At 38.7% G+C, this 279,907-nt stretch overlaps 18 protein-coding genes across 28 annotated transcripts; 12 read left to right on the forward strand and 6 right to left on the reverse strand.

Annotated features, from left to right (window-relative positions):
• Nucleotides 1-8,724: 8,724 nt before the first annotated feature.
• On the reverse strand, nucleotides 8,725-10,159 carry LOC130559811 (uncharacterized). The gene is made up of 3 exons (XM_057343090.1): nucleotides 9,826-10,159; nucleotides 8,829-9,545; nucleotides 8,725-8,758 (listed from the first exon to the last, which is right to left on the reverse strand). The coding sequence occupies exons 1-3, from the start codon at nucleotides 9,966-9,968 to the stop codon at nucleotides 8,725-8,727; spliced, it is 894 nt and encodes a 297-aa protein (XP_057199073.1). The 5' UTR covers nucleotides 9,969-10,159.
• A 16,327-nt stretch (nucleotides 10,160-26,486) lies between these two features.
• On the forward strand, nucleotides 26,487-46,818 carry LOC130560370 (solute carrier family 22 member 7-like). 2 transcript variants are annotated; one of them, XM_057344090.1, is made up of 10 exons: nucleotides 26,487-26,562; nucleotides 40,752-41,131; nucleotides 41,210-41,313; nucleotides 41,903-42,057; nucleotides 42,195-42,363; nucleotides 42,722-42,845; nucleotides 42,949-43,058; nucleotides 44,197-44,411; nucleotides 44,559-44,667; nucleotides 44,767-46,818. In XM_057344090.1, exons 2-10 carry the CDS (start codon nucleotides 40,757-40,759, stop codon nucleotides 44,960-44,962), a joined length of 1,557 nt encoding a protein of 518 aa, XP_057200073.1. In that variant the 5' UTR covers nucleotides 26,487-26,562; nucleotides 40,752-40,756; the 3' UTR covers nucleotides 44,963-46,818. The 2 variants fall into 2 exon arrangements, with proteins under 2 accessions (XP_057200073.1, XP_057200074.1); XM_057344091.1 differs by lacking the exon at nucleotides 26,487-26,562 and adding an exon at nucleotides 26,582-27,982.
• LOC130560371 (uncharacterized) lies at nucleotides 27,975-31,363 on the forward strand. The gene is made up of 7 exons (XM_057344092.1): nucleotides 27,975-28,737; nucleotides 28,843-29,513; nucleotides 29,584-29,629; nucleotides 29,738-29,829; nucleotides 30,190-30,300; nucleotides 30,398-30,677; nucleotides 30,761-31,363. The coding sequence occupies exons 1-7, from the start codon at nucleotides 28,699-28,701 to the stop codon at nucleotides 30,962-30,964; spliced, it is 1,443 nt and encodes a 480-aa protein (XP_057200075.1). The 5' UTR covers nucleotides 27,975-28,698; the 3' UTR covers nucleotides 30,965-31,363.
• On the reverse strand, nucleotides 32,297-36,434 carry LOC130559812 (uncharacterized). Its single transcript, XM_057343092.1, has 12 exons — nucleotides 36,011-36,434; nucleotides 35,345-35,583; nucleotides 34,964-35,170; nucleotides 34,799-34,874; nucleotides 34,159-34,442; nucleotides 33,852-33,917; nucleotides 33,640-33,716; nucleotides 33,442-33,504; nucleotides 33,160-33,365; nucleotides 32,974-33,075; nucleotides 32,404-32,565; nucleotides 32,297-32,301 (listed from the first exon to the last, which is right to left on the reverse strand). The coding sequence occupies exons 3-12, from the start codon at nucleotides 35,087-35,089 to the stop codon at nucleotides 32,297-32,299; spliced, it is 1,167 nt and encodes a 388-aa protein (XP_057199075.1). The 5' UTR covers nucleotides 35,090-35,170; nucleotides 35,345-35,583; nucleotides 36,011-36,434.
• A 1,492-nt stretch (nucleotides 46,819-48,310) lies between the features above and the next one.
• slc22a7b.1 (solute carrier family 22 member 7b, tandem duplicate 1) lies at nucleotides 48,311-52,251 on the forward strand. The gene is made up of 10 exons (XM_057343093.1): nucleotides 48,311-48,691; nucleotides 48,898-49,001; nucleotides 49,137-49,291; nucleotides 49,378-49,546; nucleotides 49,836-49,959; nucleotides 50,078-50,190; nucleotides 50,318-50,532; nucleotides 50,881-50,989; nucleotides 51,923-52,129; nucleotides 52,221-52,251. The coding sequence occupies exons 1-10, from the start codon at nucleotides 48,311-48,313 to the stop codon at nucleotides 52,249-52,251; spliced, it is 1,608 nt and encodes a 535-aa protein (XP_057199076.1).
• Nucleotides 52,252-52,908: 657 nt separating this feature from the next.
• Nucleotides 52,909-62,588, forward strand: LOC130560387 (solute carrier family 22 member 7-like). The gene is made up of 10 exons (XM_057344120.1): nucleotides 52,909-53,289; nucleotides 53,421-53,524; nucleotides 53,811-53,965; nucleotides 54,202-54,370; nucleotides 54,472-54,595; nucleotides 54,757-54,866; nucleotides 54,949-55,163; nucleotides 55,267-55,375; nucleotides 61,208-61,420; nucleotides 61,579-62,588. The coding sequence occupies exons 1-9, from the start codon at nucleotides 52,909-52,911 to the stop codon at nucleotides 61,407-61,409; spliced, it is 1,569 nt and encodes a 522-aa protein (XP_057200103.1). The 3' UTR covers nucleotides 61,410-61,420; nucleotides 61,579-62,588.
• A 376-nt stretch (nucleotides 62,589-62,964) lies between these two features.
• On the forward strand, nucleotides 62,965-66,662 carry LOC130560385 (solute carrier family 22 member 7-like). Its single transcript, XM_057344118.1, has 9 exons — nucleotides 62,965-63,345; nucleotides 63,728-63,831; nucleotides 63,906-64,060; nucleotides 64,191-64,359; nucleotides 64,782-64,905; nucleotides 65,391-65,500; nucleotides 65,650-65,864; nucleotides 66,094-66,202; nucleotides 66,290-66,662. The coding sequence occupies exons 1-9, from the start codon at nucleotides 62,965-62,967 to the stop codon at nucleotides 66,498-66,500; spliced, it is 1,578 nt and encodes a 525-aa protein (XP_057200101.1). The 3' UTR covers nucleotides 66,501-66,662.
• Nucleotides 66,663-67,641: 979 nt separating this feature from the next.
• Nucleotides 67,642-72,979, forward strand: LOC130560386 (solute carrier family 22 member 7-like). The gene is made up of 10 exons (XM_057344119.1): nucleotides 67,642-68,022; nucleotides 68,288-68,391; nucleotides 69,030-69,184; nucleotides 69,528-69,696; nucleotides 70,596-70,719; nucleotides 70,889-70,992; nucleotides 71,301-71,515; nucleotides 72,123-72,231; nucleotides 72,379-72,585; nucleotides 72,887-72,979. The coding sequence occupies exons 1-10, from the start codon at nucleotides 67,642-67,644 to the stop codon at nucleotides 72,924-72,926; spliced, it is 1,608 nt and encodes a 535-aa protein (XP_057200102.1). The 3' UTR covers nucleotides 72,927-72,979.
• Nucleotides 72,980-74,808: 1,829 nt separating this feature from the next.
• Nucleotides 74,809-86,986, forward strand: LOC130560384 (solute carrier family 22 member 7-like). The gene is made up of 10 exons (XM_057344117.1): nucleotides 74,809-75,189; nucleotides 75,347-75,450; nucleotides 75,620-75,774; nucleotides 77,275-77,443; nucleotides 85,181-85,304; nucleotides 85,408-85,517; nucleotides 85,634-85,848; nucleotides 86,027-86,135; nucleotides 86,339-86,545; nucleotides 86,873-86,986. Exons 1-10 carry the CDS (start codon nucleotides 74,809-74,811, stop codon nucleotides 86,934-86,936), a joined length of 1,638 nt encoding a protein of 545 aa, XP_057200100.1. The 3' UTR covers nucleotides 86,937-86,986.
• Nucleotides 86,987-87,036: 50 nt separating this feature from the next.
• Nucleotides 87,037-96,797, reverse strand: crip3 (cysteine-rich protein 3). Its single transcript, XM_057344121.1, has 7 exons — nucleotides 96,666-96,797; nucleotides 94,080-94,174; nucleotides 91,069-91,126; nucleotides 89,657-89,797; nucleotides 88,697-88,771; nucleotides 88,173-88,267; nucleotides 87,037-87,642 (listed from the first exon to the last, which is right to left on the reverse strand). Exons 1-7 carry the CDS (start codon nucleotides 96,706-96,708, stop codon nucleotides 87,511-87,513), a joined length of 639 nt encoding a protein of 212 aa, XP_057200104.1. The 5' UTR covers nucleotides 96,709-96,797; the 3' UTR covers nucleotides 87,037-87,510.
• A 2,696-nt stretch (nucleotides 96,798-99,493) lies between these two features.
• Nucleotides 99,494-119,760, reverse strand: htra1a (HtrA serine peptidase 1a). Its single transcript, XM_057344718.1, has 9 exons — nucleotides 119,099-119,760; nucleotides 112,077-112,179; nucleotides 111,763-111,967; nucleotides 102,832-103,026; nucleotides 102,643-102,675; nucleotides 101,996-102,110; nucleotides 101,855-101,912; nucleotides 101,567-101,662; nucleotides 99,494-100,127 (listed from the first exon to the last, which is right to left on the reverse strand). The coding sequence occupies exons 1-9, from the start codon at nucleotides 119,436-119,438 to the stop codon at nucleotides 99,959-99,961; spliced, it is 1,314 nt and encodes a 437-aa protein (XP_057200701.1). The 5' UTR covers nucleotides 119,439-119,760; the 3' UTR covers nucleotides 99,494-99,958.
• A 1,731-nt stretch (nucleotides 119,761-121,491) lies between these two features.
• Nucleotides 121,492-137,607, reverse strand: plekha1a (pleckstrin homology domain containing, family A (phosphoinositide binding specific) member 1a). 8 transcript variants are annotated; one of them, XM_057344448.1, is made up of 14 exons: nucleotides 137,479-137,595; nucleotides 131,939-132,131; nucleotides 131,743-131,799; nucleotides 131,384-131,429; nucleotides 130,017-130,114; nucleotides 129,091-129,213; nucleotides 127,391-127,531; nucleotides 127,207-127,275; nucleotides 126,619-126,683; nucleotides 126,425-126,488; nucleotides 125,796-125,885; nucleotides 125,051-125,091; nucleotides 123,747-123,808; nucleotides 123,381-123,495 (listed from the first exon to the last, which is right to left on the reverse strand). In XM_057344448.1, the coding sequence occupies exons 2-13, from the start codon at nucleotides 132,077-132,079 to the stop codon at nucleotides 123,784-123,786; spliced, it is 960 nt and encodes a 319-aa protein (XP_057200431.1). In that variant the 5' UTR covers nucleotides 132,080-132,131; nucleotides 137,479-137,595; the 3' UTR covers nucleotides 123,381-123,495; nucleotides 123,747-123,783. The 8 variants fall into 8 exon arrangements, 7 of the variants coding, with proteins under 7 accessions (XP_057200427.1, XP_057200426.1, XP_057200429.1 ...); XM_057344446.1 differs by lacking the exon at nucleotides 123,747-123,808 and having other exon boundaries at nucleotides 123,201-123,495; XM_057344445.1 differs by lacking the exon at nucleotides 123,747-123,808 and having other exon boundaries at nucleotides 123,201-123,495; nucleotides 125,021-125,091.
• Nucleotides 137,608-144,007: 6,400 nt separating this feature from the next.
• LOC130559814 (deleted in malignant brain tumors 1 protein-like) lies at nucleotides 144,008-148,098 on the forward strand. Its single transcript, XM_057343094.1, has 11 exons — nucleotides 144,008-144,011; nucleotides 144,512-144,610; nucleotides 144,776-144,829; nucleotides 144,920-145,021; nucleotides 145,293-145,337; nucleotides 145,421-145,571; nucleotides 145,870-146,081; nucleotides 146,205-146,380; nucleotides 146,491-146,882; nucleotides 147,055-147,299; nucleotides 147,824-148,098. Exons 1-11 carry the CDS (start codon nucleotides 144,008-144,010, stop codon nucleotides 147,865-147,867), a joined length of 1,524 nt encoding a protein of 507 aa, XP_057199077.1. The 3' UTR covers nucleotides 147,868-148,098.
• Nucleotides 148,099-152,159: 4,061 nt separating this feature from the next.
• LOC130560695 (deleted in malignant brain tumors 1 protein-like) lies at nucleotides 152,160-155,952 on the forward strand. Its single transcript, XM_057344670.1, has 12 exons — nucleotides 152,160-152,410; nucleotides 152,509-152,544; nucleotides 152,817-152,915; nucleotides 153,014-153,049; nucleotides 153,322-153,420; nucleotides 153,523-153,558; nucleotides 153,691-153,841; nucleotides 154,028-154,239; nucleotides 154,322-154,497; nucleotides 154,797-155,188; nucleotides 155,303-155,547; nucleotides 155,807-155,952. The coding sequence occupies exons 2-12, from the start codon at nucleotides 152,520-152,522 to the stop codon at nucleotides 155,854-155,856; spliced, it is 1,521 nt and encodes a 506-aa protein (XP_057200653.1). The 5' UTR covers nucleotides 152,160-152,410; nucleotides 152,509-152,519; the 3' UTR covers nucleotides 155,857-155,952.
• A 3,209-nt stretch (nucleotides 155,953-159,161) lies between these two features.
• ikzf5 (IKAROS family zinc finger 5) lies at nucleotides 159,162-162,808 on the reverse strand. Of its 2 annotated transcripts, none has more exons than XM_057343945.1 (4): nucleotides 162,473-162,808; nucleotides 161,874-162,014; nucleotides 161,420-161,593; nucleotides 159,162-160,999 (listed from the first exon to the last, which is right to left on the reverse strand). In XM_057343945.1, the coding sequence occupies exons 2-4, from the start codon at nucleotides 162,004-162,006 to the stop codon at nucleotides 160,047-160,049; spliced, it is 1,260 nt and encodes a 419-aa protein (XP_057199928.1). In that variant the 5' UTR covers nucleotides 162,007-162,014; nucleotides 162,473-162,808; the 3' UTR covers nucleotides 159,162-160,046. The 2 variants fall into 2 exon arrangements, with proteins under 2 accessions (XP_057199928.1, XP_057199927.1); XM_057343944.1 differs by having other exon boundaries at nucleotides 161,874-162,056.
• Nucleotides 162,809-176,940: 14,132 nt separating this feature from the next.
• On the forward strand, nucleotides 176,941-179,465 carry hmx3a (H6 family homeobox 3a). Of its 2 annotated transcripts, none has more exons than XM_057344175.1 (2): nucleotides 176,941-177,633; nucleotides 178,020-179,465. In XM_057344175.1, exons 1-2 carry the CDS (start codon nucleotides 177,348-177,350, stop codon nucleotides 178,625-178,627), a joined length of 894 nt encoding a protein of 297 aa, XP_057200158.1. In that variant the 5' UTR covers nucleotides 176,941-177,347; the 3' UTR covers nucleotides 178,628-179,465. The 2 variants fall into 2 exon arrangements, with proteins under 2 accessions (XP_057200158.1, XP_057200159.1); XM_057344176.1 differs by having other exon boundaries at nucleotides 178,023-179,465.
• A 5,064-nt stretch (nucleotides 179,466-184,529) lies between these two features.
• On the forward strand, nucleotides 184,530-187,685 carry hmx2 (H6 family homeobox 2). The gene is made up of 2 exons (XM_057344339.1): nucleotides 184,530-184,948; nucleotides 185,717-187,685. Exons 1-2 carry the CDS (start codon nucleotides 184,687-184,689, stop codon nucleotides 186,262-186,264), a joined length of 810 nt encoding a protein of 269 aa, XP_057200322.1. The 5' UTR covers nucleotides 184,530-184,686; the 3' UTR covers nucleotides 186,265-187,685.
• An 85,645-nt stretch (nucleotides 187,686-273,330) lies between these two features.
• Nucleotides 273,331-277,285, forward strand: gpr26 (G protein-coupled receptor 26). The gene is made up of 3 exons (XM_057344189.1): nucleotides 273,331-274,379; nucleotides 275,217-275,330; nucleotides 275,702-277,285. The coding sequence occupies exons 1-3, from the start codon at nucleotides 273,709-273,711 to the stop codon at nucleotides 275,991-275,993; spliced, it is 1,077 nt and encodes a 358-aa protein (XP_057200172.1). The 5' UTR covers nucleotides 273,331-273,708; the 3' UTR covers nucleotides 275,994-277,285.
• Nucleotides 277,286-279,907: the final 2,622 nt, after the last annotated feature.

Below are 279,907 nucleotides of genomic sequence, written 5' to 3' on the forward strand. Positions count from 1 at the left end.
AGGGAAGCTCTGACAAACAAAATGGTTCAGATCTGCCAGGCTCCAGTTTAAGTCTATAGTTGACAGCATGCCATCTGCTACCTCTTTTGCTGGAACTCCTTGAAAATAAAATATATTGTAAATAAAAAGTTTACAGAGAACAATTCTCTTAAAACTTTAAGTGTAAGCACTGACTTAGAATGTTTTAAAATGATGCGTTGTAAACATTCTTTTAAATAATTTTATAATACAATGAATTACTCCATTGCTTATGAGTACATGACAAACCTAATCCATTATTCGTCAGCGCATTCCGGACAAACAAGGATGGTAGGCTCTGAATGTCTGGTCCCGGGAGAAGAAAAAGGCCCACTTGCCAGGATGAACGTCCTCTTCTTGTGGATGGGCCTAATCGAAAGTTGTATTGTAAAATTTGTTGTTCACATCTATTCAGAATCATTCTCCTGTTGGGTTCTTATCAATACATAAATTTATTATTCATAGATCAGATATCTGCAGATATCAGATATCTGCAAATATATAAAAAATTGCTTAACAGTAAAGTTAATGCCAGAAAACATTCTGTTGTAAACAACCTATGGCTAAAACATAGAGATAGTGTGCAATTCCATTAACTGTAAGTAGGTGCACTCAAAATAGTTTGAAGTGTTCACAACACCAGAACATCTCCAGCCATACTACGAATGTGCAAGTAGTCAAAAAAGCTTCTTTAAAGATTAGGCTTGTTTGAGATGAGACTGAGAGTAGGCGGTTGTATTAAGGTAAGGGCTCAAAATTTACCTTGCAAGTTGGACACTGCCCAAATTTCACTGTTTTGTCGCCTGCAAATGTCAGCAATGGAAGAGATCGCATTCGCGACACCGGAAGTGATTGCGCCGCCATGCTGGTATGCCCATCTGACCGAGGGCGTCATTGACTTAGGCCTTGTCCACACGAACATGGGTATTTTTGAAACCGCAGCTTTTTTTACGTGGTTTGGCCGTTCGTCCACATGCAAACGCAGTACCGAACTTTTTTGGAAGACTCCCGCCAGGGTGAAGATTTTTTCGAAAACTCCGGTTTCAGTGTTGTCATGTAGATGGTGAAAGCAGAGATTTGGCGTATGACGTTGACATTTTTTTTTTTTCGCAGAGAACAGAAACATACATACGAATAAGCATTCATCACATAATATCAAGCGTATGATGTTGGAATGCGTGCCGCCTCCTCTTTTGTTTGACGTCAGATTCCAGGCTTCTGATTGGCCAACACGGCTTTATGGTTAGGGTTATATCGCCACCTGTTGGTTTGGCATGCTTTTGACAGCACTACATAGCGTGTTTTTTGGCGTTTGCGTGTGGACGGGGTATGCTAACGCCGGTGTTGTGCCGAAAACACCCTGCCAGATTATGCACCCCCTCCCCACAATGGTTAGGGTGAGGATTAGGTGTTAGGGGAGGGGTTAGAATTAGCCAATCGGACAGCGTGTTTTTGAAGGGGGTACATAATCTGGCAGGGAGTGTGTTTTCGGCACAACACCGGTACGCAGGAATGGAGACCAGAGGCAGTTATTTTTAAATGTCAATAGAAGAGAAGATTCAAGTCGCCGCAAGAAGTGGAACACACTTAGTTCAAATGTAATGTCTAGATTTAGTAACATTAAAAGTATTAACAGTAATACATTGATGTTACAAATGATTTACAAACACAACAATTTTTAAGTACTTTAACGGACGGCAGCACGAGGCCACGACACCTCAAGTCCACAACAACACGCCCTTTGAGACCTTTAATGCCTGCGCAGGCTTTGGTTGGCATCGCTTTGTCTAACGTTACTCTCAATTTTTTCTGCGAACATTTTTATATGCCTTGAATATTTTGAATAATACACCAAATTTTAATGACAAGGTCATCCCTAATGCTTACTAACTGTAAAATATATTGCGGGTTCATCACTAGAAGCTTTTAAATCTGCATATTATATATTTACATAATAAAATAATCATTCATCCACTTACAAAAAAACTTACCTTGAACATGATTTCTACGCCTCCTAAAGAGCGTTCTGGTCGTGGTAAAAATGTTGGACGCTCCATTAGCTGATGTGGTAGCCATTAATTGCCAACAGTCAACAGTCTTGCACGCTGAAGGGCATTAAACACTCTATCAAAAACGGCTACTACAGGTTGCTCATGCTCATTTTGTAATAAATTGGAGCTGGCTTGCGGTTGGGTGCCATCCATATCAACTAATTCGATATCGGTATCATAATGTTGCAGTAGTGTATGCTTGTAAAAAAGTGCGGCAATGCGACGTCATTACATTAGGGGCTGGGCATAGAAAATGGGAACATGACGTCGGCAACGCAATGCATTCTGGGACTTTAGGATTACAGTAGGGACTGGGAAATATTATATTGGAGTTTGCCGTTTAAATGTTTATTATACCATTAAAACACATTAGAATGTAGAACGCTTGCTGTGTTATGAACTGCCATATCTGCTCTCATGACCGGAGTTGAAAACGGATCTGAAAAGAAGCGCAATTATTTGCTTTTCAGCTTAGAAACAACACAACGGTGAAAGTGAAACTTGGGTGAAAATAAAAAAAACTTGACCAACCGCGCTTTTTAAATTCGTATTTATTATTACAGATTCATAATTTCTGATCCGCTTGAATATGTCTATAAGTGCTGACACCATCAATAATGTGCGAAAATACGTTTAAGTCGTTATAGCTCATTGCGATCACGATCCGTGCTCATAAAAGAGCACAAGGAATTCAAATAGTCAATTTATTTCAAGTGATAACAGGAAGACAGCTTTGGAGGGTGCTGCGCATCTTACACTATAATCACAGACACAATACAATTTAAATGCATAAAAGTTGTAAATATAATTAAAATAATAATAATTAGGATAAGGACGCAGGATGTACATGAAGAGTTCATTTGCAAAAACAGACTCCATTACATTATTTAATTTTAATGTCCATTCGAATGCACAATAAAAACAAAACATGATTAATGAATTAAAAACTTGGTTATCCATTTTTGCAAATAAACTATTTATATATAAACCGTGATATTGACACCGAATCCCACAACATGAACGAAACAAAGTTTGAAGCAAATGCGCCGAAAGCGCTATAACTGTCCACAAAAAGTCAAAATAGGGAGAACAATCGGAAACATAACATTATCTATTTGAACAGGTTCTGCAAATGATAAAATATTATATTTAAAGCTGTATACTCGCAATCAGGCAAAGATGCACACTAAAACACAAAGCCTTGGGCATAGCATTAAACATTAGCTTTTACTCAGATACATTTCTTCGTGTCCCATGCAGGTTTTTTACTCTGTCCTGGCTGCTAACCTAACACATTCTCTGAAAACCCTGGAACATTTCACAACAAGACACATTTAGAGCAAAACTGTTTCATCGTCTTGGTCTGAAGGCTAGAAAAAAGGTTCTATTCTATTCTTTTCTTTTATAGTCCTGTTACCTATGGCCTAGTCCTTAATCATACAGTGAGCGAACACATGCCATTTAGGTCCGTCATTGGCTCCCTTGCGATTGTCGACTTCAGCTCTAAGAGGTTCCCTGCCTGGATGAACCACGGTTTCATACTGACTGCGTTTCTGGACCGTATACTGTCTGTCTTTTTCACAAGTAGGCCTATTACAGAGTTGTAGAACTTAAGAATTACTTTAGATTTTTTTGATCGCAAAGAGTTACCGTTTTGATTATTTTAATGTGTAAAATGCGTTGACCCTTTGAGACATATGGCTAATCAATTATTTCAGGAGCAGAATGTTTAGCCTAACGAATACTGCATGCAGTTGCCTCACTGAAAGTTTTGAAACATTTTAGAAATATTTCGATGTAAATTTAATCAACATAAATAATCGCAATTACAACAATAAATTATTATGATTTTTAATTGCGTTCTACCATAAGGTATTTAAATATTGCAATAAAACGTTCATGACACGAAAGAAAAACTATACGGAGAGGAAACGAATGTGTGTGCTATATAATGTGTGTTTATCATTTTAGTGTTTCTGTGAAAATGATAAAGATAAGGAGGTCACAAATTTACATCTAAATGTCAACAAAATGTTTTACTTGTTTCTTATTAACTTGTTTCTGCTTCATGTGATTTTAAAAGTCCTATCAGAAGAAGAGGCCGTTTTTATGTTCCAATTTATTTAATTATTAATCTAATGAGTGACTTGCATTTCGAGTGTTGCACTTTTTGATTCGGTACAATCAAAATTGGTGAAAGTGGCCCCTGGTGGTAAGATGACGGCATGTGATTTGAATTCATTCAGCGTCCTTCAGTAAAGAACTACACTCAGTGAGTTTAGTCAGTTTTTCTTTAACACTGCACGTTATTGTTTTGTCATCATTAACCCCCATATCATGCTCTGTGCAACACGAAATCCTTTCAGATGTGTATTTAAAGGCCCCACCAGTTCTGCCCCCATGCAGTTGCATCGAAAGCTTAATCTCGCCGTCAAAAAAGCAATTCTAGGCACATATATAGCCTATTTTGTCATATAGCCTATCATGCCAGCATAAGTACGCTGTCTTCTGGGTATTATGGTGGTTTATCTGGTTGGCATTAATTAACTAGTTTCTGGATCAACTGCCAATAATAGAATCCAAAACAGATTCCTGCACCGGACCTGATAAACGCGCACCCGCCCCGCATATATTAATATAGTAATTAAAAGACCACCCCGACCCATCACGCGACGGCAGCACTAATTTAATTCCGTACCCGACCCTACCCTACCCGTTTGGCAGAAGTGCCGCGACCCTAACCGCACACGCATTAGGTTTTAAAAAGACAATATAATAAAAATATAAGCCTTATTTAAAAATAAAGCGTAACGCAGAAAGGAGACCAGAAGCATCATGATGAGCTAAAATGTTTATTTAAACTGTGATAAGAGTATTGCTCACTGTAAATGTCAGTTGCAGCGCGATTGGCTAAAATGCTAAACGCTGCAAATTGCGCTGCAATTAGAAACCAGCTCTTCAGACAGAGCTTGAACACAAAACGTGCAGGACCGTGTAAAAGCAGCTCCCCATCGGCTGAGTTCAGTTGAAATAGTGGTTAATGGACCAGCATTGCACCCGCGCCTATTGATTGCCGAACAGCAAATGATACGTGAATAGGCCTAACTAATCCACCGTTAGGCTACATCAAAAATTAACGGCAGCGTGCAAGATCCCAAATATAACTCTACTATCTAACTGAGTTAAACTTATCACATGACCTTCCACATCAAAAACAATAAATAGTAATATTACACACATCCTTATTTGTGTTTTTGTGATAACAGATTAGCCAAACAAACTAACAAACAAAGCCAGGTCATTTTGCATACTGTTAGCATTTTAACTCTGCTGAAAGGTAATCGTGTTTATGTAATGATCTATTTGAATTAGGATATCTCCAAACCCATACTTATTAACTCAACTCTCAACTCAACTCAACTTTATTTATATAGCGCTTTTACAATTTTCATTGTTACAAAGCAGCTGTACATGAGACACATTGACTACAAGCAAAACAATCAAAGTTGTACCTGCAAAAACAAGAAAAGGTTGAAAACACAGAAGACAGACACACCCACACACAAATCCGTCCCCGCGTGGCTGAGACAAAAACTGCTCCATCTGTCTCACATAATGAGGTAAACGATCTGACACATTTTTAAAAGGGGTCACTTTGCAGGTGTGCCATTCTGAAGTGGCTCTATGGGTGTATTTTTAGTGCTCAGCTTGACATAATGACAAATTGAGTTTAAGTTGCCTGCAGGCAATAACAGAGCAGCATCAATTTCTGTGTGTATTCAAGTGACAGAATTTTTCTCCTTTTTCATGTTTTGCTATAGTGCTAGGTATGTGGACATAACCTCAAACCACTCTAAAATTAAACAGAGATAGAGGGACCTAAAGATAGGCGTCACACATTTTACTCTCTCTAGTGGACCATATCATCAAAGGATGCAAAAAAATCTGCTTAAAAATATTTATTTGTCCCACAATGTTGTTCATTTTGTCATTACAAAACTAAACTTTCATTTTAAAAAAATGGAGAAATTAATGACCTGGACTGAAGAAAAGGCAGCCAATAAGAGTCCAGAATAGATGGTTTGCACCAAGGTGTCCTGCCTTTTCTTTTTCTTTTTCTGCACAGGAAAGAAATAACAATAATCCTCACTTTGACATTTAACTTGCCCTAAGTTTCCCTTAAAGTGTTTTGTTCAAAGTGTGCGGCCAAATTCAGAAAATCTGACTACATACAAACGAAACCATAGATGCAGAATCCCACTATTTATGTATAAAATGGCATAGCGTTTGGAATATTGATGTACCTAATACCTTACACCTAAAAACAGGTGTAAATCCCTGAAATCAGTTCCTCCTTTCTTTAAAGGGTGATATTAAACGAATATTATGGTTTGTTTTAGATGTAATGCAACGCGTATACACGATTTAAGGTTAAAAACGCTGTGTTTTCCACATACCATGCATGTTTGTATCTCCTCTTTGCCCCGCCTCTCTAAACGCGCAGATTTTTTACAAAGCTCATAAGACTTGTTCGACTTGATGCGGCGCCGCAAGATCCGACTGGCAGATGACATCAAAATACCGCGAGACACATTCGAAAAACCATAAAATGCTTGGTTTCGAATCGCTCTCGCGGTACTTTGATGTCATCCGCCTGTCGGATCTTGCGGCGCCGCATTAAGTCGAACAAGCCTCATGACTCGGAAAAGCGAGGTGTGCTATGATTGGCCAGTTAACCAGTGTGTCGTGATTGGTCGAATACTGCAAGCGTGTGAGGGAAATGTAACGCCTCTTACCATATTTGGAACATCAGGTTCCTCTTCAATTGTACTGACAGGTACGCCCACCTTACTTGCGTATACATTTGGGCGGTCTTAGTCAAATCATACCACCAACTGATGTAGATTTGTGGGGGTGTGGCTACACGAGGCGTTTCAGGCAGGTCTGGGTGAGCATTCGCTTTTAGATAGAATGCATCTTTTGTTCCGACACTTTAATTTCTGCAATTTGACGTGTCTAACACATGCATGAGCAACTTATAACACACCAAAGTCACAGAAAAACACGTGTTCGCGCCATATGACCCCATTTAAATTATGCATCATAATAAATTGAGTTTTTATAATTCCACTGTTTTTGTTTAGCACAGAAAAGAATGTAAATATTTCAAAATGATTATGTTGTCTGCCCTTACAAGCAAGCTTTTCATAACACGCTGATTGGTTGAAATGTCGTCCCCAAGGACATCTCTCACTTGGCATAATCAGCCTTCATTCCACACCACGGTTGAGGTTTGCATTAGCAAGAGCACAATTTTCTACATATACAACAATTAATGTTTGAAACATTTTTGTAAAGGCCAGTTAAATGTTGTCTTACTAAGAAAACGCATCTGACATGTCATCATCTTGCGATGGAATGATTTTAAAAGGGGGACAAAACACTTTTTTTCTTTATTTGTTTGTTTTTTCCTTTCAAAATGTTTTGGTTCCTCTTGCAGGACATTCTGGTTAATTTTCGCGTATAACTATTGTTTTAGTTGAATGCAACAGTTCAGTTTATGCGTATAATAGATTTGCGAATTGAATATTACGCATTAAGGGTTCATGGATGATGAACATGGCGCTGTAAATTACAGATAAATCCACTAGAGGGCGCAACTGACCGTGAATTTAACTTCACCATACACTGACATAAAACATGATAAATTGGAACAGTCATATAAAAAACTCCATTTAGTTGATAAACAGCTAATAATATATGTAGAGTTTGCAGAATAATTGACACAAACGAATTCAGATGTACATTTTATGTTTCATGGAACTTATTAAACCCTTTTTAGACCGACACAAACAGGTCTCATTTCAAAAAGTGCACAGTGTCACAAAAACTGCACAAATTTACAACAAAACTATATACTTCTTATAGATATAATATCCATTTCTTTTGGTAGTGCCAGTCAGTGTAGCAGGAACGTGTTCACTGCAGGCATGTTTCAAACATACGAGGAGTTTTTATACATTTCTTTTTCCGTTTCTGCAGTGATGTCCTTTATGTACTTTCACGGAGAAACGTTTTCATCCTGAGACACGAAGTCAACCAATTCCATGACAAGAGCCTCCCGGAAAGCCTTTATTGCCAGCGGCTTCTGATTCTTCATCTGGGCCATCTGCTGGTGAATGATGTAGGCATTTACAACACCTACATCCACAAAGTAGTAAAAAAAGGCCTGGTACCACTTTGTGGTCTTTTGTGCGACTGTGTAATTGTCGAAAAGAGCATCCGACACATCCACTTTATCAATGCACCTGCATGGAAATAAACAAAATCATAGGCATAAGCATACCTGTAGTAAAAACATAAATATACTCACTTATGCAACATTATTAAATATATAGTATCAACCTTTTACAGTGTGCTACTGCATCTGCTTCGGCCACTTTAGTCTTTTGGCCACCAGTAGCCCTCATCCTCTTCTGCACAGACCCCCCTCCGGTGCCTCTGATGGTGGTGGAGCGAAGTGATTCACAGACTCTGATCTTCTTGCGCTGGAGGTCTCCGAAAAATGCTGGACTACTGTGAACGCTGTCTATGTGTAGTTCGTAGCCGTCTCCCAACAACTTTTCGTCCACGAGAGCCACGACAGACTCGTAGTTCACTCCTTTGCTCCGTGCCGCAGGTTTTTCCCTCTCACATGTGAAAAAATCCCAGTTGTAACCACACAGCGAGTCAGACAGCCCTAACAGTGTGTATTCTGACTTGGTTGTCTTGCATTTCATGTGTTCTTCCAGACCGGTTCTAGGGTTTGTTGACACCGTCCGCTCATTAATAGACACGTTCTGGTAAGGATGAAAGTGAGTCTTGCATGCGTCTCTCAATTCCAGATACATCGGCTTGATTTTACAAAAGGGGTCATAGGCAGATGTTCCTCTCTTTGTGTCGTTCTCAGCATCCACCGTGGCATCGCTCAGATGAAGTGTAGCAGAGATGGACGAATACTTCTCGTAAGCCATGATATTCGAGGGAAATTCTGGATGGTGAATTTTAGTCGTCCTCCAGAAATCCTTTGGAGACAAGCACCTTTGCAGACCCAAATATAAAAGCATGGCCACATACGAGTACATGTCATTCAAAGAAATGTTCACCCATGGGTTCGTGTCCTCTTGACGCTTGATCCCGTGCGCGTTTGTATTTGCAACCACAGTCTCCAGCATCGAGTCTGACAGGAACAGCTGGAATAACTCCAGCGGGCTGTATGATGCGGTGGATTTCAGCTGTGGTCCTGGAGTTCTCGCTGGCCGGAAGACTTGCTCCTCTTCAGAGGTGCCATTACAACCATCAGGTGAGGATCTGATCTGCTTTTCTTCGGTTGTCCGGGTGCTGAAGGTTGCAGAAGATGAAGAGATGAATCTCTTTTCAGGCGATTGGCTGGCCTCTTCCTCCCAGTCCTCATCCGATTCAGAATGAGAACCAAAACTACAAGACACAGGAAAAACTATTAATGTAAACTGTTCATTTAATTTGGATTTAGCTGCTGTTAAAATGACCGATCAATCAACAAAACAATGACCGACCTTACACACATCATTCACACTGATAGCCTTCTGTTCCCATAATACACAAATGGTTACAGTATGAATGCACCAAAAACTGCACACCACAAACTACACATTTTGCAAACTACAAATATATCTTAGTTAACAGTAGCACAACGCCACATTTACAATTGTTTGTATAAAACTCGTGTGAAACTCACCGAAACAGAGCAGGCCCATCGTCTTCGTCACTAGATAATTCATCCTCCTCCTCCAAGTCGCTCATGTCCTCCTCACTACTCTCAGTTGTCTCTGGTAAAACGTCTTCGATTGAAAAACGCTTCTTTGGTCGACGAAAATCCATGTCTACGTAATGAAATGTAAACGATGCGAATAAAATGCTAAAAATATAATAAATAAATCCACGCGAACTGTACTTAATAACTTGCGAAATTAAACTGAACCCGCGAACAGAATATAAACAACCCGCGTATGAACGGGAACGTGTTTCATTGGCTTTTGTTCTCTAAAGCCATTGGCTAAAATTTGTTTCATCGTGCCAATAAAGCTTCTTTGAATCTAATGATAGGCTGTATGTATGAAACGTCACTGGGGGTGGGGCTATGGAGTAGCCGTTGTTTGCCTGTTATAACCAAATACGTTTTCGAAAAGCTCTTGAAAAGTTTAAAATATAGTTAAGACCAGAGATGGCCGAACGTGCCAAAGTTATCCCGTGGTGACCTTTGATTTGGCCGGTCTTGCCAATCATGAAGAAAGACAAATCGCCATTTTGGGGGGTTACAAAAAATGCTACATTAATATAGACAATTATGTTTATTTAATGTACACGGTCCGCGTACCTTCGGATAATTCATTTATTCGTTTTTGTTTTCAAAACAGTAAAACGAATAAACCGTTCATTTTTTACATATTCCACCATATACGAGACAAATTTTTGGTTTGTTTTCCTTCATCAAATTAATATACAACAAAACCAAAACGAAACATCAAGTATTTTTCTTAACATAGCGCATTTTAGTCCACCGGAAGTTCTGCTGCACTGCAGCCTCTGGCGACGAGTGGTGGTAGCACAAGACCACTCTCGTTACCATAGCCGCCGTTAAAATGGATAGTGAGAGAGGCGCGTTTTGCACTTTAATGTTTTAAAAAATTGCACTTTGTTTGCACTGTTCGTAAAAATGTTAACAAAAGACAAAACATTGCATTTGCACATTGCAAGTAAACTACATTTACTTCGTTACATTTACTTGAGTAACATTTTGGGAAATATGTACTTTTTAAGTAAAATTAAAAGTGTGTACTTTTACTCTTACTTGAGTAAATTTCTAATAGAAAATCTGTACTTTTACTTCGTTACATAACTTACATTGCGTGACGTTCCTTCGTTCCTTCATTTTAAAATATGCTTTTTAAAACGCGTTGTTTATTTCAAGGTTGTCGTCTCTTTTTACGGGCATTCCCGAGTGATCGATTCTTTTGAGTCGATTCTTTTGAAAGCATTAATTGAACAATGGGCAAAACCATTTGAATAGGCTAATGAATCAGTTCAAATGATTTGTTCAGTTCGCAGCACTTGATCTGAATCATCGAGCCAGTGAATTACAGGCGTTCTAAGGCGAAAGGTAAAACACGCAGAGTTGGTATGAAGTGGTATATCTTAGTGAGTCGTATATCTATACAATCAAAACTGCAAATGTGTCATATTGTTTGCCAGCAATGATAAATGCCCGCCATATGCGCACACCCGCGCGACCTGTTCGTCAGACACAGCAACATGCGCGTTACCTGTCAGACACAGAGACGTGGGCTTGCAGAAATATAGATTTGAAGAACAGAAGGAAGAAAACGTGTTGATGGGCGTGTGGCTCACTGTTTACTGTTTGTTTACAAGTAAGAGCGTTTCACAACACACACGTGACACAACACGAGAAAACATGAGCTTTGTTCAAAAAGTGTGTATTTAATATAAGAGAGCACTGCAGATGTTCTTAGATCATCTTAGGAAATGCTCTGAGTTTAGTTCGATGCTTTAGTTTGACATGGTCTAGTATTCTAAATAAGTTGTGTAAACTACATTGACATCAGGACTAGATGACATTTACAGAAATGCTTGTCTCTTCTGTGTTTGTCTATTCTTTAGTCTCTCTAGTATATTGCAAAGATATCTGTTTATGATAATTAAAAATATTGATTAAAATGTAATATTAAAATATTGGCGTTAATATTAATTTATGTAGTAGGCCTATATAATCAGATACAAAGTAACTAAGTAACTAGCTACTTGAGTAGTTTTTTCATTGCATACTTTTTTACTTTTACTCAAGTAATTTTTAAAATAGTGACTTTTACTTTTACTTGAGTAACAATTTCTCTAGTTACTTGTACTTTTACTTGAGTAAAGATTTTGGCTACTCTACCCACCTCTGTTTAAACGTGCATCATATGTCTCTCTCTTCTGTAAGCGCGGTGCAAGAAAGTCATATGAAAATGTGCTTGCTATTTCATGCATTTTGAAAAGCCTCGCAGCCCTGCCATAAATTGACCCTGTTGCCAGATCATATTGTTGAAAAGAACAGCAAACAATGACAAGCCCAAAATAAACCTACACATAGACACATTTAATAAGGCAAAAAACCACTACGCGCAACTGTTCACTTTATTAACTATATAATGTATCTGCAGCTTCATAAGAAAAGACTATGCAAAAGACAAATGCAAAGCTCTTAAAAATATGTAAACATGGCAACACCTCAAGAGCGCGCTGTGAAGCTCTGAACATAAACAAAATACAGCGTCTCTGTCTGTGTTTTAGTTAAAATTGCCTCACTTAACCAGTCTTTGGCCGAAAATAGCAGATACGTATCAAACGGATTAAACTCTTGGGATTCATGTTTCTTGTTCACTGCGATCAACGGCAAACATGTTGCCATGGTAACGATCAGGTTACAACGGTAAATCATCTCATTTACTCTCATTCCGTACAAACGTGGAACCATTATACGTGGTTTCACTGCTGAAATTGTGTGTACCATTGATTATTTATTAAGAAAATAAGGCTTACAATCTTTTCTAAGGCTTCATTTTGCTTCTGAAGAAAATATTTATTGATTTAAGAATTGTTTCGTTAATATTTCTGTTATAGGATTCTGTGATATTTCTGCAAAACAAGGCAAAAAAATCTTTATTTGTTGCAGTGCACTTGTAACCCGTTTTAATACAGGTACATCTAAAAAGATTCATTACACATTACACAGTGAAATATTTCAAGCCTTTATTTATTATATGCCAAGTCCTGCTGCAAAATGAAATCAGCATCTCCATAAAGCTTGTCAGCAGAAGGAAGCATGAAGTGCTCTAAAATTTCCTGGTAGATGGCTGCGTTAACTGTGGACTTCAGAAAACACAGTTCACACAGTTTTCCCTCGTCCACTATTCAGCTCACGTGCAATGGAGAACATAAAGAGAAAAATCGCAAATGGCGAACTTAAAACACAGAAAAACACAAGAGGAAAGGCAAACTTCTGGGCTGTTTTTCAAGTAGTGACAACCTTAAATGACGAGCCAACTGGTTATGCACAATGCACAACTTGCAAAGCTGTGCTAAGTTATGATAGTAAGAAGACTGGATCATCTCATTTACAAAGACATTTTGAACGCGGAGGATGTAGTGGACCAATCTGCAACAACATCCAAACGAGTTTGAGCGATTTCCTCGCCAAGCCAACTCCCTCTACGGTAAAATCACAAATCACAGCTAAATGCGTGAATTTCTGTTGTAGGGACATTCGGCCTTTTGAAACTGTTGCAGGGAACGGTTTCATTCAGTTAGCACAAGAGCTAATAAATGTAGGCGCAACTCACGGCTGTCTGTCAGCTTCAAGTGTACTCCCTGACCCCACCACAATCTCCCGAAAGTGCAAAGAAATGGCGAAAGCTAAGAGAGGGGAAGCGGTTGAAGAAATCAAGGGGATCATGTCGTTGATAAATATGGGGATGACAACTGACATGTGGACGGATGATCACGTAAGATAAGCTACTTATCAATCACATAAGATAAGCTACTTATCAATCACATGTCACTATGTCACACCACAATATGACTTGAAGAGCAGGGTACTCACCACAACAAGCTTCCCAAACGAGGCCAAAACAGGAGACAATATCCGAAAAGAGTTGCAGCAGCAATTAGTCTCAGTTCTTGGATTTGACGCATCAGTGATGTATAATGTTGTCTGGGTAACTGATCAGGGCGCTAATTTTGTTACCGCACTGCGCGCATACCGACGCCTGGACTGTCAAAACCACTTGTATAACACTGTCCTCCGGCATGCCTTGAACACAGATGAGCTTGCAGAAACAGTCCCAGAAGTAGCGGAGACTCTGCAGGCCGCCAAGGCTTTAGTACGATATTTGAAGCAGTCAGGTTTGGTAAGCCAATTGTCAAAAACTGTCAAACAAATGGCAGATACCAGATACAGCACTGTATTCCTCACCCTGGAGTCAATTGAGTCAGTCTACTCTGAGATACAGGATATACTTCAGGGCCGTGGTGAGAGCCAGAGAGCCAGTGACAACTAATAATTATAATAATGATTCATGCAGCAACAGGCTCAGCCGTGCCTGCACTAGGCCACGCAGCAAAGAAGAGAGCACTGGCCAAATTTGAGGAAGAGTGGGAAAACATTGTGGTTCAGGAGGAGGATACCGATGAAGAACAAATTTACCTGCGCCTCAGTCCCACCATGGAAGGTGATGGAAGAGATGTGCTACAGTGGTGGAAACAACACGAGACCATGCTACTGCGAATGTCACGACTGGCTCGCATGGTGTTTAGTGTGCCCGCCAGCAGCAGTAGCAGCGAGCTTTACTTCAGCGCAGCAGGACGAGTTATAGAAGAAAGGAGGACTGGACTAAAACCTTCCACTGTGGATGCTGTACTTTTGTTCTTTTGTACATGTTCTTTAAGAGAATGTTCTTGTGGCTGTACCCGTGTTCGGAGACTGTCTCGTTTTCTGTTTGGGATTAGACATTTTCATTAGTAATTGCTGTCTAAGTGTAAGGTAAAACAATCTGCAATCTGCACGTTGTTATTATTATTATTATTATTATTATTTTAATTGTTAGGTTTGACACGTTTTTGTTTGTTTTCAGCACGTTGTTTGCCGTTGCAAGCAGCAGAGCATCTCAGTTTATAAAAAAGTGCCCTTTTACTGTTGTGGTGATAATAAACGTTTAAACTAACATTGTGATATGCTTAAATTGTTGAGTTTTTTTTCTTTATTAAAAAAAATCATTGGATTTTATTGCAAGCAAGCCAAGTGTTGATTTGTTAGACTAAATTTATCAAACATAGTCAACTCACCATCGGGCGCTAGCCGCTTGCATGGTCGTCTCTTTAGAATAACAAAAAGTTTAATTTACGAAACAAAAGACTGCTCCAAAATTTTTCTAAATTAACTTAAAGGAAAATATATATATAAACACTTTTCCATTAAAAAAACAAAACGAAACTATTTTAATGGCTGCAACAGTAGTATTGGCTGTGTAATGGGATACAAAAAAACATCGGGCTCGAGGCGGGCTCTGATAAGCTTGTCGGGCAGGGCCGGGCTCGGGCCTGAGCGTCTCGGGCCAGGGCCGGGCTAGGGCCTGGATTTAAGGCCCGTGCAGTGCTCTATACACAAACACACACACACACAGACGTGCCACGCGCACAAACCAGTGTAGGGGGCCGATCACATAGAAAGCTATTGCTGTTTTGAATTGTTTTTAGTTGGCAGAGAGCGTTTTGCGCGCTGCTTATGCGCGCTGTGCGCCTCGCGTTTTTGCTGCCTTAGGCCCGATACACATTTCGTGTCTTTTCCACGCGCATTTGTTATTTTAAATGTAGACACGCTGCGCGACGCGGTCGCGACGCACTCTTTTTTTCAGGCGCGTCGGTGCCGCATCGAGATGAAAAAATCTCAACTTTTCAGAAAGCCGCAAGCGCACCGCAGGTCATGTGACACAACCAACCAGCCAATATAGACCAGCTCAATGAAGAAGGAGACACAGATGATCACAGCATAACTAAATCTTGTGCATGTGCATGAGGAACTTAGTAAGACCTGGAACGCCCCCTTTCGGCGTGTGCACGTCAGACTAGTTCTGTCGCCCTTTCTTCCCTCGATGGTGAGGCAGCTAGAGGATACGTCGATGTCCCCCAGGTGGAGTGTGCCGTCGCGGTACCCGCTGACGGCGGCCACCTGGGGGGCTCGACCTAGACTCCCGTCCAAAGCATGTAGGTTTATGGCATCTCTGGTGTCGAGAGCTTACACTGCTGCGGGCCAAGCTGCCTCCTCTCTCCATGCTATGGCCATCCTGCAGGTCCATCAGGCCAAGGCGTTGAGAGAGTAAGAACGACCCAGCGCTTATGCAGGAACTCCGCGCCGCCACCGACCTCGCTCTACGGGCGACCAAGTGACCGCCCTGGGTCGGGCGATGTCCACACTTGTGGTCCAGGAGAAACACCTCTGGCTGAACCTTGCACAGATGAGTGATGCCGAGAAAGTTGTTTTTAATGTTTATTAAAAGCAAGTTTTGTAATAACAATTCTACCGGACCTTTGACGTTGACGAGAATTCAGATTCTGACCTTTGAATGTAAACTTTGAGAACCCCTATTGACCGACCTTATGGACTGTTAATCATTTACACAGGTTCTTTATTTGCACAAAATGCCTATGAAATGTAATAAAATAGTATATGGTTTAACCCAAGCCACAATAGCTGTCATGGACATTATGTTCACACTGTGCAGCCAGTGGAGAAGTGGGCCCCAGTCATGCCTGCAACAGTTTTAAGGGCTAATATTATGTAATTGTTTGGTGTTTCTATTTTCTTCTTTTCTCAGGTTACCTTAAGTTATTCCAGGAGATTGATTACTAGCATATTCATATAGTTATATGAATGTGAATGGACAGAACTCTATAATTTTATATTGTTATAACAGAACAACAAAGTGCTAAAAAGCTCATATCAATCACCAAAAATAAGTAATTTTCAACTTTTGTTTTATTCTAGTGACAACCCCGGATCAGGTTACCCACAGGTACCAACTTCTCCTTAAAACATTTAAAAAAGTGAGGAGTGTCCCTAAATGTTTGAAGAGGCACAATGTCGATAAAACTACGGTGGCATTGTCAAGTATCATTGCAGAGGTATGTGTAAGTTAGTATGTAATCATAATTGTACTGTACTGTAAATCATGACAGAATTTTCATTTTTGTGTGAAGTATCCCTTTAACTAAAGCAGTGCAGTCCAACAGTCCTGCAATAAATTGTCAATAATGAACAGTGTTGGTAAAAGTAATAGGTTAAAGATCACAAGTTACCTAATTTAACTTAACTTCTACTTCAGGAAGTTTATCCAAACAATGAAAATTTTGTCATCATTTGCTCACCCTCCAGTTGTTACGAACCTGTATACATGTGTATATATTGCTCCATGACAGTCCACATGAGCTACTGAAAAATCATCTTTTACTTACAAATCATTCTGCTGAACATTCACATCTATAAGAGTTTTGCATTTCACTCCTTTTATGACGAGGCACGTATAACACAAATTAAATTACAGAGACATACTATACAGGAAATTGTTGACATTAAATGAACAGTTATTGTGTATTACAATATAAAAAAGATGTGTTAATTATCAACACATTGCTTATGTTATGATATTTAACACATTATGTATCATATTTTATTGACTGTGTGTTAAATAAATACAAGGGACAACACAAGCTGTGTTTAAAGTAACACATTTTAATGCACAACTGTTTTCCTACAGTGACTTAGTTTGAAGTAGGTGTACGTAATAACTGACCAATGTATAGCCTTGGATTAAGGTGGGTTGGAGTCCATCAGAGTTTAGACAAAGTCCGTTTGGAATGTTTGAAATGTTTGCAACGCCTCTGTGCAGTTAATAGCAAGTACACAGTCCTATCTACTTGAATGGGGGAAGGCAGATATTTCTAAAATCGCTGGCCAAAATCACAATTAAACAGTCTATGTCCTATCAATAATTAAACATGACATGATCTGTACCGTAACTTGGGTTTCCTAAGATTAAATTGTGCTAAAAATCACCTTTTTCAACATCATTTCATCTACTGTGCATGTGCACAGGCTGGCAAGCACCTCACGAGTGCCCCACCCCAGAGAATCGTCAGTCAATACTGATTGACGATTGGCTCGTTTTACTGGAAGGCGGGACTTCTTCGCTAGAGCGGCCATATTGAACGTTGCATTCCTCCCCATTCATTGTAATGGCAGTGGCGCATCTTGTTGATATTAATATCTTTGGTTTAGATGACTTTCACCTCCTGACTGTCATGTGTTCTAATTGTGATCACAGGTGACAATTGCATCAGCGGGGCAGGACTTTGAAGTACAGTACCTTCCTATACTGCAGGGACAACTTTGCAGTCATATGCAAAGGACCTCTACAGATTTGTCGCCTCTTGTCCGAAGCTCAAAGACAAAATTGAGAAAATGAAAATGGCAAACAAGCTGTTGCCTATAAAAAATAAGTTTAGGACTTATTATTTACGGTTTACTGTTCATTGTTGTTGTTCTTTAAAAATTGTGCTAACGGTATAATAAATCTGTTAAATGTTTGTTAAATAATAAACAATAATTGTTTTGTTTTAAGGTCTCTGAACTATGCATTTATCTTTTTTAAATTGTTTACTTGTTAATCTTTTTGCAGCACAGAGCTTGCACAGAAGCAACATATCACAATACTTAAAATGTTTTAATGTTACTTACCCTGTAACTACACAGAACAAGAGGGTAACGTGGCAGGAGTTTAATTTACGGCCCGCAGATGGTACACTTACCCTGTAACTACACAGAACAAGAGGGTAACGTGGCAGGAGTTTAATTTACGGCCCGCAGATGGTATACTTACCACGTAACTACACAGAACAAGAGGGTAACGTGGCAGGAGTTTAATTTATGGCCCGTACATGGTACACTTAGCCCGTGGCTACAGAGAACAAGAGGGTAAAAAGGCAGGAGTTTAATTTACGGCCCGCAGATGGTATACTTACCACGTAACTACACAGAACAAGAGGGTAACGTGGCAGGAGTTTAATTTATGGCCCGTACATGGTACACTTAGCCCGTGGCTACAGAGAACAAGAGGGTAAAAAGGCAGGAGTTTAATTTACGGCCCGCAGATGGTACACTTACCCCGTAACTACACAGAACAAGAGGGTAACGTGGCAGGAGTTTAATTTACGGCCCACAGATGGTACACTTACCCCGTAACTACAAAGAACAAGAGGGTAAAAAGGCAGGAGTTTAATTTACGGCCCGCAGATGGTACACTTACACCGTAACTACACAGAACAAAACGGTATGGTTGCACAGTAAGTAACTAAAATGTTGCAATATGTTTTAAAACAAACAACACTTGCTATCAGAAAACCCCATCAGTAATACAGTGTACGCATAAAAGTGATGTGTCTTATCATGTTATATTTCCTGGGAATAGCTGAAAAGAGGTTAGTTGTCCACTGCATTGCAGCTTGATGGCACAATGCTATCTAAACATACAGAGATGACTTGCAGCTGAGATGCCATATTTAATACATTTTCATCAGGTAAGTAGCTGACTGGTTCACGAAGTCTGGTTATTCAGCAGAACGTGGCAGGCATGGCACAGATGGGGCACATGTGCGAAACAAGTCCAAGAAACTACTGGGCACCTTCGACAAAAGACACAGGACAAAGTTTAGATGCCACTGGAAAACAAACCAAAGATCAATAACAAACTCTGCTAAGCAGCCCTCTGCGCTTGATCTGGCGTTGTACAAATATACCTTGTATGTTTCTTGTTTTATGTATAATGCTTTGGCAATATTGTTAGTACACACAGTCAAGTTAACAATGTAGGCTACCTTTGCATTGAAAATTGAAATATAAGTGACTTTGTAACTTGCTTTAAGATTGTTGCCTAGCATAATAGGTCATATGAGACGTACTATTACAATAGGTACACCTTAATTATAAAACAGTAACAGTATAAGTTATTTTTATATAGCCCTTTATACCTAAAACGTTGCATATTGATACCCTCTATCTACGTGTACGTACTGCAGTAATTCCGCTTATTTACGCGGTAAATTGCGGGTTGTAGGTAATACATACCCAGTAATTATGGAAAAGTTATTAGTTATAATACTAATAAACTTAATAAACTAAACATGAACAAAATACAGATAATCAACTGTTACACTCGGATTGCTAAATATTAGATCTCTCTCTAATAAAGCACTTTTTGTTAACGATATGATAACAGATCATAAAATAGACATGCTCTGTTTGACAGAAACATGGAAAATGTTTAATTTCTTTAAATGAATCTGTCCCCCAAGATTATTATTATAAACACGAGCCTCGTCTAAAAGGCAGAGGGGGAGGTGTCGCAGCACTTTACAATAACTCTCTTAGCATTTCCCAGAAGTCGAACTCTAAATATAATTCTTTTGAAGTCATGGTTCTTCATTTTCAACACCTAATACTAAAGAAAAAACACTTTTAAATTGATTCTAGCTATTGTATATAGGCCTCCAGGGCACCACACAGATTTTATTAAAGAATTTGGTGGGTTCTTATCAGAACTAGTACTGGCCGCAGATAGACTCCTTGTCGTTGGTGACTTTAACATCCACGTAGATAACGTTACAGATGCCTTAGGAATGGCTTTCAAAGACACTCTTAACTCCATGGGCATTAGTCAACATGTGTCAGGACCCACTCACCTTCGTAATCATACTTTAGATTTAATACTGTCTTACGGTATAAATGTGGACGACGTTAAAATCCTTCAGCAGAGTGAAGACATTTCGGATCATTATCTGGTATTATGTTTGCTTCACTGGCCTACGGCTGCAAATAAAACTCATTGTTACAAATATGGTAGAACAATAACTTCAACTACCAAAGATGCGTTTCTCGATAATCTGCCCGAATTGTCTCAAATCATGAGAAATAACGTTGAAGATCTTGACATTACCACTGAAAATTTTAATTCCACCTTCTCGGTAACGCTAGACAAAGTTGCTCCACTACGTTTAAAGAAGATTAAAAATGGCAGCCCCACACCGTGGTATAATGAACACACTCAGGCTCTAAAGAAAGCGGCCCGAAAAATGGAGCGCAACTTTAAGAAAACTAAATTAGAGGTATTTCGTACAGCATGGAAGGATAGTGTCATGGCTCTGCTTCCTTAGTCATGTTTTTCTTGGTCCTGTAGCAGAGCCATGCAAAGTCTTTGGTTATGTGTGGAGAGAAACATATTATTGTCCGTTTGACAATAATATACGTTCTCTCCAGTGTCTTGTCATTGGCCCCATTCCTCTCGTTTCCTGTCAATCTTCCCTGAGTGTTTAATTACCACACCTGCCCCATGTCGTTATCCCTCGTTTGTTTTCCTATAATACCCTCTTGTTTCTTTGTCTTGTGCTCGTGCATTGTATGTGTTTGGAGCCTGTACTGTGTGTTCCTGTATCGTGCTCGTGCTCGTGCTCGTGCCCGTGCCCGTGCTCTTGCCCGTGCTCGTGCTCGTGCTCGTGCCCGTGCTCGTGCTCGTGCTCGTGCTCGTGCTCNCTGTTCCTTGCCTGTTCGTGTTTTGTGAGTTTTGTGCCTTGTATTATTTAAGACGTTTGGTCGTGTCCTTGAGTTTAGTTTATTTGTCTTGTTTTCATTTTGCCCCCTCGTGGGAAGTCTTTTGTTTTATTTATATTTCTTAGTTCTGTTTTCCCCCATTGTGGGTGTTTCTGTTCTGTTTTGTTGATTAAATAAATATATTTGTTAACCCCTTCATCGCCGTTGCCTGCACTTGGGTTCTTCCTTCTACCAATCCGTGACAGAATACAAGAGCCCATTCAGAACCCAGCGGGCAGCAAGATGGACGGCACGGCGTCGTCCTCACGGTCCGCTCAAGCCCGCTTGCTGCTAGGTTTCCGCCAGGGGAACTACGGGAATCGGGAGTTCGCCGGGGCATTCTCAGTGGTGGCTGAGAGGGCTGAGTTCAACGAGGCAGAGTTGAAGACTATCTTCAACTGCTGCCTCACTCAGCGCCTCACCCCGTCTGAGAAGAGGCTGCTGGGTCCCCTAGGGTTCGCGGCAATGGTCAGTTTCGTGGCCAACCGGGACGATCCCGGGGGTGGGGTTCCACGTGGGACTTCCACCTCGCGGTCGATCACGCCGGAGGGCCTTGACCTGACTGCCGCTGCCCGGGGGGACTCGGTACCCTTCGGCTTGAGCTCCACGGTCCCCGTTCACTCTGGTGGCGCCGGTAGCGAGCGGGCGGGAGGGGATCCGGGGATGACGTCGGCTAATTCCTCCGCTACGGAACTCCCTCCGGTCCCCACGGATTCGCCAAGGTCGGCTATGGATCCGGTGGTGCGGAGAAGGAGGGAGAGGCGCAGCGGAGGAGCGTCCACGCCGGTGCAGCCGGCGGTGCTGCCGGCGTCCAGTCCGGTGGTGCTGCCGATGTCCTGTCCAGCGTCCTGTCCGGTGCAGCCGGCGTCCTGTCCGGTGCAGCCGGCGTCCTGTCCGGTGCAGCCGGCGTCCTGTCCAGTCCGGTGCAGCCGGCGTTCAGTCGTGTGTCCAGTCATGTGTCCAGTCCGGCGGTCCAGCCGGCATCCAGTCCGGCATCCAGTCCGGTGCAGCCGGCATCCAGTCCGGTGCAGCCGGCGTCCAGTCCGGTGGTCCAGCCGGTGTCCAGTCCGGTGGTCCAGCCGGCGTCCAGTCCGGTGGTCCAGCCGGCATCCAGTCCGGTCCAGCCGGCGTCCAGTCCGGTGCAGCCGGCGTCCAGTCCGGTGGTCCAGCCGGCGTCCAGTCCGGTGCAGCCGGCATCCAGTCCGGTGGTCCAGCCGGCGTCCAGTCCGGTGCAGCCGGCGTCCAGTCCGGTGTCCAGTCCTGTGTCTAGTCTTGTGTCTAGTCTTGTGTCCAGGCCGGTGATCCAGCAGGCGTCCAGTCCGGGGATCCAGGCGGCGTCCAGTCCGGTGATCCAGGCGGCGTCCAGTCCGGTGATCCAGCCGGCGTCCAGTCCGGTGATCCAGCCGGCGTCCAGTCCGGTGATCCAGCCGGCGTCCAGTCCGGTGATCCAGCCGGCGTCAAGCCCTGCTCACCGCCAGCCTTCCAAGCCGGGTCTTCACAGCCGGTCCCATTATCCGGCAGCCAATTCAGCCCCGGGAGACCCCCCAGGGCAAGCTGCCCCCCCAGGACTCTCCTAAATCCCTTTGACTACGCACCCTCAGTGCAGCCGGGGACTGGGACTTCCCCCCACCCCATGGACCTGCCCCTATGGGCTCTGTGTTGGCCCCTCCCCCTCCCATGTTGTTGTTTTATTGTCTCACCCCCAATCATTGTGATTTGTCTTGTCTTCCACTGATTTTGTTTTCCATGTTTGTCTGTTCTTGTCTTTGTCTCAGTCTGCCTTGTCTTGTCCGTCTACCCCTTGGTGAGCACCTGGAAGTGCTCATTAAAGGGGGGCTTCTGTCATGGCTCTGCTTCCTTAGTCATGTTTTTCTTGGTCCTGTAGCAGAGCCATGACAAAGTCTTTGGTTATGTGTGGAGAGAAACATATTATTGTCCGTTTGACAATAATATACGTTCTCTCCAGTGTCTTGTCATTGGCCCCATTCCTCTCGTTTCCTTGTCATCTACCCCTGAGTGTTTAATTTCCCACACCTGCCCCATGTCGTTATCCCTCGTTTGTTTTCCCTATATATACCCTCTTGTTTCTTTGTCCTGTGCTCTTGTATTGCGTTGTGCTGTATTGTGTTCCTGTTCCTGTGCTTACCCGTGTTCCTGTTCCTGTGCTTACCCATGTTCCTGTTCCTGTGCTTACCCGTGTTCCTGTTCCTTGCCTGTTCGTGTTTTGTGAGTTTTGTGCCTTGTATTATTTAAGACGTTTGGTCATGTCCTTGAGTTTAGTTTATTTGTCTTGTTTTCATTTTGCCCCCTCGTGGGAAGTCTTTTGTTTTATTTATATTTCTTAGTTCTGTTTTCCCCCATTGTGGGTGTTTCTGTTCTGTTTTGTTGATTAAATAAATATATTTGTTAACCCCTTCATCGCCGTTGCCTGCACTTGGGTTCTTCCTTCTACCAATCCGTGACATGAGTGGGTCCATTGATGTGTTGTGTTACTCAAAAAGAGTGTAATAGCTCTGTAAACGCCACTGCTAATGCATCGTTAGCACTATCTACGTGGATATTAAAATCTCAGACAATTAGTACTTTATCAGCGTTAACCAATAGGTCCAATAGGAAGTCCGCAAACTCTTTCAGAAAATCAGTGTAGGGACCAGGGGGTCTATACACAGTAGCCAACGTACAAGAAAGCAATGATGTTTTACTATCAATTGGAACAATTATGTTCAACGCAAGCACTTCAAATTATTTAAATTTATGCTCCGCTCTCTGAGTTACAGTAAGAAAGTCTCTAAAGATTGTTGCGACTATCTGCCCTTAATTGGGCCACTAAATCCCTCAGTTCCTGTAGTTCACCTTCCATGGTACAAACACTAAGGTTTCTTACCAAATCGGCTCTTCCGCAAAGCAGTCACCACCGGCCAACTAAAGAAGAGAAAAAAAAGAAAAGAAAACCAAGCATACAAAAAACCTCACTTATATCTCAGCCTTTAACACAACTGTTACCCTGCAGACTACACCAGGTTGTGGCGATACGAGGTAAATTAAACAACGAAAGCAATAATAACCGACTACGCCACCCCAGAGATATTACTGGGGAAATCACCATAAAGAGAGCAAGGCTCACAGATTCGATTTCGGCTGGAGACAGGCATGAGACATAAGTACAAAAAAATCACTATTAAATACAAAATCAAATCAATCAAAGCAACATCACACTTGGATTTCTCCACGTTATAAACAACAGAAGAAATAACAAACAAATGAAAATAAAGTCAAAACAAAACTCAGGAGTTGGGGAACTGGCAGCTACACTTCTTTGGGAGGAACCACGATACTCTTCTGTTTGAAAGCACAAGAGGACACCGCAACACACGTGCGCTCACCATAGCAAACACACTGCACCGCAATAGGGAGCACAGCAATCTGTAATGAGCTCCACCTCCTAAAAGTGAAAAAAGGAATAAGCATAGATCCTTCCTGTCTATTGCCCCCAACTCTAGAGGAAAACAAGAGAAAAAAAGAGAACAAATCACTTAACACAAATTCTTGCAACTGCACAGAAGTTCATGATGTAACACGGAACATCAAGGGTATTTCTAATTGAAAGCAACTCAGTTAAGAAACAAAATAGCATCCACAGCGAGGTCAGCATGCTTCAGAAGCCAAAAGCTACAAGTGCAGTTGCATACCAACCAACAAAAACAAAGAAATACTTTATTGCAAAAAACAAAGTCTTCAAGTGAAACCAACCAGACGATAGGAAAATAAATAAATAAATAAAGACAAGTGCAATGGTGAATACAGTGTGTCGTTTCAGCACACTGAGTAAATCTTAAAATCTTCCTGGCAGGCGAAAACAGTTGGGCCACAGCAGTAGATTATAGATATTTCAGTTACAAGCCTCATACGCAACAGTTACCCACTCCGTCAGCCCACCGCAATGAACTCCAGGCGTATTAAACACCTAAAGACAGACGTATATATGGAAAGACAAAACAATAAACATAACAAAACAACTACGCAGCCTACGAGGCTCGGTATCACAACATACCTGTACAGCTGGCAGCAGTCACACACACACTCCTCATAACCCCATGGTACCCATCGCTACAGGCACACCGGTTAGTTCCTCCATCCACTTAAACAATTAACAGCCCTATAACACAATAGCGTTAACGTAAAACTAACAAGCTCTGTAACACAATAGCATTAACGTAAAACTAACAAGCTCTGTAACACAATAGCATTAACGTAAAACTAACAAGCTCTGTAACACAATTGCATTAACGTAAAACTAACAAGCTCTGTAACACAATTGCATTAACGTAAAACTAAGACGCTCACCGGCGAGCAGCTCCTATCTCTCGGATGACTACGCAGCAACACAGAACAGAATTTAGTGTCGTCATCCAGGCAGCACAAACGCGACTTACTTATAGCGCACCTGAACCGAGTCTAATTGCATCCCCTTCTGTCCAATCATTTCATTAGACAAAGAGGTCTACTGCTACACTTAGAATATAAATAAACATTTTGGCGGCCGCAGTACATTATGAAAGTAGCCCAAAAAACCCCAACCCGCGGCTCCATAATTTTTCCTGCAACTGCATTTTCAAAATAATTGTGCTAGGGAAAACCGTGACCCTGGCAACACTGTCTGGGGATAACGAATCTGCAAATGTAGCGACTGGCCAATCAGAATCAAGCATTCCAACGAGCCGTGTAATAAGTCTGGATTTATGTGATAAAGGTTCAGACTTTAATATAAAAACCATTGAAATGTGCTTTTTAATTCATTTTTTAATGCATATTTTCAACACGTTACAGACTTTGTTTACTCGTTTTGGGTAGCGAAACATGAATAGCATTCGGCCTACCAGAATAAATCACTGTCATCTCACTCTAGTTTCTCCCATTATGACTATACTTTGTGTTAGAATTGTGACCTAAAAGACGTGTTAATTACTGAATAACTTTCTGCTATCTCTGTCAGTGATGTTTGCTGCACAATCTGTACTAGTATCTGTAGGCTCTCTAGACCAAATTGATTTTGGCGCCCCTAGCAGTTAGCTAACTAGAATTACTCAACAACAGCAGCAGAGGTTTGAGGAGGGGCTTCATTTTGCATTTATGTATACAGTGCTGTTTTTAACTGTAGGAATTTATTTGACTCTGCCGGTCAAACATCACAGCACTCGAACATCTGCACACTGGAATCTACAGGTGAGTGTATTTTTTCTGTGGAAAAGTTTTCTTACTAACAACTAACATTTTTTAAAAGAGCAAAGAGGCTTGTTCATTCTTTCAACTTATACTGTGATAAAATGTACACATTTATATGGATCAGTACAGCTGAAAAAGGTTTTGGTTTTGTCATAGTTTATTTTAAGAAAATATTTGACATTTGGAATAATGCAGACAATGAAAGCAAACATAAATTTTAAAGAATGAAAAGTAAATTTATTTTTTGATAATGTAAAATAAAGTAAATACTTATCCAAAGAGTGACTATTATTTCAAGTTAAGTCAAGTCCAGCTTGTGTCTTCACAGCTGTGCACAGTGTTGAAACAGAGTGCCATACCTCCTGTGGTCTAATGCCTGCTATGAGGTGAATAGGGTAAAGGAATGGACTTGAAGAGTTCACACTGCTACACAGTGTTCCCCGATCAGAATAATCATTTTCATGCAGTACTTTAAAGTACGGTGGCGCATTGCTGCCACATACATTTTATCGTACATTTTATTTTTTCCACTCAATTATGTCATAATAAGGAGATAATATGTCGTTAAATGAAATATGTTGTTTTACCGGGATAATATGTCGTTAAAACAAAATATTTTCTCATTAAAATGAAATAATATGTCCTTTTAATGGTATAATATGCCATTAAAACAATATATTTTCTGCTCGACCTGATTTTGCCAAGTGGTGGATGTCCTCAGGGCAACATATTTTGTTGACCTAAGGACAACATTTTTATAAATAAAACCTAAACCCACACCAAACCCCAACCCTAACCATAACTTACCCCTAAAATCAGAGGGAAATGATAAGTGAAAAACAATGGTCTAGAACAGGAGACTTCAACTAAAATTGCTTGAGGTCCAGTTAATGAACCCTCCTTGCCAGCCGAGGTCCGAACAATTAAATACCTAAAAATATGAATAATGTTTTTTTATATCTATACGATGGCATAACAATGTCTGACAACAATATAATGAAGGAAAATGTGCAAAATGCCCTAATCTCTAAACCTGCACTGAACATACATTCATTTCAACATTAACAACTTTAAAAGAAAACTAAAGTGTTGTTTTCTGCTGAACTGAGATTAACAAATAGAAGCATCAAGTTGTGACTGATCATCCTCTGATAACATTTCAGCTCTTCTTGTGGCTGTTGCAGCTGAAAGGGGGGTTTGTTTCATATTTTATTTTAGTTCATGTCTTTATTTTCCTTCTAAAAGTGTTTCACAGAAGCCTCCATGCACTCTTTTCCCATCAGTAAAGGGCTTTTTATGTTTTCCTAAAATCCGCTGAATTCTTAGTGAACATTCATATGCTGGTTGTTTGCCGATTAGATCGCTCCTACTGGGCTTTGAGCTAATATATTTTCCGTGTCCTTACCTCGGACTGCTGCGGGTAAGTTTCTTCAAAGTGTCTATGTCTAATTTCATAATGCCATTTAAGGTTTCCAATTTTGACAACCGCAACAGACTCCGAGCAAATGAGACAAACCGGCCTCATGCATGTCGATGCAGGAAGAATAAATGCAAATCTCTCGACCCATTAATCTCGGAAAACATGGTTTTCGGCGTCAACTTTTCTAACTTTTGAAAAGGACATTGTTTTTCAGTCACTAAGAGTTACATCTGTCTGCGCGCTGTGCAGCGAGTCTGTCTCGGCTCTATTCACTCATCGACGTCTGAAGAACGTAGCGACAGTGTGCATATGTTACTGAAGAACGTATGAAATAAAATCACTGTCAAAAATAAACGTACGTAACTGAAAGAATTTGTGTGTAATATTATTTTACTCGTGCGTAATTTAAAAAAGTGTATGTAATTCAGCTTTTTGTGAGACTTGATTCCAAAATCGTCGGCCAAGACAATTTACAAGTACGACATTTTGGTTTGTTTGTTAGAGTACAACTTAAGATTCTACGACTATGACATTTTACAGACACAACCACAACTCTTTCACATGCACGAAGTGCGAATTACGAACACGCAGCGCTGTGCGCGAAGAGACTGTCAAAAATACGTCATCAAGGTCACAGGCATTACTATCAGAGGGAAGATTGATCGATTCCATCCACGTAGTGCGCATGCGCCCCCGCTTAAACCACTAGCGCCAAAATGACAGCTCAACAGCCAAGCGCTCACTCATCGTCTCAGGTAAGTTTTTCTTTTAATTCGGACATGATTAACAGTTACTTATTACTAGTAACAGAGAGGATTTTTGCCGAGTAAGTTAATATTAATGAGTTATTTGATTTACAGGGACCGTTGATGACGCACTTGCTAGAACGCCTCAGGTCACGAATTAGTGCAGTTTTAGATGGCCATCAGCTGGACTTAGACTATTTTCAGTATGTTGTCAATCAAGAAGTGTTTATTTTATCATCAGCCTCCACTATTTGTGATGTGCCAAATTATATTTTGGATACCCTCATGGATCTACAACGAAAAATCCATTCAGCTCTTTCCCAAGAGATGGTCCCAGTTCTTACGAGGGAATGTAGTGGTGGACGAGGTCGACCTAAGTTTATTGTTTCCGAGGAAATGCTGTCCCGGCTCATTGAGATGTCTTTACCAGTTTCTTGTATTGCAAACATTTTAGGAGTGAGCCAGTCAACGCTCTTCCGCCGAATGCGTGACTTGGGTTTATCTGTAAAAACTACGTATAGCACCATGTCTGACAATGAATTGGATAATGCCATTTTGTCCATCAAAAGAAGACTACCAAATGCTGGATATAGGATGGTAAAAGGTTGCCTGCAAGCAGACGGACATAGAGTTCAATGGAACCGTATAAAAAAATCCATGCACAGAGTGGATGCCCCTGGAATTTTGGAAAGGATGACACAGCTGGGGTGCATTGTTAGAAGGTCATATTTTGTGCAAAGTCCATTGTCCTTAGTCCATATTGACACGAATCACAAGCTCATAAGGTATTGTCAGCCTATATAATTTTATGTACCAAAAGTGCAATATTATTTTAAACATGGTTTTACTTTCAAGGTACAACATCATCATATTCGGTGGGATAGATGGGTTCTCACGAAAGGTGAACACGTTTATTTCCAATCCAGTGGGATGCATGTAGATAGATAAACAAAATATAAATATCTATCTATGTTTGAATGTATTGAATATAATCCTTTTTTTTGCATAGATCATGTACTTGGAACCAGCAACAAACAACCGTTCAAACACTGCCCTATCATTCTTTCTGCAGTCTGTGCAAAAGCATGGCTGGCCTTCAAGGTAAGAGAAAATAGTTTTCCTGCTCCTCACTTCCTTGTTTAGTTAAACGTGTAATTCTATTTTCTTAACATAATGGGGTGGATTCCCGGAAAGGGTTTAAGGCTAGTCTCAGATTAACTTGATTGTTAGAGGTGTCTTGTTTGAAAACTACTCGCACTGACATATTTTAAGATATGTCAGTGTGATTGATTTGTCTCAAGATGTACACCAGTTATGTTTTTTGTAAAGTATGTTTTTGAAAACAACTTAAATATTCTAATTTAACTAAGGTCTAGTCCTGGTTTAAAATAATCTCTGTCCGGGAAACCACTCTAAGGCAGTCATGCAGATTTAACTTCTCTCTCCATCCCTCCATTTTAGGGTCCGGGCTGATGAAGGTGTGGAAAATGTGGCAATTGCAGAAACCATGTTTCATGTGAAAGGGACTGGAAGAGGAAGCTTCATTTCTGGGAAAAGCGTACATAACCAAAGGTAATATTAAATGCATATTTATTGTAAATTTTAATGAGTTAGGATGTCACACTATCTGTTTAATTTATTGTTAACTGGAACATTTTGTATTCTCTAGAATCGAACGCCTGTGGCGAGATGTCTGGGTCAGTGTAACTCAGCTGTATTACGAAATACTTCACAGCCTTGAGGAAGATGGCTTGTTGGACTTGTCAGATTCCCTTCATGTGTTCTGTGCACATTATGTGTTCCTCCCACGTCTGGAGCGTGACCTCCACACTTTTTCTGAAGGCTGGGACAATCATCCATTACAGTCTGAAAGTGGGCTCACCCCTTACCAGCTGTGGATAATGGGACACATGCACAACTCATCTGGTGACGATGAAGAGAATTCGCAGGTTTGTTTTTTTCTCTGCATCATGCAAAAACACAATTTGACAATATAACTCAAGCATAAAGTATTTTTTTTATTTCATTTAAGAATTTGCAACTGTTTGGAACAGACTGGGAGACATTCGATTGTGTGACAGATGATGATGTTGGAGTTCAAGTTCCAGAAATTGAGTGCCCACTCACTCCTGCTCTGATGGAAACAGTAAAATCCATGTTTAATCCTCTTGCAACATCTGACTGTTATGGCAGAGATATTTATATATCTTTGGTTCAATATTTTGAAAGTCTTTAAATACACAAACAGCTGTGTGAGATCATTTTAAATGTTCATTTAACAAACATTGTGTACATGTTAACAACTGTGACTGTAATGAATGTAAGTCATTTGTAATTGAACATTCTAAAAATGAATTGAATTTGAATTGTTTTATTAACATGAAGATACTACTGTCAAATGCTGCTTTTGTGCCAATAAACATTTTACAAATTGAATTTGTAAATGAAATGTCACAACACTCAATATTTTGTATCGATTCATTAACATGAAAAATCTCTTGTCACATACTGTCTAAGAAACATTGACTCAAAGAGAAGCTGAACATTGATTTCAACATCAAAGACATTTTAAACATTATCAAATGACTCGCCATATTTTATAGCCATTCCCATAACGCTTTTAAACTCATTCAGTGTTTTCGGTGAGCTGTGGGAAATGTAATTGTGCAGAGTACATGCGCTTACAGTTGGAAAACACATAGTATGAAGTGTGTCACAGTCGTGATGATTGAAGTGTTGAAGCCTTCTGGTCGCTGGGAAGAATAGGCTTATGTCTCTGGCCAGTCATCCATTGCATAACTTTACCAGCAGTCATTTGTTCACCTTCTTAAAAAAAGAGAAAAAATTTGTGGAATGAAAACAAGACTAACAGAACTAAGTATTTTGTGCTATTATAATATACATACCACAATCTTCAATTTCCTGTAGGAAGTCCTGGAGAAAGTTCATTACATTGATTTCTTTGCTGTATTTCACGGAACCTTTCTCACTGAAGACGGGGTGGGAATTTTCCAGAATGAAGGCTGCATCCACCTTAAATAAGAGATTGTGTTAGCATTTCTGCATGTCACACTTAACATGCCCCTTTATAGAAATACCCTAAGAACAAAAATGGCTTACCCGGTCGTCTTTTTCCCCTGGTACAAACAGTGGTAGACATAGGTCTGGATGCATTCCCATGACCTTCTGGAGATCATAGAGCTGTAGGCCTTTTCGAAGCTGCTCTAGCATTGGAACAACTCTCATAGTGGAATGTAGAACAATGGCCCTAGAAGGAATATTTGTGGTTGTCATTAAAAAATAACTCCATTAATTTAGTAGAAAACTAACTAAAAATAAATGTATGATTGAATTTAACTCCATTTTGATGTACTATCCATGTGATAAACTTTTTCATACGAATACATAGTTGAAGTTAAAGGTACACCGTTTCTGTACTTTTTAGAGAATATAAAGTATAGTGCACCTGATGATGTTGCTTTTCATGTCAACAGACACCTTTCCAGTGTATCCACAGCCTACAATCTCATCAGTAAGCTCACTCATGTCATCTGTTGAGTGACATGAGTTAACCTGAATACAGAACTAGAATACAGTGTTATTGGCATCCCTTATTTACTTTTAGAGAGCTAAACATTACTATACATAACTTGCATATTTCTGGTAATAATTCACCTTTCAATAAGCAGTGAAAATTCCAAATCTGTGACATCACTGGTAGACACCCGTATACTGTCATGATCTCCAGAGCAAAGATATTGGAAGCACCACTCGCGCAAAAACACAGGTGGTGGTCCACCTTGTGCCAGACTGACTGCCATGATTTCTCCTGCACTCCTAATACCACAGTGGATGAAACAAAACCTTAAAGGGATAGTTCACCCAAAAATGAATATTCTGTCATCATTTACTCACCCTCAGATTGTTACAAACCTGTATACATTTCTTTGTTCAGCTAAACACAAAGGAAGATATTCGTGAAGAATGTTGGCAACCAAACAGATCTCAGCCCCATTGACTCCCATAGTATTTATTTTCCCTACTATGGCAGCAAAATGGGGGATGATATCTGTTTGGTTACTGACATTCTTCCAAATATCTGTTCTGTGTTCAGCAGAACAAATAAATATATACAGGTTTGGAACAACCTGAGGGTGAGTATGGAATTTTAATTTTGGGGTGAACTATCCATTTAAATCAGTCTAAAATGTTTATTAATGTGTAAACTGAGCAAAGCTTGCATACCTGAGTAGTTACGATCCAAGCTGTTGAGACAATAGACAGGATTTTCCCCTCTTTTATCTACACCACTGATAAACAGTCTCGTTTCAATGACTGAAATCATTTCTAGACAACAAAGACAATTTACAATTATACAAAGTGTCTGTTTTTAAAAATAAAACATTTCATAATAAGCAAAGTTAGCTGTACCTGTTAGGAACTCCTTGCTAAGAGCACCAGAGTCAACACCTGCTTCGCCAAAAAAGGTAACCTTCAGTCTGCATTTTGGAGAAGTTTTCTTTTGACGCTGCCACTGCTGCATGCCTCTTTTAAAGATGTCACTCCGAGAAACGCAGATGGGAAAGGTGTTGGTTTGATCAACTTTACTGCTTATCCAATTTAAAATCTCCCCAGAACTTCAAAATAGAAATAAACAAACCTGAAACATGAAGTGTATCAGCAAAGCAAGACAGTTTAATATAACATTTTTACCTTTGAAGTGTATTCATTGGCTCAGTTAAGTTGATCATATCAGTTTCATGATATTCTGCTGTTCTGCACAAAGACAAAAATAAAAAGTAAATGCTTTAACTTGACAGTTTATTATTTCAAGTTGCAGGATAGGAAACATTTAAATTATTAATATTAGATAAAACAATAAGTAAGACTAAAATCCTTTTAGTAATTTACCGTAATCCACAGTGGGCTGCGTGTATCTCAATAACATCACTATTAAATATGTCCTTGCACAGTGGACACTCTGCAGTCTGATGTGACATTCAAATACAGAGTTAAATTATATACATAATATAATTCATAGTTCCTAAACAATGGTATAATTGTTTAGGAACTTATCCAATAAAGTGAAAATTCATATTAAAGATATAAATAGATCTTCTCACCTTCTCTGTCCAGACTTCATTTATATATGAATCACAACTTTCAAATTCTGGTGATTTTTCCAATTCCTGCAACCAGAAAAATCACATCAAAATTGTGTTTTGTTTTCATGGCTATGAAATATAAACAAAAGATCAGTATGTGCCAAATAATTGGAGCAAAAAGAAAATAAACACCTCTTTCAAAGTGTCAACATAACTTGAATTGTCTTCTTGTGGGGTCTTCTCCATTTACTGAAATTAAATAGAATCTCATCCACCTTATGTTTTCAGAGCTCATTTGTGACTACAATAAACACCTTAGACTTACATCATCACTTGAGGTACACAGATCCACCCATTTCATCTCACAGCTCTTTATATGCATTGGAAGGCACTGAAGAGGAACCATTTGGCTGCACATTGTACACTGGGCTTTGGGCATTTTCTCGAATTCTTTTGCATCAGGTGGTAATGGAGTTGTGTCTATTTGCTCTTGCAGTGGAACTATATACATTGTGCACTTCCCATTGCTGCTCACTGCTTTTAACTGCTGTCCATTATATCCATCTGGGTCAGGAGGGATGACGATCAATTTCCGCTGCCCACCTCCACCTCCAATTCAAAATATATAACGGAATATATAAATAAACAATCCACCAGAAAACTTCAACAGATAAAATCCATCCAATATCTTTAAACATCTATGACTTCAATTCACATGAGTATTATTAAAGGGATACTTCACCCAAAAATAAAAATTCTGTCATTAGATTAGTCCAAACCTGTATAAATTTCTTGAACACACAGGAAGAATTTTTTGGAAATATCGTCCGGTGTGTTTAGCAAAACAGATACATTTATACAGGTTTGGAACAATCTATGGGTGAGTAAATGACAGAATTTTCATTTTAGGGTTAAGTATCCCTTTAAGAGGAAGAGAGATAAAAAATCAAAACAATCTTACACACCAGAGCACTTGTGCAGTAACCATCCTCCACAGATATTTGCCAGTTTTGGATAGGCATTAACAAGCACCTCTGACAGCTTAATTATCAAAGGCAGAGTAAAACAGAGTAAGGAAATGCACCAATACACCAATTAAAAAAAAAGAAAAATAGCATTATCCATCCTACCTCTGAATGAGTGATGTTTTCTGTTATAGTTAATGATCTTCTCCCAAGTCCTGCAAGTGTAAGATCTAGTTCTGACTCTCCTTTGGGTGTTCTTTCATATTGTTGGTCAAGTAGGAAAAAAACCATTAACAAGCTTTTCTCTGGGCGTTTATATGGTCCAAAACGTTTTTACCCCTTACTTCCTTTCGGAAAAATCCCGGGAATGACCTAAACATATTTTTTAATCAGTTTAGAACATTTTAAACCAAAGAACACACAAACACACACACACACTTTTACTGTGCAAACTGTATTCTTCCAGTACAAACTGTATTCTATCAGTAGGCTAAACACATAAACAAAAACAGTTTTTTAAAACAACAATTACAGTCAATCTCACACCTAGCCATTTCTTGCTGTACTGAGTGCCCATGATGGCAGTTTGACTTGGACCTTCTTTCTTGTTGTGTTGACTGTCCACTGATACTTGACTGGTCCCCCTCTTTCTGTTGTCCAACACCAAGCTCTGCTGAATTAGGCCTTCCCTGTCTGAGTGGCCTCACGTTCCCTGGCGAACTTAAGGTGTCGGTCAACATCGACACTAGATTCTGTGCTGTGCTTAAGATGTCACCTAATGGTGCCTGATGAACAATTAAATTTGATTTTAACACTTAAATGAAGTGAACACTTGTATTATATGAATTTCAGTGCATGTTCACTAAGCTGTTAGTAGGTCAACACTTAAAATTGGTAATTATTTTATGCATTTCATCTCGCTATAGGCTGCAGTGAAGACCTCCTAAACCAGTGTTAATCAGTTAGCTCGCGAGAGCAACTTTCCTACCCTAATAAAACGTGATTAAGCTTGTTTGTGTGTGTTTTATTAGGGTCGGGGGCTAAACTTGGCACGAAAGGGTTATCTCTCGCGCCAATAGTGAGTAACACTGTCCTTAACTGTTGTATTTGAGCAGCTATACATGTAACCGAATCTGTCTCTATAATATCACTCCTCTCTGTTACTAGTAATAAGTAACTGTTAATCATGTCCGAATTAAACGAAAAACTTACCTGAGACGATGAGTGAGCGCTTGGCTGTTGAGCTGTCATTTTGGCGCTAGTGGTTTAAGCGGGGACGCATGCGCACTACGTGGATGGAATCGATCAATCTTCCCTCTGATAGTAATGCCTGTGACCTTGATGACGTATTTTTGACAGTCTCTTCGCGCACAGCGCTGCGTGTTCGTAATTCGCACTTCGTGCATGTGAAAGAGTTGTGGTTGTGTCTGTAAAATGTCATAGTCGTAGAATCTTAAGTTGTACTCTAACAAACAAACCAAAATGTCGTACTTGTAAATTGTCTTGGCCGACGATTTTGGAATCAAGTCTCACAAAAAGCTGAATTACATACACTTTTTTAAATTACGCACGAGTAAAATAATATTACACACAAATTCTTTCAGTTACGTACGTTTATTTTTGACAGTGATTTTATTTCATAAGAACGTAGCGACAGTGCGCATATGTTAGCTGTCCGTGGCGCCGTAGGACCCAAACGGCTACTGAGCGGACCTTGAGGTGCCTGCTATAAATTTGATTGCATTAGAAAATAATGTTAGGCGTTCATTTATTTATTACGTCAAAAGGCTTTGAGGTCCGGACGGACGCATCTCGCGGTCCGCATTCGGACCGGAGTCCGCTAGTTAGTGACCCCTGGTCTAGAAGCATCTAATCCTGGTTGTAAGATTAAACTTAAAATAAACTGTAAACTTATTTCTGAAATCTGATTGGTTGATTTAAATGTTGTCCCAGGGTCAACACGATGTTGCCCTGAGGACATCAACCACTTGGCAAAATCAGGATAGCCATATTTTCTCGTTAAAATTAAATATGTTGTTTTAACGGGATGACGTTAAAACAAAATAATATGTCATATAATATGTCGTTAAAACAACATATTTTCTTGTTTTGACGGGATATGTCATGTAAACTATACATTTTCTTGTTATAAAGGGATAATATGACATCTCATAAAAATAATTACACATTAGCCTATTTCGTGAAAGCGACATGTTTTCTCCGCAGATAGACATAAGTAAAAACCAGCCAACATCAAGAGGGCAATTTCTCTTCTGAGTTGCACTCCCTACAGATCCAGAATATTTAATAAATGTTTGACTGACAACAAATCCAGCCTGAATACATTTCAGATAATTTATATCCACGAAGCTTCCCATAACGGTCTAGTTCATCAACAAGGAATAATGTCTCTTAAAAATGGGTCCGCCCAGCTACAGTGACGACCAGACCATATTCGTTGCCACGACGTATCAAATAACGTTCCAGCAATGTAACTTTGTGATTCCCATATTCATCGGGACGATGTAACATAGGACATTGCTGGGACTTGATGATTTCCTCCTGAAAAGATAAATAGAATGGATCTTATTTGTCGCAGCAATGTACCAAATAACGTTTATGGGACGTAACGAGTACATCCCAACAACCAAACAGTTAAAATCGTTTTTATAATTTTATTTAAACACATCGTCCCTCGCATGGAGGATAAAATTAATTTGTGATTTAATCTGTGCATTAAAGATTCAATTTTATGCATAATTTAAATACTTTTCTAGTTAAATATGTATTATACAAAATATAACGATTAATCAAACTTAACACAGCACTGTACATGTAACACTGAGGAACCAGACAGAGAGTAGATCCACGTGCAGTATTGAATTTAATAAAATACAAAGACAAAAACAAACCAAGGTAATCCAAGAACTGAACGGGAACATAAAAACAAATACTGACACCAAACAAAGGAAATACTAGTGCTGCGTCCGAAATCGCCCACTTCCGATTATATACTATATAGTAGGCGAAAATGAGTACGAGTCATGAATAGTATGTCCGAAACCTCAGTATGCAAAAAACAGTAGGCGAGAAATACCCGGTTGGTCTAATACTTCCGCCGAGATTCGTAAGTGTGGATCGGATGGACACTTCTCTATCCCATGATGCCACGGGAGCTGAGCAACAGTCTAATTTCAAAAGTAAATCAAATAAATATAGCGGAAAACTTTAAGACAGATGTCCGTTTTTAATGAAAGTGCCAATAAATTAATTTCTTGTGACTAAATTATGTTTTTATCAATGCTCACATATAGGTTTTGTTAATACGTCATAGGTCAAAGAGCATACGGGTCACATGACCATAAAACATGGTGGACGCAGTATGTCTGAAATATATTCATACTACTCCCACTCATACTATATAGAACGTACTGTTTTAACGACTGATAGGTAGGTACTTATTCAAATTCAGTACATACTGTCACAGTATGCGATTTCGGATGCAGCATAGGGCTTATATACACTGGGATAACAAGGAAACAAGAAACACCTGGGGAACTAATTAACTGAACAGTTAATTAGAAAATCTACAAAAGACTACAAACATGGTACGCAGTAATGTCACGTGACCAAATGAAGACGAACTGGCGACGTCGTCAGATCGTACTGTGTTAGCTGGGATATTATCTCATTTTAATGACACATTATCTTGTTTTAACGAGAAAATATAACGTTTTAATGACATATTATCCCGTTTAAATGACATATTATTTCGTTTTAACGACATATTATCTCATTTTAACGACATATTATCTCGTTTTAACCAGAAAATATAACGTTTTAACGACATATTATCCCGTTTAAATGACATATTATTTTGTTTTAACAACATATTATTTCGTTTTAATTATGACATAATTGAGTGGAAAAAAAGAAATGTACAGTGAGGGAAATAAGTATTTGATCCCCTGCTGATTTTGTAAGTTTGCCTACTTACAAACAAATGAAGGGTCTATAATTTTTATGGTGGGTTTATTTTAACTGATAGACACAGAATATTAAAAAAAATCAGGGGAAAAAAATGTTATATAAAGGTTATAAATTGATTTGCATTTCAGTCAGTGAAATAAGTATTTGATCCCCTACCAACTAGCAAGAATTCTGGCTCCACAGATTGGTTATGTGCCTATATGGACCACAGATTAGTCCTGTCACTTTAAGAAAGTACTCCTAAATCAGCTTGTTATGTATATAAAAGATGCCTGCCAACAGAATCTGTATCTTCCAGTTCAACCTCTCCAACACCATGGTCCAGACCAAATAGGTTTTAAAGGATGTCAGTGACAAGATTGGAGACCTGCACAAACCTTGAATAGGCTACAGACAGAAGCTTGGTGAGAAGGAGACAACTGTTGGTGTGATTATTTGGAAATAGAAGATATACAAAATAACTATCAAATGCCCTTGTTCTGGAGCTCCCTGCAATATTTCCCCAATGGGGTAAAGATGATCATGAGAAATGTTAAAGATCAGCCCAGAACTACACGAAGAAGCCTGTTAATGATTTCAAGACAGTTGGGAACACAGTTAGCAAGCAAAACATTGGTAACACATTGGTAACACGCTATGCCACAGTAGACTGAAATCCTGAAGCACCCGCAAGGTCCTCCTGCCCAAGAAGGCCCGCCTGGCTCGTCTTAAGTTTGACAATGAACATAAAAATGATTCAGAAAAGGCTTTGGCGAAAGTGCTGGCACTGCTGTGAGACCAAAATGGACTCCTGTGTTTGGAGGGAGAGAAATGCTGACTATGAGCCCAAGAACATCATGTCTACAGAGAAGCACAGTGTTGGAAACATTCTGCTTTAGGGCTTTTTCTCTGCTACAGGTATACAGGATGACTTCACCGCATTGAGGGGCTGAGCGACGGGCCCATGTACCGTAAAATCTTGGACGAGAACCTCCTCCCCTTAACTAGGTCACTGAAGATGGGTCATGGATGAGCCTTTAACATGACAAAGACGCAAAACATATTGCCAAGACAACCAAATAGTGGCTTAAGGAGAAGCACATTAAATGTCCTAGCCAGTCTCTAGACCCTAGTCCTATAGAACCTCTGTGAAGGAGGCTAAAACTCCAATTTGCTGAGCGACAGCCAAGAAACCTTAAAGATTGACAGAGGAGTGGACTAAATGTATCCGGACACATGTGCAAACCTGGTGACTAACTATCAGAAATGTCTGACCTCTGTGCTTGCCAACAAGGGTTTCTCCACAAAGTACAAAGTTATGTTTTGCTTGGGGATCAAATACTTATTTCACTGACTGAAATGCAAATCAATTTATAACCTTTATATAACATTTTTTTCCCCTGATTTTTTTTAATATTCTGTGTCTATCAGTTAAAATAAACCCACCATAAAAATTATAGACCCTTCATTTGTTTGTAAGTAGGCAAACTTACAAAATCAGCAGGGGATCAAATACTTATTTCCCTCACTGTATGTGGCAGCAATGTGCCACCGTATTAAAGGGATAGTTCACCCAAAAATAAAAATTCCGTCATCATTTACTCACCTTCAAGTTGTTCCAAATCTGTATAAATTTCTTTGTTCTGATGAACACAGAGAAATATATTTGGAAGAATGTAGGAAAGCAAACAGTTCTGGGGCACTTTTGACTACCATTGTCATTTTTCCTACTGTGGTAGTCAATTGGGGTCCAAGAACTGTTTCGACAAGCATTCGTCCAAATATCTTACTCTGTGTTCAACCAAACAAAGAAATGTATACAGGTTTGGAACAACTAGAGAGTGAGTAATTCATGACAGAAATTTCTGGTTTTGGGTGAGCTATCCCTTTAAATGTCTGGGGTCAGGTAGGGTCAGCATAGTCATATCTTTAGTTGGTGCACTTTATCACCTATAAATAAAACAAATATTTATTTTGTTCCAAGTCAATATGAAGTTTGAAAGCATTCTGGAAGAGGCAAACGGATTCGGGCGATACCAGATCGCACTGGTCATGCTGCTGGCCATACCACGTGTCACACTCCCATGTCATTTCCTGTTTAACAACTTTATCGCTGCCATCCCGTCTCACCACTGTGACATCAGTGGTCTGGATGCTGATGCGATCTTGGGAAATCTGAGTCAGGAGGAAAAACTGACTGTCAGTATTCCTGCACATGAAGATGGAAGTCCTGCTTCCTGTCACATGTTCTCTCATCCTCAGTTCCACCTGCTGTCAAACTTATCCAGTCTTCCAGAGTTTGTTCAGTGTCAGAATGGATGGGAGTATGATAACAGTACATTTGGCAGGACTCTGGCCACACAGGTGAAGTGTCATGGTTGCTAATATCCCCCTTTTATCTTATAGTTCTCTATTTTGACAGCCTCTCATTTTCTCTTTCAGTTTGATTTAGTTTGTGACAAGAAGGGGCTGGCCCAGGCATCAGGAACCATATTTTTTGTGGGTGTCATGATCGGAGCTGTGTTCTTTGGCGTGATCAGTGACAAGTAAGGAAGTTTTAACACGTAGCAATTAGCCTTAAAGGTTAATATAATTATTATATGTGACCCTGAACAACAAAACCAGTCTTATGGGTATCCATTGATGTATGGGTTGTAAGGATAGGACAATATCTGGCGTATATACAACCGTTTAAAACTCGGGAATCTGAGGGTGCAAAAAAAACCTAAATATTGAGAAAATTGCCTTTGAAGTTGTTAATCAGGGGCACTGTAACAGGCCATCCATTCACGAAAATAAAGTTGTTATATTTCGGGTAGGAAATTTACAAAATATCTTCATGGAACATGATCTTTACTTAATATCCTAATGATTTTTGGCATAAAAGAAAAATCGATAATTTTGACCCACACTATGTATTTTTGCCTTTTACTAAAAATGTTCCCGTGCTACTTAACACAGGTTTTGTGATCCAGGTTCACATATAATATAATAATGAATAAAATGAATGACGAAGATGGGCTTTGTAGTAACTCCTTATGAATTGTTTCTTTCATTTTTTCTTTCCCATTGAGGCAACAACAGTCAGTGCTGCAAGTTTAGAGTCATTGTTTAGCTGTATGGTTTTTTTTGTAGGTATGGTCGTAAGAATGTGTTGCTGTTGTCCTACATCTTATCTATAGTGTTCAGTGCTGCTAGCGCCGTCTCCAGTACCTTTATCATGTTTGCTACCTTACGCTTTCTAACTGGATTTGCTCTGACGGGTATCACCAACATATCATATGTGCTCAGTAAGTTTCACCATCCTCTTCTCTGAAATGATAACTGATGTTTCTAAAGCGTATAACATCTCTCTTATTATCTCTCTTACTGTCTGCAATTCTATCTATATACTTTGTAATTTTTCATATATTTTTTTCATATGTAGGTGTTGAGTGGGTGGACACTAAGCACCGTACATTTGTTGGGGTGTTTGGCAGTCTTTCCTGGGTCGTAGGCAACATGCTGCTGGCCGGCTTTGCCTATCTGGTCACTGATTGGAGGATGCTGATCATTACTGTCTCTACTCCTCTTCTCCTCGCTGTGGCCACCTGGTGGTAAGGAAACACCATTGCTCTGTGTGTCTGTGAGTCCTGTGATGCCTTCTCAGTCAGGGCCTGCCGGGGTCATGTTTTTTCCCCAGCTGGAACGATCTAAGCGTTCTGTTTTTCTAGTCAACAATAACAGAATTCACGTGTATCACAGACAGAATGCTTTGTCCTTCAGCCTACAGTCTTGCTGCATATTTTAGACTGTTTTTTTGTAAAAGTCTTAGCATTTAGAATGACATATTTAAATACTTTCACTTCTGCAATCCTATTTGCTAATTCTGTGTTTCTAATATTGACGTAATAATTCTGGTGTGTTGAGAGAAAGCTAATATGTGGTGAGAATAATTGGATGATGTTTTTAAAGGTGGATCCCTGAATCAGCCCGATGGCTCATAGCCAATAATAAGCCAGACACAGCATACAAGTATCTGGAAAAATGTGCTGTGTATAATAAGAAACAAGACTTCATGTCGAAAATCAAGCCAGAGGTATAAATTCTCCATGTTTTTTCAACTGTACAGTATTTATGCATAGAGCTACATTAAATCCAATAATGTGGTTTAAAACATTTTCTTTTTGTCTCCGTCTCAGACTCTATTAAATGTGGTGAATGTAGATAACCCGGACCACAGTTATACCTATTTAGACCTATTTAAAACCCCACATCTGAGGAGACTTGCACTGTTTACAGGCATAGTGTGGTAAGTGTGTGTATGTGCGTGTGTGCGCGCGTGTGTGTGTTCATGTTTTTATATCCCGGTGGGGACCTAAACCTGAATACACACCAATACATGGGGACTCGTGTCACTGTAGGGACCAAAATTGAGGCCCCCATGGACACAAAAGCTAATAAATTGTACAGAACAATATTTTTAAAACATCTAAAAATGCAAAAAGTTTTCTATGATCTTTAGGTTTAGGGGTAGGGTTAGGGGATAAAATACACAGTTTGTACAGTATACAACTCATTACGCCTATGGACTGTCCCCACGGAGATAATAAACCAGACATGTGTGTGTGTGCGTGTGAATTTTCTTAATGCATTATTTTTTAATTGTAAAAAGTTGCACAATTCAGGCAGGTTGTGAAAACAAATGGCAACACATTGTGAAAGGTAGAGAAATGCACTTAAAGGGATATTTCAATTCTGTCATCATTTACTCACCCTTAAGTTGTTCCAAATCTGTATACATTTCTTTGTTCTCGTGAACACAGAAAAGATATTTGGAAGAATTCTTGTAAACAGACAGTTCTTGGCCACCATTGACTAGTAGGAAAAATTGTTTTTATGATTATATTTGTTCAGTTGAACATAAAAAAGAAGATATTTTGAAGAATGTAGCAAACAGTTCTGGGGACTTTTTTCTACTATTTTCTTACCATTTTTTCTACTATGGTAGTCAGTGGGGTCCAAGAACTCTTTGGTTACAAGCGTTCTTCCAAATAGCTTTCTCTGTGTTCATCAGATTTTCGGGTGATTTTTTTGGGGGGGATGAACTGTCCCTATAAGAGAATCTGCATGCCATGTTTTAACCTTATATGGATGAAAATTACAAGATGTATGGCAATTATACAAGTGATTGTTTGATGTAGTATCAAACAATAGTTTGATTTAGTGCTTTTGATGAATGTTGGTTATACATTTTATCAAAATAGTGAGGTACTATCAACCCAGTGCAATAAAAAATATTTTTGTTTGTTTTATTTGGTCAGGTGAATTGACCTAAAACCATGCATTCTAGGGAGTTGACTGAACTACAGCAATACATAACAATATAGCCATTTTTAAACTATTCCTAAGTAAATGATTTACATTGCCTGCTACCTCTCTTTATTTAGGTACGGTGTTTCGTCTACATACTATGGCATCAGTTTGAACATCACTGGCTTTGGGCTCGATCCTTTTCTGACGCATTTCATTTACGCAGCCATAGAGCTGCCTGCAAAAATCCTTATTTACTTCTGTCTCAACAAGGTTGGCCGTAGGCTCTGTCAGGCTGGGACACTGATATTAACAGGATTTTGTATACTCATCAATATCATCATGCCTACAGGTTTGCGTCCCCTTTGTTTAAAGAACACTTGTGTATGACAGACAAGCAATATTCATAAATGGCCATATGGTAGTATGTTCTTAACATAGCCATTGACCTAAGATCATCATTGTGGTTCTCTAATCTCTTCTGTGTTAATGTGTTAAGAGTACTGGACGTTCCGGACTGTAATCGCGGTGTTGGGTAAAGGGCTTTCAGAGGCTTCATTTACGACCCTGTTCCTCTACACCACAGAGCTCTTTCCCACGGTCATAAGGTTAGATTTGATCATATTACTAAAGAGCACCATTAGACCATTTTTCAAATCACTTTCAGCTCACTTAGTTTTGAAAATGCCTTTCCTTCCCATCAACAGGCAGAATGGACTTGGCTACACCAGTTTCATGGCTCGGCTGGCAGCCTCCATTGCTCCTCTTATCATGCTCTTAGAAGATGTCCCAGAGATGATTTTCTGTTCGTTGGCCATCCTTTCTGGTGCCATCGCTTGGCTTCTTCCTGAAACCAGTAACACAAGATTGCCAGAAACCATAGAAGATATTGAAGGCGAATAGCTCTAACTTTTTGAAAAGACTGGGTTTCATAAGATTGAAATGTGGAAATTTGCCCAAGAGGAGAAAAACTGATAACTGTGAAATACAGTCTCAAATATCTTTTATTTTTAAATATCTTTTATTATTTATTTATCCTTAACAAATCTCAAAGATGCTCATCAGTGCAGGTTTAGAGAAATTGTTCATTAGGGCGCATTTGTTTACACAAAATGTAATCAGCAAAGCTCCATGCGGCAGTCAGGTCAGTCTGACTTCAGTACAACAACATCAGAAATTAGTAACTCTGTCTGAATTTCAGACAATTGATCACAAAACCTTTGAGGAAACGGTACAGCTTTTTAAAGCGTCAACTTGCAGCCTTGACACACTTCCCACATCCTTTTTCAAAAGATTGTTTAACTGTTTGGAAGCAGATCTCCTAAAAATAGTAAATACCTCACTGCTTTCAGGAACTTTCCCAGAGTCCCTAAAAACTGCAGTTGTCAAACCTCTACTAAAAAAGAGCAATCTAGACAAAACCTTACTGTCTAACTACAGACCAATATCAAATCTTCCTTTTATAGGCAATATCATTGAAAAGGTTGTCTTCAATCAGCTGACCAAATTCTTAAACTCAAATGGCTACCTGGACAATTATCAGTCTGGTTTCCATCAGCATCACAGTACAGAGAAATAAAGATAATAAAGTGCTCATAAAGATAATAAATGATATTCGATTGAATTCTGATTCAGGCAAAATATCAGTTCTGGTATTACTAGATCTCAGTGCTGCCTTTGACAAGGTAGATAACACCATACTCCTACTACAGACCTATTGACTCTTTTTGCCAGTGCATTGATGAAATTAACAGCTGGATGTGTCAAAACTTCCTTCAGTTAAATAAAGACAAAACTGAAGTCATTGTATTTGGTAACAAGGATGAAACTAACAAGGTAAACACATACCTTGACTTAAGAGGTCTAAAGACACAAAGTAAGGTCAAAAATCTTGGTGTCATTTTAGAGTCTGACCTTAGTTTCAGCAGTCATGTCAAAGCAATAAGCAAATCAGCGTACTACCATCTCAGAAACATAGCCAGAATCAGATGTTTCGTCTCAAACCAAGATTTAGAGAAACTAGTTCATGCTTTCATCACCAGCAGGGTGGATTACTGTAATGGACTCCTTACAGGGCTTCCCAAAAAGACCATCAGACAGCTGCAGCTCATACAGAACGCTGCTGCCAGGATTCTGACCAGAACCAAAAAATCTGAGCATATCACTCCAATCCTCAGGTCCTTACACTGGTTACCAGTTACTTTTAGAATTAACTTCAAAGTATTATTAACTGTCTATAAAACTCAATGGTCTAGGACCTAAATGCATTTCAGATATGCTAATTGAATATAAACCAAACAGACTTCTCAGATCATTGGATCAATTCAGTTAGAGATAACAAGGGTTCACTCAAAACAAGGCGAGTCAGCGTTTAGCGATTACGCCACCTGTAGCTGGAATCGGCTTCCAGAAGACATCAGATGTTCACCAACAGTAGCTACTTTTAAATCCAGATTAAAAACACACTTGTTTAGCTGTGCATTTACAACCTGAGCACTGTGCTGGTTTACATCAACTGCACTATTTCTAATTTCTTTTTCTTTTGTTCTTATTCTTTTTTTATATACACTCACTTTTTAATCAATTTTATTGCTGTTTTATTGTTTCTTAAAATCTAAAGTTGTAATTGTGATCTTAAATCATTTGCATTTTAAAGATACGTCTTATTTCTCTTTGTCAGTCATTTTATGTAAAGCACTTTGAATTGCCCTTGTGTATGAAATGTGCTATATAAATAAACTTGCCTTGCCTTGCCTATACCTTCACATGATGGTTTATATATCGGCTTCTCTATATATTTAGGTAAGAACTGTATATTTATATTGAGTTAGTTTTCCTACTGTATATCTGTCACTTTTTTATGACACAGCACCATGAACAGCACCCACATGAGCAATGGTATAGTTAAAGGAATACTTCACCCAAAAGTGAAAATTCTGTCATCATTTACTCATCTTCAAGTTGTTCCAATTCTGTATAAATTTCTTTGTTATGATGAACACAGAGAAAGATATTTGGAAGAATGCTTATAACCAGTCAGATTTTGCCCCCCATTGTCTACCATAGTATGAAAAAATACATCGGTAGTCAAAAGTGCCACAGAACTGTTTGCTGTCGAAGGTGAGTAAATGATAACAGAATTTTCATTGTTGGGTGAAGTATCCCTTTCAGCTGTATGATAGCACCATGGACAGCTCCACATTGACCTCTTGCAAATAGGACATCTCACCCAAGACTTCCTTATTTGGAAACCCTATTTAATCGCCAAAAAGCAATCATTCAATACTAGTATATTCTCTTTATATGAGTTGTATTAATAAATTCATGTGGCCCTGATCATGTGACAATAAACAAAGATTCAAATCTGTTTGCATCACACCAAGAAATGTCTTCTGATCACATGAATGCATTTATAGATGTATACAGTTATTGTGTGATGTGGTATGAAATGTGTGGAAGTATGTGTGATTTACTGTAATTTGCAATACCAATGCTATCAATGCTATGCAAGTTTTTGTTTTAAAGGTTCAGTCCTTCTCATAAATACAGAATCTCTAGATGGCAGCAGTGATATAGGTAACTAATCAGTATGTGGTAGGTGTTGTATGGTTTGACATTTTGAACTCTGGCTGTCTGTAAAAGATACCTAGGTTGAACTTTAGTCCAGACAAGTTAATGTTGCAGTGATCTCCCATCGCAGCCGGGAATCTTATTCTAATTATTTGCTTATATATTTTATAAAAAGAGAATAAGCAAATATCTATTGATCAAAAACACTACATATAAGACCTAGAAATCTTTTTATATGAATTTATTATAATATTAACTCTACATTCTCCCAAATCTGTCTATGTATTCTAAGGCATTGTGGTTATTCATTCATTTGCAGAAAGAGCCCCATTCAGATGACTGATTTGAGATAAGACTCTTCAATATTTTAAAGACTATCAAACACAACAAGACAACGTGAGTCAGGCAATGATAACTGTATTCTTTTGACAGCTACTTTATGTATTACTATATGATATATAAACTAATATTATGTGTTTGTGTTTGAGAAAGAAAGAAAATATAGACAACAACTACATGTGAGACTGTCGTGTGTGCCGTGTGTGTGATGTTAATGATCTACATAAAGGCAGTAAATGTGTAAATAGACCTATGGTTGGACTAACTGACTCGATAACTCCCTACTTTTTCTGAAGCACATCATCAGGCTGAAGACTGAAATTTACTCTCATTTGGTAAAAAATGAAATTTGAGAACCTTCTGGCTGAGGTGGGAGGTTTTGGAAAATTTCAGATCATTATGATCGTTCTTTTGGTTATTCCAAGAGTCACATTACCGTTTCACTTCTTGTTAAACAACTTTATCGCTGCCATCCCGTCCCATCACTGTGACATCAGCGGTCTGGATGCTGACGGGATCTTTGGGAATCTGAGTCGGGAGGAGAGGCTGACTGTCAGTATTCCAAAACAGGAAGATGGGACTCCTGCTTCCTGTCACATGTTCTCTCATCCTCAGTTTTACCTGCTGTCAAACTCATCGAGCAGCACAGATCTTCCCCTGGTGGAGTGTCAGAATGAATGGGAATATGACAACAGCACATTTAAGTCCACCCTGGCAACAGAGGTAATTCACTTATATAAAACTATCATATCATTTGTCTTAAAACACACTATTTTGATCGAGACTTTTCTTCTCATATGAATCTGTTCTTCTGCATAATACATATGACTATGCCATGATTCATTTATAATATTTCTGTGAAAACATGAGTAGGATGAAAAAGTCAGATTTTCTGAAATTAAAATAATATCCTTCTCTGACTTTCTCAGTTTGATTTGGTGTGCGACAGGATAGGTCTGAATAAAGCCTCGGCCACCATCTTCTTCATTGGTGTGATGGTTGGAGCAGCATTTTCTGGCTGGCTGAGTGACAGGTGAGATGATCACAGTAAGATGTGGACCTTAACGAAATATTCTTTAAGACACTAGAGAGATATATTAGTGTGAAGTGTGTTAGTAGTAGTAGTTATCTTTATGGTTTGTATTTACAGTATATCTGTTTGTATTAGATATGGCAGGAAACCCATGCTAATGGTGTCTTACCTTGTAACCGCTACCTTTGGTGTAGCCAGTGCATTCTCTCAGTCCTTCATCATGTTTGCTATTATGAGGTTCTTCACTGGAATGGGCCTTACCGGCATCAGCATCATCACCTATGTTCTGTGTAAGTGCATGCTGTATGTGTGCATTGGTCTGGTGACTAATTTTGAATGACGATTGATAATGACCTGGTGGTTCTGTCTATATTAGGTGTAGAATGGGCTGATATTGAGCACAGGACATTGGCTGGAGTTTTAATCAGTCTTGACTGGTCTACCAGCACTATGATATTGCCTGGCATTGCGTATTTTGCCAATGACTGGAGAACTCTGGTTCTCGCGGTAACAGCTCCTCTTGGACTGGCTGTGATCACATGGAGGTAAGAGTTATGAAAATTAATAAAAAATGTACAAGTGATGTTGTAAAGCTACTAATGATTCAGCTACACTACACTACACAGCTACTGTACAGTACTGTAAAAGTATTTAACTACAATACAAGTCACAAACAAAATGCGCAGTAGTGCATGAAGCTGGTTAAGGAGGCAGTATCTTTTCAAATGTACTTTTTAAATATATTTAAATATAAATCTAAAAACATGATTTACAATTGTAACAGTTATCTTTATGTCACAGACAATAAACAATGCACTTGTCCCATACCTGTAGGTGGATCCCAGAGTCTGCGCGATGGCTGATTGTCAATGGAAGGCTGGATGATGCTCATCTTTATCTAAGCAAATGTGCCTCATTTAACAAAAGAGAAAATAGCCTCAAAGATATTAAACCACAGGTAACATATTTATAATATATGTAATTATAATAAAATGTGCCATGCTAATGGTGAGTCAGTTGAGAAAGTAATTTTGTGCTTTTGTGGTAAAGTTTGCCTTTTCCATATGACCTTTTAGTCCCTTGCTGCTGTGATAGTCGCTGAGAACAAAGGAAACAGAACATACTCGTTTTTGGACCTGATGAGATCTCCCAAGATGAGAAAACTGTCTATTCTCTCAGGAACCACCTGGTTAGGAATGTTTTAGCACAACAACAGACTCTGTTTTAAAACCGTATATAGAAGTCTCGGATACTGCATCAAAACATTAACTTGCATTGCTAATTGATTCTGATTTTAAGGTCAATTGTTTTTGCAGGTTTGGAGTTGCTTTTACGTACTACGGTATCAGTTTGAACATATCTGGCTTTGGACTGAACCTGTACCTAACGCAGTTCATTTATGGTGCCATAGAGATGCCATCAAAACTGTTAGCCTATCTGTGCCTAGACAAACTTGGCCGCAGGTACAGCCAGGTGGGCACGCTGGTTACAACAGGGGTCTGCATTGGCATCACTATCCTCATTCCTAAAAGTAAAGAGAGGCGAAAACACATTTTCTCACATTTTAAAAGTTTGATGTTTTTTTTTTTAGCTTGAGAACAATCATTTATAAGGATGTCACAGTCAAAAGACTGGCATCTCTTTAACTTTTAACTTTTTTGCAGGTACAGAACCATCACTTATTTTGGTATTAGTCACAATTATGTCTAATTTATAAGTAATCGTTTGTTGATTTTAATTTCACAAGTATTGCATCATTTACATTAATTTTTTACTCATTTTAATTATATTAGTCCTTGTTTTTGTCATTCTTTTTGGTGACAACAGTGGCACTCATAAGTGAGTCAGATTCTCCAGGTATGCCTGTGCTTGTCTCCAGATTTGTGGCTACCTCGTACCATCGTTGCTGTACTGGGTAAAGGATTTTCAGAGGCCGCCTTCACTTGTCTTTTTCTCTATACCACAGAGATATACCCAACTGTGTTACGGTAAGTTGTTTTCTGTCTGTTTAAGAGTATGTATCGCATGCATTTTCTGCCAATCTCATATGAATCTTGAGTACCTATAGAGTAGTATTGCATACTTTGTATCTTCGAAGAGTCTTTAGTTTGAACACATTTATAAAAGACAGAAACAGCTGTGTGATTATTTCCGAAAACAGACGACCTCCTGAACGCGTGCGGGGGGTGGAACTAAAGCACACAATACATTATTGCATGATCCCTGCATAACTGTTGATTCGCTTTAAGTTCATGTGGTGTACCTTATGCACCTATATGTGCCGATTGCCAACAAAACACAGACATATGACTCAGGTTCACTTACCACGTGCGGTTCATGACCGGCATCTTTTAGCGCTGGGACCGCTCCATCTATTAGTTTAAACAATCTGCAAATCCAGCGTTATATCCACCATTTATATAACATTCCTCACCGAAAAGCAGTGAACAAACAAACACAGCTGAACTTCGCGAACGAAGGAGCACGTTGATGGGCGTGTTCTTTCTCCCACTCTCCATGGTTGACGTGTGGGCGTGCTGTTTCATCTCGCTCTCGTGGGTTGACGCTTGGGCATGCTTTACCGGGAGAATTGTCCAATAAGGGACTAAGAAATGTTGTTTCGAAACGGAATTTCATGTTCGATAAAAAAACTTTCCGAAACCTATACGAATGCACAGAACTACTACGTGATACGCCCAACTTGTTTTTTGACAAGTTGACCATGTCAAGCATGAGAAGCCAGCACGTTTAACATCAAGAAGTAAGAATGCATGAAACAACATTGCACATCCCCTTTAAAGACACAATTTGCCCAGAAATGTGAATCTTTTCATTTTTTATAATAATTATAGAATCATAAAAGTTGACATAAAGAAAATTGTATGCTGTATTTACAGTACATTGCACTTTTCTGATCATAGGCAGAATGGATTAGGCTACAGCTCATTTGTTGGTCGTGTTGGTGTCTCTTTGGCACCTCTTGTGGGCCTCCTGGATGAGGTCTGGCTTCCTCTCCCTCAAGTCCTGTTCTGCACTGTAGCCATCATTGTAGGCCTCCTTGCGCTGCTTCTTCCTGAGACCCACAATGTGCGGCTTCCTGAAACTATTGAAGATATTGAGAAAACTAGGTGATGAAGTGAAATACTGTAATTAATAACAATAATAATAAAATTAATATCAAAATGTGTTTATTATTTCATACATTTCTTTATATTTAAGGAAGAGATCCATCTGTTTACCACTTGAGTGAATCTCAGCATGGAAACTAACCTCTACATGGATTGAAAACGAACCTAATCTGTAGAGAAAAATAATCTAATAAATATTCTTTAATTAATTCTTTGTCTTTTTCTTTATGGAATGAGTTATAATTTTGCAGTAGCACAATTTGAAAGAATGTCAAATTTCCTGGTCAAGATGAGGGAACTCAACTTTGAAAAAAATAATTGAATAAAAAGTTTATTTCTTTTTCACATTTCAAATTAACATCTTTATGTTACTTCATTATATTGTGTAATGAGGAATATGATCTTCATCCCATTATCAAGGCTTTCTGATGGATGTCACAGAATTTGCAAAAAGCGATTTTTAGTCATTAATATTGTGTTTACAGTTATGTGTTACTGAAAGTCACAATGAACTCATGGAGTATACAACACTGTGTTTTACAAAACAAAAAGTCACACCAACAGCTGACAGTAACAAAGCAAAAATAAACATAGCTAGCTATATTGAACATCTACAATGTAATTAAGTTTCAACCAAAGGGTTTAACTTTTACTAATCTTTGACAAACAGTCAGACATCTACTGTTAACCATTTTCCACCATTCCACAATCCACAAAATAAACCAGTTGAGACATAACCTCCTTCAGGCTGAGTGCCAGACAGCTCACACAGCGCAACAATGAAATTTGAAGATCTTCTTTCAGAGATTAATGGATTTGGAAGGTTCCAGATAATGGTCCTGCTCATCAATTTTCTGGGTCGATTCAGTCTTGCGTGTCATTTCCTGCTAAGCAACTTTATCGCTGCCATCCCATCTCATCACTGTGACATCAGCGGTCTGGATGCTGACGGGATCTTTGGGAATCTGAGTCGGGAGGAGAGGCTGACTGTCAGTATTCCAAAACAGGAAGATGGGACTCCTGCTTCCTGTCACATGTTCTCTCATCCTCAGCTTCACCTGCTGTCAAACTCATCGAGCAGCACAGATCTTCCTGTTGTTAGGTGTCAGAATGGATGGGAGTATGACAACAGCACATTCAGCAGCACTCTGGCCACACAGGTGAGATGACTGTTTTACTTGTTTTCTCACGTCATGCGCTTTGAGATGTCAAAAAAAACACATCTTATATTTACACACTCATATTTGAGCTGTGAGCTAACTCTCCCTCTCTGTTTGGTTCTGTCTCTCAGTGGGATCTAGTGTGTGACGAAAGAGCAATGAACAAACTGACAACCACAATCTTCTTCATTGGGGTCATGTTTGGAGCAGGTGCTTTTGGAAGCCTGAGTGCAATGTTGGTGCAGACTTAATTTGTTCAATAAGACTTTTGAGATTTTAAAATTCATTAAAGCTTCATTGAAACTTGTTCCTTCACGTATCTTAGAACCAGCATTTCTGAAAATATGTGGTTTTATTTTTTCGACACGTTGATTGTGTGTAATCTCCTCTAGCATGTAGATGACAGACAAATTTATAGGGATATACAGTAGATATAGACACAACTTTTTGTTTGGCCTTATTTTTTGTTTAGACACTGGAATGTTCTGAACAAAGAAGTGTACATGTCTGTTTCTAAATAGATTTGGACGAAAGCCGATGCTACTTGTGTCGTATGTATTAGGAATGGGTTTTGCAGTGGCCAGCGCTTTTTCCTCCTCCTTTATCATGTTTGCAGTGTTGAGATTCTTCACTGGATTTACCATCACTGGCATTGTTATCATCTCTACTGTACTTAGTAAGAAGCCAGTCCAATGTTTTTCTCTAATACTTTTCCCAGAGAATGCATTAATAAATGTAGAGTTTAAAATGAGTCCTGTTGGATAAAAGCATCTGTGTATTTGATTTTGACTCAGTCACCTTCTTTCCTTGTATTAATCCCTGTACCATTAATACAATACTCTATAAAATCAATTCCTCATACATTTGTTTCATTTTTCTTATGTGAATGTGCTTATGTGTATCCTTTATCAGATGTGGAGTGGGTGGGCATCGAGCACAGGAGGTTGGTAGGGGTGATTGACTGTATGTCCTGGACATTTGGCACCATGTCTTTAGCTTTGATTGCATATTTAATTCGAGACTGGCGATGGCTGATAGTTGCCACCTCATTGCCCATCATTATTGCCATTGTCACGTGGTGGTGAGTAATAAACTAATACCAAGCAGAGGTCACATAAACATTCTATTTTTTGTTTCTTGAAACTCAAATCTCCCACGCAAATACATATAATATTCTTGTAGGTGGGTTCCGGAGTCGGCCCGCTGGCTCATAGCCAATGGAAAGGTGGATAAAGCTCGCTATTATCTTCGTAAATGTGCAGTTATGAACAACAGAGAGGAAGTGGTTGCCAGGATAAAATCTGAGGTAAGAAAATCCCAAATCATTTTTATAATGAAACGTGCAATGCTGAGATAAAATAGGCTATACAGTCATCTCTTGTCCTTTTTAAATATCTTATTGATCTGTTAGCCTATTTAAAACGTTAATAGATTAATATAGAGCTATTTGTTCCTCTCTCTCTCTAGCACTTGGCTAATATCATAGTTACTGACAAAAGAAACAGGAAATATTCATACCTGGACCTGGTTAGAACTCCAAAGATGAGGAGGCTGGCTTTACTCACAGGATTCACCTGGTTTGTAGTGAACTGAATCAACTATATTTTACATGTTAACAGCTATTTTGATTTTATTGCTTATGGGGTTTTCCACCTCTAGGTTTTCTGTTGCTACTGTTTCCTATGGAATTAGCTTTAACATCTCAGGCTTTGGATTAAACATGTACCTGACTCAGTTTGTGTATGGAGCCATTGAGGTTCCTGCTAAACTGAGCATCTATTATCTGCTGGAGAGATTCGGAAGATGCAAAACAGAGACTGGAGCTCTACTATTGGTTGGAATCAGCCTCATGATTAACATATTCATACCTAGAGGTGAGATATTGATCTCTATTGAGCTTTTTTCTCTGTCAAATTGTCTTATATGTTAAATCCTGTCTTAAAATGTAATGCTGTAGTCCTTTGATCATTTCACTAGATAAGACGGTTGTTCGTACTGTAATAGCTGTGCTGGGAAGAGGCTGCTCAGGAACATCTTTTGGCACAATCATTTTGTACAGCTCTGAGCTTTTCCCCACTGTCCTCAGGTATATCGATCCATGAGCTTTAGTTGTTGTTGTTGTTGGCTCATACTATGAAGATAAATCAGTAGCAAAACTTCAGAGCATGTAGATTTTAATTTGTGAACTTGTAAAGTAAGTATTTGTACCTGTACACTAAAATGTACACTCATAGCCCCAATGTGAAAACTTGTAAAATCAAAAACTGAAGTTGAATGTTGAGATTTGCACTCGTGGACAAAACTCACATATCTGTCTTCTGAATTTGAAGTTGAAGAAAAATAGTCACAAATGTGCAAACTGGCATTTACTAAAATACATTGGCAGATACAAATGCATAGCACATATTTACACATTTTCCTAGATTCAGATTTGAATTGCAACCACAAATAGCCATCTACAACCTCTCAAACCTGTCACTGCAGTTTCAAATCTGCGCTGTAACTCATTATCATTTAAAGAGACAGGCACCAAAACGGGTTGCTGTGAGCATAGCTAAGTGAAACCATCACACTTTTACATTCATGTATAACTATTCCATGAATTATACTATCTTGTATAGATAACATTCCTTAATGTATTTTAATGATATATCATTCTGTATACTATCGATATTCCGTTATTGTTTGTTTTAAAATATAATGACAGGCTGACTACAATGCCACCATATACAATATTGGGGTTGTGGGTTTAACTGGAAGTTTTTTTTCTCATGGAAGGTTTGGATCTTTTACAGATGAGCTTAAAAATATTTAATCAATATTTAGTGTACATTTTTTTACTCATGTGGTAATTACTAGCCGCAGGATAATGCATCCAGTCGGTTGTTATCGCAGAATAAACCCCTCCAGTAATACAAGAACTGATTCTGATCATTCTGATATAAGAGTATTTATATCAGATACTCTGCATTTAACCCATCCAGAGAGTAGTGAACACACGCACAGCAAGTTATCACTGCAGCGCCCGGGGAGCAAGTAGGGGTAAGGTGCCTTGCTCAAGGGCACCTCAGTCGTTACCAGCCGGCCCTGAGGCTCGAACCGGCAACTTTCTGGTCACGAGTCCGACTCTCTACCCATTAGGCCACGACTGGCCAGATTGACTGTACGGTTACACAATGACAGGTTGTATGTTTTCTGTTATTTAATATAATATTATATTGTTAATTAGGTTGCTAATTTATACATCACCCTTATCAGATTCAAGATCTTTATTGTCATATATACCTAAAATTCTATTTTGCAGATGGGGTTGAAAAGCAATAAAATATATAATAAAGGAAAAACCAAGAACAAAGATATACTACAGTAAATGTAAAGGATTTAAGAATTTAAAAACTCCTTTCATTGTGATTTTCCTGCCGTTAGGGGGCGGTGTGGCTCAGCCACATGACGTCATCAAATGCCGCACTTTCTCTCGCCTCTGAGCTTTCAAGTGTACAAGTTAGTTTTGCTACGTGTTTATCACGAAAGTAGTAGCAACAGTCAAGGCAAGATTTGAAACTGCAGTGACAGGTTTGAGAGGTTGTAGATGCCTATTTGTGGTTGTAATTCAAATCTGAATTTAGGAAAACGTGTAAATATGTGCTACGCATTTGTATCTGCCAATGTAAATGCCAGTTTACACATTTGCGACAGAAGACATATTTGTGATTTTTGTCCACGAGTGAAAATCTAAACATTGAACTTCAGTTTTTGATTTTACAAGTTTTCACATTGGGGCTGTGAGTGTACATTTTAGTGCACAGGTACAAATACTTTACAAGTTCAAAAATTTAAATCTACATGCTCTCAAGTTTTGCTACTGATTTATCTTCATACCTACTGGCACCTAGTGGCAGAAATACAGCATGACGTTAGAAATGAGCTATTTTCAATCAGCCATGTATTTAGATGTATTCAGATCTCAACATAATAAAATCTTTAAGCAGCTTTTAAGCTATGAAAATGAATTTCTTCATGTCATGAGTATGTAGGTTTCTTCATACTTATTACAGGTGGACAGTTTAGAATTTTATGTAGATAACTGCAGTTCCATTTCTGTCGGTCTCTCGACGTTGTGTCGAGCCGACAGATGGGGTTCGCTCTTGAGAACCTATCAACTTCTGACTAGTTTAGAAAAGGCCAATGAAATTGGCGAATGAAATTTGCATGCTTGACTCTGCCCCTGGATATCTGGGTATAAAAGGGAGACTGCGTGCTGCATTCATTCACCTTTTGTTCTTCTGAGCCTTCACTCTGATTTACTTCGAGACTTCATCTCTACGCCGAATTACTGCTGGAACCTTATGACGTGATGCAGCGGACTGTCCCTTCCTGCAGCGACTTCCCCTGGGCGTCTTGGCAGTGCCAGAAGAGTTCAAGTTTTTTTTTCTCTAGAAGAGCATTTTCTCCAGCGTGGCATGTCCCGCTGTTCTCATGGGTGCAACACACTCATCGAGGAGGGGGACGGACACGATGTCTGCTTCCAGTACGCTGGGGCAGACGTTGTGGATACGTCCTGCCCGCACTGCGGGCGGTTGACGATTCAGACATAGCGTCACGGGTGGCTGTGTTCCCATTGGACTCAGCCACCACCTCGTCTGCTCCCCGTTCCGTGACGGCAGGACTACGGCCCTGCCGTCCGCTATGGCAAGCAGCGAGGGTGATATGAGGATCACTGTGAGCGTTAATCCGCCAGCCACTGGCTCACGGACCATTCGCACCTCGTCTCGCTCGTCTGACCGTTCCCCAGGAGACGGTCCCCACCGTCTTGTTCCTCAACCACGTATTCGGACACGATGCGTGATGATGAGATGTCTCTTGCAGCATCGGGGGGTGACGTACTGCCATCCGACTCCGATAATTCCTCGGGCTCCCTCCCTCGGGGGGTCGAGCCCAGGAAGAAGCGGATGTCGAAATGTCAGCCATGCTTTCCCGGGCCGCCGTGAGCGTTGGGTTGCAGTGCCCGCACTGCCTCTCCCAGCGCTCGCGGCTGGCTACATGGCGCCTCGGGTTTGCGCCCCAGTGCCGTGTTTACCGGAAGTGCATGAGGAACTTAGTAAGACCTGGAACGCCCCCTTTCCGGCACGTTCACGTCAAACAAAGTTCTGTCACCCTCTCTTCCCTCCAGGGTGAAACAGCTAGAGGATATGTCGATGTCCCCCAGGTGGAGTGTGCCGCCGCGGTGCACTCGTGCCCGCAGGCGGCGGCCACCTGGGGGGCTCGACCTAGACTCCCGTCCAAAGCATTTGGGGTCTCGGCATCTCTGGTGTCGAGAGCTTACATTTGCGGCGGGCCAAGCTGCCTCCTCTCTCCACGCTATGGCTCCTGCCAGGCCAGGGCGTTGAGAGAGCTCCACGAGGGTAAGACCGACCCAGCGCTTATGCAGGAACTCCGCGCCGCCACCGACCTCACTCTACGGGCGACCAAGGTGACCACACTTGTTTTGTGACCACACTTGTGGTCCATGAGAGACACCTCTGGCCAAACCTTGCACAGATGAGTAACGCCGAGAAGGTCCGCTTTCTCGATGCACCCATCTCGCAAGGGGGGGGCTGTTTGGTGATACTGTCGACCCACAGTTCTCGACAGTAAAGAAGCAGACAGAGGATATCAAGCATATCCTCCCTCGCCGTGACTCGGCCGCCTCGGCCGTCGAGTCCCGTGCACCGTCTGCTTCCCAGCAGCCCTGGTCCTCTTCGACACCCTCCGGCTCTGGCGCCCCCCACTCAGGCGGCCCCCCGGAAGAGACATTGAGGAGGAGACCATCGCCCCGTCAGCAGCCACGGCAAAAGCAGCGTCCCTCATTGGAAGACACCGGGGAGATCGAGAATACCATCGGGCCCGACCCCAGCCATTCCACGCTGGGTGGTCGATCCGGGACGGTTCCTGCCCTGCCCCCAACGGCCCACTCTCTTAAGAGTTCTCTCTCTCTGGGTGTATATCACAGCCGCTCTCACCCTCTACATGACAGTGTTCGGCAACTCGACGTTGCGTCACAGCGAGACCCAATGTCGAGGATAATCAGTAGCCCTCAGCTCTCTCAGTCGACAGTGCGTTGTGCTACATCATCGCCAGGCAGGTAAGTCAGCAGAGCCGATCTCCTCCCCGGGGGCTTCCCCACGGCAAGGAATCCGCACTGCCAGCCATCGAACCACCCCCTGGGAGGTCGATGAAGCAGATCGTACCCCTAGCCCCGGTCTCGGTCCCTGGGAGCCTGACTAGAGCCCCCAAACCGTTACGGTGGCTACGGGATGCGATCCATCTCGGCTACGCGATACAACTTACCAGACGCCCGCTCAAGTTCGGGACATCCTCTTACCTCAGTCACAGGCAAGGATGCTCCCGTGCTTCGGGTCAGGGTCACCACCCCTCTGGCAAGCGATCGTGCTCGTCCCTCTGGCCGAGATGTTCAACGGGTTCTGCAGCCCGTACTTCATCGTCCCCAAAAAGGGGGGTTGCTAGATCTGCATACCCTGAACAGGCACCTACTCAAGCTGCCGTTCAGGATGCTCACGCAGAAGCGCATCCTGGCGTCTACCAGATGTCAAGATTGGTTCGTGGCAATCGACCTGAAGGACGCTTACTTTCATGTCTCACTTTCGGGCGGGCGTATCAGTACAGAGTCCTCCCTTTCGGTCTGTCCCTTACCCCACGAGTCTTCACGAAGATCGTGGAAGCTGCCCTCACTCCCCTTGGGGAGAGAGGTGTGCGGGTACTAACTATCTCGACGACTGGCTCATCTGGGCACACTCGCGAGATCTGTTGTGTACACACAGGGACCTAGTGCTCTGGCACCTAGATCGGTTGGGACCACAGGTCAACCGAGAAAAGAGCAAGCTCTCCCCTGTGCAGAGCATCCTCTTTCTCGGTATGGAACTTGACTCTGTCTCCATGACAGCGTGACTGACTCAGAGCACGCTCAGTCAGTGTTGAACTTCCTGAAACACTTCAGGCAGTTAGCGGTCCCCCTGAAACTTTCAGAGGCTCCTGGGCACATGGCATCCTCGGTGGGGGTGGTCCCCCTCGGGTTGATGCACATGCGACCGCTCCAACACTGGCTACAGAGACGGGTTCCCTGGAGAGCATGGCACACCGGCAGCAGGCGTATGGTCATCACGCCTTTCTGCCGACGCACCCTGACTCCCTGATCTTCAATGACCTTCTTGCGGACAGGGTCCCCCTAGGGCAGAGGCAAGGCACGTCGTGGTGACGACGGATGCCTCCCTGCAGGGTTGGTCTCGTTCCCTCCATCAGGGAACTGAGGTTGCATCCGTAACCAAGACGTTTTACCAATACTTTACTAATGTTGTAATGTGTCACATATACAGCTGCAGAAATAATTAAGAGACCATTTCAATATTATTTTCAGTTTTTCTGAATTTAATATTTATAGGTATGTGTAGGTAAAATGATCATTTTTGTTTCATTCTGTGAACTACTGTGACAATATTTCTCCCAAATTTCAAATAAAAATATTGTTTCCATTTGCATGTTTCGCAGAAAATTAAAACTGGAATAACGGGTCACAATAACAGAAAATATGCTCTGTATTTTTTCAGACCTCAAATACGGCAAAGAAAACAAGTTCATATTCACTTTTAAGCAATACAACAGTAATATTTGTACATGTATTTAGGAAAGTTCAAAAATTAGTTTTATATTATAACCTAGATTTTGATAACAGTTTTCATGTGTCTTGTCATGCTGTCAGTCTTTCACATTGCTGTTGGATGACTCCTGCGGTTTGATTTTGTTGAAATTCGACAGACACCGGACTGGAATGAACACAATACACCCAGAAATGCTGATTAAATTAAAAGTTGGAATTTTGTCTCTGGCAATATATGCCTATTCATATCTATTGTGCTGTCTGTAGGCAAAATGGGATGGGCTATAACTCCTTCTTGGCACGTCTGGGAGTGTCTGTGGCTCCTCTGATTTTGCTATTGGATGGTATATGGAGCCAAGTCATCTTATCTTCTCTTGCTCTCTGTGCTGCTCTGGTGGCTTATCAACTACCTGAGACACGGGGCAAGTGTCTACCTGAGACTATTGATGACGTTGAGGGAATAAGGTAACTATGTCTTAGGTACTCCTAAATGTCCCATACATTTTTAACAAGATTCCCATATCCTGTTTGCTCTTGGACCGAATCACTATTTCTAAGTTCATGTAATGTGTGTCTAAGAAACTGGACTCGTAAATTGAATTATTTGATCTCTAGTAATGTTTATTTTTGTATTATAGGAGGGATGACTCACAACAACATCTAAAAACAAGAGCAGAAGGAGGCACTGAAATGAAATCGCAAGAAAAATAGTACAATGTTGTACCAGATTGTTTTAGAATATTAAACATGTGAATGTTTTATGATGAATAATTTGTAGAATAAGTAACAGAATAATGTGTAGAATAAGTAACAGACTTACTATGTTAATCAAAAACCCCAAATTTTAAGTGTAATAATTGAAAGAAATGTATTGGTCTAGAGTCTAGAGTTAAAGTTCAGTGTTATTTGTCTGGCTTAAGAATGTAGCTGAAGAGCTAAATTGTGCTTTCCATTTTTTGTCTCATCCCATCTTCTAGACCCCAAAGGTTGAACAACTGAAATATTTACTGGATGTCTACACCCTCGCCCATAACCACTTAACTTTTTGACTATACAGTATAAGATCCTACAGTACAAATGTTTAATGACATTATCTTATACACCTGCATTTCACATTCAGTTGTCCTCGCACCTTTGTTCTGCATGGCATACTAAACAATATTCAGTATTTAGTTCAGTATTTATGTTCGATATTAGTATTGACTGCTTTCATAACGTTGACAGAATAGGAAATAACCAGACTTAAAGGAATAGTGCACCTTCAAAATGAATTTACACACCCTCTTGTCATTTCCAACCTGAATGAATTTCTTTCTTCTGCAGAACACTAAAGAAGATGTTGACTTGGATTGGTTTTGTGTCCATACAATAGAAGTGACTGGGGACCAACAGTTTTTGGTTGCCAACATTTTTCTTTTGTGCTTTGCAGAAGAAAGAAAATCACACAGGTTTAAAATGACAATAGAGTGAGAAAATGATGACAGAATTTTCAATTCGCAGGTAAACTTTTCCTTTATTTCAAGAGTGTAAGAAAAGTCCCAAACTTGTACAGTTCAATGAAATCCCTTCATCTGGAATGCATCCAAAGTTCGATGCTGTTCTTTAACCAGTTGTCTGGATTATTGCCATGCGCTTCTATTTTATTAAAAATGTGTCTGTGTAATTTTTAAAGATTGGAAATGTATAGAAAAGGGCAAATAATGTTTACCTCATTTGTGAAATATACGTAATATAAAAAATTTTGAACAAAGTTTGCACAATTGACGTTTTTCAACAAGATTTTTATTTCAGAAGACACGTGTTACTATTTTGAGTCAAATATTTATGGCCTATAAAATATTTTTAACCCTTTCTGTCAAGTACAGGGTTTTGTTGAAAGATTTACATGCAGGCATAAACACATACACAAGCAGGTCAAAAGCCCAAAGTACAAACAGCGTCTGGCTTTTATTTACCAACCTTTGAGATAACATAAGGCCTCACATAAGCCGAGGTTTTTGTAATAAATCACATAACTCAGAAGGATGAAGTTTGAGGATCTACTTACTGAGATCAATGGCTTCGGCAGGTTCCAGAAGATGATTATTTGCATCAGTTTTATCGGACGATTTACTCTCCCGTGTCACTTTCTGCTAAGCAACTTTATCGCTGCCATCCCTTCTCATCACTGTGACATCAGTTTTTTGGATGTTGACGGGATCTTTGGGAATCTGAGCCGGGAGGAGAGGCTGACTGTCAGTATTCCAAAACAGGAAGATGGGACTCTTGCTTCCTGTCACATGTTCTCTCATCCTCAGTTCCACCTGCTGTCAAACTCATCGAGCAGCACAGATCTTCCTGTTGTTAGGTGTCAGAATGGATGGGAGTATGACAACAGTACATTCAGCAGCACTCTGGCCACACAGGTGAGATGCATATTGAAATCTGTTATGACTGTCTTTTGGTTGATGAATTTGTGTGGCATAATGGTTAAAAATGTGGACTGATAACTGAAAGGTTGTATTATCAAACAAATTCTCTGCACTGTAAAAAAATGATTTGTTGTTTTTTGTTGTTTCAACTTAAAAAAATAAGTTACCTGGTTGCCTTAAAATTTTAAGTTAGTTCAACTTAAAAATATTAGTTCACTTAATGAATTTGTTGCAAACTCGTTGTGTTGACTAATATTATTAAGTTGAACTAACTTAAAATTTTAAGGCAACCAGGTAATTTATTTTTTTAAGTTGAAACAACAAAAAACAACAAATCATTTTTTACAGTGTGTTTTCTGTCTCTTCTTTTGCAAAGTGGGATCTGGTGTGTGATAACAGAGGTCTGAATAAAGCTGTGGCCACCATCTTCTTTGTTGGCTCAATGTTTGGAGCAGTTTTATTTGGAGGTCTGAGTGACAGGTGATCATCATTTTCTTCATAAATGTGATTGGTGATTTCTCCATATCTAAGCATGGCTTCTGTTCATTTTGTAGATTTGGCCGTAAGCCGATGCTGCTGGTGTCGTATGTTTTAGGAATGGGTTTTGCAGTGGCCAGTGCTTTTTCCTCCTCCTTTATCATGTTTGCAGTGTTGAGATTCTTCACTGGATTAACCATCACTGCCATCATCACAATCTCATCTGTACTCAGTGGGAATCACTTTATTTTTGTGCATTTTGTGTCTTTTCTCTCACACAGTTTGTGTAATGCTTATTCAGTAATGATGTGAATTTACTACTGACAATTCTTTTAGGACGTTTACAGTTATTTTTCTTTCAGATGTGGAGTGGGTAGACATTCAGCACAGAAGACTGGTGTGTTTGATCGACAGTATGGGGTGGACTTTTGGGACCACCGCTTTAGCTCTCATTGCATTCTGTATAAGAGACTGGAGATGGTTGACAGTGGCCATAACTTCACCTGTATTTTTGTGCACAATTCTCTGGTGGTAAACACATTTCCACAAAAAAATAAATTTAGCAGTTTTCAAATTTTCTAAAATTGCTTTCACATTCTGGGTGAAGGTTTGCATCATGCCGCCCACAATATACTGTAGGCTATATGTCTGTACACTTTAAAAAAAAATGCTTCTCAATGCCGTACTGTAGAATAACCATTTTTGGCTGAAGGGTTCTATAAAGAACCATTAATATCCAAAGAACATTTCTGTTTCACAAAAGGTGGAATTTCAGTTTTTTTTTTAGATTATGCAAAAGTAAGAAAGAAATCGTTCTTAGTAAATAGCTCTTTGGGGAACCAAAAATGTTTTTTTCTTTGGCATTTTTCTGAAGAGCATTTTGTTTTTAACAGTGTAGATCATTATGTTATTCTGTCTTAGAATGTTTAATAGAAAAAATATTTCTAATGTAGGTGGATTCCAGAGTCGGCTCGGTGGCTGATAGTCCATGGAAAGACACAAAAAGCTCATTTTTACCTTCATAGATGTGCAGTTATGAACCGCTGTGAGAACATTACCTCGAGCATCCAACCTGAGGTGAGTAGACAGGAATATTCTTTCTTTTGTGTTAAAGGTTCAGTGTATGAAATTTAGCAGGTTGCGAATTGCAACCAACAGCTCACTCCACAGGACAAATCACGTTTTCGCTTCTTTGCCGAAGGAGATAACATATTTACGAAATGCGCTCTGTAGAGCAGTTTGTCTATTTAGGGCTACTGTAGAAACAACATGGCGGATTCCATGTAAGGGGATGTAGATAGAAATAGCTCATTCTAAGGTAATACAAACATAACGCTTCATTGTGTAAGGTTTTTATACACCTCTGAAGACAGTTATGTATATTACATTGCATTTCTGTGAATAGATCCTCTGAAAAATTACATACCGGACTTATAAGATGTCCCACACACAAGGCCAATGCCATACTTCTTGGGTAAAAGTTGTTAATGATCTTTGGGATACAGGAGGCACCACAATAATATTCATGTAATGTTTTAAATGATTTTTCTTGTACTTTCTAGGCTCTCTCTAGCATCATTGTGACAGACACAGAAAAGGGGACGTTTTCATACCTGGATCTTGTCAAAACCCCTAAAATGAGGAGACTGGCTTTGCTCACAGGGACCATATGGTGTGTGCCATAAAGGGACAGTTCACCCTAAAATTCAGTCATTACTCACCTTTATGTTGTTTCCTCAAAACTGAATGCTGATTTTCGCTTGAATTGGCATGAGAAATTAATGTTATTATACAGCATTAATGGCTTTTCATCATTTACAGGTTTTGTGTTGCTGTTGCCACCTATGGAATAAGTCTAAATATAACAGGCTTTGGTCTAAACGTCTACATTACTCAGTTTGTTTATGGGTCCATTGAGATTCCAGCTAAACTGAGTATGTATTATCTGCTTGAAAAGATTGGCAGACGAAGGACAGAGACCGGTGCTCTGTTTTTGACTGGAATCACCCTCATGATTAACATTTTCACACCCAGAGGTGAGACAATAACAAACAATGAAAAAAGAAAAGAGGTCAGATTTATTAGTCATTATGAGGAAAACAATAGTTTAATGTATAGTAATTATAGTTTAATTTGTAGTAATACGTACTTGTAGTAATACTGTAATGCGTACATTTCATCAATCATTTGTCAAGATAACTGCATTTTCCAGATTAGTCGCTAGAGGGCGTGTTCTATTGCTTAAAATGGTACTCTCTTGTTCAGATCAACAGGTTGGACGTACTGTAGTAGCTGTACTTGGAAAAGGTTTTGCAGCTGCAGCCTTTGCTACAATCGTATTGTACTGCTCTGAGCTTTACCCAACTGTTCTCAGGTAGCAGAACTGTTGGAATTAATACAATTTAATATAAGTAATTGGTAGAAAATGTACAGTATATCAAATTGTATGTGGTTCCTTCAGGCAAAATGGGCTGGGCTATAACTCCTTCGTGGGTCGTTTGGGTGTGTCTGTGGCTCCTTTAGTTCTCTTGTTGGATAGTTTCTGGGGGTATCTCCCTCAGATCACCCTCTGTTCTGTGGCCTTCTGTGCTAGTATGGTGGCCTGGCAGTTACCTGAGACACGAGGCAGGTGTCTACCTGAGACTATAGAGGACATTGAGGGTACACAGTAAGTAGTTGATGCCATGTTATTTTAGGTTATTATAAAAATATGGACCTGAACTGAAAATATTCAGCTCAAATAAAATGTCAGATAATATAATCAAAACAGAAGTCAAATTTAAAGTAATTTAAGAAATGCTTAAAAATATGTTAAAAAAATAATCTTACTGACTGGAATATTGATGTGTGTTCATTTTGTGTGTTCTTTAACCAAGTCCTGTGTCTTTTTATATTGAATAGGACAAATCTTGTTAGACATTATGAAAAGCCAGAGGAAGCTGAGAAAATTATGACAAATGAAAAATGATATTGCTGGAGTGATATATCAGTAGCCGTCTAGTTTTTTGTCTTCCAATCTTCTGCACTTCCCTGGCTGAACACTAGATCACTTTCATCAGGAGTGTGATGAATATCTCATGAAAATATACTAATATGATATTGCTTAGTATGTTTCTCTGTCGAGGTTTGAAATTTAGCCTTGACTGCCTTTGACTTTTACAGAAGAACCAAAATTACCATTTTATAAGACTGTCCCGACACTGGAAATCTGTTGAAGTCTTGGAATAACTAGTGTAGAAAGCAGCCGGTAAAATCATAACTATGTTTTGCACTGTTGGATGCTTTGACTTTACAGTCCAATCAAAACTTTTCATCTGGGGTTGTGTAATGCTTCCAAAGTGCGATGCTGTTTATTAACCAAATCTGATTGTTTTCTTGGTACTTCTTTACTTAAAACATATCTGTCTAAATGGAAAATATTATAGCTGTATGTAAAAAAAACAAGAATGTTTGTCTGTCAGATGCACTCATTATTAAAAGTTTGAACGAAAGATCTTAATTTCTGTTTTAAATTGCTGCCTTTATCTGCAAACAAAAATATTGTGCACAAGTTGTTTCAAATAATTGGTTTAAACACATTAATTGACATTCAGAGATCATGTGTTATGCTATGTCTATGTAGAATCTATTCTAGTTCAAATCATTAACCCAACAATAGCATTTTGAATACAGATTACTAAACAACCTCCGCATTTTTTTTAAATGGCCAAAGTACAAGCAACGGCAGGCTATATAATTGCCGAGCTCTTAAACCTCACTACATGCATTTTTTGTAGTAAGACAACTAAGACGCAAGTCTGTTAATAAAAAAGGATGAAGTTTGAGGATCTACTAACTGAGATCAATGGCTTCGGCAGGTTCCAGAAAATGATTATTTGCATCAGTTTTGTAGGACGATTTATGATTCCGTGTCACTTTCTGCTAAGCAACTTTATCGCTGCCATCCCGTCCCATCACTGTGACATCAGTGGTCTGGATGTTGACGGGATCTTTGGGAATCTGAGTCGGGAGGAGAGGCTGACTGTCAGTATTCCAAAACAGGAAGATGGGACTCTTGCTTCCTGTCACATGTTCTCTCATCCTCAGTTTCACCTGCTGTCAAACTCATCGAGCAGCACAGATCTTCCTGTGGTTCAGTGTCAGAATGGATGGGTGTATGACAACAGTACATTCAGCAGCACTCTGGCCACACAGGTGAGTTGCATTTGTCTTACTGTCATGTACCTGGCTGTGATAAATCTGCTCATGTACTTGAGAAGATATACTTATAGTATAGTTAACCCCAGGTTTTACTTTAGCTTAATAATCCTGTACCTCACAGTTTTTAAAACCACAAACTCTGCTTTAGCTAACTGCACAAATCTTTTGATATGTGAATTCCATAGGGGTGTGTTAATACTGGACTGGTATGGTTGTTGTAGGTTCAAAATCTCTGTTTTATCTCTCTGTTTTTGCAAAGTGGGATCTGGTGTGTGGTAATAGAGGGCTGAATAAAGCTGTGGCCACCATCTTCTTTGTTGGGGTGATGTTTGGAGCAGTTTTCTTTGGAGGCATGAGTGACAGGTGATGTTTCAGTTATTAAAACATGTAAAGACTATAGTTTATTCTATGGTTTATGTCTGTTAACTAAAGCATTCATGAAATAATTACTATTAGGTCGATTCTTTTCAAAGAATTTATTAAACAAAGGACAAAATGGTTTGATTTGGTTTATCTGAAGTAACTTGCGACTCGATAAAAGTCTTTTCACTACATACTTTTTATGTAATTTTAAAAACTTTTTTTAAAAATCACGATTAATCGTGATTCATCGCATTCAGAATAAAGAGTTGTGTTTACATATTATATGTTTGTGTACTGTGCATATTAATTTTGTTTTTATAGCACATACAGTACATGTATAAATATTTAGGAAATATTTACATGTATTAATACATTTATATTTACCAATAACTTAAATTATATATACATTTAATTTATAATGTTTTGTTTTTCTTAAATATATGCATGTACAGTATGTGTGTTTTAAATACAAACTAAATATGCACAGTACACAGACATATATGTTGTAAACACAAAATTTTGTTCTGAATGCGATTATTCGTTTGACAGCCCTATAAAAACGTAAATGTTTTTCTACTATTTCTTTCTTTTTAACAAATCTTCTGCATAAGTAAGCATGGCTTCTTTTCATTGTGTAGATTTGGCCGTAAGCCGATGTTGCTGGTATCGTATCTATCAGGAATGGGTTTTGCCATGGCCAGCGCTTTTTCCTCCTCCTTTATCATGTTTGCAGTGTTGAGATTCTTCACTGGATTTACCATCACTGCCATCATCATAATCACTGCTGTTCTCAGTGAGAACCCCTTTGTTTTTTCTTGCCACCTTATGATGTAATGATTTAACTTGACAAACTGTTTATATAGACAGGTTCTGAAAATGTAGCAAAAAAACATTTTAACATGTAATGTCAATTTCAGTCATTTTTGGTAGGCCATTATGCACTACATAAGTATTTTCCTGCAGAAAAATGCATGCTTATTTTATCATTCAGCTTGCCATATTATAATTAAAAACAAAAGTGACAAAGACAAATAGACTAGTAAAGTTTTCAGTTCATTAGAGTGACAAATTATTTAAATTATTTAAAAAACGTATCAGAACTGTTTGCTCAAAATTGTGCATTTTTGCTCTTTTAGATGTGGAGTGGGTAGACATTCAGCACAGAAGACTGGTGTGTGTGATTGACAGCATGGCATGGGCTTGTGGGAGCATGTCTTTATCTCTCATTGCATTCTGTGTGAGAGACTGGAGATGGTTGACAGTGGCTGTCACTTCACCTTTACTTCTGTGCACAATTCTCTGGTGGTAAACACAATATTTGCAAAAATAACCTGTTCTCATATTCTTAAAGATGGGATAACACTCGCAGTTTCTTCCAATCTCATCTTAAACGTGAGAACCTATACAGTAGTATTGCATACGTCGTATCTTTGAAGAGTATTTAGTTTGATCAAATGTATAAAAGAGAGATACAGCTGTACGGTTATTTCTGGAAAAAGACGAGCTGCTGGAGGCAGGCAGAGGGACGGAACTACAGCACTTGCACACAATACATCATTGCATTAATCCCTTCGTGTTGTTTACATTATGCACGTATGCGCCGATTGCCAACAAAACACAGACATATGACTTATTTTGACTTACCGCGTGCAGTTCATGTCCTGCATGTTTTAGCACTGGGACCACTCCATTTATCAGTTTCAAATGATCTCCAGCGTTATATCCGCTGTTTATATAACATCCTTCACTGAAATGCGTGAACAAACAAACACACAAGTTCTCTCACTATCGCAAGTGTTACGAGCTGCAGCTGCAGGCCCACAGCGCAGCCGGTCTTGACGCCGCGCAGCCAATCTTGATAAGCGGGTCTTCCTATCGTTCGTCGGTTGGCGCGTGGGTGGGCTATTTCTTTCGCCTTGCCGTGGGCTTGCTTTAACAGGAGAATTGCCCAATAAAAGGAATAGGATCCCTGTTACAAAACAGTGCTGGGGGAGTGTATCAAGCACAGAAATACTACGTCATATGTCCAACTCGTTTTTTTACAAGATGACAATGTTACGCATGAGAAGCCAGCACGTTCAACAGTGTAAAGAAGTCAGAATGCATGATATAGCATGTTATACCGCCTTTAAACTCTTCACAGTTTTGCGCGCTATTAAGAGTTCATTGTTCAGTCCTACGATATGTTCACATTTCTGATGTAGGTGGGTTCCAGAATCGTCTCGATGGCTAATAGTCAATGGAAAGACACAAAAAGCTCATTATTATCTTCACAGATGTGCAGTTATGAACCATAGGGAGGAAGTTATCTCAAGCATCAAACATGAAGTGAGTAATGGCTATTTTTCACTTTCCTGTTGTTTAGGCAAAGTTCAGCGGGTCCCACAACTTTATAGTTTCTATTCATTTCTTCATGCTGGTCTAAGTTTCTTTTTAGAAGTTAACGAAAGCAGGGTTAACAGGTGAATACTTTAACTACTGATCTTTCTCTTCCGAGGCTCTCACTAGCATCACTGTTACAGAAAACAGGAAGCATTCCTACCTGGATCTTGTCAGAACCCCTAAAATGAGAAGACTGGCTTTGTTTACTGGAACCATATGGTGTGTAACTGAATTTAAAGAATCAGTTTACCTGAAAAGGAAAATTCTGCCTTCTCCTCATCCACATCCTCTATTTGAACTTATTACATTAAACAAAAGTATTTTTAAAATAAAAAAGCTTAATTTCCATGAAATTACAATGACAGAAAAATGTTATATGTCAGAAGTGGTGCATACGATTTGTGTGCTTCTGGCACCATCCAAAATGTTTGGCTTACTATTCCATTACTGGCCATGTGCTCTGTTTGAAATTCAGCTTTCTTTTTTGCATATTAAATCATGCATTACTGGCATTTTGGCTTTTACAGGTTTTGTGTTGCTACTGCCACCTATGGAATAAGCCTCAACATTGCAGACTTTGGGCTGAACTTGTACCTGACTCAGTTTGTTTATGGCGCAATTGAGATTCCAGCTAAACTGAGCATCTATTACCTGCTTGAAAAGATTGGCAGACGTAAAACAGAGACCGGAGGTCTGTTGTTCGGTGGAATCAGCCTCATGATTAACATATTCATACCCAGAGGTGAGACAAATGGACACTGACAAACAATGTGTCATGGTGTGCACGGAACAGAGAACCCAACTGCAGAAAGGCTTGGAAACAATAATGACTTTAATAATAAAACACAAAACAAAAACCCACGAGGGGGTAAAACAATGACAGAGGGATTATAACTCACAGACTCAACAGGAGCAATAAACTAACTAAATTGGACTAAGACAGCACTTGACATAAACTAACGCTGACTAGACTAAGACTTATGGAGCATGAACAAGACGCAATGACTTTACAAGGCTTTGGATCAAACAAATAGGCACAAGACAGAAAACACAAATAGGGAGCCAAATCAAGAGGGGAACAGGTTCGGGGCATTAAATCATTACAGTCACTAATGAGGGAACGAGAGGGCGGGGACAAAGACGAGACCGAGAGCGCATGTCACGCCAAGACAAACAATTTCATGTCTCTCTCCACACTAAACACATGGGTACTGCCACGATCCTGACACAAGACTGGAAAACCTGAACAAGAGAGCAGGATCATGACACAATGAGGTCAAAATGTCAGAAAACGACTGTAGCTTTATTGAGTCATGCACAGAATATGTTCAATTAACTCTCTCATTCAGATCTGTGGCTTGGACGTACTGTGGTTGCTGTACTGGGACAAGGTCTTTTAGTTGGTGCTTTTGCTACGATTACATTATACTGCTCTGAGCTTTACCCTACTGTCCTGAGGTAACCAGCAAAATTACATCCTCAAATCAAAGGAAAAAGGATGTGATTGTTAAAATATCTTTAGTTAAACTGACGTATGATATACATTATATATTAAATATATGCAGTATTATATATATAGAAAATTCATTGTTGTGGTTCCTGCAGGCAAAATGGGCTGGGCTATAACTCCTTCCTGGGTCGTCTGGGTGTGGCTTTGACTCCTCTTATCCTGTTATTGGACAGTTTCTGGAGCTACCTCCCTCAGATCACCCTCTGTTCTGTAGCCCTCTTAGCTAGTCTGGTGGCCTGGCAGTTACCTGAGACACGAGGCAGATGTCTACCTGAGACTATAGAGGACATTGAGGATACTAGGTAAGTCATCATAATCGACAAGGTTAAGTTTAGAATCATCATCGTCTCTAAATGAATACAATTTCTTTAAATACCATTAAAACATATGACAGAAATAGTTTTGAAAGAAATAGTTCACCCAATAAATGGTCCCCATTGACTTTCCATAGTAGGAATAAAAATTACTACTTTATGGTCAATTTTTGGATGAACCATTCCTTTAAATGTTAAGTGCCCATATTGTGTGTTCTTTAACCATGTCCTGTTTCTTTATTATGTTAAATAAGAAAAAAGTATCTAACAGAATGCTGCCTTTGCACAGCCAGGACACAGATACGTCTCTCCAGCAAACTTACATGTAGGGGGAGTGAGAGCTACAAACACCAAACTTTTATGCTTTTTGTTTATGCTTTCTGTGTATCTGTTTATGTTTAAACTTTAAATCTGTGTTTATGTTGCTAGTCTTGACTTTTGTGTTTAGTGCTGTAAAGAAATGCAGAATTACAGGTAAAAGTAAAACATGTCAAATAAAAATAAAAGTAACATTCATTAGATATTACATCTTTGTAAATGTGACCACCCATTAAATGAAATGAAACTGTGTTTTGTAATTGTATTTATTGATACATTTCTTGCTCCATAGCTCACTTCTCCAGTGTTCAAACCTTTTGGTCCAAAAACTGAACTGAAATGATCTGGTTTAAACTGCTTTGTATAAACATTTAGAGTTCTAGTTTAAAATGTACATAACTTCCATGTCAAAGGAATGGCCTGGACATATACATTCATATACGAACACATTTTTCTGCGTCTGTCAGCAGTCTAAACTAGAGTATACATTTCTATCAGAATACGTTCTCAGAACCTACTTGTTAAAACAGAATTAAAACAGCACAATTGCCGGAATCAACAATCAACAATAAGTCGTTTAATACTTTTAGCAATGCAGACTCTGTACTGTGTTGAGGTCTGAAGCCAGACTGATATTTATCGAAATTACAATTTTCCTGTAGAAAAGAAGAAAGCTGATTAAACAAAACCTTCTCCAAAACTTTTCATAAAAACGGCAATTTAGAAATGGGACCGTAGTTATTTAAAACTGTTGGATCAAGATTTGGTTTTTTGAGCGGCTGCACAGTGGCATGCTTAAAATAGGATGGGACTATTCCACTGATTAAACTGCTAATGATTGTTGACAGTAAACTAGGACTTATAGTGTCGAGCGTCTCTAATAAGAGATGAGGAGAAACAACATCCAATGAACAAAAAACAGTGTAAAAAAGCAGTGTAAACTGGAAATGTGCATGAACTTATAAACACAATATTAGTCAAAAACAATTAAGTTAATTCCAAGATAGAGTTCTGTAGAGCCTGCCAATCAATATTAGAGCAACAGTGATGACTTTGGGCTTTAAGATTTAAAATGTAAGAAAAAGAAGGGATTGGAATGACATGGCAATGTTGCTGTTTTATAATGTGTGTTGTAGAATGAGTAACTAAAGCAGAATCACTGTATGTTGATTCATAAATCCAACATTTAATTTGACAAAAATGAGTTTGAGAGTCCCAGAAATCAAAGAAATGTTCCATGATGATGATATCTTATACAGTAGGTCTGCCTTTCACATCAGTGGTCCTCCTCACACCCTAGAGCTCTACATCAGAATTTACTTTCTCTTACAAGATTTACAAGGTTTGTGAGACCTGGGGCACAAGGTTTGGATAAAATTGTAGCCTGACCGCATTCATGATTTTTACAAAGAAAGATACAGATTCAAAGTCTTACATTGATCAGTGTAGCAAAAAGGCTGTAAAGACAATGTTGGCACTGGCGTATCCTTGACTGTACAGTTCAGTCAAATCACTTAATCTGGGATGACTAAGGAAAAGAGGTGTGGATGTCGTGCTGTATAATGCTTTGAAAGCACATTGTTGTTTGTTAAGCAGTAATCTGGTTATAGTACTTTCCTATTCTTCCCATTCTTCATGCTATTGCCTTTCAAAAGACATGCACGACAAAAGGTTAGCGGATAAATCATCCCAAATTTCGAAATCATTTCACCCTTTCTCGCAAATGCTTGGTTTTGCACAAAGACACATGTAACTGACATTTATTTAATGGTCAAAGTACAACCAGTGTCTGGCTTATAATTACCAACCATTGAAAGAACAACAAATCCTCAATACATAACCCATGGTTTTCTTAAACGGACACATAGGATCCAATAACTACACCAGAGAAGGATGAAGTTTGAGGATCTGCTTACTGAATTGAATGGCTTTGGCAGGTTCCAGACGATGATTATTTGCATCAATTTTATAGGACGATTTATCACCCCATGTCACTTCCTGCTAAGCAACTTTATCGCTGCCATCCCGTCCCATCACTGTGACATCAGCTCTTTGGATGTTGACGGGATCTTTGGGAATCTGAGCCGGGAGGAGAGGCTGACTGTCAGTATTCCAAAACAGGAAGATGGGACTCTTGCTTCCTGTCACATGTTCTCTCATCCTCAGTACCAACTGCTTTCAAATTCATCGAGCAGCACAGATCTTCCTGTTGTTAGGTGTCAGAATGGATGGGTGTATGACAACAGTACATTCAGCAGCACTCTGGCCACACAGGTGAGATGCATATTTAAGAATGTACTTCATATTATCCAAAAGGTTAAACATTGAGACTGTGCAAACGTTTTTGCACAAGGTTGCAAGATCAAACCTGATCTTAGTCAACTTTTGTATTAACACAATTTGTTTTGATAAGCTGTTTTCTATTGCAAAGTGGGATCTGGTGTGTGATAATAGAGGGCTGAATAAAGCTGTGGCCACCATCTTCTTTGTTGGAGTGATGTTTGGAGCAGTTTTCTTTGGAGGCATGAGTGACAGGTGGTGTTTCAGTTTTCTTTTTTCAAAAACTATTTACAGACCTGTAGCATTAAATAACTAAAACATTAATTTGATTGGGATTTTTAATCAATTTGAAGTATTATAGTAATGTCTTCATGAAATGGTTACATTGCAAATGCACTTAGCATGGCTTCTGTTCATTATGTAGATTTGGCCGTAAGCCGATGCTGCTGGTGTCGTATGTATCAGCAATGGGTTTTGCAGTGGCCAGCGCTTTTTCCTCCTCCTTCATCATGTTTGCAGTGTTGAGATTCTTCACTGGATTTACCATCACTGGCATCATCATCATCACTTCTGTGCTCAGTGAGAATCCCTCAGTTGTTTTTGTTTTTTCTAATCTCACACCGTTTCATGCAATGTGATGCTTACAACTGACAAATGTACTTTGTATATATGAAGAGTTTATTTCCAAAAAGAGATTACTCCGTTTAAAAAAAATCAAAAATCATGTCTTTATTGTTATCATGTTTTTATTGTGTTAGTTAGCTGTATTTTTTTAGTTATTATGGCTTAAATCAAAACAAACCAACAGCAGTTTGATTGATGTTAACTGGAATGCACATTAAAAAAAACATGATTTTTGATTTTTTTAAAAACAGAATTATCTCTTTTTGGAAATAAACGCTTCATATATATATATCTCTGTGAGATGAACTGAAAGTTGTTGCTTATGTATGTGAGAGACAACTCTCAGCAAAGTGACGATGAGAACACAACACATTTGGCACTACTTATTAACTACTTTCTGTACAAAGTAATGCAGTATTTACAAATTTGGCTTGCCATATTAAACATTACAGAAAAAAAGGACAGAAAAATAGACGATGGGTGAATTTGTACAACTCAGTTTGTCATGAATGTATATGTCATGGTCCTGCCTTCTTGTTCATGATTTTCTAGTCTTGTGGCAGGATCGTGACAGATCCCTTATGTTAAGTGTGAGAAAGTCATGGTTTGTTTATCATTGACATGCCATGTGCTTTCTCGTGTCTCGTCATTGGCCCCGCCCCTCTCGTTTACCGTATTGCTTTCCTGCCATGTCACATGTTCCTCACCTGCCCCTCGTTATCTTCCTTTGTTTGCTTCCCTATAAAATACCCTTGTGTTCATTGTCCTGTGCTCGATCGTTGTACTTGTACCTTTGTGCTTACCTGTGTGTATTTACCTCTGAAGTAAGTCTAGCGCTGTCTAAATACCCTGTCTACATACCCTGTCTAGTTTAGTTATTTACTGTTGTTTCCAGTACTCGAGTTGTAAAAAAAATCAGGGGGGGTGGTGGATTGGATTTACCATGACCATGGTTATCCTCTATATGAAGAAAACAATGGCATTGTGGTTTTGTTAGAATGAGCAAAAAGTCAAGTATAGCCTACTGTCAAGTTAGGTTTTTTATAAAATAAGAGGGCAGTCACCTAGCCCATATTCAATTAGAGAAATGTTTACTATTTACAGGGGATGGGAAGGGGGATGGCCGTTTTAGAAGGGAGATGATTTTGATCATCTTTAATTCAAAGGGGGATGCCATCCCCCCTCAACTCGAATACTGGTTGTTTCTGGTTTTGCCCCCACGTGGGAAGGTTTGTTTACTTTTTTGGAAGAGTCTCTGAGTTATCTTGTCTGTCCCCCATTGTGGGAGTTTTTGTTTTACCCTTACTAAAGTCTTGCTTGTTACCCTGTACCGCTGCCTGCATCTGGGTTCTTCTTCGCCTGCACAATCGTGACAGTATATGCAGCTTAACCATAGTCTATAGAACAATTTACTTTTGTTAAATTTTGTTTGTTCGTTTGTGTTCTTTCTTTCAGATGTGGAGTGGGTAGACATTCAGCACAGAAGACTGGTTTGTGTGGTTGACAGTGTAGCATGGGCCAGTGGGACCACTGCTTTATCTCTTTTTGGGTTTTGTGTGAGAGACTGGAGATGGTTGACAGTGGCCGTCACTTCACCTTTACTTCTGTGCACAATCCTCTGGTGGTAAACACAATATTTCTAAAATAAACCTTTTAGACATGTTCCAAAAGTGAAAATTCTGTCATGAATTACTCATGATCAAGTTGTTCTAAACCTGCAGTTTTTTTGGTTGAACAAAGAAAGATATTTGGAAGAATCTTAGCAACTGAGATTTCTGGGGCACCATTGACTGCCATAGTAGAAAAAATATTGTATTTTTCTGTTGAACACAAAATTAGATATTTTGAGGAATTGTGAAAGCAAACAGGAGCACCTTTGACTAACACTTACATTTTTCCTACTATGGTAGTCAATGCGTAGCCAGAACTTTTTTTTTTTTTAGAGGTGGCCAGGTAAGACCCAGGCCCCGGTTGCATAAAGCACCTTAAGTTTTTCCCTTAAGTATGACACTTAAGGGGTGATTTTCCTTTGCCAAAGACAATAGGAGAATAACTTAAGTAAAACTTTAGGTATACTTAGGACACACTTAAGGGAAAATTACACTTAAGGTGCTTTATGCAACCGGGCCCAGTCATTTTATTAGGGTGACCAAAAATCCTTATTGACAGAAATTCTTTAACTTCTACTGTAATTTATGTCCTAGCGCTCCTGTGTTGTGCACGTCAAAATGAAATAATTTTTTTATTTAATTGGCGGTTGGCAGTAAAATGAAATCACCCATATTGCATGTCATTTATTATTGCATTATGTATTGTTTTAAACAGCATTTGTTTATTAATCTACTTTTAAATGTTATTCATGAAAGGTATAATAAAATCTGTTTTACCGTTATTATGTGAGGTAAAATAAGTTTAAATCAAGAATGTTTTGAAATTCACAACATTTCAACAACTTCTCACGAATTTAAAGGCTGTTATTGGACTGTTGAAGGTAAACGTCATATGCGACTACGCATTACTTTACGAAGAGCTTACGAACTACTAGCTACGTTCTGCCTTAAGACCAAATGGTGCAACAGAATAACATACAGATTTAGTTACAAACTAGCTAGTAGTTACTAAGCCTCTAGTGTGGACTTTACGTTCACATTTAAGAAAGAACTTACGAATGGCTGGTGCAACCCTACTCTGATCCTTCTGCTCGCGATGAACTTCCATGGTACACAGACAGTACACTGTCATGAAGCGGTTAGCAGCTTGTCAGCTATAGCGCTCAGACTGTTTGCGTCAGTGTGTTATACGCTAAATGATCTGCGCAGCACTCCGTAAACTCCGACATGCATCTTACACCCGTTTCACACCGCATGCGTAAGCAGAGCGTGAGCAGCGCGTATTTTTTTCGGGGCACATGTTAACAGATTATCGAAAGCCAACAGGTTCACAATTCGCGTGCTTTTGATCGCCGTATTAATATTAAAACGCCGATTTCTTAACGCCGCCAGGCGTTAATTAAGCGCCGCCTGGCGCTAAATTAACGTCATACGCCGCCACGCGTTAAAATAACGCCGCACGCCGATCGACGTTAAGTTAACGTCACACGTCACTCAAAATGCAAACTTATTAGCTAATATACATAGCCCCTCCTCTTCTGGGTTTGCGAGCTCTACGGCAAGTCGGAGGCTCGGAGCATCCAGTACAATTTCCAAGGGCGCTGTTCACTTAAGTTAACTGGGGGACCGTAGTGTCACCTCAAATCCATATCCATCTTAACTTTGTGGAAAACAAAAATGTAAAGAAATGAAAGAAAAACCAGCTGAAAAGAAAAACATATAACTAATGCAGTACGTTCCAGCAAGCAATGTGTAAACGCGGTTGCGTAAATGATGACAGAATTAGTAGTAAAGTGAGTCCTTGCTGTTAGTCTACAGGTTAGCTCGGTTTGCTCGCAGTCGCATGTTACGTCTTTAGCTGGTTCTAGTCCCGCTCGGACCATTTGCAGACTTGTACATCGTTGGTCTTGATAAGTTTATCTGTCACAGGGATTTTTTTTTATGTTTCAGCATTTAATGCGTGGTTAATATATAAAGAAAGTCAGGAATAAGAGCTCTTTCTCCACAACAAACTTACAGTATATTCTAAGTTTCTTAAGCGCTCCCGACAGCCTCGCCAACAGCCTTTCAACAATCACCTTAACGCACATCACCTGCCCACTTAAATTTCATTAGCACGCGACCACTCACATTACCTACGGGACATGTTGCTTACCTCCGTGAAGAGACTGACGCTATACCGTGTGTGGCACTGCAAAGAGGCTTGCGTTACTAAAAATAAACAGCCACATTTCCAGTTGAAATAAATAATATTATACATTCTTTATATTATTCAGCTCATGGAATGTGCGGGATTCAGGGTTGGTGGCGTATGTTTCAAAAACATAATTAAAAAGCCTATCGTGCATTTTAATGCACAATTTAGGCTATGGCCAAAGAAATTGCATTCATCATATTACTGCAAAATATGTCCACTTCAATCAAAATGAGTCTGACTATTAGGTTAACGGACTTAAATACAGTAAAAGAGAAAATAAAGTGCGGTGTTGAGAGTTATTCAAAGATTATAAATCACAAAAATGATCTTACTCTGACTGAACATCCAAAACGTGCGCATATTAGATAATACACAAGATTTGTGTCTCAAATATTTTTTGTATTGTCAACATTTACCAGCCATTTACGAAAAATATATGTTTTAAGTTGTTTCTTGAATGAAGAGAGAGACGTGGTTGACCGGACTGTATCTGGAAGATCGTTCCACCAGCATGGAGCAAGCAGCAGTGAAGAAGAATGAGCGGAAAGATTTATGATTTAATACCCTTTTGTGAGCTACCAGGCGCCGTTCATTCCCTGAGCGCAAGGCGCTATTTTGGGGTTATTATTATATAATGTTTTTAAGTGAAAAAGACAGACGTTTTAAATGGAAATATATATTGTTTTATTTATTTAATGCAGAACAACAGGTGCAATTACAACAAAGTGTTTCCTTTATGCAAAAATAAAATGAAAAAGACACCTAGCCATCTTAGATAAATATACATTGTCAAATGAAAATAAATAAAAGCTAGTTGTTTAGCCTGCATTGAAAACTTATACAGAGCCTCAATACAGGTCAACGGAGTGAAGTCTAAAAGAAAACAAATTAAGCCGATTTATGCAGCTACAGTAACTGTGCAAAACGAATACAACACAAAAAGCCCTGGATAGTGTGACATTTACATTAATATATTACTCATTATATTACTTATAACAACCTATATCCACAACAAACGTACATTAAGTTTCTTAATCGCTCCCGACAGCCTTGTAAACGGATACAGAATAAAAGCATTTTTGTTAACTTTATTAACGGAAGAAAACGTTAATAAAGCAGACTTCACATAATAGTAGTTCTCCAGTAGAGAACATGCATAAACACTCAAGTTAGCATGGTCGTCATTTTTATATTGTTTCATATACTTTGTCGAGTAAAATGAATTATATCTAAACGCTCGGCTGAAAGTCAGTTCCACACAGGGTATAGCGTCAGTCTCTTCACGGAGGTAAATGGCAAAATGTCCCGTAGGTAATGTGAGTGGTCGCGTGCTAATGAAATTTAAGTGGGCAGGTGATGTGCGTTAAGGTGATTATTGAAAGGCTGTTGGCGAGGCTGTCGGGAGCGCTTAAGAAACTTAGAATATCCTGCAAGTTTGTTGTGGAAAAAGAGCTCTTATTCCTGACTTTCTTTATATATTAACCACGCAATAAATGCTGAAATATAAAAAAAATCCCTGTGACAGAGATAAACATAACAAGACCAACGATGTACAAGTCTGCAAGTGGTCCGAGCGGGACTCGAACCAGCTAAATACGTAACATGTGACTGCGAGCCAACCGAGCTAACCTGTAAGAGCAACGACTTATTTCACTCCAAATTGTGTCATTATTTACGCACCCGCATTTACACATTGCTTCCTGGAACATGCTGCATTAGTTATATCTTTTTCTTTTCAGCTGGTTTTTCTTTCATTTCTTTACATTTTTGTTTTCCACAAAGTTAAGATGGATATGGATTTGAGGTGACTCTACGGTCAGACGGTTTCATCGCGTGCCAGACCCCCAGTTAACTTAAGTAAACAGCGCCCTTGGAAATTGTACTGGATGCTCCGAGCCTCCGACTTGCCGTAGAGCTCGCAAACCCAGAAGAGGAGGGGCTATGTATATTAGCTAATAAGTTTGCATTTTGAGTGACGTGTGACGTTAACTTAACGTCGATCGGCGTGCGGCGTTATTTTAACGCGTGGTGGCGTATGACGTTAATTTAGCGCCAGGCGGCGCTTAATTAACGCCTGGCGGCGTTAAGAAATCGGCGTTTTAATATTAATACGGCGATCAAAAGCACGCGAATTGTGAACCTGTTGGCTTTCGATAACAGATGAGAGCATTCATACCGCACGCGTAAGCAGCGCGTGCTCGCGGAGCAAAAGCGGCGCGTAAGCAGCAGTGCAGCGATCATTTCGGCGCTGAGTCTATTTTTGCTGCGCTGCTAACGCTCAATTAAAGCGACAGTGCATTCTTTACGGACAAAATCCACATGGATTGACAGGAAAAAGTAACACTTTTACATTTAAAGCACGTAAGTGGTGTCTAATGTGTTTTTAACAGTCTCCATGAGTTTCAAAAAGACTTTTGCCAACAGCACATTTAAAGGATTTATAATACAAGTATATCTTAGATGTTATGCTTATATTGCAAATGAAGGAGTGGAAAACGATCGCATTACGCTGTCAGGTTACTGTCTGAAACCCACTGTCATCATAACCTTCTGAAAAAACAGATAAAACTACATAGACATCGTGTTATATGCTTATATCGTATGTGTGAGAGAAAAGCGATCGCATCACAAGTCAGTCACTCTCTCCTATGGTGAGTTAACCCTTAAGTGACTTCGTATCCTTCAAAGCACCATGGCTTTTTATTTACAACTTGTACTACACAGATCTAAAAGAGCATGAAACAGGCGGATATAACAAATCATAGTTATGAAATCTACTTAAAAGCGCTTTGATGAAGTTCTGGGAGATATTTTGCTCATTGATGTTTGTAAATAACGTAATGTGAAATTGCATTGTTGTACTGTGGTAACAGTTACCCAGGCAGCGCGGTGCATACGCTGCCGGTATGAAAGGACAATGGGCACGCGCTGCTAACGCTCTCCCTACGCGCTGCTGCCGCTCCGCCTACGCTCTGCTTACGCGTGCGGTATGAAACGGGTGTTACCCCTAACCCCTATGGCGTTATTATAATGACAAATGTCGCGAGCGCATTATTACAAGGCGAGAGCGCATTCTTGTCATACGAGCGCGCGAATCTCTCCGCTCGCACGCCGATTTCCTTTGCTCGTGCACAAAACTGGACGCGCGCTTTCAATTATACGCTGCTCTCTTATGAATTTTCTCTCCTCTCGCTCAGTGAGCGTGTGCGCACTCAAAATGCGTGCCGTGCGTCCACGAATCCTTCGGTACTCTTGCTCTCGAGAGGTCCTCCTGTGTGTTCCAGGCATTATAGGCTGTCAAAAGTAGTCAACCAATCATGGATAGGCTTCCACGGCGGGCCAATGAAAACGCGACCTCTTAACTACAGTAGGCCTAATTGTTAAAAATGCTTGATGAAGAGTTGTGTTTCGTGTTCTTTTCTACAAAAGTGTCATGTTAATGTGTAATTCTTGTAAAATAGTATATTGTAAATTGCTGAGTTTCATTCTTATAAAATCTTTTAATATATAAATCTTTTAATGAGTGGATTCTTGCGTGTGGGTAGGTGGGTGGATGGGGGGCACCATGAGGTCTTAACACGCCTCTGGATCCACCACGTTCTCAGGTAACAATTTTAATATATTTGATGCAACATTATTAATCAAATGTATATTAGAAATGAACGGTAGGGGAGCGTTTGGTATATTGCATAGTAGTTCAGTTTTATGCCCTGAACTTCTGGAACACTGAATGCAGAACACTTACAGTGTCTGTCTGCAAACGCATTAAATGCATAACCAAATAGGTATAGAATATTATATGATATTTCCAAATGCTCCAGTGCTATTATTGTTTTGATATGTACCGTTACTTGTAGTAAATATTATTTTAGAATAAAGCTAACTTAAGACACCAATCTAAATTGTTCGGTAATCAATTTAGTACTATTTTGACAATATTATGTTTAGTGTAGGACATGCATGAGGACCACATGAACTTGAGGGTGTTGGCCTGTTTTGTCTGAATAACATGGTAGTTAAACTGAAGTTTATATGTAGCCTATAAAGCATCCTAATGCCCCGTTCATTTCTAATACACATTTGACTAATAATGTTGCATCAAATATATTAATATTGTTACCTGAGAACGTGGTGGATCCATCTTGCTTCGTTGAAAACGTCGAGTCACTTTCAACCAATAAGATGCCATGTAAGAGGTCGCGTTTTCATTGGCCCGCCGTGGAAGCCTATCCCTGATTGGTTGACTACTTTTGACAGCCTATAATGCCTGGAACACACAGGAGGACCTCTCGAGAGCAAGAGTACCAAAGGATTCGTGGACGCACGGCACGCATTTTGAGTGCGCACACGCTCACTGAGCGAGAGGAGAGAAAACTCATAAGAGAGCAGCGTATAATTGAAAGCGCGCGTCCAGTTTTGTGCACGAGCAAAGGAAATCGGCGTGCGAGCGGAGAGATTCGCGCGCTCGTATGACAAGAATGCGCTCTCGCCTTGTAATAATGCGCTCGCGACATTTGTCATTATAATAACGCCATACTACCCCTAGTTCACACTGCACGCGTGAGCAGAGCGAGAGCAGCGCGTATTTTTTTCGGCGTGCATGTTATCAAATGAGTGCTTTCATACCGGGAGCAGGAGCAGCGCGTCAGCGTCAAGCAGGAGCTTGAAGCAGGAGCGTCGCGTAATATTAACGCCAATATTTTAATATTACATTTTAATCGATATTTTTAATTATCATAAACAGATATCTTTGCAATATACTAGAGAGACTAAAGAATAGACAAACACAGAAGAGACAAGCATTTCTGTAAATTTCATCTAGTCCTGATGTCAATGTAGTTTACACAACTTATTTAGAATAATAGACCATGTCAAACTAAAGCATGAACTAAACTCAGAGCATTTCCTAAGATGATCTAGATTCTAGAACATCTGCAGTGCTCTCTTAAATGAATCGACTCAAAAGAATCGATCACTCGGGAATGCCCTTAAAAAGAGATGACAACCTTGAAATAAACAACGCATTTTAAAAAGCACATTTTAAAATGAAGGAACGAAGGAACGTCACGCAATGTAAGTTATGTAACGAAGTAAAAGTACAGATTTTCTATTAGAAATTTACTCAAGTAAGAGTAAAAGTACACACTTTTAATTTTACTTAAAAAGTACATATTTTCCAAAATGTTACTCAAGTAAATGTAACGAAGTAAATGTAGCGCGTTACTACCCACCTCTGCCCATGGCCACCATGTAGCTACGCCCCTGGGTGCCCCAGAAATCTCAGTTGCTAACATTCTTCTAAATATCTTTCTTTGTGTTTAACTGGTCAAAGAAATACCTCAAAAGATAAGCAGCATTGGAATATAAAATTATTCATTTGTGTTCAATTGAAGATATGAAGTCATATATTGTGTATCTGGGATTGCATAAGGGTGAATAAATTGTCGTTTTTTGGCTAACTACTCCCATAAGGGTCCTAGTACAGCATTACTTAATGTTGTCAGTATGAGGTTTAGTCCTACAATGTTTCACAGACAAAACGTTTCTGATATAGGTGGGTTCCAGAATCGGCTCGTTGGCTGATGGTCAATGGAAAAACACAAAAAGCTCATTATTATCTTCATAGATGTGCAGTTATGAACCATAGGGAGGAAGTTATATCAAGCATCGAATTTGAGGTAAGACCTGTTGAAAAGACCAACATACATGACCCCTTGGGAAAAGCAGGAACGTTTCTAGGCGTTTAAAAAAACTTTACCCTCTCCCATCTGTTCTTCCTAGGCTCTCTCTAGCATCATTACTACAAACACAGAAAAAAGGAAACATTCTTACCTGGATATCATCCGAACCCCTAAAATGAGGAGACTGGCTTTGCTTACAGGAACCATATGGTGTGTAACTGAACTTTAGGGAACCGTCCAACTGAAAATTATGTACTCACCTTACGAACAAAATGAATCTTCGCTTTTTTGTTTGGACATTAAATTATGTATTTTATTATCTACAGGTTTTGTGTTGCCACTACCACCTATGGAATTGGCTTTAACATCTCAGGCTTTGGGCTGAACTTGTACATGACTCAGTTTGTTTATGGAGCCATTGAGATTCCAGCTAAACTGAGCTTGTTTTATCTGCTTGAAAAGATTGGCAGACGTAGAACAGAGACTGGAGCTCTGCTATTGGCTGCAATCAGCCTCATGATTAACATATTCATACCCAGAGGTGAGACAAATGACAGACAATGGCAAACGATGTAAATTTATGTACATAAAATGATTCGAAAATCTTCTTTTGCAATAGCTACGTATATTTTTCAGCGAGTCATTAATGTTTTTTTATATCTTTGTTCAATTTTGCATAGCATGTTCATTATACTCTCTCTCTCTCTCACTAAATTCAGATCAGCAGGTTGGACGTACTGTGGTTGCTGTACTGGGAAAAGGTTTCTCAGTTGTTGCTTTTGCTACAATTATATTATACAGCTCTGAGCTTTACCCCACTGTCCTGAGGTAAACAAGAGTAAATTCAATGTTTATATACTATAAACTTAAAAACTATGAATTCAAACCTAGACTATTCGATGTCACTAATTAGAACATATTGCATAATTAATGTGGATATCAAAAGATATAGGTCAAGCATGGCATGCATCATATAATCATTTATGTTTTATTACTGTACATTAAGTGTAATGCATTTGTGGGTCCTGCAGGCAAAATGGGCTGGGCTATAACTCCTTCCTGGGTCGTCTGGGTGTGGCTTTGGCTCCTCTAGTCCTGCTATTGGACAGCTTTTTGAGCTATCTCCCTCAGATCACCCTCTGTTGTGTGGCTCTCTCTGGTAGTCTGGTGGCCTGGCAGTTACCTGAGACACGGGGCAGATGTCTACCTGAGACTATAGAGGACATTGAGGGCACTGAGTAAGTCATTAAGTCATAACCTAAAATATATACTATAATATTTGGTAGAAGGCTCATCAGCACAGAACCATATAGACTTCACAGGCCCTAAACATTTGGGTTTCTACCATTTTTGGATACCATCTTTTTTATTTCAGATTATTACAAGAAAATTGGCCTTAATTAGAAACTATTCTGCTTAATATTCTGAATAACTAATAAACCAAGGTGCAAGGACAGAAAAAATAAATAATGACCAAACATTAAAAATACAATCACAATGAAAGGTTAACGTGTGTCCATTGTAAGTTTTCTCTAATCAAATCTTGTCTCTGTTATGTTAAACAGGGAAAAACTCAAAAATCATGACAACCACGAAGAAACCCAAACAATTACGACAAATGAAAAATGACGACGGTGACCTGCTGAGATCGTTCCAAATTGTGTACGTTTTTATCAAATTGTTTCACCATCAAGTTCAACTCTGTGCATATTGAAAACTAATTCTAGAGCTCTTTTAAAATATCTTTATTAGTTACACAAGTAAAGGATTTACAGCTTTCTCAAGTTATAATTACAACCTTTTTCTAAATAAGACACTACACAGGCCTGTGAATGAATACACAGAAGCTGGGAGTCTGTGTATTGTGTGTTTGTGAAAGGGAGCTTGTGCGAGTGTATGAATATGTACATATACATAGGATGGGAACTGTCGCTTTGTAAGATTTTTTCTTAAATGCTTTCCTGTATCTCAGTGGTAAGAGCAATGCGTTAACAACGCAAGGTTGTCGGTTCGATCCCAGGGATTGCACATGCCTATGTATAAATGTATAGGATAAAGCAATGTAAGTCGCTTTGGATAAAAGCGTCTGCCAAATGCATAAATGTAAATGGCAGCAACCATGATCTGTGCAGTAAAATAACACTATATAGATTACAATGATGTTAAAAAAAACATCTCTGTACCAAATAAAAAAGTGTTTGACTTAATTTTCGCTTGGCATCTCATTCTCTCTATTTTCTCCGTAGACGTAACAGCCCACCTTTCCAATGTTCACACCTTTTGGTCCAAAAAGGTACCCATAGCAGGGCACGTGGCAATAAGGGTTGCCCTCATGCTGTGATAATGTAAATAATAGAGTGTATGAGTAACGCAGTCATTTTAGTATATGGCTGTTGTCCTTCTGAAACCTTGTATCTCCATATTTTGTGATTTTTTTTGCCATAAATGATTATTATTAATCGGCCTTTCTGTTTGTCACTGTGTTTTTGCAAATATCTAACCAATAAAAAGTATTAAAAAGTGTTTGTCAACTTTGACAACACAGTATTTAATCATTTAAAAAGTACTGTTTTTTTTCCATTTCCTGAAAAACAGGAAATATGGACATTTAAGGTTTCGGACAGACAGCGACAACATATTGCACTAATAATGCACAATACTGTATGTTATCAAATACAATTAAAAATATAAAAATCACTCAATTATTGCTCCTATAGTTTCATCTCAAATTAATAAGTCAGGTAATGTGATTTTTTATGTCAAATAATATTTCAACATTTTAAATAGTAGAAATACAGATACACATGCAATTAAGATCAGTTAAGGAAAGTTAACAGAAACAATAGATTTTGTGTTTGAGAGTACCTCTGCATGGCTACCAGGTGTGAGTGTTTTCTTGCACCTCATACAGCGAAGGCAAGGTCTGTGCCAGTTACGACCCAGTGACATCACCTTCTCAGCTGTAGCATTAGACCATGACATCATCTTATTACATCACAAATTACATCATATGGATACACAAGTGCTGTTATGGAGTTAATGTCATACATTAAAAGTAAAAATAAATACAACATTTATATTTGGAAAAGAAATCAGAGTATCATTTTGTGGAAAAAATGACAGATGATGCACAAATAATGTAATGCTGTGTTTTAGTGCAAATGACATTAAACACTGAAATACAACTACAACTTCTCTATACGTACAAAACAAATAAAAGTGTTTCAATGTAAATCTTGATGTTTCTTTTTTAAAGTCTTACAGTGGACACATTCATACAGAATTCTGCACATTGCACAGCAGCACCAAACCACACACACAGCAACCACAGAAATTCCTTAAAGTTCTCAAATGTCTGAAAAGTCTGGGGTAAAATTCATTGGACTCACCAAAATACACTGCCTTTCCACAGCCGGGACACATATACGTCTCTCCGGCAAACATACGTGTAGGAGTAGCAGAAGCTACAAATAAACAAACATGGATAAGGGATAGTTCACCCAAAAATGGTCATTTACTCACCCTCTTGTCATTTCAAACCTGTATGACTTTCTTTCGCAGAACACAAATGAAGATATTTTGAAGAAAGTTGGTAACCGAACAGCGTCGGCACCCATCGTCACTTCTATGGACACAAAACCAATGCAAGTGAATGGGTGCCAGTAACAACATTCTTCAAAATACATTTTTTGTGTGTTCTGCGAAAGTAAGGAACTCATAAAGGTTTGAAATGACAAGAGGGTGAGTAAATGATGACAGAATTTTCATTTTTTGGGTGAACTATCACTTTAAACACAGAATTTTGTCAAGAGTTCTGTCAGTTTTAAATCATAATTTCATCTCCCGTGTTCATTTATCAGCATGAACTCAACATAGTTTCAGTGAAATTCAAGGGGCCGAGCTTATGCGATTAGAAAACAGTGACAATTCTCCAGACGTTTTCACAGTGCCCCTAAAACCCTCCCCTAACATTCCTCCCATATCCCCCGCCTGACGGAAATCACCTATTAAGGGGACATTTTTCAGGAAGGGAGCCAATCAACAGAGGCCATTAAAATTCCACTGTGTAAAATCCCAAGGGGGTCACTTCAGACAGCTATCCCCACACCCATCATCACTAAACACACAGTATTTTATGCCTCTCCTCCCTTGCACTCAGTGTGAGAGCATGTATGTTTAAAAGTGCTGAGGATGTACTGATGTATTATGGACTGTGTGGAACAATGCAGGTTGAAAGAGTGTTTCTATATATATGCATAGGGCGTTTGTTGTTCCTAAACAGGACATGTAATTATGACTTTAAAATCCTCAAACTCCCCCATTTGAAAAGTGCTGCGTGTGTTTGTTACCTTTAGGTTGATTATAGTTGATCTGCGAGTTGGTCCAAGGAGTAGTCGGCGATCCTTCTGAAGGGCTGTTACACGATTTATTAACAGGTGTCGGTGGAGGCGTGTCATATATGTAGGACCCTGCCCCTCCAATATTCACACCTACCAATTAGAGGACAGAAAAATGAGAACCCTTCTGTTACTTTGAGAGCTATAAAGCTCATATCTAAGTTTCAGACTCTTCTAAAGCAGAAAGCATTACGCAAAAATATCTTCTTGCTCATTCTAATAAAGTTGTGTGTGCTAAGAATGATACATGACCACTTACGCATACAAGCGCAATCAAGATCTCCATTGAGTATACAACAACACAAGCTTAACACTTAACACAAAATAAGCATACACTAAAACATAAGTTTTCCCTGTAAAATTACATGGTTTTCTCTGCTTTTCTTGCAAATTTTCAAAAATAGATTGTAAAAAATGGAAAACTGGCAACTGGGGCCCAGAAATATACTGTAAAAATATTAGTTTCCGCCGTAAAATTACATGTTTTTCTTGTAAATTTGCAATCTTTTCTGTAGTTTGACGTTTTTTGACCGTATTTAAAAAAAATGTGACAAATATATTAATAAAACAGTAAAATCAGACATCATACGTGAAAAATCTGTAAAAATCAACAGTAAAAAATTGTTTTTTAACAGTGTACAGTAGACTATATTTTCCTACTGCTCCCCCAATTCAGCCATCAAGCTTGTCTACATCTCTCTTTTTTCTCGTTCTCTTTCTCTTTCTGAAGATTTTACGTATAATTTTTTAGTGTGAACGTTTATGTTTGAATGAGCTTAGATGAAAGATAATTACTTGCAATCATGAGAAGTTAAAAAACATGAGGGGATTGTCTGATTTTTTAATAAACGTTGCATGAGTTCTGAGTGTGTTTGGGTAAATAAGGTTTGAATTTTCTACACGCTTAAATGCTGAAATCTTTTCTGACTGCAGGGAACAAACAGACATTTATCTGAAGATCTTTTTCCTGAGCCTTTTTCTGTTTTTTCCTCTCTCGCTCCCTCTCGTTCTCTCACACACAAACAAAGACACGGGCTAGTGTTTCCAATGGTGAGTGAACTGTCTTTGGTTGTAAAGTTGTTCTAAAAGTCACAGAGTCAGATGTCTGTAAATGAGCCCTAATTCAAACCCTTATTTCCTGTAAGGGCACATGAACCAAACAGATCCATTTTTATAAATGAACAAACATGGCAAACATTAATCTTCCAAGAGCCTCCTGACTCTGCTTCAGAGATATTGTGGAAAATGCACAGGAACATTCACTCTCTCACACACAAACACATACAAACAAAGTCTTAATAAAAACAAATCTGTCTCTTCTAAATTAAGACAACCACAAACATTTGAATTATAATTGTATATACCTTTTGGTCCGAAGAGGGTTGCGTAACATGGTTTATGACAGTATGGTAATCCATCATGCTGTTGGAGAGAGAGAATAAGAATTAAAGCATACTTTTCTCTCCATCGTAGTTTTATTTGTTTTCACTTTATTTTACATTACTGATGTTTTATCAAGTGATGTTTTATTACTTGTTTATATGTGCTATTGTACTATTAGATTTAATTTGTTTTGCACAATTTCTAAATGCCAGCAGCTATGCTGAAAAAATGTATTTGTCCAGCTAAAAAGCACACTAAAATATAATGTAAATATATCGATGGGAAGATCTTAGAAAACTGAAGAAACTTTCTCAAAACATTCATTTTACAAAAATAATCTATTTAAATTATAATTCATACATTCGTATGATCTTGTCAGTCACTATTCTTCTAAAATTACAATTTTCATGGAGGAATACTTTTTTAGATGATGTGTGTTTGAGTGTTAAAATGAGAGGCTGTCGTGCTGGAGTCATTAGGAATCATTGTTTATGCTTCTGTTCCTTCCTGCCCCTCCCATACTGCATAAAAGACTCAGTCAGCCCAAACACACACTTTTTTCCTTGTGCATGTGTGTTCAAGATAGCGATCACTTTCTTTTTACACCAAAACACCATACTAGACTAATATTAAATAAAGGATCAATACAATATTGAACAACATTCAATTGAATAAACTTCCCTAGGAGTGTCTAAATCTCAGTGCCCGTCCAGAAAACCCGCTCACAGTGTTGCTAAAAATATAGTTTGTGTTCGCACCAGGAGTCATTTCCAAAAGAACACTTTGAATATGAGGCAGTCTACACCTGCAGACAGCCAACAGCATCAACAAAACAACCTCCTGCTGCTCAACACAGCACAGATGGCTCTTAAAAAAATTAGAACACAATGACCATAATAACACAGTAACAAGACTAAATATATCCATGAGACAATGAAACATTGTGAGTGTGTCACCATTTCAATCAGTCAATCCAAAAAGACAAAAAAGACCCTCCTTCATAACAAAGTAACTTAAGACGTAACTTACCTTATAATTAAACGAAAGCTGTGTTTGACTGTTCTGTTTGTGTGTGTGCAAGAGTGTGTGTGCGACTGAGAGAAAGAGAGAGAGAGAAGGATGAAAGGAATAGAACAACAGAGAGAGAGACGAGAAGGGAGGAAAAGAGGGGAGAGAGAGATGATTGTTTTCTAGATTAAATGAACCCTATCTTTGTCCTCTATTGTCCTTGTAATAATACTGGGGTGTGTGTGGGGGGGTGGGGGATGTGTCAGGGAGAAAGTGCTTATGCTTATAGATACAGACGTGTGAGTGTGTTTGAAAATGACAGTTCTCTAAGAATTTTACTGTGGTTAAGAATGTTATAATTTATAATTTCCTGTAGTAGGAAAAGCCAAAAGTAGAAGAATGTTTCCCATTCCTTTACTACAGTCAGTTAGATTCTGCACTGTTGTCTCTGCCTGTCAATGTCTTTTTTGTTCTATACTGGGAAAAACATATTAATAAGAAGTATAAAATGATATTTATTTTCAAAGTCAAGTTTATTTATATAGCTCAAATGTGCTGCACAACCTACACTCTTAAAAAAAAGGTGCTTCAAAAGGTTCTTAGATGCCATTGAAGAACTTTTTGGTTCAATAATTCTTATTGGCGGAAAAAGGTTCTTCAGATTATAAAAAATAGAAAGAGATGGTTCTTTAAAGAACCTTTGACTGAATGGTTCTTTGTGGAACCAAAAATGGTTCTTCTATGGCACTGTGTGAAGAACCTTTCAAACACATTTATTTTTAAGAGTGTATGGTAAAAAGAATTCCTTCAACAAAAGTGTAACACACAAATAGAAAAGTTTTGTGTCCCTAATTCATTGCTATTTCAGCATTCGGGTTCAGAGTAATAGACAATAAACAATATTTTTCTATCCCTAAATATTAATAACTGCAATTTCTCTTAGCCAGTCAGACTCGAACATTCCAGACAGCATCAATCACGTTACTATAAATACCCATTATCTGTGTTCAGACATGTTATGCGTTATGCTCAATCAAACCGAGAGGGCATGTGCATGAACATTGTTGGTTGTCTAAAACAAAGTAGCAAAAATCATATGAGGTGCATGACACCCCTGTCTTTGTTGAGTGAATGTGTCAGCTATCTCGAGATTTAAGAACTTTCAGTTCTTTATATTTCAGTCGTATTGGTGACCTGTGTCAATTCTGGGTGAACGAACAATTTAGCCCAGAGAGTAAACAACACAACTTAGACCAATGAAGTAGAATATATCAGACAGGACTATCATACATGTCAGAACAATAAGAAGAGAGATGAAACAAGTCAGTGGGAAGAAGTGAAAATTAGTGCACACTTGACCTATAATAAATGTCAATGTCTGAGTCTTTAGAGTCCAGAAACTAAATATTTAAATCCTGGTTTTTGTCAGAGAATGATCACATGTTACCTGTGCTATCTAATCATAATGCCATCAGCACTGGAGTCTGCCCTAACAAGTTTTAAAGGAACTAAAAAGGAACTAAATTCAGTGAACTTCACACATGAATTCACAAAGAATATACAGTACATGCTGATGCAAATATAGTCAAAAAACTTGTAAAGTCAATGAAAACAAATTTGTTCTGTGTGAAAAAAATGAAATGTTACTGTTAATTGGGTGTGTTGATTTGAAATGAATAAATCAGAAATAATCAGAAATTAAATAAATCGGCCCATTTCATGAATTTCTCAAAAAAATAAAACAGCCTTTAGGTCCAAGATCCAACTGCATTTATTCATTGCTTGTAATTACTTTGGCCTTAACCATATTCCTTTGGACCACTGAACAGACATTACGTTTGGCACTTTCATTTTTTTGTGCACTATATACTGATTTGTGTATTTTATAATGTACATTTTGTACTCAAATAAAGCCTCATGCTGCTTTGATTTTAACTAGCAGATTTATTTTTATTTTTGATGAAATTGCAGCAAACCTGCTTACCTCTGCATGGCCTCCAGCAGACAGAATCTTACAGCAACGCTCACATTTCAGACAGAAGCGATGCCAGTTTTTCCCCAGAGAGCTTACTTTCTCCGCTGAAACAGTGAGAATAATGTATTATATAAACAGTGCTGAATATGTATAATAATATACTTTATACCATGGTCTTTTTGAATACTCTATTCTGATTGGCTGTAATGTGTGCATTAAAACCCTTTAACGCACAGGTAGCTCCAGTAAGTTTGATTACATTTGAAATTGAACTGACAAAATCACTGTAATTTTCACCTGTTTGATCTAAAATTTCACTGTAAACATCAATAAAAGATTTAACTTGGCAAATGACCATGGTATAAGAGGGATAATCCACAGCTAGCTATGCGTTAAAGGATTTGAATCCGCTTCGCGTCGGGTGGTTCTTGGCCTCCACGTCATGCATTAAAACCCTTTAACGCACGGCTAGCTGTGGATTATCCCTTACATATAACCTGAAGATGACAGTTCTCATTGACTGTAGTGATAGACTATATTAGTATAGTAAATGTACAGGATATTATTTTCAAACTGGGGAAATTTTGTATGTAAGGAGGCAACTTGATCGACAGTACCGTTCACAGACTGTCTGATTCATACTGCAGACAAAAGCTGCAAAATCTGCCTGAAAGCACCGATTCCAAGTTGTGTGTTTAAGGTACCGGTCTTTTACAATGAGGACTTCAGATCATGTCTATATAGTAGGCTATTAAAAATGTGTAATAAACAGGTAAGGGTTGCGAGACACAAAAGCGTAGAGAAAAACTATCCACAGAAACACTGATTCTTCAGAGTGGTGTGTGTGCAAAACAATGCAGCATCAAAGCAGAGGAAGAACAACCAGGACCATCTAAAGAAACGCTCCAAACGTGGATCCTGTTTTACTGCTAACCCTGCTGGGTCTCAGATAATGCCTCTTTGCATTCAGGTTTGCTCTAATCAAGCGGGCGTTGACATCCGCATTTTCTCTGTGACCTTCAGATCTTCAAGCTGCTTTTTGCCCTTATATCAAACAAACAACCCACTTATCCGATGTTTCAGAATAAACAAACGTATGTGTTTAAAAAATGAAACCTTTGATCCGATGTATTTGGACTTTTGACTAACAAATCCCACAGCAGGAAAAAATTACTTCCATGTGTTAGAAAAAATACTTCCATGAGTTAGTTTGTAAATGTAAAAAAATCAATATTTACGACTGTTTTAAGCAAACACACAGTAAACCCGCACAGACTTCGGAAAACACAGGAATGAAACGCATGGATTTAAGTGTCCTATGAAGTTCAGTTTGGATCATTGATCCAAAGAAAAGTGTGCTGGAAAGTTAAAAAACAGGCAGAGTGGTGTCCAGAAAACAATGTGCTTTAGACACGTGGGGGAATAAACCCACCTCCCCAAATGTCTCACAAACTCCAGCCAACATTCCGAGGGTCCGTCTGACTCTTCGTCTCGCACACACATTCCATCACGCAAAACTTGCCAGGTCAAACAGAGAGCGTGGAGAGTCGGAGAATATTCAGGAGTCTAATCTCAAAGGGGATATCAAATCATTAATTTGACATATCTGCTCTTCAGCACAGCCAGAAAGAGTTACTCCATCCGCTAACCTGCAACAGTAGCACAACAGATAAAGTCCCTTGCCAAATTCTTACGTAACACCATCACCCAGTTCTCTTTTCACGGGCAATAGCATTTACTAACCCTGCAGCTACTGGATGCCAGGACAGAATACTAAATAGGAAGCAACAATGATGGGACAGACTAGAGAATAACATCCTATGGGGTTGTTAGAGCATCAGGGTCAGTTTTGGTTGACCTACAGTATTAATAACAATAACCCAGTAATGCACAGGCTGAGTTTAACCCTCATGCCTTTCAGGGACAGACTTCCTTTGTCCAAAATCACATACGTTTAACAAACACACAAAAAATTAAACAAAATCATCTTTTTTAAATGTAATATCATTACATCGCGTCTTTTGCTTTAAAACAGTTAAACCCATTACGAAGACTTCTGCTTCCAACTTTCACAAAGTAATCTTGAACTTGGAAGGTGATCTATGACAGTGGTTTTTGAAGGTCAAACTGACCACAGCAATAAAATAAATTAAATGTAATAATATTCTTAGACATACTGATACGTTTTTGACACCAGAAAATATTAGCTTTGCATGTATTCATTGCGTCTCTTACAACACACAATAATATTAGAGGACTTTTATATCTAACCTGACACTGTATATAAAAGTTTTTTTTAGCTATTAAGACCCCAAAGACGAAAAATAAGGGTACAATTCACACGGCTTATTACCTAATTACTTCAAAAGAACAAATAAGCTTTACGACTTGTTATATAACAAACTCTGTCGAGTTTTGCAGAAGATTATTCCTTCTTAAAATTAAATTAGCCTTGACCTTTCGACATGAATTATACATCCCTTGCCAGTTGAGTCAATTGGTTTAAGCTGCTGATACAATTGTAAATAAATGACATGAACTTGGCTTATACTTTTGTTGAGATATTGAGAGTCTACACCAGTGGAAAACGCTCACCGAAAAACACAGGCTTAACGCATCTCGGACAACTGGACGTCATTCTGGAAAAGTCTTGCTGACCGCAGGCTCGAGTCCTCTCGGTTCGCTGCTGGTCCCTCAGTGCTGCTCCATTCTGTGTGCAACACAAGTCGCGCCACAGCGTTTTTTTAACTTTAAAGAGTCTGAGAGCTTAGCTCATGAATATTAAATACGTCACATGACGTATCGCGCATACGTCTAATTGATTGGCTGAAATAAAGGCGATGGTAAGTGGAGCTACAGAGCTGGCAAATTGACGAATCCTACTATAATGACGGCTTGGCTGCTGAATATTAATTAGGTCACGTGACTGGACGCTACCATAGGTTACCAAGCAACGTCAGTTTGACCTGAGCGTTCGTCTAAATATTAATCCACTTACCATAGTAGAATTCGTAATTTCGCATCCCGCCTCCCCTTGAGCTGCGTGGCACTGTGGCGCCACACCTTTGGCCTGACCACTGAAAATGTTTATTTGCACGGAAAGAAAACGTTTACTTTAAAGAATACCACTTTAATCTTGTTTATTCACGAAGTGAAAGTTGCAAGGCGAAATTTGCGGGGTGAATGTGAATTCTTATTACAACTTTTTTTACATAACACTGAACGATTTTTAGGAATATATACAGTATAAACTGTGAATTTGTGAATTAAGGTTAAGATTTTTTTTTCTAAAGAGGACACACACACAGTTAGAAAGGAGTGTTTCACACTGCCACCTGGTGTTACGATTGCGAATAACAACAGAAAATATATTCGAAGGATAAAGGATTTATACTTTTACATTAATTATTATTGCATTGAATAGCTTTTGACATTTTACGACTTTTATTGTTTTATCTGTTAAATACCTTTTAAAAACGAACACTAAAGCATACATTCACCGAACTATCCATCACTTCTCTATTTATTCTTCTGGGCCCGGTTGCAAGAAACCCCTTAGGGTAAGAAAACCCAACCAGGCCCGGAATGTTTCTGAGGACACTGCCAAGTCCAAACAGATGCATGTGTTGCATCAATGCCCTTATGGCCTCTGGCATCACCACTGACAACACATGACCTCAGATAAGCACATAATAGATTACTTCATTTGAGACTGGCATCCATGGTACCATTTGTTTACTCCACAGATGAATCTCAGATGGTCCATTACATTGCAAAATCTTAATGTGTATTTCATTCCTGACAAGCCCTTTACAGATAATGTGGATCATATATTTTGCATTTTCAGGTACCAATAGTGATGTACAGTACTTCAGTGACAGGGTCTATATTTGAGATAAATGTTTTGCTTCTTTTTACAGTTACTCACAAAGATTTTGTGTACACAAAGATCTCTTTTGCTATTTCTCTAGAATAACTTGTGACATCATCATGGCATCACTAAATGTCTTTAACTGTGTCAGGGAAAGTAGGATGCTGGGACTGTGAATAGCCTAATCACAACAGGACAATTCTTTTTTTGTAAATATGCCATGCATTCAATGTTTTGAAAGGTTTTACAATGATTTTACCTTCTTTATAAGACTTTACTCACAGCAAGTTGTCTTTGTTTGTAATTTGACAATGGCATTTCTCATAATTGTCTTGGGGGTGAGTAAACAATGATTTGATATTTTCTGTATCATTTTGGCCATTTCTTGTGTATTTTGCCTTGCTTTGGGCGGGGCATGTTATCACAAATTAAACTAACCGCTCCTGGTCAATAACGGAAAAAGCTATTTTGTAGCCAAGCTTTAAGGTATGTGCCAATACAAAATTAACTATCAAACTCTAGAAATATATGAAATATGCTTGGAGTTAAAGTTCTGACAAGCAAGTCTCACTCTCTAAAATATAGGCCTACTTCTGCATATATTCACACATCATTAATGAGTAATGTATTTTTCTCCTTGCAGAAAATTCTTATATACTGTACAATCTATTTGCTTATAGGTATGCTCATGTTAAAAAAAAACTTTTTAATGTTACGCACTATGACCACAAGAGGGTGTAGGGTCACCAGAGTTTTAAAAGGACAATCAGTTCTCTGCTTCATAGGGGTATTCCAGAAGATCCCTAAATGAAAGATTAAGACAGTTTTTGTTGCTCTTTGTTGTAATAGAAAAAATAAACTATAGTATATATAACTGAATTATGTTGTTCATGTATAAAATATTTTGTGTATACAAACTCATTGAGTTTTACATTAGTCTGTTTAGTTATTTTTCACACTACTCAAAAGTTTTAGAATGGGACTGGACTGTGTGTTGGTACAGGAGTGATTGTTATAAAACTTGAGCTTTACTGAACTTTTCAATAGTTTGCATTTGTGGCACTGTAAAATTTCTGGCAGTACCGTATGTAGAGAAGTTCTGGGCTTATTTACAGCAGGTCTGACTCATGCTTCTTTCTTGGCATCTTTAGCTGTCAGATGTGTGTCACATGCATGATTTACAATGATAGTACTTGACTTCAGCTGATTCTGCCCACGACCAGGCACATCAACTCTACACAAAAATACTCAACTTAACAGTAAAAAATGTTACAAATTGATGTTTTTTTGCAAATTTGAATTAACGTCTTAGTCCTCTAAAATATATAAGGCTTTTACTTTTTTGGCTTTAAGCACTTTGTCTTACTATCTATGTAAATGTAGGCCTATTATCTGACTATTTTGGACTATTTGCTGCTGTGTTGTGTATATTTTAAGTGCATATACTACAGATTTAGAGGTCAACAGTACCAGAAACTTGGTAACAGTCTAGTAGACAAATGTGTTATGTTTTCTTTTGGTTTCTGTTTCAAAGTGTGACAGTAGTCCTCACCATTGTTATGTGAAACATTTATTATGAAACATTATGCTCTAGAAGAGCAACATATCAAAAGGTTTTTCAATATTTTCAATAGCAAAAAAGTCAGTTTACTTTACAAAAAGTGTTACAAAATCCAAACAAGTTCTGAAAAAACTCTTAACTACTTTGCACACCAATATATTGTTGAGAACATGATAAGAAAATCCACTGTATAATATGGAAAATCTAAAAATGATTAATGGCTTATGTAAACAGTAGTACCATCTTTTAAATTATTAATTATGATAAAAATGACATTAATAAAAGTGAACATGGATCTAAATCTATGTGCTCTGTACAGTCTAAAATCTTATAAGTCAGAGCTTTCACCCTGCCAGTCATTTCAAGAGCATGTATAATTGACCAGGTGTCCCTCATAAAGGGTGGGGCCGCAGACACGCCCAGTAAGTTCATTGGTGGGTCCAGGTCTAGTCAGGGTCAAGGGTCAATCTCCATGGGAATGATAGTAAGGATGACGTCCTCGTTACCTCGCCGTACTACCACGCGTAAATTGGAGTCTTTTTTTATGGCTGTGCTTACATCCGTTGCCGAGGAGATCCGCTGAGCATTGATGGAAATGATGACATCGTGTTCCTTAAGTCCACCACTGCAGAACAGTCAGACAAGAGGATGAAGAGATTTGAGAAAGAATACAAGAGAGGAAGAGTGTTAGAATAATTGTTTATGATTAAGGACTCTTGATCCCGAGATCAAGCCGTTTAGATCATAGAGATGAAACCTCTCCAGAACAAATTCAATATTGCTTGATTTCCCAGAAATACACCAAAATATCTTCCAAAACCAACACCGAGGGCCATATGTAACGTGTTTGTACAGTTGCTGTCGAGCAATATGCTTCATTACACATCAACCTTAAAAGCCTAATGCCTCAATAACTCAAAGCATATAATTTCAAATGACCTTTTAAAATACATATTTAAAATATACACCCACACCTATATTAGGTCATATTATTACACGGCTCTTTGGAATGCTTGATTCTGATTGGCCAGTCGTGACATTTGCAGGTTCGTTATACCCAGATAACAACCTCTCAAAACTAATAACACACTGTAACCCGGATGCAGCAAATCATTTTACAGTTTTTTTTTTGACAATTTAAATATAAATATGTCTTTTAATAACATATATGACATTATATTTACAAATGATTAAGCCAAATTGTCTGCTCGTGACGTTTGAACATCGTTTCCTACCTTATAACGGAAAGTAAATGGCTTTTCTTCGTGGAAGGTCTGCATTCAGTAAAAATGAGCTAATAAAATATTTCAAATTCACATTTCATGTCCAGTTTTTTTCTCATGTGGAATGACATTTCAGGTTACAGTATATACTAGATTTCACAAGTACTTCCTGTTTGTTGGACTGTAACTGTGATATTTAGTAATCATCTGTTATTCAACTGTGAATCATAACCATATAGTGTTACTGTACACGGATAAAGGAAAGCCATCTGAGTGTGTTCATAACATGTCCCAGATTTTAGTAACCTAAAAATATCCTGGATCAGGATGTGGCATTGGACCGGTGGTTGTGGAATCATGTCAAAACACAGTTTCATGCTCAAGGAATTTCATCACATGGACCTGCAATCCCAGAAAAACTTACAGAAACATCTAGGACCAGGTGTTCTTTTAACGTAAGTGTTTGCTTTTGTTTCTGACAGGCATATAAAGACGAAAATGCTTCAAAATGTAACTCGGTGGTTATGATGTGGCATAACCACATCACTACATGGCGATTAAAATACAGAGAAAAGGGACTTTTAATGGGTTAATAAACATGTTGTGTTAAGCAGGGTTTTGTGTGCGTGTGAAAAGCGATGGACGGGGTGTTTTGGGCTGATGTAAATGTAAAACATGTGGAGGTAGAGGGAGCCAAAGATAATATTCCTCTAAGTATGATGACAAAAGAAGAGAGCATGTGCACATGGCCAGTAAAAACAGACTTTAAGTACTGGCAAAAGAGTTGACCTGCACTTTTGACCTCATTGGCATTATGGGATGTAAAGTTTATGGGACTTACGCTGCAGCTGGGGTTTTAGAGATGACCTCAATGACATAGGCTCCTGACGTGATGTCAGGAAAGTCTCGCAGTCGACCTCTCAGCTCTTTGGACAACCTGTGAGCAGGAATTAATAGAAACTTTAGCCATAAAAGAAAAACAGCAGCAATAAGTGTAATATGGTGTTCTTACATTACGTAATCAGGGTGTTTGATCACCTTTATGTCCCATATAGGTTTTAAACTAACAGATTTTATTATGACAATTTTTCATTCGAATATTTATTAAAGAAGGCATTTGTTTACTCACGCAGGAGTGAGGGTCATCATACGAACACCAATGTATCTTTTCTTCATTGCTCCATGACCTGTCAGAAGTACACAATATAAACACAACAAAAAACGTGTAATCCAGTATTTAATATAGCTCTTTTATATTTGTATGTTTTACCTCTAGCCTGCCGGTCATATGACTCAGCAAGAAACTGGCGTATCTTGTCTGATGGGATAGCGAAAGATATTCCTGCAGTGACTTTTAATGTGTTGATTCCAATCACCTCCCCATCCTAAAGAAAAAAGAATGATCATACATGTGTTTGACAAGTGATAGGGCAGGCCAAACAACCAGTGCCAATTGACAGAAGCTGTGAAATCAAATCTGTTTTCAAATATTTTTTGTGATTTGGAATAAGTTGTGTAAAATAAGTGTTTGGTTATTTAAAATATATTTTCATAGAAACTGTATATATATCAGGTGCACTGTCTTTTACAAATCTGCAGTTTTTAATGGCAAGGTAGCAATAGGTACTTGAAGTAACAACTACACATGCATAGTTTTACAGTGTATAATCCATTATATTAGTAAATAAACTGTAAAATGATTCACTGTCAGCACTTGGATCACATATTTTACACATACAGTAAGATTAATGGCTGAGTTCCACCATGTCAAATTATAGTATTTCCAGGGTAGGACTACTGTAACACCAGACACACGAATTCTAAGAAAATGGACCATCATCAGCACGAATGTGTTTACTGTAATATGCATCTTCTAAGGAATTTAATGTAAGACTTTTGAAATAAGGAAATGCGTACCAGATTGACTAACGGCCCCCCAGAATTACCATACTGTAAAAGAAAGACATGATAAATATTAAGACATGTTTGCATTTTATTGCTTAGTTTGTGTTTTTGCATTTGTGAGCAACCAACAAATGAACAGACTCAAGTTTGTTAATTATTATTAATAACAGGACTTTGGATTTTAAGTAATAATTCACATACATTAATGATGGCATCGGTCTGAATGTAATCCATATCAGAGTTTCGCAGGCCCAACTCTTTTCCTCCTCTCTGCGTGGTGCTCACGATGCCCGTGGTAACTGTGTTCTGAAGGGAAAATGGGCTGCCGATGGCAACCACAAATTCTCCCGGTCTGAGGTCAGCCGATCGCCCAAGTAAAAGTACAGGAAGCTTACTCTGCCGGAGAGAGAAAACTTTTTCATGTTACATTCGGAATGTAGTTTTTATTTAAGAACTCATCCATACGATAAAAATATCCAAACCCTTCACAATCTTAAGGCTTGGAAAGTTTATAAAAGAACTTTAACTGGCATCCAATAGCGGCTGCCCAACACAGATGTTTTTGACATTTTAGCAACTTTATAACACTGCAATGTCAGTCGTGATAAATGGTGAAACAGTGGCGTTCCATAACTCTACCCTTCAATTTCCTGCACCCAGAACTGCCATTCAAACAGCTAACACCTCGCTTCCGCTATCAAGTGTCTGCTAAATAGGACTTTGGGTTTTAAATTGAGATCACTGAAACCTTATCGCCAACCTTTATGACATCACGGAAAAACAGACGGATCAAATCGAATGCTGTTTTTCCCCTCCTGTGGGATATCATAGGGAATCTTGCCTCTCAACACAAGGGCTTGATTAGCACAAACGTCATCACAACAGAATATGTGCGTTTAGCCATTGCACTGGTGTCTGTTTTGTTTACAGACAGTATAAATAGAGGCACAGAGTAAACAGGGAAGACCGTGAGCTTGATATACACATCGGACGCAAGTACATTCAGCTTTCAGGCATATATGAGCTTGGTATGTTTTGTAGGGATTTTACTTCAGAGTTGCTCAGTAGCGTGAACTCTAGCTATTGAAATGTCAGCTTACAAGGCAAATATGAAACAGTTTTTTCTACTCTAAAAATCTTTATTGTTTAGAGGAGTTATCATTTTGCATTACTGAGGTTTTGTACAGAACATTTTCCATCACACAGTGTTTCCCTTACGAAATTTACCATGGTTTTACTACAGTTAAAATTGAAAAACCATGGTTTTACTACAGTTAAAACCTAAAAAACATGGTTACTGTAGTAAAACAATGGTTATCACAAAATAACCATGGTTTTGAAAACCATGTTTTTTGTAAAAACCATAGTAAACGATGGTTACTGTAGTAAAACCATGGTTTTGCCTTAAGTAATCAATGCACCAAAAAACCATGGTTACTACACTTGTACCACAAAAAAAACATGGTTAATTTTCGTAAGGTAATGAGGTAGACAAAATGGCTGCCTTCAAGACATGTCACTGCACGGTTTCTACTCAGCAAGCATCAACCTGATGGAGAGGCAGCAAAGAGAACGTCCTGAGCTGTAACTGATCTTAAGCTTTCATCACGAGGTGAACTCTCTGCGAACTCAACCTGCATGCGCTACTGGGGCTTTAAAAATAGAAGAGGATAAAGACGATGATGACTAATAAACAAGACGACAAAACGATCACTCCCCTCCTCCATGGTTTCTCTTGTTCCACTAAAAAGGTCTCTGACAGAGAAAGTGTACATACTTCTTATAAAAATTATATACACACAGAGGCAAGAGGATGGGGGTAAACCAAATTCAAAATACTCAGAAAACCAATAGCTAAACTTTTTTGTTTTGTGGAATTTAAATGAACACAATGTTGGATGCAAGTTTGACCAATTTCTGTGAGGTTGTTATTCATGGTTCTATTCAGACAAAAGTTTTCAATTCATAAGACATCTTTGTCCATCTGTATTATTCACAATTCTAGGTGTTTATTACTGTTTTTATTTATGTTAGATTACTTCTTGTGTTTTATGTGTTCCGGTACAATGCTATTGAGTCAGTGAGCTGACTTTAAGACCTGAATTGTTCAAATGAATCACGCTGATGAGCGAACTGGTTAACTGGTTCATTAAAAAGGAAGCAGATCAAAGTACAAACCTATTCATAAATAAAACATCATAGTCGTAATAAAAGATGGCACAAATCCCAGCTGCAAAATATATCCGTCTCAATATGTGCACGTGCTGGAATCAAAATCAGCTGCCGATGGCCCTGGTGGGAACATCAGTTCTTTATTATGTTACCATTTCAAAAGAATGAGATCATCCTTTAGACATAAAGGTCAATTCAGAACTTACACCACGTGTTAGCCACAGCAAAGCTAAGTCAGCCATTTTGTGTCAATGTGTCATTTTGGTCAACCATGTTGAATCTGTGTGACATGATAGTTTCCGTTTAACATCTACATGGACAAACCACCATGGGAGCTTTTCTTCATTTCCCGCTCTTTCTCCTCACCACAAGATGACTCAGTGTTTGTGTCCAAACTTAAAATATAGGCTATCACCAGTATATTAGGACTCTAATTGTACAGCAGGGCATGAAAAAATTACTTTGTAATCTGCAGCATTTTGTACTTCATAAATATTTATGTTTAGTACTGGTGTCTAGTGGGTTGAGCAGTGATTCTGGTGATGCTATTTCATCAAGGAAATCTTGAAGGTTAAGCCACTAGGTGGGTGCATTAAATACATCACGCTGGTGTTTTCAGCAGGTTGCGAGGTTAACAAAACAATGAATTCCAGCCCTGCTTTGTGAGACTAGAGGTCACCAGTCCCTAATAAACTAGCAGAAACACCTGCATCCATATGGCTTATAAAAGACAGAACTGAGTTAGCCAGGTGCCTTTGTTAAATACTTCAATCTGGAAAAACGTCAATATGGGACATAAACAGCAATGCCCTCACCTGATGCCAATAAAAGAACTTTAGAAAAAAATACAGAGATGCAGGCTCTGTAAGGCCGATTGGGATCTGATTAGGAAGATACACAACACAAGGTGACCCAAACAACGTTTTTTCTATGTTTGGCTGAGATGATCATCTCGCTTACTGTGAAGTCCAACATTCCACATTGTTGTTCCTATACACACGTACCAACCAGACTCACATTGAGAGACAGTGAACAAAACAAAGTGCCAATGAAAACAAACTACTCTCGAACATCTGCACAATGACATAAAAAATGAGCCAGTCAGATTAGACTTCTTCTGGTGATTTTAGCTTTATGTTGAGTTCATTCTAAACATCAGTTTGTACACCTGAAGAAGACATTTCCTGCCCACATCTTTAAAATCCATTCTGGTAACTGCACTTTAACAAGCACTCACGCAGGTGCAAAATGGATAACACCAGAGGTGTAAAGATTACCTGAAAACCATACTTAAGTAAAAGTACAGATACCTTGCAGTGAAAATGACTCCGTTACAAGTTACAAGTCACCAATTCCAAAACGACTTCAGTAAGTCTTTGAGTATCTGATTTTAACAGTACTTGAGTATTTTACTCATACTGAATGTAGGCTCAAAGCAGCACTAGTCCTCAACACTTAAGAGACATGTCAGTCAAAAGCAAGAAACAGTTGATTCGTGATGAGAGCAATCGCATTTATTTTCTGAAATCATAATAAGACTGAACACCTCAAAATTGGAACAAATCATGGTCGACACCACAACCTACGTCTATTACAAACACCCAAGTCTCATTTAAGCTCAAGTGCTCATAAGTAAACCAAAATCCTTCAAAAATGTCTCTTCAATATAACGGATAAATAAAATAATGTTTAGTAAAATTAAAAAGTCAAAGCCTTTTTGCACGGGACATGCTGGTTTTGGCCTCATCGCCAGCTGCAGTCATGTCCTCATTTCACATATAATTGACAACTACCTGATATTGCACTCATATTCACATAAAGAAGCCATGTTGACAAGTTTTAGTAAGTTAGGGCAAAATCCGCAAGATATATACCTTCAATGCCCTGTAAATGGCAATATTAGTTCCTCTGTAGCAAAAATAAACTGCTGCAAAAAAAGATAGGTGCCATGCAAAATGTAATGTGTAACTGCATTAGTCATTACACATGTAGTAAAGAGTACATATACTTATTCAAAAATGTAGTCAAGTAGAGAGTAAAAGTTGCTAATATCTTTAATACTCCGTACAACTACAAAGTAGCCAAAAAGATACTTAAGTACAGTAACTAATTACATTTACTCCAATACTTTACACCACTGGATAACACAGTCAAGGGAAGGTTTAAGTTATTATTAGCATGTCATGTAGATACAGAGTTTCCAGAGAGACGTATTACCTTTCACACGCAATAGGAAAAATACAGTCTGCATTTACTCACAAAGTAGGAAATTTTTTCAAGAGGATCCACGAATAGGCTACATTGTTACCCTCTGCATTTATCCATGAATTTGGAATTAGGTGACTAGGACTTAAAGTAACCAAGCTCTATCATCACTGAGCCTCTAAGTATGCATCACATACTGTGCCTCTAATTACCAGGCCGAGGGTGACTCTAAATGAAAAGCATCAGTTTAATTACAAAAAGCAAACTCTCCATTTGCGGCGGTTGTGTTGGATGTGGCTGTGTGTGGGACACCAAAGGGAATATTGCTGAGAGATTTCTCTTAAAACGTAGGAGACGTAATGGCATCCTCAATTGAGTTTCAACTCAAATGTGTTTTATGTATGAACTTTATTCCTTTTAAAATTTCCTAGAACAGACACAAACTAGATGAGACAACTGCTGACAGAGTAAAAAATTGAGCATTAAAATGACTATGGATGACATAATCAGAATAATCTGGTGTTGGAAACATCAGAAATATCAGGCTCATGTTGACATCGCTAATTTTGGATTGCAGATATTGGCAAACATGAGCACTGTTTGTGTTGTGTTGTTATTGAAACCCCTTCTGAAACTAGAGCAGACACACGAGATTAGCAGACTTGAGAGTAACTTAAAAGTCTCCTCTACTCTCCATTTCATCTCTTGGTCTAGGAGAAATAATCGAGATCTTGTCTGAAACAGCTTTTTCTTCCCATGTCAACCGTTCTGTGTATATATTCAGTCAACACAATAGACCATGCTGGAAATATCAGCCTGGGACCAGACGTGTTATTGTACACTGCCAACCTAGAATGAGTTGAGACTTGTATTCCTGAGTGTGTTTGGGGGAGGGGGGATTTAGGGGGTTTCAATGACATACCGTCCCACAAGGCACAGGGGCATGAGAACCGGCTAGGGCTGCCGAGCACCAAAATGACAAACAACATATCATGAAAAGTGGTCCATACAAGTTGTGTATTGCATTCCTAAATCTTTGTTGTAAATAAATGATTAGTTTGAGTCACATCTTTTCAATTAATTCAGTTAATAAAACTTAAATGATTGACGACTCGGACTCATCTGGTTCTTGAGTTGACTTCTTGCGGTCACAGTAAAGAAATAGTTCACCTAAATATGAAAAAAGTATCAATTTACTCATGCAATCCCAGCCAAATGTTTCATTTGTGTTCAACTGAAGAAAGGAAGTCATCTACATTTAGGATGGCATGAGAGTGAGCAAATTATGAAATAATTTTCATATTGAACTATTCTTTTAACATCTCACTGATGTAGAAGATTTGAAGTGAACAATGAGTTCTTTTCTAAAGTCCAATTTGTAATGCACAGGAAAACAACGTATGCATCAACTTTAATGTTGAATTTCCTTCATGTATTTTTTTACCTCCATTTATATTTATTACATGGAAAAGAGTGGTTAGAACATTTTTCTGTGAACTATTCTTTTTTAAATGACTAATTTTTACTCATTGTAGGTCACTGGAACATTGATCAATTAAAGGAAACTGTGTGTGTCTACCATGCATTATAGTATAGTGATCTGAGTGATCTGCTCTACTCTACTCAGCTCTTTGTTTTGGCCTATGACCAGAGCAAATGACCGTAAAAGACTGCCAAATGCATAAATGTAAATAAAATACAAAAGAAGACAGGAGATTTAGCAATGATATGACTAAACGTGTGATGAGCTGAGACCTGAAAGTGATTCATTTTCCTGGTGGGTCAAGTCATCTCCGAATTGGGAAACAGGAATGATGGGAAGTTCATTTAATTGCAGAGTATTGGATTGAGGTTGGACCCTCAAAACTCACCGTCCTTACACTTTTGCCTTGAATGTGGGCGAATTTGCTCCTGTACACACATATCCGCATATGGATTATTTTTCCTGCTAACCACATTTCCTCTCTCGCTGCGTGAGGGAAAACGCTTTCCCTCTTCCTGCTTCTGAAGTCTGGTCTTCTGCCGACAGACTATTGCTTTCTCAAGAGGCAGACAGCCACCAATAAAAGGAGAAAGAAGGAAGAAAGCATGAAGGACAAAATTTTGTGAGGAAAATGAAAATATCTGCTCTGCTCCTCAGTTTTCCCACCATGTGCTGTCCATTTTCTGCATGAGAGAAACTATATTGTGTGATATATAGGCTAATTATATATTCATTTACTCATAGCATGGTTTATTTGTGCATGAGAGTGGTCATCCATTTAACATGTCCACAAGTTTGGCAAATTTTTATTTTATTTCAAAATGTAGGCTTACGTTTTCCATTTTAGTGGGTCGAAATTGTGTGTGTGCTTGTTTTGTGATGTTTGACAGCACTGACCTACTTCAAACTTCTCAACATGTGTCGCAAAAGGGGAAGAAATTGCCGTAATTGCTTACAGGGACGCAGGCACACACAAGTCTCTCTCGGTCTCTCTCTCTCTCTCTCTCTCTTGCAGAGACACACTTTCCTCAGGGACTTTGTGGTGCCTGATCTATCCCAGAACTTAAACACCAACTCACTTGTGCCAGTCAAGCCAATGTCTCTCTTTCTCTCCCTGTCTTATTTCTGGGTTGCTTTAAGATTTTAACTAGTTTCAGTTACTCACTTAATCTGTTACCATCTCTTCACACACACACATGGTGTCATTCAGAAACACTCGCTCAAACTGGGGCAAACTCTTTAGCAGCTGGGCATTGAAGAGCCCACCGATTGAATCCTACAAGGCAGAAGTGTATCATACACAGCTGACAGAGATGTGTATGAAATATCTCAGAGCACTGCATTGACGTGCAATCTGTTTTGGCTGCACGGATCAGGATAAGACTAAAAGAATCTGAACCTGGAGCAGTATGCATTCTTTAGGAAGACTGAACCAGATTAAACATGCAGTCTGTCCTTACGTGTGCTGCTACAGTACAGTACATTTCTCTGGAGAATGTATGTTTAAGAGCCTACGTGATTGTGAGATTTGGATTGTCAATCAAACACGTTGCCTGGTGTCTATCAGCCTTGACACACCATCTAACAGTCTGCACAGCTCTATGTGATTCAGACCCAATTGAGTGTGTGGGGGTTTGTGGGTAATTTCTCTTTAGGAACCATATAAGGTTTGCATGAGTCATTCTGTGTTTATGGTCAGTAATGTTCCTATTTTGGTTGCACATGAAACGTCTCCTTTCCAAATAACATGTCATAAAAATATTACAGCTCTAGGTGAATGTTGTAATTGCATATATGCAGTGTTGGGTGTAACTAGTTACTAAGTAAGTAGTTACTGTAATTTAATTACTTTTCCCTTGAAAAAGTAAAGTAATGGATTACTCTTATTTTTTCTGTAATTTAATTACAGTTACTTTTGATGTAATTAAACTAAATACTTTGTGTAATATATGTGTGTGCAATAGTGGAATTGACATCAAAATTCAAAGTCTAACTTTAAAATCTGTGCTTTAATGTATAATTCTCACATTTATAATACTTTGGTCAGTTAATAAGAGTACTTTATGTACAGTTGTGGCCTAATGGTTAGAGAGTTGGACTCATGACCAGAAGGTTGCCGGTTCGATTCCCAGGGCCGGCGGGTAACAACTGAGGTGCCCTTGAGCAAGGCACCTTACCCCTACTTGCTCCCCGGGCGCTGCAGTGATAGCTGCCCACTGCTCCGGGGGTACGTGTGTTCACTACTCTCTGGATGGGTTAAATGCAGAGGTTGCCTTGTACTTGTACATGTGCAATGACAATAAATTGAATCTAAATCTAAAATCTAAAAATCTAATCAAGGTTGATATAGGATATAGAAAGTAATTAGTAATAAGTAACTAAATACATTTTGGAGAGAGTAATTTGTACAGTAATCTAATTACACTATTGAATATGTAATTAGTAACTAGTAATTCATTACTTTTTGAGAGTAACTTACCCAACACTGCATATATGTGTGCCCAGTTTAAAACCTTGTAATGTTAGCTCGGACAGATCTATTTCTTGTGTTGATGAAACACTCTCTTTATGTTTGGATTTGGTTTATGATGTTGCTCCGATTGCAACTATAAACAGAGCCTGTCATATCTGGTTGGTCACAGTTCACATTCTGGCATGAATCATAAGCTTTAAACAATCAGTGTGTATTAATAAAACCAGTGTTTCTATTTAAAAACATGAGCGAGGCAGCTTTCTTCGTAAAATACATTATAAAACTTTTCAATCTGCACACCTTAGTCCACAAACCATGCAGATGATTGGTTTGTGGTGGGCTAGACATGGTAAGGGCCTGAGGTGAAAATAATGGTCATCACAAGTTTTGCAAGCAGTTTTTTTGGAGCTTTACTTCAGTCGTTTCGTTAGTGTGTGAATGCTTTGAAGCGCTTGTTCTTATGCTAAAGTTTGAACACACTTTTAACCTTTCTGTTGCCCTCCATGTAGTTAAAAAGATTTGGAAGGCACATATCCTTCTGTATATCAACTTAAACTCCCCTGTCAGGCCAGTAAGAAGCCAGGATTTGTACTAGAGGGATAAAAATGTCAGTGATGTGTGTTGAAATGATTCACACAAAAATGAAAATTCATTTTAAACCTGGCACTGGGGCTGAAGGTAACTAGGATTTTTATTATCGTCTTTCAATTTTCATGGATGAAAAAGTACTCACAGAGTATGAGTAACTAACAACAGAATTTTCAATTTGAGATCATTTTTCGTACGACGTTCGACTTACCGGTGGATCAATCTTTATGAGGGCAATGTCTGCCTTTTCATCAACGTCTTTGATCTTTGCATCATACGAGTCTCCGTTTTTAAGTTCCACCTTCACCCTGTTTTTATTGGCTACCACGTGGGCATTGGTCACGATGAGGCCGTCTTCAGACACCACAAAGCCTGACCCACTCGCCACCGCCATCTCTCGCTTAGAATAATCCATCCTAAGCAAAAAAGAGAAAGAGAGTGTGAGAAAAACAGATGAGGAAAAAACTGAGCATGTAAAGGTTCTGAATTTTACACTAAGCAATGTTTCACACGTCAAAGCCTTACTTGCGATAAAGTTCAATATGAACCACAGCAGGGGCGATCTTCTCCACTACATCCGCAATGAAATTGTACTTGTACCTCAGGCTGTCGGGGTTATCATGGACGGCTGGAATAAAAGACAGATCAAATGTGAATTTACAGTAGATGTGGACAATCTGTAAAGGAAAATGTCAAATGACGTCACCTAACAAAAACCGGAATATGACACCAGTCATTAACTAAAAAAAGATAAGCGGTTGTAATTTTTCTGTAAATATATATGGACTTCTGTAGGTTCTATAAGTCATCCATACACACACAGGCACGTGAGTAGCCAGATCTGAGGAGTCCCTTTGGAGGACGTGTCTGGAAATGTTGAACATCGTGCTCTGTAATTTCACTATGAAGGGAATAGACGCGACAGATATTTTTTCCCTTTAAACCAAAGACGTTTATGATCAACACTCAAAAGCTCATAATAAAAAGCCCCTTCATAAACTAAAGTGAGTGAAAATTGCTCTTTTAATTTTCTGCACTTTCTTACTGTCACCCTGAGGGTCAGACGGTTCAGTATGCAGTGCAGACACAAGATAGTGAGCATCGTTTGAAGCGAGTCAGTAAGACAGTCGCTGGAGTGATGTGGGAACCCTATTAATTATGTACGATCACAGGGACCTCGAGAAAACCTGGCTGCAGAAAGCATGCAAGTTCAAGACATGAGAAGTCTTTGTGGCCAGACGGGTTTGTGCTAAAATGTTAAAATGAAAGAGTGAACTGGGTTGTATAGTTATGTTGTTTTCTTAAGTGTAATTAAAGTCATATCCAGCGTAGCGTAGGAAGTTCGTACCGACCAGAGTTGTCCAACCTAATTATAGTTTTTAGCACTCTGTCTTCACGGGATTGTGGAAAGAAAATGTTCCGTATCATCTTTCTTATCCATTTAACAACTAAACTTCTAGCTTCCTGGTGTGAAGTAGCCTCAAAGTACCCACTTTGGATTTGACAGTAAAATTTGTATGACTTGTTTGTACTTTGTTTACATTCACAAGTACAATTTATAATAAATTCTTATTTTCATATAATCCTTGACTGAGATGAAGGTAAAAATGTTTTAATCACTATAAAAACTCCCTATTGGACTAGGTCAGAAATACAAATTAGATAATCATTTAAACAAAGTGGAATTGAATAGACAGATTTGGGGCATGGTGGGGTGCTGGAACAATTTTTAATGGGAGTGAGTGAAGCAGTTGTTTATATACTTTTGTGATTGACAGGGCTGGGTAAACACACTCCACCCGGACATGGCAGATATCCATTTGTGGAACAGAAACAAGCAGAAACAGGTTGCTGAGGTCCATCCTGCAGTATTGCTCTTGGGTAAGCAGCAAAATAAAAATAAAAAAGTAAACGTATTTCCAAAAATATTTCCAATCCTAAATATGCAACGATATACACATTTTTAGCACTATACTGTTGCATTTCAATTGTCAAGAATTTACTCCTATGTATAAGTTTTCAACTTCTGAAATAAAGTTTTTTCCACATTTGAAATAGAAAGATTAGCTCAAATAGACTGACAGGAGACAATACAATCAGACCATATCCATATCCTGTGTATCTGTGTATATTTTGGCCTCAATACAACTAAAGCTTTTCAGAATCACTAAACGATTTAACCAGTGCTACCGTTGATGTATTTATAGGTTTATACTCCATTACCTTACAGCTTACAGTGCTGTGAAACAGTCCAAATGAATCACATTGACAACTAACCTAAATCATTCTTCACATTTTTTAACTACATGGCTTTATACCTGCACTTGCTGACTTATTACATTCCACATTGCACAAGATTAAAACAATCTGACCAAAATTTAAGTTTACCAAACCGACAGGAAAAAGAAAACAAAAGTTTATTTTATGACTCTATAATATCCAGTGTGGAGAGACTGACCAGCTTCAGGCAAACAATAAAAAAGGTGTAATGTTCATTCTTAAAATCACAAGTTTGAGAACTGGATGAGGCACATTCATGGCTGTTATAAAATGCAGATCAAACATTTTACATGAAGTTAATATATAACTTGTTTACTAAGCTTTGGCTTCTTTCAGATTTATTGTTGTGGTAAAACAGTATATTAACTGGCAAAGAAATATTCAAAATAGCTTCTGTTCTTGCAAAAACTATGCTCTTGGCTAATAAAGTCCATAGAAGCTGCGAGAAGTTGTGTTAATATAAAGACATCATGCCAGGCTTTGAGTGTTATTTATGGTCTCACAATTTGTCTGAGGCCTTTACATGGCATTTGTGAAGCCTCTAATAGTGCATGTGTTTGACTTCAATCAGCACCTATAGAGGTGAGCAGAGAGCTAAAAATGAACCCTTACTGTGGGAAAGTCCTACTATTTTACTCTACAAGAGAACAGACCAAAGGAGAAAGGTTGGGGGGAGGTATTTTCCTAGTTTGCAAAGTTATAAGGGAGTGATGAATCTCTGATCTCCAGGGCAGTGAGAAACAGACATAAATATAATGTGTTTCATGGTTTAGTCATCATTCAGTCATTCTCTCAGTCACACGCCTGTCTATTCTTGTTCTTTTTGATATAATTTCTAGACTAGGATCTAAGTGTAAACCTGTGTGTGTGTGCAGGGTTGACTATCCAATAAAATGACAAATATATTTTAAATGTCCTCCTTTATGTAACATGCTGAAAACAAACACTTAAAGTAGTCCTCACAATTTAAAAGAATCCAAAATAAGACAAATTGAGTTCTGGTAAAAAGGGCACAACCACTTGATTGCATTCATAAACAAATACGTCTTTCATAACATGCTAATCGTGCAGCACTAAACAAAGGCTTTATTCTACACAAACAAAGCACACAGACACAAAGAACAAAACATTTAAACAACAAACTCTAGTGGAACCATGAAACGATGACATCTTTTCCTATCCATTTCAACCCATATCTCCACAAGATCAGTCATTAAGTCACTAAGAAGAGTTGGGGAGAGAGGAAAGATCTGTGAAAGGTCTGAGAACTACTCTCAGTACAGGATCTGTGAGTAATTCTGGATTAAGCAGCAGGATTTGAACAAACGGAACAAAACCAAATCAGAATAAACCAAATGAAAGTAAACTAGAATGCTATCAGACCCTAAACAGAAAATACAATCTGGCAGATTATCTCTACACTGTTGGAGATGTAAAACAGAGATGGATCCTGAGCAAATACAGACTCAGAAACAGAGACACACTTTCTCCTTCATTGTAATCAATTTAAAGATGTGAGAGGGAAACACTTTCACAAAATTGATAGGTGTTCAGAAACAGAGCAAATGCAGATGTTGGGGGAGAAGAGACACACATCAGCTGCTGCTACATTCATCTTTCAGCTACACACCCTCAGAAACAAACTATCTGCAATTAATGCACTATACACTCTTTACTTTTATTACATTCTCATGTTTCTGCCTGAAATCTACATTTGATATTGATGTTTTATTTCCATATTTCATTCTATAATTATTTATGCCTTACTCAGCACCTTATTTTAATTTTACTCTAATGTTTGTACTTATTGTATGTCTTTTGTTATATGTTCAATGCTTTGGCAATATTGTAAGAACACGCAATCATGCCAATAAAGTACCTTGAAATTGAAAAAAATGAAAATTGATCAAAGATTCACAGGCATGGATGAGACTGATGCAAAGGGAGATAAAATGGAAAATAATGGGAACCACCCGTGGGAGTAATAGAAATGACAAAACAAATTAACGTGTTCCCAGTGAGAGAAGAAAGAAAGAAGAGAAAAAGAGAGCGAGAGAGAGAGAGAGAGAGACAGAGAGTGAGAGAGAGAGAGAGAGAGAGAGAGAGAGAGAGAGAGAGAGAGAAGAAGGGCTACAGAACCTTCCTGGATCGAGACAGGCTCTAGCCCATTTAAAAAAAACACAAACACGTACAACATATAAAAACTGATAAAAACAGAATACGTGTGCATACATACACACACACACACACACACGCGTGCACACACACACACACAACTGAGTCAGAGTCAGCACGAAAGAAAACTCACATATTGGGTTGCCAGCAGAAGAAAATAATAAAAAGTACACAAACTCCCTGAAGATGCTTAATTAAAACCATGTAAAAGAAAACTAGACAACATTAGTGCAAATGTAAACACACACAAACACACTGCCCACTCTTTCCAACTCAGAACCTGTATAAAAGTTTCTGGATTACATCTGATCCCAAAGCTACAATATTTATAAAACAAACACGCTCACAAACATTTACAAACCTGCTCTCTTCACTCACACACTCGTAGACACACAAATGACACAACACAACTGTGGATCTCTGTGGATACGTGCTGTCATGGTATTTGCATGTGTGTTCAGACGATTTCAAGTGTGGCAATATTTTGACTTTTATTGGCATTATTTGGCAGTTTGAGTCACGCATTTTATGGAGATCAGCTTTTATGATGGAAAGAAAATGTGATAAACTTTGTATCATTGTGTTTTTCTTGTAACATATATGCTAACCAAGTGTAGCTTTATTTTCACAGCCAACTTGGCTTACTAATTAGTTTTAACAGACCATTATTTTTAAGTTGTTAAAGTTAACAAAAATTAGTTCCAAAAATTCCCAAAAAGTCAAGCAAAAATTCAAACGAAAAACACACTAAATCACGTAGATGATGAAGAGTAATGGAAAGGTAATCCTATCATAAAGCTGTATCATTTGTTTTACTCTTTGCACCCTGAGGTTTGGCAAAGAAGTCTGGATCTCTTGTGAATAGCAATGAACCATTTGTTTAAAGCGATAGTTTACCAAAAAATGAAAATTCTGCCATCATTTACTTACCTTCTTATCATTTCAAACCTGTATGACTTTCTTTTTTCCACAGAACACAAAAGTAGATATTTTAAAGAGTGTTGTTAACTGGTCTCCATTCACTTGCATTTGTTTTGTGTCCATACAGTTAAGTGATATTTCTTTAAAACATCTTTTGTGTTCTGCAGAAGAAAGAAAGTCATACAGGTTTGAAAATGACAAGAGGGTGAGTCCTTAACATGCAATCTTAACTTGGCTGTAGTAAGACACCTTTAAAGCAAAAACGCCCATCCCTAAAAACAACAAGTCAACATGCACTGTAAAAAACCCAACTCAAAAAAAGTTCAAACAACTAATTTTGTTGTGTTGGTTGAGCAAAAGTCCATGAAAAAGTTCACGGAACTTCCTTTAATAAGTTCATTCATTGTAACCAAACATTTTCTTCATTAACTTAAAAATATGAGTTGTGTGAAAAATTCTTTGCAAGTTCACTCAAAAAGACCTCTATAAATGTAAAAAATTGAGTTACGTCAATGTACAATGAACAAACAAGAGTTTGAAAGTTCCCAAGATGCACTGCAGCATGTTCAATTCTGTGTTTCTTATTTGTTTTTCTTTTAAAGATTAGTGTTTTAGTTCTTGCTGGAATAATTTATACTTTAATCTTGTTGTTACTGTTTGTTATCTGTTGTGTTTAGAGTTTTTTTAATGAATGATGGTTTTTGATTGTTACCATGGTTGAGTTTTGTGTGTTCAATGTTTAGGTGTAAGTGCAGACCCAACGTAACTCAAACTGTTCAAGCAGTTGTTTGATCAAAGTTTACTCAAATTGTAGTAAAAGACAAAAATATTTGTTTATTTTTAAATTACCAATTTATATTCTTTATTTATGTTCAGCCAACAAAAATAATTTGTTATGTTGTTGACTATGTTGTGACAACTAATGACTTAAGCATAATTGTTTTGTACCTCTCAAGAAAACTAATAATCCTAAATTACCTCAATTAATTATTTTTTGTATCTCCAATTACAGTACTTGTTTTAAGTCAGTACAACTAATAATCCTGAGTTATCCCAATGAATTATTTTTTGTATCTCCAATTCATTATTTTAAGTCAGTACAACTTCTATTTCAAAAAGTTGAGTGAACAAGAAAAAGCGAGGGGAAATTAGTACTAAGATTTTTTGTTGTTGTGATGAAGGCTTAAATTTTTTTACAGTGTGTTACACTCCTTCTGGCTCTTACACACATGTACACACAGGTCTAAACTGTGAACACTAGGGTGAACTAAACGGAAAGCATTTATATGGAGTTACTCCTCTTTCTCCTCCTCGGGCGAGCAGTGTGCAGCCTATTTCCCTCAATCACAATCATCTCCAAACCCAAACCAGACCAAGGTTAAAAGAGGGTGAAAGCCTTGCAGGAGAGCGGCTGGATGAGTTTCTCTCTGCTTCTGTTTTTTTCTGCACAACAGTCAAATTTGGTTTCCTACCCAAAGCATAAGACTCAAAATTTGACCTAAATCTGCGGCCAGCTGACGAAAAGTGTGCTGAGATTCAGGCAGGACTTAAGATCCAGATGCAAATGACATCACGAGCTCTGCACCAAAGTCTGTTTTCTTTAGGTGAGGCCAGGATTTGGAACCCGCAGACCTCTTGCAGCTTGGCACATTGCTTGTATACAGTTTTATTAGGCCAATGTGCATATAGACACATGTTAACAGTTATGCCAAACGTATCCTCAATCCTAATAGGCTTTGGAGTGCTGAAACTCTTATCTTACTCGCAGACAAATCACTCAACGGCTGTTTATACTGTTCTGTTTGCATGGCAATGTTTGCGTATAAGCATGTCCAAGATCATTGCTGTCTATATGAGGACCAAATCTGCTATCAGAACCAAGACTACCATCAACTTACCTTTAAAGGTTCCACAGTGTGCCAAAACTATAACACATCAAGGGTTTTTCACTGAGAACAATGAAGACACGCAAGAGGGATCTATATATCTATCTGTCTATCTAGAATTACTTTATATGTTCTGCAATATATGTAAATATAACTCATCATGCGCACTTAATTAAAAATCTATGACTCAGTGCGTAAAGCGTAACGTGCGCAAGGCAAAATGTGTTAATGAACAGGGGTAAAGTGTGACCATGTTTGCATGTTTATTTCTGGTGAAGTACTCACCTGTCCCACACGCTCCCCGCTGTATGAAAAGCACCGGCGGCTGCTGCAGGCTCTGCGCCCGGTTACTGACCCGCTTCAGCTCGCAGATGTTATGATACGACACCCCATCGCTGCCACATACCGGCTCGCTGCTCTTGCACACACACACTCCGGTTTTCCCTCTCCTCCTGACGGTGGCGGAGTACCCCACTCCTCCGGTTACCGAACACTTCAAACCTTCTCCACACACCGGGTCACCCAGTTTACCCACCCCACCGCAAACTTCTCCCTCTCCGGACGCGCACACCAGGCAGCAGTTACAATGATCCATTACATGCCCCGTAGGACAGTCCTTTGGCATCGACGGTCACATAGACTTATCACAGAGACTCGGACAGCCGCCGACCACATAACGTTTACTGTCAGCTTGCAACGATGTTACAAAGACGCAGATGCAAAACAAAGTCACCAAAATCATAGTGAAGCAAGTTCGGATGAACAAGGAATGCAAATGTAGAAGATGTGGAAAAGAATAGAATTATGCGAGATAAATCACGGAGAGGAGCAACTCAGCCGCATCCGAGCGAGAATAAACTTTGGATCGAGCGCTGTATATTGGTGAGCCGCGGGGGCGAGCACAATGCGCGTCTCTGCTTTTCTGCTGGCTCAGCGTTTATAAAAGCTCGTCGGATTCCGCTCGGTCCGGCACACTTCCACACAATGACAACATGCGCTGCGATTGGTCTAAATGTGGGAAATACTTCAAACTTATGTGTGTCACCAGAGCAAAGCGAAATCCTCCAGAAAGCATTAAACCTTGCCATGGTAAAAAGATTTCCTCGAAATACTCAACACTATAGTTGTGGTAACACTTTCCAATAATGCTGCAGGCCTATTTGTTAACATTAGTAAATGCATTTTCGGTATGAACTAACAACAAGCAATAGTATATGTGCATTTTTAATCCTTGTTATGTTAGTTATGCAAGTACTGTTTATGTTAGTTCACTGGGCTTTGACTAATATTAACAATGACATTTATATTGCTCAATGACATTTATTATTACAATTTTAATGACATGTATATAGCGTTTATGTTTTTTTTTTGGCAGGACAATGATGCCCTTCAAACAGTGACATGTAAAGAATCAATTTCATTGTTAATTTTGAATGTCATCTAATATAAGTTAACCATATGGAGGGCTTTAAGTAAACAGTGTACTGTAAAAGAAGATTTTTTTACAGGATCCCATAAATTAGTTTTGTTGTCTCACTATAAGATCCAACCATTCTAGACTTGAAATGTCTATGCAAATGATTCTCTAGAATTGTACAGTATGTATAAACACTCACAGAAAATAACCCTAATCTATCCCTATCTACCGCAATCTCCCCACACATACACAAGTGTTCTTATGAATTTAAGAAAAAAGAGACCGAATCCTCTAAATGCCCAATTAAATTAACCCTTAAATAAAATGCTAACAGACTGGTGTGGAATTGTTTACTGGTGTGCTGAGCTTCAACTTCTGCTGTGCTTTAACTTCCTCCTGATTTACAGGCACTTAAATTAACCCTGATGAACATTTCTGTGGTAAAACAAGGGCTGGAGCATTCACAGGTGGGAGTGAGTCCAAGCATTTTATAGGCCGGTAACGTGTCACGCAGCGCTCATTCGCACACAAACTACATATTTGAGATGCTAGTGGTAGATCTTATGGAAATGTATATTTGTGTAGGCGTGCAATGATGGCGTGTTTGTGTGTAAAATGTAAAAATAAAATCAATTGGTCAAAACTGACTCCTTTACGAGTGGCTTGGCCATGAAAACGTCCCTGCCCTGACGACTGGGCTGTTTTTGTGGTTAAGTGAAGCTGAGAAACTCTTAAGTAGGTGATTTTATTGTTTCTCTGGTGAACAAAGACTAAGTTGAACAGTTCTGTAAAATTTAGCTACTTTTTCTATTTTTCTAAGGTCATTTAAAGAAACTTTAGATAATGAAAACTTAAGATTTTTTTAATGTTTTTTGTGATGTTACAAAACACAAATAAAAAAACTAAATTACTGGGGGAAAATCTTAAGGTAAATAAAATTACTAAATCAGAATTGTCAACGTAAATTTGTGAAGAGTGTACAGAGGCTTCTGAGACTTTCATCGTATAATCTTCAACAGCATTAACCCCAGCTGTCGCCACCGCTGTCATGGTCTAATAGTTGGTGACATCACATCCTCTTCATGACAACGCTTTAGTGAACATTTTCAGGGAACATACACATAGGACATTAAAAACATGGCTGTATTCTGACAACTGATTATGCTATAAGGCCAAGAATAACTGTTTTGACAGCTTGGCTGAATGACATAATGTATTTGAATAGTATTTCATAAATGAGTCAGCCAAGTTTTTTTCAGGGTTTTAATAAGTGTCAATGAGCATAAATGGATGTGGCTGTTGAGGTGAATATCTACAGTTGCTTTCAACTTCCAACAGAGGGCAATAGAGTCTAGTTTTCACTAACAAAAGTTTCAATTATTAAATAGGATGCGGATTGAACATTATATACTGTGCCATTTCTGTTGTGCAGAAAAGACATGATATACTGACAACTATAATATCCTATTGTCTTGTTTACATGTCAGGACACATATTTTAAAACGGAAGAATATCACTTAAAGGGGTGGTTTCCCGGACAGGGATCATCTTAAACCAGGACTAGACCTTAGTTAAATTAGGATATTTAAGTTGCTTTTAAAAACATACTTTACAAAAAAACATTACTGGTGTGCATCTTGAGACAACAATCGCACTGATGTATTTTAAGATAGGTCAGTGTAAGTTGTTTTCGATCAAGACACCTCTAACATTTAAGTTAGTCTGGGACTATAAACCCTGTCCGGGAAACCACCCCAAAGGGTTTGAGTTTGTGTAATAAAATGCTTTAATTTGAGCCCTTGGTTTTTATTATGTAGTAGGATGTCTTAAAGCATAAGTTCTGTGGTATTTTGCATTGTGAACAGTTTCCCGAACAATAACCTAACCATTCTCTACATAAGAATGTAGTGTATAACTGTACAGAATGTGATGTTAATCAACTCGATCAACTGAACTTGGTTTATTGCTTTGTCACTGTCTCATAATAAATATTTCAAACAACCAAAATTAAAACTGTTACAGCACAAAACAAGAAAAGGGTTAAAGACCTCTTTGAAAAAAGGCACAAGGACTGTTTTAGACAGCCCTTCAGGACCTTAAAAGGTAACTCAGGTTACAGGGAAAAACAGATCACAGTGCAAAGATAAAAACACACTGAAAAGTATTTTGTCAACAGTCATAGTAGTCATTTTTAAATCCCAATAACACAAGGCAACAAAATTATAAATTTGAAAGCAGAGGGAACACGCACGACACAAACACAATGAATGGCAAACGGCTACTAAAATAACGTGGAACTGGGACAAATACACAGCATAATGTACTCAGTCTTACTGTATACAGCCCATTAAGTTATAAAAAAGTGGATTTTATCCACAAATGTCTAGTGGAGACAAACAAGTACTACAGTTACAAAAAAATCACCCAGATAAATGTATACGTTTAGATAAAAATTAGGTAAATAGACTCAGTCAAAATAAACCCCAGCTTAGTCCACAGGATTAGTCACATTAACAGTACACAGAAGAGCCATTAGGATTCTATACAGGGGAAAAAAAACAAGAAAAGCTCAGGAAACATTTGGGAATTTCTGGACTCAAGCACTAAATCAACCTCTTCCTGCCTGTGGTTAGCAGGGGAATCATCATCCATTTAGTCACAGTCCTCCAACATATTCCCAGACGTCTTTTCATTTTACATGTCCATGACCATAAGAAAGTGTATACTGTTTCTTCTGCTTTCAGTTTAAATGTTCCTTTAATCTTTCATTTCTGCTCTTGTATCAACACAAAAAAGCCGAGTAGAAACTTGAAGGTCTGGAGGTACTTTAAAGAATCTTTGGTGTCTGTTTGTTGTAGTGTCGCTCCCTAGTGTAAATTAATATGGTTAATTTCACAATTCTGAGTTTGGTCGTGAGGTTACGTCCAGTCAGTTTGAATCCAGATGGATCTCTAGGTCAAAGTTTTAACGTTTATAATTTCTAGACTTCGCTGACAGGCAGATCAGCACCATCCAGGTCGAGTTGGAGCGAGGGCGCATCACACATCCCGAAGCTGCTGCGCCGACGCCACGGAGATTCATGAGTCACTTGGAGAGGCGGGTTTCTTGCAGTGACAGGCGGGCATGGGGGCGGGGCAGCAGGCTCATGAAGTGCTCGCTGTCCCATGCTAGCCCTCGTGGGACCTGACATGGCAGGGCTGGGCGCGCAGGGGCCGATGTGACCCGTGTGCTGGCGGTAGAAACAGGAACTGCCAACAATGTGCTCCTGAACAGGCACAAAGAGAACACAACTGAAATTTACTCATTCATTCAATTCAATACAAATGAGGCCAGCTGTTTAAAGTCCTGGTCTGAGGTGGTGTGGTTACAGTTAGAACTGTATCCTAATAAATCGCAGGGCTCAAAAGGATTAGAAGTTACAGCTGTGAGACACAACATCTGCATTAAGATGAAGGCAATACAGTAATGATCAAAGGCAGAACATTTGAGGTTTAGGAAGCAGAAGATCAGAGGTACCAGAGCCAGCAGAGCACCAGATCAGAAGTGTTAGTATTCAGAGAGCCCAGCTGTCTCCCTCACTGGAAAACAGAAGATGAACGGCAGAATGTGAGACAAAGGAGTAAGAGAGAGAGAGAGAGGGATACAATTAAAGAAAAAGATGATGGTCAAAACAGGAAGACAGAACAAAAATAAGAAACAGAAGCAAAGGACAGAGATTAAAAACAAGTTATAGCTGCAATCTTAGTTATAGCTGCATTTTAAGAAAAAGGGGTCGAAAAGTCTACGACAACCAGAGATTTAAAATTTGTACTTTATTTGTAATACGTATTCATAAAAAAACAGATTTTCTTGCTTTAATTGAATTACACAAGATGCTCTTACATCATTACAACATAGTTGGTTCTGCACAAACTTGCTTATGTGGATGCTGTCAATGTGTTTACGTGCCAACTTCGCACTTGTGTTATGCTAATAATTTTCAAAAGTAAACTGATTTTAAATAAGAGCATTTTTAATAGTGGTCTGGGACTTTTGGACCCCACTGCATAGGTGAGAAAACAGAAAAATACAACTCCTGAACATATAAACTAATGTAATGATCCTGATTTTAGAGACAGAGGTGTTATGGAACGCTGACACAAAATGTTATTATTAAAATATATTTTAAAATATTTAAGTGAAAATGCAGCACTGTAACTTCCTTGTTACAAGTACACATTAGAAACTGTGCATTTATGAGGTTTATAACTAATATGCAGTTGAAGTAGAAATAAACATTATTTAGGTTGGGAAAATGAAGGGTAAAATATAATTTCATAACCTATTTTGCTGCATAAATTAAAAGAGAAAAAGAAACGCATCCTTAATGAATATCATGAACCACATGGTAAAGATGTGCTGAATGCATCACATAAGACGTGTGAAACATGCGTGTTGGATGTGTAGTAGGAGACTGCAGTGGGCTGGCAGAGAGGCAGAAGCATATGACATGAGTAAAGGGCGTCAATATTAACCGTTAGTTTAAATGAGGGAGCCACTCACAGTGTGGAGAAAAAATTTGGAAAATAAAACAAGCAGAGAAATGTATGTATCCAGGATTTTTTGCGCATGATTCAAACAGCGAGTGTTCTGGAGAAGTTAGCTGTGCTTTGTGAGCGTGTCAAATTAGCACTTCCTAAAAAAGCGAAATGGAAAAGTATGTCCCTGTGCGTGTGCGAGTTAGCGACTCCTCTAAAGCGAAGCAGGGAAGAGGGAGAAGTGGGCGGGTCAAAGGGGCGGAGCTCACATACGTGTTGCCTTGAGTGACACGTGGTGTGTACCTCTGTATACAGGGGCTTGAATGCCTTCTGGCCTGACGCATCTGAAACAACAGTGCAATGCTACGTTAGAGGAAGACGGATAGAGAGTGAGGAAGATAGAGAGGCAGAGTATCGCAGTGGCACTTGAGGTATTTTCATAAAACCACACTTGAGTTTAGAAATGTCATTGCATTAGACAACTAAATACCAAATGGCATCAGCAACACATTTCGTATTGTTTATCCTAACTGTGTTGTGCTAGTTGACATTAAAATGAAAGCCACTTGGCTTTAAAACTTTAAATTGTAGAATGCGATGACATTTTAAGGGTGGATGAAGGATCCAAATACATTTAGGAACTTACTGTAGGTGGGGAGAGAGAGAGCAAGATGCAGAGGCAGAGAGAGAAGTACTAAACAACTAAAAAAAAGACACACTGTGGCCCACACAGAATATACAGTACTCGTTTTTTCAAGAGTTAAAACCACACTTAAAATATCACCAATCTCAAACCCAAACCACTGCAGTCAGGCCATTATTTACCTCTGTGTTTGTTTGTGTGTGTGCGTGTGTGTGTAGGAAAGAGAAGGAGAGAAAAGCAATAAAACAGGACTTTTGCACAGATATTATGTAGATACACCACTGAGCTTACAAGCAGCCAGGTTCATGAATTCACAATCTTTTGCTTTGCTCACAGGCAAAGCGAGTATATGGGTATTTTGCATGTATGCATGCGTGCATCAAGAAAATGTGTGTTTGTACATACAGAGGCTGCGGATCGGCCCGGGCCCCTTTGAGCCACTATGGCTCCTGAAATAGCTTTGATCCAGCTGTGCATCTCCTCTGGGCTATCAGCCTGAAACCAAACAATGGAAAAGTCTAGATTTTTACAATATCGTCAGAAAACGCAAGTGGTACTTGCTTGTGCAAAACTTGTCAGAATAATGTTCGTCTTTTTGGGGGTTGTTGGTGTATAGCGTTGCTATAAAGTTGCCAAGGTCGGGGCGGATTTTAATTTAGAACCAATGCTACACTTCACAAGCAAAGTGGTCGACAAATCCTAAACCTACAGTCTTACATTTATGCATTTGGCAGACGCTTTCATCCGAAGCGACTTGCATTGCATTATACTATACAATTGTATCAGACTATGTGCAATCCCTGGGATCGAACCAATGACCTTGACGTTTCTAGCACCATGATCTAACCACTGAGCTACAGGAAAGCTTGTCTTAAAAGTACAACTCACAAAACACAAGCATTAGAAGTAATATTTGACAAAAGAAAGCAACCTAAAGGAACCCTCTCTGTGAGAGGGTCAATCTTAATATTTTGGAAAGTACACTGGATATTCACTTTGAATATTTAGAGCAAAACTCTGCCGAGACATCTCACCTGGATATAAAATGTTCTGGACGCTGTAACAACTTCAAAGAGGTTGTCTCGCATCATTATTTCACTGAAAAAGAAAAGAGGAGATTTATATAAATACTGTCAATGTAAAACAACCAAATCTGACTTTTTTTTCAAACTCAAATAACAACAACCCAAAGCAGGTGATTGGCTGCCATGATACATCTGTTTTGTACCTGTGTTTGCATTCCTGAACCTTATGGACCTCCTTCAGAATAATAATCCGCAAAGGCTCCTTCTCCTGAAGGAGAAAGAAAGAGAGAAATAAAACACTCAGTGGTCCAGCAGAGTCATGATTATTGGCATGAAGTCTACCACCTTGCAACCTATACTAGCAAAGATGATCAATATCTAACATGGAGAAACACAGACGCACATCCAGCGAAAACACAACAGGCAGATGCTTGGAATTTTACAGGCATAGGGCAGTTCATGTTGAGACAGAACGCTGGTATTTACTTTAGCTTTTGTTCAGATTAAAAAAAGAAAAACCCTAACGGAACTGTAATCACATTCATTGCATTTCATAAAAGACACCCCCTGGTATGACAGAAGCTTTATTTCTCTCTTCCAGCCTCCATGTCAAGGTGAACCAAATATAAAACTCAGTGAAATATTTAACATGATTCATAAACTTCTGCGTTTCAGAGTCTCTACTGACCATCTGTGAGATACAGGAATGACACTGCACATAATATTAAGCAGCATTCAATACATAACAATGGTTATCACTGCTGTAAAAGTGAAGAGTAAATACAACATACCTGCTCAGACTTGAAGTAACTCATGGAGTTCTGCTCCAGAACGAAATACCTCCGTTTCCAGTTCTTCATCTGATAAAAGTAAGAGAAAAACTGCTCAGATCCTCATTCAACATTTCATTTCACAATTCAGCAATATAAAATGCGTTATAAAATCTATAAAGACCAGGTCTAAAAATAGACTAACCAGTGCACCCTGTTTGACGCAGTATCCCGCTTTAACCACGGTATGACTCTGCGCTGCTCTACTTTGTAAATACAGCGGCTGGTTGGGAGTCTTCCTCAAGGCCACTTTCTCTCCCGCAACTCCGTGCCCCGCCTCTCCATCCTGAATTAAATCAAACATACTGCATAAACACACAAGAAAACATAGCTTTGCAGAACTCTGACACTTGAATAAATTCCTTGAAAATGTTGAAAAAATTTGATTGCCATTGTAATAATATGATATGCAAAACTCTACCTCAATAACTCTTTCCTGTGCCATCTAAACTAGAATCGAGATTCGTGAAATTAAAGGGATAGTTCACCGAAAAATCAAGACTTACTATCTAGTTGTTCCAAACCTGTATAAATTTCTTTGTTTGGTTGAACACAGAGAAAGAGATTAAGAAGAATGCTAGTAACCAAACAGTTCTTGGACCCCATTGAATACCCTAGTAGGAAGAATGACAATGGTGGTCAAATGTGCCCCAGAACTGTTTGCTGTCCTACATTCTTCAAAATATCTTATTTTGTGTTCAACAGAACAAAGACATTTACAGGGTTTTTCCTGGCTCAAAATGAGGCGGAGGTGGTGCCATCCTGATCTTGTACACACACACGTAGGCCTACCGTACCTTTAAGTGGCTTAACCAAAGTGACTTTGAGTTTGACATTAAAAGTTCTAATAAAATTAGATAAAAATGACAATTATTACGTTATATAAAACATTACTTTTATTCAACCAAACAGAAATGTGTTTTTATCAAATAAAGCTTTTTTATCATTTATCATCAACTAACTTTTCCGCCCACAACAGCCAACTGAATTAACCAGTCTTTCTAAATGAGCAAAGCTCATTCACATCTTGCATTCTCTGTGGTTCACTTTAAATGATTCAATGATCTCTTATATTCGCTAGTGACTGAAAAGTTCAATAGTTTAAATGAATCTGTTCAAATGAGTCATTCGTGTGCGAGTCGTTCTGAACGCAATGTGCGTTCATACTGACAAACTCGCTGTGTACAGTATACGCTGATTCAACGATCCTACTGCACAGCTAAAGACATTACAATGATGTGCGTCATGTTCATTTAATACAGTTCAAGAAATTAAACGTACTTGCATGCAAAACAAACAGCCGTGAAACACAGGCTGGCTCTTGTTCTGCAACTCTTTTTAGCGCCTCAGTGTGCTGATAACGAAACAGCGCCTCCAGTGTGGCGTAATGTCGCAACTGCAGTTACAAATGACAGTCTGATAAATCCACGCAGCATTTCTTGTGAGGACTCACTCACAACATAATTTTGGCGAGAGCCTGAGGCGGCACGACATTTAACGGAGGCGGCCGCCTCCAATTTCTCTATGCAGGAAAAACCCTGATTTATAAAGTAATTTTTCCTACTATGGTAGTCATTGGGTCCAAGAACTGTTTGTTTATAAGCATTCTTCCAAATATCTTTCTCTGTGTTCTTCAGAACAAAGAAATTTATACAGATTTGGAACAACTCGAAGGTGAGTAAATGACAGAATTTTTATTTTTGGGTGAACTATCCCTTTAATATCAACCCTAGTTTTAACTGACGGAATGACTAACAGGAGCTGTACATTTGCTTAGTGATGCGTTAAATGTCCTGCATTACCAGCAAGTTAAAACCGGTGTCACTTCTAAGTGTTTGGCAGTACCTGTGTCTGTGTGAGGACAGCCACTCCTGCAATAATCTCCAATTTGTACGGGCCCTGTGTCTTGTTGCCATTAGAAGCCAATTTCTGACTCTCAGCATGAACTCCATCTGAAGACTTGGGAACCTGCAAGAGTTTCAGACATCAGCAAAAAAAGATTTTAAAATTAGCAAAAAATATGATTTAGACAACAAAGCAAGGCAAAGGGAAAAACTACTCATAAACATGTATGAATTAACCATCGACTGTGAAACTCAACAACAATTCATTGTGTTTCCTTCTATCCAACAGGCTGCACTCCAAGAGTGCCTGGTGTACAGTGAGAGTGCTTCCTGCCATTGCATGTGGAAGTGTGATACATTGGTGACAGGGAGAAAGTAGACAAGAGACAAAGACATTGTGGTATGTGTGTGTGTGTGTTTGAGGGCATTCTGAAGCGGTGATGACTCAGAGGTGAGGGTCGTTCAAACAATACAACTTCCCATTAGTCAGCCAAGTGACTCGCACACGGAAAAAGCCATCAGGATGAGAAACACAGGACAGGGTTTTCGGAGGAACTTTCAACTTCCTGTGCGAGCGAGTGTACGTTTGTGACTCCACATGCGGCCAGAGATTGAAAGACAACTCCAACTAACTGCAACTAGAAATTCTCGCAACACATTCGCTGTTGTATTGGTTGTAATTTTACCTAAATTATTATTGTCTTTTACAAACATTGCTGTGCCAATATTAGTAGATTTTTTCAGAATCCAAATCCTGACTCCTAAAGTTTGCTAAATCCCAAATCTAATTTGCAAAAGATTTGGAAACTGCAAAATAATAGTTGTAGCTGGCTATGGTATTTTGGTGGAAGGTACATTTTTGTAAAGCGACCTATGGATAAGGGTGTGCTTACACATTCACGCGGTGTTTTAAGTTGTTGAACTCACCGTGATTTTGGTCGCGTTGTTGAGCGCGTTGACCCAATCCACTAGATCCTGCTGATCATTAGCCTGCAGAAAGTACTTCCGCATTCCTGCATTAATGACTGTGACAAACAGAAAACAGACAGATTAAACATCATCTCCAATAATGCAATCTCCATAAAGCCATTACCTCTCTACTGATTGCTATGCATCTCTACATGATCTAAAAGTATACAAGCAGCTTTAATGTTTTTCAAAAGCATCTTAACACTGACTGTCTGTATTAGAGAACAGCAGACTTTATTGATTACCATAGTATCAGCTCCTAAAGTCAGACTGTGGGAATCAATTTCAAAGTTAAAATCTGCAGGAAAATTCAGCTTGACTGAATTTTGAGATGCTAATTCAAAGGCTGTTTGCTGGGATAAAGAGGTGAATGCTAGAATTCACTGCGGCACAAAAAACGCCTTTGTGTGTCATGTTGTGCTTTACTGAAATGTTCAGCCTAGCACCAAGAGGTCACACGTGTCTAGTTGTCTCATTGTGCATCCACAGTTAAAGCTTGTGTGTGTATGCAGCACTTTCTCTTATTAATGGCATTTTGAACATATTCATGAGGTTGAAACACAAAGACCAAGTCACCAGAGTGACCAGGCACAAGGAATCCCTCTCTTCCAGCTTTCACAACTTAACCAAAATGTCTTCTTTGCTGCTTTGAAACACTGATGTCATTAAAGCTGCAGATTGTTCTGCAACAGTGGACCAATAAGCTGTGAACTTACAGCTTGTGCTCGATAAAATGAGTGAATTTTTATTACGAACTATTTCAATGTATGGCAAATAACACTCTGGAAATGGCTAAGGAATATAGTGCACAAGTCATATGGAAATGCTCTTCATAATGAAGTTCGGTGTGGTACAGAAGCGTCCTACAGTACAGTAGGTACGATTATAGAAGCACATGTGCACACACAGCAGCCCCCTAAAACACACATCTATCAAGTGACCAGACCACCGCTTCCTGTTTTCACTCATGCTCTGCACAAGTCTACCATGTGTCGTGCAGTAACTACATGCAAAACAACAAAGACCCAGTGAGAATAAGAACATACTCTAATCATCCCAGTGGGAACAGAAGTGTAAAAGACATTATGATTGCAAGAACACATTAATAAACTACTATGGCCTGAACTGCTACTATTAAGCCCTGTCCTCCTTGAAACTATTTAATAGTTTAAAACACATTAAATAAACGTCTATAATACAATCAAACATTTTTAATTTCAAAAGTGTTGAACCGGAGTACTGTGATGTAGTGCACAATAATTGTGTGTGTGTGCGCGCGTGCGTGCGTGCGTGCGTGCGTGCGTGTAAAAATGAGAGGATCTTACCAAAGCAGTACTCAGCCTTTGGCCTCAGTTTGGTGGCATCACTGACCTAAAAAGTAGAAAAAAATAAGAATGAGAATAAGAAACAACACAAAAATTCTGAAACTGATATAGCACGGAAAGCTGTGTCACATCAAAGTGTTTTTATACTAGGTCCCTTACAAAAAGGTACTGTGGTTAAATAATAGCATCCGAATTTAATACCTTCTTATTCTGATATTTATGCAAGTACAAAATGATAATCGTATTCATGTGCAATCATGTTTATGCCACAGTGTTAAAAAAATATGCAATTTTATAAAATGATGATGCAGAAATGGCAACATAGGTGAAAACTTTCTTGTGCAAAAAAAGGTGCTTACTTTAGATATATAAGCGAGACTGAGAGATCCCACGTGTTTGGCACCTACAGGCAGGTTCTAGAAGAACAAAACCAACAACACGATCTCAAAGACAGCAACTTTGAACATAGACAGCTCATTACCCAGAATGCAAAGTACTGAAGCCGTAAGAGTATAATATCATATTGACAGTCATGACAGAAGTTTGTGATGGTACCTGCGGGTTGTCCATGTACCAGACCAGACTGCCCTGCTGCGTGTCCAAGATGAAATACCGCCGTAAGAACTTTCCGCTGTTCTCCACATCCTCAATGTCCAGGAAACCGCAGATGCGGTTCTGCCGGTCCACGTAAGGCATGTCCCCCTCTCGTCACACTACACATTCCCACTCTCTCTGATACCAGAAGCTGCTGAGAGAGATGGGGAGAGAGAGAGAGGTTTAGTCAGAGAAGTTTGGCCTTAAACCACCTCCTTAACCTTGCCGATTCCCCTCTCTCTCCCTTTCTCAAGTGAAAAATATTTTCTTTCTCTGATATTCGCCAACATTTTGTCCATCTATCCGCACAGGATCTGAATCACAGCGCTCTCCTGCATTAGTAACGGCCAGGGCAGTACATTTCTTTTGGGTAGGATGAAGAACAAGGAATGAAGAAAGATTGTAATACTGTCTTATTGTTTTAGTGTCATAGTTTTATTTTATTTATTTTTTTCTCAAATTTCAAACGTGTCAGCCAGTTAGTGGTCTGCATTCAATAGAGCAAAAAACTACTGAAAAAATGAGGACCGGGTAACAGCAACTACTCTATATGAAACACGTTGCTTTTTTTCTGTTATCCTGTATCATAACATCACAATTTGATCCAACTAATATCATCTCCTTTACTTCTCTAAACAATAGTAAATGAGTAAATATATACATGATAATTTTGGTTTTATTCTGTGAACACTATTTCTCCCAAATTCCAAATAAAAATATTGTTTGTATTTGCAGAAAATGAAAACTGGAAAAACAGGTCAAAACAACAGAAAAGATGCTCTGTTTTTTAGACCTCAAATATTGCAAAGAAAGAGTTCATATTCACTGTTTGGGCACTTCTATCCACTTTTAGGCAATACAACAATATTAGTACATGTATTAAGGAAAAGTTCAAAAATTATTCTTGATCTGATAACGTTTTATTACAGTTTTCATTCAATTTAACGGTCTTGTCATGCCATTTACACTGCTTTAGGATGACTATTTATTTATGACTTCACTCCTGAGGTTTGATTTTGTTGAAATTCAACAGACACTGGACTGGAATGAACACAACTACATCTAAAAATGCTGATTGAATGAAAATTTGGAATATAAATGCAGTAGTTTCAGCTATTAAATGAATACTTAAACAATACAAAAGCACATTTTTGCTCTCAATACGTGTTCATTTAATTTCACTACACATGGAGCTTTATTTTTGGAGCTTCAAACATTCTGTGCTTTTTAACATTAACAAACATTCTGATAACACGTGCATATATGGAACCCATTGCAGAGTGACAACATACACAGGCCGGAGAATAAAACCAGCATTCTCCTATACTCCAGCGCAGAGGCATAAATGGCACGAATATAACTCATAAACAGACAAAGGCTGTGAACGAAGACAAGGCCTGCTGTGTCATCGCCCCGCAGAGGCATCAATGACCGTGAGTCACTCGACCAATTAGCATGAAGCACTGCATGGCCCTGCCCTGGGTTCCAGAGCACAAAATCGGCCTTGTGTTTTGGAATGTGCATAGGTTCTAGAGCAGCGCCGTTCCTTCAGGTCTATATATTAAACCGAGGGCCATACCATCTAACTGTTATGCATAGGCTTGAACAGAGTGACACACATATCTGTAATCTGCAGACAGGCTGCTTCTCAAAGCTATAGTGGGTAACAGCTGGGGAGGGTTCTGATGCCACATTCTCTCTCTCGCTTGAGATTTTCATTTTAGATTAGGCAGATAGTCTGCAAGACAGGTCTGATCACGTTCTGGACAGGATTCTCAGTGTTCCTCAATGCTCCTCGTGCACTTGATAAGAAAAATCACATTAAGCACACAACTTAGTCATATAGACCTAACTTCTAATATACTGTGTGTGAAACAAGGTTAGGATTACATGCTGAGCATAATTTGTTTATGCTGTTTAATGTACCTTAAACACAAGCTGGCGCACACAGGCACACACAAAGTTCAGGCTGCTTTGCATGCACCTATCCTTGTTTGAATCCCTGATTAGAAAACAAATCTGGTGTTTAACAAAGACTGGAGACCGAGATAAGGCAGATAAGGTTTATTCGGACAGTGCGTGTGCTTTTGAGTATGTGCGAGAGAAAACGCATCCCTTCTTTGGCCTAATTCACTCATATTACTCAACTTGTGTGTGATCTGAGCAGAGATTCAGGCAGAGCAGACAAGCACTCACACCTCACACGTTCACTGTGGTAAATCAGGTAAAACTGTCAGAGAGGTTGTACCACACTCCCGCCCCGAAGCTATTTTCTGAAAATGCACACACCAAGGTTAAAGGGATAGTTCACCCAAAAATGACAATTCTGTCATCATTTACTCACCTTCATGTCACTTGATACCTTTATAAATTATACAGAGAAAGATACCTGAAAGAATGTTAGCAATTTTCAATTCTGTGACATCATTAACTGCCATAGTAGGACAAATTAAATGGTTACAAAAAGACACAATCGTTTTTTCCTACTATGGAAGTGGATGGTGTCACAGAACTGAAAATTGCTAACATTCTTACAAATATCTTTCTTTGTGTTTAACAGAAATGATGTTTTTAACAGAAATTACTTTTAACAGAGTAAATGATGACAGAATTTTAATTTTGGAGTGAACTAGCCCTTTAATATTTTGTTGAAACTAGTAACTTAGACTCCTGCCCGATTAACCGAAAATATATATCATCACGTGATTTATGCACAACTTGTGAGTGAAGTACGGTAAAATGCTGCTGCATCCGAAAGCCAGAGGGCGCTCTCTTGCAGAAACTCCAAATATGCACTGCAGAAGAAGACCATAACACACGTTGTTCTAGGAAATGCCTAAGGACATGTTTTTATCACTGTTCCTCAAGCCTCCTCAGGTATTTTCATGATAATAAAATATATTTATAATGATCATGTTTGACGGGTGTTGCTTTTTTAAATGCACGTTATAAGCGACTAGAACTCGCACTGCTTTTAGATCGAGCAGCATTTCTACTGATCCCAGAGCTGTGCTTCACGGACAAGCTACGCATCAATAAAATAATCTATACCTTGCATTATCGCAGCCAGCTCGGTTTCAGCAGGATTTAGTGGTAACCGCGATTAACCGTGCACATGTCTAATTAGAACCTATTGTATTATTGCTCCTGTATGACATATCGCTTATTGCTACCTGAACTCTCTGTAAGTCACTTTGGATAAAAGCATCTGCTAAATGACTAAATGTAAATGTAATATGGTTTTCCATTTTCAAAACTTGCATTTAGATGTATGTAGTAAAGCTGAGAGATTTTGCCACATATTTAGTTAGCAACACCTTGAGGAAAATAAGATCTATTATCTATTACATTTACGCATTTGGCAGAGAGTTTTATCCAAAGTGACTTACATTGCATTATACTCTACATTTGTTTCTGAGTATGTGCAATCCCTGGGATCGAACCATGACCATGCTCTAACCACTTATCTATTATCTATTATATTGTGAGATACAAAAACATATTTTTTAGAAATTATTTTATTTCAGTATGCTTTTCAACCTTTTTATTTAGTTTTTATATATTATTTAACTATATCAATGTATGTCTAAAATCTAGTTTATTGCTATAATACTGACATGCACAAAAACACCTTAGTGTGTAGAATGTGGACAGAGGCGGACACATCCATATAGTAAACAGATACTTTAAGAACGTGCACGAAATACAAAACACTCCTTTAATATAAAACTGAGAGCCCATATGATTTACTCAACCAAATGACTACAGAAAACTTTAATATTCAACTTGAATCGAATATTTAATTCCACAACAGGAATATAAAAGAAAAAAAACACAAACAGACATGTTAGCTGTGTCGCTATAAACTTTATATGTAACACCGTTTCCAATTTCCAATATAATGTGACTTCACAGAAAATGACTTTCCACAGTCACCATAACGTTTGCAAATTACAAACCAAGGACAAATGTTCCCTGACAGTCCCACTCATCACACCTGCCTACAAACACATACATTAAAGTGATGTCTTCAAACACATGAACACAATCTATTACACAACATCTGTTATGCAACGTTTTTAACACATTTAGGGTCAGGCATACAGTGGGTTGTCTGTGGCCAAGTGTATAATGCTGACAACACAAATCAAACTGTAAGCACAAGATCAGATTTAGATATTTTGATTTATCCCTCCCATACATACAGCGTTTCCCATACAATGCATTTACTTGGGCGGTCCCATGTATATTTATGGCCGCCCAAGTATATTTGGCGTAACATTTTTTTAAACGAAAAAAGCGCTTTTGTCAACGTTTTCTTGTCCAAAAAAGTGCTAACACTAACAGGACGTAATGACGTCACAAATATACTATTTAGTTTGTGATGTCAAATAAAGTGCTAACACTAATACGCCGTGATGACATCACAAATATGTCTGTCAAAATCTTATGGGAAAAAGCTAAACTGAGTGAGGATCTGAGAAATTTTTACACAAACTAAAGTGTTAGTTCACCCAAAAAAGAAAATTCTGTCATAATTTACTTACTTTTCTGTCATTTCAAACCTTTATGACTTTCTTTCTTCCACAGAACACAAAAGAAGATATTTCGAAGATAGTTGGTAACCGAACAGCACTGGCTCCCATTCACTTCTATTGTATGGACACAAAACCAATGCAAGTGAACGAGGGCCAGTTAACATCATTCTTCAAAATATCTTCGTTTGTGTTCCTCGGAAGAAAGTCATACAGGTTTGAAATGACAAGAGGGTGAGTAAATGATGACAGATTTTTTTGGGGGTGAACTAACTTTATCACTTTAATGTGAATTTTAGAGTTTTTTAGGCTTCAGGCCACAGCTCAGGATAGACTGATCATTTATTACCCACAAACGCATGTGACAAACCACATTAAAAAACAAACAAATCATACCACAGCTAAATCTCAAAGCAATATATAAATTCACAACGGATTTATTAAAAAGTGTAGTTACTACGTTTAAGTGGATGGATTACCATATGTATTACAATAGCTTTAATGCAAATATCATTGTTAAACTGTTTCTATAGTGAAACTAAAGTACATTTGTGTTTAGTGTGGTTATACTGTAAATTCCGTAGTTAAAATATGTTTAATTTACTGTAGTCCAACCATGGCTAATTTTCGTAAGGGAAAGTTCATAGTCAGATATTAAAAATGTGAAGTTAACTACATAATCACGTTACAATCTAAATCCAAACGATACCCCTTGTCGAATAAACTCATGCTGGTATACACTTAAATGGTCAATTCTAAACATTGTTATTGTCGTGGAGGACTAATCTCAGCGTCTGTCAAGCAATACCGCGGAAAAGACCAACCTCGCCCTGTCTCCATATAATCCTGCCTTTAATCTACTCCGGGATCCGCGTTTAACCTTTAATTCAGCTCTGTGTTCATAAACGCACCACGCCAGAAATGGATGCATTAGCATAGCAAAGACATATTTCTAGGAATACTCACTTGGTTTATTTTCGCTCAAGCGGTTCTGTTCAGCCCATCTCGTGCTCGTATCCCCGTTCACAAACTTCACGAGCGTTTTTCCTGCAGGACCGGAAGTGGCTGCACACGTCACTGCTGCAGGTTTGATGTGTCCGTCAGTTTGCCCTCTCGCTTTCTCAATTCTTCTCTTGTATTTTATCGTCATACATTTTTAACTAATGTTATATAGTTTTAAATAAACACGTTTAGTTAGCAATATTAATTTTATCTATTAAATAGGACGCAGGAATATCACCCACACCAAACTTTAATCGGTATAAAATAGCCTTACAATCGCCAGTTAATAACAATATTTTATAGGAAATTATACATTATCCTCCACTGTAGTAACAAAACAGAAATGCTCCATCGATCTGACATATGTCAGGATCGCTTACTTTTTAGTTTACGACTCTAATTTACCAATATCCCAAATGGATCATCGGTTTCCCACTCGATAAATATAAAAAATCCAGACGTACCCACTCGAAAGCAAGAAAAAGTAAGTTGCTGAATCGTCAAACTTAATCGACATGGCCCAAAACAAACTACCCCATCTAGTGGTTGCATTAAATAATGCAATGCAGTTGTGGATGGAATCGAACCACCATGTTGCTTTGAGAACTGTATACATTTTGGTCAATTGTAGAATGATGTGCCTTTATAATATATTGTGCTACAATGCGTAATGATAGGCTATATGTTTAACAACCCAGCTTTATTATAATCACACATACCTGAACTCCCCCTGGAGTTTCATCTGGTAGAACACCATCATGATTCTTGAGCCCCGGAGAACACATTTACATTTAGTCATTTAGCAGACGCTTTTATCCAAAGCGACTTACAAAGAGTTTAAGGAGCAATAAGCGATATTTCATACAGGAGCAATAATGCAATAGGTGCCAATACAAAGTTACTAGTTTCAACAAAAGCCAGACCACTACCTGTTGAGAGAAAGAGAGAGGGTTAGTNTGGTTATACTGTAAATTCCGTAGTTAAAATATGTTTAATTTACTGTAGTCCAACCATGGCTAATTTTCGTAAGGGAAAGTTCATAGTCAGATATTAAAAATGTGAAGTTAACTACATAATCACGTTACAATCTAAATCCAAACGATACCCCTTGTCGAATAAACTCATGCTGGTATACACTTAAATGGTCAATTCTAAACATTGTTATTGTCGTGGAGGACTAATCTCAGCGTCTGTCAAGCAAGACCGCGGAAAAGACCAACCTCGCCCTGTCTCCATATAATCCTGCCTTTAATCTACTCCGGGATCCGCGTTTAACCTTTAATTCAGCTCTGTGTTCATAAACGCACCACGCCAGAAATGGATGCATTAGCATAGCAAAGACATATTTCTAGGAATACTCACTTGGTTTATTTTCGCTCAAGCGGTTCTGTTCAGCCCATCTCGTGCTCGTATCCCCGTTCACAAACTTCACGAGCGTTTTTCCTGCAGGACCGGAAGTGGCTGCACACGTCACTGCTGCAGGTTTGATGTGTCCGTCAGTTTGCCCTCTCGCTTTCTCAATTCTTCTCTTGTATTTTATCGTCATACATTTTTAACTAATGTTATATAGTTTTAAATAAACACGTTTAGTTAGCAATATTAATTTTATCTATTAAATAGGACGCAGGAATATCACCCACACCAAACTTTAATCGGTATAAAATAGCCTTACAATCGCCAGTTAATAACAATATTTTATAGGAAATTATACATTATCCTCCACTGTAGTAACAAAACAGAAATGCTCCATCGATCTGACATATGTCAGGATCGCTTACTTTTTAGTTTACGACTCTAATTTACCAATATCCCAAATGGATCATCGGTTTCCCACTCGATAAATATAAAAAATCCAGACGTACCCACTCGAAAGCAAGAAAAAGTAAGTTGCTGAATCGTCAAACTTAATCGACATGGCCCAAAACAAACTACCCCATCTAGTGGTTGCATTAAATAATGCAATGCAGTTGTGGATGGAATCGAACCACCATGTTGCTTTGAGAACTGTATACATTTTGGTCAATTGTAGAATGATGTGCCTTTATAATATATTGTGCTACAATGCGTAATGATAGGCTATATGTTTAACAACCCAGCTTTATTATAATCACACATACCTGAACTCCCCCTGGAGTTTCATCTGGTAGAACACCATCATGATTCTTGAGCCCCGGAGAACACATTTACATTTAGTCATTTAGCAGACGCTTTTATCCAAAGCGACTTACAAAGAGTTTAAGGAGCAATAAGCGATATTTCATACAGGAGCAATAATGCAATAGGTGCCAATACAAAGTTACTAGTTTCAACAAAAGCCAGACCAATACCTGTTGAGAGAAAGAGAGAGGGTTAGTTTTTTTCCTCTCATTTGTCTGTCAAGTATTCACAAAAGAGATGGGTTTTATGTAGTTTTTTGAACGTTGTACTGATATAAAATTGTATATGTACCCAATTACGATGTAAGTTGTTTCTGCCAGGTGCATAAACGTTAATGGAGGTAAATAAGATATTATCGAAATGAGCAACAGAATGAGAACTGTAGTATATGTTTGGACTTGCTGGTTTTACTTGGTTATGGTAAGTACTGTATATCAACAGATCATACAAAGGCCTTAAGGGCCTGTAACTGTTTTTCTAAAATGTCTTCACTGTAACAATTACTGTTTGCATTTGAATCGGGAAAATTCATATATGTTTGGTATGTGCATTCATTTCACAATGATACAAAATGTAATCTGCCCAGATTTACACTGTATGGGGTTCTTGGAGTAGGTATGTTCATTTTGCCACACCGTATACGTAAATGTGCACCTGTTATCAGTCTATTAAAAGAGTAATCTATTTTACAACATCGTCAGCTGTGTCTTTTCCATGTTTTTATAATCTTACAATCTTTTATAAAGATTGTATAATTTTGATGAGTTGTCCTTCTCACATCTAGAGACTGTTGTCTTTTAATAAGAGCCATAATGTCAAAAGTCTGAAAACAAATTTGAAAGGCACTATACACAAAACGTAAACAAGAAATACATGCCTCTATAATTTTAATAGGGACATTTATATGATTGCAATGTAAAGAATTGGTATATTCTAATGCATTGCAATGAAGGGATACATTTAAAGTGATATATAAATCAGACTTATTTTTTATTCTTTTAAGGAACCATTCTGAGTCTGAGAGCCACTGCCTGTGTAATTGTTATCACCTGGTACAAACAATTTTATAACACATCCACTCTCCACAACAAGGATTTTTCATAACATACTGTATTTGGATTCAAGTTCTCTTGTTTATTTGTAGAAAAATCATTGTCAGATAATCTTGCTGAATACTTCAGTGTTTCTTCTGCATTTCAGAGCATTCTCCAGCTTTTCAGAGCTAGCATTTACATTGGTCGTCTGTTTTGTTTCTCACAAATTATTTGATGATTATTTATTTGAACCATTGTCCTATTATCCAAAGTACTATAATCTATGGTATATTTCTTTTGTATTTAAAAATAAACCGATAATTGGTTAAGACAAAGACTAGCAGAAAAAGGCGTATCATTGCTTCAATAACTTTTGGACAAAATGGAGTATGTGTGCCAGAAATTATATTATCTTTACTGCAATCTCCAATCATTATCACAAACTTCAGTGTCAACAGTTGTATAAATAAACACAAACAGAATTGCATATATCCAGCTGCTTCTTTTCCACAATTGTGTGGTTGTATTTTTTATCCATCACAGGATGTTAATGTATCATGAGGATCTCGTGTTGAGTATATAAGTGATGCTTTAGACTTTGAAAACCAACTCAATCTGAGAAGAGCGATGGAAGGCCTGGCGCTTCTTCTCTGTGTGCTTCTAACAGCAAAATGCTTTCAAGGTAAAATATCCTCCATTGCCTTCAAAGGAAGCAGTAACATTGAATGTCTTGCTCTACTTCTTTAATTATTTATACTGTAAAAAAATCCTACTGTACATCAAATGTCATACATGTCGTTTTACAGCAACACCCATTTGGTCATGGACAGCAGGTAAATAATATACTGCAATACAATACAATACAATATATATATTACATAATAATATTATAATATCATATTTCTGTATAGCAGAAACTGCTACCACATCAGATCCCTGGAAAACTGATTGGACATGGGCAGGTAATTTATTTTGTACAGACTCTTATTACACAACACTGCGTCCCTCAGCAGGTATTTGATGGTTATGCTGTTCATGTGTTCCTAAATAGCAGCAATATGAAAATAGTGTTTATGGACCTTATTAGAAAAACCTCTTGATTTAATTAATTGGTTTATTTCAGTTCAGCACTGGATGTCTAATGATTTGTTTCAGGATTGAATCTCTGTATAATCTTTTTCTGCTCTGTTTTCTACACAAAGGACCATGTGGTGGCTATATGACAGACTGGATGGGTGAAATTTTCAGCCCTCAGTATCCTAATAATTATCCTAATAATGCACGATGCACATGGACCATTCACAGCACAGGAAACACAAATGTGCAGTTGACCTTCAACGATGTTGAGTATGTTGAGTACTGTGATTTCATACTTATTTCATCATTGCCAGAGTGAAGTTAAACAATTGTGAATTTTGTCAAATTATGGTCAAAAGAACCATCTTTATCTCTTGTGAATAGTTTGGAATCATGCTGTGATTACATCAGAGTATTCGATGGTCCTACATCACTTTATCCTTTACTGGGAGAACTGCGAGGGAACAGGATACAATATTTTAACTCCACCCAGAATGTTATGACTCTGGTTTTCTACAGTGATAACAGTGTTACGAAAAAAGGATTTCGTGCAAACTGGGTCTTTGTAGGTATGTGGTTAAAAGTATGACTTGATTTAAAATATAGATACAAATCTGTTTTCAGTGCAAAATTACATTTTTTGTCTTGCAACAAGGCTTAGTTCACCCAAAAATAAAAATTCTGTCATTTGTTCGGTTGTACAAAAAAGAAGATATTTTGAAGAATGTAGGGCAACAAACAGTACTGGGGCACTTTTAACTACCATTTAAATTTTTCCTATGGGGTCCAGGAACTGTTTGGTGACAAGCATACCTCCAAATATCTTTCTCTGTGTTTAACCAAACAAAGACATTTACAGTATACAGGTTTGGGACAACAGTGAGTAGTTCATGATAGAATTTACTATCCCTTTAAAGGTGCAGTGTGTAACAATGTTGCAGTAAAATATCCAAAAACCACTAGGCTAGTGTGTTATATATTTTGTTCAGCTGAGTACTTACAATATCTTAAATATTTCCAACTACTTGCAAATCGTGAGAAAATCGCCATTCTAAACAGTGACACGGGGCTGTGCAGTCGCCTGTCAATGGCGTCATATCCGCGTTACCCTTTGTTACCGCCTTTACTCACGTAGAAACCGCATGACAACAGTGTCGTGGACAAATGCGAAAGTAGTGTCTAGCGTCTAGCAAGCCACTAACTTGTTTCGAGCAGTCACTTATTTATGCACCACAATTATTCACAACATTTATAAAACTTTACCTCATCCGCTAACATGATTTCTCGTTCCCGTCTGATTGATGGCCATCAGCGGTGGAGTGGAAGACAACAGATCCCATCATTCCACGCTCCTTCACAGCTACGGCATTGTCATCAAGCTACGGCATTGTTGTTGTTTTGATCGTGCGCCCTCTAGCGGCGATTATTACAAACTGTAGCTTTAAATCCATGTCTTCTCTAGATTCTAATTCATGCAGGCATAACTGTGGTTATCACCTTAGCACTTGTTCATGTGATGACACCTGCCAGTACAATAGAAACTGTTGCCATGACTACAACAGTGAGTTTCTCTTCACCAGACAGACACTTGAATCAAATGCCAATCCACAAATCTTTCTTGTGTTGAACTCATTGGTCATTGAATTTTCATTAATGAGTTTAGCAGAATAAATGTTGTATTGGTTTGAATTGTTCATTGTTCTTTTGTTTTTATACAGACTACTGTTCAATAGTCACCGACTGGCCAGATACAACAATAACACCTGCAACAGGTCTGGCTGTCTGTCTCTCTATCTGTCTGTTTATCCATCTATTACACCACACAGCTGACATTGTTTTCTTTTTTCGACACAGTAGATTCCTGCAGGTATAATTGTGGCTACAGCATCGGCAGCTGTTCATGCGAAAGCTCTTGTCAGTACTATGGAAACTGTTGTCATGACTTCTACAGTAGGTTGCCCTTAATACAGACTTTAAGATCAACTCAAACAAAAATATGTCACATACTGAGCACATGGGTCATTATCATAGCTTTAAATGTACTTATTCAGTTTTAAAATGTCCTTCCACACAGCCTTTTGCTCTATAACAACTGCAGATTTTATGACGACAACAACAACAACTGAAGGTCCAATAACATCACAGGTGCCGTTGACTATTAGTAAGAAACTACAGTCATGAGGGAAAGCAGTAGTCATACATTACATTCTTTTATTATGGGTATTATGGGTAAAATCTGTTTTCTTTTCTCTAGATGGCTCCTGCAGGGATAGCTGTGGTTTATATTTTCACACTTGTTCATGTGACAGTTCTTGTCAAACCTTTGGTGACTGTTGCCCTGACTTTGACAGTGAGTTCTTCATCCAGCAAATAAATCTTTCCTGTGATTTAACAGTTTTGTCTAAATCAGTCCTCACATGATGTGAATTTACAATGTAATCTTTTTCTTTTACACAGTCTACTGCCCATTGACAACTGACGGGCCAGATACAACAATAGGGGGTTTGAACATTTATTTGATTAAAGCAACACTAAATGACATAAGCTGAATGTATCGATGACCATTATTAGTGCAGATCTGCATTTTTATATATTAAATTGATATGCTAACGTATAATCTTACATCGACAGTTTCTGTGGCTTCCTTTTTTTCACTCAATAGTCACTGTTCGGGGAGGCATCTCTACTCTTTAGTATCATAAGTAAAACCACATTTCTCTCATCTCTAGATGTATTTTACTGCTGGGATAGCTGTGGCATTGACTTTGGCGTCTGCTCGTGCGACAGCTCCTGTCAGTACCATGGCAACTGTTGCCCTGACTTTGAATGTAAGTTCCTTAAAATCGCACAAAACCAAGGATGATGAGGAGTAGCTGAAACCTACTCAGTCTTATGATTTGCATGAATTAATTACATTTGCACAGATACAATAATTTGACCAAATAAAATGACCTATATGTTCAATGTTTTGATTTTTTCTTTCTCTTACTCAGGGTATTGCCCAGTGTCTACAACATCAACGCCAGCCATGGTAACAGAAACTTCCGGTATTTGTTATACTTCAGTCTAAATTCTTGTATCTCGTTATGATGATACTGGCAGTAATGGTGAGTCAAACGTATATCTCTCTTCTATAGATGTGCATTATTCCTGCTGGTATAACTGTGGCATTGACTTTGGCTACTGCTCGTGCGACAGCTCCTGTCAGTACCATGGCAACTGTTGCCCTGACTTTGAATGTAAGTTCCTTAAAATCACACAAATGATAGCTAAAACATCCTCTGTGCTAAAGTGTCTTGATGTGCAACAGCTGTCAGAATGACATTGGTACCCGCACAATATCATGTTGATTGTAAATTACTGTATATACCTGGGTAAAGTTATGAATCTTTGTCAACACTAAAGGTCAATGTGAGCATGACATGTATAGATTGGAATGCTATATTAGCCTTCAATGAAACATAGATATTCAAATGTAAAACTCATGCCGTTTTATTTTTTCCTCCTCAGGGTATTGCCCAGGGCCCACAACATCAGGGCCATTCGTGACAACAGGTACTAGTGTAACAAAGTGTTTATTTGTAATACTTGTGTGTAAATTCACATACTGTTTGTGCTTGCTTTTTTCTGACCTCTAGAGAATCACCCTGAGTGTGGAGGACACCTGTATGGTTCTGGGATGTTTTCCAGTCCCAACTACCCAAGCTATTACTATGACAACGCCTACTGTGTGTGGTATCTCTCTGCTCAGTCAGGACAGAGGATCTTCCTGTCATTTTCTGATGTACAGTAAGTGAAATGTGAAAAAAAATTACATTTTTAATGCACAGCTATGGTTTAGCTGTCAGTTTTTATGTGTAGTACCACTGTCAACCTGCAGGAGACACATACAAACTTGTTTGAACAGCACACTTTCCTTAAAAAACTCACACACACAGAAAGTTAAGGTGTGACATAACATTTTAAGAGACCAGTTGTTGCCATATTAGTTCAATAAATAATGTAAATAACAAATATACATCAAAGAGCCCAAAACGTTGCTTTTTTCTGGTTCAGATACCATTCTGCTGGTTTCTGGTTCTTTCAGTTTGGAGCGCTGCTGTAGCTGTGACTACATCTCTGTGTACGACGGCCCCTCCACTGGTTATCAACAGCTGGGACGGGTCTGCTACAGCAATACCACTAACCAGGTGTTTCACTCTTCTTCTCGATTCTTGACTGTTCTCTTCAGGAGTGATTATTCTGGTGTCAGTCATGGTTTTAAAGCCCTATTTACAAGCTCTCTGACGGCAGATCAAGGTAATGGCCTGGTAGTACTGTGGTATATATGAAAGCTAGATCAAATCTAATGTATGCATAAAAACACAAACTGAAATTGACAAAAATAAAATATAAATAAAAATAAAAGCTTCTGCTGTGCAGGCCGTGTGGACTGTTCTTCAGACAACATGGTTATTGTCATTCAAACATCATATCTGAACTCGCTTGGCTTCAATGGAAATGACCTTTATGTGGATGACCATCGGTGCAGACCCAACATTAGCAGTAGTGAGGTTGTTTTCCGCTTCTCTCTTGACACATGTGGGACTGGCAGAGAGGTATAAACATGTTATCGAAACAGAATGATTGTAATATATTCATTGATACAATAAACATAGATATATTTGAAATGATGTGCTTAACAATGTCACTCACTGTCTCTCTCTAGATGATGAATGGTTACGTGACTTACACCAACAACGTGCGGGCGTCTCAGTCTCAGTCGGGCGAGATCACCCGTCAGTCACAGTTTCTGTTACGTGTGGGCTGCAGAATGGAGCCGGACACGATTGTGCAGATTTTGTACAAGACCAGAGAGAATGTCAATGCCAACATCACAGGAACGGGTCGCTTCAATGCCAGCATCGCCTTCTACACCTCCAGCAGTTTCCACCAACAAATTTATGACTCTCCATATGAGGTGAACCTCAATCAGGACATGTATGCTCAGGTTGAGTTAAACAGACCTGATAGCAGCCTGGATCTCTTTTTGGACACCTGTGTAGCATCTCCAGATCCAAATGACTTCAAAACTCTTTCCTATGACCTGCTGCGTAATGGGTAAAACCAAACCTTTGTGCTTGTTTTTGTCACAGTGCTTGATATAGACACTTTATTTTTAAAATGTTAGTTCCTCCTCCACCATATCAAACACGATAAGCAATATGATCTAAATATGTTTTATTAATGAAATATTTCTGGGTTAGTTGTAATGTTTGCTCTTTTGTTGCAGATGTGCTAGAGACAGCACATATGTTTCCTACATCAATGGTCAGCAGTACTACGCTCGGTTCCGCTTTCAGGCTTTCAAGTTCCTTCGGACTCACGCCTTTGTGTACCTGCAGTGTAAGGTGATCATCTGCCCAGATAGCGATTACAACTCTCGCTGTCGCCAGGGATGCCGCTTACGCCGCAAGAGGTCGCTGGAATCCAACTATCACACCAACACTGTGATACTGGGGCCAATCAAACTCAGAGGTCATAAATTTTGAAGAATTCATTTCTAAAAATGTAACTTTGTGTTTATAAAGGATGTCCACTCAAATAGGTGCAAGGAATACTGTTTTAGTGGTAAACACTCCTGAAGACTCTCAGACTTTGTTTTCTATTTTCTATACAATTTGCATACTTTTAAAGAAACAAGACTTAAAGGTCCAGTGTATGAAATTTAGCGGCATCTAGAGGTGAGGTTGCAACCAACGGCTCACTCCTCCCTTTCGAAGCACAGCTGCCAAGGGGCTAAGATGTCGTCACGTTCTTTGCCGAAGGAGATAACGTATTTTTCGAAGAAAAAAAATGTGTATCAGATGTGATATTTAAGGTGTTGTCCTTCAAAAACAAAAACAAAAATTCAACACATGTGGGAGATCTAGATACATTTTCTCCATTGCTGCTGATGAGTATTTAACTGGTCTCAGTTCTAATAAATGTAGGCTAATCATGTTTGGTTTATTATTATTAAGCTCCTTTCTAAATTACTTTTCATTCATTTATCTGTTCAGGAAGAGGGCCTGGTGTGAAGCGGTCTGAGAAAGGAATAAAGTGATCATCTTCAGAGATCCTTCCTGAAATCCCTGATTATAACATAATTCTGTCCTTATTAACCCCTCAAATGAATCTCAGTCAAATTACAAATCAATAAAGCATTTCTGAACAGCTATGCTTGTCATTAGTGTGTCATTGGTGTGTTTCATTTCATCAAACCATTTTTAAGACTGGGAAATCTAACAACATTCTACATTTTCTCAGATTATAAAGCATTTTTAAGGATGCACAAAATGACCTATAAACTTCTGGACATTTGATTTTAAACTCTGTACTGTACATGATGTTTCTGAAATTACTTCAGCTATTTATTCATAAATGAAAACCCGGTGAAACATAATATTACAAATAAAAGGATTTTCTTCTAAAGGACAACCCTTTCTAGGGCCCAATAACATCCATAACAAACGATGTTTAACCAAAATTATTAGACTGTATGTAATGTATTTAATGCCTTTAATTTATGATTACAGATTTATTAACTAAATCAATATTAATTTTGAGAAAAGAGTATATACTGAATTTGACAATTTTCTTCTTGTCATTATATGATATTCTTGCCTTAAAGGCCTTTTAAACCACACAAATAGAAACAAAGCTTCAGTCTCTTTCTTCTGATTATCTTCAACCTGTAGTCAAAACTGTACTAGGATTTCCTTATAACTGTATAATTGTGGAAAAGACACAGCTGGATTTTCTGTTTTAATTTATGGATTTATATGTTGACACAGTGTGTGATAATGGGATAGTCAGAGACTGCACTATAGATAATGACATTATTATATACACATTTTCTTTAGTTCAAATTGTAAACTTTCCTTTAGGTCATCCTGGTTTTTGTCTCAGTTATAATGTTAAAATATAAAAAAATCTACTGTACTCTCTAATATTCAAGGAGTGGCTAAAGGATCATTCTTCATTCTCATTCAAAACAAGTCATTTTTGTTTTGAGTTATACTTTTCATAGTACATCACAAAAAATCTACGTGCTGTACTTCTCTGTGTCCCTATTCTGAAATATTCTGTTCTTAGGGGTGGATATGATGTGGCTAAATGTGTTTTACATTAAATGTTGTTAATGACTGTAACAAAGGCACTTTTATATATATTACATGCACAACAATACAACATGGACCAGTTATTTGTAAGCAAAGAAAAGTGATTAACAAAGTATATAGAGCTAAAGACACAGGATATTTTACTCCTCTTGTTTTATATAATTACATATTTGTCAGAACTGGTTATAGTCAGGGTTGCAATGCCAGACTGGCCACATCATTTTTGTAATGTGATGTCAATAATGTGTATCCTTAGGAGTATATATTGGAAGAACTTATTATGGATCCACTAATGTAACCATTGTTTTTGGGATTATCTGTGCAGGTATCCTGATCATTTTGTAAGGGATAATGTACAGGCAGCCGGTTGTTATCGCAGAAATAAGGCTTATTATACCATTATCCCGCTTATTACACGGCTACTTGCCACATGAGAAAAAAACTGGACATGAAATGTGAATTTTAAATATTTTATTAGCTCATTTTTACCGCATGCAGACCTTCCTCGAGAAATAGCCGTTTACTTTCGGTTTTGAGGTAAGAAACGATGTTCAGCAATTTGGCTTAATTAGCCTATTTGTAAATATAATGTCACATGTGTTATTAAAAGACATATTTATATTTAATTTGTCAAAAAAAACTGTCAAAACGATTTGCTGCATCCAGGTTACCGTGTGTTATTAGTTTTGAGAGGTTGTTATATGGGAATAACCAAACCGGTCTCATGAATTGCGTATAAATAACACGCTGTTGCACTATCGTGAAATACGTACGCCAAAGTTCGATTTTGCGTGCATATGATACGCCAATTTTTCAGCCTCGCTGAAGAGCAGCCATTTTGAAACGTACATGAAGAGGAAACACTGAAATAATTAAAATAATACTGTTAGGTGTAGGGTTTGGGTTAGGGTAGAGGTTATAATATGCACTCACGCTAACAGGTTTAGGGTTTGGGTTAGGGGACAGGTTAATAAGACAAATTGCTGGTTAATATGCACGCGCGCTAAATTGGCGTATCATACGCACACAAAAATAGGCGTATTTATGCACGCAAAATCTAACTTTGTCTTACGTATTTCACGATAATGCAACGCGCGTGTTATTTATGCGCAATTCCTGAGACTGGGCTCAAATAAGGAACCTGCAAATGTCGCGACTGGCCAATCAGAATCAAGCATTCCAACGAGCCGTGTAATAAATTATAATAAACGTTGTGTCAACAAATAAATCCATGAATTATCACAAGATCGATCATCCAGCTGTGTCTTTTCCACGATTATGCAGTCATTTTGCTTTTTTATATCACAGACTCCGGGATGTTGGCATGTTATAAGGAAATCCTTCTAAGGCTGATTTTGACTATAAAAATGATGATTACAACGTTGAAGCCAAATCTGTCCTAAGGAGAAAGATGGGTTCTCTGGCTGTGCTTCTCTGTGTGCTTCTCACTGCTAAAGGTAAGAAAGTCAGTCTATAACATTGCAGAAACTTTTAGTGTCATGCAAAACAGCTTCTAGCTTGAAAATCAGTTTTACTTCAATGTTTGATATATAGCAATGGTACTCAAAATATTACAGTTATTGAGAGAAATGCTACATTAAATGTTTATGTTTTACAGCATTTTCTATAGCAGATGCTTGGTCATGGGGGACAGGTAAATATTCTACAACAGGTGGAACATGGGCGTTTCATGGTTATTCTGATGTAATGTAAAAATATCAGTTTACATGATATATTTTATTTTGTACAGAATCAACAACAATAGATCCTTTTGCAGGTATCTGAGGTTTTATTTTTTGCAATAACAGCATTGTTATTTTTTGCCTTCCTGTATGATAATAGTGTAATTGAGATACTGTATACTGACATATAAAAACTATTTTCACTTCTATAGCTTCCTGCTGGAATAGTTGCCATAATGACTTTGGCAGCTGTTCATGCTCGAGCTCTTGTCAGTACTACGGAAACTGTTGTCATGACTTCTACAGTAAGTTCCTCTTGAGACAGACCCCAAAATCAAATCTGTCATGCATGAAGCACATGGGACATTGTATTTACAGCATTGATATCAATTCTACTGTGTCACTGTTGACATACTGTACTTGACTTTAAATCAATTATTTTGTTCTTCTCTTAACACAGGTTACTGTTCATCAGCAACAACAGCTGACGTTTCAATTGGTACCACTTTCTTACAGTTCACTGACATTAATGAATATCAAATGGCAGTAGTCCTAAAAACTGAATTTTGTTTGTTTTAAATACTGCTTACAGTATGACTTACAATGTTGCACTTGAAACAACTTAATATAAACTGTATGTAGTAATGCCTATTGTCTACATCACACATATTGATGACATCATGAGTAAAATCTATTGTCTCCGTAGCTTCCTCCTCCTGCAGGTACAACTGTGGATATAATCTTGGAAGCTGTTCATGCAGTGACGACTGTCGCTACTATGGAAACTGTTGCTATGACTATGACAGTGAGTTCTTCTTAAACAGATGCACACATGAATATACATTCACATATTAATTAGAATATATCAATGCATACTGATTTAGTTTTATTTCCTCTCTTAACACAGGTTACTGCTCAATGACAACCACAGACCCAACAACAGGTGATGTTTTTATTTATGATGCCTAATGATATTAAACGGGAATGGGAAAAAGAGTAGAAAAAACCTGCCAATGATTCTTACAGCGTGACATTAAATACGATTTGTTGAATGTTAAACCCTTTTGTACAGTAGGTCCAGTAAGCAGGCCAGTTTTACACTTCAAACTAAAATTATTCAATATATAGTATATTTAAATGGCCTAATTGTACAGTACACCCAGTGTTGGGTGTAACTAGTTACTAAGTAATTAGTTACTGTAATTTAATTACTTTTCCCTTGAAAAGTAAAGTAAGGGATTACTCTTGTTTTTTCTGTAATTTAATTACAGTTACTTTTGATGTAATTAAACTAAATACTTTGTGCAATATATGTGTGTGTAATAGTGGAATTGACATCAAAATTCAGAGTCTAACTTTAAAATCTGTGCTTTAATGTATAATTCTTACCTTTGTAATACTTTGGTCAGTTAATAAGAGTACTTTATGTAGTTTAATATTATTTATTTGAATGAATTAAAAGAGCCCTTTCATGCCTATCCTTGAATAACTAATTAAGGTAGATATAGGATATAGAAAGTAATTAGTAATAAGTAACTAAATACTTTTTGGAGAGAGTAATTTGTACAGTAATCTAATTACACTATTGAATATGTAATTAGTAACTAGTAATTAATTACTTTTTGAGAGTAACTTACCCAACACTGAGTACACCACACATACAGTATATGGATGACATCATGAGTATAATCTATTGTCTCTATAGCTTCCCCCTCCTGCAGGTACAACTGTGGATATAATCTTGGAAGCTGTTCATGCAGAGACGACTGTCGCTACTATGGAAACTGTTGCTATGACTATGACAGTGAGTTCTTCTTAAACAGATGCACACATGAATATCCATTCACATATTAATTTATATCAATGCATACTGATTTAGTTTTATTTCCTCTCTTAACACAGGTCACTGCTCAATGACAACCACAGAACCAGCAACAGGTGGTGTTTTTATTTATGATGCCTAATGATATTATGCGGGAATGGGAAAAAGAGTAGAAAAAACCTGTCAATGATTCTTACAGCATGACATTAAATACGATTGGTTGAATGTTAAACCCTTTTGTACAGTAGGTCCAGTAAGCAGGCCAGTTTTGCACTTCAAACTAAAATTATTCAATATATATATAATATATTTAAATGGCCTAATTGTACAGTACACCACACATACAGTATATGGATGACATCATGAGTATAATCTATTGTCTCTATAGCTTCCCCCTCCTGCAGGTACAACTGTGGATATAATCTTGGAAGCTGTTCATGCAGAGACGACTGTCGCTACTATGGAAACTGTTGCTATGACTATGACAGTGAGTTCTTCTTAAACAGATGCACACATGAATATCCATTCACATATTAATTTATATCAATGCATACTGATTTAGTTTTATTTCCTCTCTTAACACAGGTCACTGCTCAATGACAACCACAGAACCAGCAACAGGTGGTGTTTTTATTTATGATGCCTAATGATATTATGCGGGAATGGGAAAAAGAGTAGAAAAAACCTGTCAATGATTCTTACAGCATGACATTAAATACGATTGGTTGAATGTTAAACCCTTTTGTACAGTAGGTCCAGTAAGCAGGCCAGTTTTGCACTTCAAACTAAAATTATTCAATATATATATAATATATTTAAATGGCCTAATTGTACAGTACACCACACATACAGTATATGGATGACATCATGAGTATAATCTATTGTCTCTATAGCTTCCCCCTCCTGCAGGTACAACTGTGGATATAATCTTGGAAGCTGTTCATGCAGAGACGACTGTCGCTACTATGGAAACTGTTGCTATGACTATGACAGTGAGTTCTTCTTAAACAGATGCACACATGAATATACATTCACATATTAATTAGAATATATCAATGCATACTGATTTAGTTTTATTTCCTCTCTTAACACAGGTTACTGCTCAATGACAACTACAGACCCAACAACAGGTGGTGTTTTTATTTATGATATGATATTAAACTGGGGAATGGGAGAAAGAGTAGAAAAAACCTGTCAATGATTCTTACAGTGTGACATTAAATACGACTGCTTCAATGTCATTGCTTTCTTCCGATCTCCAGAGAGTCACCCTGAGTGTGGAGGACATCTGTATGGTTCTGGGATGTTTTCAAGCCCCAAATACCCAAGCTATTACTTTGACAACGCCTATTGTGTGTGGTATCTCTCTGCTCAGTCAGGACAGAGGATCTTCCTGTCATTTGCTGATGTACAGTAAGTGGGAAATCAGCTTTGGCAGATGTTGCAATGTTGGTGATATCATCTTTAACCCATAACTTTGCTTTAACTAACATAAATGTATCATTTATAAAATTGTGTAAGCAGCGCTATTATGGAGGATTTTGTCTTTTGTCAATTAGCACAAAATAAAACCATTCTGCATGTTTCTGGTTCTTTCAGACTGGAGCGCTGCTGTGACTGTGACTACATCTCTGTGCACGATGGCTCTTCTGTTAGTCATCGAGAGCTGGGACGGGTTTGCTTTAATGACACCACTCACCAGGCGTTTCACTCTTCATCTCGATTCTTGACTGTTCTCTTCAGGAGTGATTATTCTGGTGTCAGTCATGGTTTTAAAGCCCTATTTACAAGCTCTCTGACGGCAGATCAAGGTAATGGCCTGGGAAGAAAATGTCTTGAAGTATTACATATGAAAGCTAGATCATATAATAGCATAATTTTTTTGCTCTGCAGGTCGCGTGGACTGTTCTTCAGACAACATGGTTATTGTCATTCAAACATCATATCTGAACTCGCTTGGCTTCAATGGAAATGACCTTTATGTGGATGACCATCGGTGCAGACCCAACATTAGCAGTAGTGAGGTTGTTTTCCGCTTCTCTCTCGACACATGTGGGACCAGCAAAGAGGTACGATCTACACAGTTTCAGTGTTTCAGAATTGCTTTTTTTCTAGAAATCGCACATTTTTGTACCATTCACAATGTCCGAATTCATACGAAAAAGCCACCTCGGAATTCCTGTGAGATCAGGTTGGAAAAACAGCGAATTTGGACATCCGTGGTTTCAGAAGAACAGCACGATAACTGGCTATACTGTTAGAAAAAATCCATGTCTTAATATGTGTAGAGATTAACTGATACATTTATCCTAATGTTCTGTGTACTATACAGTATAACATTATTTACAGTCTGTTTCTCTATCTTCAGATGATGAATGGTTACGTAACTTACACCAACAACGTGCGGGCGTCTCAGTCTCAGTCGGGCGAGATCACCCGTCAGTCACAGTTTCTGTTACGTGTGGGCTGCAGAATGGAGCCGGACACGATTGTACAGATTTTGTTCAAGACCAGAGAGAATGTCAATGCCAACATCACAGGAACGGGTCGCTTCAATGCCAGCATCGCCTTCTACACCTCCAGCAGTTTCCACCAACAAATTTATGACTCTCCATATGAGGTGAACCTCAATCAGGACATGTATGCTCAAGTTAAGTTAGACAGACATGACAACACCCTAGATCTCTTCCTTGACACCTGTGTAACATCTCCAGATCCCAATGACTTCAAAACACGCTCCTATGAACTGCTGCGTAATGGGTAAAGCCAAACTTTTGAGAATGTGGTATATTTTTAATCTGTTTACTGCACCAATTGTTTAAGAAACTGTTATCCAATGTTTTCGAATTTTTCTCCTCCTCTTTTATGTTGTAGATGTTCTAGAGACAGCACATATGTTTCCTACACCAGTGGTCAGTTCGACTATGCTCGGTTCAGTTTCAAGGCTTTCAAGTTCCTTCGGACTCACGCGTTTGTGTACCTGCAGTGTAAGGTGATCATCTGCCCAGAAACCGATAACAACTCTCGCTGTCGCAGAGGTTGCCAGTCACGTCGAAGGAGGTCCCTTGAAATAAATCATCACACCAACACTGTGATACTGGGGCCAATCAAACTCAGAGGTCAGTGGATACGTAATTTCTAAGTTTAGTTTTTTTGTCTCGTTGTTTACTGTGATTTATACAATGTATTGACGGTTTTCATTGACTGTGACATGTCTTATTGCTTTTTCTCCTTCTCACAACAGAAGTGTCATGTTTTGATGCAATTTAAAACCAGCTTAACTGTATAACATTCATTCATCAATTGTGTTGTGTGTATGGTGTTTTCATGCTTTCCTTCATGCCACTGTTAATATGTTTCTGTTGTCTGTTTGTGCAGGAGAAAAGCCAGTGCTTCAACCATCCGAGAGGAACGAGACAGCTCAGTGATTTTATCATCACCATTATCAATATTATAATTATCATTCTAATCAGTTTCATTTATCAGGTCCTAAGATCTGTATTGTATCTGTATAAGTTAATTCATTAAAGCATTACTAAAAATATCAGTATGCCTGTCATCATTTTTCACGTTTCAATCAGAAGTTTATTTACTGTTTGCAAAATATTTTGATGAAATGAAGACTGACATTGAAGACTGGATTTTATGTGTTTGACATTACTTTAACATTGATGAAGAACAATCTCTATAGAAATAATTTATTTCAAAGTACACAAGTTATGTTCTTTAAATGTTTGTACCTGCTTGTATTTACAGTAAAAGCAGGGTGTGAACAGTGAAAGTAAACCAGTTATATTATAATGCCATATATTAACACTGGACATACAAACTCTAATCAATGGTGACAATTAATCCATGTTGTGTTCAAAACCCTATAACACTTGCGGTGTTCCCTGGGTCAAAATGACCCGCCTACCGAAGATAGCTTATAAATCACACATTATGCAATGTTATCACCAAATATTGGATTAAATCTGCTAGTTACTAGTAACTTCCGGGAATTTGAGAGCCTCCATTGCTGTGAAAAAAAAACTGTTCCATTGGAGTCAACACGACTCTTTTGCCCTGTGCCAAATGGCGCACTCCGGTCTTGAGGACCTCCTCTGAGTCCACACTTGGTGACGTCAGGAAGTGCAGACGTATAGGGCACTAGGCACGAGTCCACAAGGGTACATATGGGTGCATTTTGGGACAGGGCCTTGCTGTGGATTCACACTTCGAATTTTCACCGGAAACAGTAAACCATCCGGGTACTTTGAGAATACTCATTTCAGCATACTATGATTTGGGACATACTAATTCTATTTTCGAATACTATTTAGGACTATAGTATGCAAATTGGGACGCAGCTTCTCTCTCAATGGCTCTGTTTCTTGCCTACTGAGTTTTTTTATTTTATGGATCAAAATATTGAATATAATGAAACGATGTAACAAGAACAGTGCACAGCTTTTGAAGTCATTACAAATTCTTCGAAAAGATCTTCGCAAAATATCTGACCTATTTTGTTGCTGGAAACTCGCCAATATCTTACTGAGTTGACCAATCAGTGTTATTTCTTTTAAACAGGAAGATCGCGATAAGGTGTTTAAAAGGTTTCAAACTTGTGAATTTGTGATCATAAGCCCTTAAAAACAAAACAAAAATGTATTAGACAAGTCTGTGTTTTTGTTAAATTGCTTAATAATAAATTACAGAAGGTAGGCCTAACCAATTAGCTCTTATCTAAAAGCCGCTGTCCTTATGTTTTATGAGTATTTCAGTCTTTTTTTGCATGTTTTTGTTTACATATACTAAATCATAGTTGTACTAAAACGGTAGAAATGCTTTTTACAGTATGACATGTTGCTTTTCTATCATGACACCAAGGAAAGCAAATTATTTTGAACTTCCAAAATGCTAGTGCAGTTGTAAGTGTTATTTTAGAGACAATTGTACCACCTTTAAATAATAGTTGTAATTCACTTTTGATTGTGACACTTATCAGCTGTTCCTTAAATATCAGTTATTTCTAATTAGTTAAAATCCAATATGTGCATCCCATGTACCTTCATTTTACATTTACAATAAAACGCAATATGATATTAACACCTGCTTCTTTTCGTTTTCATTTTAAATACATGTATATGGTTTAGGTCAGTGGTTCTCAAACTGGGGGCCGTGGTCCCCTGGGGGGCCCCAAGATGGATCCAAGGGGCCACAGATTTTGTGGCATTTTATGAAATATAGAAATTTATCATAGATTTTATGCAATCAAACATCAGAAAAATGACACCACCAACCAAAAGAATTGAGGTTCCAGCATTGTATAACTGAATGTTTTTGGTTTAATAAAAATTCTAAGTTTAAGATTATACGTCTTTATATGGGGGGCCGCAAAGCGATGCACTTAACACAAAGGGGGACTTACAACGAAAAAGTTTAAGAACCACTGGTTTATGTAATCTGATGTGATTATTTTCATTTTTAATCAAATAAAATATGATACAAAACACATTTTATTGTAAAGTATAAGTACTTTGCACAATAGGGAAAAACAATTCAGTCAAAAGTACACAGGCAGTGCTCCAAAACTACGTTTAACTAATAAATACATACAGCTAGGCTGTGTATGAAACTCTGACCTCAGTCAAAATTATTAGTCTCAAAACAAATAGATTCATCAGACCAACGATTGCCCATTAACCAAAGCTAGGCTAATAATCATATTACCACTTAAGTGATTTGAGAGGCAGCAGCCAATTTTAGGTGGATTTGCTGGCATCAAGCTGTTCTCGGCGGCGCTAATAGCCCGGTGATCACGGGGAACTCACACATAATATTAGATTCACGTCGAGGCCAATTTTAAAATAGGCACTAGTATCTTAAATCAACTGCAGATTCTTGGTTTAATATTTCAAATCTTCGATACAAAAACAACACAGTGAAAAGGTGGCTTTAGATGTAGGCCAATAGCGTTTAAGCTTATGTGGAACAGGCAGTTTTCGCGACCAATTGAAAATACCTTTCGACACTCCCCTACCTTTCGGCACGCCCATTTCTCCGACCTGCAGATACCCGTCTCGCTGGAAGAGGTTTTAGTGACTCGGCCAGCAGGGGGCGCTCACCCTGTGGTCTGTGTGGGTCCTAATGCCCCAGTATAGTGACGGGGAGAATACTGTCAATAAGAAGCACCGTCCATCAGATGAGACGTTAAACCGAGGTTCTGACTCTCTGCGGTCATTAAAAATCCCAGGATGTCCTTCGAATAAGTGTAGGGGTGTAACCCCAGCATCATGGCCAAATTCGCCGCGATACATCATGGCCTCCTAATCTCATCCCCATATGTACTAACTCAAATCTCCTCTCCACCAATAAGCTGGTGTGTAGTGGGCGTTCTGGCGCAATATGGCTGCCGTCGCACCATCCAGGTGGTTGCTGCACATTGGTGGTGCTCGAGGAGATTCCCCTCTTCTATGTAAAGCGCTTTGAGTACCCAGAAAAGCGCTACATAAATGTAACGAATTAATTTAATCAACACTGACCGAAGGACAATTAAGTACAACTTATTTAATCAAGGGACGCGAAGGCCAAGTATAGTAATCTATACTGTTTGTCCTCTGCATTTAACCTATCCAAGTGTGCACACATCAGGAGCAGTGAGTAATGAATACCCACACTGCAAGCCGTGCAAAAAAACAAGACACTGGAACCTATTATGGTTTAACAAAAATTCAAATAACATAGTACACAACATATATTCAGTTTTATTGACATTAAACATCAAATTCACCAAAACGTGTTATACAATACTTATCTGATAACTTCACTATGCAGACAGGCATATTAAATGTTTTTATTGTAGCACCACAGACGTTTCCAAAAACATCACAAACAACATCTACAGCATGGCACTGGTGGTTGTAATGAGAGAGAAGGGAGTTTTAAACAGTGTGATCTCACTCCTCAAACACAATCCTCAAAACTGCTTTACAAAGCCAGTATAGTCGTGCGATGTTGCTAGGGAACATGTAAATCTCAGGCCACTACAGTAAAATGATACATATTTGGACAACAATCTTATGGGACCCTTACCTACACTATACGTATTTGTTTGGTTAATTTAAATAATACAGGTCTCAACCAGTAAGCAAGCAATATTGTTAATAATTTACTTATTAATACCTTTTAATAAATAAAATAGGATCAGAATGATCAAATCTGGCAATGACTTTTTTGTTTATACTGAAACAGAAGAGCAATAAACTCCAAATGAAAATGTTTGCTGCTACTGAATTCATAACTTCATAACAGATTTTAAATCTAAACTTTTGATAGTCTCAACTTTTGGAAAACATCTGTAGGCACTGATAACTAACCTCTGGCACTTTTAAATATTGTGGCATAATTAATCTGAATGAAGGCGCTTCAATTCTCAGGCTCTTGAATTAGACATTTCTTTTGATATCTTCTGTCCTTTTCTCCAAAGTGTACACTCCACGTGTGCTTCATTGACTCGAAAAAAAAAAATACATGTACACAGAGCGTGGTCACCTAATTTTGTCTTTGGAATGTTACAGATACTACAACTTCATTTTCATGTAAAATGGGACAAAAGGGCCAGCAACACTCAGAGCTGTCACTGTTTGTGCTGGCCTCTTGCAAAGTGACAAGCAAAGTCATAACTGTTCCTGCACCTGTGTCCACATATGTTACACTGAAAAGGGTGCTCATAACCATGGCAGCCCATGTGGATGGTGTAGAGGATGTTGTCGGGAAAATATATATGACAGTGGGGGCAGTGGTGAAGCATCTGGGGATCTTGTACTCGGGTGGGTGTCCCTGGCTGGCTGTTGGTGCCACTAGGAGTGCTGGTTCTCTCACTGCAGGGCCCCACACCTGGGCTACAGCCGCTGTGCGCAGCCGGTCTGGGTTCCGGGGTGATGGGAGAGGAAGCTTGGGCTGCACTGACAGAGACAGCAGCAGGTGCCATTACAGGCTGCTGGACGAGGAATGTTGGTTTCTCATCCGGCAGAGATTCGGCTCCAGGAGATACTGGGGCTCCATGAGCTTCCGGTGGGATGCTGGCGAGTTGACCTGCCAAAGTGGAAAGCTGGTTCAGCGGGTTGTCCAATACCATGTCCTGGTGCTCCCTGGAGCCACCTCCCAATGATCCACTACCCTGTGGATCTTTTCCTAGACCATTATAGGCTTCTTGATGGAGATGGGCGTGAGAAGGTAAATCATGACTGAAGTCACCCAAGTGGTGCTGCTCAGAACCGGGCTTCTGCAACACCATGGATGGTGGGCTGAGGTTGATGAGCAGGCGGCGGCCATAACCCAGAGAGCTTCCTCTCTTCTGCAGAACACTGAGCATCTTTCGATGAGAGAGAGAGGACCGCGCACCTTTCATGGGTAGGAGTTTGTGTCTACGACGACGGTGATGAGAAAGGTTACTGCGGTCACTGCATCGGAAAGAACAGAGCTCACACTTGTAGGGCTTCTCACCCGTGTGAGAGCGCATGTGTGCCTCAAGGTGGCGCTCGTACGCTGAGGCGAAAGGACACAGGTGGCATCTATGGGGTTTTTCACCTGGAGTTAAAAAAGAATTTTCATATTTTATTAAGATTCTTATATTTTAGTAAAGGAATTTGCATGACCTTCTTTTCATTCATGATTGATGTAAACCAATACGATACATTTATAGAGACTGAAGCAGGTTTACAATATTAACAGACCTAATGTCATCATCACATTGGTTTGGAGATTTTATTCTACACAAAATCTAGTTGATGAAATGCAGTGAAGTACTTTTAAAATCCTACTCTTCCATAACCATCCAGACATGAAAATTACAAATTAATTTTGTAATTCACAGACATTTCCATTCCATGTTTTGCTTAACTATGGCAAACCTGTCTTCTGAAATGAAACTGATGAATCTCGAGACTAAAATGCAGAGACCCTGTAGGAAAAAAAACTCATGTATATTGGAAAAAACATTGTTCTTACCCGTGTGTATGCGAATGTGCTCTATCAGCCGTGCAGTGCCCCTTGTGGCATAATTACAGTAGCGGCACTTTAGTTTACCATCATATGTTCTCTCAAAGCCATCAACCAACATCCCTGAACTATCCTCCAAGGAAATATCCACTGCCGGGTGCTCCAGACCATTCTGGCCAAGATCTTTAAGGTACACATCCAACAGAAAATAAAGACTCACATTAACACCTGAATCAATTATTTTACTCTAGCATAAATGAACACGTTTTGCTTTCAGCACACTAAAATCAGCTAATCAAAATGTATACAACTTCAAATGCACATTATTAAAAACTAAAAACCCTATCAAAACATAAAAGTTTAAACACATTAAGATATTTTTCAGAGGTTGCACATTTTCAGACAAATCCAAATCAAGCACTTAATTTCAATAACACCTATGGAGGTTCTCTCTATGCATTACCTCCTTGGATCTCATCTCCTTCTTTTACTCCAATGACTGAGCCCGATATCATGTTAACATGTTGGGTCTGCTGACTCAGGTACTCCTGAAAGTCCTTCACAAAATCCAGTGTCTCTGGCTTCTCTTCGCCCATTGAAAGATCTGAAACAGTATTCCTTTGTTGTCTTAAAATGTACAAACAAGCTGTAAATAAAACCAAACCATAATTTACGCATTTCACTGCCATGTTATATAGAAATAAAATACTTCTGACAAGATGTCTTTAACGGCATTAAAAAAAGTTTACTAGCAATCCACCACAGCTCAGTTTGATAAAACGGGCCCATGAGCAGAGATTTACACTTCAGAATACCAATTGCTTCCATCTACGTTGCATTTATCAAATGGTCTAATTCCACATTTAATGCCATCTATAAATTATAGTAAAACTTGTCACAGTTATAAACTAGTTAAATACAACACAATTTAACTAGTCTGGCTGTTATCAAGTTGGCAGGGTAACTTTAACAGGCGTTGTTATGATAGCGATTGAATGTTGACGTTGCTCAGTTTTCCCAATTATTACACAGTATTTCTACAAAACTACAAACAACTCTTACCTTTATAAATGTGTCAGAAAAAAAATAAAAAACGCACTCGGTTGTTGGGTGTACTGAATGGCAATCGTTTCTAGACATACGTTAGAAGAACAATCTGATGGAGTCAAGCTCCATGGTGATGCTCAGAAAACGGAAGCGAGTTAGCACGCCTGTTTTAGCCATTTCTGTCAAACACATCTTAAACGTTACATCTAAGATAACACTGACGGGCCTGAAACATGCTCAGTGGATTATTTAGGACAATGTCAGTGTCATTGGCAAACGAAGTTTGGTGGAGCGAAGTAATGATCTCCGATATCAAAACAAAAGAAAACGCAGGGGTGAAAGTTCAAGCGTGCCGATGAAATTCGCCCGACTTGGTTCAGTTGAGTGAATAAGTAGTTCCGCCGTGCTGTTATGAGTAAACATTCGCCCACTTTGGAGTAATGCCTCCACTTTTAAAATTCACGATAAAATACTTGTTTTTGGCGTCGTCACGTTATTTAATGTTAATTTAATATTCACATGTATTAATATTATTATTACCTGATAGATATGCCATAGACCAATCGTATAACTGTTCATGCTTAGCTGAATTGTCTTCTGAAGTGCAAAACTGGGGAATTTAGACCCCCGACACAAAACTTATTCGATAAAAAAGGCACACCTGAAAAGTCTAAAGAAGAAAATAATAATGAGCCTGTTTTATTATTACAGTAGCACATAGCAGTAAATTGTAATATTTTAGTTTGAGCAGATGTTGCTCTTTTGCCATGTTTCCCCTGGATTATCAGCGTTATATAAGGTATTTTTTCGTTGATCATTCTCAAATCGAAATATTTCAGACTGTATTTCTAATCATATTTGAACTATTAATCCATTTAAATAGGCCTACATTTCCAAAAGGGTCATCTAAAGTAACCATTGGTTCCACAATGCAGTCACTCGCCTTCATTTTTGGAGGGAAAAAACCCAGCACAAACATCAGTAGGCCTAAGTATTAGCAATATTTTATAATTTTTTTGATGTTTTGTGTATTAAATGTCTTGTCTCACCTATTACATCTTGTTTGCTAATTTATCACTTTTTACCAGATTAGCTCAAATACGTGGATAGTTTCCACATTCAAATGTCACGGACAATTTGATGAGTACTTGAGCCAATTGCATTACTTTAAATAGCTGGATTGGCTCATTTATGTTTCATAGCGTTTAATATTTAACTAGAGGGGAAGTTAGCTGAAGATCGCATTGCCCCATTTGTGTCAGGGTAATACGAAAACCATTGAAGAGTGTGTGACAAACGACCAGTTAGCGCGATAGCTTTGTATTCTTGTGACACTCTTCAGAGTTGTAATGAGAGGGATATAATGTAACACTTGCTCACTCATTGTCTGTAATAACGGTTCAGATGACAAGAGACCAACCTGTCTGGCACCCAACAGTCTGTTTAGGGCTTTACTGTACATTCGTATTTTCCTACTATCCTACACGTTTTTGTCTTTTATGTCACAAGACATTATACCAAAGCTTTTATATTTGCCTAATATGATAATGGTTAATTCCATGCTCACCATTATTGATATTCTTATTTGGGGGGTTAAATTAAATCTATTTAAACATCTTCATAATGACATTTATTTATGATGTATTTTCAAACAACCTTTTTTTTATTTATGTCAGTGCTGAATTTCTGAGAATTCAATGATCTGCCATAATCTCATCGTCAATTTTCATTTTGGACACTAGAGGGCGCAGGTGTCCAGTTATAAACGTGATGACCATGTACTGGACAATCTACTTGAAGGTATGTCTATATGGTTTTATAAACAACCTGCATTGCTCATGATAATCATGTAAAATGTGTAATCAAAGTGGTTAGTTGTCAGTGTTGTTTGTTGCATACGAATAAGCAAAAGATATATGTGAGGAAGTATCTAAATGATTCATATGATTTCAATGAACATCAAACAGACAACTCAGACAGTTACTGTAAGATCATGTATTTACAGTATGTAGGCTTTACAGTAGAAATTGCCATAAACTGAACCAAAGGTAGGCACGACAGCCCGACCTTGCAAGTTTTGAACTATGACCCCTGAAGCAGTCAATTACAGCACTTCCTAATGGCCTGTCCACACTAATGTTATTTTATAGCAATTTAATTACGCTCAGGTTTCCCGTGAAGCCACTTCCCTTTAAATAATTCAAGCAGGGTGACAGTAATTTGTCAGTTGAAAAAGATTAATTGCGGTTTCAAGTGGGCTTCTTTTCATAAAGCGTTCATGTTATCAAAGCAGGGTGCAACAGTACATGTAGCAAATAGTTGTCAATACCTTAATACCTAATTTGATTTTTAGCAATATTAAGACTGACGTCCTCATTCTACATCAGTATAATGAGTTATTAAAAGAATAATTTATTTATAAAATATTGTGTTGGTTGAATTTTGTATAAGTAATTTATTGAATAAACTTTCCTATTATAATATTTATTATTCATCATGCTGAACAGTATGAACTTAAACTACTTGTGAGTCTTTCTTTCTTTCTTTCTTTCTTTCTTTCTTTCTTTCTTTCTTTCTTTCTTTCTTTCTTTCTTTCTTTCTTTCTTCCTTCCTTTCTTTCTTTCTTTCTTTCTTTCTTTCTTTCTTTCTTTCTTTCTTTCTTTCTTTCTTTCTTTCTTTCTTTCTTTCTTTCTTTCAATGTTGTTGGTTTTGTCAGATACAAAATGAATATCCAAATGTCTGAGTGTAGCTTAATATGCATTAAAACACAGCATAGCCTGTCTTTTTGACATGAAAGGTCACGACTGAGTATCAGTTTAATTGTTTGTCAGACTTAGCTTCCTCTCTTCTCTCTTTCCATTTCAATTCAGCATCTGCAAGAGTGTATGAAGCTGCTCTGCCTACACCTGCTAGGGGGTAAATCAGACCAAGTTCCCCGTTGCCCTAATTCACATTTAAAAGCCTTTGAATGAGCGGGCCCCCTTCTCCTCCAAAGCGCTTGATTTATGTGCTGTTTGTGGTTTTATAGAACGCGAAACAATTCATTTTGTCCTGAAAAGGAATTGGGTATTAATTTGGAGAAGGCCCATGAGCACTTTTTTAAGACTCCAATCATATGCTGGAGTCATTTAAAGGCTGCCGTGGACATTAGGCCCTGAAGAAAGGCTTTTAATCCTGCCTGAAGTGCGCAGCTATAGAAACGCCTGCCCCAACGCCAAATCATTACTGCTAAAGGGTGAAGGAGGACCAGGGCTGGATTTATTCTTCACGCCCCCCAAGACTATTTATTTCTGGAGAGACCCTCTCTTACTCCCCCCCCACCCTTGTGCGACACGGGGCGTGTGTGGAAGCAGAGAAAGGAAAAGAAATGGGATAAAGGAAGTACATATTAAGCTTTTCATTTTCCTGCCACTTAATTTCCTCGTGGCCGCCTGTGTAATGAATGTAATTGCTACCTTTGATGAGAACACTATTATCTGAATCACACTTTAAATGGGCAAACAAGGCCCCCCTCAATCCCCTCTCTCTCCCCCCTCACAAAGCGAGTATGAGATCTCTAATTATGCGACAGAACAAGTGTTTTTTCTCAAAGCCGTGGCGTTGCGCTCGATTGCCAAAGAGCGGCCTGGTTACATTTGCACAAAGACAGAGATTAGCGGCGATACGTGCGCCGCACACAAAAACACACGTCTTTTTCCATTAATTTCCTGCATGAACCAATGAATTTCTATGTACAGGAAATTCTCATTTAGTTGAATGCCAGATCTAATTTCTAAAAATCTGATCTAGTCCGGTTTATTGGAATATTGCACCAAAATCCGATCAGTATTGCCCAGGTCTAAAAAAACAGAAGTACTACTAACAAATGTACAGTAAACTTTGTTTATCCCATGGAAAGGAAATGAAGAAGATAATTCAACAAGTTATATTAAAGTAATAAAAATAAAACATCCCACATTATCTACCCATAGCCTACATATAACCACAGTTGTAGGTTGTATATAAACCCAAATCAAACAGATTAAGTAATGTAAACTTACTTAAATACTATTAAATAAATTCTATTTACTTAAATATTTTAAGTTCCTGAAACATTTTTACTTTTGAGTAAAGTATAATGATTATTAATACTTTAAATATGTTAAGTAAATGATTAATCCGTCTCTTCAAGTCAAGGTATTTGATTTATGCATATTAAGACTAAGAAATATGTAAAATAAAGAAACTGGGAGAACTGTGTTTAGTCAACTTCAAAATACAATTTTGTGTACAAATTTTTTAGGTTCTGTCTACTTCATTTCATGAAAAGGATTGATTAAATATTTAAGTAGCACTTACTAAGATTTATTAAGAACTTTAATTTAACAGTAATCAAAATGTGAAAGTTCTGCATACTTAAAAGAAACTCTAAAACTCAACGAGTTGCCTTAATTGTTTTGAGAATTGCCAACTTATCCGGGTTTACAGTGTAGCTCCGAATTTATCATTATTTATTATGGTATTTAATCCACCAATGCTATTATGTTTTAAGATGTATAGTAAAATCACTGTTATTTTTCCTAAAGCTACAATTAGGCATATCCTGGTAGGGCCTATAGCAAATACCCAAATCTATTTAATATATCTTTATACTGTATATATATATACATAATAATTCAATACAAAAGTTAATATTTCCCCATATGAATCGCTTTACCCACATTCTGTTATCTGTGCTGCCGTTCTAACTTTGTATGACATCCTGATCCTCAAACAGACAGTTCAGTTATTCATAAGGATTTATCTTTGCACATCTCTCGTCGCGTACGCCATGAATAGCTGTTTAATAAAAGTGTCGGGCGCGTCCTACAGATGACGTGACTTTACGAGGCGACGCACGATAAAACCGCCGTCACCTTATGAAGTCTGAACGCACCCGCGTCCCCCTAGCAACGCATTATAGCACTGCACAGGTGACAGCCTGCTCCCATTCTGCGTACAGATGCAGAAAACTATAAAGCAACGTCACAAATGACGAATTGCACAATTATTCTTAAATGGCTGGCGGTTTCAGATATATGCAAAGCCATTTGGCACCTTAAACGTGAGTTATTATTCTTCAAAGCAAGCGATACTTAAATGATAAAGTGATAATCAATCCCTTCGACTATGATGCCTCGCTTGGGGCCTGAGGGAAAATCTACTGATCACTTCTATTGGTCTGCAAATGATGGTACTTACAGCATGACAGATGGGTGGAAGGAGCGCCGTGTGACTTCAGAAAGGTTTATAATGTCTGAAACAGGCTGCCATTCGGGCCCAGTCAGGCAACAGAGGAATGGACCAATATTTCTGAGTGAAGTGGCATTTTAGCTATATTTATCTGAGGATCTCTACACCAAAACCATAGGCACTAATAAAGAAGATGCTGTAATAGCTTTTGACTGGGTCCAGTCCCTCTGGATGGGGAATGAACTGTCCTTTGCTGAATTATTGTGGCCAAATGCCATTTGTACAGCCTGAAAAGTGGGGACATTTATCGTGACTGTCAGTGCTCGGCCATAGCTCATGGTCTTGAATGATATCTCCCAACGCACAGTTGCCCCAATACTCGCATTTCATGCTCGGCGCTGAGAGGCGAGCTAATGGATAGCACTGTCTGAAGGCAGATAATTTAGAGCATCTTCTGTCAAATCTTTAAAACACATGGCTTTACACAGGCCAGCAGACACAGCAAAGTCCATCTATTGGTACCACCAATGCACCTCCCTGACACTGTGACATTCTTGGGTACAGAAACACAAAGATTCACGAGAATCTGGTTGTTCATTTAAAGCAGGAATTTAAAGGTAGATTTAATCTATTTATTTTTTACACATGTTTACTGGTAAAAATGAGTTTGGCAGGGAATTTGAAATAATATTGTCTGATTACTAGTTCCTGGACCACAAAACCAGCTGGAAGCTGAATAAAAAGCTTTCCATTGATGTATGATTTGTTACGATAGGACAATATTGGGCCGAGATACAATTATTTGAAAATCTGGAATCTGAGGGTGCAAAATTTCAAAGTATTGAGAAAACCGCCTTTAAAGTTGTCCATCAGAGGAGGCTGTAACAGGCCGTTGCTAAGAAGAAACAGGTTTGTTTTTAACGCTCACTATTGGCTTACCACTGTAATGATGTTGTGGAGAGTAGATGAACCCGGAATCGGAAATTCAAAGCTTAACATAGATAGCAAACTCGAGTGGGTAATTCCCAAAAAGCGGGCAGCAGCGAGCGTGTTTCTGGCCATTTTTGTTCGCTGTTTTGCTGCATCCACTCACAAAAATAAAGTTTTGATATATTTATGGTAGGAAATGTACAAAATATCTTCATGGAACAAATGATCTTTACTTGATATTCAAATGATTTTGGGCATAAAAGAAAAATCGATCATTTTGACCCATACAATGTATTGTTGGCTATTCCTACAAATATCCCCATGCTATGACTGGTTTTGCGGTCCAGGGTCACATATAAGTTTATTTCATTATTGATCTATGCCTCCAGATTATAACAAAATATATGGCATAAAACAAAAGCTAGGATGCCGTAACTATTAACATCTAAGCACAAAATGAAAATGTAGAAGTAAATCTAAAATGAGGCTTTGTCTTAATTGATTATTGTGTGGTGTGCATGCATGAATGCTTCTCTGTATTACCAAAATAAGGCATCAGCCAGGCAGAAAGGACATTTTAGGTTAATGAGAGGATCAGTACAGAAGACTATTGATTATTGATAAAAGCTGATCACAGGCATAATGAGGTCTAATAGACCCCATATCTCTTTTTCAAACCATGATAATGACTCTCTCCAGAGTATATGATCAGCTACACCAATAGGTTCTAAACCTAAAAATGTCAGTATTTTTCTCAGTTATCCGTTCTCTTACCATCTTCATACAAAGTTCCAGCTTGAATTTATGTTCCACACAAGGTGAAGCAGTAACAAGGAAGTGCTTCATTACCTCTGTATTCTGTTTCTGATTGAATAGACCATCTAGTATTATTCACTTTCCCTGAACACTGCTCTTATCCTGCACTCTACCCAGTAGGCCTCGTTAGTCACCATATGAGGTGAGTGCCTAGATCATAATGGGAGGGAGGAATGACCCTCGACCTCTCTGACCTCTTATCGATCTCAGGGCCGAGTGCAGCTGGGCCTCCCTGACCCAATGCAGGGGGAGGAATTTAAACATGACTCACACTGTACCATGCCGTTGTGCAGTTGGAGAGATCATTAATAACATGTATTTACCTGTACAGCATTGACAGGCCAACTAGACAACAGATTAGCAGGGAGTACAAACATTGGGCTCACGTAAAGGAGCAAAAAAAGATGTTGATAAAGAGTAAGTTGTCTGTAGATCGGTCTGTCTGAAATTTTCCTTTTAAATATAAATCTGTGTACACATGCTGATTTCAACAAAGCATATAACCTTCTTGTTCTATTTCCGTGTTTCTCTTTTATTCTTGTTAGTGCTGGCGAATCAAACACACACTTTTCTTCCCTGTGCTTCTTGGTTCATTGCAGACTACAATAGTGTGCCTGTAGACCACTAAAGAATTGGCTTTAAGGTTTTATAAAAGAGAAAGAACATTGTAGGCCGCATGGGGGAAGTAAGCCATTAATGTAAGCACGTAATAGTTTTCTATAAATAATCAAATGACAACACGGGGGCTATGACGTCTGGGGACTGTAAAAGAATATGTAACCAATTTTAGTGCTATTAAAGCGAAATAGAGAAGAAAATATATAAGAGGTCGAGGCAAAGGTTTCATCCGGAGCCGGGGAATAAAGGCTTTACGGGTAAAATACTGTAAGAAAAGTCAGGACCATTGAGAACGGGGAAGAAAGAAGGATTTTCACTTTGAAAGAAAAGGAAAAATGTGCTGTGCATAAAATCAATTGGTCAATAATTGTCTCGCTCCTCATGTGCAGGTGGGTGGTCATATGTCTCTAGGAGCACTGATTTGATTTGCACTTATGTTTTTACAAATAATCAATGATTCATTTTGACCGGATAACAGATCAGATGTTGTTTAGAATCTCTAAATCTTTCATTTAGTGAGAGAGAGAGAGAGAGAGAGAGAGAGAGCTTGAAATAGACATAAAACAGATAAACATTAGGAAAAAAGGTTTCTGAATTCACTCATAGATTCGTGCAAACACACAAACATGGTCATACTAAATCACAAATTAAACACTTTTTTGCATATTCCTCTATATGCCAATTGTCATCAACTGTGTCATTGTTGACATCATTGTCATTACCAACCACTGTCCGCATCATTTATTTTAAATAAAATAATTTATGTAGGTAAGGTAAAAATATTCAAAAACCTGTACTCATGCAGTGCTCAGAATTAGCATTTTAAATTTGCATACAGCTTAGTATCTCACTTGAAATGTTATATATTTCATAAAACTGTAAATTGCATTTGAGTATGTGAGAAAGAGGGGGGGGGGGTGGAGGAAACCACATCTGAATTTGTTTGCCATTGATTTGTGGTCCTTGTGAGGCTAGACTGATATTTATAGGTGTAAAATGCCCTTCTGCCCCCAGGACTCCAGTACAAATCAAATCTGTGATGCAGTATGTCCCGCAATACAAAGAAAGGATAATGCGAGGGGAATAAAAGTCTTATCTCAAATGGATTTGTGTGGTGACATTAACACTGCCTTTTAAAGTTTAATTCCAGATTAATTCTATTCGCCTCCGAATCCTATTAGATTTTTTCTTAAAGAGTACAAGTGTAGACTTTATTAAGCCGGATCTAATTTTCAGTACAACATCTCTTCCCATGTCAATCATGAATCACAGAAGTCTCTCCCTCTCTCTCTCTTTTCTCTAAGATAGACCCATCTCATTGCTCTCTTTGAGCTTTGGCAGTGGCTGCTTAATTATGTAGGGAGGTAGGAGATCTTTATTCTCAGTGTCTGTGCTGATAGCATCTCATTCACTCTCCATGTTTGAGGTTTAGATTTTATCTTGACAAGCTGGCTGACAAATAGAAGTCATCCTACACCTGTGCTGAGAATTTGTACTGATGTTCTGGCAAACACTTTTGTCAATATTTTCAATGTGCTGCTGCTACTAATATTTTGAACATACATTCATCTGTAGTTTAAAGACTTCAATGTCTGATATAGGGCTATTCAACGATTAATCGCGATTAATCACATCCAGAATAAAGGTATGTTAATGTGCATGTTGTATTTATAATCACCTACACGTGCATGTATATATTTAGGAAGTATTTGCATGCATATATTATAATTTATTAGGGCTGCCAAACGATTAATCGCATCCAGAATAAAGTTTATGTTTACTTAATATATATGTAGGTGTATTGTGCATATTAAATTTGTATTTATAAACACATACATGCATATATCTAAGAAAAATATAAAATGTAATAAATGTTTGTATATCATTTTAATTTTTTGTATATATAAATGAATACATATAAATATTTCCTAAATATATATATATTATATATATATATAATACTTTGTATTTCTCGACAGCTGCTATTAGTGTTAAAGTTAATACTAATTCAAAGCATATTTAAAAGCTAATAAAAATGTTAAAGAATGTATGTTTAAGCTTGTATCTGAGGGCATGACAGCAAAATTAAAGCACCTGTTTTAATGAATGTAATATGTTTGTTTGGTTAATCCACCCCATTACACCACATGTCGCTTACCTCCATTCAGAATAGGTCGGTTGCTATGGCCACATTCATACATGTTCATAAGTGGCTCTGAGTGACTGCTCACCATCTCAGTTCCAAACAACGAGCAATAATCAGCTCATTAAAGAGCTCCCCCCCCTTTCCCCCCCCACGCTCATCTAAATAACAAATAACAACGCCTCGCTCCCCACTGCCTTTTTCTCTTTTCTGCTCCCTCCCTCCACCCTTTAAACCCCATCTCATACAAATGTATTTATATATCTATATCTACAATCAGGCCTGTGAGTGGGGAAAGGAAGGGAGAGAAAAAGTGGGTTCTGTCAGAAGTGGTGGGGAAGAGTGTGAAAGTAGCCGATTTTCTTAATACATCCCCTGGGAGCAGATAAGTCTATCAATCTGTTAGATTGGAAAGCCATTAGGTGCCCTGGTTTATGCGTCTCAAGCTGTTAAAGCAGAGCAGATTGATTGTTGAGCCTTTGATGGGATATGCTGATCTAATCTCACTGTGCTTCAGTTTGCAATAAATTACACAATTCATTTCCCCCCATTTAGGGGAAGAAAATGACACCTCCAGGCACGCCTGGCCTCTCCGGGCGAAACAGCACACAGAAGCTATTTTATGGCCCCATTTAGCCAGCAAGCTTTCAGCCATCCAGGCCAACTGTCTCTCTCTCTCTCTCTCTCTCTCTCTCTCTCTCTCTTTCTCTTTCTCTCTCTCCCTCTGCTCTCCTTCCCCAAAAAATCGAAGCATAATCAAGGTGTATGTTTAGAAAATTTATTGTTATAATTTCCACCCATAATCTCCTCCATTTTCCTGCGGCCAGAATGACATAGATCATCATCTGAAAAAAGGGGAAAATGGATAGCAGTTTAAAATTTATCGGTCTTTGATTCTCAATTATAGGTGTTTATGACTTCATCCGTCTTCAGCCACCTCAACCTTTTCCATTATGGTGGAATATTATTTGTACGGAATCCATTAAATTCACAAGGCAGGACTCTAATGGCGAGGCTGCAGTGCTTTGCAGAGGGAAAAGTTTTTTGAAAGGTTAGCTTTAGCAAAAGCGCCGCTGTTATGACACCAGAAATTGCTTTATTGATGGGCTTCCTCAGAGCCTGAGTATTTGGGCCATTTGTAACAGGCTCCACATCTCTATCTTCAATGAGACACTGATGAGAAGCCACTGCTGCCTCAACCCGATTACAGCGCTGTAATGACACATGGTCAGAACGCTTGGCCCGAGAATGCTCGCACCTGGCTATTCTGCAAAAGGTATCACCTGTGTGCCTGTGTGTGTGTGAACGTGGACAGGTCCTGCTAAGCCATTCCATGGATTCAGCCATGTCAGAAAGAATGAATGAGGTCTTTTAGTTCTTGGTTGGCACAAGCACGACACGGATCAGTGCATCATTGCAGGACATAGAGGCTCAGGGAACCTGTTGAACATCTCTGTACCTGTAAGAAACATTTATGGTACAGTACAATACATGTGGTGATATATAACATATACTGTATTCACATCTTTTTTAATTGCATGCATTTTTTGTATGACTTATTTCTGGTCTTCAGTTTGCATCACATTCTGTTTTTAAATCAACAAAAATCTTTCCAAGTGTCGAAAGAAAGACCCAAGTGTGCTATGTCAATTTCAACAACAAGAAGTTAAAATGGACACTGAACGAACTTGGTTGTGATGGTCCACAAATTTCAGACCTTTAACATGAGACCCAGGGGCTTCTTCACACCCTCAGAGTGACATTGAATTCTCTTTTCTCTGCTGCCCTCCGTAAGCATATAAAAACTGGCTAATCACGCTGTAACTCAGATCCTCTAACTATCCCTCAGCCAATCAATAGCTTCGCCATCCCAATTAAGGTGGGCCGGGTCAGGGCCAGGCCACAGTCAGTCCTTTACAACTTAAATGCCATGTTTAAATCCATTGTGTGTATTACAGTGGGATGAGCAACCTGACCTTCAAGCTTTTAATGCCCCGTTTCAATAGTGCCGGACATTAATGCACTGAAGAAGAGCTTGCAGTGGTCATTTTGTAGAAGTTGGTTAAACAGATCAACAGAGCTTAATCTGAAAGCTTACTCTGAGTGCTAATCATTGAGCCTAAAGAACTTATAGCTTTCTTTCTGTCTTTATTTTCATCCAAGGTGTCTTTTTTTTAGCAGGTGTAGTTTTTGCCCTTATATAAATAACATAGGCTAGGCTATGTAGCCTAGCTGTATATATGTTTTTACTTTTGTTAAAGGGGGCTTTGCATCATTTTTTACGTTTTAACAAACAGTAAAAAAATCTAGAAACTGTTCTTGTAAAACAGTAAAACAGTGTGACACAGATCATTTGTAAAAATTGCATTTTAATAGTCATTTGGAACACAGTTTACTTTGCATCCGGTTAAAACCTTATTTAGAAACGTGTTAGCGACATTACAAAACAAATTGTTTCAAGATCCAAAGATGTAGAGCCGACCAACAGGCACAATGCAGGAGTGCAAGGTTTATAAAAGTATTTTTCACCGTGTGGTACATTTCGATATTATACTTACGTCTTTTATCACAATTTCGAGCAGACGAGAGAAACTCACAAGATATCAAAACAAAAATCTATATATAATACGCGGGCAATTACAGCGCGAAGTTAGCGGCGTCGGGTCATTGTCAGCGCGCGGCGCGCTTTTCTCATCTCGCGGGGTCGTTAGACGATGATGGATGTAAACCTATAAAGTATCTAAACTGGACCTTTTAACAAACCATGAGCAATACTATCATTTCTTTAATAGAACCTGCTGACCGTGTCATTCCGTTGCGCCATTCGTCATTTTCCCGGTGAAATAATCAATAACTCCACGCTCTGAAATAAATAATCTAAAAGTCAGGGAACATTATATCTTCCAACCAGGCAAAGAGACACAAAGACCCAAGAGGAAGAATAATATGAAACATACACATATGGTGCAAGTCCCCAATAAAGGCGTGCATTGATTCTAGATTCTGTGTTAGACCCAGAATGCATAGCATGATCCTCAAACTTGAGGCGGTTTGTTTTAAATTATATATTTGCAGGATTCTTTTCAGTTAATATAACTGGGAAATATTGGTTTAATTGTTTTTATATCCGGTAAAATTGAGTGATGTGGTTTAGAATTTGAGACAAGGAGATTTGACGTCAAAAAATATACTTTTACAAATGTATAGCCTATATTAGATACAATGATTTTTTTATAAATTTCAAACTATAATTACGTAAACACTTGAAAGAAATTAGAACAGTAGCTAATATAAATCACATATTTTTCCTGTGAAAAAATATGTCCTGTCCAACACCTGATGGCGCTAACAAACGACTTATTTCAGAAATGGATGACAAACATCCAATAAAAGTACAGGCCTACATGGTTGAAGGAAATGTTGTTTCAAATGTTACTTGATTTAGTAACAATTTTAATAATTTGTGTACTAACTAAGCTTTTTATTGTATTTTGTTTATATTTGTGAATAGTGTGGTGACAGTGGATATAGGTGCACATTCTCATGATATCATATAAGGCTGTTTTTCCTTAATATAAAAAACTTTTTTCCTAATAATAAAATATAATAATAAGTATTATTATAATAATCGTAATACGTGATTATTATAATTTACAATCATTTCGTTTGGTCTAACGCTAAATTACTTTGATTAACTACAGGTCTAGGTATCTATCAATACAGGTTATGAATCTAGTTATTATAAGAACCTAATTAATTTAATTATTTTAACAACATTGGGTCTGTATTTTATTTATTATTTTTTTAGGTTTTTCCTTGGCTTGCAGTAAATCTTAATGACCCGTAGAGGACGCTCCCGCCTCGTTCAACTACTTGTGTGCGTCCGATTCACTCATGTTAATTGTGTCATTAAACTGATCATAGTCATCATTTCTTTAAATGTGAGCTGGCAACTTGATGGTTTGCCTAGCACACGTGTCCACAGTTTTCCCAAAAGTACTTCCAGCAACAATATGCAGTTCTCAGACGAAGTAAGCCGCCGAATCGAATTGCATGGTCTTTATATTTATTTTACATATATTTTTTAATTGTTTTAATTATTATTTAGAATCGAATAGTCTAAATTTAAATAGCTTGGCTATGCTTTCGGCACGGCTCTACGTTGGTAGACCATTTGCCAAAAAATGTTTAAAGCTGAGTTTTACCGATCTGTTCACCGGTGGCAACACGTTTAAAAATACTTTTTAATGTTAGCCTATATTATTAATATTCGTTTAAAAATGTGTTCATGCTATTTCTATTAATGACAAATCATTGCAATGCGTTTAACCAATAAACATGAAAAATAAAATAACCTTTATTTGACACTAATATACTGTAATATTATTCTAAAAACCGAATGGGCTGTGGATTAAACGCTCATTTTTTGCATATTGACTTGGATTTAAGTTTATTGCCTCCAATTTGTCGTGATAAAAAGAAAAAAAATTGTGTTCTTGCAATTCACAGCCTCAGATGCAAATAACGTATGCCTAAATGCTTTCATGCCCAAATATATAAAAATGTAACTTTTGCAGAGGTGCATTAAAATGTCAACGTTGACTTTGCAGTGCTCGTGTCCTAAACTTTTTTTTAACGCTAAGGCCTTCAGCCACCGCTTGAGCTAAATCCGTGTTCCTTTGTGTTAATGGTCCGTCCTCATTTGCCATCTAATTGGACTATATAAGACCAATAACAGGAGAGAATTCTCAGCCCAGCAGCCAACGCGAAGAGTCTGGGAGGCCCCTCCTCTCTCTCCACTCTCCACTTCCCATCTCTCCCTTCATCCCATTTGCTATTGTACGTGCCCAATCGCCGTATACTTTCTGCATTTAACTCGGGTGACATTTTTATTTCATCATTAGCATCTGGCGCCAGACGGACGCGGTGAGCATCATTTTCACCAAGGAACTCGCGGAAGATGATCAGCAAGATTAATATTGTTTATCTCGCCTCGTGTTATTGTCTTTCCTTTTAACGCTAGTGCTGACTGCGTGAACAATTGCGTTTGAGTTTCCTCTACTGGAAAAGTTTTACACGGACCTTCAAAGTATTAAAAGATTTTTAGAAGATTTTTAACGATTGAGTTTTCACTGTGGTCAAAAGTACCAGAGTCCTAACTTTCAAGTCAACATGCCCGAAACAACCCAGGATACGTGTGCCTCAGCGAAAGAATCTCCATTTTTCATCAAAAATCTTCTAAACTCTGACCGCAAACCATCAAAGCCTAAACCTTTTTTGGCATCAACTAAAGCGGGACTTGATGGCAGCTTCTCGCTCTCTCAAGTTGGGGAATTAAACTTTCCTCGCTTTGAGTTGCCGACCCAGCGCTTTGCGTTACCGGCTTACCTTGAGCGCGCGTCTGCGTGGTGGTACCCATACACCCTCAGTGCATCTGCGCATCTCCACAGAACAGAAGGTAAGGTTTGATCTTAAAATTGCACGCCCTCTCTTTTGCCTGAATTTGTTTTGTAGAAAGTATTTATTTGTTAAGAATTATAGTAAAGGAAGTGTGTATTCATTTACGCAAAAACATATTTGGGGGTAAACATACTCTACCGCAAATATTATTTTCCCCAAAAGACTAAGTTAAATAAATCTACACAGGCAATGGCTTGAATGAGCTTTTTTATTCATTAAATATGACGGTGCTTGTTTTCTGAGATCTTTGGAGACCTTTGGGATTTGAACAGCCGAATTAGGAAACACACTTGTTTGCACCTGTCATGTGACGCCACTTATGCAACTTGATATGAAAATGTTTTTGAAAGAAAACTAAGGCTAATTTGATCTTTTTTATTGTAGCAGCACAGAAAGCGAGAGAATCATCTCCGACCACATGCAACGACAGAGATTCACCCGAGCTTGTGCTTAAATCAGACCCGGACGCCAAAGACGATGAGGACGACAACAAGAGTGGAGACGAGATTGTCCTAGAGGAGAGCGACACCGAAGAGGCCAAAAAAGAAGGCGGCGTGGACGACTGGAAGAAGAGCGACGATAGCGCAGACAAAAAGGCTTGCCGGAAAAAGAAAACGCGCACGGTGTTCTCGCGGAGTCAGGTGTTTCAGTTGGAATCCACCTTCGACATGAAACGCTACCTCAGCAGCTCAGAGCGCGCAGGCCTGGCTGCCTCCCTTCATCTCACAGAGACCCAAGTTAAAATATGGTTTCAGAACCGAAGAAACAAGTGGAAACGTCAGCTGGCAGCAGAGCTGGAGGCGGCCAATTTGAGCCACGCGGCTGCGCAAAGGATTGTGAGAGTACCCATCCTCTATCATGAGAACTCGGTCTCTGAGAGCTCCAGTACACCGGGCAACGTGCCCGTAAGCCAGCCGCTGCTCACTTTCCCTCATCCGGTTTACTACTCTCATCCCATCGTCACGTCCGTGCCGCTCCTCAGACCAGTTTGAGACGACTAGAGATTGCCTTTTCTATGTAACTATGTATCTAATACAATTTTACAAAGACTAAAAGACTTGAAAAGAGAGAAAGAAAAGGAGAAGCGAAACCAAGAGACAAAGCTATTTTTGTTTAGAAAATTATTTAAAAAACAACAACAAGAAAAAATGTACACTATCTCATGCATTTGAGCCCAACTTGTTTTTTTACAACTCACAAAAATACACAAAACGAGACATAAAAGGCGATTGTTTAGAGGCCTATTTCGAATGATATTGTTGGTTGGTGGTGAATTACAATGACTTGGTTCATTTACTTTCACTTATTATTATTATTATACCTATTACAAGTCTTTCAAATGCCTCTCATTTTCTATAAATATCAGTTACGAATTTAACTCGACGTCAGAGTGTTTATACACATGATTAAGTTTGTAATAGCACGAAAAAAATAATCACACAGCCTGAACCACGAATGTGCAATACTGTGCATTATATATTTACGCAACACATTCTTTTGACATTGAAGAATTCTTTTAGACACATTTATTAGGCTAGGAAGCTAAAAATATATATTTGAAAAGTAACCGAATTTGAAAACGACTTTGTGTCCATGGTCCTGCGCGTTCAATGGACAATCACAGGCTGATAATTTGACAGAATTTAGCCTACTGAAGGCGCGCGCGCACACACACACACACAAATAAAAAACTAAAACATTTACTTATATTATTTACAGATGTATATGTACATGTACAGATATAACGAACCAAAATGAGGAAAATGTGTCATTTGTACAGTAATTAACCAACTTTTTTTACATTGTATTGCTAAATTTTGTTGTGAAATAAATGGAGACTATAAAAGTCTACATGTCTGGAGTGAGTAATCTAAAACTGTGTTGAAGACATGTGTCTGTGTTGCTTTGATGTCTTAAAATGTAGCACTGTTTAAATAGCCTATAAAGTTTACGCAGCATTTCTCGCAGGAGTAGTGATAAGTTATAGGATATGACGATGAATAAATGCAACAGGCGGTATAAGAAATACACAGGAAAGCAACAATAAGATCGCGCAACCCTCATACAATATGTTTAGAAATTGTGTAAATTAATTTTATTTATTTAGATACAACGAAATACAAGCGTTGTAAATAAAATATGCAAATTATTTATCAATTAAATCGATAAGTAATTAGCTGATTTATAAATAAAACATGCAGTTTTATTCATGATTTAAGTAAATATACGTCACTAAATTTAAACAAACCTGATAAAAAATTCTGTGTCATTGTTTATTGAATTACAGCCTGAAATATAAAAGACGGTGAGCTAATTCAACCTTGCAATACCGAAATTGTTTCACTTGAGCTTCAACAACCTGAAATGTCCATTACCGTCTCAATCACAAGCAGGTGCACCTTTAAATCTGGTGGACTCTACAAGCAATGTTTTGCAAAATGGCGTTGTCAATAAGACCGTATAATTATCGGTGAGACCTGATGGAATTGCATTAAGAGTTTTACCGCTGTGTGCTCATTGTGCGTGTGTGTGTGTAAGAAAGAGAAAGCTATGAAAAAGTAAAAACTGTATATTTGTTGTTTGTAAAGTAGTCAAACAGAAATAATATTTATCACAGCCTACATTTTTGTGTAAATCATAAAAATGTTTATTTTAAGAATACAAAATAAAAAAATACAAATGTTTAAAATAATTTTAATAATATAATACGATTAATTCCTATATAACTTTTTCTAATAATCTTACTTAATAATAATAATCATAAAAATACTTGTATTTAATATAATTATTATTATTAGTGTCTCGGACGACGCTGTTTTCAGGTTTTTAAAAAAACTATTTAGGAGTCTGTTTAAAATATAAAAAACAAAAATGTTTAAAATATTATTGATCCAAATACATTTAAAAAGACAGAGGCTTATAAATATTTTTGTTATGACGAACAATTAAACATTTAAATAAAAATAAACACGAACAGATTATTTCCCAACAATTGCGGAAATTATAGGCTTTCTAGTACTAGTACAATTTGACTAGACGTACCAAATTGAATGCCACTATAGGCTATATATTAAACGGGGTCAGCATCGAGAGAACTTAAATATGGGTCAGTCAGGCACATCAACAAGCATCGGACTTTCTGCCTTCCTCTACAAATTCGAAATCAACTACTGCGTTGGGTCTAAACACTCAGCGTGCGCATTCAAATACCGCCGCCTATAATCATAACTCCAGTATTGACGTCTAATATAATGCAAGCTCAGCACGAGCCCATTACGGTGAATTAATAGATCGCAGAGGCATTATTGCCTGTCGAGTATTGATCGGGTAACGTCTGTAAAATATTGTTTCAAATCAAGGGCATTGCTAACAGTTCGTTTTTTTCCTGTTGGCTTACTGATGACCTTGATTCACTGTCATAAACAGACCAAATATATCACTCGATAATTTCCATTTGACCATATCTTTATGTAAAGAAGGGAGATGGTGGGGGTGGGGATAAACAGATAATATGCTCTCTAAAAGAAGCAGCCCATTAACATGGGAAACTGAGACGGCATAATTTAAGGGCCAGCATTAGACTTGTGCACTATGGTGCATACAGCATAAATATACATAGGCCTATCTGAACTGCTAAACATATTTAAATCGTCCCCACTCCTTATTTATGCTCATAAGCGTTTCATCTCGCTCTGTATGTGATTATTACAATTTACACAACAATGTTTTTCTTTGTGAATGTAATGGGGTTGTCAGCTTATCAAAGCTTGGGCTATTCAAAGCTGACGAAACGGTGATTTAGCAATTTCGATTAAACATAATATGTTTAGTTATGTAACGTAGCCAGCCTCACATTTCCAGGCGGAAGAGATAGCAGATGCGTCACAGGATGAGATTGACAAAATGGACTATCATCTGCCCTATTGAATTATCTTCGGCTGTTTAGAGGTACATGTTTTTCAGCGCTCTGCGCAAAGTACATTTATCCACAATAGACTAGAGAAACGTCAACTCAATCCCGTGTATAACGCGTGAAAGGAAGTGGGCCTATCTTTGCTTATTACTTTCTTATTACTTTATCGAAATGTTTTGTGTTGTTTAGGAAAAAGGATATCTTCTTTTTAGCCCACCTTTCCCATTTGCCTTTGTGATTGAAAGCGAGCATCAGATTTTCATCAAAGTTCTATTAAGTGAAACATAGGTTGCGGGGCAGCCTCTGATTGAAACAGTTTAAATTTTAATTGTGTTTTTAATTTGACATATAGTTGCGGAGAGGAATGACACCACAACGCCGAGGGGCGGTCGATTCGCTTAATTTCTCCCTCAGGGATTGATGAGTATATCAGAGCAGTAGATTGGAAACCCATTAAGACTCAATGGTTAGGTTGTTAATTGGATCTTGATGAATAGAAGCCCTTGGTTGAACTATACTGATCCAATCTTCTTGACTTTCTGTTTTCCAATAAATTACCCAATTCATTTCCCAGCCGTAGATTACATAAATTGTACACCTCCAGGGCTTGAGTTTCCCGCCTGCTTGCCTGCACCCCCCCCCTTCTCTGCAAAACCATTTGAGAAAAAATAAAAGACCAGCCTCGGATTCTTGAATGAAAATCGAAACATAATCAGCGTTTATACTTAGAAAATTTATTGATATCATTTTCTCTGGTAATTTCCTTATCTTAAAGTTGGACGTGCCATATATCATAATACACACGTGAAAAGAGTCCTTTGTTTAATATTTATCGAAGCTTGATTTTCAGATCAAAGGCGCCTATGACTTCATCTGTCTTTCTAGAGGAAAGCATTTTTGCCAGAGCTCGTTGTTCGGTCATTACTGTCTGTTTTATGCTTCACGGACAGCACGTGCAATGCCTCTCTGTTCTACACTATTTGAAAGATCTTTGCCTTTGTGAACGCCTGACAGATTGCGCTCGATCACGTAAACCCGTCTTTGTATTTTTGGAACATAGATAACACTTATTTTGCTATTATTTCCGTTATAAATAAAACTTTTTGTTCTCAATAAGCTTTGCTTTTAAAAATGGAAACGCGTAATAGCAGACAAAATATTTAAACAACTATCAATGGAAATTGCGTTAATAGCCTTCTTCCCCACATTTTCCCCAAACACGTAAAAAGTACTAGTCAAAGAGGCCCGCATTTCTGGTGTATTGTTTTTGTTTAATACGTCTAAACGGCCTTTATGCCATCCAGACTCGGTTGACAGGCGCAGCGTATAAAACCGGCTCTTTAACGATCATTGCGGATTTCACGCCTTATGTGAATGCGCCATAAATCGTAGGGCCGCTGTGAACTAGCCCCCCCATATTTTACGCACTAAATGGCTATATGTGGGCATATGGTCTCCCACAATAGGTCTCTTTAACAACCGTTCCAAACAGAGTTGCAGATTGTGACAATTCAACCACATCGTTTCCATCATCGTGTATACAGTGCATGTGTCGTGGGTTTTCATTCCATAGCTATACGTTGTATATGAGAACGCACAAAAATACATGTAACTATTTGAAATACATTTTTGTAATGAACCTATGTTATAAAAACTCATGTGTGCCTGGCATTCTTGCCGACCTTTGAAATTTGTAGTCGAGGTCGCTCAACCACGGTTCCCTCTGCTCCATTACGTGTCCGAGCGCTGTCACCACGACAAAGCTAGAACATTTGTTAAGTGTCGCCAGCCTTTAGAAAACGCTAACGAGAGCTAATGTGGCAGAGCCACAGCTGCCCTAGAGACACAAGTCAGAGGTGGGGCGCGCGCACCCCCCCCCCAATCAATTAGTCAATCAATTAAAGAGGGTCCTGCCCGCTCGCGCCGGCCCACAGAAGCTGTAGATTAGCCCACCATAATGATCAAATTAATTCTTAAACGGAGATAATGGACGTGGAATGAGTTTATTATTTTCAAGAAAAATGAGATAGGATCCATTATTAGTTCCAAGACTGTGTGTTGGATTATTTGACCAATTTGCCATTTATAGCACAAGACTAGTGGAATTTAAAACGACTGTTTAATAAGATATATGATTTTGCACTAAACCATGGATTCAGATGACTTGTGATGATGAGGTTGGAATGGTCTCTCTACAGTTTTAGTTACTGATATGCATGAACTTGAGAACTATGCTACTCCGAACAATGAACACCTCTATGGAGCAGCTGCATGGCAGAGTGTGTCAGGGATCACAGTCTAAAGTCAAATCTTTTTCAAAAAGTCACCTCTGGATCAGTTTAGCATTGTCCGATTTTATAAACAAACAATCACGTTTTCCAAGCAGAGTGAAATTAGAGTTATATGTTGTGTGTAGATATTTATGTGTTTTGTGTAGAGATTTATAATATTTTAGTGGTCTGTATTTATGTATTAGTTGAAAAAATATATATGTATTCAAAATTATATTTAATCTTAATAAATAAATAAGCTTGTGATCTTGTTAACACAATGTGATTTGTATGTCAAGCAGTAGAAATACTGAAATAAGCAATAATTATCGCACATATATGACAAATGAATAATAATTATTATTATACAGCCCGCAGTATACTATCAGAAAGCTAAAGCGTTATAGAAAACATTGAATGTAATTTCTCGTTATGGTGTTCTGCAATGGCGCATTTTTAGAGATTTGTGGGGTAAAAAAGAAAAACTAACACGTTGAGTATTGTGTATAGCCTAATGTTTTGCATCTAAGTTCATTTCCACCGAGTACTCCGCACTTTCCTCGAGCCCTTGAGATACTCAACCTTTATACAATTTGAAATTTCCGGGCGCGCTTTGAGCGCGTGATTGGCCAGTGCCGGTCTTACCTACATGCAAATGAGGGCACGTTCCACCCGCCTTGAGACCAGAGCGCGTGGAAGTGGAGAGGAATGCATTCAACACTTTTGAGCCTCACGAAAAACAACTTTTTATTAAACGTCCCAACAGCTTTTTAAACCAGAAGAAAAACACTCCCTATATGTAACGGAACTATTACTGCATTGGGGTTTTAACATTTTTAGAACATTTTTGAACTGTTATGAGGCGAGAATGAATAATTCGGAGGACAGCGGAAGCAAGTGCTCGCCTGCCCCCATTTCAAGCTTCACAATCCAGTCCATTCTGGGCACTTCTAACGAGGGAGTGCGGTCAGCTGCAAAAGGAAGCCCAAAAGCCCAGCCGAGGAAGCGGACGTTGTCCGTGTCTTCAGAGGACGACTGCAGCGCCGGAGAGGACTCGGGCGACTGCTACTGCTCTGAGCCCGGTGTACCGGAGTCCTGCAATCCGCACCAGCCTCTGAACTTCTGCCTTGGTAAGTGACTATAAAACATCGGTGCATTTTTATTGTGATGATGAGTACATTTCTGTAGTCATGTTAAATATAAATACGTGCGGTTGTAACGAGCTATATTTTAGGAACAAGGAAGTAATGTATATTTTTACGCATTGGGTATAAAAAATACGTTGTTTTTGTTGGCGCTGTGGCTCTTATAATGTTGTCCCTATTGCAACGACTGGGTGAACTCCAGTAGTGTTTTATCCGATGTATTATCGCGCCTCAGCGAACAGGGTAAAGGTCAAATAATTAACACCATGTTTTCTCCCGCATCCCGAATTTAATCGAGTCTGCTAATTGATTATGCAGCCTTTCAGTGGCAACGCTGCATTTCGTCAATTGAGCGTTAAATGTAACACGATTTAATTAATATCGTGCACCAGTGCTAGTCATATTGTATTGTTTATTTAACAAGGCACTTGTAGCCTTTTTACAGTCGATCAAACAGTCAGAGTTCAAATTTAATGAACTCTTGTCTAAAGTATCGTGTAATGGCTATGTTTAGCCCACAAAAATAGTGAATTTGATGACGGACGAATAGGTTTCAAAGTACATTTTGGTACCACTTTAAAATCAAACGTGTTAAAGCCATTTATTGAATTAAGTGATGTGGATACATCATTACTGTACAAAGGATATTGTTCATATTGTCGTTTGAATGGAAGCACTATCACAATTAGAGAATGGGTCTGTTGTTATACATAATACTGAGAATTTATTTGACATTTTTTGCGTTGGTTGCAGGGACCACTAAGGGACTTCTACCTGTGCAGGATGGGATAGACTGCCGGCCACATTTGACACCATCCATACTACCGGATTACAAAGTGGAGCAGGAGCGAGCATGTAGCCAAATGTCTCCCGTTTCTGAAGAGAGACAACGAGAAGGCCCGGACAAACAGAGCAACTCCGCAAAGAAGAAGACGCGCACCGTTTTCTCTCGGAGTCAGGTTTATCAACTCGAGTCCACATTCGATATGAAACGCTATTTGAGCAGCTCTGAAAGAGCCTGTCTTGCCTCCAGCCTGCAGTTAACGGAGACACAAGTGAAAACGTGGTTTCAGAACCGGCGAAACAAATGGAAACGGCAGCTCTCTGCTGAACTGGAAGCTGCGAACATGGCGCACGCTTCAGCGCAGACTTTGGTTGGGATGCCACTCGTTTTCAGAGAAAATTCATTGCTCCGGGTGCCGGTTCCGAGGTCCATTGCTTTTCCAACTCCCCTGTATTACCCGGGAAGTAATTTACCGGCGTTACCATTATACAATCTTTACAATAAGGTTGAATATTAACTTTTACGCACAACGCAAATCCCACAAAAAGGATGACACGATTTATTACACACTAAAACACACACTCATTTAAGTATGTTCGACAAATTTCATGTCTATTTATACCTCTTTATTTGGTGAAAAATATATTTCTTATTATGCAGCGATTAAACGAGTCTATGTGTAAAACACGAAAGCAACGCGTTTCTGTACATGTCCTATAAAATACACCATGTGTATATGAATTATTTTGTACTTTTATTTACATTTCTGTCCTTGGATCTACCAGTTTTACACATTATGAGGAGTGAAAAGATTAAAATAAATATGTAATCATTCCATCCCTGTCTCTACAATGAACTAGATGTGGACACAATATTTCAATAATAATAATCATAATAACAATTACAGTCATTTTACGTGTTATTTTGTATTATTTTTAGACAAAATACAGCATTAACGAAATTTAAATAGCAAAACATTGGATGCAAATGTTGAAGTGAAGCCGGTTTTTTACATTCAGATCGGAAATTTCTCTCTCAATAGCATAGGCTACATGAGAAGTGACTTCATATTTATATATGACCATGTGCTGCTGTTTTGCTCATACATGTCAATAGCTCAAGACAAGCATCACGTTTGTGTTACAATGACACTGGGTCATGACAAGTGTCCCCAGTTTATGCTTTTGCAATTAGGGATAATTACATGTTTCTTGTCACACGAACACGCATTGAAACACACTCGGAGACAAGCGGAACGTCAAAAGCTCAGCGGGGCCTCAGAGAAGCCGCAGCCCAGAATGACAGTGCTCGCGGTGCAATCTGATAAGACTCGACCACTGTCAAATTACAAAGGGTGTAGTGGTGTCATGTTGCTCTGATTCCATGTACTTTGTACAGGCCACAGAGAAAGTTCATTATCAACACACACGAGTTTCCGATATGTCCAGATACAAAAAAAGATGACAACACAACAGTTTGAATGTCACCCCTTAAAACATGTTAATTTATTGTAAACATTGCGTATTGTACCATTCGATTTCTATTTTCCCATGTGTAGGCTATAACAGGCCACAATACTACTGTTTTATTTTACGTTAACAGTTGGCTATGGTATTAATGATGATGAAAAGTTGAAATTAAAAAGATACATTTTAGCATTAGATGTTTAATTAAATTTTAAATGACATTTAATGCATATATATCGACAGTAGTGGTCATCAAAAAATATTTGGTTCAAAATGGACCAAACACTAAACCTATTGGACAAAATTATTAAAAAGAGCAAACTACAGCATATCAACGAATATTTTTTTCGAATATACAAAAACTGCATAATAATAAAATGCTGACAGAAATAATAAAATAAAAAGCAAACAAAGCATACATTGACTACAATTTTCTTCAGTTATTAATATTTGTTGATCCTCTCCTGTATTAATATTTTGCAGCCACTTTCCTGGGCCTTTACTCAGTAAGCTCTGTATGTCTTGTGTGTATTTTATCTCTTTAAATTCTCCTCAAAGCTAAGCTTTAACTTACACACATTGTACAACTATGCAACATGAAAACAATGTTTTAATACAACTTTAATATTAAAATTGAATCAAGAGCAAAGATGTCAATTTTCAGAAATTGGACATTCATTTTGGCCTCTACTGTATATTATATTAGTATGTAACTTACATTTTGTGTTAGTTATGGTGTAGCTGGTGCCTATTATAGTATAATTTCATTTTATATAAAAACACACTTTCCTTCTTTGTCCTAAAACAAAAAAGAAAAAAATGGGAGAGAGGCTTCTTGTAACACTTTTGTTGCATTTTGTTTGATTGACAGCTCCGACCAAGTCATACTGCTATTCATGTGTGTAAATTTCATCCTATAGGTTTTCTGTGTTTTCTCACTAAACGCCAGTTAACGTCCACGCATACACTTCCCTTCAGTGTTTTACACACATTTGTGGCTGAAATGGCAGGTGTGAATTACAAATTTTAATAGCATAGCAATGAAAATGATTTGAAGTGCTTTGCAGAGGTGGAAGACAGTGTGGCGCAGATTTGTTGAGATGATGTGTTGTGCCTCAGGATTCATCAAACCTGCCTGGCACAGCGAAAAGCAAGAGTAATTCAGTTTGGGATGTAATTTATGAGCGAGGTAATGGGCACTATATATAAAGTGGTGAGAGACAAAGAGAGTGAGAGAGCTATAGAAATAAAGAGAGAGACAGAGAAAGAAATGTTGTTCCATTCTTCTAATATCAGAACTGACATTGGTCTATTAATTTAAAAGCTGTGTTAAATCTTAAAGAAAGAAACTTCAACATTGCTCTTATGGCTTGAGTTCATGTGACAGATGCAAATTAAACAACCTAAAAAAGTTTTTTAACAATACTGCATGGTATATGCTATACTTTGTGTATTAACTAATGATCTGTTGTGATAATGTCTTTGGATGCATGTGCATTTGTGTACAAATGTACTTGAACCAGCAGCTGATCGTCTAACTGCTGGATAATGAAGGAGCTCTGCAGGTTCGGACAGACATTTGCCATAATTGTCACTTAGTACAAACAACATCTAACAGAAGCTGCTTTTGTCTCAAAATGAATTTAAGAAAAACCTAACCAGGTTTCTGATTGGCCTCTGTATCACTTATGCCCCCTACGAGTGGCTGCTCCTCCAGACTAATGGCTGAAATGAGGAGCTTGAGTCTGAACGGATTCTGGTTTATATCAAATCCTAATGGAGGAGCCGAAGGGAAATTATGTTTGTATCCCCCCAGACAATAACTAAATATAAAGCCACTTAGTAATTTCCAGATGCACTCTGAGATAACTTTTAGTTGGATGACAGAGTTCAACATTTCATTGTTCAAACTGAGGACCATTCACAACAAAATCTTCCCAAAGAGTGTAAATAAAAATGTATGTAGTATAAGTTAACACACATTAGAAGAAAATATCATTTGTCCACTAGTGGTGATACAAACAACTCCTCTTATCCAGCTGTCTTCCATCCAGGGAGGCCTATCACTTCTTTCATTGAGAAGTATAGAAAGTAAGTCCATTTCATATGGCAAAATCAATAACGGTGGTATAAAAGTATCTCAGTCGGCAGAACTTCTTTCTCAAAGATGAGAGGCGATCAGATTTCTCCATTAGTTCACATTGATTGCGTAGATGGAAGAAAAAGCGTGATTAGCCATTTTTAGAGGAGCGCCACATTACCTTATTTGTTTGTTAATAGTAGAAATTAAATAAAACATTTATTTAACAACAATAATTGCAAGAATGTGCACACGCACATATTACATATGTGACCCTGGACAACCCTGGTCTTATGTGTCAATTTTTCAAAATTGAGATTTTTACATCATCTGAAAGCTGAATAATGAAGCTTTCCACTTTGCAGTATAGGACAATATTTGACCGAGATATAACTATTTAAATCTCTGGAATCTGAGGGTGCAAAAATATCTAAATACTGAGAAAATCGCCTTTAAAGTTGTCCAAATGAAGTCCTTAGCATAGCATATTATTCATAAAAGTTTTGATTATTTATGGTAGGAAATTTACTAAATATCTTCATGGAATATGAACTTTACTTAAAGGGATACTTCCAAAAATGAAAATTCTGTCATCATTTACTCACCTTCGAATTGTTCCAAATCTGTATAAATGTTTTTGTTCTGATGAACACAGAGAAAGATATTTGGAAGAATGCTTCTAACCAGACAAGTCAATGGGGGGCAAAATATGTTTGGTTATAAGCATTCTTCCAAATATTTTTCTTTGTGTTCATCAGAACAAAAACATTTATACAGATTTGGAACAACTCGAGGTGAATAAATGATGACAGAATTTTCATTTTTTGGGTGAAGTATCCCTTTAATATTCTAATGACTTTTGGCATAACATCGATAATTTTGACCCATCCGGTGCTACTTCAGACTGGTTTTATGATCCAGAGTCACATATTATATAGAATACACCACCTGTCGCAATATTTGGCTCCTAATAACAGAAACACTGTTATTCTGGACTAAGATTGAGGTAAAAAAATCTAATAATAAAAGAAATAAATGCTAAAATACTTCTTAAATTCATAGCGGCATTTCCCAAACATGCTGAACACATAAAAACAAAGTGCTCAGTTTCTCCCTGAAAAACCGTGATGATGCTGTCACTGTAACATTTGTGTAAACCTTCTCCTCTCTCCGCTTTTCTATCTCCCCACCTCATCTTTACTTACTCTTTGTCTCTTTCTTTCAGACCATGTTTTTTCGCAGCGAGAGAGGAGGGCTGTGGGTGGGGGGCAGTCATTATTCTATTTAAGAGGTACAATTTTAGTAATGGCTTTTGCTGCAGTCCACAGAGGCCCGGCCAGCCTCCCTCAATATCCTGAACATTATTTGCTCGTTTAGTTAAATGATGTTTCTAATTGGTTCATAATTAGTTGTAATGAGGCGGGCCTAACGTCTGTGATGCAGATATGTCTTAATTCAACATGGCATCTCGCTTCTTCAGAAATAGTTGCCTGTGGTTCTCGGAGGTCGAGGAGCGAGGGGAAAGCTGGAAGGGGGAGGTTTCCTGCCATTGTGTGTTCCCGTAAATTGGAAAATGAAGTTTGCAGAGCAGTCGGGTTGAAGACCGGGCCATCGCGAGCGCTGTTGCCGTCTGTCTTAAATGATCTGGCCAGCCAATTGTCCGGAATCAATTAGATGTTTGCTTGGCTGTTTACCTTGTTATAGAACAAGCGGAATAAAATACCCATTTAGCATGACATGTTGGAAATTATGTCCTCAGAAGTTGATTAAATATAACATTTTTTATAATAATAGGGATGTAGATTGTGTGTGTGTGTGTTTATGTGTGTGTGTTTATAACTGAATGCTGTGAAAAAGGGAAACCGAAGGTCACTGCGGCTGGTCGGTGTTAACATAAGACTCTTTTGTGGTTTGGATAAATGAACATGTCCATTCACAGGAGCCCACTCACCCCTTTTAAGCAGAACAGCACAGTGCCACGCACACAAATAACCCTCATACACACACAATCACTGGTGCCCGAACACTTCGCTTAAACAGCTCCAACAACTGCATGCAAAGGAAGTTTGCTTTCTGTTTATTCCTCTCATTCGCACATTTTCTTTCTCTCCCCTACATACACGGTACAACTCATTGATTAAAGGGATAGTTCACCCAAAAATGAAAATTCTGTCATCATTTACTCACCCTCAGATTGTCCCAAACCTGTACAAATGTCTTTGTTCTGCTGAGCACACAGGAAGATATTTGGAAGAATGTCAGATCACATGCCCCATTGACTCCCATACTGTAGTATTTATTTTCCCCGCTATGGCAGTAAATGGAGAATGAGATCTGACATTCTTCCAAATATCTTCCTGTGTGTTCAGCAGAACAAAGACATTTATACAGGTTTGGAACAATCTGAGGGTGAGTAGGCCTAAATGATGACAGAATATTTATTTTTTGGTAAAGATTCATGTGGCATAGTGCAAGTTAAACAATTTTTTTTCTAGGAAACACATTTGTATTATTTAAGCATTTGTTTAGATTTAAGTGACTTTCTTGACATTTACATACTTAATTATTTTATCCTTTACTTAAAATTTTATTTAAATTATTGTGTGTAGTTAATGTGTCTTTTGTTTTATGTTAAATGGTTTGGCAATATTCTAAATACACGAAATCATGTCAATAAAGTACACTGAAATTGAAACCAAAACATTTACGTAGCTGTATGGATGAGACATTTTTAACTTTATCTACAAATTATCACTAGCCACTGTCCTGGCTTTAAAACAGCTTTTTAAAGTAACACATATAGACTTTCGCTGTTTTCATATACAGCTAATTATAACTTTTAAATTGTTTATACAGTGTTTATACAAAGAAAGTACAATTTGTGACATTGAGCTCAGTTTTTTTGGGGGGGGGCACGTTTTGAGGCACATACATTGTTTCTCACCTGTAAGGTAATCAGTGTTAGGTAGAAGGCGATTGGAGAGATTTATTGACACTGGGGGGCACGGGTCGCTCAGGTGTGAATGTGAAATGCACCTGTGCTTTATAGAGGCCGGTTGAGTGATGAGGTGACTGAAACGTGATTGCAATCTGGTACGTTTGAGTTTGTATGTGTGCATGTATGCATGTGAGTACATTACAATTACGTATTCACTTTTTAATAATAGTCTATTTTGTTTGGTGTTCCTGTAGCTCAGTTTGTAGGACGTCACAGTGCATGGGGTTCGAGTTTTAGGGAACACGCATACAGAATTATTTTTTTACAGCTTGTACACACTTTGGAGGAAAAAACTTCCAAATGGATAATTGTAAATGGATTTATGTCTGACTACTTTCAATAATAAACAGGCAGGTGTTTGATATTATCAAGGTCAAAGTGTTTCAACTTTGGCGAAAAAAGATGTGGTTAATCGTGCCCCAGAGAGCACTTGAGACCAGGGATGTTTTTAGTAAACAAACAAATCCGTTTGTCAGAGATCTCAGCATAGATTTTGAAAGGGCTATGTCTGGGTAATAATTCAGACATGTGCATGTGTGTGTGTGTACTAGGGAGACCCACTAGAGATCTTTTTCTCACTGAGAACATATTTGTAACCATTAGTTGGGTCTCCTGTTTCATGTTTCATGTCATATCTCAGCTAACAGCATCATCAGAGTGTATATACGTGTATGTGTGTGTGCTCTGTCCTGAAGCTCCATGTTAGCGGAGGGAGAGTCTGGTGCCTCTCCGTCCCGCACATGATGCATCATTCTGGGTGTAAAGAGTAACCCGAGCTCCCCCTCTAGCGCGGCTGTGGTTCTCTGTGACCTCACGGAGCCCTGGGGAGGCTTTTAAGGAGATTTGGTGCTAGAGAAAACAGCTCTTCAAAAGAAGTGTTGTTACATTACTGAGTAATTAGCACTGCACCAGGGGCCAAAAAAGCTGCACTTTGGCCGGCCAATAGAAATGCAGGACATACACAGCAAGCGTATGTGCTTTTGTCTCACATCGCTTTTAGAGATGCGTGTACGTTTTGTGTTCGACCGAGCAGAAAAACTACAGTCTTGTTGTATTACAGTCTTTCTAAGTCTTCATCATCATTTAACACATTTACTGCGGCTTGTTCGGTTTCGTCGCAGCGAGAGAGTCACTAAGTGCCTTTTAAAAACATAACAAACATTACAGGTTAACAAATGTGACATTTTAGATATATGCTATAAAGAGCAAACCACCCAACATTTCAGTACATTTAATTTGACAGAATGGGAAAATGGCAATTTGAGGCATTAGCGCTTGACTTTGAAAGCACCCGTTTGAAGTAAAAGACATGCTGATTGCCTTAATTGATAATCTGTGGTTGGTTAAGTGCGGTTTTTGGTGTGTGTGTGTGTGTGTGTGTGTGTGTTCTTAATGAATAAATGTGATGTTTTGTATCTCTCGCTCTCTTTTAGTCTTTATGGAAAAGGCAGTCATACATCCACTGTGTGGTGAGGAATTCAACAGAAATACACTGATGGAGTTCAAGATAGACTTCACATCATCTCAGATAATCTATTCTTTTTTTCCCCTAGCTAGGATTGTTTTGATAAAAGGAGCTTGCATTTCTTACTTCAAAGAATGTTCGAGGGTCTTGAGGGTTCTCAGAGAGGTAAAAAGCACACACATGCACGCACACACAGACACATACACACGTTGGTCCGCGCTAAACCAAGTGGCCAAAGACAGCACTTAGCATTAGTCCTCGTTAAGAAGACTGTTATCATATTAGAATCATATTAGCACAGCATGGCTTAACCTGAAAGGTCAAAGTTCACAGATCAAAGGTACAGACCTGTGGGAAGCACAGAAAGAGAGAATGATCCTCACCTCTGTAACGGAATCCTCTCATTACAATAAAGCTCCACTCTGCCTGGCGGGGAGAGAGAGAGAGAGAGAGAAGCCACGGTCATGTGATAGTAATTTAGCCAGAGGGAACTCTGCAGATTTAGGAGCAGCCAACCAATAAAAAAGGAAACAATGACATCATAATGGCAAAGAGTCGAATTTATTCTTGCGGGATTTCAAAGGAACAGGTGAAGGTGTTCGAGAAATGTATTCTTAGACATTGCTTTAGCGACTTTAGAGAAATAGATTCTTACTTCTTAATAAATCCACAGCAGTGACTTGACTGAATTGTCTTGAGCCTTCAAATTGACTGGTAGAAAGAAAACAGAAACATTTTTAATAATTTAAATAGAATATACAATGAAAAGAAGGTATTTGTTCTTTTCAACACATCTAACAAGTAACACTGTCCCATCGTCGAATGACGTGAACAAATAATTGATTCAGTATTAAATAAAGAAGAAATTTAAATCTCAGGACCAGCCTGTGGGCTTCTGGCCTCTCATTGGTTGAGGTCACAGTCTGTGATCAGGGTTATGACCCCTTGACTCATGGCTAGGAGGAACAGAGGCTGCTGCCATCTTAGAGTGAATGAAGATCTTTGACTTTCACCTAAGATTAGCATCAGTATCAGAACTAGTGTTTATTTCACTTCCACCCTCTAACTGAAGCCTTTTCTTTCTTTCTACATCAGTCTTTGTCTTTTAAAAACGACATGCAATGGCTGGTTGAGTCCTCACAGAATGAGACACACGGTGGTGAAAGACATATGTAACAATCCTGCCATGCATGTGTTGCATGCAGTCAGTAAAATATAAAAGCCTTACAATGTGCACAATACAGTATGGAAATGAGTAAAAAAAGATACATAATACAGTTTTACATCATTCATTAACTTGTTTAGTCTTTAGTAATACTGAATTATAGACAATTTTGCAAGACGAAAACAACTCCAGAAGTACTTCCTTTTTAAGATTTTTTTATTTCACATATACAAATTTTCATTCAGTCAGCATTTCTAGCTGTATTGTGGTCATCCCAGTCCAGTGTCTGTTGAATATCAACAAAATCAAACCTCAGGAGTGACAAAGTCATCCAACAGCAACGTGAAAGACTGACGGCATGACAAGAACAATTCAAGAACATTGAATTGCTTAAAAGTGGATCTGAAAAAAAATACAGAGCATCTTTTCTGTTATTTTTACCTGTTTCTCCAGTTTTTATTTTCCGCAAATAAATCCAATAGAAACAATATTTTTATTTGAAATCTAGTAGAAATATTGTTAGTAGTTCACAGAATGAAACAAGAATGATCATTTTACCTAAACACATACCTATAAAATAGTAAATGTTAAAATAAAAAAAGGTTACAATTATTTTTTTCCACAGCTGTATAGCTCCTAATTTTTTTTAAAGATGTTTCTTAATTCTTGAAGATATTTGTTTAAGATTTAGAATCAATTCTAAATGTTCTGTTGGTTGTATTTTGTTAAAAAATGTGCTTCTGGATCAGAGTTGCTTACGGCCTTCTTCGTTTACGTAAAAATCAATATAAAGTGTGTGCAAAAAAGCTTAAATTTTATTTAAAGCCAAGTTATTCAAAAATGTCATTTGTGGTAGCAAAACAGAACTAATAATTACAATCTATTATTATTTTATTTGAATACATTACGAGTTTGCTAAATGTGCTACAATACATTTTGGTTCAGATTTTTTTATTTTGTTTAAATTAATCCAGATTGTTAAAAGTTTGACAGTGACACGTTTTAACATCATTCGAATACACTTGCCAAAACGTGAGCTAAGTTTCATTTGCTGTCAATAACCTGCAGACATGAAAATAAGGCTTAAGGAAATCATTCTGCTTGAAGTTTGAAAACCCAGAGAGAAAGACACAGATCCACAGATTTGACAGAGAGAGCAGATCTGAAGGCTTTACGTGGATTAGAGCCAACAGTGTGCTGAGTGATTGGTCAAATCTTTACGATGTCATCACCTGTCACAGTTTGCTACAGGCAGAATGTACTGCTCGCTTGTGACACCTCTCACATATCAAATCATATCCCTGTGAGACGACATAACTGTCAACCCATTCCCTTCTGTGGTCCGCTCAAACTGCGCTTTCAAACTCCAGGCTGAACAGAAGAGGTATTAACTGAAATAGTGGATAGTAGGCATCCAGAGAAAGGGAGGTAAAGGTATAGCAATTCTGTCCTTCCTGCAATTAGCATTCACGGTTAGCTAAGCAGAACTAATGCAGTGAATCTGAGAGTGTTGAGTTACGGGCTCGCTGTCGAAGAACCCCTGGGCAGATTAGACTTTAGAGAGAGATGATGAACAAGAAAGAGAGAGAGAGAGAAAGGGAGAACAAACCATTCAGATCCATTACAAGCTTTATTAGGGGGCCGTGTTATTGGTAGTTTGCTCTCGAGAGGGGCAAAAACAGTAGCGCACACACACACACGCACGCACGCAGGAATGGGATGTATTTAGCCTTGAGGAGGTCAGTGTTTAAGAAGTTAATGATGGGGTTGTTTTCAAAACAAAAAATAACAAAAAGAAGAACTCTTGAGCCTGTGGGACTGTGGGATTGCTGTTGTGTGTGGATTCTGAACTGAAAAAAGGTTGCCCGGTTTCACAGGTAAACAAGAATTGCCGGCCAGTGAAAAAAGAAAAGAAATAAAAGAAAAAGAAAAGAGTCCATATATCATCCCAAACGGACAACTGAACTCAAAGGTCGTTCTATTAAGGTTGTACTCTGACACTTGACATCTTAAAGAACACACTCTCTGTCAGACACACACACGCAGAGGGCACATGTCTTGTGGGCTACTGCTCTTCAAACACTGTATGCCTGACAGAAGACATAACAGCCAAGGGCGACTGTCCGGTGTGTATTTAAAGCAGTGCTTTAGAAAAGCTTCCCATTACGGCTGTCAATCTCATTCTTTCCCTCCATCCCCTCCATCCCCTCCTACCCAGTGTTCATCTTCCAATTCTGTTTCTTTCATACGCTAATACTCATTGTATAGATGGTCTTTGTCTTTGACATACCCAGGTTTTTCTTCAACATATAGGTCATGAATCATTTTGCTGTGATCTCATCGGACACCGTTAAGTCATACACGCATCTCCTGTCCTTTATTCAGTGCCATGTGACGTGATCTCATGCTTCTTAGATGTCACTTATTCATCGGTCATTAAACACTGTTCTCACGCCACCCGTTTTCAGAGATGCTGAGAACTTCCACTTGTCCTCCTTCATAATTGGAACATGTTGCTCTTGATATATTTGCTTTGCTCACTTTTCTGCCTGAAATCAAACACCTGACACATGTACTTGTGCGGCAGCCGATCGTGAGTTCTGGATGAGCACATACATGTGGGTGGAGCTGGGTGGGTTATGTTAAACATGCCACATGGGTGAAGATCTTATTAAGTAATTTGATGTCACATGCATAAACAGATGCAGGCACGAATGGGTCCTGGAGTAGAAAATCTGCGCTGTTGATTGATCTGTTGTGACTGAGCCATCGCTGTGATCGGAAACTACAATCAATAATTGTGTTCTACGAGAAGCACTCGGATCTAAATCAAACCCTCCAGATATATGTTAACACATTCCGCTGAGAGAAAATAATTTGTTATGAATTTAATATTTATATTTATTTAGGCCAACATTTGACAAAATAAGAGCATGAGGGGTACAGGTCCTTAAAAATCATGAAACGTCATAAAACGTTTTAGATGGTCCTCCCAGATAAATAAAGATTAGCATATGAGTAGAGGGTAGAAAACATCATTGTCTTTGCTCTCAAATCTCTAATGTCAAAATGCATTGCACCCCGTTTGACATAACTGACAAACTTGTTTTTTGACAGTCCCTGTAAAAGGAACAGTTCTCCCAAAAATGAAAATTCTGTCACCCTCAAGTTGTTCCAAATCTGTATAAATGTCTTTGTTCTGATGAACACAGAGAAAGATATTTGAAAGAATGCTTGTAACCAAACAGTTCTTGGCCACCAAAGACGACCATTGTATAGGCAAAATTACAATGGTAGTAAAGTGCCCCAGAACTGTTTGCTTTCCTACATTCCTCAATATATCCTCTTTTGTGTTCAATGGATTTATAAAGCAATTTTTCCTACTATAATGGCCAGGAACTGTTTGGTTACAAGCATTCTTCCAAATATCTTTCTCTGTGTTCATCAGAACAAAGAAATCTATACAGATTTGGAACAACTCGAAGGTGAGTAAATGATGACAGAATTTTTATTTTTGGGTGAACTGCTCCTTTAACTGTATCAATTTCTCAAAATAATTCCTTTTATGTTCCAGGTAAGGCAACAAGTGATAAAAAAATTCTGCCATCATTTATTCACCCTCACATTGTTGACAACATGACTCTTGTACATTACTCGTCTTTCTTCTGAGGAACACAATAGAAGATATTTTGAGAAATGGCTATACAGTGGAAGTCCGTAGGGGTTCATGTTGTTTGGTTTTCCACATTCTTTAAAATATCTTCCTTTGTGTTCTTCATAAGAAAGAATATGGTACATGTTTGTAATGACATGAGCATGAGTAAATGATGCCAGAATTTTCATTTTTATACCAAGTTTTTATTTTCATGTTTCACACGTGCACACACACGCACACACATACACACACACACTCCAAGAGAAATACATAAGGAGAGAAAGTGCACATACATTTGTTAATGCACACACACATACAAACTGGCAGGTTTGGCTGCTCGCTGATCTGTAATTGCAGTGGATTGAATCTACAGTTTAGCAAAGAGAAATAATTATCTAGCTAATCAGAGTAATTCAAGGTAATGGTTGATTCGCATTTCGCAATATGGCCCATAGCACTTCTTTTTAATGAATGCTGCTTGCCAATATTTACCGCTAAAGGTTTTTAGCAGCAAGTCGATAATGTATCTGTGCTCCCACCAGAAATGGCAGCAATTATTTCGCTCATTGAAGAAGCTTGTTTTAGCAGACATGGAGCAACATACGTCTGATCAACAACTGGTTTGTTAAACGCCGAATAAAAACACACAAATTTGTTCTTTTAAAAAAGGTTAGTATAATTGAAAAAACACTATCTTGATAACTGTTTACCAAATCCTCTGAAGTTCAGTCAGGGGGTGAAAGATCAAAGAAAGGGGAAATAGCGAGACGGGCAGGCAGGAAAAAACAACACATGAAGAATCTATGAAGAAGTAAAGGATGTGTTATTGTCATATGTGTTTTGTATGTTACCTTTGCGTTTTTTATTAACATGTTTTTATTAACATGTATGTGGTTGTTACCTATATCATTTATTCTGCACTTTGAGCCTTAACGTAAATATTTGAGGTCCCAGTATATCCTGTGTAACTGTAACAGATAAACAAATGAACTCGCCTTGACTGTTATAAGGTGTATATGGTATAAGGAAATTCTTCAAACACAACCTTTTCAATTACATCGTGATAGTGTCTTTCTATACTTTTTTTCTTTCTTTGACACTTTCTTTTTTATTTGTAAAATATTGTTTTATAGTGCAGGGCTGTTCTCCTGCTTCTGATTGGCTGTCTGTGCTTTTGAAGTCTGGTAGTGAAGCTGGCATTTATAGAATGGCTGGTACATTTCCTAGGTCAGGATAAGATGAAGAGGTTGCAAAGAGGGCCCTTTTAAGCAAAATTACCACAATTCTCTCTTTTGCAACACCCTCCCCAACCTCCGAACACACGTTGGAGTTGGCCATATTCAGACAGAAACACACAACAGCATTTGTGTTTTAAACAGCAAGCATCGACAAGTGAATTAACACTGAACACAAAAGTGGGTTCAGCAGATCTTTCAGTGTTTTAGCTTGTTAGGATTTTTAGTGCGAGTGTTGATTTTAGTTGGCAGCAAGTATACCTCTGATTTGTTTGTATATTTACCACTGGATTTGAGGCATAAAACACAAACAATGTAATATAGTGAAGTCATTGTATCTATTAAGGATTTTCTATTGGATAACTTTTGAGAAATCCCAATTATTGTTCAGGATTATGCCAGGTGCAGGTTCAAGTGTTGCATACTTCTACCATTATTTCCCAAATAAAAAGATAGACTTCATTTAAAGGGCTATTTCACAGGAAAAACAAAATGGCCCCATGTTTTACTCACCCTCAAGGCATCCTGACTGAATATGACTTTCTTCTTGAAGAATAATGCAATCGAAGTTGTAATACCACGTATCATTTCACTTCCAAGCGGCAGAATGGGAGTGAATGGGCGTCGACTTTTTGAAGCTCCAAAAAGTGCATCCATCGATCAAAGAACGGCTCAACACGGCTCTGTGGTCTTAACAAAGGCCTTCTGAAACGAATCGATGCGTTTGTTTAAGAAAAATATCCATATTGACAGCGCTATTAACTTCGATGTCTAGCACTTGGCTGCGCGTGAACCTGAGGCTTGTTTTTCCGGCGACGAACGCTGCATATTTTCTTTTGTTCCAATAGGATGCCGTCTCCTCTGCGTGGGAGCTTTCGTCACCGTCATTAGCCTGAAAATTCAGTCAGGATGCCTCGAGTTTGAGTAAAACATGGGGAATTTTTTTTGTCCCTTTAATATCCCTTTAACTGTTTACGTTTTAATGATTCTCTACTTAAGGCATTACTAATAAACAGATGGTCCACATTGTGACAACAAATCAGTTTAGTGAGAGCGTACCCTATATGTTGTTACTATAAGGGGTAAGTTATTAAAGTCGGAACCTGCTGTTTATTGACAATAATTCTAGTTTATAAAAAGTTATGTTATTTGTTATCCAGGATTAACAGCATAGCATACAAAAATAATTATTTTGGATGTTATATTGATTGGAATGTATAAAATAAATCAAATATACCTAAAAATCTATCCTACCCTAATATAAAAACACCTGTCCTAGACAAAACTATTCTTTGTTTCCATAAAAATGTTTTGTTTAAGGTGAATTTCTCCACATTTACCACATTTTCGAGCGTCTAAAATATTAAGGTATCCACAAGAGGAGTTTCATCTTGTCTATTTTCCTACGTATGTGTAAGGCATTTTCCATATAGTTTTATTTTGTTTATTTTTATAGCATGATGTTGGATGCGCAACTCCGCAACGACTCTAGTGTGACGATTATTAGACTATTAGAGATAGTTAGCAATTTACTGCAACTTCCGTGTTACATCTGTATTTGTAATTAAACAGTCAGGTTTACAGTGACTGGGCGGGTGCGCGTATCCCACACCATTTACATCGCAAACAACAATGCTTTGGGAAAATTTGATTTGTTCATGTCAGGAGCGGGGTAGAGAGAGTGATTATAGGCTGTATTTGCTTAACTAATGTAATCCCCAGATTCAGCGTGTTTGTCTAGCAGCTGAACATTTGGCCGTGCCATGAATCAGAACGGCGGAGGCACGGAGGAAAAGTCTAATATATCTGACACAGTCCAGGTCCTGCTTCAGTCATTATTGATGGGTCTTTCAGCTCTGACACTCTCTTTACAGCCGCACGGATGACGAATGAGAAGAGAGAGGCGGCCAAACACACACACCGGCCTCCATTTCTGCGCCGTTCAACGCCAGGAGCGCTGGAGCTCAACACCGGCGTTGCATATTGATCGATCTCGGGCCTCTTTGATAATTTGATGCGCGTCACATTTGACAACGTTATGCTGGGGGAGGTTGTATCTAGAGGGCTAATGAAACTGTTAAGCCATAGAAAAGAGAAGGGGAGGTGTGGGACAGGGTTGGATAGATGCTGTTTTTCGGCTACATTAACCTTGCAAATAGCTGTCAGGGAATCATAACGCACGCTGGTGACGCTCGTCCAACACGCACTCGTGTCCCTCAACTCCTAATAACTTTGTCATTGTTGACATTAACATTAAATAGAAGCCAAAGCCATTAAAATCCTATGCGCCTCGACACCGCGCGCATTATGTTGTTGCTGCAGAAAATGAAACTCTTTTTAGCATTATGGCCTCGCGCTTGTAGTGAAATGCTGTCGAGTGATTTGAAAATTTGATTTTTAAAGTTTGCAGCGCGTGACTGATGAGCGCAGGGGACAGGAAGCGGGATCGGAATTAAGCACCGAAGATCGAGCGTGGCGCTCATGTTACCCACTTGAATCGTTTACTGACAACCTTCCTTAGCATCATCACTAATATACATAATATACATATTTTAATATTATTATAACCTGCATTTTATTAAGAGTATCTAAGAATAGGGCTTGAAGAGAAGAAGAATCAAAATAGTTACCACTCAGCATCTTTACATTTGAGGTGACAAAGTAATTTTTATATTCATTATTTAAGTTAAAATGGCACACTAGTGACTGTTTAATGGCCCTTGTGAAAATTAACCCTAGTATTGAATTCTTTTGTAGTAAAACCACACTAACCAGAAATAGCCGTTGTTCGGTTAACCAACATTCTTTGAAATATCTTCTTTGGTGTTCTGTGGCAGAAGGAAAGTCAAACAGATCTGAAATGACAAGAGGGTGAGTAAATGATGACAAAATGTTTATTTTTGGGTGAGCCATCACTTTAATGAGGTGTAATGATGTATGTATTTCATTCTAGAATTTCAGCCCTAGCACAGTAAGTTATGCCCCCAACTGTTGTTTCTTTCAAAATATTTTTGTGTGGTAGATCATAGGTCCAAAACTCTTGATGAAACAAAGTCTAGATTACCATTTATCTCAATGGTGCAGTCTCAACAAAATTACATCTTGACCACGCTGATTGGCTGATGACACTCCACAGTCCTAAACTTTTGTGACTATCCTGTTGGTACATGAGCTATGACGTCAATGGCAGCAGATATCCAAGTCTATTGCAAACTCCATTTAAAAGTACCATTACTCCACAAAAAAAGAGTAATGGTCATTTTAAATAGCCATCAATGGAGAAAGATGCTTTTACCTGTTATATAATCTAGTTACAGCATGTACCTGCAGGGTCCAACTGCTTAACTGGCCCATAAACCTTGATCCGTTGTGATAAGCAATAGAGAAACGCAAGAGTACAATGCTGCTCTAAACACATACCTGTCGCAAATACCAGGGCTACACCACTGACTATGTTTAGTGGCATGAACTTTAATGTTGCACACAACATTTTAGTAACATAAACTAGCCTACAATGTAAGCCCTAATGTTGCTTATACAACATTCTGTCATCATTTATTCACCACCAAGTTGTTCTGTTGAACACACAAAAAAAGATATTCTGAAGATTTTTAGATACCAAGCAGTTCTAGGGCACCATTGACTACCATAGTAGTTGTTTGTTCCTACTATGATAGTCAATAGCGCCCCAGAAATGTTTAGTAACAAAACGTTCTTTATAACATCTTTATTCAGGAACAACAAAATGTTTGCAGGTTTGAAACAAGTTGAGCATCAATAAAATGACAGATTTTCATTTTCGGGTGAACTATCCCTTCAAAAATTAAAGTGCAATCAAATTTAAAATGATCAGTTTACACGTTAGCCATTGCGCCTGAATGTTTTCATTAATTATGTTTGGTCAAAGAATAAGTATAAATAGTTCTTTATAACAGGGGTAACGTAACGTTACAATAAAAATATTTTTTGTGATGTCACTATTCACATGATTCAAGTTTGGTTTGGTAAACATGGACCCTGTTTAACACATCATATTTCTTTCCACAATAGTGTCAAGATACCCGTCAAAACGGCATTTTCATTCGTATTTCTTGTGACCGTTAAATTCATTTAATGGTTGACAGAGCAATTGTTTGATGTTTACAAATGCATGTCAACTTACAGTGCAATTAAATCCGATGTCTATAAAATTTTGAGCCTGATGCCAAGGGTCCAAAATCAATTAAATTAACTTTGTTGAATGCTAATTATGCAGATTCTGTATGTTTACAAACAAATTTTGATGAGATCTGAAGAGATATAACGGGAGGTACCACATCCTCACCTACAGGACACACACACAGAAAGATAGAGAGGAAAAAAGAGAGAGCAGTGATGCTAGACACAAAAAAGCACTAAGATGTTCCACTCAGATCCCATAATTGGTAGAGAGGCTTCATTTCACTGCCTGATTTCCTGTCTTTTGACTGGTTTTAACAAGGCTGATGCTTTTAATAGAGCTCTGAGTACTGACTACTCTAAAGCGTCTCTCTTCTCTCACACCGAAAATCTCTGCATCCCCCTGCTATTCTTCTCTTTTTTCTCCCGGATAAAAGAACTGAGACATAAACCATCTTTCCACCATTCCCCGTTGAATACCTGAAAACCTTCTGCCACCCCTTATCATGCCAGGATCAGACACCAAACAGCGATTTTCCTCGCCCAATCACTGCCCTAGCAACATCAGAGAGAGAGATATATTGAAAGACATCCTCATGCCCTGAATGCTTTGCAGTTTTTTTTCTCGTAAATGAAAGCTTGGTAATGTAAGATGCGTTTTTGCCTTTCACAGGCCGGTTTACTATCGCCCCTTCACCCCTGAGATGACAGGCAGGTAAAGGGAGAGAAAGAGGAAGAAGAGAGAGACAGAATAAAGCAGCCGACAAAATGGGACAGCAAATTACTACATTTCCCCCCGAACGCTGCTTTCATTACCTGGGAAAATATATCAAAAGGTACTTCAGTCCGAAAGGTATTTTAATAATACATTACTGTCCTCATAACTACTCTTAACCTTTAGGTAGAAATGCATTTTGGATGAATGCAGCTGTCGAGTCTTGGTGCCGGGATAATGAGACTTTGACCTTATTTACCGCTGTCTGTCTGAAGGAATAGACAGCCTAGAGCCTTCAGCCGGGATACGGCTGCATCCCCGGGCGCTGCTGATATACAATCATCCTCGGTTCAGCCTCTAAACAGGGTGGAGAACAGCAAAGCGGACTACAATCAGGTGATAAGGAGAATTTACTGAAGAGTAATACTGACTGATTCTTGAATCACGTCGCGTAACGTGATTTACCAGGTGTTCAAAATCGTGCCATTTTCCTATTATTTTATTTCAATTATGACATTACATCATCAATAAAACCAGCTCTGCTCAAATACCTCTAAACACAATAAATAGATTTAAGGAGAACTAGTCACAAGACATGCAAGAACCAATAAGGTTTGAAGGTACACACGCCGCCATGTTTGAATTTAGCATCAGTTCTGAGAGAATTTAGGTGAACTCCATTAATAAAAATATTTCCAAATCCTAAATAAAATGATTCATAAACCCACCTGTTGTTTCGTCCCAATTTACCAGAATCACAAACTGCAAAAGCTATGAAGCGTGTGCATGTTGTTTTACACGATGACCCTCATCTAACACTTATTGCAACACTTTTGCTCACTATGCCCCTAGATACAAATCTGAAATTAGTCATGAGAAAATGAGGGTAAGTGCAACATGCTTGCAGCTTAGGTCACATGCTGCAGTTTTCTGTAGTGTTTACTGCACATTGTTTATGATTAATACACTCAGATAATGTCAAGACATTTGCCAATTACGAGTGCGCCAACTGGCGACAGCAATCACTTCCTCTCACTTGTTTTCTCTCTCCGCCTCTCCTTCAGCGTTCGAGGTGAAGCAGCGGCTCTCGTATGCGAGTATGTGTGCAGCGTCTGTTGTTTTGTTGCTCTTGCTATGCTCCTTTGGCCTTCCGTAAGGATGCTCATTACGCTAGCAATGGTGCTGCATACTCATGCAGAGGCACGGTAATGAGGGTCTAGGGCTTTTATACTCAAGCGGAGCATCTTTGCCTGCCAGGGAACATACACATCATTTGAGAGGGGGACAGGTAGATGATAACCAGAACATGTGAAATCTCACACACACGAATGGTGCAAGAAAAAAGACACTTTCTTACCATAGTAGCTCGGTGAATGTGGAAAAACATCAATGCGACAGCATTTTAGCAGCGATACGTTTTAGTAGCAATGATCAAGATACTATACTGTGCTATACTGGGTTACACTCATAAAGATTAGCATGGGTGACAATATCCTGCTTCGTTTCCCATTGTGTGCCATGTAAAGAGGAGAGAAGGGATACGAGAGGGCGACAAAGAGTGCATGTGATGAAGGTACACGAGGTCTCTGCTTTTTGCCCGATCAAAGCATGTCAGGGGAAGGAACTCATTGTGCTGGCTATAACAGACAAAATAAGTGAAGCAGGTATAAAAAGAGGCCAGCTTTGTTATGAGCACCATTTAGTGACACCTTCCAAACCCAGGCACTCTAGACTGCCTCCAGCCGATTATTTTCAGCAGTGGAACAAAGGCGGCTGCTATTAAAGACTGTTAATTAAATCCAGCGGCTGTCTAATGCTTTTACACCTACACTTCAGAGCGCTCTCTCTTTATCCTATTCAGATAACTCTGCACCATTTCCTTCGCTCGGCTGTCTTTAGAAAAGAGCAAGTCACAATGAATGTTAACAGGAATGAAAAACCCTGCGGCGACGTTAATGGTGATTTTAGCCCATAGAGTGCTACGCTAATGGTTGGCGCTAATTACGGCGGTATCCTGGGCCATCAAAAAAGAGAGGAATCGATATGTAACACAGGAGTAACTTTCTTACGCCCGGCTCGGGCCGACGTCACCTTCTGACAACAAGACATCATTACATGAGAGCTTTGTTCCGACAGTGTATGCTATTAATTAGCTGAACAGAGAGATGATGTGCCTGACTTAGATAGGTCAGTGTGTGCGTGAGGACTGAGAAGAAATATCATTTATTTAACAAAAGATTCTGCATTTACCTCATATTTTACTCAACCTTTTTTATATTTAACTAGACTCCAGGGTTTTAAGTCATTTATTTTAAGACCTTTGCTGGTCCCGCTTTATATTAGGTGACTTTAACTACTGTGTGTTCTTACGAAAAATAATTTAATACGTTAAACTTATTGTGTACATACCTGTATGTTGTTCCGGGTAGGTTTGGGGTTAAGGGTGGGTTTAGGGTTAGGGTCAAAAGCATAATAACATGCTGATACTTAAAACCTACAGTATACCAAGTTACAACAGTTACATTGTATACATTTTTCCTTAGGTATAAGTAAGAAAACATGTTTGTTTTACTGTCTACATTGTGTGGGGTTTTCATAGACATAATGACTTTTCCAATGTACTGTACGAACTGTCTATTCTATTCTATTCCTAAACCTCACAGAATTCTTTTTTTGCATTTTTTTCCCATTAACAAATAATTTTGATAGGACGGTGGAGAGAGAGACAAGAAGCTACAGGATGAGAGAGAGGCGAACAGTTGCCGGCAAAGGACCACAAGCCAGGACTTGAACTCGGGTCGCCCGATGTGCTGTTGCACAAAATGTCGGTGCACAGTCCACTGGACCACAATAACAAATCATTTTTACAAATAATTATTTGGTATGCTTACAAATCAATTTCCATCTTGGGGGCCTCCGGCTAGACTTTTACCATCCTTGTGGGAACACGTAATTTACAGAAACCTGTACACACACACATGCATGCACACTCACACACGTACACAACACGTACACACGTTAGTTTCACTATATTACAGTTAATGGTAGTTATATATAGAGTTAATATATTTGCTAATGATATTTGAAGAGTTTGTTTGCAAAAACAGATTCATGTTTTCTTTTATTGTGCATTCCAGTTAATATCAATCAAACTGCATTTGGGTTGTTTTGATTAAGTAATAATGAAAAAACTTGAAAAAACACAGCTAACTAACAAAATAATACATGATAACATAATAAAAACATGACGTAATAAAAACCCTCACATAAACCTGTTGATATCACCTTTCAACACCGAAACCTAATGATATTTGTTTCGGTAATGCAGGAAATCAAACAGAAACCTGTTGATATTTTAAGAGTAAAGCCAAAAGTAAACACACACACATACACACATCAATGACAAATGTTAAATTTCAATTGTTTTCTAGCTATTTATAATGACTGCAGATTAAGTTTAACCACAACTCTATCAGTATACCACTTCTTTTGCATTTTCAGAATAAAAACAATCCATTGTCACCTGCACTTCTGGGGACGATTTTGTCCCCAAACCATATTTAAGTACCCCCCCCACACACACACCTGTACAGGTAAGATGATCTCTGACTGACTGGATGATTTGGCCAGCAATATCCTGCCAACTCCTGCATCTCCTCCCCTTCCCCTCGGCAGCCACCCCCCAGGCTCACTCCAGGAAGGATCTTTTTACCATTCTACGTTGTAGTGGCAAGTCACTTTACGAAACCTCTCCGCCCACCCCCAGAGTGACAAGGGCGCCTTTGTCGCCCCTCGTCTGGAGCCGGGACACGAGCTGAGCGGCCCTGTCTTATATGTCTCTGTATGTAGGCCACGCACCAGCCATCACTCATATTCTCAAAGGAAGACAGAGAAAGATCGGCCAAGAGAAAGAGAGGGACGGATGGGCGATTGGTATCTGGTCCCCATATAATGACCCTTTGATGAGAGTTTCAGGGTTCCCTGATATGATGCGATGACAGTGAGTGGTTAAACAGACCGGGAGACCTTTGAACACACGCGCAGCACGCACACACACACACACACACAAAGATCTTGAACAGAATACAGACTGTTGTCTACTGTAGCAAGGCACACAACTGCTTAGATGACTGCATGAATGATTTTGAAATTATTCATTCAGCAGTTTGTCAATCATTTTCAGTGATTAAATGCTTTGAAGGCGGAGTCAACAATCGGAATGATGACTTTTAATAAAGACTCAATTAGGTAACTGGAATTTTTTGTTTTGGATGTAAAGGAATAGTTCACCCAAAAGTTTGAATATTAAATGTGTCCCGTTGAACAACAAAGGAGAATATGAATGAATCTTTCCGCAGGATTTATCTATCCAACACAATTTTATAGGTAGGTAAAGCTCCTTATGTACACTCAAATCAAATCCTTCATGAAACTCATAATGCCGTATTTGATTCGACACAACAGGCGTAATAAATAAGCTTATGGTTCCTCTCACATGTCCGTCTCATATACACCTCTCCTTCAGATTCTTATTTCCCATTATTGTGAGAACACTGACCCGTAACAAGCAAACAGACAAGAGGACAGAACATCATTACATTTCCATGTAAATGACAAGTACATGCACGACGTGCGCAAGTGTCCGGCTTCACACAAAGCGATTTGTTTTCATCTTGATGATCCGGTATTGTTCAAAGCACTTTGCCTCAAGCTCCATAAATTACACGAACAAAACACGCTTAATAGACCTGATATTTGCGCCATTGTGCCTCTGATGCCAAGCTAATAGATTTCGCCAGTACACTTGAGGCCTGGAGGAGATCAGGGCGACATGAAGGTTGGAGCTGCATAGAAATCCTTTGGTTCCTGAAATGAGTTTGTTTTTGTTTTGTTTTGTATATGCTCTGTTCTCTTCTTCCTCTCTTCGTGGAGGGGGTCTGATGAGGAGTGAGGATGCTCCACACCTGCCCTGAGGTTAATAACTCTGTCTGAGCTCCAGATGGGACTGATATACAAAGCCTGGAGAGAAATATTTGGATAGGAACACATTCAATTTTATATTCTCGCTTTATGAAAGTTGTTTTCATACACACATACAGTTCGCATGTGGATTAGATCTCTAAAAAAGCTACCGAAGTAGTGAAACATGTTCTATTTCAATTCTATAAGAAAGTTATTTGTTGAAATAGTTTAAACAAAAATAGTTGCAGAAGCTTGAGATTTCACCTGCAATTTGGTAAGTTCATTTAAATGGTGCCAGGAGTTTCAGTAATACTTTGGTTTGAATTTAGAATTGGCCCGGTCCAGGTATTAGTTCAGGCCCTTGTCGATGTGGCGTAAGAGCTCGGCAGGTCAGCACTTTCAGAAGTTTTCAATAGACTGCAGAGCCTTCAGGCTGATGGACTCCATTGATGGATCTTACAGCCTCTGGTCCTTCCATCAATACACCCACCAACAGATACCTCCTCATCCACATCTCTGATCTTCCGTGAGGCCCATAATAAAAAAAATCCAGTTGCCATTCAAGAAGATGGCATCAGTGCATAAAAAGCTCTCTTTTTACTAGGAGTCCTCTCAAGTCTGCCTAGAGCGTTGTGGTATTGATGTAGCAAACTAAATTTGAGTCAATCTTGCCTCGGAAAAATGGATGGAAGACCTGTTAATGCGTTTCAAGTGGACGTCATGAAGGCCAGAAGAGAAATGAAAGGATATTAAGATGAGACACAGAGCAGAGGGCAGATAACGCAAGAACAGACACCTCTGAAAAGGGCTAGAATGACAAATGTGCTTCAGTGATTGCTAATAATGGCGGTAAAAGGAAAAAAGGCTTCAGCGAGTCTCTGATGCTCGCGCTTGAGATATAAAAGCAGTCACACTCTCGGATCAAACACGCCACGCCATTGCAGCTAAAATACTGAATAGAAGATGAACGAAAATAAATAAATAAAAACACCAAAGAAATGTCCCAGTGGAAACTGTATTGCTCTTAGTTTAAGTTTTTAGTTTTAGCAAGTTTCAGTTTTTCAAATGTATGTGAACAATTCTTCCCTTATTGTCAAATCATAGTACAGTTTGAGATCTCTTTTAAACAGAGAAATGACTAATCTCTTTATCTGAGATGAAAAAAACTCTCGGAAGCAAAGGACCTTAAGCAAAAGTCTCAATTGATTCTCCATGTGATCGCCAAGGATCTAAACAGAGAGATTTGTGTCTGATTTTTGTCTTTCCTGTGGGCTGTTCTGAGAGCAAAACAATGATGAAGTAACACTGTCACCTGTGATGACTATATTCTATATCCGGTCCTTGTCAAAAGAGGTCACACATTTTAATCTCTTCCAATTAGCACATTAAACACCAGGCCTAAGTGCTACAGAAGCGCACGGGCAATGAACCCGGAGCAAGCGAGCCAGCTGATTTAATTGGTAATTAACGAGTGGACTAAAGTGCTAGCAGGCAGCAGAATTGTAATTCAAAACAAGGGAAAATTAATCACCCTAATTATTCAGGAGAAATGCATTCATTAGCATAATTGAGACTGCTAGGATTAAAGTTCGCTTCGGCACAGGGGCAACAGTCTCTCACAACACACAGTTTATCACGCTTGATCAATCACTTAATTTTGTTATTATTTAATAAGCCGGATATTTATTTATGGCTCGCACTGTATGAAGGCTTGAGGAAAGTTTTTAAAGTTTTAAACCGATGAATTATGTTACGAATTAATGAGCTATATATAAAATGATGCCATCTCGTGTTTCTGAAGATATGTTTTCCCATACAGAATTCTGAAATATACGCACAATATATATCAATTTTGTAACTAATTCGTAACTTATTTACAAGGTGGCTAATACTGAAGCCCCTCCCCTAACTCCATCCTTAAACCTAATGTCACCGTACAAGTCGTACTAAAACATACAAATGATATTGTACAAATTAGCCACTTCGTAAAATAGTTACGAATTGCTGAGCACTCCAACTTGTTTCGGAAAGTTTTTTACAAGTCTAAGTTTCGTAAAAGGGATCCTATTCCTTTAATTGGGCAATTCTCCCAGAAAAGCACGGCAAGGCGAAAGAAATAGCCCATCCACGGGCCAACCGACGAGTATAGAGTTACCCGTTTATCAAGATTGGCTGCGCTGCGTCAAGATTGGCTGTGCTGTGGGCCTGCAGCTGCAGCTCGTTACTCTTGGGATAGGGAGAGAAGTTTGAGGTGTGTTTGTTTGTTCACGGCATTTCAGTGATGGCTATATAAACGGTGGATATAACACTGGATTTGAGATCGTTTGAAACTGATAGATGCCGTGGCAGTGCTAAAAGATTCCGGACATGTACTGCACGCGGTAAGTCAAACTAAGTCATATGTCTGTGTTTTGTTGTAAAAAACACAAAGGGATTAATGTGACAATGTGTTGTGTGCTCGTGCTGTAGTGCCGTCCTACTGCCTGCCTCCAGCTCGTGTTTTTCCGGAAATAATCGTACAGCTGCATCTCTCTTTTATAAATTTGATCAAACTAAATAGTATTCAAAGATATATACTGGATAAATCCTCAAGATTAATATGAGATTGGCAGAAACTGGATGTTACCTGATCTTTAAGACAAATAAAGATAGTATGCATTCATACTTAATGGGATATCCATCTCAGAAATATGACATATCAACACAATCTCACACCAATTTATATTTTTACTCTTTTTACTATTTTACGACTCCTATGAATTAATATGCTCTACTTTCGCAAGTTACACTTAGATTTCGGGGTGGGCCTTCATTAATACATTTTTTAAATAATCATACGTTTTTGTGCTATTCACTGCACTCATACAAAATAGGTACCTTGTAAAATGGTTTGGAATTCCTGTGAATTTAAGCTGCATAATGCATAAATGTATTTGATACATACATAAAAATCGAGTCATTTAATAATATTTTAACCAAAGCTTTCATACATGTATGTACAAATGTGTGACAATTTTATGTTTGTAAAATCTACACCAGAACATTTACGTTACATATATACGTATATATTTCTGTAAGAAATCCATTTTTTATTATGCCAAAAAGGCTATTCATACCACTCCGTCATATCAAAAGAGCCTGAAACGGAACATCTGTTGTTCAAAGCTCTTAATTTGGTATACGTGCGCGTTCCATATCCGTGAACGTCGAGAAACATTTGTACTGAACGTCCACATCAGGCTGTGGCAATTGGCGAGAATGTATCCGTTTCTTTCACAGCATCTGTTGCCTAAGTGAGGGGAACAACATTAGCATGGAAAGCTCTGGAAAATTACCCCCCTCCCCAAAGAACGCCCAGATGGGTTTTATTTTAATGGCATCATTACGCACTAAATTAAAAGGTGGTGTAAATGGATCTGTAAAATTTAAATGACTTGGAAAAAGTCACATCTCTCAGGCTCCAGCAGTCAGGACCACAAGCACTAGGGTGCTAAATGGGGTCAAAGCCAGCGTAGAGCAAGTTAATCATATACATATGAAATAATCATGAAGGAATGGGGCATACAGTTGGGTGGTGGCACATACTACATACCCGTAATATATAATACACCAGCTGTTCTCTGGCTCTGAACAGTTTGTTTTAAAACAAGTGATGCAATAAGACAGGAACCAATGGAGGAAGAGAGACCGTTCCAAACAATTTAACTACAAATGTAATGATTATTAAAAATGTTTACCCTCATTTGATATCTGAAAGTGATGCTAATTTAACCACGAGAGGTGATATCTATAATCATATGTTGCACAGGAACGAATGCTCTGTTGGCAACATTATACACCATTGGCTTGTCCAATCAGATGCCACGCGAAATACGATGTTGAGAGAGTCATCCTGTTATGGAGAAATATGAGTGTTATGGACACCAGGAGGTCACCAAGGTCACGACCCTGACTGAGACCTTGTGGCCCCTCGTCTGGACACGAACATACATTGAGGACAATGGCCTTTGACCTCCCAGGTTCACAGATTTTTCATGAACATGAAATTGATTGGCCTTAAACTGAGAGATTAGTTACACTTTGGGATATGTTGTTTACAACAACATGACACGCACAATCTGTCACTGTTAAAACCAGAGAAATTCTATCGTAATAAAATGTACATTTTTTTAGAAAACAGTATTAAAGTATAAGGCTAAAATTGGTGTGGAGAACATTGCACTCCGAGATCATGAACATTTTACTTGCGCTGAGAAAACCAGTCAGGCTTGATTTGTGCTTTTTAAATATCATCCAGACAACAGTGAGCACAAAGTGTTCAGCTGCAGAGGGTTAGTTGCTCTTACTTTATAAATAGTGCGCAGAGAGAGAGAGAGAGAGAGATTGACGGTTAGACAGCAGATCAAGAGAGACTGAGCAGTGCCGCTTTGACCCGGTAATTAAAATAAAAGGCAGCAAAACGCCATTTTGAAAACAAGCTCTCGTAAACCTATTTAATGTGACTTATGCCAAACGCAGCTAGCGGCTACTGTAATTGAGCAACTCTTCCCACCGTAATTATGTCCTCCCTTCCATTTCATCGAGATATGAGAACAGCAGTTTCATTCTCTAGCCTTTTCTTCGACCAAAGTTATTTTCATATCCTTTCTTTACATTGCAAAAAATGTATTTAATAGGCTATTATTACTATTTTAATTTCCCAATCATTTCGTATTTAATATCTGGTTCTTTCCAATCTGTCACCCTCTGGTTTCACCAGAAGGCTGCTGCTGTCTGCCTGTCTCAATATTTATGTGAATCTATCTTTCAAAGCCCCCCCTCCGTCGTCTGCGCGATACCATGCTGTCTGTGCAGAACAAATCTGCCCTGCTTTATTTGCTTTGACAATAGCTTCATTAGTCGTTTTTGGCCACACGGATAAATGCGACACATTTATTTCAAAGGAAAATTTAATAGCGCCTCTTAGTTTCCGGGCGTCTCTGAGAGGGATAAAGTAAATCACAATGCTCCTCTTACACTTCCATTTTCTTCATTTTACAGATGGTCAATTTTTAAATTATTTGCTCCTATCTTTCTCGCTCTCTTTTTCTTTCATCTCTCCGCTCTTGAAAAATTGTCGGAGCCTTTTTCCTTAATAGTGCTGGATCGAGCCTCGGCCGCCCAGGTCCCAGCGCATCTCGGGAGGTTACGGGCAAAAAAAACAGATGAAAAGCTTGTAAGGTGGGGAAAATATGACTTTGTGTGTGATTTCTACCTCTCTGCCTGCCCATTCTCCTCCTAATTGCCGGTGTTTATTTTAATAGAGAAAAGGGTGGCTGGTATTACGGAGTGATTATGTGGAATGGACAGGGAAGGCCCTCAAGATATGGCTGGATAATGCAGAGAATGAGAGGGGGAGCAAGGCTGTGACACTCTCAAAGCCTAGATAAGCCCCCGCAAAAGCCACACGTCCCAACCACCTTCTCTCTTTCTCTCTCTCGAGCAATCTCGCTCACTCTCCTTCAAAAGAACAGGCGTTATCTGATGCATTCAGGGGCCTGTTAGCTCTAATGGGCATGAACGCTTGTGGTTATGGAAGGGCATTCAACAGGGCCTGTCTTTGATTAGGGCTCAGTGTAAGATTACAATCACAGGACAAGACATGACACACCTCAAAAAAAAGGCGAGGACCTACTGTATGATGATACCAACACACACAATTATATCATGCCGAATAACAGCCAAAGAAATGATATGCCATCATTTGCTAACCACAGTCTGACACAACAGGGATTATTTCACCGAGCGCTGCCAAAAATGGTTTTCTGGTATTGCAGATATGTGGCGTAAAACACTGGTTTACTGGTAGAGGTTCATGATGACTTTATCGAGACAACACCAACTTTGTCTGTAACATACAACATATTTGTTGATGAGCCATTGAGGTTTTTTTCTTACTTTTCACTAAAACATGACGCTCTGTGATAAAAACAACGAGTCTCATTCATGAAACACAAGTGGACCGAATTTTTGTGGAAACTGTCATGTAAGTGAAAGCATTCCTACATAAATAGTCGCATTACATTCAAGAGACGAATAGATTTATGAACAAACTATATACCGCTCGTGTGTCATTTACACATTTAATTTGACATAATCGGGACGTGAATTTTCCTTTAGCTCAATTTTGGATAAACACTTCTGGCAAATGCATGAATGTAAATGTATTTTGTTAAATGAACAGTTCACCCAAAAATGATAATTCTGTCTTCATTTACTCACTCTCAAGTTGTTCCAAATCTGTATTTTTGTTCCAAGAACACAAAGATATTTGAGAGAATGCTTGTAACCAAATAGTTCTTGGCCACCATTGACTACCATAGTAGGGAAAATTGCATTATACATTTCTTTGTTCTTTTGAACACAAAAGAAGATCTTTTGATGAATGTAGGAAAGCAAACAGTTCTGGGGCACTTTTGACTACCATTGTCATTTTTCCTACTATGGTAGTCAATGGTGGTTTGGTTACAAGCATTCTTCCAAATAGATTTCTCTGTGTTCATCAGAACAAAGAAATTTATTCAACCCGAGGGCGAGTAAATGAGTAATTTTTTTTATTTTAGGGTGAACTGTCCCTTTAACACTGAAACTTTGGTACATGCTTATATTCTGCATCCATCTATTTATCATTGATGGAATGAACTTGAACTATTCAGAATGGCTTTATTTTAGATCTCACCTACAGTACAGAAGCAGAAGGTTGGCCCCGTTCCTGCCAGACTGCCCCTAAATCGCCAACAGTCTGTCTTGAAACTTAGTGAGTCGATGCGAGGAACTGGAAAATGAAATGACCTGTCAAAGCAACACACACGCTAGATTTCACAGGGTGAATTTTAAGTGCGTTCATTACAAATGAATCAAAGGGAAGTCACAAAGTAAAGAGAGACCTATACCTGTCAGTCACATTAATCAAGGTACAAACACACACATGCACGCACGCAAAAGCCCGAGGCAGGTTGTACCTGCTTCCCGGTGCTTCTGAAACTGCGGAAGACTGGAGTGTGTTCCACAAACAAAATCAGCTCAGAGTGTCCAGAGGGGTCCGAAAATCAGCACGTCATCCATTATAAAGCACACAAATACATTAATACACCAAACAAGAGCAACAAACACATCATTCACCCTCCGGACAACCTCTACCAGCTGACAAGGCCAAGACTGCGTTTGAAGATGAATGGTCTGTGAGTGTGTGTGTGTGTGCGTGTGTGCGCGTGCGCGCGCGTGTGTGTGTGTGTGTGTTACAACCAACCACAAAGGAAATATGGAGACATAAAAACAACATTTTAGCAAGCTGCACATTTTTTGCCATCCGTCTTGACTGTCCTGTGAGTCCAAACGCACGTCCCGATTTCTTCTCGCGGTGTTCGGGAAACTCCAAATTACCACATTCATTACATTCCTTCCTCCGCAAAAATCCGACTGCAAACAACCGAGGATTAGATACCATGACACAGGTACGCAAAGGCAGGTAAACTCACCTGGCATCAACAGGGATTATTTTTCATTTCATCCGATTTTTATCCTTTCCATCCTGAATTCTTGGCCGCCGGGCCCATGCATGTAATGCGATCCAGCGGCGGGTGGGGTTGAATGAGCTCTCTGGAGCGGCTGGGGTCTGACGATGTTTCTACGGGTGCCAGGGAATTTCTGAATGAAGGCAACATCCAGACAGACTCCTATCTCCTACCAGACAACACAAGCTTCGCATTTCACCTCTATTGTGTTTCAGACATTTTTAAGGATCGCAAACAGCTCGAAAACAAATTGGAGATGAGACAAAGCAGAGTGATTTTAGAGGAGTGTGTGTGTGTGTGTGTGTGTGTGTGTGTGTGTGTGTGTGTGTGTGTGTGTGTGTGTGTGTGTGTGTGTGTGTGTGTGTGTGTGTGTGTGTGATTTAACTTTCGGCTTTTATCATCCGCGGTCAAAGAGGACGTTTGTTTACTTGAAAACTGGGATTTTTTTGGGTGCGATGTGTCAAGCACCTCAAAATATATTAAATAAAACATGTAGTCATTGAAAGGCATTCCACAGCTTCCTATTGTGTGACAAGATTAGATGTCCTCGCTGACCCCGGAGGCCACATTCTACAGTAATGGATGTGTGAGAGGTCAAAAGCAACAGTGCGTTATACTCAACATAACACAAAAAGGTCCTCACATCACCTGAGAGTGAGAACAAGGCCCTGGAGTGGTTATACACCCCCATCAACACCACCACCAGTATCCTCTGCCCTGTACAACCTGCCCAAGGGTCCTGTTACTGTGGGGATGACATGCTGCCTTCTCACTGGCCACTTTCTCCCGTGTCAGAATGTGGAATGCCATTGTAACGGTGTGCCCCGGTGTTCTGACAGACGAGCGAGGGGTCCCGCTCGCTGATGGCAGAGGCACACATGCCTTTGTTTGGCTTCCCGCCCTCACCTTTTGCCCCGTCGTACCCAGAAAGAGAGAAAAGGGAGAAAGGGGAGGGGAGAGAAGGAGCAAGAGTATCTTATCAGAGTTCCCACAAGGTCTGAGAGGTCTCTGGTTACCAGCCTGCAGTGTCTTTCAGGCCCCACAGAACACCTGTGACACACACCAACAGAGAGAGAGAGAGAGAGAGAGAGAGAGAGAGAGATTTTTAAGAGCACGTAAAAGAGCACTTAAAAGAACAAAATAAAAATTGTGTCGGAAATAAACTTACTCTCATGGAGTTCCCAAGCTGTATGACTGACTTTTTGGGCACAAACGGTTAAATTTGTAAAACAAAACACACATCCACGCACGCACACACACACAACTACTATAATATATAATATATTACTAGTCATATGGACCACGCTTATGTTTTTTAACAGCTTCACAGCCCCAGCCCCCATTTAGTCACAATATTTGCTTAATAGTTTTCAGGAACAATATGAAGACGAGTAAATAATGACAAAAAAACTGGGAACTGGTTCTTTAAATATACGATTCTAAAGAAAAAAGTCATAGTTGCACAGATTAAATGACTCACTGCTCCAACAGTCTTCAGATCTAGTTGAAGGGGGAAAAGTTCAACGTAAGTATCATTATGTCTGAAAGATTGCCAGCTATTCATATCAAACACTCTTTTGTCATTCGTTCAGGAAAACAAGCTTTTTTCCCCTATAGGTACACCCTCGACCGGGGCAGGTGATGCAAGCAACAAAACCTTAAAACGTCTGTGTGATATTTCACAGATGAGGTCATGAGAGATTCTTCCTTTTTCTTCAGTCCCTCCCATAGCCCCCTTTTCACTTGATAAAGAGCACCGACTCTATTCACGGTTTATATCCAATACACCCAGATCCTGACCTCCTTTAACCTCTGTTGTGATGTAATGAATTTTGCATACTGTATTCGTCAACACTCCCGTGTGACCGTTGCCATGTAATAAACACGAGGTACTTTTTAAAATTCCCCCCGTTTGATGATAACCGCATACAATGCGACCACGTGTCAGTTTACAAATTCCCAGCAGAAATAAAGAGGCGCTTAATTGATTGTAGATTGAATTTAGGTAAATGCCCCTGTCAAGCTGTGTGTGAGAATGTGTGTGCATGTGTACACGTGTAAGTGTGTGTATTCACCTCCTCGGTAGTGTCACACACTTTGTGTTCAAGTAGACTATGTCATCACCTGCATGTTTGCTATTCAATCCCAGCAGCCTTTTGCTTGTTCACGCACACAATGGACAACGTTACCACAGCCCTCACCTGGAGCCAAGCCGACTCTGTTACAGGTGAGCCCAGGACCACAGGTAACACACACCATGTGGGGAGGGGCAGAAGTCTGTGTGTGTGTGACCGAGGGAACGACACTGAAAGAGAAAATACATTTACGCACCGCAGATCAATTTCAGTTGCAGCATTGATTCTCTTACTCCGAGACAAAAGCCACAAACAGCCAACTTCCCAGCCCCTCTGCAGACAGGAAGTGATTATTTTAAAGCAATCCCACAGGTTAAGTTAGAATTCATTTAAGTGTAGATAATGTTTCTGTCTTTAGGACAACAAAAACAGACATGAAACAGACATCACGGGGCGGGGAGAGAATAAGATTCAGACGAAGGGAGAGGTCAAGAGAAAGAGAAGAAAAAGATCTGTTCTCGTTTATCAGGTTCAATCGCTTTTAAAGTGCGGTACATCTAAGGTAAAATCTGGAGTGGAACAAGGGCACTTGCCTGCTAATTTCAAATCATATTTGCAGTTTACTTGTTCTTACGTAATCTATTCCAGAAAGAAAAAAATTATTGTTCAAGCGTTGCTGTTTAAAAGCTCAGGATTTTTTTACAGAGATCACAGTTATTAGAATGAATAAAATATATACAGCCGCATGACAACATTAAGAGAACATTTCAAAATTATTTTCAATTTTTCTGAATTTACTATTTATAGGTGTGTGTATAGGTAAAATGATCTTTTTCTGTGAACCACTAACAATATTTCTCCCAAATTTCTAATACAAATATTGTTTCTAGATGCATTTTTTTTGAGAAAATGAAAACTGGAGAATTGCATTTTTTCAGACCTCAAATACTGCAAAGAAAACAAGCTCAGATTCACTTTTAAGCAATACAACAGTAATGATTTGTATCACAGTTTTCATGTGTCTTGTCATGCTGTCTGTCTTTCACATTGCTGTTGGATCACTTTGTCACTCATGAGGTTTGATTTTGTTAAAATTCAACAGACACTGGACTGGAGTGGTCACAATACATCTAGAAATTGCTGATTAAACAAACATTTGGAACGTTCTCTTAATTATTTCCTCATGAAAATATAATCTTCTTTACATAGTAAATGGATATATTCGTATTTGCAAAATATGCAAAGAAAAATCTGAGCACAGTATGAGACGTCAACGAGGTCTGTCTCCCAGGTAAAGCATTTGAAAAGCCGCAAGCTTATAGGAAAAGTCTCCATCTCATTCAATCTCTCTGTTCTCTAGCTAGGAAAAAGAGCCGAGACATTTGTAAGTTTTCCTTCCTATCGCGCAGTAATGTACTGTTACCTCACATAATTGTCACTTAAATAACAGACTGTAAGTTGTGTGGTATGGCATTAGGGTTATGTGTGACCTCTTGGGGTTACCTTTTATCAGCTGCCATCCGCTGATCTGACCCCAATCACAGGTCGAGTCTATAAGGTCCTCGAACCTCACAGAGACCCGCATTATCCACTGAACTGCCCACTGTCTGCTACGGGCAACAGGAACCCATTACAGCCAGCGCAATTACCGTGCCCATCCATCCACACTGGCCTGCTCTAATCTGGTTAAGTGCATTTTCCTGCGAGAGGTTCAAATATGACTCTCTCTCTTTTCAATGAGGTCCACTCATTGTTCCCCCTCCCGTTTATTCCGTTTTTTCCAGGTCTGACTTGAGAGCACAATTTAGGGCTGATTTAATTTATTCTTCAAAACATGTCTAATGACATTACCCAAAAGGTGCACGCGCTGACTGGCTGCCTCTCTCTCGCTCGCTCTCTCTCTTTTCTGAGTCTCTCTTATTCCATTAGATTGTAAATCAGGTTTAAAGACCATACTGAAGCTAGATGCTATTATGGGTGATTATCAAAACAACAGACAGTGGGGAAAAGTGTTTGCTAACTGGTTTATCTGTTCGTTCAGCGAACAGTGAACTACGGGCAGATGGGAATGCTGCGAATTATAAATCAAGCCTTTCAAAACTGAATATCCTGCACGCCGTAACCAGCGCTGAGAGAGAACAGACCGCTGTCTGTGTGCGGCACTGAAGTGATTTTATGAGAAATTACCACCATTCATGGAAAAATTGTTTTTGTTCCTTTTTGTGCTATAGACTCATGTATTTTTAGCATGGTCTGTTTCTTTCAGATAGCAGATTTTACTGTTAAATGTCTCGTTCAGGGTTACGAGACAAAAACTTCATTTTATTATATACTATTATTAACACTATTTATGCTAAACCACAGTGATATTAATAACTAGAATTTATGCTGAATAAAAGCACATCTGACTTCATTTATGTCTAATGTTACATTTTAATGTGCACTAGTACAACTGAGAGTTTAATCCAGGTGTAATTCAGGAATCATCCTTAGAAAAAAAAGATTTCACAAAAATAAATATATTAAAATGTTTTAAAAGTTAGTCCATGCATGCATATATGCATGCATCAGTTAAAATGAAAGAGACATTTCAATATGCAGCACTGTATTTATAATAAGCTTTTCAACTATTCGTAGCAAAATCATGTGTATTTAATTAATATTCGATTAAATTTGATCTAAACACAGCAGCATAACACACACTCAATAAAGGTGTCTACCTCTCTAGACAGGGTTTGCATGGAGATTTATTCAGTGTGTGTGGAGAGAGGCAGAAATTGATGAGGGAAGTTCATCTACATAGCTTGCTTACAGCTGTCAGTAAGTACTTCATTACACTGATAGAGTGATTAACCCCGGATCTCAGTGTAAAGTGGGAGTGTGTGCGTGTCTCCACTAGGGGAGACCATCATTGTATTTCATGTACCGCGAGCCGTTAGTCATTGTCATGTTGGGATGATGGTCTGCTGAATGAGAGAGAGAGACAGATAGAGAGAAATAGACAGCAAACACCCACAGAAATATTTCATTGCACTAAGCTTATCAGAATATCAGAATAAATTTTTTAATTTTAAAAATATTAAATAATTACAAAAATACATGAATAATGGACATTTTTTCTGGAGGACAGACTATACAGGAAAATGGAAGATTTAGATACTTTAATACACTAAGAAATCCTGTAAAAAACAGAAATTCCGTAAAATAATAGATTTTTCCCCTGTAATATTACATGGTTTTATCTGTTTTTCTTGTAAATTTGCTGTCTTTCTGTAATTTTACATTTTTTGACCTTATTTTAAAAATTTGTGAAAAAAACATGTTACTAAAACAGTTCAATTTAGTAAAATTACAGTTTTTTAGAAATTATATGTGAAAATCGGTAAAAAAACAGTAAAATTTGTTTTTTTATATTACAAATATTTTGCAGGGGCGAATACAAAGTGTGTGTGCATCTATACAAACCTTTCTATTTCCTTATTTGTAAAAATATTACATTATCAAGATATTGTTAGTTATTCTAAAAATTCTACAATACTTCTTTTTGGTTAATAATGTATTCCAGGGTCAGTCTTAAATTGTATATAAGAACAACAGCAGTCAATTTTTACAGTGTGTTTGTGAGGTTACAGGGTGAGCTCTTGGCTGTAAGCCTGTGTGTGTGTGTGTGTGTGTGCGCGTGTGTGTGTGTGTGTGTGTGTGTGTGTGTACTTGTGTTTATTACTTTGTTGGGCCCAGTGACCAGGAGCCCACCAACAGTATGGGGTCCGAATGCATTGTGGGGCCCGAAAAACAGGGCCCCACACCGATTTCAATATAAACTGCTTCAGATGCCTTTCCTGGCATGTCTCTTGTTTTTTTTCACTTGCCCCACGAGGTGACAAAGTATGGGTACGTGTGTGTGGGTGTGTGTGCTCTCTAGCGCCTCCATATCTGAAAATGTGGTATTGCCAAAGATACACACTACCGGAAGTGTGTATTGTCTTGTCGTTCTTTTGGCAACCACTACGGTGTTACATTTATTAAAATCCGTAATTTCACGTGTTTCGAATCAGAACCATCAGAAAAAATCTTTAAATTGAGCAACAGGTAGGTTTATATTATTTTACTGTACATTTGGTATATTTTCGTGTCAATACCAACCCCTATCAACAGACTAATTAATGAAGTACCATTTAAATCAGATCGCTGGCTGCGTAAAGTCCACCACGGAACATTTTGGGCTTTTATTTTTGTTACGGACAGTATTATTGCATTCCAAACCAGAAGTTCCATGTGGTTGAAATGGTCAGGAACACGAACGGGGGAATGTCTACATGTGGTTGACAGGTAGGTTTGTCAAATTTCATTTTGTACAAGATGTAGTTTTGTTTAAACATTGTATATGATGTAGTTTCGTGTCAAGACTTAGTTAATGTCGTTGCGAAATAAAATTTTTATGAATGTACTGTTTTATTCAGATCAGTATCGCTAATGTTAGATTAGCATACTCCTAGCTATTTGCTAGCATGATTATCGCATTGATGGCTAATGCGATGTATTGTATTTTTTTACTTTGATTTTAAACATTGTATACATGGTTTCGTGTGAAGACTTATTTAATGTGCTTGTGCAACTAAATGTGTGTGTGTGTATGTGTGTGTATACTTGTGGCCATGTCTCTAATAGATATGCAAATGCAGTCATACTCTCCACTTCACTCTTTTATTCTCCCAATTAAAGCAAACGCCTCGAAAAGAATAATTAAGCCATGCCCAGCCAAAAGACTGCTACAACACTGCACTAATGAAACACTATTGATTTCCTTTTCACCCAGCCAGTGTCGCTCACACACAAACACAAGCACACGCACGCATGCTGTCCACACACTGAAACAAATGGACTTGTGGGAGAAGGGCCTCCTGCTTGCCAGAATGACCATTGTGAGACCCGACCAATTAGAACCGCAACACCAGGACCGAACACCAGGACTGTGTGTGTGTCCAGAATTTAGGCCTGATCGGAAGCCTGAAACTGAGAGTCTGTATTCAAATTGAGCAGCCAGCACACAGAGACCTGCACTATAATTATCTGACAGCGATCTCCGGTTCTCCCACTGGCAGATGAAGGGCCAGACGCTTTATGTCTGGACAAATGAAACAAAATTAAGCTCCAACAAAAGCAATTCAAAGCACTATGTAATTGTCGGACAATTCGACAGACACAGGACCTCGCAAATCAATATGGCTCCAATTAAAATATGCTGCAGCCAATTAGACCTATTGAGATTGTGTTGGGGAAATAATGGGTGCCTTTAAAGCCCTGATGTGTGCATTTACACAGACCCAAGCCTGTAATCATTCACTCATGCACAAAACAAGTTTGATTGTCCAGGCCATAGATATAGAGAGACACAAACCTCTCTAGAAACAAGGTAAACAGAACTAGCCTGGGTGCCATGGAATCTTAATTCGTCTTTGTATTTAAGGCAACATTTTCTGTTTTTGTTCCAGAAATTCAAAATAACAATTCTTTGTGGAAAATGCTAATTCCAGAAGAAATCACAATAACAGTTGATATTGGATCACGCAGATAAAGCAAGAAAATGATTATAAATATTCACAATTCATTCAATATGGAACCATCATTAACATTCATGAATAAACACTTTAATATCGATTTTTTTGTGTATATTACAATATACAGTGTACTGTCACAAGTCAGATTTTCATTCACAATGGCCAGAAGAATTCACATAAATGATGATATTGCAAAATCTATGGAATTTTGAAAAAAATTGCTTTCAGGCAGTTTTTTGGACAACGAATCACACGAAACAAGTTTAGGGAATGGGAGAGTTTCTAACAACTGTGGCTTTTAAGGTAAAATGTTAAATGGGTATATTATTACCAGCTACTTTGTAAGAGTGTCAAGCAAATATTGGCTGTGTATCTTTTATGATATTATCATGTGTAGTATTAACACACTATCAAAAATCACAGTTATTATTATCAAGATTATTGTTAATAAATGGTTTCGGTTTCAGCAGCAACAACATAAACAAATGTTATGTGGCCCAAACGTAACTTCTGCTAGACCTCCGCAAAGAATCTATAACTCTTGAGTAGTTTTCATTTAATTCAATACAATTAATACACCAAAAAATATTCATATAAATTAAACATTAAATAAATGGTTATGTCACTAACCAAACACAGACCAGAAGTTAACTTCGGGCCAGGTCCAAAATTGGTATTTTTCATGCGTCTTCAGTTCAAGGTTTTGAGGACTAACACCAAATTTAATCTTTTTCTTTCAAATATATACATAAATATTTATTTTGGTTTAGACCTACTAAATAACAAAAGTTACTTTTATTTCACTTATGAAATTGCCCTGAGAACTGTTTCCGTGATATTGGAATCAGATATGGGTTACAAACAGATGCTACAAAACTTTGGTCCTGATGTCAAATTGTCTCTAAAGTTAGATAAATAGTACATTAGAAAAAGACAAAACGGACAGAGGTGTTCACTGCTAAGAGACACGGCAACCAAGAAAGAGCAGATCCACTCTGGCAGATTAGGCAGACGAACAAATAATACTAAATAAATGATAATTGAAAATATGAAAGAAAAAGATTCAATCTGGTGTAAGTGCTCCGAACCTACTGAAGACACCTGAAAGATCCATTTTCTGTTTTATTCTGGTCTTATTTTTTGTTTTCTCTCTCTATTCCTCCCTCCCTTCCCGGGTCACAGAAAAAACGAGAGAGCCCATCATTTATGATAAGGCCGAGGCTTCATCGCAGACGCGATTCCACGCTTTTCCTTTTACCCAGTCAAGCGTCTGGTTAACAAGCACGAGATTAAAAACACATTTCTCAATAAACATCCCGGTCGCAGCACTTAAATGGACACTGCATTGAGATCGAAAGCACATTAGTCTAAATACTAAAGCTCTCTCTCTCTCTGCGCTTTCAATTCACGAACTGCCCAATGAAACACAGAATTAGGCTTGACGACTATCACCATCTAATGGACTAATAACAAAATCTGATAAAAGGTGTTATCAGCGGCAGAACTGCAACACAGAGGACCGAGGAAAAAAGAGAGAAAGGAAGAATAAAAGAAAAAGTTGCTCACAGTAGCAAGCTTAATGGTTTTTCACATAGGGGAAAAGGGTAATTTAAACAAGTACATTTTGTGCTTATTGAGCTTGTTTTGTCTTGTTTGAGACTGAAAATGGGCCAAATCCTTTTTTCTTTTCAGAAAGAGGGAAAAAATCTACTAGCGATGGATGGGGGGTTCAATGAAAGAATAGAAATATATAAAAGCCCGGGCCAGGCTAGCTCACACACACGCGCGCGCTTGCCTTTCTCTTGTCCCCTTGGTGTAATTACATGAAATTAAAAGCATGTGGTCTTTAATACTCTTGTTATTCTGAAATAGAGCCTCGATACAACACCCCCCCCCCACATTTCCCACTTCTCCCCCCATTTCCCATTTCTTACCGCTTCTCATAACGCCGCTTCAATAGGCTACGAATTCGTGAAATAAAGGGTTTAGACAGAAAACAAAGAGTTAATCACAGCTCATCTTACCCCCTCCTCCCGCTTATTTTTCGCTCGTCCCTTTAATAGATTTTACGATAAATTAACTGCATTTTACTTTACAGAACAGAGTCCATCAATGAGGCAAGAGAGCGCGGGGTCAGTTTACAGTACGGGGAACTGACTCGGCACTCTGAGTAGATGCAATTAGGCCCCATTAGCCCGAGGCTAATTAGCCGAGGGTTATGTTGATATTTCAAGTGCTGTTTTATTATGGTGTTTTGTTTCCGAAGAGCATCTCCAAAAACAGTGCCGGGAGACCTGAAGACAGACACAGGAACAGGTCAATAGAAAGTCATTCTAACTGCGAAAGAGGGGGAGAGAGAGGAAGAAGAGGGATGGAAGAAGAGAGCGAAAGGTAACGAAAGCCTTCGGCTGAGCGAAATTAAATTGATCTGCTTGAGGTGCCACATTTAATTGTTAGGCAACAGAGGGACATGCTATTTTACCCTCTCTCTCTCTCGCCCACTCTCTTTCCTGCTCTTTCATTAGCTCACCACATCGCCTCAAATTCTCTAGCTGGAGGCAGACAGTCTACCACACGCTGTCTCCTTGTCCACACGTCCAAACCATCAACCCCCCCGACCCATTCATACACGCATACACAGTGGATGTGACCCTGACTCATCTCCTTCGCCCTTCTCAATCTCGCTTTCTTCACTTTTTTACTCATTCTGTCATCATTTAGTTCTCCTTTTCATTCTCACACCATTCCCCCGTCTGATTTCCTTTTAAAGGACTCCATTATATCAGAAGCGTGTCTTGTTTTTTTCTATGAGGAACTGAAAGACTCAAAAAAACAGACTGTAACTGCTTTAAATATTAAGAGGTTCATTATTCTAGAATGACAATTTATGCCCTTTTTCATCCGGAAGGTTGCCAAGAGCCGAGTATTCAAAACAATTGGGTTCATTATAATCAATTACTGTATGATTCATCAGATAAGATAAACAGAGCACTTCATCAAAATCACACACACAAAATACACTAACACACGCAGACACAAACATCCCCGGAGCCTCTCGCTCAAATATGCACACAGACGCATTTATCAAGCTCTCTGAAATATTTTATGTATATTTAAATCAGGCTATAGTATTATTTTCAGGTCCCTATCATACAGTCCCCTGATGTCACAGTCAACATTCCAAAACACAAGAAATATTGGCCCAATATAACATGAGAATATATGTTTAAATAACCATGATGGCATTTTTGTCACTTAACTAATAAGGCTATGGTTTATGCAGTTTATTGTAATGACTTGAGGGTTATCACAATATCTGATTTTCATTAAACTGTTCATGTAGCCAAAAGAATTCATGATAACAATAATAATAACTTTTATGCATGAATTTTTTTCATTTAAAGCGCTGAACATATAGGCTAAAAAAATGAGTCTTAATTGAAAAAAAATAATAATCATTTTGTGTACAGTATTTCTCTTTTTGGCCAATGGAAAAGCTTAAAAAACGAATAAATTAAAGGTTGGGTGCCACAGTGTTAAATGCATTCTGACTTCTTTACCCTGTTAAACATGCTGGCTTCTCATGCTTGACATAGTCAACTTGTCAAAAAACGAGTTGGACGTATGACGTAGTATTTCTGTGCTCGATACACACGCGTTCATATAAGTTTCGGAAAGTTTTTTTCCCTTATTGGACAACCCCCCCAGAAAAGCACGCCCACGTGTCAACACGTGAGAGTGGGAGCATGCACACACGTCAACCAGATGGAGCAAGAGAGAGAGAGCATATGGCGTTATTTTAATGACAAATGTCGTGAGCGCATTATTACAAGAGAAGAGCGCATTCTTGTCATACGAGCGTGCGGATCTCTCTGCTCGCACGCCGATTTCCTTTGCTCATGCACAAAACTGGACGCGCGCTTTCAATTATACGCTGCTCTCTTATGAATTTTCTCTCCTCTCGCTCAGTGAGCGTTTGCGCACTCAAAATGCGTGTCGTGCGTCCACGAATCCTTTGGTACTCTTGCTCTCGAGAGGTCCTCCTGTGTGTTCCAGGCATTATAGGCTGTCAAAAGTAGTCAACCAATCAGGGATAGGCTTCCACGACGGGCCAATGAAAATGCGACCTCTTACATGGCATCTTATTGGTTGAAAGTGACTCGACGTATTCAACGAAGCAAGATGGATCCACCACGTTCTCAGGTAACAATATTAATATACATAGGGCATTTATGCTCTGCGAGCGCGCAGAGAACAGTATCCGCGCACGGAAAAGAATCCTTGCGAGAGCGCATTTCTGCTCCGCGTGCAAAAATGCAGTCCGCCAGCAGAGGCTTTGACGAGAGCGCGCGCAATTTTCTCTATGCTCTCGCTACTGCTCAACACTTGCTCGCTCGTTGAGCTGACTTCTGAGACTTTGGAGGCGGGACAATGGCAGACTTCTCCAATCCTTTGATTGGTCACTTTTAACATGCACTCACCTGCATGCAGTCACCTACAGATTACCTGTCTTACTTCCTGTCTTACCTTATGATTAGTGTATTACCTTGCCTTAGCTATGTGCTAGTATTTTAAGTGACATTTTGATTTCTTGCATCTGTCAACAAAAATTATGCTATATAATATAGTTAAACTTACATTTCATGTATGACCTATTTAAAAAAAATACTATAATAACAGAATTAAATGTCTCCTATAGTCATTTAATATGAGTTATCTAATAAAATTGGTAATGCTTACTGGTGTAACCCGTTTTACTCTTTTCAAAACAAATAAAGCAAAACAAATAAATTATTTAAATTACATTTTAGAGAGTACATCATATTGTAATTTATAGTACTGTAACTTTGAGTTATACTGTTGTAGCCATTTATTAATGCTCATTTTATAACAATTTCATGAAAATTATTAACAATACATAAGCAATTATGAATTCATACCAAACTATTTAATTTTTAACTTCCTGTTAAGATGCCAAATATGTAGATCCAAAGCCAAGGGCATACACAACTGTAACCCAAGTTTAAAAACTGAAAAAAGTATTGTGTTATGCCAAATGATGACGTTTCTGTACAACGGGTAAGATACATGTCGGAGACTATAGGTGAGTGCATGTTAAAAGTGACCAATCAAAAAATCGGAGAAGTCTGCCATTGTCCCGCCTCTAAGTCTCAGAAGTCAACTCAACGAGCGAGCGCTGAGCAGTTGCGATAGCATTGAGAGAACTGCGCGTGCGTGCTCGTCAAAGCCTCTGCTCGCGGACTCCGTTTTTGCACATGGAGCAGAAATGCGCTTTCACAAGGATTCTTTTCCATGTGCGGATACTGTTCTCTGCGCGCTCCCAGAGCATAAATGCGCTCTCGCGAGGGTGTGTTTACGCTCGTGGAACTGCATGTGGTTTTCATGAGCGCGAGTTTTGGGTCTGAATAAACGCCATACATATGTCTGTATTTTGCTGGCAATCGGCGTGTACGTGCATAAGTCACACAACACGAACTTATAGCGAATCTACAGTTATGCAGGGATCATGTGAGAATGTATTGTGTGCTCGTGCTGTAGTCCCGCCCCCCTGCACGCATTCAGGGCTCGCCTGTTTTCGGAAATAATCGTACAGCTGTATCTGTCGTTTATAAATGTGATCTAATTAAAGACTTTTCGAAGATACAAGGTATGCAATACTACTCTGTAGGTCCTCAAGATTACTATGAGATTGGCAGAAACTGCGCGTTATGTCCGCTTTAAAATATTTACCTCTCCATGCATCACTTTGTTTTCCTCACTGTTGTAAATCGCTTTGGATAAAACATTTCCTAATTGTGAACTTCTTTTAAGAAAAAATATATTTATATTGATTATTGCATTCCTGGACAATTAGATCACAGTTCATAACTTTTTGTGATTTCAAAGGCAGTTTACATCTTGTCAACAGCAGTACAAAACTATTGCATAACAGATATGTTTTGCACAAGCTTTCAAAGAGATCCGTTTCAATACAAACTGGCGATTACTTATTGCTTAAAAGATCCACCATTTGTCAGAATGGCAAATCATGGAACAGGACCCAGGATCAAGACAAGGCCACAATCCTCAGTCTGTTTACAACAAAGAGAATCAAGCGTGCGGCTGGTTATGTATTGCTGGAAAGCGCCTAGGGGGCTATCAGGTGTCTGCCCTCTGCACACAAACTCCTCGCAATCCAGAAGATGCTGTCCGCCAAACCAAGCCATGGATCAGCCCACAGAGCTTGACAGCACCTTTAATAAAATGCTTTTGATGGAGAGAAGATGGAAGTGTTTGATGCATAGATGATGTTTCTTGCTTGTGTAGATGAACTACAATTGATCTACTGGACATCTCCTTTCAAAACTCAGAGTTTAAAGTTGTTTTCACCATTAGGCATAATCCATTGAATAATCGCATCCATTTAAAAAGGGTTTTAATGTAATGCGAGTTGTACAAAAATCAATATCTTAGATTAACTGAGTTTAGGGGTGATAATCAAAACACTCTGATGAGAAAAACTGAACGTAATACTAATTTTACATTCTGCTAAACTATAATTCGCTCTGGGATAAAGTGGCATAAATGCTTTGTAACTCAACATTTACGCACTAAGCAATAAAAATGAAAGAGAGAGGAAGAGAGAGAGAGAGAGAGAGAGAGAGAGAATGAGAGAACGAGCATGAGAGAAAAGAGGTAAAATCAATGGCTGGTTCTTCTGTCCACCCGTTCCCTACAATATTTGGTTTCTTGGGGCATATTTGTTTCCACGGAGGCTGAGCATAAAGGCTATTGAATCGAAACATCAATTCATTATCTCAAAGAGGCAGATCCTAAAGCACAAGGCTTTTCCAGGAACAGCCTTACCTCAGGACCAGCATCCCTGTAACCAGAGTGCATTTGAAAATAAGAAATTAATGCATCCTGATTGATCGACGCCCTTTCTGATCTATTTCAGTTTTAGAAAAAATAAGCGTTCATTCCTCTCTGATCTAAAGCATAAACATATAAAAGCATATGCAGATAAAAGTTTCTTTAAAAACATGCTTGGGTAGTTCTATCTTCAGACTTTTAAAATTATTTCGATAATTATAATAAGTTTTATTAAACTAAAAGTCAAACAGAGCTGCCACATATACTGTAACTGTAGTGCTACCTTTACACTATATACAAAATGTATGTATTTATAAACTAATAATAAAATAATTTATAAACAATTAAATAATAAGACTTGAAATAATGATTCACAATTAGACTTTATAATAATCATGTAGTTTCAATAACAATGTAAGCTAAAAAACTGTCAGTGTCAAAATATATTTGCATATCCCGGCCATTTTGGATCCTTAATTCTTTAAACATATGTATATCCAGTCAAAAATGAACAGGACTTGGGCCAAAATACCACAGATATGTGAAATTTGGAGTAAAAGATTCCATGCTGAATTTCATTTTTTTCTTTTCTGTTATCTAATCTTTCTATTATTTATTGTAATATTTTATTCTTGGTAAATCTAATTATTAGATCAGAGAATATAGTAACATTTCAATTAATTGATTCAATTAAAGTATGTGACATTTTTTAATGAGTGTTATGTAAAAAAGTTTTTATAAAAGGTAAAAAATGCCTCTGAAAGTGGGTAGTTGACAAATATACCGTACATGTGTCCTATGGTGTAACAGCAAAAATGTAAAAACAAGCTGTTAATAATATGTCATTTTATATGATTAATATACATTTTTAATATCTTCATTGTTAGTTTTTTCATCATTTTTACTGTCACATCATAGGACACATTTAAAAAAATGGTCAACTAAGTCAATTCATGGAGGCAAAAATCAACTAATAATAAATAAAGTAAAAAAACAAAAATTATCTCATTGTATATTTCCCCCATTGCACAATTAATCAACTAATTTATTAAGGTTTAAATGAATAAACATTTCTCGTAAACAGCTGTGCCAATATCTATGATCTTAGATGAATGATCAATAAATGCTGCATCTGTAAGTAACAATGGATGTGCTAAATGGAGCCCATTACTGTCAGTACATGCGCTCGTAATTATCGTAACAATGCGCAATTATTGATTCCTGATTGTGTTTTAGAGCAAGAAATGGAGGTGGGAGAAAATGTAAGGACGTCTTAGCCGAGCAGACAGTCGCGGTGGAGTACAGGCGTCTGTGGGCAACCTCCGTTGACATCCATCCGTCCATCTCAACCGCCCTGCACTCATTTTATCCATTCGTATTAGTTCTCTTCCCTCCATTCCACATTCGCTAATCCAACTCTGGGTTCATGTTTCGGTCTCTGAAGGGCACTGCGGCACAGGGATCCGACACGGACCCCATCGCCAGCCGGTTCATCATCCATTTACAAATATTTCTTTGTAAATAACGTATCGTGTTTTTATGTAGTATCCCAGTGGGACGGTGGAAGACTCTCTTGGGGAGAACTGGGTGCAGAACTGGGGTCACTATTGAACCCTGAGCATCTGTCTGGGAGTTTGTAGAAGTTTGCCAGTCTGTCAGATCCAAGACCAGTTTGGCATTGTACGTTATTGTAGTGTGTGATGTTGGATTAGGTTGAGTGAAGCAGATATAAGAGCAGCGGTAACTGTTACTTACAGCCATCTGTTTCCTGTCGTGAGCTGGTACATTGGTAGACATGTATGCATGTGTGTGTTTAGGAGTGGATTCCTCAAGAAGGCCCCAGTGGTGACAATCCCGAGCGTGGGGGGGTGTGCCTTCTGTTGCCGAGGGCGACAACCCGTCCCTTAACCCCCCCTGCGCCATTCCCTTGTTACCCCATAATGGACGACGCATGTCATCAGGACCAAAGGAACATCCCTAAGGACCCCTCTGGGGCTGCCCTCTGCCTGCCAGCTCCCCTTGACTTCTGCTGCTTAAAACATAATAAATAATCCTTCATTTGACATCCACTGAAATTGACTACAGTTTAAACCTCATCATTTAACAGGGAAGTCGAGGCTGAGTGAATGAACAAGCAACAGACTACTGTACAACAAGACAAAGAAAGATGTTAAATTTAAAAATCTTCCTCTCCTATATCTTAAAGAATAATCTTTAGTGAACAAGCGCATGTCAGTTTAGGACTAGGTTTACAGCGAAACCAGAGTCCAAATCTGCGTTAGGGGGAGCAATATCGCGTCTCTTTGGATCACATTGAGCAGGGATGCCTTTGCCAAATGCAGCTAATGCAAGAGGAGTCAGGCCTTAATAGTATGGAAATTATACACAATAACACTCTGGACGCCGTGAATCATGGCGAGAAAGTGCGCGTGTGTTTGTGTACACGTGTGTGTGTGCGCCCCCTTGCTAATTGTGTCCAATTTGGGCAGTCGCCACCTTGGACTGAGACTGCAACATGTTAGCTTCATTATCAGATTCAATGTAATCACCACACTCTAAAATAAACAAACAGAGGAGCTAAAGCCAGCTCTCGCTCAATCTGCCAGCGCCGCAGCTTTTAGGGCCTGCATTTACATGCAATTATCTTCTTATATAATTAAGCGCGTTCGCTTAACAAGCACCTTGCAAACGGATGGCGCAAACGAGAGCAGGGGGAGAGGCTGAAAGAGAGAGAGAGCGAGAGTAATTAGATGTTGATACGTCTGTGTTAATGGAGGAAATTAAAAGAACATACGGGACCGAATAGATAAAGCGAGACGGGCAGAGAGACACTGATCGAGAGGCGCAGACACAAACGTGCCTGTTATCTAAACAAACCAAGGTGGCTCATTACATACATGTTGAGCTGAACTAATATCTAATCATTAGCACAAAAACCAAGTAAACTCTCACAATTACACATCTCATTTAGTTTCAGGCAACCCGCGGGGGGACGCGGCTCGCTCTCCTGTCAGAAATAAAGCAGTGCCTTTTTCTACCGCCCGCTGTACCTGTGGCTCGCCTGCAGCCAAGACCTGCTCTACCACAAAGTTCCCCCTTGTCATGTCCCGCTGCCATACTGTCGCTACGCGGGTCGCCTCCCTCTCCCCTCCGCAGTCAAACTGACCTTTTCTTACAGGCACATAATACCTTAAACCCCTCAAAGGCAACGCCATTGTGCTGCTAATATGGGTCCTTCAGCAGACCCCAGGTGTAAAATATAATCCAACTGGGCCAGGCAGGGTTCAAAGCCTCGCCTGCTTTTGAATGCCTGCCAGAGTCCTATCGCCGTGATTGCTGCAGCTCACGCTGAAAAGACGATACAAACTATGCACGTCAGTAAGAATATCTGCCCGCCTTTGTTCTGCTGAGCCTGTCCAACACTTTATCAGCCCTGAGTGCAGATTACCTCGGGGAGAACCCAAGGTTTCTCTGCCCCCACGACACGAACACGACGCCTAGTCGCGACAATACAAACCTACCGCGTCCTCCCAGGACTAATTGGCGATGTTCACCTTAAGATCATGAGGAGCTAGGCATTGGAAAGTCAGCTGGTGTATTAAGTCTACTTAAAAAGCCACCATAGGTAGCAAGGAGGTAAACAGTGAGCATTCATTTTATATTTACAAAAGGGACAGGTAGTATTAATGAGAAAGTGTGTCGAAGGTCTAAAAGAAGGATTCGAAAACTTAACACATGATGTTCTGTGCATTGTCTTTGATTTATATTTTGTGTGTGTTTGCCATCCCACCCAGAGGTAAAGGGACATTCCCACAGCGGGGAACAGAATTAATGCCCCCTGTGAGGGCTGAAGAAGTCTGTTCATCGTCAAGACTTTCACAATTTGGTTGCAGTGCCCTCATCTGGTAAACAGAGTAACTGACGGAGACGGTTGTTGTGTTCTTATTAACATGCTGTCATGCCACAAACCTGCATATCACTTCAGGGGAGACCGGATAGTGTTGTAACATCATCACTTTAACCAATTATATATTAGCTACAGGGGTGAAATCACTATTATCCGCCAGCCTCCTGAGGTGACTGCAGAACTTGTAATTCTCTATTTCCAGATATAAAAGATTTACAGGACAGAACCAATAATAAACCAACACAACAACTGAAAGTAAATTGCACGTCTGACTTAGAGTTGGATTTGTGATTGGGTTAATTGATGTTAAAAGATAAAGCATGAGGTCTCGTTTAATTTGATATAACATTCATGCATGTTTCCCACTGACAAAAGAAAGAAAAAACAACATGTATTCTGCCTCCATGTGATCCTGGGAAACTCGTGCCATCCATGGGGCATTCGTTGTGATAACATGTAATGTGTTTAAGGGGGAAAATAATGCTTAAGTAGCGGAAACCAAACAAAATGAAACGAGAATAATTTCCTCTGTACTTTATGAATATTTAATTTATGCTACACCCATTTTATACATCTACCGTAATCTTTTATAATTTTTTTCAATCGTGTGAACACTGGTTTTAAAACAATACTTCGTTTTCATAAGCTGATCCATACATCGTGCATACAATAATAAAAATACCGCATGTGAAATTAATAACTTTGGATATTGACAAGCCCCCGACAACGTTACAACTCGGCAACTTGTGTATCATCTATAATCCTATTATTAATAGTTTCCCACAATTTGAACACGACTTCATTTGAGCATTCATGTGCATGGGAACTTTATTCACCCTCATGTGATTTACAACATGTATGACTCTTTCTTCGCCAGAAAATATTTTGAGAAATGTGTCAGTAGTTTTGTGTCCAAGTCAAATGGGTCCAACGTTGTTTGGTTACCAGCGTTTTACAAAATATATTCTTTTGTGTTCTTAAGAACAAAGAAAGCCATACAGTAATGACATGAGTGAAAAACACTAATGAAAAATAATTCATTTTTGGGTGAACTATCACTTTAATCATATATGTAAAATAAACAAAACTTAAAATAGAAATGGCTTCTATATAGGCCTACATTTAGCACCATTGTGAGAGATTGTGAGACTACACACACAAAAATCCCACAGTTTACAAATACGTAGTCGATTTCTAAACTACTTTCATGCGCACTAGATCAATATGTACAAAATGTGTATATCTGCAGCATACTGCATGCTACACGAAACTGCTTGTACATACAGGAAACATTTCAAACATACATTAACCATACTAAAAACGCCCATCTCATAGTTCTCTTCAAGGTTCCTCTGTGAATCACTGTGCTATCAAACCACAACTCAGAACTTTCCGCAGGCCTTCCACTCAAAGTTTGCATTTGATTCCAATGCAGTAAGCCATATACTTGTACTATGAATACACGCAACATACTATAATAAGCAGAATATCTGTCCTCTCTCTTTTTTTCCATTTTCTCCATCCCCCTCTCCTCTCGTCCCCTACAGGGAGGGAGACACCGCAAGATCTTTCATTTGTTCTGTTATTATGCCCCCTCTATGCCGGCTCATTTTTCACCCAGCTTACATTAAGTATTGATATTGATTTCTTGTAAATGCTGTTGGAATGGACGGGCCACAGTTCTTTGTGATTGTTCTACTTTACCTGTGGGTAATTCATATCAGCTGCACTAAAGGCAGACCCTCCGTGTCAGTGTGTCCGGATCGAACGCACCCTGGCGTGGGACGCTCGAAGACATCCGTCATAATCGCGAGCGGCTATAAAATCAAGGTATCTGTGCGGCTTCGAATCTACACACACAACGGTGCAGTAAAACTGACACAAGATGTAAAATATATACATTTATATATTGCGGGCCCACTTTTGTTACTGAACACAGCTGCAGCGCTCGAGTTCAATCAACTCCTTTCTTTTCCTTAAATCATGCAACAAATCTCTCACAGCGCTGCGTTTATTCTCTGGAGCCCACAGCGAGCTCCTTAATGCCATCAGATGATTTAATTTGTGTCCTGTAAGCAAATGACTGTCAGTTAATATCATCTGAATAAGCCAATAGGGGTTTCAAAGGGTGAATTACAACATGGAACCCATCTGGTGGCCACAGACGGCGGCATAACACAACACAGCATACACACACAGTCAGCTGCTCCTACTGGTAAAGAGCGGCCCGAGGCTACGATGGTTAGCGAGCTGAACCTTGTCAGCCGAGGTTAAAGAATGAAGTCAGGCTTAAGGACTTAAAGTCTTGAACAAAATAAGATACTGTCTGAATTTAAAGGAATCGTTCTCCCACAAATAAGCATTCTTCAGAATATCTTTTTTTTGTGTTTTGTAGAAGAAAGACATACAGGGTGACAAGAGGGGGTGCGTAAATGATGACAGAATTTTTATTTTTGGGTGAACTATCTCTTCCCACAGTTTCAAATTAGATAAACTACACATTATTTCATTTAGCTGGAATGGTCCGTAAATACATTCTCCTATGATTAAAAATACAAACATTGTTGGCAGTTTGGCAACCCAATCCATCCATATCTGCCATATCTATGCCCCGCTTCAGTTTAATTAAGTACACACACTCTCCATTTAGCAAGTGCACCAACTGAAGGCCTTTAAAGTTCACTAAATTCACCGTTATGTTTTCCTTCAATTAGTGGCTCTCTCTGGTAAAAGCGACATAGTCGCCTAGAGCAACACTGTTCTTTTAAGCGGCATGGGTCTCGCTCGCTCTCTCAGATGCTTTGTCACTCTCTGTTCCAATGACTAAATAAAATGCAACCAAAGGCAGTGACTAATTAGTTTGGTTTATTATATGCTGTAAGTGGGATTTTTCGGATCAAAAACAAGATCCAAAAATATAAATTCCGTCATCATTTATTCACCCTCGCGTTTTTCAAAATCCATGAATGTTATGTGTAACACAAAAGAAGATATTTTGAGAATTGTCTCAGTGGTTTTGTGTCCATACCATAGAAGTCAATGGGGGCCAATGTTGTTCGGTTACCAACGTTCTTCAAGATATCTCCTTTTGTGTTCTGCAGAAGAAAAAAAGTCATACAGGTTTGGAATGACACGAGGGGTGAATAAATTATGAAAAAAAATCATGTTGATACACAGACCACCCGAAAATGTAATTTCAAACCTGTATGGCTTTCTTTCTTCTGCAGAAAACAAAAGAAGATATTTTGAAGAATGTTGGTAACCGAACAACGGCGGTACCCATTGACTTGCATTGGTTTTGTGTCCATACAATAGAATTGAATGGGTACCACCGGTGTTCGGTTACCAACATTGGTTCTGCAGAAAAAAAGAAATCATAGAGGTATGAAATGACAAGAGGGTGAGAAAATGAAAGAATTTTCATTTTGTGGTGAACTATCCCTTTAAAAGGAATCATTTTTACCCAAAATGTGGAAGGTTGTAATGTAATATCTTACCTAGTGCCCTAGAATAACCACCAGATTTTAGGGTTCCCCAACCTCTGAAACTGAACCCCTCATATAGCACCCCTGCAACTCATACAACAATACAATCACGAAGAGAAAATCCTGACGCACGTCACAGTTATTGTTCAAGTATAATGTGTAACCAAAGCATGATAGCGGTGAACCAATGCCAGCAATGAATATTTTGACTGCATGCTCAAACCAAGATGGAGTGTGACAAGTGGACGTTCTTCCTCTCTGAAACATCTCCACCTCTTTCTTTCAATAAGAACTGCATCTGGTATAATAGGCCAACCCCATTGAAGTTCTACAGGAGGCCATTTTGCAGATAGCGCTCATTAGATCCGTTCATCTCCGATGCCAAAGCATTGATCCCGCCAATCAGATCTCTCAAACTCTAGGAGCTTATATAACCTTGGTCACCATCCAGCTCTCTCTCCATCTGCCTGCATTAGACCGCTGCACTTTACACGCCACTCGTTTCCTCATAGAGTGCGTGTGCTTTGTCTGTCACCGGCGTGCTAAGATCTCTCCACCTCCCTCCCCTCCTCCCACCTCCACTCATTTTTTTAATCTGCCGAGCTTCTGCCCGTTATTAGTGGGGCGGCCACGTGCGGGTGTGGGCCGTCACGCAGCTGTGTTTGGGCCACTTGTTCCTCAGCTGTGGGTGATTGCGGGGATTGTGCTCAAGTGTGTGTGTAGAGGCCCGATCATACGGCCGACTTGCCGCCGCTCAGCCCTTCTGATGTACGGCTTGAACAAATTGGCGTTAATCAAATAACATGGAGGCCCAGAATCGAGCTTGTAAAGTCCCATTTAAGAGCCATGAGAGAGAGAGAGCTGGGGGAGAGAGAGAGGTTCTTTTCATGTTACCTCTCAGATACAGCTTAGAGAACAGATTTTGGGGGCTTGATTTAATTTCCTTATGCAGGAGAGACCAGTAACTACCATTGTTCTGCACTTAGATTGAATAAGGCAGTTAACCAGCACTAGAGCGAGAAGTACTACTCAACTCCATGTCAGGCCTGATTGCTCCGAGATATATCTATATCCAGCAAATACATCAAAAGCAGAGAAGCTTATTGACTAATGCAGCTCTCCAAGCACCAAATTAGGTGCTGGTTCATTATGAATCAGTTCGGTATTCAAGCAATTGACATTCACGAACTCTTCGTGAAGATGTGCCATTACCAACTCACAGGCTGATCTCTTATTTTAAAAAGTTGAATTCTGATTTGGTACTTGCATATAAAAAGTTTCCAGGTAGCGGGGCCAAATCTAAAGGATGCCGCCTGTTATCCTGGCAACTGTTAGCCGTCCACCATCTTAGCAGTTTAAATACTTGCATCCAAAATAATATGTTTTTACAACACGTTTATTTTTCTGTTATTCTGGAGAATAAATAAATAATGATGTAGGCTTATTGCGTTCAGACAGAAATGAAGACGCACAAACCTTTGAAAAGCTGCTATGTAAAACAACACTTTAGCGGTTTTATACGTAGTGCAAAACAGGAACGATTTCCGCAGAATTCCTCTGAAAGCCACAAAAATCACATCAAATAAACATGAGGCGCTCAGCAAACAATGCCCAGTAGTCTTATTCCTCTTAAATAAAACTACTTCCTCCGGCTGCACGGAGGCTTTAATATTGCCTTAAATATTAAACGAAAGAACTCGGCGCTCATCTATTTTTCATTTATTGGGTACAAATGTAAGACGTCATCAATCTCGGATAAATTACTGACATTTTCATCTCGAATAAAAAAGGGTACACTTTATTCGGAGGGAAACGGAATTGGCTGCCGCCCCCTTCTGCAGCGTTATAAGCGTCTGGGGTGTTAGTGAGGGTAGCAGATTTTTATTTCGAAACAGCTCCCTGATTTTAACCATTTAAAGCTGAGCAACACTGGAAATGGCCTTTAGCATAATACCCTGTCACACTCGCATTTTATGATTAGCGCCGAACGCATTTCGGTAACCACAGAAGCGTTTCAGGAGAAGATGTTTTTCCCTCTATATCGCTGAGTTAGAGGCTACATGGGAGAAAATTGAGGCCTTTAAAAGGCAAACCTCCCGTTTTTTCATACCGGCGCGTGAACGAGGATAAATCATCGAAGAATTACGCTGGAAAATTTACAAATGACTGCTGCACAGGGAACTTAGCGCCACGTGAATTCATTAGTCATTTAATACAGCCATAATTATATTGTGTTTGAATCGTATATTTCCGAAAGGTGAGATCGGTCAATGTAGGCCTGAGGGCGCGCCGCTGTGTAATTACAACCTGATATACAAATGGGGCCCGTAATGGAGGAACAGTCGCAGCCGCCTAGCCCGTGGTGACCCCACCAGAGGATTACCATACAGGAGGGGTGAGCCTGTCTTTCAAAAAATGAAGGGTAAAAGGAAAAAAATCGAGGTCTCTCAATCTCAGGCCCTGGGGTTCAGGCCCCACCCCCTCCTAGCTTCACATAGCTAGAGAACTTGGTGCAGGGCGGTGGCATTAATCTGAGGGGTGAGCTAATCCGTCATCTCACAGGTACACAGAATGTTGGGGAAACGAGTACAAAGCTAGGCGGTGGGATTTATAACAAAAGCCGCGGCGTGCTCAGTTAATTCACCTCGACGGTGCTGACAAGCTACTGCCACATGCATAATTCACATGCTAAAGATGGAGGGAGAGAGAAAGGACACGTGCACACACAAACCTGGCATTATACTCGGGCCCAAATCTCTATGTCTAGCCTTTTTCCTCTAATTTCCTCAGCAGGATGGATGAATATTTGTTTATCATTCTCTTTCTCTCTTTCCCAGTCACCTCTCTCAGGCTTTACAGCTCATTTACATAGGCAGATTGAGATATAGCGTGAAAAACGAGATGTGGGGTGAAGTAGAACGTGGGGTTTGTGGCTGATGAATCATTCTCTTTGGCTGGAGCTGCATTACTGTAAATGTTTGATTACTTGTAAATGGATTACTGTTAGATTTGGAGATGGTAGGTTTTAATGTGGCTGTTGCATTGGCTCAGTGTCGGGGAACGGACTTCCCTACTGGGTACCAAACCTGTTTTCTCTAGTGATGACTAGGAGATATTTCAGCATCTTTGTCTTGTTTTCCGGTAAAAATAAACACTCCTTGATTTGATATTATTGACTATATGATAAGAATTGATATTAACATAAAGGCAATAAAACGTAATGAGGTTAATGCTTTGAAGATGATAACTATTTGCCATCAGAGCATGAAAAATAAACATACTGCTCAGAATTTTATAAGGAATCTACAATATTGCACCTGAGATTTAAGGAAACAAGACAAAAATACTGATTCACAAGACGGTTCACTAAAAGAATGTATGGAGGAAGGTGAAAATGAACAATGAAACTGAATGGTGACCAGATTCTCTCCAGCTCTATAAAAGTGGTCCATAAACCCCACACGCTCTATTTCACACCAAGTAAGGACAGAATGACATTTATTTTCCTTTCCTTTAATTTTTGGGTTAGCTTTTCCTTTTTTGCGATGTGTTTATTAAAAAAACATTAATTTATTCAAGGTATGTGTAGGAACTAAGCCAAGTTTGGAGCCGATGCTATACACTTTTCCTTCCAAATAGTTACAACTTTGAGATTTCACTAGTGCTGAAATGATTCTTTCATTTCAGATAATCTCATTTAATTTCACACCTGCTTTTACCTGCATATGAGGAGACAAGTAATTACAGCAGTCGAAAGATATTTTTCATTAACTGAAGTTTTGACACCTTCGACCGTTAATCTAATTTTTTACTCCTTTAATTTCATTTCTGCCCACATTCATCTAATTTCTAACACTCTCCCAGGTCTGATTGTTCTTTTTCATCCATTATTCTTAAACCACTTTTTGATACCACTTCATCTTATCAGGGACAAAACCTATACGTTTGATTTTGTTGATGACGTCATTGGCTTGAACGTTTTTTTTTTTTCAGAATATCAGCATGTCTGCTTCTGTATGTTGGAAAAGGGCCTGTGTCTATGTGCATATGCAATGGAATCCAAAAGATTACTAGTAAAAATACTTTTATTATGCTTTTTTTAACCATTTTTCCCCATTATTAATTATATTAGTAGCATGATAATATAAAAGACATTTTGTCAAGCCAATCTTAAATAAAAGATATAAATCATAATATTTAAATAATATTTAGTAAGAAAAAAATATCTCTAATTAAGTTTACACATGTTATTTGTTTAAAATTGTTTATACTTTTTAACATCCGAAACGTTGCTTATTTCCAGGTTATTTCCGAGTAGATTTTTATTCCAGATTTCTAATGTGGTCTCTGACTTTTTGGACCCCACTGTATGTCCTGGCACCGGGTCAGTAAGTAATCCGGTCTTTACGCCCCCCTGCTTCCCTGCGCCCCCTATCATGCTGTGTTTCCCCAAATCTGTTCGCCTTCCAGTTGTGACCTTTCTCAGAGTGAGATGTATTAGGCTGGCAGCTCATGCAGGAACAGTGGCCTTAGTCTGGTGACAGCCACAGGAACTGAGGGCTAATGGCTACAGGCTTGTAGAAACTTCCCTCATGCATCAGTACTGCTAACACTAATGCAGCATTAGTCGCGGATGCCTCACGCGAAGAGAGATAGAGAGAGACATCAATGTCTCTCTATCTCCCCCGGCTAACATTTTTAACTTCCTGTCCACACTTTTCTCTTCATTACCTCACCTTCTTCCTTTTATTTCATTCCCTGTTATCTACAATTGTCACGCTCCTCTTTTCTTTTTCCATTAACTTCTTGTCCTTTTCCCTTCACTTTTACTAACCTCTTTAACTCAATTGCCAATCCTCTCCTCCCTTATCCTCTCATTGCTTCTCTTCTCATGCTGTTCTTGTAGAAGGAAGGAATTAGATATGGAGAGAGAGAGGGAGAGAGAGAGTTTAGCAGCTCATTACTTTGCCCTCTGATTGGGTGGAGTGAGTGAGCTGGGCGATAATAAAGCCTAAATTTTTCAATACGGTTAAAAATGGGTCCGTGACAGCCGAGCTGGAGAGCAACGGCCCGCCTTAGACAGCGCGCAGAGGGCCACCGAATTAGCAATACCATACATCATAAAATCTAATTAAACCCGGCTGCACTGCCAAATGAGCTCTCTCACTCTGTCGCCATTCTATTAAATGAGCTGGAGAGGGCCGACTGAATTATTCACAGTGAAGGATTTTGCATTTATACAAAAATTGTGCACTTAATTGTCCATGCTATATTACAGATTTGGCCTTATGTTAACAATGAGCCTTAAGCACACTTAGTGGGCCGTATCCAGAGTGTGACAGAGCTTATGCGATCATCATAGTTTAAAGGATCACGGTTGCGCTACGATTTGGGAAGGTGCTCAAAGCAGGTACGAAATTGGGATTCTTGTTACAGGGTTAAGATAACAAAACAATGTGTGAAAAATGCAAAAAGAGGGCAAGTATTATCTTGCTGAATGGTTGTACGTTGCATTTCCGTTTTTGCGCAAAGGAACAGTTCACCTAAAAATGAAAATTCTGTCTTCATTTACTCACCGTCAAGTTGTTCCAAATCTGTCAAAATATTTTTTTGTTCTGATGGTCTCCTCGGGGTGGTGACAATTGACCTTTGATTTTGTGAGTAAAATCTGAAAAAGAAACATTTAGATCAAATTTAGACAAAAAATCTAAAACGATCAGTCAAATAAATGATATACAGCATACCAGCTCTATAATTCCAAGAACAAAAACATTTCTTTTGTAGATCTTTGAGATTTTGACAGGTGCAGCTACAATATCCAATGAGCATTCTGGGTAAAATGTAGTCAGCTCGAATTAGAACAGGTTTGAAGCTGAGAACTCAATATATCTTTACAGCGAAAAGCCAAAGTCATTTTGTGTATTATTGCTTGTGTATTTCAAGGCCAAGGCTAGGAATTAAAGTGAGAAAGAGTCATCAATCACAACACTTTCACATTTTTCCACCATAACATTTTTCAATCAATGAGCCATTTCACCATATTCCAGAGAAGGGACCTCTGTCATTACAGCTATTGCTTTTTACCTTCCCCCCCTCTCTCTGCCTGTCTCTTTCTCGCCTCTCCCATCTTCTAAGCTTTCCAAAAACACAACTTTATTATAGTTGCTGTCAATACAGTAATAATAAAGAGTGTGTTTGTAGCTGAGGCCGTGGTAATACACTTTTAACAAGAGCGCCGCAGATGCGTGGCCGGTGAATATTGAGTTTTAAAACTCTTCAGCGTGTGATTTGTGGCCCTGTCAGGGTGAGTATTTGTCAGTGTCGGGGCGGTACGAGCTCGTGTTGACAGTTTGCTGGTAAGTTTGGAGTCTAGAAGGCTAAACTCGCTGATCAGCCATTATAGAGAGCCGGCTGGTGACAGTCAGGTGATGGATCTGTGTTTATCGTGGGCCGGGCTTTGCTGCCAGACATTATTATAAAATAAAAGGTAATTTTGTCAGGTTTCAATCAAGCCGCCCGTCATTTGTCATACTGTGGTTTTGGCAACCACGTCCTCGCGTTGATGGATCGATGCGGTGCGGTGTCTTGTGTAAAAGCCTGCTGTTGTTGAAGTCAGGAGGCGTTAGTTAGTAAGAGATGTGTGTTGTGTGTTATCTCTGTGTAACCGACCCCATGAGGTCTTAATCTCTTTTTAGCGGTGGAGTGTAGCAGTTGTTAAAGCTGCAGATTGTAATCCTACATGCTGTGTGACATCTTCCCTCGCTCTGTGGGAGGTATATAGTAGCCTTTCTGTTTTAAACTGTTTTACTCTCACTCCTCTCTCTCAATTTATCCTATGATGAGTTTTAAAAGTGTTGCCTAGCTTCAGTTAATTCGCTCCCTTTCATGTGACTGGAGGATCACAATTTATGAGAACTGTCTGTGACCTTTCGAGTTGTTTTGTAATGTGACAAACATTATTTTTATCAAGACAGTGGGGCATCAAACACTGGCGTTACCATGAGGCCATCCTGGGGTGGTAGACTTTAGAAGATGCTTTCTCTTATGGCCATGTTACAAAATAAAACTCCAACCTTTTGCAAATCACTCCTATAGTACATAAACAAAAAACAGATTCCCAACATATTTCTTGGCTTTTATGCATGGCGGATGCTTTTTTCCAAAACAACTTACAGATCATTTAAAGGAACAGTTCACCCAAAAATAAAATTCTGCCTTCATTCTGCCTCAAGTTGTTGCAAATCTGCATAACTTTTTTTTGTTCTGATGAACAGAGAGAAAGATATTTGGTAGAATGCCTGTAACCAAACAGTTATTGGCCACCGTTGACTACCATAGTAGGAAAAATTACTTTATACATTTCTTTGTTCTGTTAAACACAAAATAAGATATTTTGAAGAATGTAGGAAAGCAAACGTTCTGGCTCACTTATTTCCTACTATGGTTACAAGCATTCTTTCAAATATGTGTTCTCTGTGTTCATCAGAACAAAGAAATTTATACAGATTTGGAACAACTCAAGGGTGAGAAAATGTTTATTTTGGGGTGAACTCTCCCTTTAAGGTTTACATTTTTCTTCAGTGTGTTCAAACCCATGACCTTGCGATGCTTATGCAATACTCTACTCATCGAGCTACAGTGTTTGCATTTGGTCAAATACACTTCTGGATGTTCGCAGCATTTGAAAGCATTTGTAGCATCTTCCCTTCCTGAAAGCCTCAAATTTGTTCATGATCTGCTTATTTTTAGGAAAACTTTCTAAACAATCCCAAAGTCAAACTATGTAAACTTTCAAACAGCGAACACCCATGCGCCGCACATTAGCTTTAGCACACATCATAGCCATCAGCACGCCACAACCAGGGGCAATTTCTATACCGCTTTAAGCAAGACCATTTTCATAATGTGAGTCTATAAAGCCCAGAGTTAAAGTCAGTATGGTGTTCATGTTTTCTGATTCGAAACATTTCAAGCTGACCTTCAAAGTGGCTCCGTCCACAGGTAGAGCAGTAGTTAGAGTTGTAATGGGCTTTTATCTGTGATTAGCCGCTAGCTGCTCTGTCACATTTAAGTCTATAATGCTTTAAAAGTATTAACATTAATATTCATGCACACCAGCACAGGGAGAGCTGTGCTAGCCCAGGACTTTAGGTTTGACTAAGAGGCCCCATTACTGCCCTGCAGTAAGTTCAGTATCACTGCCCTCCGCCACGTCACGGTTCAAACTCTGCCTGAATTTACCATACGAGAGAAAAGAAGCTGAACTGCGTTCAATCTCCATCTCCAAATCACGTAATGTGGAGAGATTTTACTAAAACAATTTCAGTTCTTTACACCTCCTGTTGGTTTTTTATTTTCTAAAAAGCATATTTAAACTGAAGTGGACATCACAGTAAAGCCTTCAACAACCATAACCATTAACGTGAATGCAGGAAAGCAATGAACCGGAGGAATAATAAACGATAAATGTGGGTCGGTTAGGGCTATTTAGTAAATTGTGGACGTAGTACGGTACATACAGTATATATGCAAGTATGTGCCTACAATAAATACTGAAACTGTTTAACTGGACTGAAAATATAGATCTTTTAAAATCAAATTAAAAAAAATTCTTAGCAGTTATTACTCTATGAAGAAACTTTATAAAAGTATATTCTCAAATATGCAAGGAAGTGCACGTAAACAATTTTGAAAAAATGTATGTTTAAAACTGCAAAAGGCGCAGAATGTACATCAAGGTCTCTTAAAGCTTATTGGAGGCAAAAAGTAAATTAAATCAATAAAATCAATGTAAATCGGGTCGTTTTGCCTCTTAAGACTTTTTATACTGTGGTAGGCTATATGAGACCAGTTTTATTGCACTTATGCTTTTTGTTGTCCTTATGTTGTTCCAATTGCTTCCATTGTTTACCTCATTGGTAAGTCGCTTTGGATAGAAGCATCTGCTAAATGACTAAATGTAATGTAAATGTAATTCATTCGAAGTTAAGCCAGTCTTTATACAGTACATGTACCACTTCTCATAAGAATAAATCTCAAATTATGCTGACTTTCCCCACTTACAGCAAAGTAATTTTACTGCTGCGTTTATAGGTTAAAAACTAGCCAATTTCATGTCAAATAAGCTCTCAGGCAGGAAGTGCTGCTAATATTATGTCTTGCGTGATGGAAAGAGATGTATTCTTTTATCATCTGCTTCTGAAATACTGGATTTGTATGACATCTCGCCATCAGGGCATCAGCTTCACGGTCAGGAGATAAAATGGTACTTAGGATAATGCGGCTGCCCTTAAGGTATGTGGAGGTGAATTATATTCCGTGATTAATAATCTGGAAATTAAAGACTCACTCATTTTCTAATTTAATTCCATCTCCAATGGAAAAATGTTCACTCTGAGGTAAATTGGCGAATAATGTTTCTAATTCAAATGCAGATGAAATTTCAATTCGGGGTGGCATTGGGAAGTTTGATTGACGAGTCCCCGGTGGATCGTTATCGCTGCCATCCACCATCGCACCAATTCCCCGGCAGTTCTCGTTATAACGGAAACGATGGACGAAATGAGTAGCAGGCATTCCCCTTGTCACCGACTCGTTCAGTCAGTCTCATCGCACGCTCTAATCGTATTTCTGCCCTTCACTCTCTCTCTCTACGCAGAAAAATTATGAACAAATGCAGGGAAGGTCAGGAATCATGGGAAATTACAGTATTTGCTCTGCATTTCAGACCGATAGCTCCACGGCCTGCTGTTTCTAATTATTAGCATGTATAATTACTGTCGTCTGCCTCGATGAGGAGAGTCAGGGAAAATAAAATGGCTGCAGTAGAGTTGATTTAATGAAGGGTAAATGTCAAGGTAATTACATGGCAACACAGGTTAAAAGCAACGTTAAATTTCCCAGCAGTGAAGTGACATTCACCTGCCAGAGAGAGAGAAAAAGAGTCAATACTCAGCGTAAATGTTTTAAGCGATACATATCCATTAATCTCATTTTCTACAATCTGCATATATACAATAATGGTCCATTTAAAGGAAATTGTCTCTGCGTGACTCTTTCCTTTACCTTCCGTCATAGCTGTCTTAAAAGATTTGTTAGACCTTTTACCAACAGGCTTCGGCAAAAACCAACCCATCCTCACCCTGTTCAATTAAAACAATCAATGGCAATGAAAGGCATTTGTTCCAACACATTTAACTCTGAACCCTGTGCACTCTCCGCCCGCATGATCTCACTATATCTCCCTCCACCACTTCACAAACACCATCCTTGAACTTCCATTCATATTGTCACTAGCAACCTATTGGACCAGCTAATACTGTCGACACTTGTTCTGTAATTCATTGTTTACATTTTGCACATTTGTTATATTTTAACTTCTTAGGGTATTTTACACCGTATTTAAAAATATTTGCATTGTGACATCTGTCATATATGTATTGTATTTTCTCTTTGATTTTGCGTAATGTTCATTATTATTCCTTATACGCTTAATTTCCTAATTATTGTAACTGAAGACATTGTGAAAGCACAGAAAAAACTACTTGGATCTTGAATTTAGAATTTCAATATGCATTATTCCACAGTGCTTTGACTTTTTGGAGAAAGTGGTATACAGTATACACTGTGCAGTAGTCACTAAGTAGTAAGCAAACAAACATTTCATTCTGAACATAACTCCCATCTTAATTTTCCAGTTGCCACTCTAAACATCATCCAACATATCATCCAGACCTCCGCCTCTACAACCCTTACCCTCTCTCTCTCTCTCTCTCTCTCTCTCTCTCTCTCTCTCTCTCTCTCTCTCTCTCTCTCTCTCTCTCTCTCTCTCTCTCTCTCTCTCTCTCTCTCTCTCTCTCTCTCTCTCTCTCTCTCTCTCTCTCTCTCTCTCTCTCTCTCTCTCTCTCTCTCTCTCTCTCTTTCTTTCTTTACCACCCTGTCACAGAGTGGCACAATTCTCAAACATCCAATTCTGAGACATTGTCAAAGTCTATTCATTACATTTGGCATGGCAGGTTAGGTGTGCATGAATGAGTGTGTGTCACATGAGAAGACAGGAGAGGTCACACCTCCCTTAAAAATCTAATAATCCCTGTGGTCTAATGGTCCTTCACCTCTCCTGCTCTCTTCTTCACTCCCACACGGCCGCACTTGAGCTGGCCAGTGCAGAAAGGGACATTTTCTCACCTTATTGTTCCCGTTTCTTTTCTTCCTTAGCTGAACCTCAGACTGTGAGTGACAGAGTGCCACTAGAAAAGCAACCAGAGCACAGAAAGATGAGGGCCATGCAGGGTTAAGACAACAATATGTAGAAGCACATGTGGGTTATATAGATATATATATATATACCGTGTGTGAGTCCATCATTGCAGCAATGATCATTTAAAGAGTGCGGTGCTGCAAAAAGGCTTAGGATTGTACGGCGAATGTCTCTCTTTATTATAGCAGTGTGAACAATTTCTCAATTAGAGGTAAATTTGATCATCAGTCACGTAACTTCGTAGCCTGCACGGGCTGTAAACAATACTTTTATTTACAAAGCGAGCAGGTGTAAGATGGTGAGCGAGACTCTCACGAAGCAATTCCCTCTTTTAAATACACTGAGAGAGGCACTTTGTTTTCATCCTAACGACCCCATTTAGAACACGTCGGCAAAATTAATGCGGAACAAACTCGGCAGTAACCGGGCCGACTAATTTTTGCTCATTTCGCGTGAATTATTGATGGCGGAGAAATATACCATATGCTCCCGCCGAAGTCACGCACATCCATTTTGCCGCGATATTGCGCCTGTTTGGTGAAAAGCAGAATAAAGTTATGGCTGTGCTTCGGCGCGAAAGGCAAGTTATAGCCGTGTGTTAATCGCGTATAAATCAGGTAAGGTAATTACACAACCAGCTGCCGTCTGCAGCACCAGGATCTTTTTCACCGCAGTACAAAGACTGATACTTTATTTCTTATCTGTTAACACGTAATTTGACAGAAGAAAATTGTAATCAATGCAGTAGTTGCTACAGTAACCTAATAACAAATATATTAAACAATTAATAGGCCTAAATTATATTTGTGTCCTTATAACTAAAAAAACGCGCAGATATTTACAAATTATTATTTATTTTTCCCATACGAAAATAAAAAAATATGATTATGGATTAATCATTTAATTTATGGTCTCACCACAGTAATTGTAGTTAAATCACGATATTTGTAGTAAAATGATGGTACATTTTTTTAAACAATTACACTTCGGCTATAGGCCTACCTACAATTATATAATTACGCCTATTGTTGTAGCATGTTACAATATAACAGCGAGTCCTAAATACACACACAATACTGTAAAGCTTATGCTGTTTCTTAGATTAATTTAAAACGTAATACTTGGTAACGCTTAAAAATGCATTATCCATTTAGGAACCACGTAACGTTAATATATCATTTTATATTATGTATCTTGCATCATTTGTAAGATATGTATGCTACTTTTAGTTTCACCTTGGTTGTGACTTCCAAGCCAATGAAGTGTCATAATTGCAATCCATGAAAACAAACCAGTTTGAAATGGCCTGACACATGCCCTTATTTTCACTGTAAGGGTACGCCACAAATGTCTCATCAACAGCCAGGAATGACAGGCCATTTGTAACTTCCATCGATAGACTATATAGGCCGTAGTGGCATTCAGGTGGACTGTTATACAGGTCTGTCTTTGTTTGGCTATAACGAGAAATCCATCTGCTAAATGAATTCCCTTCTCCTATTTAAGACCAGTCGATCAAGCAAGAATAGCTAATGATCTAAAAGAACATTTTGTATATTGGGGCCATTACTGTCGGTGATATCATAATCTTATGACATATGACTGCACACTCCGGAGGAGAAGGGGTGACACCTAGTGTTGTTTGTCTGGTACGGTCTCACAACCACTGCATGGTTCCTTTACTAAATCTAAACACATTTCCAAGCTTTATGTACAGCCTAGAACCAGAGACGTCACCCTTTATTCTTAAATTGCAGTATAAATAAAGTCAAATGATATATTAATAGTGTTCTATAAATATTTTTGCAACATTTTAATTGAATCGTTTGCGAATCGTTGTGAACAAGATTGGGTCTCCGTTTGATGCCATTTATACAAACAGCCTCTCTCTTCCTCTCTCTCTGCCATGTTTTAAAGGTAAGATGGAGAGAACAATCGCTAGTTTGTTTCATACCTGACTGACTCTTTCAGTGATAGTCAAATGGCTGTAAGGGGGAAAGGTTAGCCTGATTTAGCCCAAGTTTGTGCAGTGAATTATGCCAAATTTCCTGGTATCAGTGAAGGGGATTTTGTTTTGTATGTAGCACCAGTAACTTTGCATATATAAACTGCATTTGTATAGCAGACTCGAGCAATGCAAAACTGCTTGGTTCTCTCTAAAGCCGGACAATAACTACCAGCGGCTATTTAACTGAAACTCGCTGTGATGTGAGAAGCTCTTTACCCTGTTATCCACGACTTTTACTGATAGGCAAATGCGCGAACAAATTTGTTAGTGTGGTGATTTTATCTTCTCTCTCCCTCAGATACGGTAGCCATTTAGACCTAGTGTCTGATAAGAAAACTCTTCAGCACAGTTCAGTACAGAGTGATGGCAGTTGCTGCACAGTTCCAGGAATTGTATGGATGACAACAGATAGATGCTGTAAGTCCCAGGTTGTCAAAGAGAAAAATCTAAATACGTACAGTATGTGATTTACATTATATTCTCATGGCTAATATAAGAATCTGTCTTTCACATTTTAATCACAAAACTAAATATACTGTAAACACACCAGTATGGTTTTCTAGATTATTTTCTTCTCACTATTATTATTTTCTTATTATCTCTTTTTATTTTCCTGTGCTTTAGCATGCATGCACACACAAACAAACACAACAACATTTGGAACCGCTAAACACCACGCTAATTGGGACATCAAACAAGTGGGTTTTAATTGGCAGGGAGGGAATGGGTGTAATGACAGGATCAGTGTCTTTGTATGGTTGAATAAAGAGGTCACAGGCCTTACTGTATCCCACCATTCATGCGCCTTGTAGCAGTGGGCTCAGAGAGAAACACCTGCTGTTTCTAATCAGACCCTGGCAGCAGGGTGCTGCTCTCTGTTTATATTTTGTGCGTGGAGAGTATTGAGAGGATGGGTCACTTAAAGGAGAGGTCAGCGCGTGGATACACATGCATACAAAAGAGCATCTTTAGTGAAGACCACAGGCCACGACAACATGCACATTTTAGGACATAAAATTGAGCCCTGCTGTGTTTGTATTATCTGAACATGTGCGCATATCTACCCCACTGTTTTCTCTCGTCTCAATTACTTTCTCTTCTGTTAAGATGCTAATTTGGGACGGCAGTGCATACTGTATAAACAAAAGCTGCATTCAAACCCTTTTCTGGCCCTGTGACATCACCGGTTCACAGTATCATGCGGATTTACGGAAAAATTATAAACTTGCTCAGATCACTAAATAATGTCTGCTCTCCACACAACAAGAGTAACGTGGGACCCAGCCTCCGTTCTTTACCCTCAAAATAAAAATTAAACAGTGAAGGAGAGAAACAACCCTCATATATCTAGTGGCCGTTTTGTTGTTCAGTCCGAGAATTTCTTTTTTTTATGTTGAGGTTTGGTTCGGCTTTATGTTCACCTTTTATTTATTCACACAAATCAGCCGGCCTTTCTGTTGTTGTTTTTGAAGCGATACGTAATCACACGCTGGCGATGACACCCCATCCCTCATCCGAGCTCAGTTCTCTCTCTCTCAGACTACATTTACACCCACTGTGGCCTTGTGTCATTCACACATCTGCTTTTAGTTATGGCGAGTGGTAATCACATTGCTAAAGTTTAATTGTTCAATTATTGGTGTGCTTTGTGAAGGGGAAACACAGACCTATCCCACACCCTCTTCTCTAACTCTCTGCTCTCTCTCCCCTCTTCTCTCTCTCCACCAAATGGACCATATTTGAAATGGTTAGCAATTAGAGGAAGGGCCCTTTTGGTAAGTTGTGCCTGGTGCAGTCTGCTCAGCCCTAATGAAAAGCTTTTATTACAGAACCCGCTACTGCAGTTAGCAGCAAATTATGGGTCATTTCTGTCAGCCCAGGGCCCAGGCTGCCACGGCTACATTTAGATAAATGACTCGCATCAGGCAATGCCAAACAGCCAGCCGCGGGGACATCCGTCTTTTTTATTTAATACACAAACCCACAGACACTGGCTTTTATCTATCTATCATTGTTCTGGAGGATGGCGTGATGGAGGCAGGTAGACCAGATCAGATTTGTTTTTCCAGGGAGTGATTGAAGTCATCGGGGCCATAAAGCAATGCGCAGACACATGCTATCATTGTCATACACACCATTAGGAGGGCTATGGGGGGCTTCTGGGCTTAAAATCTCCATCGATGACAACTTGTTTTTTCTTGGTCCTTTTTTAGTTACATGAGATGGAAAATAATGGAAAGTAAACCTCTCTGTCCGTTCACAGACACACAAACCTACAGTCTCTCAACTAGGCCAGAATGGTTGATATCACTTCTAGCTAAATTCTTTACCTCATTCTGTCCTGTGAAATCCAGTTTGGTTCTTATGACAGCAGTAGGTGGATCCATTTCTACTATAGTTGTATCAGATTAATGTTTAGGATTATTGTCAAAGTGCAAATAAATCGTTTTATATTATTCCTATAACAACTAAATCCACACCACACACACAAATCTAGATTTTTATGAGAGACAAGATGCTTATACATTTAAAGGCACTTTATTTATCAGTAATTATCAGTGCTGTGAGTCAAATACACTCCGCAGGAAGCCTTTGGTATACAGGGTCATTATGTCACTTTTCACGCTGTTCATTACACAAACGCACGTCTGTATATTAATAATGGCCGAGACTCAGAAGAGGCAGTTGCCGGGAAACAGGTCGAGCTATTCCGCCAACTTCACCTGCGTCAACGGGTAAACATTACCGAGTGATCCCTCTCTTCATTACACGCGCAGGCTGATCTCTCTCCAGCGCTAATGAAGAGGACACGACTGTCTTTCTCCAGTACTAGAGAACAATCGTTTGCATTCTCCGGCTTTTTATCTGCCAGCGGTAATGAGTGACATATTCACGGAGACGCTCTTGAACATGCCTCCGATCGCGCGCGTCCCCGGATGCAGAAGCGCTTCTATTCAACGCGCACTGACCGCGTCGTGCAATTACCACATTTCGCACATTTCTCTGCTTTTATGCGCGTGACTTTGTGACAAAATTGTATACCCTTTTCTCTCTGATTTTCAGACTCTCTTTTGTATGCCCTTTATTCTGTGCACAATATATTTACTTTTGAGACGACAGCTTCACACAGACGCGTCCATATATATGCGCTGCTTAATACTATTTTTACCTATTTACCTGTAAAAACGGAATGTAATTTATGTCATGCATATAATCCCTTAATCATATTGTAGATAAATCTTGTTTAGAGATGGTTCTTAAAAGAACCTTTGACTGAATGGTTCTTTGTGGAACCAAAAACGGTTCTTATACACTCTTAAAATTAAAGGTGCTTAAAAGGTTCTTCACAAGCGATGCCATAGAAGAACCATTTCTGGTTCCACAAAGAACCATTTAGTCAAAGGTTCTTTAAAGAACCATCTCTTTCTTACTTTTTTATAATCTGAAGAACCTTTTTTCGCCACGAAGATGGTACCATTTAGACAAGCACCTTTATTTTTAAGAGTATATGGAATAGCTGTGAAGAACCTTTTAAGCACCTTTATTTTTAAGAGTGTAGAGACAGATAAAACAGAATTTCGGTGAAACGCAGTTACAGAAAATGTGATTCTGCCAGTTTTTCATTAACACATGATAAACACATAGCAACCTCATAGCAGGAAACAATTAAAGGCTTTTCAAAACTAAACTTATACCCATGGAGACATTAAACAGAAAATTAGGCACTGTCGCCACCTGTAGGTGACACAGGTTATTGTCGGGTCACCCCCAAGCTTTGTATTTTTTTCTTCAGCATTCTACACTCATTTGACAGATATTCCTTTAAACATATGTATAACCATGTTTTAATAAATAAAAATGAATAGTAAGAGTAGTCCAGCTGTAAAATCCAGGACAAAAGTCCTGCCACTTTCTAACACTGAAGAATGATATAGATATTGACTTTGGGTAATGACTAAACAGATAATAAAACTTGATGTTGTTTAATATCCTCTTTCAAAATGACCAGAGTGCCACACAACTGTCATTTGTATAACAGTAGTTAAATATAAAGCCTAAAATACTCAGATGAAGCCATCATTGTTTTTTTGGAGGTTAGGCAAATCTCAGGCAAATCTTGGCTGTTTTTCGTGACTATGATTCCTCTTTCGAAGTCAGAGTAAGTCTTAATTTATTTATTTTTTGCATGGCTATCAGATTTTTGATGAACGTGATGTTAGAATTTAACTGCTCTTTATACAGTGCATTCTGTGAGGTCACCGAAACAGTTGAGTAAGAGAGTAACAGATGAGTAATATTATCACAAACAACTAAGACAAAAGAAAACAAGTGACTTGTTTGCTTTGCAGGGGCTTATTTGCATTTAAAAAGTGAACCACTAGAGGATCCGTTATTTGCAATGGCCTCGGTTATTGTGGACTTAACTGTCTCTCTGTAGAGGTTTTATCCTCGCATCCATTCAGTATAAAGATATTTACAGGCACGACATCCAAAGCTAAACCAGTTCAGTAACAGACATCATAAAGATTACGGACAATTATAAAACTCAAACCTGCCCAATTATCCCACCTTGAAATTAGGCCATGTTTTTGTTCGCACTGAGGTTCTACAATACAGAAGTAATAACAGTGTGGTGTAAAGTGAAAACAACTGCATATTCATATGGAGATGTAAAGGATGTTGATGATTTACTCAGTAAAGAATCGGCATAGCCATAATTAGATTAGGCCATGTATAAAATTTTACAGTTTGAAAGTCACCTCCATGATGTATCAGGCTAAAAAGTAAAAACAGTGTATGATGACAAGATTCAAGTTCAAATCCCTGCAGTTTTATTCTGACCACTAATGTTGTGCCCTTGAGTGAGACACTTAACCCTTGACACTGGACCCACAGACTCCCCCGTCCCCCTATTATAATTTCCATCCTCTATTGTGCTATGTAAGTTCAACTGGAATGGCTGGACTATCGGCAATGTCCTGTTGACTCACAATTAAGAGACCCTTCAAAATTTTCATTCAATCAGCATTTCTAGCTGTATTGTGACCATTCAGTGTTGAATTTCAACAAAACCAAACCTCAGGAGTGACAAAGTCATCCAACAGCAATGTGAAAGACTGACAGCATGACCAGACACATGAAACTGTGATAAAAAATAGAGGTTATCACGTCAATTTTGTTTTTTTACTTTTCCTAAACACAAAGCGAGCGAGGTCTGAAAAGATACAGAGCATCTATTCTGTTGTTTGACCTGTTTCTCCAGTTTTCATTTTCTGCAAATAAATGCAAATAGAAACTATATTTATATTTGGGAGAAATATTGTTAGTTGTTCACAAAATGAAACAAAATAATTTTACCTAAACACATACCTATAAATAGTAAATTCAGAAAAACTGAAAATAATTTTAAAATGGTCTCTCTTTTTTACTGTATGCTTGTATAATCATACAGTACACACACACACACACACACAAACGTATGAGGCTTCGACACACATGCCCTTTGCTGAACTTTGACCCATGTTGTTATCAAGAGACAGTGTTTCAGACAATAGTGATCTATGCATGTCCCAGTGGGCCTTTTGAGCAGATATCTCTGTTAGCTGTCCATCGTGTGCCTGTCTCAAAGGCCCTGCTGACTCCAGGTCAGTGTGCTCATACACACATTTATCATGTAATTACCTTGTTTGGGCTGAGTCTCTGATCTTAGGACATCATTACCAGTAATTACAGGACATTTCACGCTTCTCGTCTATCACAGATGGGGTTCCAGACTGCACATACAAAAGAAGAATGGAGCAAGAGTCATTTTTTCTATCATTCTGTCTTTTCAACCCTTTTAAAAGCCTTCATTTTTCATCGTACCTCTTTAAGGCTGCTCATTGGCAAATTAACTCAACCATATGTGTTCAGCTGTTTGATAAACTGTATGGCACAAGCTTCCATTATACACAGTGATCTCAGTATTGTTAGTCACGACATGGGTATTTTAAATAAAAGTGTCAAGCCAGGTATTCCTTTTAAAGGTGCTGTGTGTCATTTTTGGAGGATCTATTGAGAGAAATCCAATAAAATATACATAACAGATGTCTTCACAGGTGTATAAAGATCTTACATAATGAAGTTTTTCTTAGAATGAGCTATTTCCATCTACGTACACCACGATCCTGAGTGCGACAAAGAAGCGTAAACATGACAACATCTTAGGTCTGTGTCGGCCTCCGTAGTGCTTCGAAAAGGAGGGGTGGAGTGAGCCATTGGTTGCAATTCGCAACCTCACCACTAGAAGCCGCTAAATTTCATACACTGGACCTTTCAGTGGCATTTTAAGAAACCAAAAGAAAATGTTCATATATCCGCAAACGTTTGTACTGTAAGAATCCAATACAAAACAGAATGATCAAAAGCTTCTAATGTAATTAGGGGATAGTAATATTTTCCTTTGGCATTCAAAAATAAACTAACAAAAAATATTTTTGTGGTTAATTTTTGATCATATCACTATGCAAATAAGCCATATCAACAACAACCATATATACTGTGTTCTTGTACTACCAGGGCCTCCCCTCCACACACACATGTATACAATGTATATAGTACACAATATACTATTCATTTGGATGGCAACAATGACATCATAAGCATTACAATGCGCTGTGAAATAATACCACGTATGTCAGTGCAGTAAAGGCAGATGCATAGATGTCAGTTTAAACTGTTATTAGCTGCTGCGGTTGTCTGTGCGTGTGCTGAACTGCTTACCTCAGGCAGTATAACGGCAGATGTGGCCTGTGTCGAGACTGTGTGTGTGCATCAGAGAAAGAGAGAAAGAAAGAGAGAGGCTGGGGGTCACATTAAGCTGTTGTGACCCTCATATGAACTGGGGGAGACAGATCACCCACTCAGCAGGTGCAGCTCAGAGAACTGCAAACAGCCCTCTTCACTAGCCGTGTGTGTGTGTGTGTGCGTGTGTGTGTGTGTGTGTGCGTGCTTGCGTGTGTGTGTGTGTGTGTGTGTGCGTGCTGTGCGTGCGTGCGTGTGTGTGTGTGTTTGTGTTGATCTGAGCATCTATTCTGAATGCATTACCCCAAAAGGTCTCCCTGTTACACATTCCTACAATTACCTGGCCGGCAAAACAGGTCGTTTCTTTTTTTCTCAGGTTTAAGGGGAGCTTGCTGGCTGTCAGAAAAAAACCTTGAGAACGCCACTTTGGCCTGACAGAAACAGCAAAACCCAACCACATACAGAAAGTGAGAAAAACAAGACGAGATACTAGACTGACAGTCCTGTTTAATAGGAAACAAATTGCTCTCGGCTGTCCTGTGACACAGATAGCAGGCCATTTATGCCTGTCTGGTTTTGTTAGGAACAATTGGGAGGAAGTGGCGGTATCCCGCACAGGGATTGGTTTCAGGCCTTACCGCCCGTTATACTGCTCTGAACAAGCCCTTGTGGTGAAGCAGTTCAGGTGCGGCTACATTCGGAGAGAATGGAGGCGATGGTTATGGCCCTGGCTGGGATCGGACGGGTTTGGGGCAGGGGGAGGGGGGGGCTGCTTCGCCGGGGGGAAATGTGGATGAATAACGGTGTTGTTTGGACTCACGGAGCGAAACAGTGCTGCTCTCTGCACTGAGAGAGAAAGAGAAGAGAGCCTGTTCACATTGCCATCTAGTGAGATTCATCGTCTTTTGCAATTTTTTCTTACTTAAATACAAACTTTTCCCTTTACCACTTACACGTTCATATTTGTTCACACACGCTTACTTACACGACTAATATAAAACTGATAATATAAAGGATTGTACGATTTGTGTGTGTGTGTGTGTGTGTTAGGGTTAGGGTTTCAGGAGCGAGGGCCATGTTTCACTAGGTTGAATCTCAAAGACATTTTTGAGTACAGGAAACACACAGCCCCCCCCCCCGTCGAACACGGTCCTGTGGGACACACACACTCACTCCTATGTATGTAACCTGGGCTGTGTGTACACCTGTTTTACCAGGGCTGGGAACGTATTGACCTCACCTCTGCCCGGCCACTATCGCCTGTCAACTGATCACATGCAGTCAGCACAAAATCACATCATAGAAGCCAAACAGCCGGTTCAGTAGCTGGGAAGATCATTTCACTTTCAAATTCCTCCTTACAATCCGAAAGCTATTTTCTTCCGACTAACCTGAATATTCTCACTGCACTGAATGAAATGGAATGACTGCAAATCCAGTCTTTGGAATTCCAGTCTTCTGCCATGTTTTTATTGTAATTGACTGCCTCCTCTGACCATAAAAAGCATTAAATTTTGGAGAAATGCAGCTTGCACGGTGTAAAGGCTCACTGAGCAGGCGACTAATGGGAGCTAATCTCATTTCTGTCAGCCGGCTCCCGGGGGTCAAGGATTAAGTGCTTAGGTCAGAGGTCCTTACAAATAAGAAAAAAATTAACTATTCAAGATAGTAAAGCTCTATATTACTTTTATAAACAGAGTTCTTTTTAGGATAGAGCGTTTTGTGGTTTTCTGAGGAAAGGTTAGTTTTGAATGCAAGTATTATTACATATTCAATATTCAGCATTTGTTTGCATATCCAGTTATGGTTCCTCAATAAATGCAAATAAATGGTAATTACAAAGAACAAAGATGCTACAATAGTCTTGCTTATTTACACGACCAATAACATGCCACTGCGTTCAGTCTTAACTGTTATCCTCTAGTTCTCGCTTTCAGTCCACAGCTTAAAGAAAGTGATATCCCTGTGAACGGCACACGATCTGATTCCTGAACATTAAAGCAATAGTTCACCTTCATATTATGATATATGAAATATAGTTATAGTTATTTTCTTCTGCAAAATAAGATATTTTGAAAAATGTTGGTAACCAAAAACCGCTGGTCCCCATTGACTTCTATTGTATGGACACAAAACCAATGCAAGTCGATAGGGACCAACGGTTTTCGGTTACCAACATTTTTCTAAATATCTTTTTTTGTGTTCTGCAGAAGAAAAAAGTCATGCAGGTTTGCAAGAGTGTGTGTGTAAATAATGACAGAATTTTCATTTTAAAAATTCTACCTATTTAGGCCACGGCTGGCTTCTGCATCTCTTCTCAAACAGCCCGCTGATCCTTTGAATAGATCTGCATGGATAAGTGGCAAGAGGAATGGATGAATAGATCGATTGATAAATTTACCTACGTTCCACAGAAAGATCTCGACAACTGATAATGAACCGACTTTCAAGGAAACAGAATAACAGTGGATTGTATTGGTACTTTGCAGCAGTGAACTGTAAGGGAATAATACATTTTACCGTCGTGCATTTAAATAGCCAAGTTATTTGCATCAGACCTACTGATGTTGTGTACAGCAAAATCACTGGGTGATATCAGATGTTTCTTGGTGAATAGAGAAAGAGAGAGACCCAATGAGACAACCAACTGAATGTCCATTTCCTTATGGCCTATAAAGTGTATAATAATGTTTACATGTGTTGAGAAGTTTATTTGACAGACAGGAAAGCCCTGAGTGATATTACATGTACATTACGAGTAAAATAAATTAAATAGCACATTGTGACTTCAAATGGGTGTTTGTGGCTAGTTTGTTGCCATATTCTGTAGTCAAACATGAGCAAGAAATGCAAAATGTTTAACTACACTGCCACCTATGTATCATGTGTGGAATAGCACAGCAATAAAACGTAAAACTGCTGGTTATCTATTTCCTGGTATTTTTGGTGCATTAAAAATATAAATTGAAAACAAATGTGCCACAATTTATTTATATCACTACAAAATGTTAACAGCAAACTGCTGCAACAAGCTACCACAAGGTACCAGACTCTGATACCATTTTTTTTTACATGATAGTACCATAAAACTATAAATGTAACAAGCAACCGTACCAAATAAATACCATGGTTACGTATATTTTAAAGTTGCCACTTAGCCCAGTTACTGTACCAGAGCTCCACCACAATACGTTTTTGTAAGGAAAGGCAGGTTTGAGGTTGGAAAGAACAAGGGAAGTTTTGTGTCTCGGCCAAAATTACCTTCTATAACAGAACTTCGCCGATTCTAAATAGCTGAAATGACTACAACTGATCCGAGCAGCATCTCTCACTCTTTCAGCATTCTCAAAGGCGGATTATATGTGGTTGTGGTTCTTTCAAAATATTGCCTCCGTTTCTCTTTTAACAAGGCAATTACCCTGTCAGACACACACCCATATCCAGCCACGGACGCACACACACGGTTTCTTTGTCAATTAACCTCTGTTTCAGCCCAGCCAGGGGAAGAGAGGTCCTGTCAGTCTTTCAGTGCATGGACATTCCTCTAATAAACTTGGTTGACAGTATGATCAGATTATTGTGGTTGCCAGGTTGCGGCAGGTTGGCGGACTGAATTTTTTTGTGATAACTTCGCTCAGATTACTAATTGTTTGAAAGTTTTATATTTTTCTTTCAGACCCTTAAACAGAACAAGTCTCTGTTTGCTGGAATCATTTGACGAAATGCTGTAAAATGTTCTGCTGGCCGTGATTCAATATCATGATCATTTTTAATAAGATCAGCTATATCATGCCAGAAAAGCTTCTATGTCGTCTTTGATCTGACTCCAGCTTTGATTCTGTCTCTGCATGTCCGAGACCATAAATGGGTATTTTATGAACATTCCCCAATTATATCCCTCGTCAGCTTCAGTCTATTTGTTGTGAAGGGTCACTGTAAGCCTTTGTACTTCTATCAGATCTTCCTGATTTTCTCGGCCTGAAGAATGAAAAATATTTACCTCTCTACACACACATATAAGACACCGTGAAAAAACAATTACATACAGGAGACGTCTTAATTTGCAGAAGACAGCAAAACAATTAATTTACAAAGCTCTCAATGAAATACTGCTAGACTATTTTGTGCAGAGAAAATCTGTAATTTCCTCTCTTTCGTGTCACACTCAGTCTGCGGTTATACAATGCACAGTGAGAGTGCAGAAGTGCTGTACGCCCAAATAAGTGCCTGTTGAAAAGAAGCTCAGACGAGCACGCTTCAACCCTCCTCCAGAAGAAACGCCAGCAGGGGAAAGGTAATAGCATCCGGATGGCCTTAACTAAATATTCAGATTATCCTTACCTCTCATCATCAGCCAATCAATCAACAGTACCTGGAAATGTGTGTGTGTTCTGTGATAGTGGGCCAAACAGCTCAGGCTCAGGGTATAAGCCCTTCTTGGCCACACTGGCCCTCTGTTTCCATGGTAACGGGTTTGCCATGGTAAAGAAAGGAGAAGAAGGAAATTAAGATTATCTGATTAAAAGTTCAAAGTTGAAACCCATAGAAAACAAAACGGAGTCACTATCTGAATAATACTCAGACCTCGATACACTGAGTAGATTTTTAAAGGACTCCGTTTGAGACTTTATATTCAGAGAATTACCCCAGTGGTGCATTTGAAAGCGTGCCACACAGACCTGTCTACCCCGATTTTACGGTTTGCATGGACTGGATATTAAAATATTTACATTTTTGCTAAATTATGAGAAAGTGATAGTTCACCCAAAAATGAAAATGGTGTCATCATTTACTCACCCTGTTGTCACTGCAAACCTTTATGACTTCCTTTCTTCTGCAGAACACAAAAGAAGATATTTTGAAGAATGTCGGTAACAGCACTGGCCCCCATTCACTCCTATTGTATGGACACAAAACCAATCCAAAATATATTCTTTGGTGTTCTGTGGAAGAAAAAAAGTCATACAAGTTTTAAATGACAAGAGGGTGAGTAAATGATGACAGAATTTTTATTTTTGGGTGAACTATCCCTTTAACTTCAAATGGCCCTAAACTAAAATGAATGATGTATTAAGCACAGTTTGTACTCTACTCCAGAGACCTCTCATGCACCGTCCAAGTTCCATCTGCAACTGACACCTTACATCTGGCCCTTTCCTCTGCGTTCTGCCATGCCAATTCACTTTGCTGTCGGTCTTGTTTTACAAAAAGAGGCTTTAATGCAACTCAATTCACAATTTCCTCTCGCTCCCTACTGTAGAGGATACGACCCCATCTCGCTTCCTCCCCCTTAGCCACACACAACAGTGCGTGCTATTAAAGACAAGAGGAATTCAGATAAGCGTGGCATTAAACTCAATTTCAGATATCCGCAATCCCCAACCCACAAGCGCTACCCCCTGCTCTAACTTCTAATCTTGCTTAACTGCACAATAATACTTTATTTATCTAAAAGGGGTGGGTGGAATTGTCCTTAAGCAAGACGTGGTAGAACTTTACAGTATGCATTTCACACAAGAGCTAATCCTCTGGGAGAAAGAGAGAGAAATGGTTCGCCTTTTCGGTGAAGGTAAGACTATCTTGACTCAGGAGAAGGAATGCCGAGCTTATCTGCCCGTGGTTTTAATGCTTTCTGAAATGCTATGACAGATTAAGTAAACAGTGCATTTGATGAATAGGAGAAAAAGTCAATTGGCCATGCAGCGTATAGCGTTCAATCCTCACACGACACAAAAAGCTCTTTCTTACTCCGCCGTCATCTACTTTCCAGAGGCTTAGAGATGCCTTCTACCCAAATCTGATTTCCCTCACATTAACCTCCAAAAGGGCAGGTTACATTAAAGCTGCAGACACTTCCGCAGGTGGAGAGACAGGTGGAGTCCGCTGCGCCGAATTGGTTCGTAACATTCAGAATACAGCCACGCTAACCTGTCGACCTAATTTTTTGGAGCTTTTTAGCATCAGGTCAAAACACCAGAAACCCAATGTTAGCCCGGTCTGGACCCTGAAGCTCACAATCACTGCCCTGAACAAGCTGATAACTACAGATTATCCAAACTGTTTTTTACACCCGTGTCATTATGCTATGACCTTCTTTATTACTCTTAACCTGAGAATGGACACCTTTTCATCGAAACTCGATGAAATAGTTAGTTATATTCATTGAATATAACTATTTGTTACTATATTTATTAAAAATATAGGAAATAACCATTTACATAGTTTCCTCAACTGTAAGTCGCTTTGGATAAGTGTATGCCAAATTAATAAATGTAAATGCAGTTACTACCTGTATCTCAGAGCCATTAAGAGAGTCACGTCAACTCCGTAGACGGCAATGGAACAGTTTTTTCAAACCCTCTCAATAGTTCCCGGAAGTTACAGTACTAGCAACGCATAAACTGCAGCAAAACAGACTGATTGAGTTGAACGCTTAACCCATTTAAAGACGCAAGTCGTGTGATAAATAGAAAAAATGAAATAAAAGAAAAAGCATAAATTCCTGGAACTCTCAGAAGGCTCCATGAATTTGAACTTCCATCTCTCTCAACAGCTCTGCTGTATCTTCCAAATGCTTCCAAAAGGCCAAGTGCAAATAATATTGAAGGTACTGAACAACTGAACAGCATGCCTTTTTTTTAGTATTGTTATAATATAAAGTTGAAAAATTAAAGAGATAATAATTTAAAAGTTCTGAGATCTAAATCTAAATGTTTTGGGTAAGTGTGGTGCTAGATATTCACATATATAGAATTTGTTTACCACTTTACTGACCTTACTGCCCTCTCTCTCTCTCTCTCTCTCTCTCTCTCTCACACACACACACACACACACGCACACACACACACACACACACACACACACACGCACACACACACGCACACACACACGTCTGACAATCAGATAATCCCCCCAAATATCCCAGAGCAGTGCGATCTCCTCTTTCCTCGTCCCCTTACCCAAACCTCCCTTTCCTTCTTTAACCATCCTTCTATGCTATTCATCCATCCACATAACCACGTCTCTGCTTTTCCTTTTCTAAACCTCTTTGAGAACATTACCTGCTAATAAAGACACTAAGAGGAGAAAATATCATTTTACACCCAGTGGCAGATTCACCAAACTGGCTGTTTCATCAGAGCAAAGACAACTAGAAAGTGAGAAAGGCAGAGACAGATATTTACCAGGAAAAAGATAGAATTCTACTCCATGCAATGAAGTCAAGTCGCACATTAGCTGCAAAAGAATATGATCCAGTTAGCGTAAATTATGAGTGTATTAGCTTCTGACCAAAATCTGGAAGTCCCTTTTCTATCTTCCTTACCTCCTCAATATTTAAATTACAGAGCAGATTTCCGTTCAAAGCAGGCAACAAGCTCGTTTTTCACCAGGATGATCTTTTTCACATACCTGCCTGATCTCCTTACGTTCGTCTGCGACACTTGAAAGTTCATCAGAAGTATCTCATTGTTCGTAGCAAGGATTCCTTTCTTCCTCTTGAAACCAGCTCAAACTGTAATCACAAGTGCATTGATGTGGTTGGTTATACACATATCACGTTGTTTTTACCCAAAATAAATACTTGAAAAACTTGAGAAGATTTTGCAGGAAAGCAAAAAAAAAGTGATATTCGTTATTTTAATATGTCAGGGTTTTTCCTGCATAGAGAAATAGGAGGCGGCCGCCTCCGTCAAATTTCGTGCCGCCTCAGGCTCTGGCCAAAATTATGTTGCGAGTCTTCACAAGAAATGCTGCGTGCATTTAACAGACTGTCATTTGTAACTGCAGTTGCGACATTATGCCACAATGGAGGCGCTGTTTCATTATCAGCACACTGAGGCGCTAAAAAGAGTTGAAGAACAAGAGCCAGCCTAAACACGGCTGTTTGTTTTGCATCAAAGTATGTTTAATTTCTTGAAATTGATTAAATTAACATGACGTACATCATTGTAATGTCTTTAGCTGTGCAGCTGGATCGTTGAATCAGCGTATACTGTACACAGTGAGTTCGCCAGTATGAACGCACATTGCGTTCAGAACGACTCTTACACGAATGACTTATTTGAACCGATTCATTTAAACTATTGAACTTTTCAGTCACTAGCGAATATAAGAGATCATTAAATCATTTAAAGTGAACCACAGAGAATGCAAGATGTGAATGAGCTTTGCTCATTTAGAAAGACTGGTTAATTCAGTTGGCTATTGTGGGCTGAAAAGTTAGTTGAAATGAAAAAAAGCTTTATTTGATTAAAAAAACATTTCTGTTTGGTTGAATAAAAGTAATGTTTTATATAATAATTGTCATTTTTATCTAATTGTATTAGAACTTTTAATATGTCAAACTCAGAGTCACTTTGGTTAATCCACTTAAAGGTACGGTAGGCCTACGTGTGTGTGTGTGTGTGTGTGTACAAGATCAGGATGGCACCACCTCCGCCTCATTTTGAGCCAGGAAAAACCCTGTATGTTATGCAGTCTAAACACACTGTTCAATCACTACATACGTAAGGGATAATCCACAGCTAGCCCTGCATTAAAGGGTTTTAATGCATGACGTGGAGGCCTAGAACCACCCGACGCGAAGCGGAGGTGCATTAAAATCCTTTAACGCACAGCTAGCTGTGGATTATCCCGCTTATACCATGGTCATTTGCCAAGTTAAATCTTTTATTGATGTTTACAGTGAAATTTTTGATCAAACAGGTGAAAATTACAGTGATTTTGTCAGTTAAATTTCAAATGTAATCAAACTTACTGGAGCTACCTGTGCGTTAAAGGGTTTTAATGCACACCTTCCAGCCAATCAGAATCGAGTATTCAAAAAGACCATGGTATAAAGCTAATTATTCAAAACACTACTGAACAGTGTTTGTTGTCATATGTCCTGTGCATAACCTCCATCTAAGGCATCGCCTTAAATTCGGTTGGAAAACAATGGTCCTTTTACATTCTTGCTAAACATTACAGATTAACCCTGACCCTGACCTCTTAAAAGAGACCAAACAGCACTTATACTCTGCCCCCTGGGCTTGTGCCCGACAACCCACACAGACATTATGGGATGCCGTTGATGTGTTTATTAGATTCTTTGTGAAGTGATGACAAGTCTGTGTTAGAAGAACTGTTCCAGTGAATGTCAAGCTCTCCCTCTAGTGGTGAATAAAGGGACTTACATTAAGCATCTGAACGTTAAGAAGTTATTAAAATCAATAAGATGTGATTTGATCACATGACACAGTGTAAATTAAAATTATAATGTTCTCAGAAAAAAAACGAATAAAATTCTGTTTTAAAGCTTTGTTTCTGAAATGAGGACAAGTCAGGGATCAGTCTAAGAAACTTTTAGTAATTAAATTATTATAAATGCCTTCTCTTAATTAAAACAGAAAATAATTTAGTTGTTAGAACAGAGATAAACTGTCTCAAATAATAAGCAATGTATTAATAAACAAGAACTAATCTTACAAACAGACACTGTCAAAAGAAAATTAAAGAAAGAAATTAAAATGTGTGTATATGTGTGTTTTATTCTGATTTTCAATCAAACGTATGGAATCCCACTCCTGCCAAAATTAAAAAAATATTTTAATATTGTATAAATAAGGGATTTATTTTTATGGGCCTTCCATAGTATACCCAAACAACATCATTTAGATTTACCACTTAAAATAAAGATTCAAAACAAAACTTGTAACTAGTTTAACCACCAGATGGAGCCACAATGACACTAAAAATAGTCTAAAAAATCCACTAACACAGGCGAAAATACATGTCTAATCTGGTACATATTTATTTTAGAATCATTAAAGCACAGTTCACGGCTCCTTCAGTCATTTACCACCGTTTTTTTAATCCTGGACATAATCTTTACCCAGGGAGGCTATGGTATTGTCTGCCTATGAAGCAAAACCACAGAGTACATTTCCATTCTATAATTGGCATTAATCTGTGCAAAAGCCCTGAAATACAAAACAAATATATGGAGAGGCTGTCCAACAACAAACATTGCGCAATGCATTAAGTGTATGTAATATACAGGTATGTAGCATGTACAGTACCTTGCAGATCGTGTACTATATACTGTACATCACCTATTTTCTCAAGCTTCAGGGTAAAGTCTCAAGATATAAATTCTGGACTATAGAAACAAAGGCATCCAATTAGATATAATTATCATCATAATTCACTGTAGCACCAAGGCAAAATAAAACATATGTATCGAAATGAATGATTTTAACATGCTCCTTGCCCTGGGTTTAGTCAATCTGCACTGGCCAGTTTCTCAATCCATGCACTGCATGTTAGAGAAAACAAAGCAAATTAACATTAAAAACTAATGAGGCAAAGGACAATTCTGTGTTCATGCCTCTGTTCTGTAAAACCACCCAGTGAGATAGAAATGATGAGGATCTTGCAAAGCTACAGCTGTTGTGCCCTTTAGAAACATGAATCCAGTGGACCAATAGGAGACGATGTCCTGTGGAAATGCTGGCTAATGTGTGATACCAGTAGCCCAACCCTTGAATGAGACAAGCAACCATGATTCAACCAGTCACAAGCTGAAGAGGTCATTATTCTAGTTGTCTCTGAATATTATCGACCATAGGTTATAGATTAAAATAAAGTGGCATAAAATTCAAAAGATCCATTGCAAATATATAAAATGGACATAAGAACACGTACAACATGGAAAAGTTAATCTATTCTTGGAGATAAAAGTTCCAAAAAACTAAACATTTTAAACACAAGTCAACTTAAGAAAGGGAGAAAATGTATCGAATTAGGCAGAAATATAAAGACAGAGATAAAAAGCCTCCGTTTCACATCAAGACAGGCTGTCCATATCGCCCACTCAAGAGGAATAATGAGATGTGTGCAGCTGCTCCACTGATTGGTCAGAATGTTTCATGCTGTCACAAAGGATCTTGGGATGGATCACCACACACCCACTGCCCAGACAGCGTGGGCGTTTCCGTGGTAACGGAGGACAGCGGCGATCTTTACGCAGTCTCAGTGAGCTACTAATGAGGGTGAGTGTGTGTGGGCACGTTTGCTCATCTCGTCATGCTGCAGTGCAACCGGGGCACGAGTTCGTCTTTTGAGAGACACTGGAGTAAAACAGAAAGGAAACTAATGCATGTATCTGAGCTGAATGCCGTGTGTGAGTGGGGGCGTTTGTTTGCATTTGTGTGTCTGTGTAAACTGATCCTCTGGTAAAGGTAAATGTCAGGGTTGCTTTATAATTAGGAATGCCCACAAGAAAAGTAATTCCTACACTCTACAAAAACCGAAAGAGTTAACATCAAATGTCATTCTGGTGTCTGTCAGAACATATGTCAATCCTTTGTCTACACATCATAGAAACACGTGCACACATATAAATAGACACTTGCCCAGTCCCATTTTCTCATACAAACTCCTTTACGCAAAATGACATGAAATACATCTGACATTTCCTCCAGCTATAAGCAAACAACAGCCAAATCAAGCCTCCTCCTGGCTCTCCTCTTCAAAACACACACTCTCTCCATTTTCATATTCAAATATTATAACAAGTCACAGCATATACAGAGTAAATATATTAATATTAATTAACAAAAATGAATTAATAAATAACACATTTAAAGGGCTAGTTCACCCAAAAAATCAATGTCATGATTTACTCACCCTCTTGTCATTTTAAACCTGTATGACTTTCTTTCTCCTGTAAAACACAAAAGATATTTTGTAGAATGTTGGTAACTGAACCACAGCGGTACCCATTGACTTGCATTGGTTTTCAAAGGGTACTGCCATTGTTTGGTTACCAACATTCTTCAAAATATCTTCAAGAGTAAGGGTGAGTAAATGATGACAGAATATTCATTTTTGGGTGAACTATCCCTTTCAGCAATTAATATAACATGTGACATGAATCTACTCTTTATGTCTCAATTTTGAATAAATATTTACCAGTGACCATGAACATGGCATGCATTTCTTCAGCACTGAACTTTTAAAACTGGAAACTCAAAATACATTGTAAACACAAGTAAAATAGAATCCAACAGAATCATGACTCTGCATTCAATTAAAAAGTATGTGTAAAAAGTAATGCCTAGATATATATTTAAATATTTTGGCATGAACAGTGATGAATACCATCTTTTCTTCCCGAGCAGGCCAAAATCAATCCTTTACAAAAGCTGTGATTAAAAGCCACAAGGTGCCTCAAATCCACCCATTCCTCTCACTTTCTCTATATGTACAAAACCTGCTGAAAAGATCTGCTCTCAATAATCAGATTTCTTTTCACCCCGTCCAAAAAGGATTTTATGTTAAACAAACACTGACATTGTGTGGATGTGTGATTTAGAATCGATTCTCGGAGGCACTGGTAATTACAACAGTCTACTTTCGCTGCACATCTTCAGAGTGTCTCTCACCATGTTAACTAGTTGACAAAATGTGCTCAGTCAAACTCTGGTCCTTAGATTAACACATGCTGTCACAACCTGCTTGATATCGATCTCTCAATTCAGAGCATATTGGTGCTGTTGTAGGCTTGTTGTGTGGGTGGAGATGGGTTGCATGTACTTTCACACTCAGGCAAATACCTAAATGCATACATTCACAACACACAGATTATTCTTTAAATACACAAACTGGAAGACTCTTCAGAGACAGAATGTCCCTCCAATGAGCTTGTTTGAAGCAAAATGCATGCAACTCAAAAACATGGCCCTAGTACTAAATGATACCAGGTCAACATTTTTTTTATACAAACAGTTTTCTCTTGAGCTGAGGTTTTTTTTTACAATTGTGAGGTTTACAAAATAGTACATTTTATACTGCAAACATCAACAAAGTAAAATATAAGGCATGTACTAAAAAGAAAGGTGCTAAAATGGGTTTGTCACAGTGATTCCACAGAAGAACCATTTTATGTTTTCAAACAAACCTTAGGCCCAATCCCAATTCTACCCCTTACCTCTACACTTTCCCCTACCCCTCCGTTTGGTGCGTTCACGTGAAGGGGTAGAGGTGTCTCAATTCTCTTTTGGTTGGAGGGGTAGGGGTAAGGGCCAGATAGCCCTTCAAACAAAGATTTTTGGGACCTCACTTCAAACGAAGGGCTAAGAGAAATTTCCAACATGGCTGCTCACTCGAGAAAGCAGACTCATAAATGTAAGTAATTTTTGCCATTAATAAGGATTTTTATGACAATTTTTCATTTTATGTATGTTACATTCAATCTTGTGTTTGTATATACGGTGATGTTCTTTTAACGTTTGCAAAAAAAATCGCTAAAGTTTGCTAGGGGACAGCACTGATTGCACGATATTAGAAAATATATATTTTTGTCATATACCCGGTGCATCGGCGCATGTCCTCTGACGTAACGTTAGGAGCTAGCAACAACGTATGATGACGTATAACAGTGTAGTAGTGCACTCTAAAAAAAAAGCCGTAAAAATAGGGCACAATATACTGTATTAATATGAAGGAATTTTCCGTGTTCATTTTTACAGTTGTTTTACCTGTATTTTACATTTTGCACTGCATTCATTTGCATTTTAGCATTAATGGAAATGTCCATAAAATAAAGGAAAATGTACTGGTAATTTTCTGCCAGTACTTTATCTGTTTTTTTACAGGATTTTTTTTACAGTGTGGTGTCCCATTTCTTAGTGGAAAATTTGTAACCCTTCCCACTTTGTTTCAAGGGGCAAGGGGCGAGGGGTAGGCAAAGGGGTAGAAAATCGAATTGGGATTGGGCCTAAGAACAATTTGCTCCGGTCTTTAGAACCTAGTCTTTTGCCACTAACATCACAAATCTTTTGTGGAAGAGTTCTGTTATTGTTTAAGGTTTTTTATGGAACCATACAGCCTGACAAAGAACCTTTTAGGGAATTTTAAAAGTGTAGTATATAACAAAACAACATGCAGACAATCTACAAATAAGACATTTCCTAAAATTAAATGTGTGAGTTTGAACCTTGTGTAGTTTCCAAAACTGCAGCGAGTAATGATAAAATTGTACTACGAGGGCTTTTACATCACGGTGACGTGAAAGAGTTCCCTTCGACAAATATAAACACTTTCTAAATATAGTTCTCTCAAAATATGTCTCCTGACGATTGCTTTGACGCTAGTCACGTGTCGGCATTTCGTGAAGGAGGTGGGGGGTGACATTTTGACATATAAAGCAGCTTCAAGGGCGAATTCTTCATTACAAGCGCGCGCAAACTGTGGAAGTCGGAGCGCCCAAGCTTTTCTTTCAGGTCGCGCGGGAAAGCGGATTAAAGGCACACAGCCTTAATTCGGTTCTGTCCGCTCGTATATATCGCGATCCAGCAGTGATCACACTTATTTGTACAACTCGATGGATTTTGCCACCACTTTGCGGACTAAGCAGAGGAAATGGAAAGTTGTGCGGCCATCACAGACCCCCGCGCTCCAGTGGATATCACGTCCTGGGGGCTCCGCTATGCACGAGTTGTAGTGATACAAATTTGTTCCCCGTCGGAACTCGAGTTTCCATTCAAAGTTTGGGGTTTTAACAGCGGGGAACATCATGCACATAGCGGAGCTCGCGCTATCTCTCCTGCTCTTCGGGATCATCGTAGTGTCGTTGCTGTCCAACGTGGTGGTGCTGATTTGTTTCTTGTACAACGCAGACATTAGAAAGCAGGTGCCTGGGTTGTTTATACTCAACCTGACTTTCTGCAATCTCCTCTTATCTGCCTCCAGCATGCCGCTGACTCTTTTCGGGGTGTTGAGTAATGCGCATCCCGGTGGACACGTTTTCTGTCAGGTGGTCGGATTTCTGGACACTTTCCTGACCACTAACTCTATGCTGAGTATGGCAGCGCTGAGCATCGACCGGTGGGTCGCCGTAGTGTTTCCGCTAAGTTATCATTCCAGAATCCGACACCGGGACGCAGTGATCGCTCTGGCTTACACGTGGGTCCACTCGCTGTCCTTCTCCGTGGTAGCAGCGTGTCTATCCTGGGTGGGTTATCATCAGTTGTACGCGTCTTGCACTCTGTGTAACAACAGAGCGATCAACGCCAAAACGCAGTTTGCGATTTACACCCTGGTGCTGCATTCGCTCACGTTCCTGTTGGTTTCGGTGGTGCTGTGCGTCACATATCTGAAAGTGCTCAAAGTGGCGCGCTTTCACTGCAAGCGCATAGACGTGATCACCATGCAAACCCTCGTGCTGCTGGTGGACATTCACCCGAGGTAAGAATATAATGACATGTATGGGTTGCTTAGCTTTACTTTATCAACCGTTATATACTTTGATTTCACAAATTTAGCTCATTTAAATATCGGTTAAAAGGGCCCAAAGCACCTAAAGTCATTGGGTTTCAGCACCACGGGTTTGCTCCACAACACTGCTCTAGTTCTGACAGGGAGTTAACAGCCAGTGCCATATATACTGTATGCATCCCATTTAGGTCACAAACTATCCATTGAATGACTTAAGTGTAAGCATAAACACACGTGCCATTAATGTCAGATTTTAATGTTAGGATGCAAACAAATAACGTGGTTTGAAAAAAGTTGCATCTTGATGTAAACACATCGCCCTCATGCTCTTATAGCCATCAGGAGCCATGCATGCTTCTTAGTTGTTAAGCTCATTGTCAAGAGCTCTGAATGACTGGTCAATTGCAGCATTGCAAACACAATTAGTATTTACAATTTACAAGTTACCATAGACCAATGTAATCAGCACATCTGGTGTCCAAAGAAAAGATATGATGTATAATCCACTGCAGGTGTGACATAAATTAATTTGATTTTTCGAATCAAATTTGGCTTGCTTTATGGATTCACTGAACAGCTTGAGCAAACACCATCACATACAGGAACACCTGGTCTGTCTTTTGAATGTTTTGTTTTTGCATTTAAATATTTGAAGGGGCCCAAATTTGGTCAAGGATGCAAAGCCCACATAAAAATGTGTATATTGATATGCATATGTAGATTTAAAACTAGTAGAATAATTATAAGCTAAAATAGAAGAAATAATTACAGTATATAATTGATAATGAGGTCATAACTTTTGTCCAGTGTTCGCCAGCGGTGTCTAGACGAACAAAAAAGGAGAAGACAGAGAGCCACTCGCAAAATCAGCACCTTCATCGGAACCTTCATTATCTGCTTCACACCTTACGTGATCACCAGGTGAGCTTCTGGGCTAAAAATTACCATGCAGTCATGTTTTTGTTATATTTAGGACATGTTTACTAAATTGAATAAAATGTCAAGGCTGTAGTACTTTTCCTATACTGTATGTGTAGCTGACTCATAATCCAACATGAAGAAGGGTCACCTGATAAAGCATGAGCATAGAGAAAATAAAAAAATGCAACTGTTTTCTATGCTCGGTTCAGTCAATATTTTTATTCACCATCTGTAAAATAAATATGTATTACCAAAATATAAGGAAAGAAAATAATACGGTTTGGGTTGCCTCACTTTGACTGATGGCAAATCATCAGCTACAGCTGTCCTGTTACTCTCATGATATGCGTGTGTGTGTCTGTTGCCTATAGGATTGTGGAGCTATTTGTGACCGAGCCATTTAATCCATATTGGGGTGTGCTGAGTAAGAGTCTGGCGTACAGCAAAGCTGCATGCGACCCGTTCGTCTACTCTCTTCTGCGACACCAGTACCGCAAAACCTGCAGCGACATCGTCAATCGGCTCATGCAGCGCAGTTCCCTGAACGCCTCCCGGCATCAGCAGGAAAATGGAAAGATTGGAAAGACTGAGGAGATCAGGAAAATTAGAATGTCCAAGGAAATTATGAAAAATGAGGAAGTTGAAACCAGACCTACAAACTGAAGACTGCTGTTGCTATAGAGATGAACAATCACAAAGGTAGAGCTTTTACTCTGTACGGAGAGAGAACAATGAGGGCAGTTGAGACAGTGGGGTGCCAGGCTGCATTTCTTAACTCAAAAAGAAATCAAGATTTAACTGTAGCAAAAGTGATTTAAGTAGCAAAGGTTTCTTTCTTTCTCCTCTCTCTCTCTCTCTCTCTCTCTCTCTCTCTATTTGTTCCTCTCTTTCTTTCTTTGTGAGGCTGCAATCCATGAGAGCTGCTAGTAAGCATCATTCAAAGAGATTCAGTAAGGCCTATTGTTATTGTGGTCTGATTTGTAACTTATGTTATAGTGTTAACGTGCTGAAATATAAATAGGTGACTGCTGTGGTAACTGGATACTGACAACAATATATGCTTTACCTTAAAACTATACCACATGGTAAAATGTGAGAAAATATACATTTGCCACTAATATTGTAAGTGTTTGGACAGAAAACAAGAGACTTTATTTTTAGATCATGTTTTTAGTGAAACTCAATAACATGTATTTTGTGTAGCATGTATTGTATCTTCAGGGTTTAGTTGTAAAGCCTCAAAGCAGTGGGCAGATCTGTTCTTACGGTGCCTTTATTTATTTGCTTTATTTTAAAACGAAACCTCCTTAGATTACATTTTGTAGTTTTCTATATTTACGTACGCCTTTGGAAGCATGTTTTAGCTGGGAGTTGTATAGGATTTGTGTTGTATAAACCAAAGGGAAGATTTTTAAACGGCAACTATAAACAAAAAAGGATATAGGTATTTAAAGAGAGTAAACCGCATAAAGTCGCTTTTCTTACTTGCCTCTCTGGAATGCTGTCATATGAATTTTTACTTAATTATTGGTCCCCTTACGTAAGGACACTGGGGAAAAACCTGCAAAACATAGAAAGGAATAAATTCCCTAATCGTTCTGTTGAGGTAAAAGTAGTATTTCATAATGCTGTTCTTTGTCTAATTATATATGCATATACGGTTTTGTATTTTTAAAGAGTAATTTATACAGGGTAATTTATTACTGAATGTCACTGTATAGTATTATGTATTGTTTATCTTTATGAGTGTGTATGCGAGTATGTGCGCAAATTGTTTTCCGGCCGTACTTGGAACTGGGACCATAATTACGCTTTGAGGATGTAAAAATACACGTTTATTGTTTTTTTGTGCAAATGTAAAGACTTAGGAAATGTCTATTTTTGTTAAACAGGAAAAATGTAGTTCTAAATTTTGCTACGTATATATATTTGTGACTATATTGACAATAAATGGAAAGTTTAGAAAAGAGCACTACTGCCGAGTATTGTTGCTTGTTGAGTTCAAAAGGCGCATAACAAATAGACTGCAAGTCCAGTTTTGACTAAAATAACTGGTGCCACAAAATGAAATGTTGCACTCTGGTATCTGGTATGTGGTCTTTTGGCCTTTTTTCCAAAGAGAAAGAATTGTCAGAGTAAAATTTCTTTGCATAGTAGGTTAACTCTAAAAAAAGAGAAAAAGAGGGAAATGAGAAAGACAATTACTTTCATCCCTTCTCTGTTCAGCTGAACTGAAGACAGTATTGCACTTTGCTCTTGTGCTCCAGTTTAAAAAGCGCACAATAGAGAGAACGCTGCAGTAATTGCAGGTTCAGAAGAGAAGAAATAGAAGGAAGATAACAAGAAGAGTAGAAACCATGAAGGCAGATATTGCAAAGCTTCAGAACTGCAAGGAATGAGACCACTAAAGAATTCTGGGTAATTATTACCACCTCCCTCATCATCACCACCCCCTCTTCAAAGCAAATAGGAGCAGAAGAACATTTCATCAGAATCCAGTCCCTGCAGTGATAAAAACCATCTTTACTCACGTCTTTCCCCATCTCAACTATTGTGTTTATTCAATTTTATTGAAAGTTTTCATTGCCAAGTATGTCATCTCAATTTGTCCATGTGTTAACAACACTGGTGGGAGATACCATCAGCAGCACAAAAAGAAATGTCTGGAATTACACCAGAAACTGCCTTATAAGGTACCTCTTAAAAACAGATTCTAAATGGTCTGTTTATTCAAAAATAGCTCACTAAATGTTCAACGAACAAGTCTTGAATGTTATCTATAATAAAACTCTTGGTGTTAAGGCTTTCCTGTGGCTCAGTGGTTAGAGCATGGCACTTGCAATATCAAGGTTATGGGTTCGATCCCAGGGGATTGCACATAGTAATAAACAAAAAATGTATAATACAATGCAATGTAAGTCACTTTGGATAAAAGCGTCTGCCAAATGCATAAATGTAAATGTTAATCATACCTGCTGTAGCTATCGATTATTTTAGTAATCGAGTGTTCTACAGATTTTTCCATCGATTAATCGAGTATTTGGGTAAGTACTTTTTCTTTATTAAAGAGCAATACTAAATAAATTTACAAGAGAAAATAAGACAGGTTTCTTAAAATGAACAACTATTTTTACAACTAATTTACATTTTATTGCTGACATTGCCTACATTCATTCATATCTGTGAAAACTAAACACATTTAGTACATTCCATTGCTTTATTACATTCAAAATGCAATATAATACAAATATATAAATAAGAAACAAATAAAAATAGAAAGAATAATTTCAAAGGTAAACAACTAACTTCAGCTCATGTATGATGCATTTTGTTTACCTAAATTAGTTTTAATTTGTTAAAGTTCTGTTTTTTATGTTTACTATTAAATAGTAATATATTTGTCGACATAAAAATACTGTAGTTAACCAGACTTATTTTGGCAGGTCGTCGGAAGACGCTTATTTTTTAGTGTGTGTTTGACGATAGCAGTAAAATGTTTGTGAAATAAACTCTCAGAGCAACTCTGGAAATTAAATTCATGTCCTCATACAGCTTAGACGCAGACAAATCCATGAGCATCACGCGTGACTAGAGCTAAATAAAATAGCTGTGCTCCATTGATTAATGTCACACAGAAACAAGCACAACGACAAACACACTTTTCAAACAAGCGGTTCTGTCTAATGCACCTGCCAAACTGTATTGCATGCTTGCTACACTGGTAAAAACATATACACTGAACAAAATTATAAACGCAACACTTTTGTTTTTGCCCCCATTTTTCATGAGCTGAACTCTTTCATGAGCTGATCTAAGACTTTTTCTATGTACACAAAAGGCCTATTTCTTTCAAATATTGTTCACAAATCTGTCTAAATCTGTGTTAGTGAGCACTTCTCCTTTGCCGAGATAATCCATCCACCTCACAGGTGTGGCATATCAAGATGCTGATTAGACAGCATGATTATTGCACAGGTGTGCCTTAGGCTGGCCACAATAAAAGGCCACTCTAAAATGTGCAGTTTTATTGCATTGGGGGGTCCGGGGGGACCGGAAACCAGTCAGTATCTGGTGTGACCACCATTTGTCTCACACAGTGCAACACACATCCTTCGCATAGAGCTGATCAGGTTGTTGATTGCGGCCTGTGGAATGTTGGTCCACTCCTCTTCAATGGCTTCATATTGGCAGGAACTGGAACACGCTGTCGTATACGCCGATCCAGAGCATGTCATGAATCTCAGCTATGGACTATGGCAGGAAAGAACCCAATTGCAGGCAGCGGGAGTACAGGGAGAACAAAATACTTTATTTTAACAATAAACATAAAACAAAAACCCGCGATGGGGTGAAAACAAGAACAAGATAACAATAAGGCAATGGAGACGTAAACTAACTAAACACTAGACTCACATAGACTTGACAAGGACTAAACTAAACTAAACACTTACTACAACAGACGAAACAGCAACAAGAGGTACAGGCATTACGGGGAACGAAGAACGCACACCATACACATACAATGACCGACACAGGACAATGAAACATGAGGGTATTATATAGGGTAAGACAAACGA

This window comes from Triplophysa rosa, linkage group LG10 (genome assembly GCF_024868665.1).
Source record: "Triplophysa rosa linkage group LG10, Trosa_1v2, whole genome shotgun sequence".
In the NCBI taxonomy this organism is placed as follows: domain Eukaryota; kingdom Metazoa; phylum Chordata; class Actinopteri; order Cypriniformes; family Nemacheilidae; genus Triplophysa; species Triplophysa rosa.

What these genes read in the sequence shown, in the direction of transcription:
- LOC130559811 (XM_057343090.1), bottom strand. Translation starts at nt 9,968, where the DNA reads ATGGATTTTCGTCGACCAAAGAAGCGTTTTTCAATCGAAGACGTTTTA. An exon ending in GATGGGCCTGCTCTGTTTCG is followed by an intron (nt 9,546 to 9,825) that starts GTGAGTTTCACA and finishes TGTGTCTTGTAG; the next exon opens with TTTTGGTTCTCATTCTGAAT. An exon ending in ATGAAATGCAAGACAACCAA is followed by an intron (nt 8,759 to 8,828) that starts GTCAGAATACAC and finishes TTCACATGTGAG; the next exon opens with AGGGAAAAACCTGCGGCACG.
- LOC130560371 (XM_057344092.1), top strand. Translation starts at nt 28,699, where the DNA reads ATGACAGCTCAACAGCCAAGCGCTCACTCATCGTCTCAG. An exon ending in GCGCTCACTCATCGTCTCAG is followed by an intron (nt 28,738 to 28,842) that starts GTAAGTTTTTCT and finishes TTTGATTTACAG; the next exon opens with GGACCGTTGATGACGCACTT. An exon ending in ACGATGAAGAGAATTCGCAG is followed by an intron (nt 30,678 to 30,760) that starts GTTTGTTTTTTT and finishes ATTTCATTTAAG; the next exon opens with AATTTGCAACTGTTTGGAAC.
- LOC130559812 (XM_057343092.1), bottom strand. Translation starts at nt 35,089, where the DNA reads ATGGTTTTTTTCCTACTTGACCAACAATATGAAAGAACACCCAAAGGA. An exon ending in AAAACATCACTCATTCAGAG is followed by an intron (nt 34,875 to 34,963) that starts GTAGGATGGATA and finishes TTGATAATTAAG; the next exon opens with CTGTCAGAGGTGCTTGTTAA. An exon ending in ATGAAGTCTGGACAGAGAAG is followed by an intron (nt 33,717 to 33,851) that starts GTGAGAAGATCT and finishes ATGTCACATCAG; the next exon opens with ACTGCAGAGTGTCCACTGTG.
- LOC130560370 (XM_057344090.1), top strand. Translation starts at nt 40,757, where the DNA reads ATGAAGTTTGAAAGCATTCTGGAAGAGGCAAACGGATTCGGGCGATAC. An exon ending in GCAGGACTCTGGCCACACAG is followed by an intron (nt 41,132 to 41,209) that starts GTGAAGTGTCAT and finishes TTTCTCTTTCAG; the next exon opens with TTTGATTTAGTTTGTGACAA. An exon ending in CAATATCATCATGCCTACAG is followed by an intron (nt 44,412 to 44,558) that starts GTTTGCGTCCCC and finishes TAATGTGTTAAG; the next exon opens with AGTACTGGACGTTCCGGACT.
- slc22a7b.1 (XM_057343093.1), top strand. Translation starts at nt 48,311, where the DNA reads ATGAAATTTGAGAACCTTCTGGCTGAGGTGGGAGGTTTTGGAAAATTT. An exon ending in AGTCCACCCTGGCAACAGAG is followed by an intron (nt 48,692 to 48,897) that starts GTAATTCACTTA and finishes TGACTTTCTCAG; the next exon opens with TTTGATTTGGTGTGCGACAG. An exon ending in CTGGCTGTGATCACATGGAG is followed by an intron (nt 49,547 to 49,835) that starts GTAAGAGTTATG and finishes CCATACCTGTAG; the next exon opens with GTGGATCCCAGAGTCTGCGC.
- LOC130560387 (XM_057344120.1), top strand. Translation starts at nt 52,909, where the DNA reads ATGAAATTTGAAGATCTTCTTTCAGAGATTAATGGATTTGGAAGGTTC. An exon ending in TTACTCACAGGATTCACCTG is followed by an intron (nt 54,867 to 54,948) that starts GTTTGTAGTGAA and finishes TTCCACCTCTAG; the next exon opens with GTTTTCTGTTGCTACTGTTT. An exon ending in TAACATATTCATACCTAGAG is followed by an intron (nt 55,164 to 55,266) that starts GTGAGATATTGA and finishes TCATTTCACTAG; the next exon opens with ATAAGACGGTTGTTCGTACT.
- LOC130560385 (XM_057344118.1), top strand. Translation starts at nt 62,965, where the DNA reads ATGAAGTTTGAGGATCTACTTACTGAGATCAATGGCTTCGGCAGGTTC. An exon ending in TTGCTCACAGGGACCATATG is followed by an intron (nt 65,501 to 65,649) that starts GTGTGTGCCATA and finishes CATCATTTACAG; the next exon opens with GTTTTGTGTTGCTGTTGCCA. An exon ending in CTTTACCCAACTGTTCTCAG is followed by an intron (nt 66,203 to 66,289) that starts GTAGCAGAACTG and finishes TGGTTCCTTCAG; the next exon opens with GCAAAATGGGCTGGGCTATA.
- LOC130560386 (XM_057344119.1), top strand. Translation starts at nt 67,642, where the DNA reads ATGAAGTTTGAGGATCTACTAACTGAGATCAATGGCTTCGGCAGGTTC. An exon ending in TTTGGAGGCATGAGTGACAG is followed by an intron (nt 68,392 to 69,029) that starts GTGATGTTTCAG and finishes TTCATTGTGTAG; the next exon opens with ATTTGGCCGTAAGCCGATGT. An exon ending in CTTTACCCTACTGTCCTGAG is followed by an intron (nt 72,232 to 72,378) that starts GTAACCAGCAAA and finishes TGGTTCCTGCAG; the next exon opens with GCAAAATGGGCTGGGCTATA.
- LOC130560384 (XM_057344117.1), top strand. Translation starts at nt 74,809, where the DNA reads ATGAAGTTTGAGGATCTGCTTACTGAATTGAATGGCTTTGGCAGGTTC. An exon ending in TTGCTTACAGGAACCATATG is followed by an intron (nt 85,518 to 85,633) that starts GTGTGTAACTGA and finishes TATTATCTACAG; the next exon opens with GTTTTGTGTTGCCACTACCA. An exon ending in GAGGACATTGAGGGCACTGA is followed by an intron (nt 86,546 to 86,872) that starts GTAAGTCATTAA and finishes TATGTTAAACAG; the next exon opens with GGAAAAACTCAAAAATCATG.
- crip3 (XM_057344121.1), bottom strand. Translation starts at nt 96,708, where the DNA reads ATGACGTCCAGTTGTCCGAGATGCGTTAAGCCTGTGTTTTTCG. An exon ending in CTGCTGGAGGCCATGCAGAG is followed by an intron (nt 91,127 to 94,079) that starts GTAAGCAGGTTT and finishes TCTCTCCAACAG; the next exon opens with CATGATGGATTACCATACTG. An exon ending in TGGAAAGGCAGTGTATTTTG is followed by an intron (nt 88,268 to 88,696) that starts GTGAGTCCAATG and finishes CTAATGCTACAG; the next exon opens with CTGAGAAGGTGATGTCACTG.
- htra1a (XM_057344718.1), bottom strand. Translation starts at nt 119,438, where the DNA reads ATGCCAAAGGACTGTCCTACGGGGCATGTAATGGATCATTGTAACTGC. An exon ending in ATATGACCGGCAGGCTAGAG is followed by an intron (nt 101,913 to 101,995) that starts GTAAAACATACA and finishes TACTTCTGACAG; the next exon opens with GTCATGGAGCAATGAAGAAA. An exon ending in ATGATGACCCTCACTCCTGC is followed by an intron (nt 101,663 to 101,854) that starts GTGAGTAAACAA and finishes TCCTGCTCACAG; the next exon opens with GTTGTCCAAAGAGCTGAGAG.
- plekha1a (XM_057344444.1), bottom strand. Translation starts at nt 132,079, where the DNA reads ATGCCTTACGTGGACCGGCAGAACCGCATCTGCGGTTTCCTGGACATT. An exon ending in GGTACATGGACAACCCGCAG is followed by an intron (nt 131,800 to 131,938) that starts GTACCATCACAA and finishes TTGTTCTTCTAG; the next exon opens with AACCTGCCTGTAGGTGCCAA. An exon ending in CTGTCCTCACACAGACACAG is followed by an intron (nt 127,532 to 129,090) that starts GTACTGCCAAAC and finishes GATTTAATTCAG; the next exon opens with GATGGAGAGGCGGGGCACGG.
- LOC130559814 (XM_057343094.1), top strand. An exon ending in AGGGCCATTCGTGACAACAG is followed by an intron (nt 145,338 to 145,420) that starts GTACTAGTGTAA and finishes TCTGACCTCTAG; the next exon opens with AGAATCACCCTGAGTGTGGA. An exon ending in CATGTGGGACTGGCAGAGAG is followed by an intron (nt 146,381 to 146,490) that starts GTATAAACATGT and finishes GTCTCTCTCTAG; the next exon opens with ATGATGAATGGTTACGTGAC.
- LOC130560695 (XM_057344670.1), top strand. Translation starts at nt 152,520, where the DNA reads ATGACAACCACAGAACCAGCAACAG. An exon ending in AACTACAGACCCAACAACAG is followed by an intron (nt 153,559 to 153,690) that starts GTGGTGTTTTTA and finishes TCCGATCTCCAG; the next exon opens with AGAGTCACCCTGAGTGTGGA. An exon ending in GGGGCCAATCAAACTCAGAG is followed by an intron (nt 155,548 to 155,806) that starts GTCAGTGGATAC and finishes CTGTTTGTGCAG; the next exon opens with GAGAAAAGCCAGTGCTTCAA.
- ikzf5 (XM_057343945.1), bottom strand. Translation starts at nt 162,006, where the DNA reads ATGGGCGAAGAGAAGCCAGAGACACTGGATTTTGTGAAGGACTTTCAG. An exon ending in AGGAGATGAGATCCAAGGAG is followed by an intron (nt 161,594 to 161,873) that starts GTAATGCATAGA and finishes TGTACCTTAAAG; the next exon opens with ATCTTGGCCAGAATGGTCTG. An exon ending in GCACATTCGCATACACACGG is followed by an intron (nt 161,000 to 161,419) that starts GTAAGAACAATG and finishes TTTTAACTCCAG; the next exon opens with GTGAAAAACCCCATAGATGC.
- hmx3a (XM_057344175.1), top strand. Translation starts at nt 177,348, where the DNA reads ATGCCCGAAACAACCCAGGATACGTGTGCCTCAGCGAAAGAATCTCCA. An exon ending in GCATCTCCACAGAACAGAAG is followed by an intron (nt 177,634 to 178,019) that starts GTAAGGTTTGAT and finishes TTTTTATTGTAG; the next exon opens with CAGCACAGAAAGCGAGAGAA.
- hmx2 (XM_057344339.1), top strand. Translation starts at nt 184,687, where the DNA reads ATGAATAATTCGGAGGACAGCGGAAGCAAGTGCTCGCCTGCCCCCATT. An exon ending in GCCTCTGAACTTCTGCCTTG is followed by an intron (nt 184,949 to 185,716) that starts GTAAGTGACTAT and finishes CGTTGGTTGCAG; the next exon opens with GGACCACTAAGGGACTTCTA.
- gpr26 (XM_057344189.1), top strand. Translation starts at nt 273,709, where the DNA reads ATGCACATAGCGGAGCTCGCGCTATCTCTCCTGCTCTTCGGGATCATC. An exon ending in CTGGTGGACATTCACCCGAG is followed by an intron (nt 274,380 to 275,216) that starts GTAAGAATATAA and finishes ACTTTTGTCCAG; the next exon opens with TGTTCGCCAGCGGTGTCTAG. An exon ending in ACACCTTACGTGATCACCAG is followed by an intron (nt 275,331 to 275,701) that starts GTGAGCTTCTGG and finishes TGTTGCCTATAG; the next exon opens with GATTGTGGAGCTATTTGTGA.